The 288,358-nt window shown below is 42.1% G+C and overlaps 1 protein-coding gene across 5 annotated transcripts; it reads left to right on the top strand.

The window, feature by feature from the left end:
* The first annotated feature begins 127,875 nt into the window (after nt 1-127,875).
* Nucleotides 127,876-239,498, top strand: SFSWAP (splicing factor SWAP). Of its 5 annotated transcripts, none has more exons than XM_065417554.1 (19): nt 128,038-128,120; nt 130,641-130,810; nt 131,387-131,524; nt 144,870-144,955; nt 147,964-148,189; nt 149,885-149,997; nt 152,621-152,756; nt 165,247-165,493; nt 166,213-166,344; nt 166,712-166,805; nt 181,658-181,826; nt 191,415-191,648; nt 200,020-200,210; nt 213,606-213,874; nt 228,131-228,286; nt 229,474-229,599; nt 235,583-235,753; nt 236,752-236,824; nt 239,075-239,498. In XM_065417554.1, exons 1-19 carry the CDS (start codon nt 128,092-128,094, stop codon nt 239,138-239,140), a joined length of 2,826 nt encoding a protein of 941 aa, XP_065273626.1. In that variant the 5' UTR covers nt 128,038-128,091; the 3' UTR covers nt 239,141-239,498. The 5 variants fall into 5 exon arrangements, with proteins under 5 accessions (XP_065273624.1, XP_065273626.1, XP_065273628.1 ...); XM_065417556.1 differs by lacking the exon at nt 228,131-228,286 and adding an exon at nt 210,636-210,707; XM_065417552.1 differs by lacking the exons at nt 236,752-236,824; nt 239,075-239,498 and adding an exon at nt 210,636-210,707 and having other exon boundaries at nt 127,876-128,120; nt 228,131-228,273; nt 235,583-235,661.
* Nucleotides 239,499-288,358: the final 48,860 nt, after the last annotated feature.

Genomic DNA, 288,358 nt, shown 5'->3' with positions numbered 1-288,358 from the left:
CGCACAATTCAATAACCGGACAAGAGAGAAACGTCCCCTACATACAATTCACATGAGAGTTTTTAACACCAAAGCCATTGGAGACTCTGGTAGGGGCTGCATTGACCATGCACCTGCTCTCTTTGCATCATTCCTCAGAGTGTCTCTAATCCTCTCTAATTCCCCGCTTACTCAGGAAGTTTCTTGATGCTGTAACTTTCCCACTGTGGAGGTTGCCTCCTTCAGCATTCCTCTGATCATGGATTCTGGCATCTATATTCACTGCGACAGATGGCAGCGTCTCTGCTTCCTGGCTGTGAGCTTGCCATGGGATAAGCAAGATGTGAAGAAGTCCAGTTTGGCCAGTTTATAATTTGTTCTCTGCCAATTTTTCTTGCTAAATCCTTGAGCTGAACCCAGCCTCTAGCACAGAGAACACTCGTCTTGGATATTTAACCAGAGATCATATCGTGCCCTGATCCATGACTCATGTAACCTCATTGAGTTCAACGGGGTTACACGGGGTGTAAGTCAGAACCCAACTTTTGGCCTCAGGTTATTAAATTCTTGAGCTATCACATAGTTTGGAGCCTATTTAGAATACATGGCATCCTAGATGGTTAGCTCTCTTCCCACATGAACAGTGAGGCAAGGCGGTGATATTTCAGCTAACAATTGCATATTAAAGTAAAAAAAACTTAGTTAACAAGTCAGATTAGTTTCTAGACACTCAGCCAAGCCCTCAGAACCTCTCATCTACTGAGTCTGCCTTCAGAGGCTACTGACAGGTGAGAAAATGAAAACTGTAAAGGGAAAAAAACAATTTAAAATGCAAATGATGTTTCATTACATTGGAAGCTGGGGGCTGCATGCCGTGTGTCTTTTGCTATGCAAAACGATTCACATCAAGAATGTATTCTTGAGGTATTTTCTACTGTATGTGCTTAGAGTAACGTACATTTTGCTGTGGGAGGATTAATTTTTGCAATACATAACGATATTTAATTTCCATGTCTCTTGTAATCCACAGAGATGGTGATCTACCCAATGAATTACTTAAAGCCAGCACTGTTCCCTGTTTCACCTCCTGCAAAATGGGGATTCCCACCTACCTGCAAAGGGGGTTTTGAAGATTACAGACAAACTGAAGAGTTTTGCCAATGAATAATTGCTAAGTGTTATTACTTGTGTACTTGCACACAGTGGGGTCTAGTCACTGGATAGGGCACTGAACTGGGAGTCAGGACACCTGGGTTCTGCTACTGATCTACTCTGTGCTCTTGGGCAATTCATTGGACTTCTCTATGCCTCTGTGTCCCTGCCCATCCTGTCTCTGTCTTATAAGTTCAGACAGGGGCTGTCTCTTATTGTGAGTCTGTACAGTGCCTAGCAAAATGGGACATGATTTCAAGTTGGGCCTCTAGATTCTACCAGGATACATGCAGTGGAATCCATTCCATCAAAATGCTGGCTTTTTGCTCACGTACTGCATTATGCTAACTGCTCTATACCTTGTTGTGCAGTGGGTAAGTCTAACAAATAGTCTGATAAAAATTGAAATAGACAGAATCAGAGTACAGATCTCCAAAGTATCTGAACTTCTACAGTAATCTGATCAATATTGATATTCAAAGCCTGAAGAAAAACATCCCTTGTCTTAGAAAACTGTGTATTTTCTTCTCTACAATGATACAACAGGTAGTTTGCATGAGTTTGTTGAATAAATTGAATGAGTTCCTCCAACCATTTCACTTCTGAAAGTAATTCCTAAGGAAATGTCCTTGTCTTAATAACCAGTTTGTCTCCTTCCCCTTACCCCAGCCTCCCAACACCCATATTCTCTGGAACTATTGTTTATCTAGTTCCATGATTCTGGCAGATTAAGGAAAGTGCTAAACAGTGTCCCGAATATTGGGACAGGAGTAAAGAGGACAAGAACGAGCAATGAAGCCAACATGGACTAACAGACTGACCACAGGGCTAGGAACCAAGAATTCCTAGGGTCTAGATTTATCTGTGCCATTGACTTGCTGTGTAGCCTTGGGGTAAATCAATTCATCTGTGCCTCAGTTTCCCTTCACAGCAACTGTAAAATGGGGCTCTTCAAACTTGCCTGCATTCCTGTGTGTTCCAAGCTCTGAATGTTGAGTGCTAAATATTGTTATTAAAAGCCTTGCAGCTTGAAAGCAAAATTAGCCGTGTGGGTGTTTATGTAGTTCTGAGGCACAGAGCCTTTGCATGGTAATCAACAGCAGCTTCTCCTATTAGAATGGCTACCACTCTACACTGTATGCAGAGGGCACAATTATTTTAGCTCCAAGCATCCACTCTACACTAAAGATTTCCTGAAGGCTGGTTAGCAAAATCCGTCTTGAATAGGAAGGCTTCAGACTAATCACGTTCAGGGCTCAGTCATTCTGTTACTTAAAATCCTGCAAGAACTTCATCTCATGAATATTTTACTCCCTGTAATATTAATAAGGGATGTTATGACATAGAGAGCTGGCAAGGGGAAATTTCTAACAGTACTTATCATAGAATCATAGAAGATTAGGGTTGGAAGAGACCTCAGGAGGTAATCTAGTCCAATCCCCTGCTCAAAGCAGGACCAACCCCAACTAAATCATCCCAGCCAGGGCTTTGTCAAGCCGGGCCTTAAAAACCTCTAAGGATGGAGATACCACCACCTCCCTAGGTAACCCATTCCAGTGCTTCACCACCCTCCTAGTGAAATAGCTTTTCCTAATATCCAACCTGGACCTCCCCCACTGCAACTTGAGACCATTTCTCCTTGTTCTGTCATCTGTCAGCACTGAGAACAACCTAGCTCCATCCTCTTTGGAACCCCCCTTCAGGTAGTTGAAGGCTGCTATCAAATCCCCCCTCACTCTTCTCAGACTAAATAAGCCCAGTTCCCTCAGCCTCTCCTCATAAGTCATGTGCTCCAGCCCCCTAATCTTTTTCATTGCCCTCCGCTGGACTCTCTCCAATTTGTCCATACCCTTTCTATAGTGGGGGCCCCAAAACTGGACGCAATACTCCAGATATGGCCTCACCAGTGCCGAATAGAGGGGAATAATCACTTCCCTCGATCTTCTGGCAATGCTCCTACTAATGCAGACCAATATGCGGTTAACCTTCTTGGCAACAAGGGCACACTGTTGACTCATATCCAGCTTCTTGTACACTGTAATCCCCAGGTCCTTTTCTGCAGAACTGCTGCTTAGCCAGTCAGTCCCCAGCCTGTAGCAGTGCATGGGTTCTTCTGTCCTAAGTGCAGGACTCTGCACTTGTCCTTGTTGAACCTCATCAGATTTCTTTTGGCCCAATCCTCCAATTTGTCTACGTCACTCTGGACTCTATCCCTATCTTCCAGTGTATGTACCTCTCCCCCCAGCATAGTGTCATCCGCGAACTTGCTGAGGATGCAATCCATCCCATCATCCAGATCATTAATGAAGATGTTGAACAAACATACTTATGAGGCGGCCTGACTCCATAGCCTCCTACTTACAGTTACTAAGACATCTAGTTGCCCAGTGGACCTCAACCCTGTACAAAGATCATCAGGTGGCAATGCCCTAACTTGACACTTAGGAATCCCACAGATGTTCCTGGATCTCCTCATTAAACAATCAGTAAGGTGACATTTAACATCCCATCGGGGTTGGCTTTATTATTAACAAAGCAGGAAGTGTCCCGCAACTTTAAGATCCTTAATAGGAGGCCAGACCTGGATTCTTCAGCTTCACCCCCAAAGTGGTACAGTTTCTTCAGGCAGCAAGGGGATAATCTTCAGCCATTCCTCCCAATATCTGTGTTCTTCTTTGTAGGAGCCTCCCAGTAGAATGGAAGAGGAAAAATTCTTTCTGAGGAAGAGCATCAGATTGTGACCACCTCCCCTTAATTTCCTCCAACCTTAAAAAGCATCAGCTGAAGGGTGCTCTTTTTTCACAAGTGGCAGCACTAGTAGTTTTGCCAGAGTGGGAGGGTGGTCCTCTCCCTTTTGCCACCTTCCTGGCCTAGGTGCAGAGTAAGCACATCTCATGTTCTTTTCCTGGTGATGTCCCTTTAAGGTTGTCTCAGAGTGTTGGGTAAAAAAATAATGCACTTCTGGGTTGCAAAATAACTACCCTGGAAGGCTTTGGAAGCTAGCAGTGAAAGGCCCAAGGAGCACATTGAAATAAAGCTGAATGGCCAGTAACTCAAGTTGCAGCCACTAGCTCAAGGCACTAGCAGAGAATCACCAGGTGTACATCCATGACCCTACATTCGCACAGCGTCAGAGTCATCATTTACTCAAGAGGGGTTCCATGGGATAGGGAAGATCGTATCTCCTTCTCTGGCAACATGCTCCCTGACTGAAAAATTACAGCCCCACTGGAGAGCAGCTCTGCAGGTCCATGCTGGCCATTTACTGTGGGACTAGTTTTGAGCATCATTGGGCTTTAGAAACAGTTGAAAGCTATTTAAACATGAGTCCCTGACAGTGTTTCAACACAGGCTGTTGATCTCACTAAATGTCACGGTGACACTGATAGTGGGGTGCTACAGGAAATGTCACCTCTTCAGTGCCCTGACTCATTGCTTGTGACACCATACAACATGTTAGAACTGGTTCAAGATTAGTTTTGCTTTCCCAAGCATACTTCTGTTTGTGGCTCCTTTTACAAAAGACTTCTTGCATTTAATTAAACTGTAAATTATATTTAGGTAAGGTGTGGGAACGAGGGGTGGGAACCAGCAAACCAAAGCATGAGGGGAAAGATTAGAACAGCTACTGAAATACAATGTCATGGTTTGTTATCATGGTTTATCTGTCTATTTTAATGGATCATCAGTTTATGAATCCTCTTAGTACAAATTAAAATGGGTTCTGAATCGATGTATCGTCCATTATAAATCTGTACATAAGCTCTCAGCCATAATTAGCAAGTGAATTGAGATTTAGGTAGGAAAACAATATTTAGAAGTTAGACAGGCACAGTATTCAGCACATGACGTACTTGTTAATCATAGCAGGTATTAGAACCATAAGAGGATCTGAGATTTCTTATTTTTCTGAGGCGGCACCCACAAGTCACATTCTCTTCTCAGACTTAAAGGAAATAGCAGCTGGATTCTTTCCCTGACTCTGGCCCTTGGCATCCCTCCATTTTTATGCCAAGCATAGCTCATAGCTCATCTGGAATAGGGAGTCTGGCCCAATGTAATTCCTTGGGCTTCAGTGGAATTAGCCCCCTATAAGGGGATAATCACATAGCCATGTATTTAGTTAACATCCTGATCCTGCCACATGAGTAGCTCCACTGGAGTCCCAAGAGACAGCATGGTCCAGGGAACTGGCACTGGGTCTCCAGGGGTGCCATTTAAATTATGTCTACACGGCACAAATCTAATGGTGGCGCGTAGAGTACATACACTACATGCCCCCGTAGCACAGGTATAAATAGCAGTGCAGATGGTGAGGCAATGCTTAGGCAAGTAAAGATGCCCCAGAGCCTTAGGTTAGGTACCCTACATAGCCTTCTACACACCTAAGCAGTGCCTTCCCCATCTACACTGATATTTTTAGCAGTATAGTATTCCACTACCTCTGCGTCACCGGAGCCTTTTCCCGCTGCCTCTCCTCAGCCAGAGCCTTTCACAGCCACGTGTAGCTGCATGCTGCAGTGTGGACACAGCCTGCTTTTCATTGTGCCACGTAGCTACACGTACCCTACACGATGGCACCAGTGTAGACAAGGCCTTAGGTCAGGCGGGGCTCCCCAAACTTCATACCATCTGTTAACTTTAGTTTTAAAAGTTGTCTGTTTGTCCTGTGTTGGTAATTTTGTTGTAGTAAACCTATACAAGTGTTATTATTTCCTATATTTTTAATAACAATGAACGCACCCATAATAGACTGATTTTTACATTTTATCCTTCAAAAAATCCAAGAGCTTCAAGGATCCTAAATGGCCCCTGGAACCCATCTCCTAAAAATTGCCCCCTCCTCTATTGAAATCTGAAATGGCGCCACCACTGGGTTCTGCTGTCAACTCTTTTATTGACCTTATGCAAGGTACGACCTGCTCTGTGGTTGTTCCCCCTCCCTCCCTTTGTTTTGTCTTTTTAGATTGTAAGCGCTGTAGGGCACTAAGTTTCTTGGGTACCTAGAACAACGGGACCCTATTTTCTCTTCTCGCCTCTGAGGGCTACTGTAATAGAAACAGCATATGATGATGATGATGTCATCAATGGGACTACTTGAACTTAGAGTTAAACATTAAGGCTTCAATGTGCTTCTTAATATCAGACATTTTGGGACTAGGGAAAAACATTTTGCAAAATTTTGTAGCCAATGTTTTTAGTTTAGTAGTATCCATTTATCATGTGATGTTATGATTAATCATTATGTTATGTTACATATATTCACTGTATGTTAACCAGAGTTGATTTGTAGGATTATAAAGGTATAGATTGATCAATATTTAGAGGAACTATGTAGTAGACATGAGTAAGACAAGCTGAAACGCAAAAGCTTGTAGGTCGAGGCCTGCAAGACTCTAGCTTATCTATTTTAGGCCTTGGAGACAAGAAATGATGGCACAAGTCAAAGACTGAGAAATAACCCGAAAGATGATGGGAAAGAGGTACTGATCGGTAACATTGCAAAAGTATAGCTGGGAAGATTAAAACTAAATCATAAAATGCTGTAACAACAAATATTGTCTCTAACACATGCCCTAATTGCAGACAAAGGTGGTACGTCAAGAACCTACCCGGCCTATAGAATTCGGGGTCCTTTGTGTTTCCAGGGGACACAAAACAATAAGAAAGAGAGGGATGACACTTTCATATACATGCAGAAAATGTAGGTATAGACAGACTCACGGTATAAAAAGGGGTGCTCAGAGCATGGAAATTGGGTTTCCTATGGGAAACTTCAGCAGGAACCACTCCCATATTGATGGTCAATCCATGAGAGGGCCAACAGACTCTAACACCATCTAGGAGGATGTGAGTATGTCTGTAGGTATAACTAGTTCATTATACGTATCTATAGAAATTGTATATGCTGTGGCATTTATAGCTTTGTTGGTAACTTCAATTAAATTACTAAAACATAGATGCTCTTGTAATTGTATGTGTTATTTGCCTATGGTTTCATGTGTTCCTATGAACTCTAAATCTAGAACAAACAGAGGTAATTCTGTTGAATTTGCGACTGTAGTCACCAGAGCCAAACCTACTGAGATATGATTAATACTAAATAGAATAAAAGGCTACAATTTCATATCTTTTAAAAATGTTTCTTGATTTCATTTTAAAAGATCTAACTAAAAACAGGTTTTGTTTTTCAATTCAAATATCTCCCTGCAGTTCTGTGAACCTAACCATGACATCAGTAGGCTAGTACACATGAACCAGACTAGAAAAAGCTGAGTGAAACTGGCTGGTTTAATTAATCATCTCAGTTGAACGATAGTCTAAAAACCCAAAACGAAATTGAGAAATAGAAAATATAAAGGCCTGGTTGCACTTCAATCTATTTAGATAGTCCCTGGGCCAGAGAGCTTCCAATCTTTTTGTTCTATGTACTGCACCTAGCACAATGGACTCCTGGTCTCTGACTTGGGCTCTTAGGTGCTACTGAAATAGGGTGACCAGATGTCCCGATTTTACAGGGACAGTCCCGATTTTTGGGTCTTTTTCTTATATAGGCTCCTATTACCCCCCACCCCCATCCTGATTTTTCACACTTTCTGTCTGGTCACCCTATTCTGAAATGCAAATAAATAAAAATAATAATAATTCACTGCTGCTCTGCATCTTGTGCAGTCATTTCACCAATACAAAGTGAAAACTACTAGATCACAATGATAGTGTTTTATATTCACATTGCATGAGTGTAATTGACAAGACAACCAAAAGCTCAGACAACCAAGAGTTAATTTTTTAAAAAATTTCAGTTCTATTAAGCTAAAGTATAGTTAATAACTCATAAACAGAGGGTCCTGTGGCACCTTTAAGACTAACAGAAGTATTGGGAGCATAAGCTTTCGTGGGTAAGAACCTCACTTCTTCAGATGCAAGACTTGGTTCTTACCCACGAAAGCTTATGCTCCCAATACTTCTGTTAGTCTTAAAGGTGCCACAGGACCCTCTGTTGCTTTTTACAGATTCAGACTAACACGGCTACCCCTCTGATACTTAATAACTCATGAATTCTTTCCCACTATTTAAAATACTTTCTTGATTTTTTTCATAAAAGACACAAACCACATAAAAGTAGAACCCAGGTACATATTAGAAGCCATTAGCTATGCTACATTATGTTTTTGTACTAATCTAAGAGGAAGTCTTATGGATTTAATTTAAACCTAATGAGTAAATGCTGACAGAGCTAGCTGTTCCTGCTGTCACTGCTGGTGGTGGCAATTTTTCTTTTCTTAGCACTGTCCCTTTAATATCTAACATAACTCTCATTGAAAATCAACTGCAAAATTCCACTGAATTCAACAGAAACAGGAATCGTCTCCATTGCATTTAGGGTCCAGGGAGCAGGATTGTAGTTTGATAAACATGTAAATGGACTGTATTAATTATCTGCTTTATTTCATTGTCTTCCTTAAAAATTACCCTAAATTCCTAGATACTTTCTTTAGAGAATTTGCTTCCTTTTGTCTGTTTAAGCCAATAAATACATCAGAGACATTTGCAGTACCATCATTGATGTCAGTGACAGAAGACTGCTGAACTAGTAAAATCAATGGTACAACTCTTACTGACTGATTTCTGCAAGACAGGATCTGACCCCAAATGTAAAATTTTCTAAATTTTGATTTTAAAAAATTGTTTGAAATTTCAAACTTTGACCAAAAAAGAGAAAAGATGTCAAGAAAAGTATTGCTAAACTTTTATTTCATTTTTCAACAAAGGACAAGGAACATACCATTGCATTGATCTTATCATTGGGGAAAGCAACATGGTAAGTCTTCTGGTGGTAATGAGGCTAACACTTTGCAGGACAAAGCTGAGTTCCATGAGGGTAGATATTTGGTTTTAGGGTGGGTTAAAGTTGCCATATGGTATTTGGCTGAACAAGCAATGTTCTACATACAGCTTGAGCAAACGATGCAGCTATTCTCACCTTGCAGAAGATAACACACTTTCAAGAAGCTGACAGCAATAAATGAGCTCCTATGCCCCAGTGTTCACATATCAGGGCTTACAGTATATCTTACTTACCTGTTATTCAAGATGAAAGAAAACCAAAACAAAAACTATTCTCGAGGCCATCTGAAGAATATCATCTTGAAAGTACCATTATCAGTGGGGTTTTCAAATTTTTCACAGCCTGCCGAGCATCCAGGATGATTTCATAGCATGAGATTGTTTGGAAATATATGCTCCATGTAAAAAGGGCTTTCAATGCTGTGAAAGTTAGATAAGGAAGTGCAGTGTCACATCACTTCATCAAAATATTGTCAAACACTAACCAGGTCTCCAGCCAAAGAGATGAAACATGAATGCACAATAGTGCTTTAAAACTTTTAAATATTTCAGATCTGTGCTATTTTGAAATGACAGCGAATGCATCCTTTTAAATACAACTTTAGTTCACATGCACAAAAACTGTATTACAATAGTGTAGCTAATTATATATAATCATATAATTACGTAATCAATGTATAGGTAATAGATTAAATTTGAGTTGTAGGTTTAAGTGGTAAGGCATAAGTACGCATTACTGATGAGTGTGTATTAGGTATATAAGTCAGATAAGGCTGTAACACAAGGCTTACAGGCTTTAGGTCTATAACCTGGTAGGCATGACTAATTGACTGAGAGATAACCCTGTACCAGTAAAGTGTAAAATTATAGTAAAAGATGCATTAAGTGTTAATGTTCTGGAAACTATGAAGCAATAGACTGGAAAATATGTCTCAATGGATCAGTTAATATTGCAAGATGACCAGTAGTAAAATCTTGGAGAATTTTAACTTTACCACAAGTTGCTATGGTAACTGTTTGACATAAAATGAGTAAAAAAGGCACTAATGAGGTAGACTATGAAAATAAGGCAGCCCCAAATTAGTGAAGTGTGGAAGTATGGATAAGGAAATAGGGGTAGGAGGAATCTTAGTAGGCGTATGTATAACTCAGGTGTTGCCTACCCTGTGTGCTGGGGGGAGGGAAACGCAGGGAGATGCCAGGATGAGAATGACAGGTGATAACAATGACAATGAAGAAGATGATGAAGAAGATGACTTAACGCTCCTGGGTCCCCCAGCAGGAGCTGTGAGTAATGCCAATCGTAGGGCTTTGCATTCTCTCTCTATCTGCTGTTGTATTTCAGCGTTTGTGGGATTGTTTATCTGTTTAGCAGATTTGTTAATAAAGGGACTTGTGATAAATTCCAATTGTTTCTTGTGTGCTTCTAGGATCTCTCGTTCTAATGATACTGATAATAATATTCCCCATATCTGTAGCCCTCAGGAGACCATACATTTATTGACCACTGTGGTCTAAGAGATTAAGCAATAATCAATATATCAGTCCATCAATAAGGCTACAATAGCAAACCCTTGCTGTTGGATAAGTGTAACCCATGCTGACACCATGTGTTTCTTTGTCCCCATCTAGTGGCTACAACATGTATGGAGCTTTATGAATTTGTTACTGCCTCTGACCTAATGTGGTCCTTTACCTCCAGCAGTACAGGCCCCGGCATTTAAAACCTGGGTTCAAAGTGCTTGCAGCCCATCTGTCTGTGGGCATCATTACACTCTGGTAGGGTGGGCTTTACAAGCATAGCATTCTGCGCCAGAGTTATCTTGCCTCTGGCTAGTCCCTGGAAAGAAATTCTGCTACTCCTGCTTGTCCTATAATACTTATCTTCGTGATCCGCAGATGGTTAAACAAGTGGAGTGGTTGCTGACCTTCAGTGGTCTCCAGGAGCTGATAGTCCAACCAGCAAGTAAGGACTCTAGCCCAAACAAAAGAGCTAGGTGATTCTTCTATGTGTTGGACTGTTTATGTTTCTTTATATATACAGACATACAAGAGTCCTCCGAATCGGGTCCCTCAAGAGCACATTTGCAATTAGTTACAGTCTTTCTGCATGGCCATCAGTGCAGAACATAGCCTGAAATACACTCATTATGGTTTCATCTCAACCAATTGGTGCTATAATTTATTGTTATTTCTGGGTTACAGCAGAATGACTCACAAACTAAATGGAACCCATAACAAACAAGTATCTATTCCAACCCCACTTCATGGGCTCTTAAACACCTCATCACATTTAGCTTCAGCTTCGTGTTTGGAGAACGTCTGTTTACATTTAAGCGAGACTATTTGTTATTAAATCTAACAGGTGAGCAGTGAATGTGCTTAGGCTGATTGTATCTTGTGCAGTACGCAGATTAGCATTAAAACAGGCAAATAAGCTTCTTGCATTTATCATAGTTGGATGTGTGCAGCTCTTGACCACCAAGGGTTAAGAAGTACAAAGATCTCTAGGTAGGCCCAAGGGTTTTGTTATTCTTTACAAAACCTACATCATCCATAGATTAAAGCAGCAAAGGGGTTGATTCATTAGGAAGCAAAGAGCAAAATGTATATAGATCAACAATGCTTCTGAGTTCACGATTACGGTCAACAAGTGCCAAAAGATGCAAGTATTAGGTAGGGAAGGAGAGGAATTCTTTAGAAGTTATGTGGTCAGTACAAGGCAATGGGATGAGGAGTCAGGACTCCTAGGCTCAATTCCAGACTCTGGCACTCAACTGCATGGGGATGAAATTCACCTCTGTGTCACAGCATGACATTTATACACCATTCACGCCTTGTAAACCATCAAAGCAGGATTTATGTGGTGCATAGGGCTTAAACTAGCCCACTGTGCAGGGGTGAATTTCATCCTGAGTGACCATGGATGAGTCACTTCCCTGTGCTTCTGCTTTCCCCATGTGTAAAATGGAGATAACACTTTCCCATCTCGCAGAAGGGAAGAGGATTTAATTAGCATTTGCAAAGCTTTTTTTTTTTTTTTTTTTAGATCATTGAAGATGCTCTGTGAGTGTATAACCAGGAGTTATGCAATAATATTCAGAAAAGGCTGAATATCAGGCAAAATCATGCTAAGGTTGAGATCTATGGAATAATCTCCTCTGGGAAACAGTGGAAATTCCATCGTCCAAAACATTTAAAATTAACTAGATAAAGCAATAGAAAAAGTGTTGCAGGGAATAATCCTTCACTGACAGGGGAATGGACCAAATGTGATGCAATTGTTCCTTCCCATTGTGACCCAGGGACTCCTAGTCCCAACTGGCAGAGGGCACGGGAGGCTTATGGAGTCTTACAGGGATCCCCTGGGTCAGATATATGTATAGTAGTTCTCCAAAGAATAGCATGTGAGGTCTCTACTGAGAGCCAGAAGCCCATTGGTTGTCATGTTAATTGCTAAATGTGTGTGTGTTTATGTAACTATATTGAAAACTATACTCGTCTTAAAGTCTTGGAGTTAAGGCAGGTCACCAGGAGATGACGTATCTCAGAAATGTTCCTTTCAGGCAGAAGATAATAGACACCTATCTCCCTGTCTGACCATTTGTGTATTGTGTGCCTTACGACATAGGCCCATTGACATACTGAGCTCTGTCGAAAAGAAGAGATTGTGAAATCTACAGGATGTAACAAGCAGCAAGGTGGTGTCCTGTTTATCAATAAAAGCAATGGATTGTCCTGGGAGATCTTGGAGTGCAAAGCAACACCTGGGATCCTTCCTGGAGGAGGCAACTGGCAGAGTGCTTGTCTCATGAAAGGATGGTCACGGTCAACCTGGTTGTAAAGCACTGCAAGGATTTTGGGTGCACAATACGTCATTAGACATGAGACTATCTTGTTAATTAAGTCTAGGCTCTAGAATGTGTGCTCTGGTTTTATTTCATATGTAACCATTTATTTCCAATACTTCTACTTATTACTAATTGAATCTCTGTGCTTTGTTAAATTAATGTTAACTTGATTTCACTATAAACATATCTAAATGCTTGTGTGTTAAGGGGACCAGTGATCTGAGGTGTAACTGCTAGCTGGGTTGGGCTGTTTCTTTGGAAGTAGCAAATCTACGAGTACTGTGAGTGTCCAGTACACCCAGGGCTGGATGCTCCAGGGAGATGTTCGGAAGGCTCGAGGGTTGGGATGTGCCAGTCACTAATCTGTAAAGTAACAGCAGGGCCTGCAGGGCCTAGAAGGGAGTACTTGTGTTGTCCATGGCCAGTGCAGTAGAGGAGTTGACTCACGATAGGCACAGAATGGGCTTTATCACGCTAAGGACAGTTGGTAGCAAAGTCCCTCGCAGCCCTGGGTACTCCCAGGAAGTGTCATACCCATCCCCAACTTCAATGATTCTGCAATATTTGGCCCAATGAAATGAGGCCCTACACTCAACATGTATGGTATGTCTGTTTGTGTGTCTGTCTGTCTGTCTGTAACACGATAACTTTGGAACGTGACATCCAATCAATTCTAAAATTTATGGGAATGTTGCAGGCATCAGTAGACAGAACCCTATTGATTTTGGTAAAAATAAGAAGACCAGAAAAGCCTGAATCAGAGGAAAATCAGGGTCCCCCAAACATCAGGGCAGTGCAAGCCATGGATTTGATTGCAATACAACACCAGAACATCCTCAACATGAGATGCTCTGTGGAACAGGAGATAGAGTCTATCAACATGGTACAGTACCTTAGCACCTCTGATGGGAGGCTCCAGGTAATCCAACAAAGCACCAGACAGGATGGGCTACTACAGGCAGTTAAATCCATGCCGTTGGATCACAAGAAGCAAGTGCCAAAGGAGTTTACTCCTGCTGCCTAATAAGGGATGAGCTGTGTGTGCGCAAGGTGGGATTTTGTTTAAAGGGGTCCAAGCAGTAATCCCAGAAGATATAAGAGCTGACATAATGAGATGGATACACACGTCACACTTAGAGATAGAGGCATGTCTCAGACGAGCCATGGAGCATATCTACTGGCCAGGTACTAATGCCCAATTGACAGCATACGTGGAACAGTGAAAGATGTGCAAAGAGTACAGTGATTGACAACAGAAGGAGACTTTACATCAGTGGTGGGCAAGCTGTGGCCTGTCAGGGCAAACCGCTGGCGGGCCGCGAGACAGTTTGTTTACATTGACCGTCTGCAGGCACGTCCGCCCGCAGCTCCCAATAACCCCGGTTTGCTGTTCCTGGCCAATGGGAGCTGTGGGAAGCGGCGGCCAGCAGGTTGCCCACCACTGCTCTATATGCAGTGGCAAAAGACTGGATCCAAGCTACAGTGGGATACAGGTCATATGAGGTAGCTACAGACTCAGGAAGTGAAAGTGAAAGAAACAATTGCAAAGTTGTGGCTGACATCTGGCATGCCCAGATAGATGAGGCCGGGGCCAGGACTGGGAGGACATAGAGCCTTAGCCATCAGCTGGCTTGACATAGGAGAGTCAGTAGAAAGGGGGTATATGATCACTAAAGAGGGCCAACAGGAAGCTATCCAACAGAACGAAGACAGCCACAAGGTGGAAGCACGTCCCTCTCCATCAGCAATAACACACAAGAAGTGGGAGCTTGGCTCGAAGCCCAGCACACTTGAAGGACAATGAGGTCTAACAAGCCACAGCGGGACAGCAGTAAATATCATGTCCCTGTGGTGCGCTACAGACTATTAAGTTCTGGCCCCGGTGAGTCAGCAAACACTTGCACAAAAGACAACAACAAAAATTGTTAAAAAGAAATATGCAGCAGCCTGCGTGGAACTAGGAGTGAGGGGTACAGGTTCTAGATTAGAAGAGTTTGCAGGAGGCACAGCACCAGGAAGTCAATCTGTAGGTACATGGCTAAAATACTAGCTGCAGTTGCATTGTCTCTGTAAATAATTCTCTTAATAAAGAACCAACTTAATTATAAAAGAACAGAGTCCCCATGTAGTCACCCAGCACCTAGCATATCAAATAGGAGGAAATAAAGGCCCAGAGAGGAGTTGGAGGGAAGTGATGGTGATAAGAGAAGCAGGGACCCAGAAAGGGGATGGGGGGGGGAGCAGGGATCCAGGGTCTAGGTTTCTCAGCTCTGCCACCAGAAATATTGACTCTGGAAGGAGAAAGGCTGTGTATTGGGGGGGGGGGGGGTTTAGTGATTCCAAGTCAGGGTTGAGGGGCGAAGGAGAGTTCTGGCGGGGAAGGGGGTCAAGGTTAATGAGTCACTGGAGGGTAAAGAGCAAAGCAGCTCTGAATGCAGGGGTTGGGGGTGTCTAACCCACCATGATCCCCATATCCACTCTTCTCAGTCCCTGTTACCCATCCCCCATACCCTGCACATCCCTTCCCTCCACTCTGCATACAGAGGAATCTCTCTGCCCTACCCGGCATATCATTTGCAGTGGCTTAATGTGCTGCTCTCCCGGGTGTATAATCATCAGTTACAAGTTTGTATGTATATGTCCATGGTCATGGGATCTCTTTAAAGACAGCATAATAATGCAGCTAGTTTTAAAACCTGAAGAGTCCCATTAGACTGATGGAACTAACCATGTCAGGTCAACAGAGAAAAGTAAGGAATGTCCCTGCTTCACTAGCAGATGTCCTTGAAATTCCCTCTAAAATACATTCAGATACTCAAATTTATACTTTACCTTATCAGCACTGTCTCCTCACAGTAAATAAATGCATTTCTCAAAGGTTATTGGCATGCTGTAGAACAGAAATCTGAAGGAGATGCTCAGGAATTCATATGGTTAGAAATAAATAGGATAATCTGTATGGGTGCTGCAGTCACTAAAACAGATGTGATACTTTTATCTGTAACCCTATATGTATGTTTAGTTTATCAGTGCAATTACAGGCAGGAGAGATTATATTTATCTTTGCTTTCTCCTGAATTGGAAAGGGAAGAAATTATTTATCTTCTAAAAGACTTGAATTAGATAGAAATTGAAAACATACCTGTTGTGATAAATAGACGAGGTTTATTTTTTAATAGGGAGTATCAAGACAGAACTGGTAAACAGCCAGCTACAAACTACACCAAGAAACCAGACAACTGAAGTACATTAAAATAGTTCATGTTCCATGTTTCTCTCATTAATGCAAAACAAAAGTGGATAGTAAAAGTATGTGGATTTATAATGCTCAGCATATAGCCTGTTGTGAGTATCCTGGGTTATCCACCAGGAAGCTTTAAGTGTTATCACTTTTTGTACACCTACTAGACTGAGTCACAACTATCCTGCAAGGCAGGGAGTGAGACATCCCACAAAGTGGCTGCAGTCAGCCAGTGACAACCCTGACTTGGGAGGCCATTTCTGCTCAACTAGCTGCATAGCTGGATAGCCGGTCAATGGATCATACCTTATATAAGGCCAACTATGCTGGGTAACTTCCTCTGGCAGCCAGTCAAAAACGGTGTGGTAGCTACTATGGACACCATTCTGTTCTTGTACAATACATCTGCATTTCCCTACCATTCCTAATTGTTGAGGATTTGGTGGTATTAGGGACCCACTGAGTTTCGGAGGGGGTTTACCAAGTAAGGATTGCAGGGCTGAGACTAGAATATTCAGCTGCTCCTTTACAATGTCTTGTAGGCACAAGGCTGTCCTTAGGCATGCGCAGCATACACAGCTGTGTAGGGCACCTGGAAATTTAGGGCACTTCTGGGTCTTAGTGTCCACCCTCCCATCTCTTCCTATCCTGTTCTGACCCTTTCTGCAGGCTCCCACCACAGCTCTTATTTGCAATAGCAAATACACTATAACTGTATGGGAAATTACTGAAATTATGCCAAAGGAAAGGGTATTGCCAATTTCCCTTCTTTCAGCAAGTGTCACCTATAGTGGGCACTCAGACACTACAATGGTGAGGGCTGTACAAGTAACCACATAGATGAACCCAGCTCTTTTAGTGTATTCCACAATGTCTTTGAAGCCAATTTTCACATGTTGGTGTCTCAATAGCACATTCAAAATGTGCAGTTGTACCCGCAAGATGGCAATTCAGCATGAAAACACCATTTGCATGTGGTTAAATCCATTACAGTCAATGGGGCAAGGAGGAGCATTCTTTCTATTGACTTCATTGGGTGTTGGATTGGTCCCTTGAGCACGGATCTGAGTGTCCGCAGTGAAGGATTTGAGAAGCCACGTTAGAAAGATTCTCTTGAAGGTGGACTGATAAATACTAGGATGTCCTTTGGGGAAGTACTATATCGTGGATCAACAGCTTCAGAAATCACAATCAGCCACAGAAATCTGTGTCTGCTACCATTCAAAGGTAGCTCTGACAGGCAAAATATTCCCCTTTTGGTCAGAGTCACCTGCTCAGATATGAAGTGTAGAGGGCTTGCTCTGTCCCCAGCTCCTGTTAGCAATGCATATAACAACACACACATGTATTATATATAACCTCACAAGCCATATTATTTAAAAAGGTCCCTAAAAGTGTCTTAAGCAGCTTTTACTGAGTGGCACCCAATCTCCAGCACCCCTGCATAAATACTTCTCACTTTTATCTGCTTGCACTGGAAAAGTCATGTAACGCTTGGTAGTTTGTTCAGATATTGCAGCAAGTTGTAAAACTTCAGTGCACAAAAAATTTATTTGTTTACCACTCTTGCTGCCTTAAAAGGTGTTCATTTCAAAGGGCTCCCTGCTAGTATGCACATTGTAGTTTTTGTTGCAAATGCCTTTAACAGTCAGCTTCCAATGACAGATGTTTTCTGTAGGGAACTTGCTATACTGAACAGATGTATTCCTCTTTATAACTCTTTGTTCTTTAACTGAATCATCCTTGTGTCGGTGTTACTGGGAGATCCTGGATCAGAAACCAGAGAGACACTATTGAATGTCACAGCTGTGAGTTTTGTTGAACACCCTTGTACTCCACGAGTATCGACATAGTACTGCCTAAGGTAAAGTTGTAAAAAGTGGCCTCTTCTCTTTTTGCTACCCTGTATTAGACACCTGGGACCAGATCTTTAGGAGAGCTCAGGGCTAGATTCTCAAGTGTACAGCACCCAAAACTGGGCCAGATTTTCAAGACTGCCTTGATCCCATTTGCTGAGCACTTTTGAACGTCAAGTCACGTAGGTGTTTGAATGGGAGCCAAGCACTTTTGAAAATTCTGGCCCTAGTAGTGGATGTTGAGCTCTTTCCAAGATTTGGTCCCTAAGCTGGATGTTTCAAAACTGTATAGGCACAAGTAGGGAGAAAGGCACATAGGCCTTGATCCAAAGCCTACTGAAGTCCATGGAAAGACTACTATTAACTGCAGCAGGCTTTGGATCATGCTTATAATTAGGCACATCAGGGGACATCTTGTCCTTAGAGAATTTGCAAAATGTTGTTTTAGGTACTTTCAAGGCACTGGGTAGGGGGTCTGGCTTTGATGCATTATGGGAATGGCCAAGAGGTTAGACACCCTACGGAGATTTCCAAACTAGGCCGTGGGGAATTCACATGACAAGTTTCATGGACGGAAAAGTTAGGACATCCTAGGGAAGCTGATGTGGTTAGGTGCTAACTGGGTTTTCTCCTTGGTGCCAGGGCTGCAGAGGCTGCCTGTGGTGAACTCCCAAATGTGTCTGGTAATGGGGCAAAGAGGATTAATCCAAGAAAGCACAGACAATGACAAATGATGTTTATCTGGAAAAAGTAATCAAGGGGTTGCAGAAAACAGGAGTTAAAGTCACACCAGTGAATATAAAAGTGACCAGCATGGGAAGGGGCTCATTTCTGCCTCAACCAGGGACGGCTCTATGGTTTTTGCCACCCCAAGCACGGCAGTCAGGTGGCTTTCAGCGGCACCCCTGAGGGCGGTCCGCTGGTCACGCAGATTTGGCGGCATGCCTGCGGGAGGTCCGCCAGTGCCGCGCCTTCCGCGTCCCTGCCGCCAAATTGCCGCCGAAACCGCAGGACCAGCGGACCTCCCGCAGGCATGCCGCTGAAGGCAGCCTGAATGCCGCCCTCACAGCGACCGGCAGGCCGCCCCCCGCGGCTTGCCGCACCAGGCACGCGCTTGCTGCACTGGTGCCTGGAGCCGCCCCTGGCCTCAACAGCTCTTACACCAGCACGTTGGTCATCTGCTGGGAAGTTCCTCTCATCAGCCAGGTGCCCAGCCCTGAGCTGCTGCCTCTTGGAAGCTGAACAGGGGAATTTGGCTCTCCCAGTGCTGGTGGTGGTGGTGAGGAAACACTGTAAAAGCTACACTTCAGCTGTGCTGAGTTGTAGTACCACTGCCAGAGCATGAGACGGACTCACTGAACTCTTTGCAAGTGGCACAGATGCCACTAGGAGTGTCTCATTGTAGGCTCCCCACAGGGCCTGTGCCACACTGTATGCAGGAAGTTCCACTTTGGGCCTAGAAGACAGTGCAGCATCAGTTTACCATTCTCCTTGCAAGGGCCACCTGCTCCTTGACCCCGGTCCTGCCTCATTGCTCTGTTTTCTGAAGGATCTAAATCCAGCACCTCCCTGTGTCATGCATTAAAACCTCCGGGGGCACAGGCACTGGGCCCTGCTGCCACTTTCTGCTTAGCAGCTACTGAACCCCTTGACTCCACTGGGAGATTCCCCACATGTAGTGGAGTGGAGAATAGGCCCTAAATGTATGTGGGTGAGGGAGAGGAAAGAAAGTGATAACAAAGCACAGACAAGTGAGCCATTCTAATCGCCACTCCTGCTAATATGCACTAGCTGAATCCTGGAGTGATCACCCTAGAAGAGATGGTTTTATCACTTCTAACATTGTAGGGCTACCCATGATTCTGTTAAACCGTTTTTTCTCCATCTGAGGGAATTATGTGCTGTTCAAGCAGGGTACCCACACATCATTGGTTTTTATATCCCTCATTCAAGCTGACTACATCAATTCCTGCTGTATGGATTTCCAGCATCTCTCTCCCTACCCTGTCACTTACGGATTTTATTTGGTTTCTTATTGTCATGTTTAATTCCATGCTGTCAGGTTTATTTCGTCTTAATTGCCAAGAATTTCTGAGCAAACCATTCAGTTGCGTCCTTCAGTTTGCAGATATGCTGTTTTAAAATTGATTTCTTTGTGCAGGGACTTAAAAACAACGGTAGATCAAAACCACCATGGGCCATGCCTTTAAAAAAGGAATGATGGCTTCATGCCAAGGGTAAGGTTGCTATGGATCCTAACCACACAAGATTCTGCACTGCTACTCAAGACAAGAAAGGGAGTAATATTAAAATAAAAATATTTGGACCATACAATTATTTAACACATTGATTTTTATAAGGCAGGTTTGAAGAAAGTTGGGGCAGCTTTTAAATCTAGATTATCTGCTGCAGTGATGTGTACCTCAATATTTCTGTGTATCCAACAGAAAACCCATTAGAAAAGAGCAGTCTTTATTTTATTCTCTCTCTAGACCAGGGGTAGGCAACCTATGGCACGCGTGCTGAAGGCGGCACACGAGCTGATTTTCAATGGCACTCACATTGCCTGGGTCCTTGCTACCAGTCCAGGGGGCTCTGCATTTTAATTTAATTTTAAATGAAGCTTCTTAAACATTTTAAAAACCTTATTTACTTTACATACAACAATAGTTTAGTTATATATTATAGACTTATAGAAAGTGTGACAAAGTTCCTCCTCTATCTTGGTGGGTCCTGCGCTTATTGGCAGATTTTCTTGCCTCAGAGATTCACCATGTGGGTTGGGGAACAGCCCAGAGACCTTCCCCTCTGGAAGAACCCACAGTCCAGGTCAATTGGGAGGTTTGGGAGGAACCCAGGCCCACCCTCTACTACAGGTTCCAGCCCAGGGCCCTGTGGACTGCAGCTGTCTATAGTGCCTCCTGTAACAGCTGCATGACAGCTACAACTCCCTGGGCTATTTCCCCATGGCCTCCTCCAAACACCTTCCTTATTCTCACCACTGGACCTTCCTCCTGGTGTCTGATAACGCTTGTGCTCCTCAGTCCTCCAGCAGCACACCCTCTCACTCTCAGCTCCTTGCGCCTCTTGCTCCCAGCTCCTCACACTCACATCACAAACTGAAGTGAGCTCCTTTTAAAACCCAGGTGCCCTGATTAGTCTGCCTTAATTGATTCTAGCAGCTTCTTCTTAATTGGCTCCAGGTGTCCTAATTAGCCTGCCTGCCTTAACTGGTTCTAGCAGGTTCCTGATTATTCTAGTGCAGCCCCTGCTCTGGTCACTCAGGGGACAGAAAACTACTCATCCAGTGACCAGTATATTTGCCCTCTACCAGACTCCTGTACCCCACTGGTCTGGGTCTGTCACAAAAGAGACCTTCTAAAAACGTTAAAATGTATTACTGGCACGCGAAACCTTAAATTAGAGTGAATAAATGAAGACTCGGCACACCACTTCTGAAAGGTTGCCGACTCCTGCTCTAGACAATATTATCATGCCAGATCCTCTGTTGGTGTAAATTTGTGTGGTTTCATGTGACTTCGCTGAAGCTATGTTGATTTGTACCAGCGGAGTACCTGATCTATTGAGTCTACCTGTCACGCCATGTCCACCAATGGAAACAGACCGGCAAGGCCAGAACTGTTGGCAGTCCCTAGTCTAGGACGAATAGGAAGTAGAGCCTTCTTCATCAGAGGACCATGGCTCCAGAATCCTTCACCAGACACCTTTCCAAGGCTCAAGGTTTTTTTTCTTTTTTAGCTTGTGTTGTAATTAGACTGAGCACCTGTGTAGCACTTTGCACTTTCAGAACATTAGATGGGATCAACCTTTTTAAATTTCAAAATTGTTAACATTCCAAATTTGGGGTAGGGGGGGACCAGGAAAATTGACTGTGATTTTTTCCCCTTTTTTGACAAGCTCTAACAAATATTAATTGTTAGTCTCTAAGGTGCCACAAGTACTCCTCATTCTTTTTGCAAACGTGAATTAGTTATTAACACTTTATATTTTAATATGCCTTCCATCCAACAATCTAAATCCTTTAGAATATCACATCAGCCTCATAATCCCCTGTGGGGTAGATGTGTATTATTATGTCCATTTTATAGAGGAAAAATGGAGATAGAAAGAGGTTGAGAGACTGATTTGCAAAGCTGCCAAGCACCTACAAGTCCCATCGTTTTCACCCCATGTAAAAATGAGACCCTTTAAGGGACACGGCCAAGGTCAAACAGCCAGGACCTTGTAGCTCTTAGTCCTATGATCAGTCCAATACAGCATGATATGTATTATTTGTTGTGTCACTTAAAGCCAAACTCTGCAATCCTTACTCAAACTGAGTAGGATTTACTTAAGCAAATAATGCCGTTCGATCTTCAATGAGACTACTTACCTAAGTCAGTGCTACCCAGTGTAAAGATTGCAGAACCAGGCCCTCCTTGTATATTGGAGACTGACAGCTGAGGAGTGGGATGGTGGTGTTTTACTGCTTCTGGACTTCTTGAGAATTGCCCACTGGAAGTTAAAGGCCTTTGTGCTTAGACATTTATAATGACTGTGTATTATTTATCATTAAATTATTTTTTTCAACTGGCAATAGATATAATTGTAAACAAACAGCACTAGGTATGCTCAGTTAGGTTTATAATTAGGTAACAGTACCCTAGAGATCAACTCAGTCACTACTGATAGTCTGTTAATTAAATGGCCTGATGAAACATAATAGTAGTCACCTTACCACTTTGATAAACCAGTTATAGGTCTTGTAGCAATGAAGGACAATTTGAATAAGTCATTGCTATTTACTCTATCCTCATTTAAAATTCAAAATACATAATCACTATATTTCCGCAATGGGAAACGAATGTGCTAAAGTTTTAAAGCTATTGTAATTTGATAGCATTATATATCAATCAGTGGAAACTAGCATGACAACAGATCACCTGGGAAATACAGTGAAAGCGTGCTAGACCAAATTCACCTCCTAGAATCAGAGTCCTTCGAGATTAAAAGACCTATTATACCTCCAGTTGCATTACCCAGTCAACGTAAAAGCGTCACCTATAGTACAGACTTCAATGGGTATGAACTTACCCCATTGTATACGAATGATTCCTGTTACTGTCCTGACTCCCTTTAAGGATCCCATTGAATAATATGTCTCTTGTAGTCCTTCAGGAAGGTGTATTTGTGCAGGCTGTTTAAGCAAATGAAAATGAAGCTAGACTGCTAAAGAAATCGTTCCTTCACTGCTAACAAAGTCCTACGCTCGCCCTGCATTCCTAAAGAGGGAATATTATGCCTTGCAAGTTACCTTGATACATGAGGCTGAAATTAACAATGACAGTACAATTTCCATTGTAATTATTGTGATAGCAGTAATAAATACAGGTCAGGCACCTCCTGGGTTGAGATTGATGTGCTTGATTTTAAACAATAATTTAGTTTTAGTTAATGATCCTTGTAATTTTTAAATAGCACCCTTTTCTGCCACATTAAGTGGTGCAAAAAGTTGAACATGTGATTAATTTTAAAAAATGACAGTGGCTCTGGGATCTTTCATCAATGAGTGATTCATTGGACAACAGTGGAGCTGGGGCTCTGGCAAAGATTTCCAGTTATAAAAATTACAGTCTATTAAACTCTGAACATAACAGACCAAAGACAACTATTAATTTTTTTTCTTCAGTTCCAGAGTGATTCATCATTAAATATTATCTACTCTGAAGCAGCTGGAATCTAGGGGCTGGGCTGTGAGAAACAGCCTTGCATTTTTTCCCCCCACCGAGAGCTGGACAGTCTTCAAGAATTGTAGAAGAACTGAAGACAGTCTCTGTTCTCCTCTCCTCCTAATGAAAGTCACAATTTGTCTAATGAGAAACCACAAGCCACATGTCTTTATTACAACACAGGGCTATGAAGTTTTCAGATGAGTGATGCAATGAGCATTTGCAGTGTGTTAACACTGGATTATGAAAACCATAAAACCTTTGTTCCTTATGTCAGGGGAACCCCCGCATTGTTCCATCAGAGCAATCACTTTTTATTGCCTCAGGTTAGCTCCAAATCAACTCCTTGCATTCCATCTTGGCAGCTCAGATCAGACCTTTCTTATTTCATCCAAGCAGCCCCTGTCCATCCCACATCTTTCCACCTGATCAGCCCCTTATCAAACAGTCTTTTCAATCAATGAAATTCCTTCTTACCTGGTAGGGTAGCCCTGGACAAGCCAAGTAAATCCTGTATCTTCCTTCCAGGTCAATTCCAGTTATCCCACTCTCATTCCATCAGGGCTGTCCCACCCAAACACATTGTACCATACTTCATCAAGCCAATTATTATCTACCATTTGGCCATTTAAGGACAGAATGTGGATTAACCAACAGTGGCTGCATTCAGGGAGTGGAAGCATACCGTATCAGAGGCAGTTCCTGGAGTTGTTCTTCCTGGGGAAACAGAAACAGGTAGGAGTTTCTCCAAGAGTACCGGAGGACTGATGATTCCTACACCTTTATAAAGAATCAGTGTACTATCCGCCTCCGCATCCCCCTCCCCAATCCCACTGCAGTCACCAAAACCAGCCCCAGTTCTGGATCTTTAGCCAAATACCAATAGAGTCGTGGTCACACTATACGCTACCCCTTCAGAGTTTCCACTGCTACTGGAAAGTACTATGTTCAATTCTTTCCTTGTGCCAAGCTTTACAACCTTTAATGGATGTGCATAGCTATTCTGCTGACTCTCCCTGGCAGTCAGACCAGGTAAGTCCTTTTATATCCAACTCAGGGATGTAAGTCTGAGTGGCTCTCTAAGGTGGAAGGAGCTAAGAAGGAAGACCCAACAACCTGCCAATCAGCCATTGTAGGGGTTTGTTACTTCATTTATAAATAAAGGCAAACTCCAGGAAAGGGATTAGTGTTTGGATAACACCTGTGGCAAGTATGGAGGAGACAGCATGCTTACAAGACCTAAGTTGCAGGTAGGGTGGTCAAGCCTTCCCATTCCCCCCTTCTCTCCTGCGCCAACAGCCCCTTCCCTCACATGAGCCCCCAGAATATGGTCCTTAACATACAACCTATATTTTTTCATGTAGTTTAATGAAATTTGTGCTGAGAGCAACAAAATATTTCAATAAAGCACAGTAAAATTATATAACTTCAGATGAAGCCCACTTTATGTATGGTAATATCTGCACCAATTTAACACATACAGTGCTAAGGCAAAATAAATGGCTTGACTATTCATTGCTTTAGGAAAGCAGTTTTGGTCTCTGAGTAACCACATCATGGTGAGGAGGGAATAGAAGGCCCTGTGTCAAAGACATTGAATGTATTCCTAAATACCTCATAAATATTCCATTATGAATAAATGTTGCCAGTCTGGCATAAGATATCTGACTACTCCAATTTCAATATATCATTCTTATTTACTAAGAACTCACAGCTTATAACTGGAAATTCCAATCTTTGGAGCCTCTCTCCATATCTCTCTAAATAATCACTGCATATCCATTTGTATGCAACTATTCCATCTATATAATTGTCATACATTGTTCATAATCTGCAATGGTTCTTTTGAATGCTGTTCATTTTCTACAGTCCCTAGCATATAATCATAGCAGCAAAACAGCTTGATTAAGAAATCGTTAATTAGAGCTGGCTGGGAAATTTTTGTTGAAATAGTTATCCTTTGAGAAACATTTCATAAAAGCAGAATTTTTACAAAATCATATCAATTGACAAAATTTCTCCCCAAACCAAATAATTTTCTAAATGAGAAAATTTTCATTTTGGAATAAGTCATTCAAGTAAAACTTTTAAATTTCATTTCTAAATGAGAGTTATTTTATTTTACTTTTTTTTTCATTTTGTTATCACTGGTGTAACATTTACATTGTTTCATGAAGTGTAAATATTAGTGTGCATAATATGACATCATATGCCAAGTCATATCATATTCATGATGACTATTCACATCATGAAACAATGTAAACATAACAAAAGTAATCTCAAAATGAAAGAACCATAAAATAAATTTCAAAACAAAAAATTAGTTTTGAAATGAAATTCCAAATTTCTGAAACAAAGTTCTCTGAATGAAATTTTTTCAGAATTTCCAATTTGAAGAAAATGTGAAAAAATAATTGCAAAAACAGCTGTAGGCTCTCTCACCAATGAGTTTGTCACCGGGTGCATTATAGGTACCATTGGCTTTACTATACAATATCAGAACGCTGGTTTGTCCAGTCCAGTATTATGCATACCATGGCGCATATTACATGCTTCAGAGAGAGACGAGTCTCCCATATGATCTATTTGAAGTGATTAGGATTTTCACAGCCCTGACAACACCTAGCTAATATTCTGCAATGCTGAAAATAGGGGTGTGTGTTCAGGAAATTCCTTTATGAGTAATTGTCTCATATCCTGAAACATGAGACTAGTTTCCCCTTAACATATGTCATAACCAATTTACATTCATGACTGTATAAAATTCACACCACCACACCTACACATTACAGCATTCATAACAGTGAACAAACTCGACGGTGATGATGACGATGAGTTGAATTACATAGCATTACGTTCTTTACGCTGCTCTGTCAATGCATGGAATGACCTATTCTAGGGATACAAGAAAAGTTCAGTCTGTAAGGTCCATTTACCTTGACCGCTCTCTGGCACTACCAACTAGAGAGTCAGGTACAGTGGAGCTCCTTATGATGCAGACAGCTGTCTTCGTCAAACTAGAAGCTGCTTGATAACATTCAACCACAAACCCTGCTTAGAGTCTAACTGGCAACCTAGAGATGAAATGCCCCCTTCACTTATTACTAACCATTTAAATCATCCAACCCCTTGAAAAGATTTTTTTTTTGCGGGGCATTTTAAGGACATTTCAGACAATTGCTAGATTTGCTGACTGGAGGAACAGGATCTCTTGCTATTGCCAATGACTGAGTTGCGTTAGTTGGTAGATCTTATATTCCCTGAATTGTAAGTTCTGTAAAGAGAAGAATTAATTACAGCTCATGTAATAATGATCTTGAAGAAAGCCTGTTTAGGGGATGACTGCTAACCTTAGATCATGGAAATATGATGAGGACTCGGACTCAAAGACTAAATTGTTTGGCAAGAGAAATATTATTATGAAATGGAATTTCTTCCCCCTCAAATCCAAGTTGTAATTAAATAATAACAAAGCCAAAGCAACGTACAGGAAGTTGCGGAAAACTGGTACAGTAGTTTCAGCGCAATTAAGTGGAACATTTAACTCTGACTAAAGACAGTTAATGCTTAGGCCTGATCTAAAATTAGAGGGAGTGTGAACAAAAGAAACTTTAATTATATTAAAAGTGCATCGTTGATGTGATGTTAAACCTCAGAATTTAGGGTTTTTTGCAGGAATTAATGATGTTAATGTGAAAATAAATTGCTCTGTCCCTGTTCTTTTTGTGTATCTATCTAATGCTTGCAGTAGTAATTGAGCTAGCTAATTGCATCCCTTTGTTAGATGAAAATGTGGCCAGACTGTTAGCTCCCCCATTATCCAACAGCTTGACAGAGTAAAACTCACTTAACTTTCCTTTGTAGTATTTTTTTTTTTTAAGTTTGAAGAATTTACTGGGGATTGTTCTCTATCTAGCTTGTTGTGGTGACTCCTTTTCAAAGAAATATCTTTTCAATCGATGAGACTTGTTTTAAAAATGAAATCTCTAGATATTTCTTGAAATGTGATAATCAAAGGTCTTGTACAGAGAACATTTAATTTGTCAGTGGAACTGATCAATTGTGCTGGGCCTCTGTCCCACCATGTGGTTGACTTGGTAATGATCACCATAAGAAAAAGGCAGTAGAGTAATGTGTTCCTCTTCACTAATTGCTTATACAGTAAAGGACTCTAGATGTCATGAAACATTTCTTACTGTTAAGGCACTTTGAAGATGAAAACAGGTATATATGGTAAATGCTACAGGTTAGTCAGCCATCTTTATGTGGCAACATTGGTCAATAAACCCTTTTCTACTGGTTGATGAGGTTGTAAGTGGAATAGGAATAGGTTGGCCCTGAGCACATAGGACAATGCAGACATCCAAAGGAAGTCTGTCAGAACTACCAGATGTCCAGGAGTATCCTCAGGAAGGTAGCAGCACTGAGCAGACTGGTGTGGCTGCTTTCATTAGGAGCATATATACCTGCCTGGGGAACAACTGGTTAGACCCTTACTTGTGGATTTTCTGGACCCTTAGGACTCAAAGGGAATTACCTCAAATGACTCATCAGGCTCAGAACACTCATCATGCTGGCCATGTGTTGCAAAGACTATCCCTGAAGCCCATATGAGCCGCTAAATGCGCCATTCTTTTCTGCCACCTTAAAAAAAAAAAACTGCAGCAATTCTCATTTTCCTGCCAGTGCTAACCCTTTAGCAGACCAACAGATGACAAAGGCAAATATATAAACAAACTTTGCCATCTCCACACACACACAAAATGCATCATATAAGAACCTATATATAGACAGGAGATGTCATCCCTGAGTTAGATGACGTGCAGCTGTCTTTAGTAGCTACAAGTCACGGTAAGTGACATTATTCAGCCAGCACTGAGAGATTCACGCTCTGTGTTCTTATGGGAGTCTGAAGACAAAAGGAACATTTCTAAACACCTCATTCTTTCCCTAATATACTATAATCCTTCAGTTTGGGGGAGAGTCAAACACCATCACAAATAATTTTCCTTTTAAACTCCTAGGAAAGAGGGTGGGGGAAGACAGCAGAAAGTTATGTTAATGACCATTGGCTTCCTTTAGAAACACAGCAATGAAGCCAACCTAAGAACAATATACAGAGATTTAAAGCTGAATGAACACACACTTTGGTATTGATTTTAATTTGCATATTAAATAAAGCTGGTTCCCTCTGGAAAGATAGCAAAAAACACATTCCCATTTCTAAATGTAATTTTCATTAGTTACCTGAATGTGACACTAAATATTTTTACCAATATACTAAATAATTTTACCCATGGTGCATCTGTTTGAATTATCTCTACCCAGAGCATGACTGATAGTCACATCCTGATTCCTACAGTAGCATGTTGTCATGAAGGTAGTGAAATACACTCGTGCTTTTAAGTGTTTAGCCTTAATATTAGATGCCATCTAGCTAGGTCACCCGGCTGTGAAAAAATATTAGGACACAAAGTTAAACCCAGCAAAGTTACATTCATATTAGTTTAGCAAAATGGCAAAAGTTTTATAATTCTTTGACATTATTATAGATATACATTCATAGGAAGGGAAGAATGAATTTAGGAGCATAGGAATTACCATATTAGATCAAACCAGTGGCCACTCTAACCCAGGCTCCTTGATTCATTAATGGACAGAATAAGATGGTTCTGAAGAAGAAGCAATAAAACCTCCAAATAGATTCCATAACTACTTAGGGGACGGTTCTTCCTAACCTCAGGCAGTTAATGATTGTCTCATAACATAAAAACTCCCAATTTAACTAATCACTTAAATATGTGCTTGACTTTAAGCAAGAATGAAGTCCTATTCAGGTCAATGGGACTACTCAAATCCTTAATGTTAGGCATATGCTTAAGTGCTTGGCTGAATCAGAGCCTAAAGCCTGAGGACGTGTATTCCTTATAATTTTTTTATCCTATTTTGTGTAACTGAGAATGTTCTTATCCATTTAAACCTCCAGCACTCTTTTTAATCCTACTAAACTCTTGGCCATAACAACATCTGGCACCAATGAGTTCCCAGAGTTAAGTGTTGTGTAACTAAAGTATTTCCTTTAATGGGTTTTGCCTTGAATTTCATTGAATGTCCCCTTGTTCTTCTATTTTGAGAAAGGACAAATAGAAACACCTATTTTGCCCTCTCTAGACCATTCATGAGTTTATACACATCTATCATTATCCTTATTTATTCATCTGCTTTCCAAAGCAATCCTAACCTTTCTAATCTCTCCACATGCGAAGTCTCTGCATGACTTGAAGCATTAATTGAAACTGCAGGAAATGAAATAATTATTCAAATTGGAATTTGGCTAAGACACTGGAGATAACACCCTGTCGCCTGTGAAAAATGCATGGGATCTTGAACGCACAAAACAATATAAAATGAGGTCTTGTCTAATCATAAAGACAGCACTTCCAGAAGCACCTAACACATGCCAGGCTACGGAATCTGTAATGACTCAGAGAAGTGTAGACTTGCCAACATCATCCAGAGTGGAAAAAAAACCTGATTTAACCCAAAGAAATTCTGTCTCTGAACAGGGAAACTGAAATTTTTACAGGGAAACACCAGTGGGTAACTTCAGCTTGCTGTGTCACCTGGTTTTAATTAAAGATAGGCAAACTTCACAGGGTTCATTTCTAAAAGGGGTCCACTGGTGATGGAAGTGAACCAGTCCCTGCATGTTCAATGAATATCAATGAACCTGTAATATGGGGTTAAAAAAATGCCCCCTGACCACCTTCAATGAAGCCCCCATCCCACCCTTCCACCAGAAAAAGACCACTGACCATACCCTTCTCTAGAGAAAGATACTGCTGTCACTGGGGAAAAGCAGTCCGATCCCTTCCCTCTGCCACCGTGCCAGCACACATGGACCTCTTGGACTTGAGTAGGTGCAGGGTCGAGCCCATGGAGAGCAATGCTAATGCAGTAGGTCTATGGTGGGTATGAATGTATTTGTCCTCACATTAGCCACGCACTACAGCGATGAAAGTTACAATGGCTTAAATGTTCACATGTGGCTAGTAGGCACCCAACTCTTACTGACTTGCAGTATGCCTGCCCATGACCCCCATTGCTATGGTCTCCAAGTGCCTCCCAGGATTTACCGTATTTATCTCCACCACACCCCCATGAGGCAGGGCAGTGCGATTATTCCCATGTCACATCTGGGGAAGTGAGGCTCAGAGGGTATGTCTACACAGCTGCTGGAAGCGAGTCTCACACCCCAACTGGACATTCCGGCTCAGGCTCTCCCTAGGCTTCAGAGCCCAAGCTGGAACATCAAAGCAACCTCTACACAGCTATTTTTAGAGCACTAGCCTGAGCACAGCAAACCCATTGGACCCGGCTCCAACTCTCTCCCAGAAGCTGGGTAGACTTACACAGAGAGAAGTAAGGACTTGCCCATGGGCCCAGAGAAATCTGTGGGGAAGCAGCGATTTGAACCTGTCTCCCCCAATTCTAGGCTAGTGCCCTAACCACTACACTGTCCTTTCTTTGCCTAATATCTTTAGGCACTTATATAAATCCTCTCCAACTACCCCCCTCCCGAAGTTTGCTCTTTCACCTAATACATAGCTGTCTGTTTAGTTCAGCCCATGTCAGTGTTTCATCCTTAACACTTGGTAGATCTTGAGAACAGAAATTAAAAAAGATAAGGGGTTAAAGTGGAACCGTGGTGTCGCCTGTCCAGAAAACTAATCCTGCAAGATGCTGAATGCTTCCTGTGAGCTACTCAGCCTCTATAGGGATTGAGCCTCGTGCACATAGGCTTTCCTTCATACATTGTTTTTTTAGGTGCCTTGCTGTCTGTTTGCTGCTGCAGCAGTATGATGCCCCTCGCCCCAAAACCAAATGTCTCTCCCACACTGCCAGGAAAAGAAACATGGTTTTAATCCCTAACTTACCTCCCAGCTGTTTTGTTTGGGGGGTTTTTTGGTGGATTTTGAAAACTTTGCTGGAATTTATCTCACTGCTAATAATGTTTCCAATGTCTTTGTAACTTAAAATAATAATAATAATAATGCAGAGAAAAGATACTTGTGCCTACCTCTAATCACTGTACATATCTTATACACTATTGACAATAAATTTAACTGGCTAGTTTTCAGTTGCATCAAAACACTAAATTACAAATCTAATGACTTTTCCATTGATTTTCAAGGCAATTTTTTCTCCCGAGGAAAGATATCTTGCTTTCAATAAACCATAATAAACAGTGCACTGCAGTATTGTATCTACATATCTTCTATCTTTCTCTTGCTAATCTGTAACTAGTAGATCTATGGTTGAGCTGTAACCATTTGGATGGATGATTATGTAATAAATACTATAAAAACCACAATATTTTACATGCAGGTAGCACTTATCCTGAATGATCTCAGGGTGCTTGACTAACTATGGGTGAAATCCTCTAGTTCCTTATTTGGTTGCACAAGGCCCAATGATGCAGTAGATCCACCATGGAAACAGGAGCTGTGAAGGGGAAGACCATAGGTGAGATAGTACAGAAGGGGGTTGTCAGCAGACAGGCAGAGCTGTGATGGTTTGAGTATTGCTTGAGCTTCAACCCTGCTTATTCACAACCCACTAAACCCCCACTCAGTGTGAGGGTCACATAAGACCAGCTGTGTAGATACTATCAGCACTGCCTCTGGCTTGGGCTGAAGGGAGCACTATAGATAGACAGAATACACACAAACCCTGCACAATCTCTTATCCATTTATATATCTGGTATTTTAACAGTATTTTAACACCTAATATGTTTCATGTTTCATGGAGCTCCTTAAATCAAAGCACTGAGGTGCCATAGAGAGGTACATGGCTATTACTTTTGTTGATCATGGGCCAATGTAGTTAGGAACCTAAAGATGCACATAAGTGAATAGTGGGATTTACAAAACCACCTAAACACATTAAGTGCCTAATTCCCAATGAAAATCAATGAGAATTCAGCACCTAATTCACTGAGATGCTTTTGTAAATCACATTATTTGCCTATCTGCTTCTGTAGGTGCCTATGTACCTGTGAAATCTGGCCCCCTGAACCAGGGCCGCCCAGAGGGGGGGGACAAGTGGGGCAATTTGCCCCAGGCCCTGGGCCCCGCAGGGGCCCCGTGAGCCCTGGCCCGGGAACAGTCTGGGTCTTCGGTGGCATTTCGGCGGCGGGTGGCCCTTCAGTCGCTCCGGGTCTTCAGCGGTGGGTCCTTCAGTGCTGCCAAAGACGTGGAGCGACTGAAGGGCCCCCTGCTGCCGAAATGCCGCCGAAGACCCGGACCGCCGCTGGGTGAGTACAAGCGCCGCAGCTCCCCTGCTTTGCCCCAGGCCCCCTGAATCCTCTGGGCGGCCCTGCCCTGAACATTCACACAACACTAACTAGATAGCCCAATGCATACTAAGAAATGATTTTGGGTTAATGCAAAATCTGGGAAGGCTTCTCTGGAGAAAGCCACCTCTTTGATTTTTTTCCAAAGTCCTAATGTAGAAACTGAAGGGGATTTCTCCAGATCTTTTTCAAATAAATGCATTAAAATTACTCCTTTAAATTAAGTCACTAAATTAAGCTGATGTTTGTACTACAAGTTCTTCCCAATGTATTTTTTGCTTTTTCCCATGCCATCACATTAAAATCAGTAATGTATGTAAAAAAAAAATTTTTTTAAAACAGAAAAAACTGAAGTGCAATACAGAAATGCAATTGGCACTCTGCATAACTTTTGACAAGGTCAGGTTTCTACTAAGTTCAATGAAGAGTTATGGAAATCCAGGATTTCAGAAATTAATAAATCCTCCCAAAATAGATTTTAGCGGATAAAGCCAGACACTGTCTCCCCAAAGCCCAGTCATTGTCAGTGATGTCAGTCTCAGAGAGGATTTGGAACTATAATCAGCTGCCTCACTTGATAGACAGAGTGAATGTTAAATATCTAAAACCAAAATGTGTAAGGGGAAAATATTTTCTCAAGGATTTAGCTCACGGCTGGTTAAATGCCATGACACGCTAAAGAGCTGCCATGTTGGTCTAGCTTCACACAAAACTACAATTCAGTGGTTAGTATCAGTAATCAGATCTGTATATAGAATTGTCTGCTATGGATTTAACCATTCAAGACCCAAAGCAAAACTATTCATCGCCATTTAGGTTACTCACGGTGACAGTTTAAACAATTTTCATTGGGCCTGCATGTGAAGCAGATGAATGAAAAGCTAAATGTTCTTGAAGTATGAGGTGTTGAAGGAAATGAGTTCAGGCTCCAATTGTGGGGAAGGAGAAAATTGAAGGAACTGGTATAGTGGTCAAAGCTGATACCCTGGAGTAGCTCCATCACCAAGATGTCTGCAATTCAAAAGTCTTTTGCCAGCAAATGAATCTCCTTCCCAGCTAGTAGCTGCAACATACTATATGGTATGGCATGGACCAAAGAGTTGAGAGACCTACGGTGCAAAGGGATCCTAATAGGGCATGGGGGCAAAGTAGTTCCCCTGAGTACTGTTACTTCTCCCATTGTTTCACAATGCAAGTTTGGACAAATTGAGCTGGTTGGAAAATGGGTTTCTTTTCCTGCGGAAAATTTTGGGTTTGTGGTGAAAAATCAAAAACGGAAATATTTTATTGTAAAATGCTGCTGCAGTGCCTCATGGGAGTTATCTTTCCCAATCTCTTTGATAGACTGGGCTCCCTGGTTGGACTATATCTCTCATAATGCAGCAAGGTATTCCCTCTCTAGTGAGGGAAGATGGTGTCTCATAGCAGTTACATGGCCATGGTGCATTATGGGAGAGGAAGTCTAGGCTGCATTGTGGTTTTCAGGAATTCCACTTTTTGACAAACAAATTGATGATTTCCAGAGAAAGCAAAGCATTTCACAAAAAAATCTGTTTTGTTGAAAATCCAATTTTAATTGAAATTTTTGACAGAATGTTTTTGACCAGCCCTCCTTATGGAGCCAACCAGTGTCGCTTAAAAAATATCAATTTTAATGTTTTTAATTAGACTTATTTATTTAAATTAAATATATTTTCTTTTTAAAAACAAACCTAAGTAAAATTAAATTTGAAATTATGACAACCTATGTTAAGGCCTAAACTTACTATAATCTATTAAAATAATTTGAATAAAAATATTATATTGAAGTATTAAGTGTTTGCTGGTAAAGTTTTAAAGAAAGTCAAATGACTGAATTGGTAGAAGTCACCAGCTAAGCACCTGGAATCAGAGTTTGCTGATTATGCTAAATCAGAATTTGACAGCAGTAGCTTCTTCTGCAGGTGCAGAGAGAATATTTGCTTAATTTCAGTTTATTTAATAGTTCATTCAAAGTTGAGAAACTGTTGGGAGTTGAACAGACAGGAAAGCTTGTTTTCCTCTGCCAAACTATAAATAAAAAATTACATGAGATGATGAGATTTACTAGTTTTAAAATCTTGAATGACATGGTGACCAGAAACAATCAATTCAATTGATTAACTACAGCTGATACTTCCTTTCTTTAATAAATCAGTAAGTTTTAAATATAAAACCTGTTTTGATAAACTTATTTTCCCTTATGTATATAGCACATTTAATGTAGTTTTATTTAAATAGTAAATAAATTTAAAATTTTGCTTTTGTGCAATTTTAATTGCAGTCCTGCTTCCATCCAAATGCTGCTTAACACAAATCTTTAGTAAAACAATCATCATCTACTAAATAAGAAACCTTCACTATTTTCTAACAGAATAAAAATATAAAAATTAAGGATCTGATTGAATGTATGTTAAGCTATATAACTTCTCAAATAAATGTGTGTAAATGTAGTGTATCCTCCTAGTTAGCAAAAAGTAGTACCAAATTATACCAGCCAATGAGAATAAATTTTAAAATTTAAATTTAAATCAACCCACAATGCAACCAATACTGCTGCATAATTCCTTTGCCAAAAATAAGCATTTCACCTTTCTAATGAAATCTGGATACAGATTAACCATATGGTATATAAGAAAAAGCAGGGACACACAAAGAGGGCCAAATTCAGGTCTTAGTTACACTGGTGTAAATCTGAAGAACTCCTGAATTCAGGGATTAGTATTAGGCCATGTATCATTTATAAATTAGAAAATATGGGCAAAACTCAGACCTTGTATAAAAAGGTGCATCTCCACTGACATCAGTAGATTTGCACCCTCTTGCATTAGGTCTGAATTTATTCCCACATAGATGGTTAACACAAGCTGAATCTTGTATTTTATCTTTCCTTTTAAAACTACCTTGCAGGTCTTCCACAGCATTTTAAGGAAGACTACCATAACAAAAGCTGGAATGATTTGGTTAATTGCATTTCAAGGCTCACACACTAACTGCAGCAACCCTTCAAGGTTTCTTCTCTTTCTAATTTGCATAAGTAATTAATAGTTTCCCAACAGCAGGTTTGGGCAAATTGATTCAGCTTAATTAATAACCAACCCAAACTGTAATCCAGAACCCAAACTTCAGCCCAAATATTCAAAGAAATTCATAATAATTAGGAACCAGGGTAGAAAAGTGTTCTTTGTTACTACAATGCAAATAAATATTAACGGCAGCAATTAGTGATTCTTTACTTATCCCATTATTTTTCCATTTTCATGTACTTCTTGCACTTCCTGGCTCTGGAAGTGGAAATGCCAAAAATACTGAGAGAGATTTCAAGGCCAATTTTCTAGACCCCATCAAATTCAGATAAGGACGTAGACTTTAGGGTTATTATCTGAACTGAGCCATCAGCCTTCCTGAAGTTCACTCCTCACTGTTATTATTAAGTAATATTAATGTATCCCTCCCAACTTCACATGGCACTTGGTAGAGGCTGATAAAAACACAATACCATGCCCTTCCAAACCTGGCCACTAAGTAAGATGGGTACACAAAAAGAGAGTCAAGAGAAATCAAATGGCAATTATGTGAGTCCTAGTACAGAGCATGTAAACCAGTGGTTCTCAAACTTTTGTAGTGGTGACCCTTTTCACACAGCAAGCCTCTGAGTGCAACCCCCCTTATAAATTAAAAATACTTTTAAAATATTTAACACTATTATAAATGCTGGCGGTGAAGCGGGGTTTGAGGTGGAGGCTGACAGCTCGCAACCCCCCAGGTCATAACCTTGCAACCCCCTGAGGGGTCCCAACCCCCAGTTTGAGAACCCCGAAGCCCTGATATTTTGAAGGAGAGGCTGAGGTAGGGTAAATGGGCCAGGAGATAGCACACAGTGGAAGTTGTTATGAGAGGAGGTATTTGAAGGACAATGAGGATGGTCCTGATAAAAAAAAAGAATGTCATTCCAGGTATGTGGAGTAGCATGAGACAGAGCATTGAGGCGGGGTGGAAGGAGCAGAAAGGCATCAGGCAAAGGTGGGAAGTGATGGGAGATGAAAGATGGGACAGAGCTGAGCCGAGAGACTTAGAAGTGAAATGTATGAGTCCAGGGGTGAAAGTAACTTAAAGGACTTACCGGCATGCTGGAGTCCTGAGTGGGTGCATGGCCTGAACTGGAAGAGGCGTGGCCTCAGGGGCACTGACTGTGGCTGGGAGCCCCAGGGCCTTTAAATCACTCCGGAGCTACCAGCTGCAGAGGTAGCTGGGAGCCCCGGGGCGAATTAAAGGGCCCGGGGCTCCGGCCGCCGCGGAGCTCCGGGCCCTTTAAATCACCGCCCGAGCCCGGCTGCCAAAGCTGCGGCGGTGCTTTAAAGGGCCCGGGGCTCCCTGCAGCGGCTGGAGCCCTGGACCCTTTAAATCACCACCACAGAAGCCGGTCCATTCTGGCACAGCATACCGGCCGGACCGAACCGGACTGGCTTACTTTCACATCTGGATGAGTCTGAACTTTATGTGGAAAGAGGGCACCCGTGAAAGATCTTGAGGTGCAATGATAAGGTCAGAGTAGCTGAATGTCAGAGGCTATGGGCGCTCAGGTGAGATAATGCCATTTGATGAAGCAGGTTCTGATTATGGACAATCACATGCCAACAACTCATGCATAATACACGAGGCACAGTTGCTACATATCAACTAGGGGCTTGATCCTGAGGTTTGAAGGTGGTGGGAGTACTATATTTCTTCTCAGGATCAGACCCCGATTAAAAACAAACCAACAAAAAAGGTTCCAAACTCCACCCCTCAATAAGTAATAAAACAAAACCCAAACAAACCCATTACTGTTCACTCGCATGGGGCCCAGATCAAACCCCCAACTTCAGCCACCTTTGAACTTCGTAGCACTGTGGCTTGGGCTCAACTCTACTGTACACAGGTGTATAAAATCAGCCTGAATGTGATTAGATGGCTTTGGGGAGTGACTTAGAATTCTAATGCAGGTTATGCATTTCAAGAGTTCTGGGATGTGAAATAGCTTCTTCCAGAAGGCTGAGCTCTGAGACCTCAGAAGCATTACAGCTCTCTGTCCGACTGATATGATCCATCTTTACTTGCCTTCCTGCTCCGGACACAGCTTTTCTTACTGAACACCAGATTGCTGACATAAAGTGAGAACTTGACATGCTTTCTGGCTCTGTACTCTCTTGGCATACCGAAACAAGCAGTCAACGGGGTAGGCAATCCAGACCAGTGAGAGGTTATGTCACCACTTGCCCTGCAATCCTGGGTACCTCACAAAGCTTTGCTGCTGTAGCGCCCTACCTAGGAGGCTCACAACCAGCCTAGCAGCCTGCACTGAGTGTCTGTGTGCTAGACAGCCTCGCTCAGCAGCTCTGACCCCAGCAGCCTGTCCACAGCCCCACAGCCTCACTCTGGCTTCCACCAGCCTTGGTTACAACCAGCAAGGTGACCCCAACACACTCCCAATCCCAAATTTTCCCCAAACGGTGTGCTCTGCAATGTCCTGCCCTCTCCAGGACAGTTCAAAGAAACAATGTCGTTCATTTGTCCCTCTAAAGCAGGGGTGGGCAAACTTTTTGGCCCGAGGGCCACATTGGGGTTGCAAAACTGTATGGAGGGCTGGGTAGGGAAGGCTGTGCCTCCCCAAACAGCCTGATCCCCATCCCCTATCTGCCCCCTCCCACTTCCCGCCCCCTGACTGCCCCCCTCAGACACCCTGACCCATCCAACCCCCCCTTCTCCTTGTCCCCTAACCTCCCCCTCCTGGGACACCCCCCCGAAAAATCCCCCGGGACCCCACCCTCTATTCAACCCTCATGCTCCCAGTCCCCTGACTGCCCCGACCCCTATTCACACCACCCCCCGACAGGCCCCCCAGGACTCCCACGCTTATCTACACTCTCCCCCCCACCCAGTTCCCCGTCTCCTGACTGCCCCCCCCGGAACCTCTGCCCCATCCAACCGCCCCCTGCTCCCTGTCCCCTGATTGCCCCGCCGGGACCTCCTTCCCCTTATCCAACGCCCCGGCCCCCTTACCATGCCGCTCAGAGCAGCATGTCTGACAGCCGCGCCGCCCGGCTGGAGCTACACACGCTGCTGCTCTGCTCGGCAGGAGCCTGCAGCTCTGCCACCCAGAGTGCTGCCCACGCTGCTGCGTGACTGCAGGGGAGGGGGGGAACAGCAGGGAAGGGATCGGGGGCTAGCCTCCCTGGCCGGGAGCTCAAGGGCCGGGCAGGACAGTCCCGCGGGCTGGATGTGGCCCGCAGGCCGTAGTTTGCCCACCTCTGCTCTAAAGACACAAAAACACATCACAATTTGTTAGCTGGGGTCCATTTAAACAGCACTGAGTTGGTTTATAAAAATAATAAAACAAACTTATTAACAACAGGACATATGTTAAGTGATACCAAATAAAAGGAATAAAGGTAGAAATGGTTACAAGTAAAACAAAAATGAAACCAGGCATCTAAAAGTCTAAAGCTTAATTTGGCAAAGTACGATCTTTTCCTAAGCAGGTTTCTCACCTATATTCAGTTCACAGAAACTCCAATCCCCCCTTGGTTGAAGGAATCGTCTTTCTCAGCTTGCAAGAGCTCTGTTCCCTTGTGTCTGTCTAGTGACGGATGCAAAAGATGGCTTCTGTCTTTGCTTATATCTTCCAAAGTTCAATGACTTTCTTTCAAGGGGCAAGATGACCTCATGCTGTTCTTCCCCTCCTGTGGGCTTCCCACGCACCTGTATATAAATGGAGCTTCCGTTATTTTGAATCCACCATGGTTAATTTACATAGACGACAGGTCAATTTTATGGTCATAGGATTTTAAAAATCATAAATTTCATGATTTCAGCTATTTAAATCTGAAATTTCACAGTGTTGTAATTATAGGGGTCCTGACCCAAAAAGGAGTTACGGGGGGGGGTCTCAAGGTTAGCCCCACAACCCGAGCGCCATGAACCTACGTCGCAAGGTTATTGTAGGGGGGATTGCGGTACAGCTACCCTTACTTCTGTGCTGCTGCTGGTGGCAGCGCTGCCTTCAGAGCTGGGCAGCTGGAGAGTGGTGGCTACTGGCTGGGAGCCCAGCTCTGAAGGCAGAGCTGCTGGCAGCAGCAGCACAGAAGTAAGGATGACATGGTATGGTATTGCCATGCTTACTTCTGTGCTGCTGTTGGCAGGGCGCCGCCTTCAGAGCTAGGCACCCGGCCACCAGCTGCCGCTCTCCGGCCACTAGCCTCCGCTCTCCAGCCACCCAGCTCTGAAAGCAAACAGAAGTAAGGGTGGCAATACCACGAACCCCCTAAAATAACCTTGAGACCCCCCGGCAACTCCCTTTTGGGTCAGGACCACCATTGAGAAACGCTGGTCTCCCCCATGAAATCTGTATAGTGTAGGGTAAAAGTACATAAAAGACCATATTTCATGGGGGGGGAGACTAGATTTCATAGTCCGTGACATGTTTTTCATGGCCGTGCATTTGGTAGGGCCCAACTTATCACTTGAGGTTCAGCCCCCCCACCCCACCCCACCCCACCCCACCCCAGTCTTTATAGACAGTTATAAACCTTTGCAAGGTATTCTTTTAAAAATAAAACTCAGACCAAATTTCTCTCTCCTGCTAGGTGTAGATGCCATGCTGTCTTCCCCCGTACTTGTTAGGGAGGGGTTTGCCTCTACCCCTTGTTAGCTTGATGGCTCTGTTTATGCAATATGTATAGATATTCTCATTTTCTTTCAAAGTATTTTGGAAGTAACACTCAGGTGGGGAAAACATGTTCTTTTATCTAGTGCAAACCTGTTTACAAACTCCCCCTGACATACAGAATCATAATTTACACAGAGTCATAATTCAGCATATCTTGAAAACTCTTAACACACATTGTGTACATACATCATGCAAGAATATTAATGATCAGTGAGTTACTAGTTTTCACATGATACCTCACAAGGCATATTTTGTACAATTAGTGTGTAGAGTGTGAATACAGGGATCTTTAGTGTTAAGGTGCGGGGGTTGGGGGGGCTGGGATGAAATGCTGATGCACTTTAGTGGGGGAATATGAATGGAGCTGTTCAGAAGCGCCTCTCAAGGTCATTGTTGCTATACCAGACTCCTATTGCCATACAAGAACAGCTCAATGCAGCTCCCTCAGATCCCTGTCCCCTGCAGCTTCCTCTGGCAGATTTTCATCTGTCACTTTATGGCTTGCAAAGAAAAATCTTGGCAGAATTAGCTCAGTCCCCTTTAGCAACCAAATGATTTATAGCCTTCTGAATGCAAGACCTTACAGCTGAAAAGGTATGTGTATTCCCCGAGATCCCAGACAACAGGAGAACAGCTAAGGGTCTGTGTTCGGAATATATATTTGATCCACTGTCATATGATATTAGGAAATGTGTGTGTCAGTTGCAACTTTGTTTCCTAAATAGACCACGTCAACCACATCCAACAGCATATGGATGGGCGAATATATCCTTGTGCATTGGATCAAGATGGTCAGTCCTACACAAGGCACAAGCTTGACTGAAAAGGGTTCCAAAACTTTGGGGGTGGGGGGACTTGCTATGTTAGCACCCTTACCTAGGACCCCCAACACCTGCTGGCTCACCAGGACCCTTCCCAATCCACCTTGAATATATATAAACATGGCTACTAATCCACCATAACTACCTGATCCAGTTCTTTCTCCAGCTGCCAAACTCTGCCTGCTGCACACGTGTAGATTTCACACAGGGCCAGCCCTGCAGACCAGTCTGCACAGGCCACCCTGAGGATGAAGTACCTAAAGCACAGGGCCAGCTGTGAGGATAGTTTCCTGGTCTCCTGCAATTCAGAGCAAACAGTGCAAGGAACAAATTGTTCCTTGATTTTTGGCGTGGAAGGGGACTAAGGCCATGAAACATTTTAGAGTTCAGTTTGCAAAGCTGAGCCCTGTCTCATTCTTTACTTGCACTTCCCCATCTGTCTGTTTCCATCTGTTGTTTCTTAACTCATACTTCGATTTTAATTTCCTTAAGGTACGGACTGTTTTTTTGTTCTGTGTACAGTGCCTATTACAGTGAAGTCCTGGTCTATAATTAGGACTCCTAGGTGCTGCGATAATACAATTATTTAATAATGATTTATATTCCAGGGTTCCAGGGCAACAACAGGGCAACCACTGGGAAAGGGGTAAGTGGTGTTCATTATGTGTCTGTGTGAACACCATCAGACCACATTACCTGAACTTTCACGAACATGTACTTGTGTTTAGTGACTAGAGAGCACTTCAAACCCAAGACTTAGCTTAAGGGAGTTTGAGACTTGATCTATGTGACTAATTCACATAATTGTATCCCTGTTGAATTGCCTGGAAAAGAGTAAAATTTGCGAGCACTTTGGGGAAGAGGCCCTCTTCATAAGTGTCTGTACAGTCCCTAGCACAATGGGGGAGGTGGGGGTGACCGGGACTTCTAGGTACGATTGCAATACAAACAAATAACAGCAAAAATGTTAGCAGAGGACACTTAACTGGCAGGAGTGGTGACAACCAGTGAGGACAGAGACAGAACACTGAAGAACCTAAAGAGGGTTGAAATATGGGCAGAGAATGAAAGGATGCAAACTCATGCATCTGGGAGAGCACTCTCAAGTGCATATGCTCAGTGAGCAAGAGACATCTAGGGAGCAGTGACACTGGAAGAGACCTAGGAGTTATAAAGTTAGACACAAGCTTTTCAGTGTTATATGACAGCAGGAAATGTCAATGCAATTTAGGGCTGTATAGACTGGGGTTTCATTCGCATTACAGTCCTTGTTCTCTCCATCCCCCGCTGGCCCATGTCAGCTGATGTAGGTTCATGGCGCTCAGGTTGTGGGGCTATTTAATTGTGGAGTAGACATTTGGGCGTGGGTTGAAGCACAGACTCTGGGGCGCTCCCCCATCACGGGGACAAAGCTAAAATACAGAAAGTTTATGTTGAATTTCAGGAAGAGCTTCATGATGACAAGATCTATTTCACACTGTAATATTCTCCTCAAGGGAAGCTGTGGGAGTGCCATCATTTGGGATGACTGAAAACTAGGCTGAGGGAAAACAGTAGAAAAATACTGCAGGGAGAATTTGGCTCTGTGATGCTGCACAGGAGAGAAACAAATTGTGGTATTTCAAAGACTGTTTTTCTATTTCCCATTCTTGTTGGGGGGAACATTTCTTCCCTTCCCTTCACATTTTTTTTAATTGTACCAAGACTTTTTCTGTGCTAAAACATTTATTTAATGAAGTGTCCAGTTCATTCTCGACTCTTCCATGACACTGCACCCCGTATTCTTCATAGTGATATTATTATTATATGATCATGGCATAATTATTATGCATTTTATGCAAGATGGGTCATATAAGATGTCATTGGAAAAGTTATGATTTGCTGAATACAATTATCCTATTTGTGTGTATATATCATTTTTGTATCTGAAGTTATGAATATTGACTATGTATCTGTATTTCAAATGTAGTTACACCTGCGTAACACCCACTCGGCAAGATGGGTGGGGAAGGGCCTATTCAGGGTAAGGGGCCATTAGAAAAAACAATAGCCTTAGGAGAAGCTTATCCCCGACCTGGTGAGCCTTCCTGAGAATGCTCCAGACAGCCTGTAAGGAATGGCTGCTATAACACTGCAAGGTCATGTGACCAGACCACACGTCTCTGGACTCCATCTTGGGATGTCAGTATTTTTCCACAAACTCGTCTGGGAACCAAGTTGTGAAACAAAGGGTTCCTGCCATATGCTAAAGCTATATAAGGCAGGGAGTGACATCGTCTGTGGGTTTTCACTCCCCACACAAGACGACTCCTGGAAACACCTGAGGAACAAAGACTGAACTGGGGGAAGTGCTGGACCCAGGCTAAAGAGATTTCTAGCCGGTGTATGAAACACCTGGGATTCCAAGCTGCAAAGCAAGTGTAGCTTGAGTCTTAAGAATCTGCAGCCCGCTTGTATCATCAGCCACGGTGACAGATTGTTAATTCAAATCCGATCTTTCTAATGTGTTAAGCTTAGTTTGCGTTTTTGTTTATTTATTAGGTAATCTGCTTTGATCTATTTGCTATCACTTATAATGACTTAAAATCTATCTTTTGTAGTTAATACATTTATTTTATGTTTTAATCTAAACCAGTGAGTTTGGAATGAAGTGCCTGGAAATTTTAGCTCAAGGGGCAGGGGCTGTTGCATATTCCTCTCCACATTGACAGGGAGGCGAACTGGATAATAAATTCCTACTGGTTGGGGTTTGGACCAGGGCAGGACAGTACCGCTCTGAGGTCCTAAGCTGGTGGTTATTTTGGCTGTAGCCTTTCTATTGTTGATTCACATACAGTGACTGGTCAGAGAGCCTGCAAATAACTGCAGCTGGGTTGTCCCTACCTGTGTGTATGCTGGTGGAAGTGTAAGACCGGGAGTGTGTCTACATCTTGTCACAGCAGCATGGTGTGAGAGGTAGCCCAGGCTGGTGGGTCAGAGGGCTCAGTGGTTCCCCAGTTCCAGGTGGCACCCTGGGGGAAACCCGTCACATCCTCCTTCCCGTAGTCTGAGCAAAGAGAAGGGAGTTATTTGCTCAACTGAGTCCATATGGAAAGACTCTCTTCAGCTGCCTTTTTTTAAGGCTTGCTTCAATATGATCAAAACAGTTGATTGATTTGTGCTTGCGTCCCAGCTTTTCAAATAGATTTCGCTTATGCAAATAGTTCATGTTTTGAAACCCAGCTCCAAACAGCTTTTACTCTGGTTTGATATCACTATCCTCTTTTTCTTTTCATGATGCTTCATCAACTTCTGGTTAAAATGAGAAAGAGTTCAGAGAAAAGTTTTCTGCTCTGAGGAAAATAACCCCAACTGTTGTTTTGATCTTTGATTTTTGTTTAAAATGGCTTAATTTCCCAACTCACAATCAATTGTCTTGAACCTCTTCATTCAAAATTGAATTTATTTTTATTTCCTGGAAAATATTGGTTAGTTTCTTTCCTTTCCTTTCACCACCCAGTGTTGTTTTCCTTACCATCCACTGCCATGGCTTCAGCAATCAAGTGCAACTCTAGTGATTTTCTTACACATAAAGCTACCCACCTATGTCTCTGGCAAGGTCAAAATTTCAATCCATTTTATTTTGTCCCAAGAAATTATAATAGTTTCTCTGGGCCTTTCAACTGTGAGAGCCCAGAATTTCATGATGAGCTGCTTACTTGTGGTCAGATTTGACTTAGTTTTCAGTGAAGATGTCCATGATTTCTTGGGTTCTTTGAGATCCCTTCTGCCTTGGAGTTCTGGCCCCAATTTACCTTGGATGCTCAAAGCAAATGCTATATATATTGCCTTCATTGACAAGCATTATCACTTCTTTTAAGATTCAATCCTCTTAGGTACCAAGCATCCTCTGCTGTCACAGGATTAGGCCCCTAATTCAAACCCAGTAGAACTGGCCCTGAGCAATGTTCCCTCTAATTTCCCATCCATGATTTTTTTTATGTGCACCAATATAGAGGTGATGTGTGGTGGGGTGGGGCTGAGGGGTTCAGAGTGTGGGGAGGGCTCAGGTCTGGGGCACAGGGTTGGGGTGAAGGGGGGGTGAGAGCTCTGGCTGGGTGTGCGGGCTCTGGGGTAGGGCTGGGGATGAGGGGTTCAAGGTGTGGGAGGGGCCTCAGGGCTGGGGCAGAGGGTTGGGATGCAGGGGGTGAAGTGAGGTGAGAGCTCCAGCTGGGGGCGCAGGCACTAGGGTGGGGCCGGGGATGAGGGATTTGGGGTGCAGGCTGCCCCGGGGCCATGGCAGGAAGAGAGGACTTCCCCCAGCCCTCTCTCGCTTCAGCAGCTCCGGGGCCAGGGCCGGGGCCAGAGGAGAGATGCCTCTCCCTGGCCGCAGCAGCTCTGGGGCTGGGGGAGAGGAGCTTCTCGCTGCATCTCCCTGCCGCGGCAGCTCTGGGGCTGGGGCCACGGGAGAGGCGCCTCTCCCTGCCACAGCCCTGAGTGCTTGCATGGCCCTTGATAGGCTGCTGCGCAGCCCTTGATAGGCTGCTGCGAGGCTGTGCAGCTTAGAGGGAACTTAGGCCCTGAGTGAGGGAAGGGAGCCAACCATCCTCAGACGTAAGGGGTTCACTCTCTCCTCAAGAAACCATCATTTCCTGTGTGCAAGCGGTTGAATCTGTGTCAAAATTAAGCCTCCACTTTTTGGAGAAGGTGACTGGAAGGACAGTAGCTCTGTAGCCTCAGCATCATGAAGACATAAAGAATATCTTAGGTAGGTTAAAGCCTACATTCTGGCCTCTTTCTCAAGAGGAGACTGTACTTTGCAGAGTCCCACATTAACTACTGCTACCTTTAGTTGAGCTTCCTTGACAATCCTACTCATGCTAGACCTGTCAGCAATATGACACGGGGCTGTTGCTGAAACAATTAAGGAGCATGGTTGAAGTCTCTGGAATGACCCTCAACTGACTGCAATTGGATGTACAAGATAAGAGCAAATCACTTCCAACGGGCCATGGTGTGTCACTCACCACAGAAGGATTTGAAACGTGGTAACCCTCAGAGATCTAGAACTCATATTGCTCAAGCTGTGAGGCTTCTAGCTGAGATCATTTCTAATCACAGAGCAGAAGCTGTCACACTGTCTGGAGTGGCTCTCGACCAGGAGTGCCAACCTCAGGGCAGACTGTCAAGAAGCAGGGCAAAAACCACAAACTGGTTGTATGTTCTATAGTTAGATGTCACCAACCCAGAAACAAGTGTGAACACCTAAAGCACTATAACGTCTTACCATGGAGCCACAGACAGTACCCTTGGGTATTCCCGTCTATCTCGCCACCCAGGCAAACTGGACTATGTGATAGATGGTGACTTACACCAAAAATCACAATATTCAGGTTACTCCCAGTCCCAAAGGACCAGTCACTTACCCCAGGTCAATTGTATCTCAAATCTCAAACCAAAGACAACATCTTTGTAGCCAGTCCTGTAATAATCTAACTAAAGATTTATTAACTAAGGGCTTGGCTACACTTGCGAGTTACAGCGCAATAAAGGAGCCCCGGGTGCACTAGCTCACTACCCGTCCACACTGGCAAGGCACGTAGAGCGCTCTGACTCCGCGGCTACAGCGCTGCTGGTACTCCACCTCGGCGAGAGGAATAACGTTTGCTTCACCTTGGCTACAACACCCGGGCGTCAGTGTGAATGGGGTGTTGCATTACTGTGCTCTGATTGGCCTCCGGAAACATCCCATAATACCCGTAAGTCAAGTGGCCACTCTTGTCATTGTTTTGAACTCCTGTAGGAATGCGGAAATGCCCTTTCAAAGCTCCGTTTCTGACAGCCGGCATGCTTATCTGCTCCGAGACAAAGCAAACCATTAGTGTGGAATGTTGTGTGTGTGAGAGAGAGGCGGGGGGGGGAGGGGGAGGTCTGCTGCTGTCTGAACTTACAAGACAGCATGCTGACATGCTCTCAGCCCCCCAAAATCCCACTCTCTCTCCTCCCACATACACACAACACACTCCCTGTCACACTCTACCCCACTCCTCCCATTTTAAAAGCACGTTGCAGTCACTTGCATGTTGGGATAGCTGCCCATAATGCACCACTCCCAATGCCGCTGCAAGTGCCGCAAATGTGGCCACACCAGTGCACTTGCAGCTGTCAGTGTGGACAGATTGCAGCGCTTTCCCTACCGCGCTCTACAAAGGCTGGTTTAACTCAAAGTGCTCTACATCTGCAAGTGTAGCCATGCCTTAAGAAAAAGAAATAAGAGAGTTACTTACAAGGTTAAATGAGTTTCAGTCTTGAGTTTCAAAAGATAATAGAAACTTCTATCATAAACAGACTCAATATGTCCTTTGGGGCTAGCACAGGCAAAACAGCTGGGAGTCTTTTGCTTATGCTTAGAGATTCTTACCCCTTTAGAGTCCAAGCAGCAGAAACAACCAAGTTTCTCCTTGTCAGGGATTTTTATCCCTTGCACCCCAGAGTCCAAGCTGATAGGATGAGCTCATGTGCAGGTCTCCCCTTCCTGGAGGTGGTGAAGAATGCAATCAACAAGGTTGATGCTTCACAATGGCTCATTTGTTTTCAATGGGCCTTCTTTTGTGCAGGGTAAGCACGTTTCTTTAATTAGTGCTTTTTTCCTATTTGGTGAGTTACACAATTATAGAGGTTTACAATGCAACATTGGCTATTGCTCTATAACATGGGGCTAGTGAGACTAATACATGCAGCATCCTACAAGCCACGCATAAGGTCTAAACAATAAACATGTTCTTATCAACTTAATGTCCGTTTTCACAATACTAACATACAGGTGACCCAGACTGGTTTCTAGCTATGCATTTGCCAGTGTTCAGGGAGGCCTGAGGCCTTCGCATGACTGGCACTAGTCTGCCAGAGTCACAGAAGTATCACCCACACACTGGTTCCCAGCTGTATAGCTTTTTGCCTTGTGAATCCTGCGAATGCAGTCTCAGGTCTGGAGAAGCGTTCCCATGACATTGCCTGCTGGTGCCTGAGAGCTATCTCCTCCTCACCCTGGGAGACAGAAATGTCGTTGTGGAGAGAAGCTTGCCATCGTGCGGATGCTGTCGCTTCTTTTGGGTCCCCATTTGGGGCCTTATCCTAAAAGGTCCTGAGCACCTAAGGATTGAGATACCCTGGCTGTGTGGGTGAGTGATTTGTATGTGCATAGTAATGATGGGTCGTTTTGTTCATACCAAATAAGTTGCTTCCCCTAATTCCACTTTACCAGTTTGAAGGAGAATGGCATTTGGATGCTGAGGGATGGGAATTTGTTCTGGGGCCTCATTTATTCTGGCTCTTTCCTTTTATTCCGGCAGTTTCCTTCCCTTCTCCCAACCTCCTTCGGGTTTTAGGTGTTAGTTTTTGGCTAGTTCATTGCTGTTTCACTTTTAGAACCCAGTTTCTAGATCGGGGTGGGCAAACTATGGCCCGGGGGCCACATCCGGCCCTTCAGATGTTTTAATCCCGCCCTCGAGCTCCCTCCAGGGAGCAGGGTCGGGGGCTTGCCCCGCTCCACGCGGCTCCTGGAAGCAGCGGCATGTCCCCACTCTGCAGAACTGTGGCCAATGGGAGCTGCAGGGGTGGCACCTGTGGATGGGGCAGTGCGCAGAGCCATCTGGCCACGCCTCGGCATAGGAGACGGGGGGACATGCCGCTGCTTCCGGGAGCTGCTTGAGGTAAGCACCCCTGACCTTCTCCTGTGCCCCAACTCCTTGCCCTAGCCCTGATCACCCTCCTGCCCTCTGAGCCCCTCAGTCCCAGCCCAGAGCACCCTCCTGACCCCCAACCCCTCATCCCCATCCCCACCCCAGAGCCCGCACCCCCAGCTGGAGCCCTCACCACCCCAACCCCCTGCCCCAGTCCGGAGCCCACTCCCACACCCTGAACTCCTCTTTTCTGGCCCCACCCCAGAGTCCTCACCCCCTCCCGCACCCCAACCCCCAATTTCATGAGCATTTATGACTCGCCATACAATTTCCATATTCAGATGTGGCCCTTGGGCCAAAAAGTTTGCCCACCCCTGTTCTAGATGTTTAATTGTGGCAACATAATTTTGAGCTCAGAGCAGCTGTTGCATTAATCTTTGCCAGCTATAAAGTTTACCAGGGAACAACAATACACATATTGTTGGGAGCCAGTGTAACCTAGTGAACAGAGCACTGGCCTGGGACTAAGAAGACTTGAGTTCTGTTCCAAGCTCTGCTACCAGCCTGCTTGGTGACTATGGACAAGTCATGTCACCTTTGTGCCTCAGTTTCCACTGCCGTAAAATGGAGGTAATGACATCTACTCATGAGAAGTGCTAGGTATTATTATTGCCACCTAAGTTCTGGAAGTTTAGTATTATTCGTACGTACAAGCAGCATTGAATAGCATGGAGCTTATCTCCATGAACAGGGAGCAAATGGCACTTTAGTACTCATTTTAGGGGAATGTTGCCATTTTCTGGTCCTATTCAGTGTTTATTTTGTAAAGAGAGATTATTAAAAATTGAGGATCGCTGCAGCTTTCAGTTTAAATTGAAAGCCATCTCTATTTATGATAAAATTATTATATTGCTTTGTGCACAGAGCTCATGTACCTTTTGTGCTGTGCTAAACTATCCCCAACTGTGCGTTTTAGATAAAAATTGGCTTAATTTCCTGCCTCACAATCTATTGTCCTAGGCATCTTCATTAAAGATTGAATTTAGCTTTTCTGCAAAAAATACAATGAATTTGTTTTCTGTGTCTGCTCTTTACTCTTTAATTAGTGTCTCCCTCTCGGATGTTTTTTGTACCTCTGCCCACAGCCTTGCTTCTGGAGTAACATCCTTACATCTGAGCCCTATCAACTCCAGCTTTGGAACCAGCCACTGCTCTGTGCTGCCACAGTGGTTCAGAGTCTGATTTCAATTCGTTTTTTTTTTTTGTGCTAGAGACTTACCAATAGCAACAGCTGCTGTTCAGAACTTGGGCCCAGAATGCCCAAGACAGATTCGCAATAGCGATTCATTGGACTTGGCTTGACTCTGCTTTCCAGCACCTGCATTGCTGCTGCTCCAGATTTAAGAGGAACTTTAAGACTTATTCACCCCTTGCAAAACTCTGACTTCGGGGTCACTTGTGATGATGTGTATGGATGCCATGCACACTCAAGGAAAGGAAGGGGTACACAGAGAGAGAGAGGTGGGCTAGATAGACTCCATTACATTATAATTAGACCGCGATTTCAGAGCACATGAGGGAAAAAGAGAGGAAGCTCTTCCCAAGAGCCCTGAGCAAAGGAGAAAAACACAAACCAGTGGAGCCTGAAAGTGGCTGGACCAGAGATAAGAGCTACTTGGAGTGGGTAAAACCTAGCTACAGACAGAGCTGGCTGGAGCAAGCCACCCCCTTATCCTTTCCTTTTGGAGAGGACTACAGAAAGCTCTGAAGGACCTTTTGTGCACCTGAGACTTGTGGGATCGAAGAGAACGTTAACTGGAGTGAGCCACTAAAGAATTGCAAGGAAAGACGAATCTTCTCCTATGAACCTCAAATTAAAGGCTCAGTGGTATGTCTTAAAGAGAGAGAACTGTCAAGGGAGGTGCCTGCCAAAGGAAATCTTCTGCAGCTGAATGGGTCTTTTGACCCTAGCTCTCCCTAACCTTGAAGCCATATCCCTGTGCTAGGTACATGACTAAATATAGGCACCCACTCTCTCAGAGATGAGCTTTCTGTTTTCAGACTACTGAGATTGGAGTTGAATGATAAGCCCCGCTGTAACCAATCTAGTCTACCACAGCTTTGGGCAAATGTCTCAAGATTAAACCATGTCCATTTGGGTATCTGCTGCCCTGTGGGCGGGATGAGGTTTGCCTCCCTTCCCCCCTGAGACAGGGATGGGATCTCTCATCACACCAGACAATGAGACCGGGGAGCTGCAGGGGAGTGCTGCTTGCCCAAGTGGGGAGAAGGGTAGTGGGGAACCCCTCTTCTTCGGGCTGAAAAGAGCGAGATGCATTTCTCCCTCTGCCCCCGGCTTAAATAGGTAGGAGAGGGGTGGGTCTGGACTGAGGGTTGGGAGCACAGTCCTGGGGCTGGATTTGGGAAAGGCTGGAAGACAAGAACACAGGCTTCATTGAACTGAACCACATTGGAGACTGGCTTCAAACATGAACTGTGGTCCACACTGGATCACAGTGTGTTCCGCACAGATTGATTCACTCTTCCCTTCCCAAATTCACATTAGGACTACTCTGGAGAAGCAGCCCCTTTTGCTAGCTTTGTGATTTGCATTGCAGGAGCCCCTCATGGCCTCAGCCCCATTGCACTGGATACACACAAACATATGAACACCCGTAGATGGTCCCTGCCCCAAATAGCTTACAGTTCAAGTAACCTGCTCTCTCACACCAGACTCTCACTGTTATCTCTTTATCCTAAGAATCTCTCTCGGTCTGTCTCTCTGGGAACATTGATCTCACCAGACTTGCTTCCTCCTGCCCCTTTTGTTTCCTCCAGTGCTGTTTTTATACTCTTCTGTTACTTGGCACAAAAGTTACACTGTTTGAGGAATCCTTGGCTGCTGTTAAACCACTGTCACAAGCTTTTCTTATTTAACCCTCTGTTAAGGCTTTTCTTTTAACTTTTGAAAAAAACTTTCCCCCCCTTGTGGACCCAGCATGAACAATAATCACTATCTCGGCCTGTAACTCCTGATGCTCCAACTTCACCTTGTTCCCTAAGCCCTCTTTTAAAGTGAAACATTTTTTCCCTAAGATTCACACATCCACAGGCATCCTAGAACCCAGATGCATCCTCATCAATTAGACCAAGGCACAGAGGAGTGAAGACCTCTTTGAATAGTTAATGGAGCAACAAACCAAACCCCTTTTTAAAAAAAATTCTCTTCTGCTTTAAAACAACATTCTTTATAGACTCCTTACAAGGGAGAGGCAATCATCTAGTAACAGAGGGCCTGCTTTGTCTAAAGTCCTTCATTAATTAATCCTTAGCACCCCTGCAAGATAAGTAAGTCTAGTTGTACCCCTTTTACAGATGAGTAAACTGACCCACAGAGAATTTAAGGATGGGATTTTCAAATAGCCTGAGACACTTAAATGCCAGTAAAAAATCAGTGGGAGTTGGACATATAACTTCTTTCAACTGCTTGGAAACACTAGGCAGAACTAGGGCAAGAACCCAGGAGTCCTGACTTTCAATTCGCCCCCTTCAAAGGGCGACGGGTGAAACAAGCTGGAGAAGGTCACGTAAGTTCATATTATTCAAGATGTCCTTAGCTGAATTAGTTTCCTTCAGCTTGTTTGTTTAGTGTTCCTGGATGACACAAAATACATTTGGTATAAACCTTATCTGGGGCGGTTGTAATACATAATATACAAGTCTCTCCTCACTTGGGACACATGCTGCATGATCAAACACATCCCTAATGCAACAGAAAACAATCAGGCAAAAATATCTACTCTGGAAGCAGATAGCAGAGGTAATGTGGGCAGCACAGCTCATGAAAAAGTATATTATGGTTAATTTAATATGAAACAGTTTCCCCATAAATTAAAATTAGAGCTAATCTCTTAGCAAAATTGAGCAACTTTTATCTAATTAATTAAAGGACAAAACAGGAAATCAGAGGTGGTCTAATTCTATTCATTAGTTGGGGGTGGGGTGTTAAATATATTTTAATAATCTTTCCCCTCTCCTAGAATGAGAAATTCTATTAAAAGCCTATTGGCACCCATTTAAATAGCTAATTATATCTAACACCAGTCAAAATGTCTAATAACTGGTTTATTCACTCTGAGTGGTATATAATAGGACAAGAAATTATTCAGAAGAAATTAGATCAAGGGATAACATAAAAGTATTTTATAATATCATAGACAGAAGATGAACTGAGGAAAAAAAGAAGAGCGAGACAGGACAGCTACATTTCTAGAAGCATTTAGCATCTGTTCCCTTTAGCCCTCAGCCTCTTTTATCTCTATATATTCATGTGTGTTATATTTCTTGGAGAACCATGGCAGATTAATACAGTTAAAGTATTTAATAGGCTTTCATAATGCACCAAAAGATGGATGCTATTATTCTTATTGCATCTAGAAGAGCAAAGTATAAAACCCCAAGCAAAAGGCAGCAGAAGAATCATAGGGAGCTACATTAAAACCAAACCAATGCCACTGTTTTCACAGGGCTGTATATTATTCCTGTAATAAAAATCTACTACATAAATGTGTGTGCAACAGAAGGGTAATAAGTGTTTATCTCATTATCTTGCAGCAAAATGTTGTTGTATTTAAATTCATGCCTATAAAAGTAAAAATGAAACAACTAGCATTGCTATAAACTTCTACTGATTCTTAATTTGTCTTGGAACTAATGTAAGGCCAAGCTTGGAATGGTGCTTAGAATTTAGACTGATGATGTCTCGAGGCATCTATTCTAAGTTGAATGGGACCCACAGATGAAAGGAGGAGGATGCAAACAGGATACAGAAAGCTATACCATCTATCTTTTTTTTTTTTTCATTTTCTTATTTGCAATCAGTGAGCAATAGCAAGATCAAGGCAAGTTTCTCTTTTTGCCTGTATTGGCGGTATACACAAGCATCCTGGCAGCTACAAAGTTAGCTGTTCCATAGTTATTACTTTCCTGCCCTGTGCAGGATGAGGGGTTTAAAGACGCATGAACAGAGAAAGTTAGGTGGGCCCTAATTTTAGGGCCTGAGCCAATGCCCTTTCAAGCCAATTGAAAGGCTTCCACTGACTTCATTGGCTGTTAAATCAAGTCCTTAGTCAATAGCAAAGCTCCCCTTGGCTTTAATGACAGCAGGAGCGTGTCCTTAGGTTTGTTTTCACAGAAAGATTACACTGCTACTGTTTGTGGCCTTATTTTCTAAAATAAAGTATATTTGGTGAGTTTTCCCATGCAACTGCAATATATATCATTAGGATTTTGTCCTCACCACTTACACCTTTATCCATATAGCCTTCCTTCTGCCTCTTCCACCTCCCATAGATCCAAAATGCTGCTGCCAAGGTTATCTTCTTTTCCCATAGCTCGTCCCTGCTCTCACCTTCACATGCCCTCAGCTCTACCATTGAATTTAATGCAGTAAGAGAAAGGAAGCCAAGATCCTGATCCTGAATTTTAAGTCCCTATGTAATCTTGCCCCCACCTATATCTGCTCTCATTTCTCCCTATTCCCCCACTTCCTCCCAAGTCTTTTGCATTACTTCCATATCTCAGTCCTTCATCTCTTTCACCTTCTCTCAGCCTCATTCTGCCTCCTATGCCTAGAGCAGCTGTCCAGTGCTTCCTCACCAAGCATCCATTCTCTTCTCTGCCAATTGCCTCTTTAAACCCAGTTGCAGGAATCCTTCCTTCCTATGGCTGCTCTCCAATCATCTCTGCTCACACTTTCCTGAATTAGCATTCGGTGGCTCGGCTTTTTCTCATCTACTTTAGGCCTCAAGTAGAGCTGGTCAAAACATTTTCAACGGAAGTTTCCCATTAGAAAATACAATTTCATCAAAATTGAAACATTTAGCAGGGACCTGTCCATTTTTGACAGAAAAATGTCAAAAAGAATTGTTTCGATAGGGTAAAGCCATTTTGCTTTGACTTTATCATTTTGGTTAATGAAATTAATGATATTTTATGTTATAATGTTTTGACGTTATTGAAACAATGAGCATTGAACATAAAGATTGAAAAGTTCATTCAGAACCATTGTTTCAGAATTTCTGTTCCAGGAAAGATTTCAACTTTTTATTCTGATTCAGAATGAAAAGAAATTTAGAAATATCAGAATTTCCCATGGGGTAGAAATCCCATTTTCCTACCAGCTCTAGCAGCAAGATCTCTGAGTCAGGATGCATGTCATGCTCCATTCATAGAACCCCATATCCATTGTGACAGACCCAGAGCAGTGGGGTACAGGAGTCTAGTAGAGGGCAAATATACTGGTCACTGGATGAGTAGTTTTCTGTTCCCTGAGTGACCAGAGAAGGGGCTGTACTAGAGTAATCAGGCAGGCAGGCTAATTAGGACACCTGGAGCCAATTAAGAAGAAGCTGCTAGAATCAATTAAGGCAGGCTAATCAGGGCACCTGGGTTTTAAAAAGGAGCTCACTTCAGTTTGTGGTGCGAGTGTGAGGAGCTGGGAGCAAGAGGCACAAGGAGCTGAGAGTGAGAGGGTGTGCTGCTGGAGGACTGAGGAGCACAAGCGTTATCAGACACCAGGAGGAAGGTCCTGTGGTGAGAATAAGGAAGATGTTTGGAGGAGGCCATGGGGAAGTAGCCCAGGGAGTTGTAGCTGTCATGCAGCTGTTACAGGAGGCACTATAGACAGATGCAGTCCACAGGGCCCTGGCTGGAACCCGGAGTAGAGGGCAGGCCCGGGTTCCCCCCAAACCTCCCAATTGACCTGGACTGTGGGTTCTTCCAGAGGGGAAGGTCTCTGGGCTGTTTCCCAACCCACATGGTGAGTCTCTGAGGCAAGAAAATCCACCAATAAGCGCAGACCCACCAAGATAGAGGAGGAACTTTGTCACACCATTCATAGTGCCACCTTAGGCTATGTCTACACTTAAACCACAAGAGCCATACAGCTGCAGTAATAAGTCATAACTGGTACATATCTTAACACCAGGGTTTCTCAAAATTGTTCACAGTGGACACGAGCAGGCAGCTTTCCCAAACACAGTCCATAAATGATGTGAAGTCCAAACTCACTCCTTTCACAGGGGTTGACTATAAAACACAGATGAGTTAAATTCTCTCCCCAAGCCTGCCAGCTCTTCTTAGGCTTCCTCCCTCAAGACTGCTCAGCCCACACCCTAGATCTTCTCTCTTTAGAAAGCCGCTCCCACCTCCATTAAGCCAGGTGGATTAAAGAGTCACCTGCCTCAGTGCATCAGCATAATCCACTTATCCCTTTCCTAACAGTATCAACACCTGCTAACCGAGTGGGAGTGTTTCAGACAAACACTACAAGATTGTTATTGTGGAACACATCATCGAGAGATATTGTTTCATGGATCACCTCCCATCTAATAAGGCATCAAATAACATCCCCAGGGCAATACCTCATATGGAAGATATTAGGAAAGGAATGTATATTTGCCCTTGATTTAACAAGGGGGAGACTTTTCACTGTGCATTCAGCCAGACCTCCATAGACCACAGCTCAGGAACATCTTGCTTAACCCATCACTGTCACAGTGTGTGCAACATTCCCTTCCATCCCCTCTGTGTCTTCTTTGAGATGCATCAGTGTAAACATTTTGTTTCAGTGACTGGTAGGAAAGAAACAACCACATGCCCTTCATGCACCAGAGTTTCAAATTATTTAGAGGCAGGTCATTCCCCTTAGATTATAAAGCTAATTAAGAGCAATATTTTTCCTATGGACTCTGTAATTATTCTGACATATGCTAACCAAGCATTCTATGCCTGGCCAGTAGCATGTTCCATTTTAGAGTTAAAGTCAATGAAGCTCCTTGAATAGTGACACTAGCCTGAACTGTGAAACTCATAGTTGAAACTTTCTGTTTATTGTTGACTCTCTCCAGTCTCTTCCTACCTCTCGCCAGTGTCCTCCCGTGAGACAAGGAGCCTGTCTGGAACACAATCACCCCATGGTAAGATGATGGGAAAGGCCACTTAATGAATGACTCAGGCCTGGTCTACACTAACCCCCAACTTCGAACTAAGGTACGCAACTTCAGCTACGTGAATAACGTAGCTGAAGTCGACATACCTTAGTTCGAACTTACCGCGGTTCAGACGCGGTCCACACGCGGCAGGCAGGCTCCCCGTCGACTCCGCGGTACTCCTCTCGCCGAGCTGGAGTACCGCAGTCGACGGCGAGCGCTTCCGGGATCGATTTATCGCGTCCAGACCAGACGCGATAAATCGAACCCGGAACTTCGATTCCCAGCCGCCGAACTAGCGGCTGGGTGTAGACAAGGCCTCAGACTTCAGTTGCCCACTGGAAGATGGAAGAGAGAAATGATGCTGCTTGCTCTGTGGTTATTTATCTGGGTACTTAGATGATCCTCCTCATCACAGTATCTGAGTGCCTTACAATATCTATCCCCTGTGAGGTAGGAAAATATTATCCCTGTTTTATAGATGGGGAACTAAAGCACAGTAGATAAAGAAGTTTGTTCAAGACTGTGTCCAAGCCAGAAATTTAACTGAGGTCTTATGCAGCCCACTACAGTTCCCTACCCACTAGGCCCTCCTTCCTATTGTCACTAGCCTAATGCAAGGGTCTTGGAATGAAGCCAATATCAGCTTGACAAACAACATGGCCTTTTTTTAGCACTCTTCTTTCCAAGCTACAGTATAGCTCAACATCTGTTTTCTCCTGCAAGGATGGTATATTTTTAGGAGAGCACAGAGGAAGGGGGAGGAGGAGGAGGAAATAGACAGGTGAGGAGAGGGCGATGTATGTTTTTCAGTCCACCCTATTCTTGCCAGAGATAACGGAGAATCCAATTAGAAACCTCAACAAAATGTTCCCTAGGCTTTTTGCTGCTCCTCCCCCTATTTGTCACTTTTGCATGAATGAGGATTTACCGCCCTCCTTTAAATCATTCTCATCCTGTGATGCTCCCTGGTCTACATGCCACTCCACTGTCTTTGAGTAACAATCTTCATTCTGCTTATTCTGTCTGAGCATAATGTGGTCAGCAGGAGAAAACACACACACACACACACACACACACACACACACTGTTGCCATAACCCTGCAGAACATTCTCATTTCAGTCAAAACCTTTCACATTCCGAGGGCGCCTTTTCAGCCTACTGGCTTTTCCTAGATGTAGCCTCAATCCTCTTAGGCAAGGTAAGGCTACTTCCTTATTCTCTTGTATCTAAAATGTAAAGCTGCACACACAACGAATGACTGCTGCTGACCTAAATATATACCACTGTGCCAGACACCACGCTTCTGCCATGTCATCATGTGTGGCATTATCATCAAACCCGCACTGTACATATACAGATGTGTCTGAGCCATGTGTGGGAAAGCCTACAACTGGAGACACCAAAAGATGCCCAAGTTTTAGCCTTATTGACCTTTTAATTCCTGCTCTATACGTATGTTTCTTATAGATGCGCAGAGAGATGCCATGCCATCTCCCTGGTAACAAAACAAAGCTGTTTTGATTAGTTTAAGAGGACAGTGGGACAATTTATAAATGCATTGTTACCTAGTGTGTCAGCAGGAGCCTATGGAAATTAGGTGTTTATCATCCATTGAATTCCAATGGAAGTTGGGAATTTAACTACCTTTGAAAGTCTCAGCCTTCATTCTTAATTGTAGAAAGGCACATTTTCCCATCACTTACACCCAGGCGCCTGGTGGCTGGTATCAAGTGCTGCTTTGAAAGGATGCAAGGAAGACAAGAATCTGCCGTATAGTGTTTTGGGCAGATTGTCTGTGCATCAGTTGGGACCTGTTTGTCTTTGTTAAAGGAATCATTTTAAATACAGAAGTGTTTTAAAACCTTGGGGTCGCTTTGAGCCCTTTTTCTCCTTCAAATATTATGCAGAGTACAAGCAATCCCTGTTCTTTGTGTACATAATCTATTTCAAGGGGATGAGTCCTTGCCCTCGGAAAGCACAATAGCAGCAACAGATCTGAGTAATGCCTTTGCCATCCCACACATTAATTAGTGGCCTTCCCTTTCTTGGTCTCCCTAAACTAAAAACTCTTCAGAGGACACTATTAACCCAAAATGTGATGGCATGCAGAACAGTTAAAGAAAAAAATCCCTTAAGAAAGGGATAGATTATAAGACAGAAAATATTATATTGCCTCTAGATAAAGCCATGGTATGCCCACATCTTCAATACTGCGTGCAGATGTGGTCTCCCCATCTCAAAAAAGATATACTGGAATTGGAAAAGGTTCAGAAAAGGGCAACAAAAATGATTAGGGGTATGGAACGGCTTCTATATGAGGAGAGATTAATAAGACTGGCTAGGGTTACCATATTTCAGCAAGCAAAAAAGAGGACGGGAGGAGCCCCGCCCCTGCCCCTCCCACTTCCCGCCCCCCTCAGAACCCCCAACCCTCCCCCCGTTCCTTGTCCCCTGACTGCCCCCTCCTGGGACCCCTGCCCCTAACTGCCCCCCAGGACCCCACCCCCTACCTAAGCCTCCCTGCCTCTTGTCCCCTGACTGCCCCCTCCTGAGACCCTCCCCCCATCCTAACTGGCCCCCTAGGACCCTACCCCCTACCTGTACCCTGATTGCCCCAACCCTTATCCACACCCCCACCCCCAGACAGACCCCTGGGACTCCCACGCCCATCCAACCACTCCCCACCCCCTGACAGCCCCCCCCCAGAACTCCCGACCCATCTAAACCCCTCTGCTCCCTGTCCCATTGACTGCTCCGATCCCACTCCTGCCCCCTGACAGCCCCCCTCAGAACCTCCCCCCCCCGCTCCTTGTCCCCTGACTGCCCCCTCCTGGGACCCCTGCTCCTAACTGCCCTCCAGAACCCCACCCCCTACCTAAGCCTCCCTGTTCCTTGTCCCCTAACTGCCCCCTCCTGAGACCCCCCCCACCGTAACTGCTCCCTAGGACCCTACCCCCTACCTGTACCCTGACTGCCCAAAACCTTCTCCACCCTCCCAAAAAGCCCCCCCGAACTCCCGACCCCCCCCCCCCCCGTCTCTTGACTGCCCCCTCCAAAATCTCCCTGCCCCTTCTCCTGCCCCCTGGCCCCCTTACCCTGCCGCTCAGAACATGGTGTTGGGCTCTGTGCGGAGCCGGACACGTGGCTGCGCTCCCCAGCGCAACACACAACCCGGTCCCACCCCCGCACAGTGCTGCCGGAGCGGGGCGCTGGGGAGAAGGAGAAGTGGGGGGAGGAGGAGCTGCCGAGGGCCGATGCAAACGGCCCGGCAGGCCGGCCGGCTCAGAGTGCGGGGGAGGGGGGGCGGGGAGGAGGAGCTCTACAGCTGCTCCGGAGTCCAGCCCGGCAAGCTGCCAGAGCCCCATGCGAGCGGCTGAATTTCCTGCAACCCTCCCAGCCGCGCCTCACTCTGCATGGGGGGGAAATCCCGGACATTTTTAGTGATTTACAAATTCCCCCCCGGACGCTATTTTTAACACAAAAAGGAGGACATGTCCGGGTAAATCCGGACGAATGGTAACCCTAAGACTGGCACTTTTCAGCTTGGAAAAGAGACAACTAAGGGGGGGTGTAGCAGGGCGGTTACCCCGCTCCTGGGATAGAAGGAGTGAGAGCCACTGAGGGAGGCTGGCTGGGGAGCTGGCCACAGGTCTGGCCAGCTCAATCAGGGCACAGCTGGCCCTGATAAGAGGGCTGTGAGTAAGGAGCCATGAGAGTCTCACATCAGCCCTGGAGTGAGAAGGACCTAGCCGCCTGGGAGAGACAGGGTACCTTCGACAGAGCAGTGCTGGGGAAGGGGCAGGCTGAGCTGGGGAGCTCAGGCCAGGCTACCTCCCAGGCTGAGGCCTGGCAGGAAGGCCTAAGGAGGTACTGGGGTTGCAGGGAGACAGCTGGGTGCTAGAAAGGCAGCAGGTCCAAATCCCTTGCCAATGACGAGTGGCCATTACAGACTGCTAATTCCCAGACTGACCAGCAGGAGGTGCTGCGCTGGTGAGTCAGCGGTCTGCTACAGGGGGATCTGATTGAGGTCTATAAAATCATGACTGGTGTGGAGAAAGTAAATAAGGAAGTGTTATTTACTCCTCCTCATAATACAAGAACTAGGGGTCACCAAATGAAATTAATAGGCAGCAGGTTTAAAACAAACAAAAGGAAGCATTTCTTCACACAATGCCCAGTCAACCTGTGGAACACTTTGCCAGAAGATGTTGTGAAGGCCAAGATTATAACAGGGTTAAAAAAGAACTAGATACATTCATGGCAGATAGGTCCATCAATGGCTATTAGCCAGGATGGGCAGGGATGGTGTCCCTAGCCTCTGTTTGCCAGAAGCTGGGAATGGGTGACAGGGGATGGATCACTTGATAATTACCTGTTCTGTTCATTCCCTCTGAAGTATCTGGCATTGGCCACTGTCAGAAGACAGGATACGGGGCAAGATGGACCTTTGGTCTGACCCAGTATGGCTGTTCTTACGTAAAAATCTACATCGCTCTCATTTGGATTCAGCTCCATCGATTATTCACAGTTTCAATGGAGAGAGTGCATCTGATTCTCCATTGCCTTGCACTCTGTGTAGAAATTTACACCTGGGAAAGTAGATGCCAATCACTGGAAGCATGTTTTATGTCCACTTCGTATTCATTGTACACATCAACAGATGATGTAAGGCAACAGACAACTTGGTACCCACATAGCTGTGAGATCATTTAGACTATAAGTTCTTCAGAGCAGCGGCTGTCTCTTACTACATATTTGTGCAGTGCCTAGCACAATGGGTCCCCAATCTTGATTGGAGTCTCTAGGCATTACTGTAATACAAATAATAATTCATTGTGATCATTAATAATGTGGGATAAAACTCTTGGGATGTCTTCCTGATACTGATTCACTGGGTGACTTTAGACAAGTCACTTAACCTCTCCCTTCTGTTCCTTACGTCACCCCTCTGCCAAACAGGGATATATTCATAAAATCACAGCAGTCATAAAAATGTAGGGCTGGATGGGACCTTGAGACATCATCAAGTCCAGCCCCATGAGCTGTGCCATGACCAAGTAAACCTACACTATCCCTGACAGGTGTTTGTCCATCTTGTTTTTAAATGCTTCCAATGATGGGGACTTCATGACCTCCCTTGGAAGGCTATTCCAGAGCTTAACTACCCTTGTAATTAGAAAGTTTTTTCCTAATATCTAACTGAAATCTCCCCTGCTGCAGATTAAGCCCTTTAATTCTTGTCCTACCTTCAGAAGACATGGAGAACAATTGATCACCATTCTCTTTATAACAGCCCTTAACATATTGGAAGACTTTTATCAGGTCGCCCCTCAGTCTTCTTTTCAAAAGACCAATATTCATGGTACTTCATAGGAACATTGCAAGAATTAACTTTTGCAAAGCATGTGAAAAGCTTCAGATGTAGTGCTAAGCATCAGACCACTGTGAATTCTCTGCCTGACAGAATTTCTTCCTAGATTACTACTTTTTTTAAAGTCTGTTCTTATTACAAACACATTGTTATTCACCTCAATTATTACCTTCTATCGCTTATTCTGCTGACTGCTCCTCATTACTCAGCTTCTGTTGGGGAACATGATTGCCTGTCCTAGCTCCTTGCTAGTGGAATCAGTCACCCTCCCCTTTAATTCATTCTCTGGAGACAGTCAGTTCTGAAGTCTCCTCTTAAATGGCACCTTCTTCTCTGACATGCTGTCCTTGTTGCTTCCTGGCAACGTGTAATACATTACTCTATAAAGCATGCTTTCATTTGCAAATGAAGGGACAGCAATCATCATCCCCATTATGTTACAGTGCAGCTAACTAATCCACACCCACTTTTAAGAGCCTGAATGCTGGGCAGATGTCTAGCCTAATTTCATCACAGTGTTCAGCACCAAACCACAACTAGACAGCACACAGTGTTAAAAGACATGAAAACAACACATGCTCCACGTCGTACCCATGTGTACAAACAGCGCGGTCCCTCGGCCCCCATGTTCTCACATTAGACAATTGTCTAATCTTAATTAATTAATATTATATAGCTCTGGAAAGCGTCATCTCCACGGTACCAGAAAGATAAATGTACCAGTCAAAACATGTCACCAGGGTGTCTGCATCTATCAAAGATAATATGCATTCTAGCAGGTTTCTGCAGTATAACTCTTTTTTCCCCAAAGCACTACTTCTGAGCAGCAAAGGAGGAAGAGCATCAGACATATGGCTGCACTCAGAAGAGTTAGCGCATAAGGGAAAACATAACTATTTTACCCACACTCAAACATGCTGAGAAACCAACAATTTTCTCATCCTATTTGGGCCCTCTGCTAATTGAAGCACAAGTCGTCAAGTGCTTGAGTGACTTGTGGAACAACAGAAATCTGTTCATGATTACTTTAATTTGTAAAAGACAGGCAACGTGGTTAATGGCCTAACCTTTGTTCACAGAGATCAGATAGACATAGGCTCTCCATTTGAGATAATCCGGTGGAAAGGCAGTATTGATGGTGCATTTTTAACTAGCTGCTGTTTCTTATCAGGTATCTGCACCTTTTCCTCAAACAAATAGTTTGAAAACAAAGAAGCTGCTCCTGCAGTAATGCTAGTAGGAGGCACAGCTCCCAGAGTGGCTGCAGACACCAAGAATTAATGAATCCTTGGCTTAACAACATTGCCTCATCTGTGTTTCAAGCACAGGATGGAAGTCAAGTATCAGAGGGGTAGCCGTGTTAGTTTGAATCTGTAAAAAGCAACAGAGGGTCCTGTGGCACCTTTAAGACTAACAGAAGTATTGGGAGCATAAGCTTTCGTGGGTAAGAACCTCACTTCTTCAGATGCAAGTAATGGAAATCTCCAGAGGCAGGTATAAATCAGTATGGAGATAACGAGGTTAGTTCAATCAGGGAGGGTGAGGTGCTCTGCTAGCAGTTGAGGTGTGAACACCAAGGGAGGAGAAACTGCTTCTGTAGTTGGATAGCCATTCACAGTCTTTGTTTAATCCTGATCTGATGGTGTCAAATTTGCAAATGAACTGGAGCTCAGCAGTTTCTCTTTGGAGTCTGGTCCTGAAGTTTTTTTGCTGTAATATGGCTACCTTTATATCTGCTATTGTGTGGCCAGGGAGGTTGAAGTGTTCTCCTACAGGTTTTTGTATATTGTCATTCCTGATATCTGACTTGTGTCCATTTATCCTCTTGCGTAGTGACTGTCCAGTTTGGCCAATGTACATAGCAGAGGGGCATTGCTGGCATATGATGGCATATATAACATTGGTGGACATGCAGGTGAATGAGCCGGTGATGTTGTAGCTGATCTGGTTAGGTCCTGTGATGGTGTTGCTGGTGTAGATATGTGGGCAGAGTTGGCATCGAGGTTTGTTGCATGGGTTTGTTCCTGAGTTAGAGTTGTTATGGTGCGGTGCGTGGTTGCTGGTGAGAATATGCTTAAGGTTGGCGGGTTGTCTGTGGGCGAGGACTGGCCTGCCTCCCAAGGTCTGTGAAAGTGAGGGATCATTGTCCAGGATGGGTTGTAGATCACTGATGATGCGTTGGAGAGGTTTAAGCTGAGAACTGTAGGTGATGGCCAGTGGAGTTCTGTTGGTTTCTTTTTGGGGCCTGTCTTGTAGCAGGAGGCTTCTGGGTACACGTCTGGCTCTGTTGATTTGTTTCTTTATTTCCTTGTGTGGGTATCGTAGTTTTGAGAATGCTTGGTGAAGATCTTGTAGGTGTTGGTCTCTGTCTGAGGGGTTGGAGCAGATGCGATTGTACCTCAGTGCTTGGCTGTAGACGATGGATCGTGTGGTGTGTCTGGGGTGGAAGCTGGAGGCATGAAGGTAGGCGTAGCGATCGGTGGGTTTTCGGTATAGGGTGGTGTTAACGTGGCCATCGCTTATTTGTACGGTGGTGTCTAGGAAGTGGACCTCCCGTGTAGATTGGTCCAGGCTGAGGTTGATGGTGGGGTGGAAGCTGTTGAAATCATGGTGGAATTCTTCCAGGGTCTCCTTCCCATGGGTCCAGATGATGAAGATGTCATCAATGTAGCGTAGGTAGAGAAGGGGCGTGAGTGGACGAGAGCTGAGGAAGCGTTGTTCCAGGTCAGCCATAAAAATGTTGGCATATTGTGGGGCCATGCGGGTGCCCATAGCGGTGCCACTGGTCTGGAGGTATATATTGTCACCAAATTTGAAATAATTGTGCGTGAGGATAAAGTCACAGAGCTCAGCAATAAGTTGTGCTGTGTCATAGTCATAGGATGGAAGTCATAGTTTCAAGGGGTGCAGGTGTTGATCAACATCAGAACGGTTTTACAAGCTAACAGTCGTTTCAACCCTTGTAGTACCCCTCTTCTTTTTATCTTCCCCTGCTATGTCTTTTCTCCCCTCTCTCTATTTAGAAGTTGAATCTTTCTAACAAAAAGACAAGGGCCACAATATTCAGAAGGGCCTACGTGATTTTCGGTGCCGAACTTGAGAAACCTTACAAGTGCCTGTAACAGGATGGCTTGCCCTGTAAGGGCTGGAGGGCCTAGGGCTAACCAACTCTCATAACTGAAAGAGGCATACCTGAACGGGGTCAGGTGATTCCCCTATAAAGGCCAGCTAGACGCTGCAGTGAGAGAGGATACTCAGGGAGAGCAAAGATTGCTAGGAGTGAGCAGGCTTCAGCAGAGTCCTGGGCTTTGGGATGACTCCAGCTAGGAAGGGCTGGGAGTAGCCTACTAAGGCAGACGAGACCCTGAGCAAGCAGGCTGACGAGCTGCCAAACTCTCCAGTCAGCAAAGCCTGGAAGTAGGATGAGGAAACGTTTGCTTGTTGGACTTTAATTTGGGATTCTGCGTGGGTTTTTGAGTTTATTTTCTGTCAATAAACCCAGACCCCAAGGAGGGGTATTCTGACCCCAGGAAAAGTGTGTGGAGTCTGCATCAGGGGCCCTGAAGAGAGGGAAACAGAAGCAAGGCAACACAGTGTGACAGCTGGCCACAAGAGGGTGCTCAGAAAGCCGCCAACCCTGTTACAGGGCCCAAGATGGCAGATACTTAGCACTTTCTAAAAATCCATCCCCTTTCAGGTGTCTCAAGCTGGGTCCCTACAAACCGGTCACCACCCATCACTAGCCATTGTTGAAAATCTTGTTTGAAGAGCCTGATTTTCCTCTGTCCTGTGATTGTCGCCATTTACTCCTCCATAGAGTGACTTTTCTCAGGCTTTTGCAGGATATGATGCTAAAATATCCATGGTCCTGAAGATTCATGTAAAAGCAGCATCTCCGGGGCACCAGATCTCCCAACTCAGAATGAAGAAAACCGCAAGTAAAATTATGAAGGGTGTGGGGAAGGGAGAAAAGGAAGGCCTGACTTTAGCACAGCTGTAATAAAGATCAGCCTAGTGAAAGGACCTCTGTATGTTAACAAATCTACCGGTCAAGCCATTTGAAAGGAGAGAAGACAGCAGTTGTGCCTATCTTTTTTCTTTTTTTGTGGGAGGGGAGTCTGCCTGAGCTTTCTACCACCTAGTACTATTCCCTCCCAAATGTAAGTGGCAATGGGGTTAAATGATGAGCCTTGCTCAGTTCGGGAAATAAAGATGGAAAACCATTAGTTTGGAAACTACTTTTCCATGTTTAGTTTGGAAAAGAGAAGACTGAGAGGGGACATGATAGCAGTTTTCAGGTATCTAAAAGGGTGTCATAAGGAGGAGGGAGAAAACTTGTTCACCTTAGCCTCTAAGGATAGAACAAGAAGCAATGGGCTTAAACTGCAGCAAGGGAGGTCTAGGTTGGACATTAGGAAAAAGTTCCTAACTGTCAGGGTGGTTAAACACTGGAATAAATTGCCTAGGGAGGTTGTGGAATCTCCATCTCTGGAGATATTTAAGAGTAGGTTAGATAAATGTCTATCAGGGATGGTCTAGACAGTATTTGGTCCTGCCATGCGGGCAGGGGACTGGACTCAATGACCTCTCGAGGTCCCTTCCAGTCCTAGAATCTATGAATCTATGAATAAACCATCACAGGTTCTAGCCGCTTTCCATTTTGTTATGACTAGTTATTCAGAGGTGAAGCAGAATGAGGAAATGTGGTAAATACTAAAAGGGCAGAATATCAAAATCTGTGTTTTTATTCTATAACAGCAACAATTGATGCTTAGGGAAATGATTGTGAGGTCATTTTCTGAGCACACACAATTAAGGATTAAAAGGATTGTGTCTCATTGGCCATTAAACTGCTATTCCTCAGTGTTCAAAACAGGTGGTCACTGACCTAGAAAATCAAAATAGCAGCACCATAATTGACAAACTCAGAATATATTTTGCATTGTTGCTTGTGTATTGTGTAAGTGCAGTTATTTTCAAAATATGAGAGCAGCCATGCGATGTACAGCAACTATACAACTTGACATACAATGTGAGGACTGAAAGTGAAGAACACTACGAAAGTAGAGAGTATTGTTCTTATGCTGCAAAGGGGGCGGGGTGGAATCACTTCAGGTGGGGAAGATCTTGCCCAAGAGCATGTTCTGAGTAAGGTGTGTTGCCACACAGCAGAATCCACAAAATTCAGATTAAAAAAAACTGATGAGGCTTATTCAGCCTCAGGGGACCTAAACTCAGGTGGGACAGTAGACATGTTTGGTACCACTCCAGATACACTGAGGAATCCTAGTGAATGCGTTTGCATAGTGACATGCATTTGTCAGCGTTATTTAGGAGAATGTCACCAGAACAACAAGTTGAGTTATTCATCCCTGAAATCCTTGATCTGTGTCATTTCAGAAAATCTGTTCAGTGCATCTTGCTGTTCTTCAGTTATTTTTGTTTTGTCATATCAATGCGGTGCAGGACCAATTCCAGCTATGAAATGCAAATAAGCTGCACTATGCTTCTATCACCAGCATGCAGGTTAGAAAGAAGTGTATAAGAACGGCAATGCTCCTGACCCTTTCACAAAAGGTCTTTGCATGATTATTCCGGCAATATGTTGATCTCAGTGCTGCTGCAGAGATTGGTAGGTATTTCAGAGGTGGCCTAAATGAATTTCTTTTTTCCCTCCCATTGAAAATTTGGATTTACAGTGTTCCACCTGACGCAGGCAATGTGATATGACGTGTTTCTAGCCAGAGCACTCTCCGTGCTGCTAATATGATCCAAAAGTATCTATTTAATCTGGCAATGGAAGGAGCCACACCCTGGAAGAAGACTGAAAAATTCAGTCACAGAGCTGAGATTAGCTTCAGGGACAAGGAGAAGTCATAAAATTGAAATCAGAAGAAGAGATGGAAAGTACTAACAGACTTCATATAACTATCACAGCGGTTCTCAATCGGGGGTCTGCGGCCACCTGGGGGCAGAAGCCACGAGCTCATGGGTGGAGTTGGAGGTGGCATGGCGGGAGGGGGGTGTTGTCACCCCCCCAACTGCAGTGTCTTAACCAAAGTGGGGCAGTCCTGGGGGCAGCTACACACAGACCACCTCCTCCCCCCACACACACACCCTCTTCTTCCTCCCCCTGCCTCCTGGCCAGCTTGGAGGCAAGAAGCCCTTGGGGAGCAGCAACCGCATGGTACCCCTCCCAGCACACAGACCCCAGCTACCCCCTTGCCTGTACCGAGCTACCCCCTGCCTGCACAGAGCCCCTAGCTATCTCTTCCCTGTACCCTGAGCTACCCTCTGCCCACACACAGCCCCTAGCTACCCTCCTCCCTGCACCCTGAGCTACACCCCTTCTCACATACAGTCCCTAGCTACCCACTCCCTGCAGTCAGCCCCTAGCTACACCCCCTTTTTGCCCTGAGCTACCCCCTGCCTGCATACAGCTCCTAGCTACCCCCTGCCTGCACCCTGAGTGGTTTTCAAACTTTGTGAGCTGAGTCCCATCCCCTTTGAGTTATAATTTTTGGTTGCGCCCCCAACCCAACTCAGACAGCCTGTGTGGCCTGCTGAGGTGAACTGGGGTGGAGGTGGCGTTCCTTCCCTTGACTTCACCATGTGGAGCTGGCCCAAGCCCCGCCGGGCCCTGCCCCCACAAAATAGAAGTCAAACTACACCTATGGGGCCCGGCAGCCAGAGCCCTGGCACCCCGCAGGACTATATCCCTGAGGGCCCCCCTGACCCAGCAGCTGAAGCCCAGAGCCCTGACGCCTCCTCCCCACTGGGCCCTGGAGTTTTTATAGCATGTTTGGGGGGAGGGTGAAGGGGGGGGACCTCAGAAAGAAAAGGTTGAGAACCCCTGAACTATCATGTCTGTCCCTCTCCACTCCTCCCACAATGTGCATGTATACTTTAGGTATAGAGAGGGACCAACAGAAGGACCAACAGGAATTGTGCAAGAAGTCACACAAATCCTAGACCAAGAAAGGAATATATTAAACATATTAGAAGACAGTTATGAAAGTTGCAAAGTCAAGCACTCCAAAAGTTAGGAAATGCAGGAATTCAGGTTGCCCGGGTACTATTAATTTGGCCCCCTTGGGCATATGCATTATGAGACAGTCTAATTACATGATTTTATACCATTTTTTCCACAGGACCTCCACCTCATTCAGTGCACAAGGATAGACAATGCCCACTTAATAAGAAACTATTCAGTGTTTTGTTTTATCCTCATTGGTCTGTTTACTACCTTATTTACTATACTCTATTTAAATCCTTGAAGACAGAATTATTAGGTTCCTCTTGGGCTTCTCTGTGGCGCTCATCACTATATCTGAGTGCTTCACAAACATTAACAAAGCCCTACTCACAACACCCCTGTGAGGTGACAGGATGGTCTTATCCACATTTTACAGATGGTGAGCTGAAGTACAGAGAAATTAAGGTAAAAAGCATCCACTAATCTTGTGCTTAATTTGAGACACCTAGGACCTGATTTTTCAGAGTATTTAGCATTATACAGGACTTTATATATTCAAGCACCACTCCCACTGACTTCAACTGCAGCTGTGAGTGCTCACCATGCCTGCAGATCAGACCCCGGGGTCTCTAGTTGACAGCCAGATAATGAGGCACATACCTGTAAAGAGTTTGGTTTAAGCAGCTTGGCCCGCATCACCTCAGGAGCTCTGTGGGGTAGAATCCAGTTCTCCAAGACAGCATTCAGCTCCCTTAACCATGAGACCCACCTTTTCTTTCCTTCCTGTAATCCCCTGCCTCATTCACTACACACCTTCCAACTTCTGCAACAAATGAGGCAGGGCTCCTATACAGGATTTATGAGGCCCTACACAAGTTACCTGAGGGGGGAAATTGAGGGATGGGGGAGAGGGAGGGGAAGGCAGGGTGCTCCACTGAAGGCGGTCCCCAGCTGGTGCTGCTGACCCCCGTGTGTCGAGGGGGCACAGCCACCATCCCCACCCCCAGAACCCTGCCCCACCCAGTGCCACCCTTCCCTCCGTCGCCTACCAGGGCTTGGGGCTTCCCTCCGCTGCCCCCGCCCCCCACGCGTCTTCTTCTGGGGCACCCAGGCGAGCTTGGGGCTTCTTCCACCCCGCAGCTCGGGCTGTCTGCTTGGGTGCCCATTTTTCTGGGGGTCCCATATTGGCCGGGGTGGTGGTGGAGGCTCTGGGCACGTGCCCTGTTGGCCTGTGTGTTAATCTGCATGGGGGAATGATGGAAGCTCTGGCCAGGGGCCCCCCACGCACCCAGCTTTGAGAGGAGATTCCGCTCTCCAGCACGCACGGCTCCCTCCCGGCACCCACAGCCCCACACCAGCTTCTACCTTGTTGGTCTCCCATGGGGAGGAGAGAAGCCTTCTGGCCAGTGGGCAGGCTGAAGGGAGTGAGCAGTGGGCGATGGGCCAGGGGCCTTCTTCCACTTCCCCCCTTTTTTTTAAATTTCCCACCCACGCTGCTGATTGGTTGTCCTGATTCACTCTGCACATGTGCAGCGAGGAAGACGCCGGGTGCAAACTGCACACAGCCCTGGCCAGCCTGCCTACGGGTAGGGACAGCGGAGTCAGAGCGCAGCACAAGCGTAATAGGCCGGGGGCCCGCAGCCTGGTGGTGCCCCAAATTTTCAGGTGCCCTACACACCCACATATGCTGTGTATGCCTAAGGAAGGCCCCACTCCTATAGACAACAGACTTTTTTACTACACAGCCCTGATTTGTCCCCAGACCAAGTCCATTCTGTACATCATAGGAGGCAGTCCGAGTCTCCACTCTCAGGCTTCTTAGCCCAGTCTCCTTCCCCACCCATTCCTAGACTTCAACCCTGTGTTCACCATCTGAGCCCCCTCCACTCCCTCCCCAAACCCAATCCCAGTCTCTTTACCCATCTAGTCCCAATCTCCCCCTCTCAGCTCCTCATCTGATCTGTCTCTTCCCAGCCCCAGTCTCCTACCCCAGGATCCTCATCTAATCTCAGTCCTGGCTCCCAGGCCCAGTGTCCTTGTCCAACTATACGAGCTGAGAGAGGCATGCTCAGTGAGGACAGAATCTTCAGAGACTTTGCTTGTTAAGCTCTAGCAAGTCTCTTCTAAACATATGTGAACTATGATTTTTCAAAGGCTATTCTGACACAAAAAAAGCCACTCCTGCCAAATTTCAGCTAGCTAGCACAGTGACAGTGTGGGCTTTAGTGCAGGCTACAACATGACTACATACCCGGGGGGCTGAACAGGCTCATGCAGCCCACACCACTGCACCTTCACTGCTATGTTTAGTGGTGCTAGTGTGGGTAAGCCTACCTGAGCTGCAAGCACACCTCCAATTGCAGCGTAGACAGCCCGAGAATCCCAAAGCGCTTTCCTACGAGCAGTCTTTCTATCCCCAGACTACAAGCGAGACACCTGAGACATAGGCCTTGTCTACACTGGCAGTGGCTCGTACAGTATGCGTAGCTACACACTGCAGTGAAAGGCAGGCTGTTGTAACTACACATGGCAGTGAAAGGCTCTGGCAGGGGGAAGGCAGTGGGGAAAGGCTCCAGCAGTGGGGAGGCAGAGGGACATTATACTGCTAAACATAGTGTAGACATGGGAGGCACTGCTTGCAGAGAGCCATGTAGGGTTATATACCCTAAAGTTCTGGCATGTCTTTACTCACCTATGCAGTTCCTTACCATCTAAACTGCTATTTATACCCGTGCTAGGAAGGCATGTTGTGTACGTACTCTACACACTGCCCTAAGCCACAGAGATGTTATGCCACTTGTCCAAGAATACAGCGAACCATATGCAGAAGTGGAAACAGATGCCAGGCCTCCTGATTTCCTGCCCCCTGCTTAAGCCATTGGACCATACTTCCTCTCAAAGGGTACCAAAGAAACAGTTTGGGGGAAAGGATGCAGGGAAAAAAGTTAAGCATAACAAAGTTTCCAAATAAACAGGACACAGCTCCATCTCTCATCAGCTGGAAGCTTGTAGTGTTCCAGTCTACCTATAATTGCTACAGAGTACAAAAGAAATCATTGCAAACAACATGGTTTATACTTCACAGCGGGTTTAGGATAAAGGTCTAAGGTATGAAAAGGGTACTTTAAACCTGTCAAACAATTATAATAGGAGGAAATGGGGACAAAAGAAAAGAGAATAGGATAAAAAGCATCTCTTAAAGACTGTAATAAAGTTATGGTTCTCTCCACTGCTCATTTGAGCTAATTCCTTAGCAATTTTGTTCTCTGCAGGTAATCTACCGAGCTCCAGCATACACTGCAGTGGGATTTTTTATGTGAATTTCCAGAGTGATATTCACCAGTTAATATGAGTTATGTGCTGTACACTCACCTTGCAAACTGCTCAATTAAAAGACACAACAGGCCTGTTGTAGACTACACGCGTATAAACCAAACAAACTCAAGAAGTATCATTTTCATCAACCTAGAAATGTTTCTGAGGCATGCTGGGTGCACATTCAAAAAGAAGATAGCTGTGAGCAAAGCGAATCTGGCTGCTTTATCATAGAAGGGCCGCCTTGGATATGGGCACCACAAGGGCTTTGAGAAGTGATAATTAAGGAAAAATAGCATCCAAAAAGAATAAATAGCTGAGACATGCCAACAACAGACTGGCCCTCCGTCACCTCTATAGGCAGCTCCATGACTTCCGCAGCAACCATACAGCCTACAGAGAGGCCAAGGAGACGGCAGCCAGGAAATCAATCACATGCAAATTGCCGCTACCAGAAAACTGCACTCATTTCAATTCACAGCCACCCTGCCTGAACTGTAAATGAAAAAGAACCAGGACTAGTCTGGCTCATAGCCACAGTAGTTCTGGGGGAATGAAGCACAGAGGGCCTGAATCCACCCTTGTCAAAGCCAATGTGCTATTGATTTCACTGGGGCTCAAAGAAAAAGGGATTGGGCACATGAGTGGATAAGAAAAAGTTCAACAAATCTTCGTTTACAACAAAAGCGAAACTATTTTTCAAGGGTGCTGTTTGCTTTCTAACAATATCTGGTGTGCAGCTCGGCCAAATGCTTACCGGCCTGTGAATTCACCCAGGTGGTCTAGCAAGGGAAGGGTCTGTGTCAGATAAATCTACTGTGAAACATGGCCCTTTCGTCCGCAGAATAGAAAGCATTCAGAACAGGAGACAAAACGTTCTTTGAACAGAAGAGTGGAGTTTCCAGCCAGGCTGTTTATCTGTCAGGACAGTTCTCCAAATACAGAAACACCAATAGTCCAGAGGTCACAGCTGCATGCTCTAGCAGAATCTGGTTGACTCCCCTGAGGTCCAGCATTTGGAAGCCAAACAAAATAAAATACTCCATAATAAAGAACAGGACTACAAAGAACAGAAGCCTACCCTATACTCCACTTCTTGCTAGCTGGGGTTTCCAATTGCCAAGTTGCTCTTGCTGAATGCCACAGCAGCTGGCTTTATTTCGAAAGCAAACAGGGAAAGAAGCTAACTGGGATTCAACTCCACACAGCAGTCTAAAGGAAGGCACAAGCATGCATTGCAATAGTCAGCATACTGTGTAATAAATGTATCTTGCAACTGGGTAGATATATGGAACAACAGTGCACACAGCAAGATGAAACAAAGGGAAGCAGTCAAGTGTGGATTTGATTCTGAATACTGCCAATACTCAGGGGTGATCAGATTCTGTATTCCAATTTGACCCTTGTAGACACAGGCATGAGACATGCAGTTTCGATCCGGGTCTGGGGTCCAGGTTTCAGGCCAAGTGTATGATGCATAGCTATTACTAACCTCACCCTATGTCATCACAATCCCATTTTAAAGTCTGGATCTTCTCTAAAAGGTTACTCTGTTATAACAGCAGCATGGAATTCTGAGCAAAATTTTTTGTACAAGTGGTGATTTGCTGAAAAATGCAGTTTCGTTTGACACAAATTTGCCAAATAGTTGCAGCCTTTTTTTCTTTCAGGAAAGTGACATTCAAAAAACAGCCAGAGGGGGCAGTGGTTGTCCTTCCTCCCTTTAGCCCATTGGTTAGGGCACTCGCCTGGGAAGTGGAAGGCCAACGTTCAATTCTCCCCTCTGCGTCACTTGATGCTTCCACATTACAGCATACTGCCTTAACCACTGGGCACTATTGGAGGAAAGGGCTCTCTTAGTCTCTCCTGTTGAAGTTGTTCTACTTTGTATAAGTGATCGTCAGAGCAAGGACTTGAACCAGAGTTGCCCACATCCCACGTGAGTGCCCAAACCACAGGGCTAGAGAGTCAGGGCTTGTCTATGTTACCCGTTGGATTGATGAGCAGCGATCGATCCAGCGGGGGTCAATTTATCGCATCTAGTCTAGACGCGATACATCGACTGCCGAGCGCTCTCCTGTCGGCTCAGGTACTCCAGGGCGAGAGGCACAAGCGGAGTCAATGGGAGAGTGTCAGCTGTTGACTTACCGCAGTGAAGACACCACGGTAAATAGACTTAAGTTCGTTGACTTCAGCTACATTATTCACATAGCTGAAGTTGCATAACTTAGATTGATTTCCTCCCCCCCCCCCCAGGACTCATTCTCACTTGCTTTCCCTAGCCTAATGATGCTCATTGTCACTCTGAATGAAAGTGAACAATTTTCAACCTGAAACAGATTTTTTTCAATTTGCCAAAATTTTGCAATTTTCAGATTTGGTTCAGCTCGAACTGAATTTTTCCCCAATTTTTCAGAACTATCAGTGAATAATGCCCTCCGCCCCCCCCCCCCCCCACACACACACACACCAAAAAATAATCAGTTATTCACCCAGGTTTAGTTCCACATTTATCAGGGTTTGCCAACTTTATTTCAAATGTATCTAGAAAAACATCTTGCAACTTGCAAACCAACTGCCAGCCCTGAAAAGTGAAACTAGGATCTGAGATTCAAGCTGAGATCTTTCCTTACTACTGATGGTGATGCATTACGGAAAGATCTAGCAGGTGAAAACATGTCCTCACTTGACACCTGTTCAAGCCCATTAGCTGTCAATGGGGATGTACAGGTGGGACTAAGGGAAGAATTTGGCCTACAAAATCTTTATTTCTATGGTCAGAATGCATAAGTAGCAAGAAACTTTAGAACCCATTGCGGCCTTGATTCAGGAAAGCATTAAAGCATGTGCTTAAGTCCCACTGAAGTCAGTAGGAGTAGAGCATATGTTTAAGTGCAGTCCCAAAAACAGATGCTTTAATAAATCAAGGCCTACATCATTTTTACAGGGTCACTTTTCAGAATGGACCCACACATTATAACCCTAGATTTACCACTGTTTTTGTTTTCAAACCCAAAGTTGCACTGAGAAGACAGATGGATGGAATGTACTTGTTGCAAGTAGAGGGCTGGTAAAGAAACCAGTTTTTCTACCAAAAACCTTTTCTGTAGTAAGTACCTATTCTAATCCATCTCCTAACAGTTCTGATCTGACATAGTAGCATTTCATAGTGTACAACCCTAGAGCATAGTCTAATGTTCTATTGTATTACTTCTCAACCCACCAGCTGAGATAAACATCTGAAAGAGAGAGTGTGTGTGTGTATTTAATTATTTTGGATTAAACTAGCTATTAATTTGCATCATAAAAGTATTAAACTCAAAAACAGATGCCCTGGACGTGCTTGATTCATGCATCAAATACACCCTAATAAAAATTGAATTTAACTGGTCATCCAATTATGTGAAGAGTTGATCTTTTCAATTGTATTTTGCTATGTTTTTCAAATCGCTAACAACTTTCCCTTTCGCTCTGCTTCCCCTCCACATCACCCGTCTCATTAGGAGATTGAGATTTCAGCTGACCCCTTGAGGAATTCAGTGCACTAAAACAAATGAGGCTACAGCATAATCATCTTAGAAAAACCACACACACGTTTATGTATATGAACCACGGAACCGTGGAAGCTGCTGGAGGGTGAAGATTTACTTGTTTGCATTGTGTGGTAGGCAAGGAGGGGATTCGCCACTGGTCTCAATGAGAGCTGCTGGTTGCTGAGCACTTTTGAAAAATATAGCCCCAAATGTGGGTGCTGAGCACTTTGAAAATCCAGCCCACAATCTTGCTCTGGCTCCATTTCTCTCATCTTTACAATGGGGACAGTGATGCTTAGTTGCCTTGTAAAGAGCTTTGTGAGCTGTGGTTGAAAAGTGCTGTATTGCATAAGTGCACATTATTAATATACTAAACAAATAAGCTTTGCTGCGTGAATGAGGTGGTGTGCCCACCCTTGTATCGCACATTCAACATCCCTCCGCTGCTCGCTCTCTGTAGCTATGTTCTTTCTGAAGTGTCTATCATTGGTATCTATGTGCTGTACATATACACTGCATTAACATTGGACTAATCCTTATTTGATCACTCTCCATAATTCTGGGATTTGTAATTCCTCTCTCCTCCTATTTTTCCTTCTCTCTGGATCACTCTCACACTCCTGTGCAGGCAATAGGAAGACTTCAGTGAATGCATGAGTCTTGTAGTTTTTAATATTTATTTGTGTTGCGGTGGAACCCAGAGGCCTCAACTAAGATCAGGCACTATTGTGCTGGGTACGGTAGACACAGTCCCTGCCCCCAAAGTGCTTACAATCGAAATATACAAGGAAAGGGTAGGACAGGAAACAGAAAAGTGAATATGACCAAGGTGTTTGAGCAGGTGTAAAGATGTAATTTCCAGCTGAAGTAGACTTACCCATGCTAGCTTCGATTGAGTTAATATATTAAAAATGTCAATGTAGCTGCATGGGTAGAGGGACAGGCTAGCTGTGCTGTGTACAATACCATCTGAAACTCTAGACATATGTACTTGGGTGGCTAGCTTGTGCCACCCCCTGCAGATACATGCTATTTTTAGCACACTAGATTGATCAGCGCTAACATGGGTACATCTACCTGATCTGGAAGTTACCCAATGGCAGAGCTGGAATGCGTCTTTTGACTACTAGTCTAGTGCTCTATTCTCATAACCACATTGCTGCCTCAATCTACATGTCTAGTCTCCTTTGCTAAAAAGTTTTGCAGCTGGGGATCCATTTTGAGAACACCTACCCCAGTGCCTGAGAATCTATACCTGGGTGTCTTCAACTGCATAATTCCTATGCAGAACAACTGTCTTGATTTTGTCAGTCTTAAGCTTTATAGGACTGTCAATTCAGTGTCATGCCATAATTCATGGTTAGTTTCTCAGGTCAAATATGCAAACTTGAAAGAACCCAGAGATCTCCAGGTGGCTTGGGCTCACTGGTCACTATTTTCTATACATTTCTCTCATTGCTATTCTACACCAGTGCTCGTTACAGTAGGAACATGGCTCTGGCTAATTAAAATGGACTTTAGCAATTAAATTAAACAATGCCTTAAATGGCTCTGCTTCGTGTAATCTTCAATAATGGTTCTACCTGGAGGGGACATTTTATCATGTGTGTATGTTTTTCTAAGATGATTATGCCATAGTTTCATTTGTTTTAGTGCACTGAATTCCTCAAGGGGTCAGCTGAAACCTCAGTCTCCTAATGAGATGGATGATGTGGAGGGGAAGCAGAGTGAAAGGGAAAGGTATTAGTTACTTGAAAGACATAGCAAAATACAATTGAAAAGATCACCTCTTCAGATAATTGGATGACCAGTTAAATTCAATTTTTATTAGGACGCATTTGATGCATGAATCGAGCATGTCCAGAGCATCTGTTTTTTAGTTTAATACTTTTATAATGCAAATTGATAGCTAGTGTAATCTAAAGTAATTAAACAGACACGCTATCTCTCTGAGATGTTTATCTCAGCTGGTGAGTTCAGAAGTAAAACAATAGAACATTAGACAATGCTGCAGGGTTTTAAATTTCAAAATGTTCCAGTAGCTACTATTCTGGTTCAGAATTCTTCCGTCAACCTAGCCCCTCCCCCCCCCTCAGGGACGTGGATTAACTACAGCAACAGGAGAACCCCTCCCATCGCTGTAGAGACAGTGTCTACACTGAAGAGGTGCTGCAGCTGTCCTGCTGTAGCATTTCAAGTGTAGACAAGCCCAAAGCCCTAACACTGTGAAACCATAACTATCTATGCTCCTGTGCCTTACCCTAATTGCAAAGAGTTTATTTGTGGAGCACATGCAAGCATCTACTTATCCATACTAAAAAAAAAAAAAAAAAGTATCTTCAGAGCAGAGTAAAGCCAGGCATTAAATCACTAGTGGAAGAGAAGGAGGAAGCCGGAGGGAGGATTATGTCAAAATAACCTTTGACATGATGGCTTGTTAACTGCCAGCTAATGGATTCAATGGGAGGCGGGAGGAAGAGGAACAATCACATCTACATTGGTTCAACTACCAGGGCCTCCTTCAGTGATTCATCTTGTTTTCTTCAATAAGCATGTGCTCTGCATCAGTTGGCTTTATTACTGTGCCTGACTGGGGTGGGAGGTGGAGGGAGGATTAACTTGATTAGGTTTTTTACTTCAATTTTTGAATAAAATCCTGTTCTTTATTGACATAGAAGCACATAATGGATGGATGCCCTGCACCTACCAGATGTAAAAAGTTGCTCTGAAGCAGGACTTGCAGCAAAGGCGGCGTAGGGTCAGGTAAAGGGTAACATTCTGCTTCGTAGCTCTTGACATGTGTCTTTTAACATAAGCGTAGCACTAAAATAAATTCAATGAGACGTTCTTGGCATAACCAGCTATATAGGTGTTTCCAAAGCATATAATAAATAATAATAATAATAATAATAATAATAATATCTACTCAGCCCCTTTGATAACATGAAGCACCAGGTAAATTATCATCATTGTATTTGGGTTTTAACACAAACAAGGAAATGACTTTAAGAACAAAGGATGGATGATGATAATTTAAAAGATACTTGCATTGAAATCTCAGTTTCATTGCATGGTGACTCAAATCCTGAAGTCCTTAATCAGGCAAACCACCCGCTGAAGTTGGAAAGTGTTTTCTCTGAGAGAGGACACAGTAGAAGTCACATTAGTGACCTAGCTCTAAAACAGAAACACTAGACCAGGACACAAAGAAAACTCCCAGTGCTTCACTAGAGCTGTTGCAAACTTGGTTCTAGGTCGATTGTACCAGGTGAGAAGAAGGCACAGAGCCAATGTCAATGCTTCAGTCGATAAATAAATCATTAAAGAAATGTAACCAAATATTTGTTCAGACCACCACTAACTGTGTGATGATGTACAATCTGTGGAGACACTGTGGAGCATAACTGAGATTTATTGGTATACAGTTTCCTAGGAGAGGGCTTGGTACATATAACTCAGGGTGCGAAGAAGGGAATCACCACAATAATCTGATTTCACTCCAAACTCATACCAACCTCTTCCTTTCCCCGTTTCCATAATGTTCATCTTCACCCAAACTCCTGAGTGGGACAGGATGCAATACTGGCTAGGTACTATGAGACAGCTGAACTGTACAGTTTTCTAAGCATCAAGAGGTTCAGGTAGTTTAAAAATACATTGATATACTGGGAGCCAGATCCCCTAGATCCAGTTGAACTGTTCTCCCCTGATCTTTGGCCCAAGAGTAACTTAGCTAGACTGAATGCAACAGCTCCCTAGGGACCACTTTGCCAGCTAGGACTGTCTGAAGCATATTGCACTTCAGCTCTGCCCCCATCCTGCCCAGGAATCCCCCCACCCTATGCTGTGCAAGTGTGCCTGCAAGAAGCAGGTGGCATACAGGCAGCTACAGTGGCTTTTACACAATGTGGTAATTCTCCTGGAGTCAAGGGCTTCCCCTGGCAGGGCAGCTGTATTTCTCCTTTGTGTGTCAGGAGCATCTGTGGAGCTCTCACTCACACACAATAACTGAAGGAAAGCTTTCGAGTTACCTGCATCAGTATACACAAAAAATCTCAACATTCTTTCATGGAACAAGCCAGTATTGTTTGTGCCCTTCCCCCAGAACTGGTGACTCTCCTTGGAAAAGTTGACATTTCTCCAATGGAGAAAGCCGCACTTGCTAATCAGGAGAGACATCTGCTTCTGATATCACATAAATATCAATTCTTGTCTCTCTTCCAGCTGACAGCTTTCTGCACATCAAGACACAAAAACAAACCCCCTCTCTGCTATGCGTTAATAGTAACAGGGAAAGTCAGGTCTGTGCAATCTGTTCCAGCCCCATGTGTCCAGAATCCAACGGTTCTGAGCAGTTACAAGGCAGATGCTGGTTCATGTCAGTTTTCTGTTGGAGTGGTGATGCTAAAGATGCTTCACACTTTACTCTGTATATATTAGGCAGAGTCAAAGAAAACAAAATCTGTCTGAATATTTCAGAGGCAAAACTTTGCTTTGAAAGTGGGTAAGAAACATTGCCCGAGGCAGCTAATGGGCCTGCTTCACCTACAGTGCGTCATGTTCTTTCCCATGAGACATGAAACTGAGGACTGGATCTGCTGTGCTCAATACAGCCTCAGCATGCACTTTTTAAATCAAAGCAGGGATGCGAGCCCAAGTGCCCTAGCCAAACTTCAGTGGGGTTAATTATGTTTTGCCTATTTAAATCCATGCTATGGTTTCAATTAGAGATGTTTTCCTCACCTAAACTCTGTTTCACGTGTCTGGTGTAGAGTGGCTGCTGTGCTCCACTCCAGAAGGGGATGTTTTTAGTAGTGCTCTGGGGGTACAGGGCTTGTACTGGGGAATGGGGTGAAGCTTAGGCAGGGCTGTTGAGCTGCCCTCCCTCTCTCCCTTAGAGATGGCGATACAGACCAGGCTGAAATCTCCCATTCATATCAACAGCCCAAAATCTAAGTGCTGTTAAACACCTGCAGTTCCCCCACTGAAGTTCCCTTAGCATCTCGCCCCAAAGGAGTCTGCACCAGTAAAGATTTGGCCCTATACCCTGTACTGAAATGACATTAATCAAATCAATGTAAAGTAAAGGGAACTTGCTCTTTAGGTAATATAACTAGCATTGCCACCTTCCCATTTAACTATAGTGCACTAAATAACACAACTGAATGAAAGCTGCAACACTCAGCAGGGAGACTTTGCTGAAATAATTAGTACCAGCAGCCTATGATATTGATTTATATATTCAGCATTCCAGGCAGTGTTGCACATTGTAGGTTATTAAGCTCAGAAGTCAATGTATTCAACTCCTATGCAAAAACAAAGGAAAAAAGTCAAAGGAACTAATTTGTAACATTTACAGTAGAGAAAGGGAGAGATACGGAAGAAGAGAGTGTGTGTGGGGGGGGGAGCATGAGGAAAAAAAATATTGAAAAAATGAATTGGAACAGAAAGAACAGCAGACATGAAGGACTGCACAGCTTGCAACAGAAAATGTAAAACTACAGTCACCGTTTTAATATATTATGATCTGGAAAGTACTCTCTTATTTTCCTTTTCTGATATTATTCTAAATGCAAAGGTAGAATTTCAAATATATATATTATAAAACGCTAGTATACGAGGAATTAGCATTGGGCCTCAGAGGAACTAAAAGTACCAAGACTTCCATGTGCCTGTAAGGTTATTTTATTGTAGTAACAATATTGTTGGTTAAGGATAAAATAACAATTTGCATTATTATGCACTGTAATGCAAATCGTTGTTTTTAACTAGCAAATATATGGCTTGCTTTTGCCTCGGTGTCAGGATGAATATTAAATCAGAGCTGATGAATAATTCATATGGTCTGATTTAATGCAACTGCTCATTCTGGGATTCATGTTTGAAGAAAAGCTTCTCTTGGGCAGATGTTGTTTAGATTCTGGGCCAGTGAATACTCCTGAATGACCTGTGTGCAGCGAGATAATCATCTGCTGGTGAACCAGTTGGGTTATGATTAAAATTTTACTGAGTTTTCATAACAAACATATCAAATATATGGGCAGCAATTCCAACCACTAGGTAAAGTGATCTCATCCTAACATCTGTACAAAGCGCACACTCTCTAGGGGCCAGATTATGCCTGCATAGTATGTAGCAACATTGCCTAGTGGATAGATCAGTGGACTGGGTGTCAGAATCCTGCATTTATTCCCAGAGCTGTTGCTGATTTGAAGCAAGTAAGTTCCCCTCTCTGTGCCACCGTTTCCCTTCCCACCCTTTGGCTTGTTTATTTAGATTATATACTCTCTGGGACAGGGACTGTATCCCAGTATGTGTTTGTGTGATGATTTTGGTTGTAATACCCTGTCATCATAAAGTCCAGTTTGTCTGAGTGGTAAAAGGGCTGGAGAGGTTATCGGAGATTGTCTGTGTCTCCATGGTCAGGCAAATATAGTAATCCAGGAGTACATTTTTGTTACTGGCTTGGGTAAATCTAATTATATATTATACCACCAGTTTGGACGAGTCTACCATGAGATTGGCACTTTCAGCGGTGACCCATTCTGGGCACCATGACACATCCCTTGAATGAAAAAAAATTTCATAACACAATCACCCTGTGGAACTCATTGCTACAATATATTGAGGCCCAGAGCTTAACAGAATTCTAAAATGATCAGACATTTATATAAGTGACCAGGACATCCAGAGCTACAACAAGAAGGATTTAGAAATAAACAACTAAAACAAAACAACACAAGAGTTTTGGAAGGGACACGAATACACATGCCTCAGACAATAAGCATAACTAGTATGGGTTAAGAAATAAACTTTTTTTCTGTGGGCAGGTTATTCCATTATTGCCTACTGCAAGGTTTCTTGCACCATCCTCTGTAGCAATTGATGTTGGCCATTGTTGAAGAGAAGATACTGAATGTGCAACAGGTCTGATCCAGTCTAGCAACTCCTAAGTTCTTCTATTACAACACAGAAAAATGAGGAAACCATCCCAGAGGAAATCATCCCAGATCCCAGCTACTCTCCACAAAACTGCAGGGAAAGTTTGGGAAGCTGGGTTACCCTTAATCAAGTCACGTTCTAACGCTGAGCGTGAGATTTTTTTCACCTGCATAATAACCCATTTCCAAACTCCGTAACCTGCTGCATGGTTTTAAGAGTGTAACATTCAAATAACTGGATTCAACAAGCATTTTTCAGCAAGAAAAATTATTCTTAACATAAAAGGATATAATCTCTCTCGCCTTGCCATTGACCACCAGAAAGAACTCCTGGGAGTTCCTAAAATTCTTATAGGAGAGAATTAAAAAAATACATGTACACAGCAGGAAACTAATTTATGCACACCTCATGCCTTGGGTAGCTGATTTATGACAGTCACTGAGCTTAATAAATTCAGTCTCTGTGGGCTTGTTTGAGTCTCAGCTCTCTAAAGAAACCTATAAAAGTCAATATGTCACAAGCGAGATTAACTCCTTGCTGCAGAGTCAGTCAAACATCTAATGTAAAATGAAGAGGGGCAGGATCATTTTGCCCAATTTAGAATCCACCCCAAAAATCACTGATTTTAGATGTAGTACAGAACTCACCACTTCTGAAGTCCAAATTCATTCTGGCTCTTACAAACAATGAGTTTTTCAGCTAATCCAAATTGTCTTCATTTTATTTCCATGGCCATCACCCTAGGAGCAGACCAGGAAGTACTTTCAAAAGTAATGTTAAATGGAAACGTGCAAAATCGAACAATAAACTGGAAGAACGTGTCTTTTAAATGATAGTTTTCCCTTGCAGAACAGTGGGTTACATTAAAAGGACCGTATATTTTGTGACAGTTATGAAATCCCAAACTTTTCTGGAAAAAGTGCTCTAGTGGTTTTGGTGAAATCCAAGAGATCCATTCATTTTTACCAACAACATGTGAAACTAAACTGACATTCCTGGCTAGTGGCATAAAAGGAAAGGGGAGCTAGCAGTCCACTATGTTCCCACTATATTAAAACAAGCAACAGCTCCACCTGAATGGGCAGAGAAAGGTTAGCACTTGTCAGCACAGATTCACCCTGATAATAGCCATTACCCCCAACATTGGTGTAGCTGTTCCATTGAAAACTCGAGTATAGACAGGTTTAATGACTATAAACCCGATTGGCACCAATGCAGCTTTCTCCAGGCTCAAGCAGGGATTAGCGGTGCTGGTGCAAGTGGCAACTTTGGGCTACATTGGGGGGGAGTCGATGTAAGATACGCAACTTCAGCTACGGGAATAGCATAGCTGAAGTCGACGTATCTTATTTCGACTTACCTCGGGTCCTCACGGCGCGGGATCGACGGACGCGGCTCCCCCGTCGACTCCGCTACCGCCGCTCGCCCTGGAGTTCCGGAGTCGATGGGAGTGCGTTCGGGGATCGATATATCGCGTCTAGACAGGACGCAATATATCGATCCCCGATAGATCGATTACTACCCGCCGATTCGTCTGTCTACGCTAGGAGGTTTTACTGGTGCTGGCTACTTACAGCTGTAAGTGAGGCAAATTCTCAATATAGACAAGGCCTTAGATACTTTGGCCTTGATGATCGGTAAATAGGGACAGTATGTGTGGCGACGAGAGAAGAAAGGAAACAGAACGCCTGGTCTGTGGTAGCCAGAAAGCCAAAAAAACCCCTCAGGGACTTTTCCCTGAGGTTTTTATTCTTTCTACTCCCCTGCTTACAACACTTCTAACTCGTTAAATTCTTGCGCATAGAAGAAGCATACAGTGTACAACAACATAAGATAACAAACCCATATCTTGTGCACGTGAAAGCCAGCTGCGAGGGTGATGATCAAGTCAGCCAGTAAGTTTCCTAATCACAGACGGTGGGGAGAAGGCCACTCCTGCCTCGTAGCCACAGACACAGTGTGCCACACCTGTGAGCTGACGATTCGGGAGCTATGCGTCCCTACAAGTATGTAGCTGCACCATCCCAGGAGCCAGCCAGAGAACGAAATGTGACTCAGTCACAATTCCTCCCCAATGCCTTCTTTGCTCTGTGGAGAGAGTAAGTTACTTCATTTTTCATGGAGCAGCTTACCCCCCACCTCCATGAGTCCAGCCAGCCGCTTTTGAATGGTGGAGAGGGGCAGAGCGAAGACTTCTCCCACTCCTAGCCCACATTCTGACGGGAGAACAGAATGTCACTTCATTAGCCTTTGTTCTCGTCACCACAAAAGCAGAGCACTTGGAGCAGGGTTGAGCAGAAGATTACAGTCAGGATTGTCTCAGCCCTTAACAGGGACATGGTATGTCTAGTTTGGCTCTTCAATGAAATGCCATTTGATGGGAGCGCCTTAGCTATTCAGCGAGCACCCTCAAGCATCCTCGCTTCTTACGTGATTATGATTCGCTCATGGCATCTTTACCATCAGTACAAGCTGCCACTTAGGAATAAAGAGGGCGGGAGGGTAAATCAACTACCCAGATTTACAAAAACACCAAAAACTCATAACTAATGCTGTGTCACTGCAGGTCTCCCAATTACACAATCAGCTGTGGCATACACTGTAGAGTAGTTTGTATTAACAGGCTGGGGGAGGGGGTGTTTTATATGGTTGGTGGTAAGTCATCTCAAGATTTGAGTAGGAGCTAGATGTCACGTAATATGCCCTCCACCTGTGGTAAAGCAGCTAGTCTGCTGTCGTGGCTCTGACGACAGGGGAGGGAAGGGAAGATTACAGATGGATACATTTACAAGATGAAGAGCGTATTGTTTGGGTTCAGCTGTAGTGAAGTACAGACGGCTTTTGTCATTTTTCTCCAACCGTCTTTTCAATTCAGACCAATGTGCTGACAAAATGATAATTGCTTTGTCACAGATGTGCCCATTTAAAAAAAAAAAGTGTTATATATAACTCCTAGACACAAAAGGCCAAGGGGGGGGGGGAAATCCCCTATCAAAGCAAAGTACACCTCTACCCCGATATAATGCTGTCCTCAGGAGCCAAAAAATCTTACCGCATTATAGGTGAAACCGCGTTATATCGAACTTGCTTTGATCCACCAGAGCGCGCAGCCCCGCCCCCCGGAGCGCTTCTTTACCGTGTTATATCCGAATTTGTGTTATATCAGGCCACGTTATATCGGGGTAGAGGTGTATCTAATTTGTCTAAACCATGCAGTCTACCATTCTGTGCTATGAATCTTTCATTCCGCCCAAATTAAGTAGTGTTTTTGTAGACCCCTGCCTATCTTGCCCCTGGGTCCTGATCTGACAGACATGCTCAGAGGACATTAATTCCTCACAAAAGAGCCTAGGAGGATGGCATAGGCAGGAGGTGGCAGCATCCCTTGTAACTTTTATCCCAGGGGTTAGCGCACACACCCAGGATGGGGGAGACCCCAGTACAAGGGGGTTTCCCCATCTCGTAGGTAAGTGCCCTAACCACTAGGCTCTGGGCTAGTCCAAGATGGGTTGATCTCTCCTGTTGATGCCATTCCACTTTGTATAACTAATTAAATATACATTGAGCCCAAGAGGGAGAGTGTCTTTAGTTAAACTAGTGCAAGTTGCATGTAGATAAGGCCTTAGATAACGCTTACTAAATATTCTGAAGACGTAACTGATAAGTATCATTACTCCTGTTTTAGTGGTGCAGAAGTCCTGCCTTTCATCGTGGCATTAAAATAAGGAAGCGTATATACTACTTTCTCTAGAAAATCCATGTTTTTAAATGCACATTAAAACCTTTCAGAAGCCATGTAACCCTAACACAGAGCACAAGGGCTGGATCGAACCACTGCATCTTCAGTCAGTGTAGATATAACATGCCATTAGCAAGGAGCTATTCCAAAACAAAATTTATTAATCATTCCTACAAATAAAGAACCCATTTACTAATGCTTTTGTTCAAACTCAAACAAAGCATTTGTAAAATGGGTCCCTTGTTTGCACACCATATTAAAAGGTCATATTAAAATTCTTTGCTGTGGTTTGCCAGGCTACAGATATTTGATGTGCACCTGTGGGGACCACTGGAGTCCCAATTCAATTAGTTTTACTATGAGGCAGTTGTCTTGTATGCTGGATTATGCATGTGACAGTCACCTCATTGATTTTCTTATTTGCTCCTCCTTTTTTTAACGGTAGCTTCTATGGTTACTGTTTGCATCTTCCTCTGAAAGTAACTGTGATCGGTGTCGGACCCCCTACCCGCTAGGGGGCGGTGGGGAGCTACGAGGTCACTGGCCGGCCTGGGTCACGCCTCCGCCAGCGGGGAATTAGCAGCAGGAAGGCTGCCAGCCAGAGTCTGTAGCGCGCCCCTCAGGCAGGGGAGCGCCGGCAAAGGTCAATAGCGCGCCCCTCAGGCAGGGGAGCGCCGGCACGGGTCAATAGCGTGCCCCTCAGGCAGGGGAGCGCCGGCACGGGTCAATAGCGCGCCCCTCAGGCAGGGGAGCGCCGGTACGGGTCAATAGCGCGCCCCTCAGGCAGGGGAGCGCCGGCAAAGGGCAATAGCATTCCCCTCAGGCAGGGGAGCGCCGGTACGGGTCAATAGCGCGCCCCTCAGGCAGGGGAGCGCCGGTACGGGTCAATAGCGCGCCCCTCAGGCAGGGGAGCGCCGGCAAAGGGCAATAGCGCGCCCCTCAGGCAGGGGAGCGCCGGCAAAGGGCAATAGCGCGCCCCTCAGGCAGGGGAGCGCCGGCACGGGTCCCGGCGTGGCTCGGCCGGGTAGGGGAACGTAGGCCCACCCTACACCACTGCGTTCCAGCCCAGGGCCCTGACAGTGGCAGGACGAGGGTTCCACCATTGGATCAGCGGGGTCCTTCCGCGATACAGACTCACCATTGTGCAGCTCTGTCCCTGGGCTACTTTCTACCCAATTGCTCGTCCGAATCCCTCTGGTCCCGTCAGTGCGTCGGGGTAGTCCGCTGTTGGCAGCTCCAGCTCCCCCTCAGGCTCAGGCTCCTCCAGCTCCTCGGCTGCTGGCAGCTCCAGCTCCCCCTCCGGCTCCTCCAGTTCCTCTGGGTACTCGGCAGCGGGCAGTCCTGGCAGCCCCAGTCCGTCCTCCAGGTGAGGTTTCCACTGGTCCAGGGCCTCCCCTGGCATGGCAGCAGGGTCTGAAGGGAGCAGCCCGTGGTCTGGGTCTGCATCTGCCTTCCTCCCTGGTGCTGCTCTAACTGAGCTAAGGGCCCCGCCCTTTATACTTCCTGTTCCACCCCTCCCCTTCCGGGGGTGGAGCAAGCTTGGGCTGGCCCCGCCCACTCAGGCTGAGAGAAAGGCCCTTTACCCTCAGGTTCGGAGGGCAGCCACCCTGGCTCCCTACAGTAACCAAACATTGCTGAGTTATGGCAAAGCATCACAAAGCATCCCAAAAGCAAGTTTGCCAACCTGTATCTCAAACAGTAGATTAACATAAGTGGTTAATTGGAATACTACTAAACTCAACAAATACTGACAGTGAGATGGGAGACAAACGCACTACCTGAGCATCAGCATCAGCTCAATTCACTCCTCCACACGTGTGCATAGAAGAACCATCAAACTGGCTTTTTGGAGATGTCTGGGCTCCACACCCAGGGCATATAATTTGGTTCTCTTTCTTAATAAAAATATTATCCTTAGAAGAAAAGATCTTGCTGACTGCATCTGCACTTTTTCTGCCGAGTCATTCAAATGTTATTTCATGGGATGTTGTTCATTTAAGTCCCAAATTTCCCTACGCTGCACACATATCTGGTGCCCCCACATTATCTACATAAAGAACCATGAAACCGAAGTTTAGAGAGACAGAAAGATTTACACTGAATGACAAAATCTCACATCACTTAAAAGTTTCCTGTGTACATTTTTTCCATGCCTCTCAATTTGGATCTTCATTATGCCTGGCATCCCACAGTTGGGCCTTGACAGGGGAAGAGATCTGTTAACGCATCTTGCAGCTGCAAGCTGGAAAAAGCTGCTCTTGGGCGAAAGGTATTCATCCTGCCAATGACCATCCCGTGCCTGAAGCTGGCGCAGCTACTTAATGACATTGGCTGTTTTAAAGCTGAATTTGCCCACCCTTGTAAAGGTTTTTGGTCCCCCTTAATGAAATTCTGGACTTCTTCACATTCACATGATTACTCTGTAAAACTCTTTGTGCCAATTCAATAATTCTCCTCCCAGCAGCTACTAATCTGGTTGGTGAGAATCCGTTCTGGCTAAATCAAGTCAGTATAAAACTGGGAAATTAATAGCTTTAAAATTCAATTTCTTTCTGTCCATATTTTAAGATTGTGCTGCCAAGTTTTAACACACTTGTTTCCTGAATGCTGACAAGCAGAACAACTTGTACTGATTTGTGGTATTCATCCACTATACAAAATCTCTGACAGCTTCATTACATGGGATGCTAATTTTTTTTCCATGTGGCCACCCATAATGAGATTAAATACGTTGTATTTTCAAGTATCTTACTTGGGAGGAATTATGAATACATTTGTGTCATCATATGGAGTTTATTTAACATTATATGGGGCAAAAATGGAAAGAAATTACATATATTCAAGTTGTATCTGAACCTATAAAACAATGTTTTATTTGCAATTTTGCAGATATTAGAATTATCTCTGAGCTATTCTGCATATTTATAGAAGAAACACTTAGGCCAAATCATCATCCCATTGGAAACAAAATCCTGGTCCCACTGAAGTCAATAGAAAATTTGCCATTGACTTAAAGGACATCAGGATTTGGCCCTTACTGTATATAGTTGTGATCATTCATGACGGTGAATTACAAGGATACCACTGTTGGAGGTGACTAATGCAATCAATGTACTGGAGGTGCAAAAGGAAGCTATCTAAAGAGGGATTAAAAACTGTTCAGAGAGCTGATATGACTCCCTGCACCATATAAGCACTATATCATCCACATTATGATCTTAATCCATGTGAGTGGCCTAGTTAATCCGTCTTCTCTAACTAAAGTACTTCGGTGGTGCCTTTTGATATGTGACCTGTGGGCACAGAATAACGTTTTGGAGGAGATAAATGTGCTGCTGCAATTAGTGCATCACCAGGCAATTCATGTACCAGACCCATAAAAAAACCCTGTTATTGTATGTATAGCAGCACATTGATACAATAAAGACATAAGAGAGTTACATTATCCTGAAGGGTTTTCTTTATGACATCATAAAATTCTTTAGTTCAGCTGATGCTTTAATTGCAACCCAAATTTCCCAGTTCTGCTGAACAAAACAAAACCACCACCACCACAACAAAACAAACAAAAAAACCCCAACCGTGTTCATTTCCCCATATGTGGTTTTTGTGTGTGGCCTTGTCTACACTACGAGAGTACTTCGATTTTAGTTAATTCGACTATGTGGAATCGATATTACTAAGTCGAACGTGTGTGTCCACACTAAGGACAGTAATTCGACTTTGTGAGACTTTGTGAGTCCACACTAACGGGGCAAGCGTCGACATTGGAAGCGGTGCACTGTGGGCAGCTATCCCACAGTTCCCGCAGTCCCCCCTGCCCTTTGGAATTCTGGGTCGAGCCCCAAATGCCTTCTGGGTAAAAAAATGTGTCGAGGGTGCTTTTGGGCGCCTGTCGTCATCCGTCCGTCACTCAAGCCCTCCCTCCCTCCCTCCCTCCCTGAAAGCGCCGGCGGGAAATAATTTCGTGCGCTTTTCTGATTACTGACAGCGCGGACGCCACAGCAGTGCGAGCATGGATCCCGCTGCGACCATCGCTGCAGTTGTGGCAGTTCTCAACGCCTCGCAGCTTCTCCTCCACCTGTACCAGAGGCAGCTGCAGATCAATCATGAGAGGAGGCTACGGCACTACCGTGACGGCATGAAGTCGGACACTAGCTCCGACCTCTCTGAGAACATGAGACCCAGCGCCCAGGACATCTCGCTGTCACTGGGTCTTGTTGATACTGTTGAACGGCGATTCTGGGCCCGTGAAACCAGCACGGAATGGTGGGACCGCATAGTGCTGCAGGTCTGGGATGAATCCCAGTGGCTGCGCAACTTTCGCATGCGGAAGGGGACTTTCCTCGAACTGTGTGAGTTGCTGTCCCCTGCCCTGAAGCGAAAGGACACCCGGATGCGGGCAGCCCTGACTGTCCAGAAGCGAGTGGCCATAGCCCTCTGGAAGCTCGCAACGCCAGACAGCTACCGGTCCGTCGCTAACCAGTTTGGCGTGGGCAAGTCTACCGTGGGGGTTGCTGTTATGCAAGTAGCCAGGGCAATCGTCAAGCTACTGCTATCTAAGGTAGTGACCCTGGGAAACGTGGAGCTCATCAGAGATGGCTTTGCCGAGATGGGATTCCCAAACTGCGGTGGGGCTATAGATGGGACTCACATCCCTATCCTGGGACCGGACCACCAGGCCAGCCAGTACATCAACCGGAAGGGCTACTTTTCCATGGTGCTGCAAGCACTGGTGGACCATCGGGGACGTTTTACCAATATCTACGTTGGATGGCCTGGCAAGGTTCATGACGCTAGGGTGTTCAGGAACTCTGGTCTGTGTAGACGGCTGCAGGAAGGTATTTACTTCCCGGACCACAAAGTAACTGTTGGGGATGTGGAGATGCCTACAGTCATCCTCGGGGACCCTGCATACCCGCTAATGCCCTGGCTCATGAAGCCCTACACTGGCGCACTGGACTCAGGGAAAGAACTATTCAACTACCGGCTCAGCAAGTGCAGAATGGTGGTGGAGTGTGCTTTTGGCCGTCTCAAGGGCAGATGGAGAAGCCTACTCACTCGCTGTGATCTCAGCGAGACCAATATCCCCATTGTGATAGCTGCTTGCTGTGTGCTCCACAATTTGTGTGAGAGCAAGGGGGAGACCTATATGTCGGGGTGGGAGGTTGAGGCAAATAGCCTGGCTTCTGATTACGTCCAGCCAGACAGCAGGGCGATTAGAAGATCACAGCGGGACGCACTGTGCATCAGGGAGGCTTTGAAAGCCAGGTTCCTGACTGAACAGGGTCTCCAGTGACTTTTTACTTTGTGGACACAGATGCTGAACCTGCCCCCGTTTCTTTACCCAGTTACTGTTGACTATCCTTCCAAGTTACATACCCCCTTCCCCACCTTCCCAACAAATAAAATCTGTTCTGTTCTGTTAATGAACAAGGTTCTCTTTTTTACTGTTTTCGCGGGAATGTTTTAAACCGGGGACGCAGACTGTGGCGGGGGGCGGGCTTACTGTTTTGATGCAAATGATGCTTCTAAAGTCCGGGAATGACAGGCTCCGCAGTGCTGCATTGGTTGTTTCAACGCAGCCTGCCAGCAGTCCTGGGCGGGACTGGATGTATGTGTCGGCCAAGTGACTTTCTGGCAGGGGGAGGAGGGTAACAGATCCCCTGCTGCGTGGCTCTGTGATCCAGGATAAGGACCGCGGCATAGGATCTCTAACTGCCCTCCCCCGACACAAAGTCACAGATCAACCCCCTCGCACCCCAGAACAAGAAAACCGCCTCCCAGACTGACCAGGGTAACTGGTGACTGTGCTGTGTATGTGTCCTGATGCTGGACCTGCCCCCGCCTCTGTAGCCTGCTACAGGTGACTGTCCTGTCCAAGTAACAAACCCCTTCCCCCCCTTCAGACAGAATCCCCTCCAAAAGACACTCTCGGAAACAGTACTTAACAGAAACAGATGTTTTATTACGAACCGCACATGAAAAGGGGGGGGGGGAAGGAAACTTGGACATGGGCTAGTGTGAGATGGGTAGGAAAGGACTTTTCAAAGTTTGGAACGAGAGCCTTCCATTGCTGCAGCAGTGTGCAGTGGCCGACTGACAGTTTTAACGGCCCTTGCCGCCCCTCCTTCTTTGTACTTTTGGTGAGGGGGGTGTGGGACTTGGTGGCGGGGGAGGGCGGTTAGAGATAGACAGCAGCAGTGCTCTGTCCTCCTGCCTCCGGTCTTGCAGAACATCCACTAGGCGCCGGAGCGTCTCCGTTTGCTCCCTCATTAGTCCAAGCAGGGTTTGAGTAGCCTGCTGGTCCTCCTGGCGCCACCTCTCCTCCCGTTCCATGACTGCTCTGTGCATTTGTGACAAGTTCTCCCTCCACTGTGTCGTCTGGGCTGCCTGCTCTCGTGAGCACTCCATAAGTTCATAAAACATGTCTTCACGAGTTTTTCTCTTCCTTCTTCTAATCTGCGCTAGCCTCTGGGAGTGTGATGCCAGGCTGGGTTGGGAGACAGTCGCAGATGTGTCTGTGGGAATGGGAAAAAGGGAGTAAATTCCTGAGACAGATAAATGAAGTTGCTAACAAAGAGCATAGTCTTTCTCTGTGAACAACACCATGCACTGCACCTTTCACATGCGCACTCAGGACAAGGTCGAATTTTCGGCCCTCGCCTTATGTGTCTGGGGTCCTGCAGTTGCGATCAGAGAAGCGTTGCAGGACACCTCTACTTCTGCTGCGGGCAAACATGGTAAGCTGTAGACTTGTGGCAGCTTAAACATGTAATAGTAGCACTGGGCTCCTTTCGCACTGAATGCAAGGCCACTCTCTGCTGGCAGCAATCAGGGAAGCATGAGCTCTGCCCCTGTCCCACCACCTCGCGGCTGTCCCCGGGAAAGATCCCTGTATGCTGCCCCTCTGCCGCCTCCACCGCGTGGCTGTAAAGCAGTCCAAATACTAACATTCCCCTCCCTAATTTAAAGCAGGGCGTCATGTGTGACATAACCCTCATGAGGATCTCGGAGACCGAGAGGGGAAGGATGCTGCGTGAATGCATGCAGAGGCCTGGGCCATATGCCGCCATGCTGTGCCGCGCACTGATCCCCGACTACCTCATGGACTCATGGCGTGGGAACGTGTGCTACCACGGGGGACCAAACAAGATTGCCCTGCCGTTGAACCTCGTGCGCATGCTGGAGCGGTACCTCCAGGAGAGCTATGCGGAGCTATCCCAGGAGGACTGTCTGTCCATTCCCGGGCACATTGACCGCCTTTTCCTTTAAGTTGAGCATAACGGACTACAGAGTGGAGGGGCCGTGTTGTGGACTAATCATGAATATCCGGACAGTACTTGATTTTCTATACATAGTTAGTAGTAAAAAGTTTACTAAGCCAAATAAATCATGAACAACAAATTACTGAAATAGTTATTATTCCTGTTTTGTTATAAATAAAAGTTTCTATGTTTAACTGAGTGACTGAAAAGCCCATTCTTAACAATATAAATATTCCACTTATGTTAAAATGAAATGTTTAGATGTTTAAAGCACTCACTGCTTGATCCTTCCCCTGATTCGGTGTCCGGGGTAAGGGCTGTGGACGGTTGGTAGGGGATCTCGGTAAGGGTGATGAAGAGCTCCTGGCTGTCGTTGAAATCAGCGGTGCAAGCGCTGTCGACTGCCTCGTCCTCCTCATCTCCTTCCTCATCTTCCCCGTCACCTAACATTTCCGAGGAGGAACCGGTCGTGGACAATATCCCATCCTCGGAGTCCACGGTCACTGGTGGGGTAGTGGTGGCGGCCGCACCTAGGATGGAATGCAGTGCCTCGTAGAAACGTGATGTGTGGGGCTGGGATCCGGAGCGTCGGTTTGCCTCTTTGGTTTTTTGGTAGCCTTGTCTCAGCTCCTTGATTTTCACGCGGCACTGCGTTGGATCCCGGCTGTATCCTCTCTCTGCCATGGCTTTAGAGATCTTCTCATAGATCTTTGCATTCCTTCTTTTGGAGCGCAGCTCTGAAAGCACGGACTCATTGCCCCAGACAGCGATGAGATCCAACACCTCCCGATCAGTCCATGCTGGGGCCCTCTTTCTATTAGATTGCACGGCCAACTCTGCTGGAGAGCTCTGCATCGTTGCTAGTGCTGCTGAGCTCTCCACGCTGTCCAAACAGAAAATGAGATTCAAACTGGCCAGACAGGAAAAGGAATTCAAATTTTCCCGGGGCTTTTCCTGTGTGGCTGGTCAGAGCATCCGAGCTCGAAGTGCTGTCCAGAGCGTCAACAGAGTGGTGCACTGTGGGATAGCTCCCGGAGCTATTACCGTCGATTTCCATCCACACCTAGCCTAATTCGATATTGCCATTTCGAATTTAGCGCTACTCCTCTCGTTTTCGAGGATTACAGAAGTCGAATTTAAAAGAGCTCTATTTCGAACTAAGTAGCTTCCTGGTGTGGACGGGTGCAGGGTTAATTCGATGTAACGGCGCTAAATTCGATATAAGCTCCTAGTGTAGACCAGGCCTGTGTGTTTGAGGGTTTTTTTGCGACACCCACAACTAGGAGTTGAACTTTGGGAACTGTACATGGTAGTAATATGGATGGGTGGGGTGGGGTGAATAGAGCACAAATAATAGATTGCACTGAATAGGACTAAACTATGTACATAATAGTTTTTTGCCTTTTTGTTTCATAATAAATTTTATTTATATAACCCTTTTGCTGATTTTTAAAGTGTTACATAAACAGGACAGGTGAAATATTATCATGTAAAGCAACCATAAACACATGAAAAGACCTAGGTTTACAATTTATGATTAAAACTCTATTATCTACACAATATACATAGACATAAAATGTAAAAACTTAAATATCTTAGAAACAGTAGCCAATCAGTTGTTTTAATTGTCATATTTGAATTCAGCACATCAAAATACATAATAAATAGCACATTTTATCTCTGAAGCAGACGACTTCTCAAAAATTGTAGACCAGTGTTATTTTCCTGTGCTCCAGTCAGTCGATTTGTGTCCAACTGTTGACTTATCTTATACTTAAATTGTAAACTCTGGGGCAGGGATCACCTTTTTGTTCTGTGTTTATACAATACTTGGCACAATGATGGCCCCTTATTGCTACCAAAATACAAATAAAGCAATTGATAATGTAAGCCATTTCAATAAAAATCAAAGAAAAAGTTTCACTGCAAATTTAGACATTTAAAATTCAATATAAACTCGAGACATTTCAAAATGAAAAGTCATTTTGAAATGAACAAATTAAGACATTCCATTCCCAAAGTGGCAAGGCAGAAAGTTTCGACTTTATCGAGAGACAGCTTTCTGAAATTTTTCAAGTTTGTCAAAGCTGATGCATTTCTGTGGGAAGTTTCAGTTTCCACAAAACAGCATTTTCTGATGGAAAAAATGTTCTGCCAGAAAACTTCTGACCCGCTCTTCTGAACTTGCTTTCAAACCTTCCATGTCAGGGTTGATTTTCTCTCTCTTTTTTGTTACTGATTGAATCCACTCCAAGGCAGGAAATTCAAGATCAAGGCTAATGAGATGCCAACCTTCATTTTCTGTGGGAGTTAAGGGGTTTGAATTTACATAAGAACAACCCATGGTGCCAAGTTCTTACTAAGCCACACATGCTAAAAAATCCAAGGCAGACAGCAGATGCATGATGTCCCCATTCTGGCAGACTGGACAAGGTCACAGAGACTGCCCCATAGGTTCTCTGTGACAAGAGCCTCAGTGGTGTTACAGGACCTGGCCTAGAAATCAGGTGTGCATGCTCCCAAAGTTTAGGCACTATACTCTGACCTGCAATGACTGCCAGGCATTGCTCCTGTGTAGACGGCACCAGGAATTACATGCAGTAGGTAGCTATGTATGGGATCCAGTGATTGCTGCATCTGCAGAATATACGGTCAGTGGCTTGGGAATGAATCAAAGCCTGCTTCCATGCACCAGCCAAAAATTTTACCCACAGTGCTGCATATAGTTTCTTGTAGTTAATTATCTGATTTGAAATTGTTTGTTTTATGATGCTATGCTCTTTTGTTCAAGCGAAGCACTGCACGGATATCCATTTCGCTTCTTAACATCCCTAGGAAATGGGTTAAGTATTATCTACACTTTAGAGATAATCTGTGTGTGTGTAGTTGGAACACGGAGAGGTGAAGTGATGTGCCCAAGGTCACGTACATCAAGTCAGTGACAGAGCCAGGAGAAGCCAGTTCTCTCAACCCTGTGATTTAATCACTAGATTATGTAAGTATCTGTATAGCATTTTAGAAGTGACAAGTATTATGTCTACGAAAAAAAGGCATCAGGTAGGATTTATTCTGCAACCTGAGCATGTTAGCCCCAGTCCAGCAGAACATTTAATTTAGTATGTGCTTAATCTTAAAATAATTAGTAGTCGCATTGAAATCAAGTAGTCACAATGAAGTCAAGCACACACTTTGCTTAAGCATAAGGATCAGGACTTATTTTTGTAAAGTGTGCAATACATCACTGTTCTTACTAGGGGTAGGAATCTGCTGCTGGGAGGAGAAGAGCAAAAAAGGGATCAGCTTGTTGATTTATCATGCTGGGGGCAACCCAAAGCAGCATAATTTAAAGAGGAAGCACGTTCTCACTAGGTTTGCAAGCTTGACACCCTTTGTTATTAGAAGGAGAGTTAGCTAGCTCAGCAGAGAGGTCCTCCCCAAGATCAAGCACATCTCCTTTTCCCATTTGTTTTTGGCAGCCCCCATCTTCCACTGCCGCATTAAAAACATAAAACTCGGAAATAAAAGCTTTTCATTTCTCTCCCTAATTACTAAGCACAGCAGCTGCTCGGAGGAAGAATAATGAGACTCAATGTTGAACATTTGAGATGAGGAAAATCCTATGCTTCTCTGCAGAGCCGTCCCTTGGGTACAGCGAATCGGGGCAACCGCTCAGGGCCCCACACTTTGGGGGCCCCCTGCGCTTCAATAAAATCATCAGGAGGTGGGTGAGGAGGTGAGGCGGGAGGGCAAGCGGGGTGAGGAGGTGAACGGGGAGACAAGTGGCAGGCGGGCGGAGGGGGGCCGAGGAGGAGCCCCCCTACCAGAACCTCCCCTCCCACCAGTGCCTCCGGCCCACTAGCGGGCCCCATTGATCAGCGCCTCCCCCTCCCTCTCAGCGCCTACCGCCTGCTGCGGATCAGATGTTTTGTGGTGTCAGGAGGGCGCTGGGGTGGGGAGGGGAGGGGAGAGGAGCAAGGGCGCAGTGCACTGGGGGAGGCAGCAGAACTGGGCGGGGAAGAAGTGGGGCGGGAAGAGATGGGGCGGAGTGGGAAGAGGCGGGGTGGGGGCAGAGCGGGGGTGGGAAGAAGCAGGGCAGGGGTGGAGCCTTGGGGGAAGGGGTGGAGTGGGGGCGGGGCCCGAGTGGAGCCAAGGGGAGCCCCTCCAGGCAGATTAGAAACTTGGCGCCTATGTCCCGGGCCCCGCACCCCTCTACTTTGGTGATTTTTAAAGGTGTTATTACATAACGTTGAGAGCTGTTTTTCCAGTTATTGCTTTTGCTAAAGTAATTAAGAAGATATGTTAGATGCTGCCGCAAAGAGCTTAGTGTCTTTTTGTTCGCTGTTTATACAGCACCTAGCTCGATGGGGTCCTGGTCCCTGACTGGGGCGCCTAGGGGCTACTGCCATACAAATCAATTAGTAATTCCTAGACAGACAGGTTTGCATACCTCTATCTGTAACATTTTTAAAGAAATCTATCTATGGAAGGCTCCTTCCACTCTTCCAGGACACCTCACATCACTGTTTGCACAACACTCTGTGAGGCAGAGAAGCATTAACCCCCATTTTACAGCAAGGAAACTGAGGCACTGAGAGATTAAGTGATTTGCCCAAGGCCACCCACAGGGTCTGCCCAGAGCTGGGAACTGAACCCAGGCCTTCTGAAGCCTGCACCCGTGCTTTAACCCCAAGACTGCCCTTCTTCACATGAAGTATAGCTGGGAAGCAAAACTCCTGTCTTGCCTTTATCCATCTAAGGGGTCAGGCCTAAACAGCCTCAAACTTTTGGGGATGTTCAGCTCTTGATCCAAACTTTGCTGCTTAGCCCCATCTCTGAGTTACATTAATATTTCCTGTGAGCTTCAGAGGACTGCTTACCGACAGTTTCTTCTTGAAACTTGCGCCAGCTGTCTATCAGAAATATTTCTTTCTCAGCTCAACAGGGAAGGAAATGTGATGTGTTGTGACCTGCTGATCCCAATTCAGAGTGACAGGCACATATTACTGGGTTAAAATTTCAAAAGAAAGATGTTATCAAGCAGTTTCCACCCTCTGTGGGTAACATATCAATCCAGAGCCCTCACTGGGGGATGCCCAAATTAAATCCAAATTTGCTAGAACAAATTCACTGCTGGGACTAAGCAGGAGCAGCTCCATTGGCTTCAAGGAAGTTGCAATCCGTAACTTGTGCCAAGAATTAATCTGGCCCCTTATTTAAAATCTCTTTAAAACTTTTGAAGTCGTTGCAGTATAGTAAGCAGATTCATCAGTACGAAGTTAACACCCCGCACACTGAGCAATATTCAGGAAGGATGGTCTTGTGGATAAAGCACTGAACTGGGACTTGGCAAGTCTGGCTTTGATGCCCAGCTCTACCACAGGCATCCGGCAAGTCATAATTTCTCTATGCCTCAGTTTCCCATCAGTATAATGGGGTTAAAGTTTCCTCTCCTCTAGTTCGGCTTTGTCCTGTATCTTTAGATAGCAAACTTTTTTCAGTCAGGACTTTCTCATGCTATGGATATATCTACACTGCAATCCAAGTGTAGACATTGGGTAGACATGCCCACGCTAGCACCGCTAAAAATAACAGCGTCAATGTAGCAACACAGGCGTCAGCAACACAAGTCAGTACCCAGGGTATGGGATGAGCATGTACACTGTATTGCTGAAGCCAGTGCTAGCTTATCTACACTGCTTTAGCAGTGGTGCTAGCATAGGCAAGTCTAGCCAGGTTGCAATCACACTTTGAATTGCAATGTGCATGGACAGCACCTAGAAGAATGGGGCACCAGTCTCATTTGGAGCCTGTAGGTCAGTGGTTCTCAAACTTTTGTACTGGTGACCCCTTTCACAAGCCTCTGAGTGCAACACTTTTTTATATATTTAACACCATTATAAATGCTAGAGGGAAGGCGGGGTTTGGGGTGGAGGCTGACAGCTCGTGACCCCCCCTTGTAATAACCTTGCGACCCCCTGAAGGGTCCCGACCCCCAGTTTGAGAACCCCTGCTGTAATACAATTAAACAGGAAGCAATTATCATTCGATAAGAAAGCATGTTTGTGTATTTAAAATGCATATCACGCCTCTCTGTAGAAATACCAGTAAATTTCTCACTGGGGCTTAATCTCCATTGCAGGGGCATAATTAATTTCTTCTGTTAAATCATGCAGAGTCCTAGTTTGCCTACACACACACACACACACAAATGTGACACTGACCCAGGAGCAATAAACACTATTCCTCAACTATTGAGAAACTATCCTTGTATAGTGGCGTGTACCCTCTACCTAGCACTAGTTCATACCCTATATTTCAATCTTCTTATATAAAGGGACAAAACAACCTACAAGCTAAGCCAAATCTGGCTGACTGGAGTAAGACTGATACTATTTATCATTTAAATAGATGGGGAAAGTTGCCGGTTAGTTCAGACAGCTACAGCTCTGAGAAACAATATTTCTCTTAACAAAGAGCTATTTACCCACTGCTGATACAGTAAATGTGCTATTCTTTCCTGGTGCTCTCAGAACTGAAGGCAATAATAAATAGCCTGAAGCATGAGGACAATTTTTGTCAAAACTCTGGGAGTTGGCACCTCATCTCATCTGCCATAGAAATAGATTCACACACTGAGAATTAGGGTACATTTTTGACGTGCTACATTGGAAAAATACCCAGAGATCTTTGATTGCATTTTGTGCCATGGTCATGGAGGTGGTTTTCTGTGTACCACCTGGAGAAATAAGACCAATAATTATCTTTATTTGTTAATTTACACTGTTTGAAGACAAACCTGAACCCTGTATTAATAAGATTATGCCTTACACAAAGGATATAACTATAAATACTTTCGAGGGTTAACAGATGACTAATAGATATAATAATAAGTCAAAGACATGAGTAATATGTGTTATAAGCACATCAATAGAAGCTGCTATAGATTGGTATAAACCAACAGGTCAAAAATCTGTAAGAGTTGACTACTGACTTTTAAAACATCTATTACTCATTTATTAACCCTTTAAGCTATTTCTAAATGGACAACTTAATATAAAATGTGACCAAAAACATTGTTAAATAGTAAGCTATGATTCTTTCTTGATGTTAGCAATGAGAAAGCAGCATCCTATTATGGGGGCAGGGGCAGTTCGGATAATACAGCCAAAAATAAAGCTTCAGGGGGTTCCCACCCCGGCCTCTCAAGGAAAGCTTGAAATACTAGCCTGAGGTTTATACTCCTGGGTCAGTGTCAATGGTGTGGAGCAGAAGCTGCTTAGAGCTGAGGAATGTCTTTGAGGAAAATGGGGAAGCAAGACATACCTCTCTTTATCACAGTCCCACCTGGGCACATTACAAGTTCTCATTCCACTTCCTTGCCCTCTTTGGTCTCATTTTTGCCCTTGTCTGCTGCACAAACATACAATTTTGGGACAAACTGTCCCTTATCCCCTCAAATGACATGGGGGACTGGTCACAGGAAGGTGAGGCAGTCACTTAGCATAGCTTGAGGCAGTCACATTTAATCTTAGGCCTCATTAAAATATACGCCCCCTTTTAGGAGACTTGGCTTCTAGTTGCATTATTGCTTTTGTATTACACAGGAGTTGCTCATATCATGACAGAGAACCTTTGGGGCATTTGGTGCTATTCTCAGTGGTATCTGCATATCGAACACTGCAATTTTGGACTCAACCGTGGCATCCCTCACTCAAGTAAATAGTCCCTTGGATGCAGGACTAGGTCCCTATTCGTACTATAGCTTCATGTTACTATCAATTCACCCGCCTTGCAGTGGAAAAACACTGAAATAAAGAGGTTTTTCCCGGAAGGGCTCCAAGATTGGGCAAACAAAAGCTGTAACCGGCCAACATTTTCACAGACTCAAAGTTTAAGGCCAGAAGGGACCATTAGATCATCTAGTCTGTCTTCCTCTGTATCACAGGCCATTAAATGTCACCCAGTTAGCCCAGAATTAAGCCCAATAATTTGCACGTGGCTCAGATATGTCTTCCAGAAAGGCATCCATGCTTGAACTGAAGGCACCAAGAGAAAGAGAATCCACCACTTCCCTTGGTAGTTTGGTTCAGTGGGTAATCCTCCTCATGGTTAAAAATTTGTGCGTAAATTCTAATTTGAATTTGTCTGATTTCAGCTTCCAGCCACTGGTTCTTATTCTGCCCCTCTCTGTTAGATTAGAGAGTCCTTTAGTTGTCCATATTTTTCTCCCCCTGGGAAGGTATTTATACACTATAATTAAGTCACCTCTGAATCTTTTTTTTTTTTTTTATAAGCTGAGCAGACTGAACTCTAACAGCTCCAGTTACATTTGGAACCATAGCTATATAATTCCAAAATTGGGGAAGAGGGGGAGGGAATATACTAGAGTTTGGGGAATTAAAAAAAAAAAAAGTGATTTCATCCAACTAGTAAGTGTGCAGGGCAACCCTCCAACACAGCTTCTTTCATTATTGGAAATGAAAAGGTACCAATTGGGGAGAGAGTGATTGAAAAGATCCTGCCTAAAGCTGGTAGTTTTCTTTCACAGACCGTGAATCTGAGACTTTAGTTAACCATCCTTCCAAGAAAGCAACATTGGGATGGTGCCATTTACCAGCAATCAGCTGCACATGCAACCAGTAGCAGCAATTTCAGTGAGACCATTAGTTCTGTAGGCAGGTGAACAGCCATCCAGACACACAGAGTGGGTCTCCAAATAGTCCACGGTTTCTCATTGTTAAATCCCAGTGTTTGAATAAGTACCGTTACGCACAAAGTAACTTTGAAGGGAACTACATTGTGCACTGAAGGCAATGGCAGATTGGACACCTTCTCCATGTTAAATAATCACAGGGATTAGATATAGGAACGGTATGAGCTCTGCTATTGTATTATTAATGGTGGGGAGAGATTCACCCATGTTCAGGGGGCCAGCACAAGGCCACTTATCTCTCTCAGACTCTATTTCTAGGGCTTGTGCCAGGTCTCTGCAAAAGCATGAATCACACATTTGGATGAATGAACTGAGATACGACCTTCTGTTGGCACACTTACTAGCTGATTGAAAGCACAATGTTTTTATTTTTTTGTTTAGTTCCCCAAGCACTTTTCTATATTTTTCCCTCCAAAAGTTTGGAATTTTATAGCTATGGTTACAAATGTAGCTGGAGCTGTTAAAGGGTTTAATTTGTTTAGTTTATCAACAAGATGAGAGGTGACTTAATTACAGCAGGTAAAGTTGGCCATCATTTGCCTAGCTTGTTGATACTCGACACTTTAGTCCATGTTTCAAAATGTATCTTTCACACAGGTTGCATGCAAAAGGCAAGTTTTCCTTAGCAATGAGTCTCTTTCACTTTGAGTTATCAAAAAGAGAAGCTCTCAGCAACGCAAGAACCTTAAGGGAAAAAAATGTAACTGTGAAATAGATTTAATTTTTAAAATTAGTTGCACTAACGAATCTAGGCCAAAAGGCCTATTGACTTCATTTGGGAATGGGACCAGGCCCTAAAATTAGCTAAACTCCCTTTTTTATTTTTTTTTTTTATTTATTTATTTTGTTCTTTGGACAGAAGGTAGGAATTTTAAATAATTAATTCAAGAGTAAACTTTTGGCTTAAAATAAGTTTGAAAGCCATTACTGAGAGTAACAGAAAATGAGCTACAGTATTTGCATAGTAAATATTTTATGGTGGTGATTTAATACACAATCATAAGCTGGTTGAACTTTTATATTCACTCCAGTCCTTAAATTTGTGCTACTTTGAAAGCAATGGATCACAAAGTGTGACATTATTAATTGCAGAATAAACATGGAGGTGGCAAGTTGGGAGGTCAAGCAATAACAAAAGACAGAATACAAATCCAAAACTTTGTAAAAAAAAAAAAAAAAAAAATCAAGGAAATGATTTTTCCTGATGAAAGCATAAAATATACTTTTCACAAAAGAAAAAAAAAAGTGTACGTTTTGTTTATAACAATCAGTGAAACTTCATCTATTGGTTTAAAAAGCACACACTGCAATACAGACAAAACTTCAGCAACGTTTTAAATATTCTAAATAGACGCTATTTTTTAATCTCTGAACTGCCCCAGTTTTTTTAGACTAACTCAAATTTCATGAGCTTCAGAGTCCCCAAAATAGAGGATCCCTGCATTTTTACAGAGGCACAAAACTCTCTGTAAACAGTCCTTTGTTTATGTGATTAAGTTGTTGATCCGATGAGTTGACAGCCATAGTTCCCTGTATATCCATGAATACTAACATATTGGTTAGAAGTAGATGAACATGCACCTTAAAGCCTCAAAACTTTGCATTACATCAGAATCAATCAATGTACAGAGAAAAAACCAGGGAAGTTGGTTAGAATTAAAGCATTTCACATCCCCATCAATGTTAATGGTGTGGTAGACAAGCAAGCAAGGAAATCTAATTCACCCACATAATTTAGTCAGTTTCTGAGCTGAGGAAAGCTGTGGTCCTGAAATAGGGAGCAAACAGACTGTTTTTCAAAGCAATTTTAATTTTAAATGTTGAACGTGGGGGAAAACAAATAGACTGCACGACACTCCACCAGAAATGAAAAACCGTGGAGAGCTGTTAAATGCATAACCTTGTGACACAGAAAAAGCATTTCTTGAATGGTTTTATTCCTTTTGCGGTTTTGATTGTATTCTAGCTCTAGTAAGGGGGAAAGCTTTATTCTTTTAAAAAGTTAAACAACCTTGATCCCTTGATGCAGAGAAAACATATTGGACTAATAGTATTTTCTCCACAGTGCAGACTACAATGACATGTCATCCTTTGGTGCACAGAAACTGGTTTTTTAAAAATCTGCAGTTTAAAGATAATATGTTTCACCTAAAGAAGAAAAAGAAAAGGGTAATCCATTGTTTTATCTAGATCTTCTGCCTTTCTCCCTCCTTCAATAAAGCCACAATCTTTGATAGCTTCTTTCAGCTACCTGAAAGGGGGTTCCAAAGAGGATGGATCTAGACTGTTCTCAGATGACGGAACAAGGAGTAATGGTCTCAAGTTGCAGTGGGGGAGGTTTAGGTTGGATATTAGGAAAAACTTTTTCACTAGGAGGGTGGTGAAGCACTGGAATGGGTTACCTAGGGAGGTGGTGGAATCTCCTTCCTTAGAGGTTTTTAAGGTCAGGCTTGACAAAGCCCTGACTGGGATGATTTAGTTGGGGACTGGTCCTGCTTTGAGCAGGTGGTTGGACTAGATGACCTCCTGAGGTCCCTTCCAACCCTGATATTCTATGATTCAGATATTTTCTAAGGTGCTGGATTTTTGTAGATGGTGTAACAATGCTGATCCATACAGTCATTAAAGTAAACCTCCCTGCCTCCATATAAGAGGCTGGTAAATACTTCCTTGCCCTACCCTTGTAATGAGGGTGTTCTGTGACTGGGGCTTGGGAAGGATGTTATCAAAAAAGGACAAGGGGTTGAATGTTTATGTTAAATGTTAGTTTTTAACTAAAATGTTTTTTCCAGTGTGAAGCTCACAGCAAACAGTGTCTTTTGAACCTCTTCTGATTCAGGCTAAGATGTGGAAATACAGTCTTTTTCTGTACCTTCTAGAAAGTGCCATTAAATTGCATCAGTGTTTCTCATAGCAATGCTCTTGCAAACCCTGATGTTAAAAATATTTTACTATAAAGGATTTGTTATTGAATATGTATGTGAATAACTGGGAAAAAGAAATGGTCTAGGTAATGCTAGACTAAACAAAGCTCTGTCCTATGAAAAGTGAGCATCTTGTTTCCAATGATATACAGACTATGCATAATGAACGTGGGGCTCAGTTTGCTAAATTGGATCTTTTGCTAATACTGCAAACGATAAAGTTTCCCAATGAACTTCAGAGGGAACAAAACATGAGTTTTGAACTTTAGGATGTTACTCCAAGTCTAATTTGCGAATCCGAAGGGAAGCAAAATGGCACTTGCTGGTCTATCAGAGTAGAAAAAAAACCTGTGTTGCAAAGTCTTCATTCATTTTGTGCTTTATCTAGCAAACTAATTACCAAACTATATTAACTGCTGTGCCATTGTACACCGCAGTAGCAGCACACACGTAGCCTCATGAATGTACATTTATTGCTTATCTGTTCACTGGAAGACACACAACATCCTGGGTTTTTAGTATGCAAAAAGAAGCATCATAGAAGGAACTAAACCAGCATGGAGATTTCTGAGTTCTTGCGTACTTGGGCAATATCACCCTGCAGAAGTGAGCCTTCTGCTACTGATGAAACTGAGCTTCATTAGTCTTTAGTAGATTTATACCTTTGCAAAGAACATTAAGGCATCAGAAGTACAGATCTTTTTATCACCCTGCTCTTCTAGCACCTGAATTGCATCCGTCTTCTAAGGACTGATCTACACAGCCTACAGCCGGAAGTCTCAGAGGCTGGGTCGACAGACTTAGGGCTTGCAGGACTCACACTAAGGCATTAAAAAAACCAGCTGTGTAGATGTTGCAGCTGGGGGAGAGGTGGGCTTCAGAGCTCAAGCCCAAATGTTTATGCAACTATTTTTAGCACTGGAGCACAAGCCCAAGTCTGTCGACCTGGGCTGTACGCTTCACTGCAGCAGGCTGACTCTCGCTGTGTAGACATACCCGAAGGGCCCTGCAACAGATTTGCATGTGCATCATATTCCATTTATTTGATTTCATTGAGCTGTTCCATCCCTGTATTGACATCACTAAGCCCAACTGCCCTTTTCCTGATATCAGTTGAAAGGAATTTAAAAGGTTTTTTCCCCGCTGGCAAGGAACAATGTGGGGTTGGAGCATGCTCAGTGCAGACGGAATATTCAGATTGTTTTGCTGACAGCTTTCAATGAACCTCTGAGTATATACAAACAGCATTTTTCAGAGTCTTTAATGATGCCCAATTTGGGTGAATTTTCATGGGCACAACAAAAGGCACCTCCCTGACTCCAGCCTGACGCCCTTGCCAAATTTCAAGTCCTAATTCCAAAGCATAGAGGCATTATAGCTTCTCAGTAAAACAGTTGTGTTTTTTAAAACATTGACAGACCATTTTTCTCTATGCCCCTTCTCAAAAGTGTCTGAAGAATTTTTGCTGAAGCTTAAAAAAAAAAAAAAAAAAAAAAAAAAAAATCAGCCTCAATAGTTAGTTTGGCAAAGTTATAAGCAACTGACAACATTTTTAATATGGAAAGTGTTAGGCGACCGTAATAATAGGCATTACAGACCCATCTGCCTATGATGAATAGAAGTTTTAGGAATTTGGGCCATATTTAGAAGTCCCTACTCAAATTTTATTCAGCCTTCTCTGAAGCAAAACTCACTGAAATCGAAGAGTAAAGGAGTACGTAAAACCTGAGTAAGAACTTCAGGATTTAAGCCCATAAAAGGGTAGGATTTTTTTCCCCCATAGAACAATTTCACTCTAACAAAAATCACAACTGAAATTGATCGATCTGATTTGGGACTTTCATGCTAGTTCACTATCAATGGATTTTAATTATACTGCATCTGAGTTTACTCTAAGGGTACGTCTATACTTACCTCCGGGTCCGGTGGTAAGCAATCGATCTTCTGGGATCGATTTATCGCGTCTTGTCTAGACGTGATAAATCGATCCCGGAAGTGCTCGCCGTCGACACCGGTGCTCCTGCTCCACGAGAGGAGTACGCGGAGTCGATGGGGGAGCCTGCCTGCCGCGTCTGGACCCGTGGTAAGTTCGAACTAAGGTACTTCGACTTCAGCTACGTTATTAATGTAGCTGAAGTTGCGTATCTTAGTTCGAAGTGGGGGGTTAGAGTGGACCAGGCCTAAGTGGACTCCACTGCATTTGACTAATGGAGTAATTTGGTGAATACTCACTGGTATAAGACACTGTATTCTACAGCATATAAAAGCACATTTTTCTGTTGTGTAAGTGATTTGGTCTCTGCATACATAGCATATGCAAGAAAAATATGGCAACTAGTGAGGAAAAATGGGGAAAAAAATCTGCACTTCATTAAGGACAAGAAACAAAAGGATCTTCTTATACAAGACTATTGAAAATGGAAATTGGAGTTGATGGCTGAGGGGATGAAATGCTACTGATTTTCTGTGTCTAACAGAACACCAGGAAAGAATAAACTGATCAGACCTCAAACAGTAATGGGAATTACCATATGAGTGGAAAGTACAGAGTGGAGTCATTAGATTTTTGGAGCCTGAATTTTAAGACTCATAACTGAGAGGATCTTCCTTTTTGGAGAACAACATGCATTTCCCAACGTTTTATGCTCACTTGAAAGACACTGATGGAATTGGCAGTAAAAATAATGAAGAGACGGGCTCTTGGGGGAAAGCTGCACGAAGAACAAGAGACTTTGTAGGTGGAGGTTAGCAGAGCAATTCTTCACATGGGAGCCAAGACAGCAAGAAATCTTTCATGAGGATGACAACTTTAATGTAGCTACTCACATAAGGAATGTATATATTTGAGAAATGGTTTTCAGGGACAGGTCCTAGCTAATGGGAACTCAAAATTCCTTGCTTTTCCAGATAAAAATATTTGTCAATACAGCTGTCTGTATAAAGAGAACCTGACAACCTTTGCTTGTTGCATTAGAGAAAAAACATATTATGCTTACCTTTCTATAAACCTAATTGTTCTGAACTGTAATAACTACATAGCAGCCCAGAAGACTATTGAACATGGAGCTGAGAAATAAAGAGCTCAGGACTCTACAATAGTCTTTTGATGTGGCCTCAGAGTTTTGGACTGCTTAGGAACAAATACAATTAAGAAGGTGCTATTAGGCTTCTCCTAGCCAGAGCTCAGTTATCATAATTATCCAGACATTAACTCCCAAGCTCACATTTAGGGCTTGTCTACACTTGAAACGCTGTAGCTTCAGTGTAGACACAACCTACACTGATGGGAGGGGTTCTCCTGTTGGCATAGGTAATCTATGGCCATGTCTATATGTAAAGCACTGTAGCTGCACTGATACAGCTGCACTGGTGCACTGCGTCTGGGGAAGACATTCTATGCCGACAGGTGAGAGCTCTCCCATGGGCATAATAAAATCACCTCCGAGATCAGCAGAAGCTATATCGATGGGAGACGCTCTCCCGCTGACATAGTGCTGTGCACATGAGCTTATGCCAGTGTAATTTATGTTGCTCGGGGGGTGGTTTTTTCACACCCCTGAGTGATATAAGTTGTGCCACACAGTCTATATCTACACTAAAGCCTATCTCCCTGAGAGGCGGTAGCTAAGGCAACAGAAGAATTCTTCCATTGACCTAGCGTTATCTACATTGGGGATTAGGTCGGCTAAATTACATCACTCAAAGCTATTGATTTTTCACTCCTGAGCAATGTAGTTAAGCCAACCTCATTTTCTAATTTAGGCCAGGCCTAAGGGTACATTGGTACTCAGGATTAGTTTTCCAGGACTTGGAACATCTTGTCTAATTCAGCAGCCTACAGATTGGACATTTAGTCAAATATGCAAAGTAACAGATATTTATGAATCCTGCTACAGGGGAGATTTTTGAACAAGAGAGGCACAAAAAGCATTTTGGGTACTAAACTTTGATCTTTGCTAACAAGATGTTGCTAACTAATTTGAACTTAAAGGTGGGGAAATAAATGAATTTGTGAAAGTGTTGGATTGAGACACCTGAAGAGCAAAGTTCTCTCTTTATCCAGAAAACGGGTAGAACCACAGTCAATGGCAGTGCAAGCTTCTCCAAACTAATGTGCCCCAACGCTGATCTTGAGTGACCATGCCCCCAAACCTTTGCCTCTTTGCTCAGACTACCAGCAAACAGTCTAGTCCAAAGGGAACTAGACTGAGCCCATCGAACTTATTTCACACAGGATGCCCTAGAGCCATCAGATTGGTAACCTTTTTCGTTACTGACCTAGGCTGGATTTGAATATGTAACCTAGATGTTAAAGATTTAATGTCCCATTACCAATCCCTTAAGCCATCCAGTAAAACATTGTGAATTTTATCAGTTTGGGGCCATGAGAGATTTGCCATCCTGACATCAAAGTTTCAGCATCCTCACAAACAGTGTAACACTTTCAGGTCCAGCTGGAGCTAAAAAGTGAAACTATGCAAATCTCACACCATGTGAGCCTAGGGGCTGAGAAATTTCAGAGTCCCTTATGTGGTAACTTTGGAAAACATTCTGAGGAGTTACTGGGAAGTCTGGACATCTCAGGCCCTTCTTAATTATCCAGAGATAGGAACAGGAACCTTTGCTGCAGCAACTTAAAGAATCAATTTTCTGCATCCAAAAACTTTACTGGAGAGAAGGCAAACCAGATGTTCTCTGAAGGGGGAAAGTGGAAAGATCTCTGGGAAAGTATTTGGGGGAATGAGAGTGCTGCAGAGCTAGTCAACCCTCAACTTGTCGTCTTCTTATGGTAAGTGTGGCAGGGAGGCTGGAGATCCTGAACAGGGCAGCTACGAAGAGCACTGGGGAAATTTGAGCACTTTTCAGTGAACATTAGCCAAGTTCTGGCTTCATGTCAAAGCCAGGCAAGTTTCACCTGCTTTCGTGGGTCACTGAACATTTCATACAGCCCTACCTACCCAGATCCCTTTAAATGCCACTTGTAATGAGAGGGCAGAAATAGCCTGTACTTCAACAACTCCAGCACACCATATTCCACAAAGAACAAGAATAACCCGAGGACATGTCCTCCAGTAGAATTATACCTTCATATGCATAGCAGTTAACTAGCTTTCATAAAAGGAGGGCAACTAGTGTTTTGAGACATAAGCATCAGATCTGTGAAAGAGGGGCTGAAATCATTATAATATAGAAACCAAGCAAAGCAGCCTTCTAATGAGCTCTGGCTGGAAGTCAATGCAATTGTTGTGAAAACCAGGTAATGTGACCTGGAGGTAACTTCCAACAGAGAACTTGAGCAATAGAATCCAAATTGCTTGGAAATCTGCAATAAGTTAGTTTGGAAGACAACAGGAACCATAATAATCCAGCAGTAAATCAGATGCATAAATCAATGTTAAAAGTCCCAGAAATAAGTAACTTTTCTTGAGATTGTGAAATCTTCACTTTATGGGTAAGTGAAATAATACACCTCTACCCCAATATAACGCATCCCGATATAACACGAATTCGGATATAACGCGGTAAAGCAGTGCTCTGCGGGGGGGAGGCTGCGCACTCTGGCGGATCAAAGCAAGTTCGATATAATGCGGTTTCACCTATAACGCGGTAAGATTTTTTGGCTCCCAAGGACAGCGTTCTATCGGGGTAGAGGTGTAATTTGGATTGTATATCGCAGCTTTCATCTCAAAACATGTGGTAAAGATGGCTCATTATTTCCATTTTATAGATGAGGGACTGAGGCACAGAGAGGCTAAGGGCTTATTCTTCTAGACTGTCCACATGAAATGGATGTTCACCACTGCTGAAAACCTAATTGCTATTGAGACTACTGGAGCCAGGCATTTGTACTCAGTTTCTCTGAAAGTCAATCACTAGGGGTCTCAAACTGGGAACCCAGAAACTAAAGAAACACAAAATTAAATAGGCAATCTTGATAGATTTAGCTCTTCACCTCTCTGCCTCCACCTATAAAATGGGAATAATAATTGGAGTAAACAAATATCAGGTACTTTTCCAATTAGAGTCAACACCCAGTCCCCCTTTATCATAGGCTTTGAGATCCTCTGACAGCATTAGAGGAAACTTTTGAAAATTTAGGCCTGTGACACCTCCCCCAGGTCACACTGAATCAGTGGCCAAGTCAGAAAGAGAATGCTGCTCAAACTTATGGATCATACTGCATGGTTTTAAAGAGCAAGACAAGAATCTGATAAAAGAGTGAAACACTCTACAAGTAGGGATGATAAAAAATAGTCAGCCAGATTATTAAAAGTAGGGGAAATACTTAAGAGATACCAAGTGCCAGACAAAACTGTTTTTTGTTCTTTACTCAAACACATGTAATAAGAAACACGTGGGTACAGTGGGGTCCAAGTCATTTGTGTTTATTAACTATGGAGAACATGCTATGCCTAGCTACACATATTCACTGCTGCACTGGCAGGGTTCTGGTGACTTCTGAAATACAGAAGACAATGAGTGCTCCCAAACAATTTAAAGGAATAAATCCAATTCCTGTGCATTACTAAAGGTAATTGGGTCTTCCTGATATGCAAAAATTAATGACCACATGAAAGTGAAGATATACTCAGAAGATTGCTGGCCTCAATCTTAAAATAAACCTGAATATAATGATGGGCACAAAAATGGAGAGAGATCCAGACCACCAAATGACAGAACAAAGCCGAGGTATAACAAAGGTAGACTGGCATCAAAACAGAAGCCCTTGCTGATATATTAAACAACTGTAAGAACCAAACAGGAACCAACATAGCTAACAAGCTAATAACAGGCTTCAAACCAATATAATGAGATACTCCTAATTCCAACACAGAGGGAATCGATCCAGTTCCTATTGATGTCACTGGCAAGACTCCTATTGACTACAGGAGGAGGACTGGGCTCAGGATGTAAGCCAGAGCAACATAATCCCATGATCCTGAGAATTAACAGATGCTAAAATGAACAAGGCAGATGCGGCTTTATCAGTGTACACAGGCAGATTGTTAACACTGCAGCTTGACACGACTTTATTGCTGCAGTCCTTTCCAAACCCACATTGGCAATTTTCAGATAAAGTTCTTAGACAATTAAACCATTAATTGATTTAGAATGGCATGCTCCAAAACCTAGGCTTGTAAAGATGACAAATTGCCTGGAGTTAGCTGTATGACAAGTCAGAGAGCAGCAAAAGTTCCACCACAACCCAGCACTAAAATCCATTCACTTCCTGCCCAGCAGCAACTTCTAACTGTAATGGAACAAGGACCATAACTTTAAACATAAAATGAGACCCCAGTTACTAAAATTCTCCAAAGTGAGGGGCCTCTTCCGCAGTCAGTGGAGTTCAGGGTGCTCAGTATGTCACCGTATCGGCTCTATATTCTAAAGCAAAATATTTGGTGGGATAATACACATGACTGGAATACTGGTATAGAAGGGTAAAGCTTGCTCAGGAAGGACAGGCAGGGAAAAAAGGGAGGAGGTGTTGCCTTATATATCAAAAATGTATACACTTGGACTGAGGTTGAGATGGAAATAGGAGACAGACTTGTTGAATGTCTCTGGGTAAAGATAAAAGGGGTAAAAAACAAGGGTGATGTCATGGTCGGGGTCTACTACAGATCACCTAACCAGGAAGAGGAGGTAGATGAGGCTTTATATAAACTAAACTACTAACAGATTATCAAAGTTCTTGGAATGTATTGGAGAAATTTTTTTTATTTCAGAAGATGGAGAAAGCTACTAGGGGAGAGCCTGTTCTAGATTTGATTTTAACAAATAAGGAGGAACTGGTTGAGAATTTGAAAGTGGAAGGCAGCATGGGTGAAAATGATCATGAAATGATGAGTTCATGAGTCTAAGGAATGGTAAGAGGGAAAACAGCACAATAAAGAAAATGGATTTCAAGAAGGCAGTTTTTTGCAAACTCTCACCCTCCTCCCCCAAATTCAGAGAGAGTCAGTGAACCAAGAAGCAGCAAAAGGATTTCACAAAGACTTCTCCCCAACACAAACCAAAAAAGGCTAGCTAAAGCTTATTCCCCCCCACCCCACACCCCTACCTGAGCCAGGTTCTGTGCTGCATCTGTCAGGCTTTGAGCCACCTTTGTCCCTCTCTTCTTCAGCTTACTCCAGCAGCCAGCCTCCAGCACTAAGGAGAGTAGTCCTAAGTGCTGCACTAATTCATAACAGCCTTGGGCTGCCCCACAGCTCAGACTAGCCAGAGAGTTCTGTACTTTGGCCACTCCCACCCCTCAGTCTCACTCTGATTCCAGCAGGAGTTATGATTTGGGTAGTGTAACGCTGTTGTGCAAATGCTATCTTGCTCCTGCCCTGGAGGGAATTCCCCAAGGGTGCCATAGCAGGGGCCATAGCCTGACCCAGTAACTTCAATGAGAGCTGCACCTAGAACTCCGAGGAGATAGTTTGGCCTTTTGAGCTGGAACAGGAAGCGGCCTTGACTGGATAATTGAAATAAACTTAACACTCCACATAACTGCAGCTGACTCTGAACAACAATTAAAGCAAATCTATTCCATGCTACAAACCGACGGTACCCTGAATGAACACAGTTAGACAAATATATAGATGCTCAAGCTACAGAATTGGTCTGATATATCTCAGTATTATAAATCCACTTAATTCTGGAACTGACAATAATAACTTCATTTGCCACTATAGTATCTATCGAGACCCTTGGGAAAAAGAGCACATTTTTATTGCGACCTAATTTAATTAGCACAGCCCAAACCAAAACTCAGCAGTGAATGGCAAGCCATTTGCCAAACGATCACTTTCTTTGATGCTGTTAAGGATTTCCTGAAGGCAGTTAGAGAAACGTTTCATACACATGAAACTTTGATACTGCTATCCGTGAGACAAGCAATTATACTTCAGTCAATGCTCAGGGACACACACACATCTCACTGCTTGGTAATGAAGCACCCCATTGTAAAACTTTACCCCCCACAATATGGCATAGCGGGTTTGGAGTTTTATTGGGAAGAGTAGACATTTGAAAGGGCAAAAGCCTGCCCTTCTTTGTCCTTGTTCAACCTGGGGATTTGTCTCAAGTATAGCTATAAAGTAGCCAGCCACCAGTATGGCTGCACCCATGCAAGTCCTTAGAGTAGGCAGGCAGCTGAACCAATGCAGCTGATCCCTGCTGGAAACAGGGGTAAGCCCCACCAGTGCAAATAATTGTTTTTCCTGTTTGCTCCCTCCGTGGCGCTATGCTAACGGCCTCACCCTCTGTGGAGACAGGGCCCTAAACAGGATATAAGAAAATACCTGTTTTTAAGATCCCATGAACATGGCATTTATAAATTTAAAATTTTAAAACATGCATATAACTGAGTTCTTCTACAAGCGCTAGATAAAATGTAGGTGATTAACAGCTGCCTTACCTTTACTAAAATAAATGTCACTTGATATTTGTTATGCAAACTAAAGATTATTTGCTATTCTGTAGTCTGGAAAACTAAGGTGATAAAGAGGCAGGTTATGTATTTGATCAGTAGCTAAATAGCCTTTAATTAGCCAAATAGCTGCTCATCACCCAGCTCTATACAGATCCATAGTGGCTCGATACTGACAGAATTACGTATATAGACTACACACTATCTGGCTTTCATGAGTGACTAAATAGAATTAGTTCAAATTGTCAGAGGCTGGTATTTTTTATTTAACTGGGAAATGCAACCAAGATATGTAGTTTAAATATGAGAAGGCTGCCATTTACTAGAAATACAAGATGGGATGAAATTGATGCTGTACTTTGCTGACTATTCTCAGACAAAATTAGGAGATTTGAGGTCTGCAAAGCCCAGTGTTCACACTGGTTCTTGAAAAAGGGAAGAAGAGAGCTTCAGCTGCCTGGACACAGTTATTCAACTGCACAATATTTGGAAATCACGGGCTGTGTACTGCCATCTATCTGTGGTGGAACTCCCACTGATCAAGGGCAACTGTGTAATAAAAGGCAGTCTATAATCTTTAATATATCAGTCTAACTGTATGCACTTATTTAGTATATAAATGTAGGCACAAAAACGGCATTGCAATTAATTTCATCATGGATTTCTATATCAGAGAAAGAACCATTTTATATAACTACCGATAAGTGTTGTTTACAACATAGAGTAAGATTGCTTTAGTGCACTTATTTTAAAAAAGATTTATTCCCCCACAGGTTTTGACTTACATATTTTTAAACTATTCATTAAACGCCTAGGTAACTATCCAACCAAACAGAGCAAACAATAGCGATGTTCTAGGCCCCAATCTACGTGGGCAGAACTTTGGCCTACTAGCAGCTAGGATTGCTTTCTATTTGCAGAAAGCCGAACACCCTTGCCCCGCCCCTTCTCCGAGGCTACGTCCCCGCTCACTCCATCCCCCCTCCCTCCATCGCTCGCTCTCCCCCACCCTCGCTCACTCACTCATTTTCACCGGACTGGGACCGTGGGTTGCGAGAAGGGGTGAGGGCTCTGGCTGCGGGCTCTGGGGTGGGACCAGAGATGAGGAGTTTGGGGTACAGTAGGGGGTTCAGGACTGGGGCAGGGGCATGGGAGGGGGTGCAGGCTCTGGGTGGCACTTACCTCAGGCGGCCCCCGGGAAGCGGTGACAGCTCCCTTTGGCTCCTAGACGGAGGCGCGACCATGGGGCTCTGCGTGCTGCCTGTGCCTGCAGGCACCATCCCCTCAGTTCCCATTGGCCATGGTTCCTGGCCAATTAGAGCTGTTGAGCTGGCACTGGGGGCGGGAGCAGCACGCAGAACCCCTGTGGCCATCCCTCCGCGTAGGACCCAGAGGGAGATGCCAGCAGCTTCCCAGGAGTCACGCGGAGCCAGGGAGGGAGCCTGCCTGTGCCGCCAACTGGACTTTTAACGGCCCGGTCAGCGTTGCTGACTGGAGCCACCAGGGTCCCTTTCTGACCGGGCGTTCCAGTTGAAAACTGGACACCTGGCAACCCTATTGACACCCCACTGTAGTAAACTGCTCCATGCAAGTTGATGGGTTCTCCTGCACAAAATAGTTCTACACAACTGGGGCCCAAACACGGGACAAATTGCTAATTGTGAATAGTCACAGCTAAATGTTTGCAAGCCATGTGCAGATCTGGAGAAGTTATGAATTTGAATATATTGGAGAGTATTGTTTATTGTGATTTGTTCGCTGACCATGTGCAAACACAATGAAAAGGCAAAAAAAGGTTTTTTTATTTGTAGTGATTTATTTGCTCAGTTACAAATAAATTATTTGTCCACCTGTCCTTTACAGAGTAGTCTTTTCAATCTTCTGAGTACTGAATCTCCAGCAAGGATTGTCTATCTTCCTTGGACAGTTTGAGAATTCTTTGTGGGCAAGCTTGATTTTCTTATGGGTTGGGCTGAGCTGCCATCCACATGTGTGTCCCATACATCTGTCCGTTCCCTTAGACCTGCTGGATCTTGAGAGGTATCTTCTAAATTTGCCATATTGAGGACCTGATATCGATTTGAAACTTCTAGTGACATGGAATTCCTCCTGGTCTTCTTTTGGATGGCTACAACCTGCCCATCTGCATCTGTCTCCAGCCATCTAGAACACTGCTGTGACCTCCTGCCTCTGGTGATTACAAACCACCAGGCCTCCTCTGACTTCCTTTCTCTCAGATTCCTGGTGGCCAGCTCCATTCTTCCTTGAACCTGGGGTACTGGTGTTTCCCGAACATGGTTGCCTAGGAACTCCTGAGCTTTTCAGTAGCATCTTAACCTGCCCCTGCAATCCAACAATCTTTTCCTCCAGCACAGCCACCAACTTGCACTTCATGCACATGAAATCCCTTTGGTTTTCAGGCAAACCACTATTCCATCACTGGCCATCTTTATATCACATGTAGTGCTGCACCTGGAAGGGAAGCCTCTCCCACACTCCCTCCAAAACTCCTATTTTCACTGGCTCTTGAGTTTGCCTACCAGGTGGCTTTTTATACCAGTCTTCCCCGCTTAGCTCAGCTCCGCCCCTCACCACCAGGGAGCAATTAACCACCCGGTCTTCAAACAGCTGGGCTGATCAAAGCTACAAGGGCTAGAGCCTTGCGGCTTTCAACAAGGCACCCTGGATCTCAGTCCACTTCAACAGAAAGCATGTGTGAAATATGTCCTTATGCTCATCCTCCCCTTCTGTAACGTGTTTCAAGATGTAATCAGTAAGTTCACTGTTGTTATCGTGCATTACTACAGCTGCTAAACAGAACTGCAGTGCTCAGTATTAGTTGGTTAAGGAGTGGCTTGTCGGGGGCTTGTTTAGAGAGCCAATAGGATTTGTCATTGTTGAAAAACCTGGCCCTTAAAGGCAGGCCACTCTGTTACAGTTGTAAAGCGCTACATAAATGCCAAGTATCTGTGTGTATGAAGAGTGACTTTCTTCTTAACAATTGATCTCATCCTACTTCGTTAGTTCAGTAATGTCATATCACTAGCTCAATGATACTCACTAATAGTCACCAACTAGCATGTACAGCAGGCAAGCCTTGCTTAAGGTAAAAAGTTTGTTTTCTGAATGTACAAAACCTGCTGAGCTATGACCTTCTCTTGCAAACCTTCTCTTAATGTTTATGAAGACACAAATACTATTAGCCAGATTGTAACACAAGGCTGGCTGTTCTGTTGCACATAGAATTTAATGTAAAATTTCCTTGAGGCAAGACAGCTGGGTTACCAACTTTGAAAGTGTGCCCTTAAACATATATTGCTATGTTATCTACCAAGAGGCAGTTAATTCTGATTACCGAATGTGTATGTGCAAGACAAAACATTACTTAAAAAAGTCAGAATGTAAGCAGCAATCCCTTGATAACACACTTTAAAAAAAAAAACAAAAAACATTCATTATGGAGATTTTGCCAAAATGTAAATGCCATGCGTTTCTATAGTAACAACATAAAATCAGATCCAGAAGATGAAGGCTGAATATAAAGTATTTGTTTAATTATAAATTGAATACATTATAAAACTCTTTATTTCCAGTGCTATGTGCGATGTAACAGAAAATTCTCTAATCATAGTATATATTGTCCAGGAAAGAAGCATGTTTGGAAAAAACAACTAAACAAGAAAACTGGTGTTATAAGCAACTCAGAAACAAATCCAAACGTCAACTCCCAGGGGTATGTGTAAACTAGATCCACTGTTTTCAAACATGCATCCATAGAATGATGTCATACATTTCAGCAGTGACGATATTAATTGTAGTTAACAACAAAAACCACACACTGGTTTTCAACGGCTTGCAGCTATTGCTCTCTTCCAGTCACAGACTTATGATGAGGCTTTGTAGCTCCTGTCTATGCCAGCGTTTGGAAAGAACAGCCCAGGCATTCAGATTCAGAGTAGGGGTCTGGACATTAGAAAGGTTCTCAGCTATGGCCTTTAAATGGGAAACAGCAGCAGGGTGGGAGAGGACGGGCTGGAAGAGCAGGCCTGGAGACATGATTTTGGAATGAAGGCAGAAAAGGAAGGGTGGGTGGGTAGATGGGAAAAGGGAACAATATCATTTATCCCAATTGGGGTCGCTGGGTGCTACTCTAATACAAATATTTTATAATGCTAATAGCGCCATGTCATGGGGTGCACACACCACTGGGGCACCTCCTTCTGGCCACATTTGGGGATTAGCTCCACTCTGGTCCAAATCCCCTTTTTGCTGCTTGCTGCAGGCCCTGTCGCTGCGCTCTCTCTCACTCTCTGAGACTCAGGGTGCTGTGTCTTTATGCTTGGCCCTCTGGCTCGGTCACTGTGTTTTCTCCCTTCCGAGCGTATCAAAGTCTCTTCCTTCAAGATGGCTGTCTTTCCTTCACTTCCCCAATGGTGCCACTTCTCCAGTGACTGGTAGGGGAAGCCAAGCCCACCCTCTACTTCAGGTTCCATCTTACAGACCCTCTAATCAGTAGCCACAGTCTGCACTCCCTTAAGCCTTCCTGCCTTTTCTCTGAGCCTTTCCCTCCACCTAGTTTCCCTTCTTTCCCTCTCTATGATCTAGAGAGAGGCTACAGGCTTCCTCACTGGAGCCCCATTCTACTGCCAACTTCCTTGCTTTATCTTAGCCCTGCCTGTTCCTTTCCAGCTGGGCTTCATCTTCAGTCAGGCTTTCAATCCCCGGCTCTTCCCCAGGTACAGCCCATCAGGTTAATTATCCTAATTTAACCTGCTCTGCCATCTTGTGTGGAGGTGGACACCACATCACACACCATCCCAAGTTCTCTCTGAAAAATCCCCCTACCCCAGGAGTTCTCAAACTTCACTGCACCGCAACTCCCTTCGGACAACAAAAATTAATACAGGACCCCAGGAGGGGGGACCGAAGCCTGAGCTCGCCCAAGCCCTGCCACCCCTGGGGTGGGGGTGGGGGTGGGGGGGAGGTAGCCAAAGCCGCACTGCCAAAGGGCTTCAGCCCCAGGCAGGGGGCCTGTAACCTTAGTCTCACCGCCCAGGGCTGAAGCTCTCAGGCTTGGGCTTTGGCCCTGGGCCCCAGCAAGTCTAAGCCAGCCCTGGTGACCCATTAAAATTGGGTTGCGACCCACTTTGGGGCCCTGACCAGAGTTTGAGAACCGCTGTCCTACTCAATGAGAAGGCAACATAAGAAAGTTGATAAGGTGTAGCAAAAATGTACAGATATTTTTATATCTGTGGCAAAGTAACACGAGATGTATCTATTTCACACAATTATATTTGTATCCAGAGTTTTTGGAACTTATTATTCCCTTTAGACACAGCAATAAATGGAATCTTGACCTCATCCATGGGGACTCATGATGCACATGAAAGGGAAACAACTCATGGAAACAAAGGGGTAGAGCAGCTAAACTCATGAATCAGTGCACATTCATAACAGTGACTTGGAAAAGATCCTAAACACCGGGAAGCACGCATTGCTGTAGGTAAAATATCCATAATTTATCTACCCATGGTGCTCCTGTTACTACCATGCACTTTATGCGGTGATACTGCATTGAAAAAGTGATCTCATTCTGATATGTTTTTGGATGTGTATGTTGTGGATCCTACTGCACTGGCAAAAGTGGCTATAACTTCTATTGAGAAAGTCAGACTTTTTTGTAGTTTTCCCCGGTTTTCACATTTGCACCTTTTCTCATGACACTGCCTATGCTGGAAACCCCCCCTATTTGTTTGCACCAAACAACTGCCCTCTCTTCATTCAAATCTTCCCACATAACACACCTTTTCTACTAAACCTTTCCATGATAACCTACCAGGGAAATGTTTAAAAGAGAAATCTTCATCAATCTGAAACGGACCCTCCTATAATCATCCACTGTATTGTGTGTTTGAATTGCATTATCAGTCTAATTTGGGGGACACGACTTTGGAACAGAATGTCTTCCTCTGCTTTGTACACAACTGTATGATGCTTGGATTATTAATAAACAGCCAGCATTAAAGTACTATTTACACAAAGCAAAACACACAAATAACCGTTTTTTACTTGTCTGGGGGGGAAATAGTTCTGCATAACAAGAAATGCAGTTTCTCCTTAGTTTTTCTTTTGGGGGGATCCCTGATACAAGAGCCTACGAAGACACAAGATGAGAATGTCACTCCTTCCCTGTTCCTAAAGCTTGGCATTATCTTTTATTTAATTACTTCTCTACACCAAGAATTCCTTCTTATGGAGTGTGTGAGTGCATATGATATGGATAGGGTACAAACAATAGTTAATTATCAACACAGCATGCTTTCTTTTGAAACCTCCTTGCAAGCACACAGGAAATCCTTTGTTCCTCTGAGTTAAGGGCAAACTGAACAGGGCCATGTCCACCTCTGCTAAACTAGGGAGAAGAGACAGGTGTCAGCCTCAGAAAGGGAAACTTTATTAACTTTTTATTGCTTCTCCCCCACCAAGTAAATGAAAGTAGGATATCTTACCTAAGACAAGCTGGAGAAAATAATAAATATTCTTATCCCAACTTCATCCAGCAAGAGAGAAACTAATTCTGTCAGCTACTGCCTGATAATTGGCTTCTTTGAGGTCCAACAAGGCCAGCTGGGGCTAATTTAAGGTATAACTCTGCTGTGATAATCATCAGGAACTGAGGCAGCATGGGCATTTTGCCATAGAAAGGCTTTGTGGCAGAAGCCTGTAGTTTACCTCAGAGTATCTTCTCCCATTGGTATTGCGTTACAGTCTGCTGAAGTTAAACTGTTTGGCTGCGTTCTGGATTTCATAGACACTGTATCTTGTGGTTTGTTTAGCTCTTCTCCTTAATAAATGTGGTTCGTTGGTCTATTCTGATATCTGTTCTGCATCACTGTTTTCCAAGACTGCAGTAATGTGGCCAGTGACATCAATTCTATTCCCTGGAGTGTTTTTAACATCAGTGCTGATGCTGGTGCACACAAAGAAGAAAATAAAAGTAGTCAAATTAACTTTAAACTTCATTACAAACGCTGAAGGAAAAATAATTATTGTTGCCCAATGGAAAAGTGTCAAGAGCATTGGTTCATTAAGAGCCCTGAAAGTCTGCCTAACGGTTACAGTGCTAGCACAGGAATTGGGAGACCCAGGGTCCATTCCCAGCTTCACGATATTCTTCCTATGTGACCTTAGGCAAGACGCTTGCTCAAGATGCGCCTATGTTTCTTTCAGTGTAGTTTTCTCCAGGAACCTAAATTTTCTGCCGAGGGGAATGTGCAAAGCCACCTCAGTCCTGATACCACCAAGCCGACTGGCACTTAATTCATGCTTATGCCCCAATGGGATTCTAAAACTATAGGCATTTCCCTGCCTATCTCACTGGCTGGGATCTGTTCAGTGGGCATGCCTGGAGCATGCCTAACACACACCAGACAGCAGGGGGCAACCTGGTTGGGAATTTTTGTGACTTGCTGTGTGCATTGCAGAATACCACATAGCTTGGTGTTAGAGCACGTCTTTCACCTCCCAGCTGCATGCCCTAACCACCAGGCTACAGGGTATTCCAAAGTGGGATGCTCTCTAGCTCTCCCGATGAAGCTGTTTCACTTTGTATAAATTAAATATTCATTAGAGAAGGCACTTGGCCTGACGCTCCCATGGCCTGGGGAGGACCCTGCCCATCAGGCTATAGAGACACTCTCTCTCTTTCTCACCCAATGAATATTTAATTAGTATACAGAGTGGAACAACTGGAGCAGGAGAGACTGAAGAAGACCCACCCCAGAATACCTGGTAGTCTGGTGGTTTAGGCACTCACCTGGGAGAAGTGGATTCAAGTCTCTGCTCCAAAGCAGGCAGAGTGGGGATTGGAAAACAGGTCTTCCACCTCCCCTGGGAGTGCTCTAACCATTGGACTATTGGCTAAAATGGGGTGGGTATGTCTCTCTCTTGTTTTTCATGAGGAAGGGCTGACCTGGCTTAGCTGCCTCACTCCAGGAGAGGGTTCATGGCTGTGAATTCTGAGCAGATAGCAGGTTCCCAAGTACTTTCCCTGATCAGGGACCTAAGCCCTGCCCCTTTCCTCTGCACAATAGTTCTGGCTAGCTTAGCTGGCTTCCAACTCAGATTTCTGTGAATCCCTTTCTCAGGTCCCTGATGATCTCTGGGGAGCCGGGGTGCCTAACTCAGGACTGTGAATTCCACTGGATGGCAGGTCACCTAGGAGCTAGGCATTGACACATGTAAGTCCCCTTTCCGAACCAAGCCCTTAGTCTCTCTGTGCCTCGATCCCCCATTTGTAAAATGGGGGTAATAGTACTTTCCTAACTCATAGCAGTGTTGTAAGGAGAAATATGTTAACGATTGTGAGGTTCTCAGACACTAAGTTAACACCCTCTTCAGGATCAGAATGAAATGGGATGGCGTTACAGAGGCCACTGATCCCCCTTTCTGCAGAGCAAGTGTCAGATGGATGGATCCCACATATTGGCCCTCAGAAAATTGTCTTAGTTGTTCATTATTTCCTGGTTCTGCCATACACTTACTATGAGGCTAAAATGTTTAACCAATGCTTTAAGTTTGCAGGGTAAACTAGTCATGAATGGTGCAGATGTCAACAAATAGCTTCTGCTAGCTACGTTCCATCACAGCACATGGCAACCACCATGGGGAGCTGCCAGAGCCTTTCCTCTCTGTCTTCCCATGCCAGAGACTTCTCCCACTGCTGGAGTCTTTCCCTGCAGTGGGGAAAGGCTTTGGCAGCAGGACACACAACACTTCTAAAAATAGCAGTGTAGCTAGGAGATGCACTGCTTGGGCATGTAGAGAAGCATGTAGGGTACATACCCACAGGGTTCAGGCATGTCTTCATTCTACTCATCTAAACTTACCATCTGCACTGCTATTTAAACCCATGCTAGGTAGAGCAGTGGGCACAAAGAGTGGGCAGTGTAGCTGTACCCTAGAAGATGCCTTTCCAGTGCCCTACTATCTGGCCAGAGGAGCACCCCAGGGATTTGGATAACCACTAGTGTGAATCATGTAAAGAAAATGATTTTGAGAAAAGCATCCAAAATCCTCACGTGTCTGAGAACTTCTCTAAGAAGCTGGCAGAGGTGGGAATCAACCTGACTGGTGTCCAGAGCAGAGAGCACATCAAACACCTAAAGACCCTCGACTGCAAGGCTAAGGATGGCGACAGCAATTCTAGTAAATCCCTGTCTACCTGCTCCTGTTAGGAGGAGTTTGACTGACTGCTCACTTGACCATGTGACTGCTTTGCAGTGGTGGGTGAAATTATATGTGTATATAAAATTATATGTGCGTCTTACTTAACTAAATCGAGGATTGTGAAGCTTAATTAGGTTTTGTAGTGCACTTTGAAAGGCACTATAGAAACACAATGTATTATTATTCAATTTCACGGCTACAGAAGCAGATGAAGTGCCCAAGGGATTTTCTAGATTTCTCCTTAAGTAAATTCACATTTTGGCAGGCTTCCTTCATGCTCAGAGATGCAGCCCTACTCAGCTCTGTGTCAATATTTGTGCACCACATAATCTTTAAACAATGTATTAAATCCTTTAGCTACAGTAAGTACAAGGAAGCCAATGAGTTGTCCTTATGGGCAGAACTGGTAGCACTGTCTATAATTAAGTTTGCCTGACACTTCCCATTATAGGACATTATAACTTTACCAAAATTTAATCATTGGGACTGAAATTTTCCATTTTGAGTATCTACTTCAGATGATTTTTTTTTGAAAGTTTCAACAAAAATAGTTCAATTGTTTCCACAAATGAGATTAAGGAAAAACACATTGTTTTCTCCATGCTAAAATAATTCTTATAACTGTTTCATTGAGAAGCTCTAGTGCCTACATGCTCTGGTGCAAGGACTTGAAATTTGGCAGGCTGGATTACTCTGGTGTCAGGGTTAGGGCTGCCAACTTTCTAATTGCAGAAAACTGAACACCCTTGCCCCAACCCCCCTGCTCAGAGGCCCTGCCCCCACTCACTTCATCCCCTCCCCTTCCGTTGCTCTTCCCCACCCTTGCTTACTCGCTCCTTTTCACCAGGCTGGGGCAGGGGGTTAGGATGCGGGAGGGGTGAGGGCTCTGGGGTAGGGACAGGGATGAAGGATTTGCGGTGCAGGAGAGGGCTCCGGGCTGGGGCAGGGGGTTGGGGTCCGGGAGAGGGGGAGGGCTCCAGATGATGGCGCAGGCCAGGGATGAGGGGTTTGGGGTGTAGGAGAGGGTTCCGGGCTGGGGCCGAGGGGTTTGGTGTGCAGGAGGGGGGCTCAGGGCTGGGGCCAGGGGTTGAGGTGTGGGAGGGGGTGTGGGCTCTGGGCTGGGGCCAAAAACGAGGGGTTCAAGGTGTGGAAGGGGGCTCAGGGCTGGGGCAGGGGGTTGGGGGACAGGAAGTGGTGAGAAGTGCAGGCTCTGGGCGGCGCTGACCTCAGGCGGCTGCCGCGAAGTGGTGACATGCCCCTCTGGCTTCTAGGCGGAGGAGCAGCCAAGGGCTCTGCCCGCAGGCCACGGTTCCCAGCCAATGGGAACTGCGGAGCTGGCCCTCAGGGCAGTGCCTGCAGGCAGGGGCAGCGCATGAAGCCTCCCTGTCCGCCCTGCCGGCTAGGAGCCGGATATGCCGTCCGCATTCCCGGGGCCATGCATGGAGCCTGCCTGCCTGCCCTGCTGTGCTGCCAACCGGACTTTTAACAGCCCGGTCAGCAATGCTGACTGGAACCACCAGGGTCCCTTTTTGACCGGGTGATCCGGTCGCAAATCGGACACCTGGCAACCCTAGTCAGGATGCCTTGTGGTGTATCCAAGAAAATGCACCCAAATTTGGGCAAGTTACAAACCTTTGAAAAATATCTCAGTTAACACATGCTCAATAGAAATGTATTAGAATTTGGCATCTACATTTTCTGAAGTCTCCATCTACACTAACCATGGTTATGTGCAGGCTCTGATGCTCCGCCCAGAGCCTGCACTTCTCACCACTTCCTGTCCCCCAATCCCCTGCCTCCCAACCCCCTGCCCCAGCCCTGAGCCCAGGGATACAAGACTGAGCAAGACTTTTGCTGCAGTTGGTATTCCCTGCTATGCACAGGAATTGAGACCACAGAAACTCTCTGTCCTGGGATTTCAATGCGTTCCCATGGACTCAGCCCAGGCAGCATGGAGGAGGAAGATTGGGACAAGGAGCCTGAGATCAGACAGAGAATGGGACAATGATGAGGACATGGGTGGGAAGAGACAGGACTGTGCTGTGACAGGGACAAACTAGTGTATGGGGGGCAGACGGAAGGGACAGGTGTCAGGGCTGGGGCAGGAACAAGGACAAACAGGCCGCACAGGCAACCACTGGCATTTCCTAACTATTGAGTGCTGGACTTTGCAATTTCCCCAGCAGCTTGATCATGGAGTCTCTAGGCATCATACATGCTCCAGAAACAGTGGAACCCGGGCCCTGCTCTGCCACAGGGAAATAGCTTCCTCCCAACCGCCACTGCACCCTCACCTGTCTGCGTCCAGGGATCCAGCACTCAATGTGCCCCAGCCCCTCTATCACCATGGCCCCGGCTGCCCCCGCACTGTCACTGGTCCTCCCTCTGATGCCCCCACAGAGCCCTCACTTGTCTCTCTCATTGCAACTGCCTCCCCCAGCTCTCTCTGATGCCCCCCATAGCCCCCAATGCCACTGTCCCCACCCCTCACAGCTCCCTCTGATGCCCCGCCACAGCCCCTACCTGCCACGGCCCCTCACCACTCCCTCTGATGCTCTCCCCAGAGTCCTCACCTGTCTCCCTCATTGCCACTGCCCCCCCAGCTCCCTCTGATGCTGCTCTCCATAGCCCCTTTGCCCCTGACCCCACCCACCATTCCCTCTGATGCCCCTCCCCATAGCTCCCACCTGCCCCCTCCTTCTGATGCCCCTCTCCATAGCCTCCACCTGCCCCCCACTGCTCCCTCTGATGCCCCTTCCTCCATGGCCCTGTCTGCCCTCACCCATCGCTCCCTCTGATGTCCCTGCATAGCCCCGTCTGCTCCCCTCCCCACCGATCCCTCTCTCCAGCTCCCCTCCCTTTGCTCTACTCTCCCGCGGCCCAGCCCCGCAGTTCCCGTGGACAGTTTCGCCACTCTCATGTCATAGCTACCCTGCCTTGCTCCATTTGTTCCCCGCCCCGGGCCAGCTGCCTGGCTGCATCTCCCCCCCACACTCGGCCCCAGGGCGCGCAGCAAAATTAATCCATCGCTTGTTGAGTTATGACGAATCTGCTGTTTACCGGAAGCCAGACGTTTGTTTACCCCGCCTGTGACCGGAAGCGGAACGGCCACCATTTTGTCTCGGGCGATGGCGACCGCGGCGTTGTGGAGGTGGGGGGTTTAGTGGCCGGGGTGATTCGCTTCGTTCGCTGTTAGCGCGCTCCCTGCCTTCCCCTCGCACCCTCCCGTGATGTACGGAGGCGCTGGCGGGCCTCGCCGGACTGTGGAGGAGGCAGGGCCGCCGCCGCTGATGTTGTTGTCCGGCGGGGGCGCGGCCCCGGGGCCCCCCGGAGGAGGCGGTGGGGGCAGCCGCGTGGAGCTGCTGGTGTTCGGCTATGCCTGCAAGCTGTTCCGGGACGACGAGAAGGCCCAATACCAGGAGCAGGGCCGGCACCTCATTCCCTGGATGGGAGACCCCAAGATCATGATCGATAGGTCGGTGCAACCCAACCCCCCGCCTTTGCTGCGAGATCTCCTGTGATAGCCTCTTTCTGCCCCTCCCCCAGTGCTGCGGGGTGTGTGGGGGCCTCCCTCTGGCAGGAGGAGTGGGGGAGTGCTTCGTCTCTGGCAGCGTTAAGGGGAGGCCCTTCTCCCTGGCAGTGGGTTGGGTGTCCCCGTGGCGATGCTGGGGAACCCTTTCCTCTGGCGGGGAGTATGGGAGTCCCCTTCTCTGGCAGGATTAGGAGTCTCTCCCCTTTCTCTGGCAGATGGTATTTATTGGGGTCCCCTCCCCCTGGCAGGGTGGGTGTATGTGGGGAGGGGTGGGGATAATCCGCTCCTTTTCAAATCAAACCCCAAGCAGCTTTTCACCTCAAAACAAGGGGGACTCTTGCTATAAGGGAATGCTAAATCAGAAACTTAAATCGTGGGGTCCATAAGTAAGAGGTGGGAGAGGTTATTTGCACTGAGAGGGAAATTGGGCTGAGTTGAATTTCTCTATTTAATTTAGACCATAAAGTGCTGATGGGATTCCCTGGCCTGATTGCTCCCTTGTCATGCCATGAGTTGTGGCAGTTAGGCCAATTAGCTTTCCTTCCCAGGAATTTCAGATTTCTATCCTCAACTAAAAAAAGTTGCTTTGTTGGTTGTTTATGTGATTGTTAGCAGCTCATAGTCTGAGGGATTAACAGGATCTGGCTATTTGATCTCTTCCCCCCCTCCCCCCCCAATTCAGCAACTCAGGATCAGATGGAGGAATGAATTAGTTCAAAACCTGCTTTTCAGTGGTTCTTGAGAGGGGGGTGCAGAATCAGGTCAGGAGTATTTTGTGGGGGCTTGAAAAGCACAGTGCTTTAAGCAGTTGTGGTTGGGCCTGAAGACTCAAGTGGGAAAACCTGAAGGGCTTTGGTTTGAAAAGGATCACATCACATACTGTAGGCATTTGCTCCCTCAATCCCACTTCATTAGGCCTCTTTCAGTGGTTACATGTGATTTCCAGGTCCTAGGTTCACAACCACATTTACTTGATTGGAATGAATATTCACTGAAGGGAAGTGGTTGGAACCCCATTATGTGAGACTGGACTGGGCAGAAAAGATTCACGATGCCTTGTTTGGAGTAGTTAACCTAACAGGTCTTTCCCATTTATGATTTCACTGATTGAAGTCAAACATCTAAATTGGAAAACAGATCAGAAATTAATCAGTGTGTATTCTTATAGTTGTATGTTATTGTTGATATGGAAGTTTAAGCTTAGTGATGGGGCCTGTCATCTAATGGTACAGTAGTTTATTTTTGTGATGAGAAATTTCATTAGCCAGTTCCATGGTGTAAATTAAGGCTGTTGTGGTTTCATACAGCAGTGGCCTGAGATAGAACAGCTGCAGAAATTGTTGGGAGCAAACTCTAAGTATGTGCATGTATGTATACATAACATTTAAAACCAATAACAATCTACATTTGTAAGTTAAGGAGGTTTGCATTTATGAACAAAAGATGAAACATTATGCACTAACCTTATCAGCTCCTTTGGAAATTCAGATTTTTATCCCCAACAGCATGAAATCTTTCCCCCAGTTGAAGAAAGCCTATTACTGTGGGAAGACTGGGGCAGAAATTTGCCTGTGGATAAACACCTCGATTAACAAGACCAACATATCTCAATAACGTTTTCTATTAGTTATATGTACTTCCTTTGTTTTTGATTTAGCAAGATGGCTCAGTCAAGAATTGTGTGTGTGAAGACTAACCAGCGGAGTGAAGTTTACGATCTCTTTATTATCTATTGGTTTCTAATATTGATACGTAAAGGAGAAATATGTCAAACGTTATCTTAATGCGGCACTTTTTCTGCACACAAAACCATTTCTGCTTAGGAGATGAAATCACATTGTTGGTTATTGGTGCCATTTTTATGGTGAACCTCCTTAAATTGCATGTATATGTTACTGTTCCTATGTATGTTTGTCTCTCTATCACATAACCCAGAACTTATTTCCTCAGCCAAATGGCTAGGGGCCGAGCCTAGCCATGATTTTACCTCCAATGGACGCAAGTTTCTTTGGTGAAGATCTCTCCTGAGAGTTCGGGACTAGCAGAAAGAAGCGAGAAAATTTCGACCGTTTGGTTCTTACGGATAGGTATTTATGTATTCGGGTTTGTGTGAATGTAAGCTATTTGACTTTCCAGAAAAAGTATTTTGCAAGTGACATTGAATGGTTGGTTGAACCATATACGGTAAGAACTATTAAGGAAATGAATCCCATTTAAACTATTAAAGGATACTTTTGCCTTTAATTGTACTCTTTTTATTATTCTGTTAAAGAGGAATTTAGACTATTAAAATATTTCATTTTGATAGTTGGTGTGAAATGAGTAGCAAAATTAAATGTAACTTCTAAAATGAGTCACATTTTAACATTAGTGTTTTTTCATTTTAATGGGTAAGTATTTTTAAGTAGTCACACAAACCCAAACCCTAAGTTTTCTGCATTGACCAGCTTTTTCATCTTGCAGGTATGATGGACGTGGTCACCTCCATGACCTCTCTGAATATGACGCTGAATATTCCACGTGGAACAGAGATTATCAATTGTCTGAAGAGGAGGCTAGAATAGATGCCCTCTGTGATGAAGAGAGGTATTTAGCCTTGCATACGGACTTGCTTGAGGAGGAGGCGAGGCAAGGTATTGCTCAAGGAAACTTTCCTGAGTTAGAACACATTTAATTAAATTTAAATAATTAAAACATTAAATTTACTCCCACTCATTTTATACTCATTCTTTCTGATATTATCTTGACAGTACCCAGTGGATTCGAAAAACAGGAGTCTTTGCCTGTCTGAGAGGACCTCAGGATAGTTTATATATAGATCCACACAGAAATTGCCCAGATTTTGAGGGCAGGCTGGGATTTGAAAAAACAAAACACCCCCCACCATCCTTTTAACTGTTCTTCTTTAACAGTATTGTATAACTGAATGTTCTTGCATTTTCCTTAATTATCTTAGACTGTATAACCACAAAAATCTTTATCTCAGCAGGAGGAAATGATCAACAAAAGGCACATGCATTCTGCTATCTTTGGTTTTCACAAACTTGCTGGCAAAAATTACTGTGCCTAAAGTGTGAAGAACATAATTTTTATCTAAAAGTTAGGTTGAAAACATTGATATAGTGCGGTTTTTTTTGTTTTTTTTTTTAGAAATAGTGTAGATTAATTATATTTCATAGTAGTAATTAGAATTTCCATTTTTCTTCAAGAGGAAGAATATAAGAGACTGAGTGAAGCTTTAGCAGAAGATGGTACCTATAATGCCGTGGGATTCACTTATGGCAGTGATTATTATGATCCTTCACAACCCACGGAGGAGGAGGAGCAGCAGGCCTCCAGAGAAAGAGGTGAGGAATCAAAATAAACATTGGGGATTGGTAGGGAAAGGTAAAAGCACCTTCACCTACCCTTACTACACATCTACCCTGATATAATGTGACCCGATATAATACGAATTCGGATATAACGCCGTAAAGTAGCGCTCCGGGGGGGCGGGGCTGCGTGCTCCGGCGGATCAAAGCAAGTTCAATATAACGCGGTTTCACCTATAACGGGGTAAGATTTTTTGGCTCCCGAGGACAGCATTATATCGGGGTAGAGGTGTACTTTTACAGTTGCAAGTTGTGAATCCATACTTCACTAAAATGTACATATCATAATTTGAGGGCTTTTTAAAAAAGTTGGTAACATCTCAGCAAAGCTCTTATAGGAGATGCTTCAGTGAGTTCTTAATTTAAATAGATTAGATTATATTTTCAAAATATTACTTTTTCCAAGTTACTGCAAAATATTATAATTAAAGCCATAATTGTCAAGATAAGGAAACAATAAACTTGGTGATGCATTATCTTTGTTTTTTTAATTGTTCTTATTCACAAAATTCAGTAATACACAATGGGTCTCCCAATTCATTCTATGCACATTACTGTAATAATATGGTCTATAGTTGTCATCATTTGGCATTAATTTTCTCATGCTATGACGGTAGTTTAGGGAAGATGGTTGTGTCTTATGTTGGAAATGTCATCAAGCCCTCATTGACCCCCTTAACTGGCAAGGGTTTTATATGAAAGCTGGAAGAATATATGTTTCACTGTTTTAAAAACACATCAACTGAAATAAATGCAAAATAGTTACGTAAAGTAAACTTAAAATTGGCTTGAAGGGCTACATTCAGTTTGAAAATCATATTTATCTGAAAAGTTACATCTAAGAGCTAAAATTATTGTTACAGCTAAGAACTAAAATTCAAGAAATTAGAAAAAAAAATCTTATTTTAGTTTTGTATGCCTTTTGTTTATAATCAGTAGGAGGAAACTGACTAACTGAAAAGACCCCATGAAACATAAATAGGGCAACTGAAAAACCCTCCTACAATTGTATTAGAAGAATATTGAAAAATTAAGATGTATAATTTATAGTCTATTAATAAATGGTTTTTAAAATTCATCATCCTAAATTTTTTGAAGTTGTTTTTCTTTAAAGTGCCATTACAGGAGTCTGTAACCGGCAGATACCATGAAATTCAGAGTTGTATTCCTTTATTTCATTTTCAATAAACATACTGTGCATTTATAACAAAATTCACTGTGTGCTTTAAAAATATTGCTGTATTGAGTGTCTCAACACTCTTGATTTTTACCATCATCAGTTGGGGCATCTATGAATGTAACTACATTACTTAGCAATTTGAAAATGATTGCTTACTGCAGTGTGTGAGAGAGCCTGGTGTTCTGAGACCCAGGCAATAAAAAGGGATGATAGAATTAATCAGGGCTGAAGAAAGAGCTCTTGATCTGTAAATTTCCTGGCATTTGTCTGTTTATTCTTTGGTCTGTAATGTTTTTAAAAGTTTCCCCTATTAAATCCTTTTTGCAGTTCCCTGTAGAAGCTTGTGTACTTTCTTACACTTTACTGGGACTGAACTCTCAATCCACGGCAGTGTCACTGAAGGGGGCCTGCCTGCCCCTTATTTTCTAATATAAGTTTTTCTTCTGTTTTTCAAGGCAGAGGCTGCAAGAACTTTCTCTCACTCTTCTGCCTATTTAGCACTAGTTTTTAATCACTATGAGACAAGTGGCTATCAGCCATCCGAGGAAATAGCATCAAAATTTGTATATATGTAAAAAATAGCTTCAAGTAAGGCTCTTTTCCAAAGGAAGTTTTACTTTTTCTCAGTGTGAGCATTTTGTAGTGATGTTGTGACTTGATGAAAACATGTATGCCTAAATCTCTTGAAAAATCCAAGGAGGTCAAGAGCAAGTTTGAGGTTCATCTGCATTCTCTGCCTCACATGGGGGAATTGTGCACAACCTAGTGAGGTGAACAGTAACTACTTAAGGTCATTATCTGAGAATCTATGGCAGGGGTCGGCAACCTTTGGCACGCAGCTCGCCAGGGTAAGTCCTGTGGCGGGCCGGGCCGGTTTGTTTACCTGCCACGTCCGCAGGTTCGGCCAATCGCGGCTTCCACTGTCCAATGGGGGTGGCGGGAAGTGGCGGCCAGCACATCCTTTGGCCTGCACCGCTTCCCGCCGCCCCCATTGGCCTGGAGCGGCAAACCACGGCCAGTGGGAGCCGCGATTGGTTGAACCTGCGGACACGGCAGGTAAACAAACTGGCCTGGCCCGCCGGGGTGCTTACCCTGGCGAGCTGCGTGCCAAAGGTTGCTGACCCCTGATCTATGGAGACCTCTTACACATGCTCAAATAACACTGGTCTACAATTTTTGAGAAGTCGTCTGCTTCAGAGATAAAATGTGCTATTTATTATGTATTTTGATGTGCTGAATTCAAATATGACAATTAAAACAACTGGCTACTGTTTCTAAGATATTTAAGTTTTTACATTTTATGTCTATGTATATTGAGTAGATAGTAGAGTTTGAATCATAAATTGTAAACCTAGGTCTTTTCATGTGTTTATGGTTGCTTTACATGATAATATTTCACCTGTCCTGTTTATGTAACACTTTAAAAATCAGCAAAAGGGTTATATAAATAAAATGTATTATGAAACAAAAGGCAAAAAACTATTCTGTACATAGTTTAGTCCTATTCAGTGTCTACAAGCTTCTTGGCTTGTCTCTTGTATTCATTAAATGGAGCATCTCTTGTCACTGTCCAGCAATAGTCTGTGAGCATTGATGGGCTCCATTTGCCCTGATAGTGTTTCTCCATTGTTGCAATGTCCTGGTGAAATCGCTCGCCGTGCTCGTCGCTCACTGCTCCGCAGTTCGGTGGAAAAAAAACTAGATGAGAGTGCAAAAAATGTATCTTTAGTGACATGTTGCAACCAAGGCTTTTGTATGCCTTGAGGAGGAGGTTTTCCACCAACAACCTGTAGTTGTCTGCCTTGTTGTTTCCGAGAAAATTTATTGCCACTAACTGGAAGGCTTTCCATGCCGTCTTTTCCTTGCCACGCAGTGCATGGTCAAATGCATCATCTCGAAGAAGTTCACGAATCTGAGGACCAACAAAGACACCTTCCTTTAACTTAGCTTCACTTAACCTTGGAAATTTTCCACGGAGGTACTTGAAAGCTGCTTGTGTTTTGTCAATGGCCTTGACAAAGTTCTTCATCAGACCCAGCTTGATGTGTAAGGGTGGTAACAAAATCTTCCTTGATTCAACAAGTGGTGGATGCTGAACACTTTTCCTCCCAGGCTCCAATGACTGACGGAGTGGCCAATCTTTCTTGATGTAGTGGCAATCTCTTGCACGACTATCCCATTCGCAGAGAAAACAGCAGTACTTTGTGTATCCAGTCTGCAGACCAAGCAAGAGAGCAACAACCTTCAAATCGCCACAAAGCTGCCACTGATGTTGGTCATAGTTTATGCACCTCAAAAGTTGTTTCATGTTGTCATAGGTTTCCTTCATATGGACTGCATGACCAACTGGAATTGATGGCAAAACATTGCCATTATGCAGTAAAACAGCTTTAAGACTCGTCTTTGATGAATCAATGAACAGTCTCCACTCATCTGGATCGTGAACGATGTTGAGGGCTGTCATCACACCATCGATGTTGTTGCAGGCTACAAGATCACCTTCCATGAAGAAGAATGGGACAAGATCCTTTTGACGGTCACGGAACATGGAAACCCTAACATCACTTGCCAGGAGATTCCACTGCTGTAGTCTGGAGCCCAACAGCTCTGCCTTACTCTTGGGTAGTTCCAAATCCCTGACAAGGTCATTCAGTTCACCTTGTGTTATGAGGAGTGGTTCAGAGGAAGAGGATGGGAGAAAATGTGGGTCCTGTGACATTGATGGTTCAGGACCAGAAGTTTCATCCTCTTCTTCTTCCTCATCTGACTCAAGTGAGAATGATTCTGGTGCATCAGGAACCGGCAGTCCTTCTCCGTGGGGTACTGGGCGTATAGCTAATGGAATGTTTGGATAATGCACAGTCCACTTTTTCTTCTTTGACACACCTTTCCCAACTGGAGGCACCATGCAGAAGTAACAATTGCTGGTATGATCTGTTGGCTCTCTCCAAATCATTGGCACTGCAAAAGGCCTAGATTTCCTTTTCCTGTTCAACCACTGGCGAAGATTTGTTGCACAAGTGTTGCAGCATATGTGTGGGGCCCACCTCTTGTCCTGATCTCCAATTTTGCAGCCAAAATAAAGGTGAGAGGCTTTCTTAACCATAGTGGTTATACTGCGCTTTTGTGATGCAAAAGTCACTTCACCACAAACATAGCAGAAGTTATCTGCACTGTTCACACAAGTACGAGGCATCTCTGCTCACTTTGGCTAAACAGAAATGTGTCCCTTTGCAAAATCAAACACTGACAAATAAGAGAGCACGACACTGTATGATTTCTAGAGCTGATATAGGGCAATTTATTCAGCAGAGTGATGTAAGCTTCGTTATGATTGCATCATCCATGACTTCTAGGAATAACGTGATGCAATTCCTATCATGTATGACGCAATACCAGCTTCAGATTGCATCATTAATTGTTTTGCCTAAAAAGCAAGTACTGTCCAAACCCAGTCATAGATTTATTCATAGATCCAGTCAAAGATGTATTTTAGTCATTTCTGGTTTAAATTGAGATCCCTTCTCTTTATAACTCACTTATCCTCCGCCATTCCCAAGTCAAGGGTCGTATATACTGACCCAATAGCATATCTTGAAAACTAGAGCCAATCAACAATTTTAAGCATCATTTTCGTTCTCAGTGACCCAGAATTAGTAAAGTTTGACTACATTTATTTCAGAAGCATTTTGTGGAACTGATCCTGTTGCAACCCGAAAAATAAGATTATGCTAAGCAAACACTTGCTGCTTTGAGCTACTTCAATTAATGATCCCAAAAAGAAACTCGAAATAAAAGGCAAAGCATATATTACCCAACCAATTTGAGACAAGAATATTTGATTTGCTGTCATTTCTGTATTGGAAAACTTATTAGGGCTGCAGGGAGGGTAGTGAACCCATCAGCAGGCAGAGCAGGAAGCGTTTATAGTCCCTAAAGGCAAACTTTCCAGCTACCTAAACTGGATACAGCTATTGCTTCTCTGTCTGAAGGTATTGTAATCCTCTCAAACTTGTATTTCTTTTTGAAAGAACAGGCTGAAGGAAGTCTCAGTACTTAGAAACATCATCTGCAGATGCCAGTGATGTTAAGTTAAATACACTTGAAATAGACTTCATGTCCTGATGTGATAGAGCAGTTCAGACACAAAGGTTCACTCACATAAAATGTAGACTAAAATTTTCTGCAAAGGCTTATGACATCAGTCACAGGATGCACACATGGAATGCAGATATCCTCAAAATTGCTAATGGTGTCAGCTGAGGTTAAGGTGAGAACCATTACCAAGCATATGGAGAAGCAGATGTTCAGAAAATGCAGAATCTTAGCATGTCACTAAGATAGACAACTGTGGAGGAGAAAAATACTGGCGCAGAAGAAAGTCATCTTTTGTAAATTTTCTCAATCCAGTCAACAACCAGACAGCCACAAGTTGGGTGAAACAGAGCCAGAAAGATGCACAGCTTGGCTGATTGTGCACTGAGGCTAGGATTTAGGCCTTAAATCAGATTTGTATAGATTCAGAATGTTTCAGCACTGCAATTTACAACTTATTCATGTTTGAAAGTTTTTGTTCACAACTATTAGGACCCTTCCCATTTGCTAGGGAAGGTTTCTTACCCATGGTGATACAATCCTACTTACTCTATTATATTATTTGTATCAACATGGGTAAGTAATTCAGTCTCACCTAGCTGGGAGATTCATGGAGTGGAAGAGCCTTTCTTTCATTAGAGAATACAAAGACTGAAGAAAGCTATTACCAATGCCGGTCCTCCAGTTCTTCAATCAGGGTTCAATCAAAAGAAAGAGGTGATAATGATTCTGCATGCCAGGATTCACTTGAGACTCACAGTGTTGTTCTAAAGGACTGATCCCACGAATGAATTTCAGGAAGGATGCTGTGTTACCAGAGCAGGTCGCCCATTGAATAGCTGGGTGGTTATGATATATTGATATTGACTTTACACAGAATCAAGTAAAGATCATGTTCATAATCAACACGTCTCCAGTCAGATGAGCATGCTACTGATGCAGAGTGATTCATCTTGGAATGAAGATGCTATCCATCCTCAAATCTTCAGCTGATAAATCCATCAGCCTATTCACGGAGCAGTACAGGTCTCTGTGAACATATTGCCCCATAGCACTATTATCTGAACTGATACTACATTAAACATAAAAGTCCATGTCAGTATCTCTGGCCTCATATTAAAAGGCCTCCATGGGATTGGCCCAGGCTGCTTGGGAAATTGGCCCTCCCTCCATGATGATGACTTCCCATGATAGTTATGTTCCACTAAAACAATGAAACAATGAAAACTCATAAATGTGGGGGGAAAGAACTTTCACAGGAACTGGACCTAAACTTCTGAGTTAACTTATACTGGAGTTAAGAATGACTATGGACTTTCAGAATTATTGTAAAACACATCTGAGGGAAGTCTAACATGCCAACTGAGCAGGTCCACCATGATGCAAGGGAAATGGAGCGTCAATTATATTTAGCCAGACAGTGGTTCTGTGGGAAAACCCCCTGGTAGAATTGTATCAGAAGAGAGTTCAGAAATGAAGAAGTTCGTTGGAAGGAAAACACATGAAAACCAAAATGGAGATTCCAGCTTTGTGTGCCTACTCATTCTGTGTACCCTGGAGAGAAACCATGATGAAGCAACTGAGGTGATACCACTGGTACCTCACTGGCCAAGAAAACTCAAGACCTTTCTATATATTCAAACTCTTAGTGGCAAAGATTGTTCAGTGCAAGATCCAATACTTTATTAGAACTCAGTCTTTCTCAAGTAGGCTGCGTAGTTTGAGAGAGTTGAACAAAGTATAAGGTCATTTTAATCACTGAAAAAGATGTTTTCTTGACTATGTAATGGAAGCATCAACAAGGATTTGGAATATATATATATATATATATATATATATATATATATATATATATATATATATATATATATATATATATATATATATATATAAAGGCAGAAATATAGATGCCAACAAAGCCACATTACCAGCTATTTTGAAGTTCTTACACACAGATTCACCGTTGTACTCAATGTAAGTTCTGTCAATCACTGCAGGTCATCTGTTGCAGGTTTCTTTTACTCGGCAGGACCACCAAAGTTAAGCAAGTGTCCCCTTGTGAATCAAGTAGAACCTTTTGAGGTAAAAATAAGGTATGCTTCTTTGAAGCGTAACTTGCTTTTCAGTACTCTGATATCACATCAGTTTGAGACCATCATTTCCATGTTGTTGCCTTTCTAATCAATATAACTTGGCACAGAGAATAGCTGAGCTATTGTAGCTGTATTGAATGTAAGTGCTGCGCACAGACAATTTTGAAGGTGTGTGCAGACCAGAGTTTCACAGAAGGTGGATAAGGAATTAATTTCCTCTCAGGAAATATTACTCCTTTTTTCCAGTGTTCAGAAAAATGAAAATTCCTGGCTTAGCCTGTGCCTTCCTTCTTGATGTTCAGTATATTTGAAATCCTCAGTTGTCTCCTCCCCCCCCCCCCCTTCTGTGTAGATGCATGGGGAAACACTTCCTATTCTGTTAAGTAGATCTGAATGCCTCTTGGAAAACAAGGCAAAAGGTTTATAACCTCCTTGGGAATTAGGATATATTCTTCAAGATTAGTGGTCATTTTATCGTCTGAAAGGCCTCAGCAGTTTGATGAAATCTGTAAAGCAGCCATATGATTATCAGTTCACTTCAGAGCAGCATTATGAGATCTATCTCTGGCTATGTCTTCACTGCAGAGTTAACTCAGCTCAAGTGAGAACAGCTACATTACAAAATAACATAGGCTGCACAGAGTGATTGTTAGCAGCTGTCAAGTTTTACTAACTCAACTTGTAGCCTGCACCCCATGACAAGCCAGCCAACTTGTCATAAAACCACTACCAGTGCAAATTAATTTGGCCGCTTTCTGCAGGACATTGTTAGTCTTCAATTACATGTTCACATACTGTCTTTTCCACAAGACCCCTGTTTCATTCGGTGCATAGTGTGGACCTGCTCTGGAGATGTATCTACATAGGTCATCAGCAGGCCTGGAACCTAATTTCAAGTCCCTTCTCAAAAGTGTGGGGGCGCCAGAACATTCAAAAGAAAAGGTTGCCAGAAGATTTTAACAGGGGTAAAACAATATGTTTTCCCCTACCCTTATTCCCAGAAATGGCTGAACCATTTTGGCTGAAATTAAAAAAAAAAATGAACAGCCTGAGGCTGCATAGAAAATTTCAGCCCAAATGGTTAGTTTTGCAAAGTTATAAATAACTGAAAACAAGGTCTTATAATGGGAAATGTCAGGCAATCTCAATAGGTCTTGTGCCAGCTCAGCCTATAATATTAAATTCAGAATATTTTTTTATCAGTTCACTAGCCAGTTTCTTTCTATGCCTCTCTGTAGCTAGCTGCATTGCTAGCTACAATATTTTCATTTAGTTGTTATTGGCAAATGGGCTTAAGCCCAAGAAAGTAAAAGTTCTTACTTGTTACCACTTTTTCCTCACATAAGGACTATTTGCTACTCTCACCCATTCTATGATATTTTTTGAGGTTAAATAGATCTGCATTAACATTCACATTCCTGCAAATTCAATTTTAACACATTTATGTTGGAATTAGACTTTACTCTGGAATGTTCTTTTATTAAGTAATCATTGGAGTTTTGGAATTAGCCATCTGTTGGGAAGATGAAGGGGGGGTGTCTGCTGACATTGCCCTGATTGATAGCTCTGCTTCAGTTGCCTCTGTAGCATGAAGAATACTAATGAATTCTAGGGTTGCAAGTGCCTCAAAATAGAGGTTTTGAATGGAAATGCTATCTCAATCATTGCTTTTGTTGGACTAGAATGAAAACTGTTTGTTTTTACTTAAGGGGTGCAATATCCATAGGAATTGCCATGCTGGTTCAGATATGAGGTCCAGTATTTCATCTCTGACATTGGCCAGTGTCATATGCTTTAAAGCAGCAGTTCTCAAACTTTATTGTTTCACATATCACCTTAAAAAAGTGAATGGATGGAACTTGAATTTCATGTACCATAGTACATGTACTGCAGTTAGGGAATCCTTGCTCGAGGGAGGTGCAAGAACCCTGCAGTCGGCAGGTGGGACATAATCACACCACATTAGATCTCATCCTGATATATAATAGAGATTTGCCGAAGCCCCATAGTGGTTTAATATACTTTCCCATATTATCTTAAACTGTTATGGATAACAAGAATGTCTAGAGTCATAAAATATCCAGTGCTTTTTTAAATCTTACTAAGTTCTTGCGGTGACAATCAATTCCACAGGCCCATTGTTTGGAGAAAGTGTTTCCTTTTAGCAGTTTTGAATTTGCTACCTTTTAATTTTATTGAATGTCCCCTTGTTTTGTATTATGAGACAGGCTGAACACAGAAGCGCCTCATCTGCTTTCTCTATTCAGTTCATTATTGTGTATATGTCTATCCTGCCTCCTTTTATCTTTTTTCTATGGGATTTATTTACCTATCTTTTCATTGATTCAGTGATCATATGACGTAACATTCTTGTAGCCCTTCTTCCAAACCCCAACCCTTTACTTTTAAAGCAGCACATCCAAATACAACTTCAGTGCACATTGTGAATAACTCCGCATTTTAATATCATGCCACTTTGAATTTTATTTTACTTTCAGTTACTATAGATAGTTTTCAAGCATCTCAAGGGAGCCCAGCTTTAACCAAGGAACTGTGGTTTAGCATTCTTACAGCAGAATTAGCATTGATCATGTTGAATCAGTGTCATTGGAGAATGTTTTACTTCACTATTTTAAAAAACACTTAAGCTCCACTCCAGCTTTCCTAAATGTTATTTCTAGCATGCTTGATTCTCCTTTCCTCTCCATAATATCAGTAAATTGATGTTTAATATAGATAACGAAAGACTTAAAATCCACTTTTTCCTCATGGTGTACACTTTTGTCTTTGTAGTTGAGTGTAAACAAATTACTCTAATTTCATTTATTGTATTGTTGAGCTAGTTCAGAACTGAACTCTTTTTCAGAATACTTTCAGTTCATCACGACAACGGTTTATTAGGAAGTTTTAGTGTAAGGAACAAACAGAAATCTCAATCTTGCTTGGTAGAAAAGCTGTGCCTGGTTAAAGCTGTTGATCTGACTTACTCTTAAAGTGGTATTTCTTCTAATGGAAAAAACATCAGAGAGCTCTTACATTCTCTTACTCAGTGTTCAAGTTTTGGGTTTTTTTAAAAACATCTTTAAAAAAGCCCTCCTTGAATACTGGTATGATTTCTGTCAAAAAGAAAACATAACACCTCCCTTCCTCCCCCTTCCCCCGCACCGAATTCTTCTTTGATGAAGTTGAAATACCTTTAAAATTTTATAATGCTAGAGTACATTGCATCAGATCTTGCACTGCACTTTCAGAGTCAGTACCACTGAAGGGAAACAGATGTTCTTAAGGCAGTTCATTAAAATGGAATCCTGACAGCGAACTCACTTGTTTAAATGTACCTTGCGCAAAATGCTTTTGTAGAAACAAACGGAGGTAGCAAAGTAGATTTTCTTGGAAAAGGGCAGACAGTTGTTATAGCAGATGAAAAGATCTATCTTCTGTAATTTGCTGTATTTTTACCGTGCTATGAATTTTCAACAGAATGGTGCAATTAAGATTTCCCTTAATGTTGACTTGTGAATTGTAAACATGCCATATTTACAAGTCAGCATGGAGCAGAAATTAGTTATTGGAGTTGGATTATATACACCAGTGTAACCTGTTAATGTGAATTTGAGCAATCACTTTAAAGAAAGCGATTTTAATCTAGTTCTGTTTTGGAAAAGTACATAACAAGCTCATTACTTTAAAAAGCCAGTTAATCACAATTACAAATTTACAACTCTTTGCTAGTGTCAAGATGTAGCCTAAACTTCCTTAGTGTAACTTTGCTTCCACTTCAGGATCTTGTTTTTCTTATCTGGAACATTTGACCTAAAATCCCCTATACTTTCCCACTCATTTAAAAAAAAAAAAGTCTATAATTTATTTTGGAGTTTTTTGTAATTGCCCGTTCTGAACTATGGATGCCAAATAAAGCAAATAATTTGTAGGTCACGAACCTGTAACAGACTTCGACCCCGATCCTGCTGACTTTCCACACAAATAATAAAGTAGTCAGCAAAGCTATCATATCTGCATCCCATCAAACATGTCTTCCCTAGAGGCCTGAACAAAGTGGACTTTCAGTGCCTCCCCTGAAGGGTTCTTATTTTCACAGAAGTTTTATACTTTCCTATTCTGCCCCTTCTTTCTTTGTTATTTCCACCATAAAGTAATCTATTTTTATTTGGATTAAAGTTTGTATCAGAGGGTTATTTTATTCAGAATGAAATACCTCAATTAACCGTTTATTTTCTGGATTTTTTTGATGTACATCTAGTACAGTAAATGACAGATTGCCGTTTGCTGCAGGATAGTATGGAGGAGCAACACTCGCTTCAATTCTAAAGATTACTAAATAGAATAGCATTTTAATGTTGCAGTCATGCTCTTCTTTGTACTTTATTTTTTAATACTTTCATATCTTAAAGTAAGTTAATTTTCAAAAATGGTATTATACAATCAAATGGACAAAACATATTTTTTCTAAGATTTATTAAATATACAGTACAAATAAATGTCCTGTTTTGCTTCCTTTTTTTATATTTGTGAAAAATAAAGTTTGTATAATGTAAATCTATTAAATATCTACAGTTTTATTCCAAAACTCAATATGAAATGAAAGGAGCGGAGGGGAAGGAGACAATTACAATTCAGAGAGGGATGAGAATTGTAAGAGATTAAATATCTTTTCTTGAATCTTCCACTTAAAGTATGTTCAGCTAGAGGGAAATGTTACCAGTGTGGCCTACAGCTGTTTGAAATCAGACCAGCATGTCTCCATGCATCTTTCTCTAATGTGTGAAACTGTGTAGCATTAACATATCCTAGTAGAGGAGAACTGTTGCATTTTTATATATATATCTGCTTTGTTTATCTCTTCATATTAGCAGTATTGCACATTATTTTTCATAGGTCACTGAAGCTAAACACCAATAATAAAATATTGAACCTCACTCTGTTGGTTGACCTGCTTGGAAGTACAAAAATAAAATGCTGTGTATGTTGTCCATTTTCTCATTCAGTCTTTCTCATTGTTTGCATTCTCTAGTTTGTCAAGGTGAGAGTGGATTCAGTCATGTCTTGAAGCTATTTAAGTCTAAACTAGTAAAGTGTGGAGCCTACTAAAACAACTACTAGTTAAAATACACATTTTCTGTGCAAACAGTAACTACATTTTAATAAAGTAAATATTTAGTAGAGGGCAAACGTTTTTAGTCACACATACTTATATTATTCCAGATAATGGAAAGCAATAGAAACTCACCTTTGTGTTTTAAAAAAACAAAACAAAAAACACTTCCCCCCCCCCCCCCCCCACATTCATGCTTGTCCTGATCCTGCAATGCATTGCATATGGGTGGACATCTGTGTCCAGAGCCTTATTGAAGTTAATGAGATTACTCATGTGAGTAATTTGCACATGTACATAAATGTTAGTGGTATTGGGAACATAGGAGCTCTACAACTTGCCTAGTCGCAGAAAGGAAACATCTCTGTTCACTGCGTTGAAAAATTGTCCCTTAATTTTGGAAGAGAAAAACTTATTTAAAAAAATAGACATAGCAAAGTGTTTCAAGATATAATGAAAGTTGCCTGCAATATCAGACTTGTTTATGTTCAGTACTGGATCAGGAGTTGATGATTTGTCAGATATTGGACCTTTAATAAGCCATTGGTACAATATCCTATAAATCAAGCCCTGGTCCAGTGCTTAATATAAGCAAGTTCCATATTGCAGAAAAAAGCACGATAGTAATTAGCATAACTTGATTCAGTGCCTTTGGAATCACTTCATGGTGAGTAGTGCAAATACTTTCAGCACTTGTCCTGGCCCAGCAGTTAGAGAATTCTGATTCTTTGAACCACAGATCCTATCAGTATTCCTTATTTATAATTTTAATACATATTTTGTATGTCTAATTTTTGACTAGTTCTGTACTGTAGCATTTCACTTTGTCATTTACTGTAGAAGCAGCTCAGGCAGAAAATGTCGAAGAAAATGAAGAACCTTTCATTGCTCCCTTGGGACTGAGTGTACCTCCTGATGTAGAACTGGTATGTGTGTATATTTAATACTGCCTTTATTGCTATAAAGTTTTATGGCCGTTCATAAGGTTTTAACTGCATTTTCCCATTGACTTTGAGTTAAAATCTACCTAGCTATTTTAAAATTAGTGGGTTAATTTAAACTGACCACGGTAATATGGAATTAGAACTGTCATATTTTACTTGCTCCATTGAAAAGAGTGTAATTTTTGTTGTAATGTGCTTTTAGCATCACTTACAGTATTGATTAAAGTACTCTGGAAGAAAACGTAATTGTTTTTGTAGTATTTATTTTTAAAATTGCAAAATGCATCAGCCAACAAACAAGGTTATCTGCTTATAAAATGGCAAACTTTTGCAAATTCTTTGAAATAAAAGCATAAAGAACCACATTAATATAATTTTTATCTATCTTTTCATTTGGAACAAAGATAAAACCTTGAGCAAAAGTATATTTAAGTTCAACTTATTTTACAAAAAAGAGGAAAAAATTAAAAATAGGGCTTGCACTAAGTAAGCGAACATCAACTATAGCCATGTTAAAGAGCACTTCTATGAAGGAGTGATGAAAAATTAATAAATGTTAAGAAATATATCCCTTTATTTTGGGAACATCAGAACCACAGAAGTTTTATTTTCATTCAGTGTTGTCACCACAATCCATGCAATGTAATTTTTGAACTTGATACAATTTACCTATTTTCTATAAAACGTAGGCTGAATCAACTCTTCCTTCTTCACGGAAGTTTGATTTCACTGAAGTGAGGTACCATTGATGCTTGACTACATTTGTAAATGTTTGGAATTCAATATGTTTCATGTTTTATATAAACAGACATTTTTATGATATAAACAATTCCTGTGTATTATAGAATGTTTTGAAAATGTTTCTGTGGAGTTGCCTCAGCTCAGAGGCAACAGATTACTTAGCAATTTGCTGATGAGCTCTTAATTGGCAAAAATTACTAGAATTCTGAGTAAACACTGTATTACTAGTACAATAAATACTGGAACACACAGTATACCATAGCTTTGTCTTCATTAGGTATTCATTGAAGGATTTCATCCTGTTTAATGTTGGTATCATGTGGTACATATCAGAGCTATTCATTTAACAGATCTTATATCCTTGTTTTACAATTTGAATTTTTTGTTTGATTGATTTCATGTTTTTTCCAAAGGTTTCTTTGAAATGTTTATGTAATGAAACTACGGTAGACGTATAATAATGTGCCATAAGTATATTCCTTCAGTGCAGTTGTCTTTGCAGTAGGGGTTCTTTGTTATAAATGTTGGAGGTTGAGTTGCTGTCAGTGGTGGAACCCTATTCAATTGTATTTTCCTATTGGTACATTAAATCCAGATGAACTACTCTGATCACAGTGGAATCTCTTCATTCTGGGCTCTCCATTTCTCTCCCCTCTCTTTTTTCTCACCTGGTAGACTGCAGTTGTGATACTGCTCTTTGCTTTTATGAGGGCATACAGATGGCTGATGATGGTGTGCCTCCAAGGACCCTCTAGAAGTTGCTAGGGTCCTCTGTTAAGTTTGTGACATGTGCCAAGTGTCATGAGTCCATTTATCAAAAAATCCAAGGTTACTATCCAAAATGCAAGCTTTCTATTTTTTCAGAGTTATTGTCAATCCCAAACCCCATTTTTAAAAATAAATTTTATTTTACAGGCCAGTAGTACTAATAATCTCAGTAATAACTTTCCCTGTCAGCATAGTAGTAATTAATCATAGCATATATTTTTCAGTAGCTTGTTATGAAGGGATACCATTAATTTATCTAGTGTATTTTAAGAAAGAGTTAAAAATAAGTTTGATACATCCCCTGCGTTTTGAGTTCTCCTGCTGATACTTATGGTTTCGATAATATTTTCCTGTTCTGTTTCTCTTGCCTGTTGCTGCTCAAAAGGGCCACCAGAGATCAACTGATTAAATGATTTCATTGTGAAACTGGCTATGCACATAGTTCTGTCAGATACACAAGTAAAGAAACTGATACTGTAGAGAGAACTTCTTTGCTAACTTTTAATTATAATAATCTCAGGTGTTCCTTGTAACAGTTGGGGAAAACATTAGACAAAAGTGTGATTATTTTTCAAGTTAATATTTTAATAAAGACTTTGGTAGAAATAAACTTGCCAAAATAAAGGTCCTTTGTGTTTACATCACCTTGAAACAAAAATATTTTTCCACGTTTAAACAAATGGCACCAATCTTAATAATATGGTTTGCCTTAGCTGTTTTGAAATGGAATCTTGCTATGCTCTACTCAGATTTCTGTATCTGTCTGTTGGTGCAAAAAATGTAACCACATTAATGGTTCATTCTATGTTTTATCTAGTTCTTAGGTATCAATAATTATTTTAATTGTAGAAATTCATCATGTGCAGTTAAGAAAAAATAGACTTAGCCAAGTAGCAAATTAAATAAAGACAGTGAGCAGTACTGTTTATGAAGCATTTCAATTCTTAAATTACGTTCTTGTTCTCCAGACGGTTTGATTTTATTTGAAAGGGTGGGGGGCAGCTTTCATTAGTCCTCAGTAGTGGGTGAAAATGATGTAGTGCTGTTTAGCTTTATTCCTTGAAAAAAGCATTCAAACTTTGATATGTTTGACTGTGGTTGATTGTGGCAGCACAGAAGAATTGCAGTTCAGAGGACACTGCTCAGATACAGTTTCCTGGAGGAAGTCTTGCTACTTAATATCTATCTCTCTACCAGTCTAGGACACTATTTGCATACTTTGAGAGTGTTGTTAATTGCCCATAGCAGAAATAATGGTAACTGTGTTGAGAGAGACAGAGTTGAGAGTGGGAGAAGTTTACAGGAAGGAAACATGGTGAATCTTCAGGGTTTCTTCAGATATGGAAGCCGAGGAAGCTTCTTCCAGATATGGAAGCTCTTCTTTTGTTTTAACTCTAGCCAGGCGTCTCACTAATTTACTTAATTGTTCATGGATTGATTAGTAAAATGTGTTCATAAGTATTTTTATTTTGTTCCCATAGCCACCAACTGCAAAAATGCATGCAATTATAGAGCGTACTGCAAATTTTGTGTGCAAGCAGGGAGTTCAGTTTGAGATTATGCTGAAAGCCAAGCAAGCTCGCAATTCTCAGTTTGACTTCTTGCGATTCGATCACTACCTCAACCCCTATTACAAACTCATTCAGAAGGCTATGAAGGAGGGACGATATGCTGCTCCTTCAGAAAACAAAATGGAAGAAAAAAAGAGTAAGTTATTGTTTGATATAAAATACGTCTTGATCATGTGTGGTTTTATAAATGTTCTCTGCTTTATTTTGCAAAAATGAGGCAATTACCTGAACTGGAATAAGGCAGGGCCACATGGGAGTTACTACATTCTGTCTATGTAAATTACTCCAGCAGTTTCATTTGGGTAAGGTGGTGATCACTTCCTGTCCTCAACTATTGTGCATTGCTGCTGTGTACTTTAGCAGTGGCTGCTTATTACCTCAGAAGTGGCTGAATATCATGGGTACATGAAGTGATCACAGTATATAGCCTGCTTTTGGATGAAAGTTTCACATATTTGTAAAAATGCTATTGTTTGCTTTTCTTTCTGCACCTTTCTGGTAGCATTTGCTTTTTGTAGAATTAATTGCGCGATACTGTGTTTTCTAAATCTTGTGCAAATGTAAAAGAACTGAAGTCTTCATTGAATTATTTATTGATCTTTGTTTCCTGAAAGGGGAATACATTGGGTAGAGGGGGAGCAGGGCAATCACTGAGAAAGCATTCAGCTAATTAGTACACAGGAAATAATGGTTTACTTAATGTTGACAACTTCAAGTTATATGTAGCACCAGTATGTGTGAGCTGCAATATTCGCAAGTAAAATTTTAGGAATATGTAAGTAGTACTGTAAAAATAAAGTAATTTAAAAATCTGCCGTGCACACACGCACCCTCACTTTAATATGGAATGTTCACTCTACAAAGAAGAAAAGAAATAATAAACAGCCACATTTTATTTTTTTTGGAGTGTTGGCATGTTAGTAGGACAATACTCTGTCGTCCTATAATTGAGATTGATAAGGTGCCTCAGGACAAAGGAAGTCTACTTTTACAGCAAAATAATTTTAAAAAATCTCTAAAGGGAGAACATTTTATATTATTCAGATCTAAGAGCTGCTGTGGTCTTGGAGCACCTATAATAAATTCTATTCGCTTATAAATTCTATTAGTCCATTGGAAAATTACCCCATGCAACTAAATATTAGTCTTAATTTGATAGCTAACCGTGCCTGTTTGTGTCTCTCGTTTTTAGTAGTCTGCCTGTAAGACAGTAAACGGTTTTAAGACTTCAGTTTGTCCAATAGATTAATAATTTATGATAGCCAGTAATGCTACTGTGCCTCTTCTGTTTTAACCCTTTTTTCAGGGTTTAATTATCTGTAGCCGTGGGTTTGGCCTACACTATTGAAACAACTTAAAACATAAAGCCTTCAACCATGTATACAAGTGAGAGTGGAAATTTACTTTGCACATAAATTTCATTTGAACTTGAACTGCTATAAATTATGCCTGTTCAAATATGTACATATCTGTCTGGCATTATGTAAATAATGCCAACTTTTAAATGGTCACAAGAGAACATTTTAATTGTATTGTGTAATAGTTTAGTTTGTCAAGATTCATTAGGCTTTTCATTTTTGTTCTGTAGCTGTTACTGAAAATAAAAGGAGATACAAAATACCAGATTTAAAGAAGTCAAAGTTCATTCACACATTAGAATTTCTATAGGTTATTCCTTGAATGACTGAGTTTCTTAAAGCCATAGTTTCTAACGGTGTTCAAAATTAACTTTACTCCTGCTCCCTTTCTCCCTACCTGACACCTCTTAAAATGGCAAGAGAGAGAGAAATCGAACTAAAATCCCCCCCTCTAAACATTGGCTTTTATGTAGATTCAAAAGTTAATTCTGATGAAGAGGAGGATGACGATGATGAAGATGGCAACTACCTGCATCCGAGTCTCTTTGCCTCAAAAAAGTGCAATAGACTTGAAGAGCTTATGAAGGTAAGCCCTCTGGAGAATGGACTATCTCTTGTTCTCTTTGTAGAATACCTATCACAGTGGGTGGGGTCCTGGTACATGACTTGGGTTGCAAGGTGCTACTGTAATACAAATTACTACTACTACTACTACTAATAAAAGGTATTTGACCATATTAAAACTACTCTTCTAGGTTGTAATGCTTCAAGTTGCAAGTTCTGATTTGTATACAGTACAGTCTTTGTAATGCCGTACTTCCCTTGCTTTGTTGACACAACCGGAAAAAATAGAGCCTACATATTGGTAAAAACTTTGGAATATATAACTTTTGTGCTTCAGTTTTCCTGCCTCATGCTTTCTTAATTTCCTGGACACCCTTGCTAATTGCCAAGATTGGTAGTTTGAATAGTTCTATTCCCTCACAACCAGCCTTCTCCTCTATTTTATTTTATAGTGAAGTAGTTGTGCTGAAATTGTGACATACTTTTAATGACAAAAATCTTATGTCCTAGCACAAGGTCGAGCAGCTTAAGAAGCTGGGTTGTGAAGGAGAAACTTCTCCATCGCAGATCTGCTACAGTATCACAGTTGATTTAGAAAATTATTGGGGAAAAATTTGCTTTTTATTTTCAAGTTAGGTTTGCCCTATTAGGAAAATAGTTTAACATTTATTTCCTGATCACTTGAATAAAAAAATCCTACATGAACCCTGACATGTAAATCATATTATTTTTAGCAGTCTACTTTTATCTTTGAGGTGTTCTGGCTTTGAATACACCTTTTTCTGTTGCATAACAATAAAGGATGGTTTCCATATTAACTATATATCGGCGATAAACAGTTCTTTAAGAGATCCTGTCCCTTCATACATTGTCTCAACTTAATGTTTTCTTTTTACACTTTAATAGAATCCTAGTATCTAATGATGGTTTAATTGAATGACTTTTTGACAATTAAAAGTTATCCATTTATTGTCTTATTTTTACAAGATTGTTAAGCATTTTTGTTTCCTTTATTTATTCAAGATACCTGGCTAATGGTAATGGCATAAACAGCTAAAAGAACATAATGGAGACTAATCTTTCACTTATATTTTTGAGGATGTTCAAGGAAATGGTAAAAATGCTAACTGGCCAATAATAAAAAACCCTGTCTGGGATGATTTAGTTGCTTTGAGCAGGGGATTGGACTAGATGACCTCCCGAGGTCTCTTCCAACCCTAATCGTCTATAAAAAATACCTCATATTTTCACAAGACCCACCATTGATATTTAATACTAGCTTTGATGGAATGTTACTTGTAAGGCAGCTACAGAATTCCTCATCTTACAGATTTATTTAAAAATATACAAATACAGTAACTCCTCACTTAAAGTCGTCGCAGTTAACGTTGTTTCATTGTTACGTTGCTGATTAGTTAGGGAACATGCTCGTTTAAAGTTGTGCAATGCTCTCTTCTAACGTCGTTTGGCAGCTGCCTGCTTTGTCCACTGCTTGCAGGAAGAGCAGCCCGTTGCAGCTAGCTGGTGGGGGCTTGGAACCAGGGTTTACCGGCAGCCCCCCTATCAGCTCCCCCTATCAGCTTCCCGCTCCCCGCTCCCCTAAGTTCCCTGTGCTGCAGCCGCCCAGCAGGCTATCAATTGCCAGCAGTTCAGCTGTCTCTCCCCCCACTGCCATGTGCTGCTCCTGCCTTCTGCCCTGGAGTTGCTACCAGAGACTCCTGCTTGCTGTGCAGGGGGGCGGGGGGGGAGAGGATGGGGGCTAATGTCAGGGTGTCCCCCTGCTCCTGCACCCCATTTACCCCTTCTCCATATAGAGCAGGGTGGGGACACGGACGGAGAGAGACATAGAGAGCTTGGGGCAGCAGCTGCTGTCTCAACTTCCTGATTCACTTAAAGACAATGCACTTAAGAGTGGGTCAGCTTACTTAAAGGGGCAGTGTGCATCTCTCTCTCTCTCCCACACACAAGGTGTGTGTCTGTCTCTGTATGCTATGCTGTCTCCCCTCTCTCGTGTTTGTGCTGCCTTGTGTGAGAGGCTACATTAACAACGTGTTAACCCTTGAGGGCTAAGCTAAGTGCTAGTTCATCATTTAGCAGCAAGGCATTCCTTGGGAAATATCCCTCCCTCTTTCACCCTCTTAACTTCACCACCTCAACCAAGCTTCACAATCATCATAACTGTGAACAGTATTAAATTGTTTGTTTAAAACATATAGTGTGTGTATATCTATATAATATATAGTTTTTTTGTCTGGTGAAAAAAATTTCCCTGGAACCTAAATCCCCCCCTCCCCCCCCATTTACATTAATTCTTATGGGGAAATTGGATTTGCTTAACATCGTTTCGCTTAAAGTTGCATTTTTCAGAACTTAAATACAACATTAAGCGAGGAGTTACTGTATGCTGTTTTATCATTCTTACTGCTCACTTCAGGTTGAGAGCCAGGGTGACGTAAAAGGTATAAGACTTGTGTTCTGAACAGTGTGTCAGTATTTCTCTAAAGCATAACAATGAGGCATTCTGAAGTCATTGGGGAAAGGAGGTGTTAAATTGCTGTTCTTCGTCCTCAAATTCAGAAGTTCTAAATGCTTATACTTATAATTGTTGATCAAGTGTTAAATTGATGTCATTACAATTTCTGCAGCCTTTAAAAGTGGTGGATCCTGATCATCCACTTGCAGCACTTGTCCGCAAAGCTCAGTCTGACAATAACTCATCTACCCCACAATCAGCAGATAGTGCAGCCATACAGACATCACAGGCGGACTATCCTGCAGATTGTAAGTACATTGTGATACAAAGATTATAGTAAATGTGAGAATTGTCCTCTTTATAGATGAAAGTAATGAGAGGTGATAGTATTGATCTATCTTTCCAGATGGATAGTCCTTTTATCTAAGGAGTGGTAACTTTCCAGTGTAAGTTTTACACCAAGAACATTATTTTTCTGGTATCTTAATTAAGCCTTGAAGAGGTTCTGTTTGTTTTTATTTTGAGAGAAAATGGAATTTCTTTTATACCATATAATTCCAGGAGTCACAAATCCAGTACCTGTACCTGATTTCCTAGGGAGTGTGGGCATATGGGATCTCAAGATCAAGCCCGGTGCTTTCTTGCACTGCCATATAGTTGGTAGTAATTTATCTTGTGGGATCGCTTAATAAAGAACGGAAATTACTTGGATTTATACTAGGTCCGTAGTATATGCAGATGGGTGTCTAGTAGGAATGAAACAAATCTTTCTTTAATGTGTTCAGTATGAAGTACACTAGAAATATTGCACATATACATTAGTTATGCCATCAGTGTTGTGGGTGCTCACATAGTAACAATAGAAAGAAATGCCTCTTCCCACCTCTGGACACTTCCATTCCATGGTTTCATCACCCCCTAATTGAGGTCACTCCGGTCCACTTCATTCTGTGTAGGATTGACTAATGCATTTGAAACTACAGCTTATTTAGCATCCACCAAATTGCTTTGTGGACAAGAAAGACCAACATGAACATCTCACACCAGGCCTCCTGTGAGCTTCTCAAGCTCAGTGTCCAGTTCCAGATTCAGTTCAAAGTGCTGGTGCTACTCCGCAACAAGTACTCCACTGGGTTGAGGCCTACTTATTTTAGAGACAGATGAACGTATTAATAGAGAGAGAGAGACTGAATGCTCTGTTAATTGCTGATGATTGAATCAGAAATGGTCAATCTTCATGCTATCTCAGTTGCTGACATGGGCCAGTTCCATTTCCTTGTCGGTCACTCTTACCAGAGGACAAATTTCAAGGAGATTCAGAGGACAGTTACTGTTGTAAGATCAGTCATGTTACTAAATTTAATGTTACGCAAAACTCTTGGAGTTTATAACCTGTGCATGTTACTATTTTTTCCAGACTCAAAATGAGAACCACAGTAGCTGTTGCAAACAATGTACTTGTCCCACCAACAAGATACCCATTCCCTGCCGGCTGTGCTTCATGATGTTCTGGTGGACAGTCTCAGAGAACACCTGATAGGTGTACTATTTTCTCATCCTCCTGCTAGTGTTGTCACAAATGCATCTGCAACTGCTATTTTTTGATTGGCTAAATTGATCAGTTTGCTCAGAATATCCCCAAATGCAGTGACTGGCTGTCCGCATGACCCAACTTGTTCAGTGCCTCCCAGCATAAATTTCAAGTGATTACCCTGGAAAGTATAAGAAGTACAGTTTTTTAAAAAATCTGTGCCTGAATAAGAGAGGCTTTATAAATTTGAAATAAGATCTCTTTTGAGCCTGGGAAATAGAAAACTTTGAGAAAGAAAGTTATTTATTTTGAACGTACCTATGAACAGGGAATTAGAACCTGTGAAGTGTTTTCTGTATTACCTGTCTCTCTTGATCACCTTTTGTCCATGAGTGGGACAAGATTAATCAGCTGAGAACCAGAGAATTGGCACTGTGTAAAGTTTTACCTCTCCAGTTTTCTGCTCATTTGCCACCATAAAAACAACCAACCCTTGCTTGTCTCCCTGTAGAAACATTCTAGTTTGGAAAGGACAAATACTATCGTTCACGGCCTTCCTTATGGAACTCACTTTTTATCAGAATAGTGCAGATGTTTGTGAATGTGGCACAGCTTGTTAACTACCATCAACTACTATGATATATTTATAAGCCTGTGGTGATTTAGGATCTGCCAGGTTTGCAAGGTGGGAGACTTTTTTGAAAGGTGGTTCAATGCATTAGAGTGAAACTGCAAAATAGTTATACAGGCTGCATGCTCAAAGGTAGACTATCTTACACATAAACGCTGTTTGTTATTGTGTACCATGTTATTTGTGCTATGCTTTTGAACGGTTTTGAAGAGGTTTGAGTATTGACTTTGCTAAAGGAATCAGAGTGTAAAACACTGCATAAGGTTCTTTGTGTTTTGGTTTTATTTTGATTATGGGTTTGTTTGTTTGTTTTTTATTCTCCACACCCCCGATTTCCAAAAATATGGCTTTGGAGAAGAATTAGTTAATTTGCTTTCAATTTGATCTGCTTTTAGTGTAGCTCCACAAGAAATACTTACTGTAAATGCACTCTGGCAGCGCTTTAATGCCAGCAAGCCTCATTAAATACTCAGCTCATTATGCTTGGTTTCCCTCTTTGATTTATTGTATACATTTAAAGAAAGCAGCTCTAACCATGGGTTGTATATGAGCATTGACTCCATCTTCCTATGATCAGTCTACTTTTCAATAGACCAAATGCACAGAGTTGCTGCCTAAATGGCTTCAAGCTTTTATCAAACAAAGTAAAGCAGTTACCCAGGTTTAAATAATTTCTGAAGTGTTTTTAGTGATCATAATGTAACTTGGTCTTTTTTGGTAGTAAAAATTATCTGGTAAATTGTTCAAAAAGGGCATAAAGCTTACCTTTGCATAGTATTATAAGGCTTTTTTTATTGCAGCTATTGATAATTAATTTAAATTAAAATTATTTGTATTTATAAATCCCCATCCAACTTGGAAGAAATAAAACCACCAATTAAAAAAGAAAATAGCAATGTCTTAATAAAACAGGAGTACTTGTGGCACCTTAGAGACTAACAAATTTATTTCAGCATAAGCTTTCGTGGGCTACAACCCACTTCTTCGGATGCATATAGAGTGAACCATATATTGAGGAGATATATATACACACACATACAGAGAGCATGAACAGGTGGGAGTTGTCTTACCAACTCTGAGAGGCCAATTAAGTAAGAGAAAAAAAACTTTTGAAGTGATAATCAAGATGGCTCAGTACAGACAGTTTGATAAGAAGCAAGTGTGAGAATACTTACAAGGGGAGATAGATTCAATGTTTGTAATGGCTCAGCCATTCCCAATCCCTATTTAGCCCTGAGTTGATTGTGTCTAGTTTGCATATCAATTCCAGCTCAGCAGTCTCTCCTTGGAGTCTGTTTTTGAAGTTTTTCTGTTTTAAGATAGCCACCCGCAGGTCTGTCAAAGAATGGCCAGACAGGTTAAAGTGTTCTCCCACTGGTTTTTGAGTATTATGGTTCCTGATGTCAGATTTGTGTCCATTAATTCTTTTGCGTAGAGACTGTAAAAAATCCATTACAATCTACATATCACACAGACTATGCTGAGAGACTGTGTCACACACTCTCAAAGAAACTGCAAAACCACCTGATCAGCATCCTATACAACAAACAGGGAAAGATTAAGAATGAGCTCTCAAAACTGGATACTCTCATAAGAAACCAACCTTCCACACAAACTTCCTCATGGATAGACTTTACAAAAACTAGACAAGCCATTTACAAGACAAACTTTGCCTCTCTACAAAGGAAAAAGGACACTAAACTATCTAAACTGCTACATGCCACAAGGAGCCACAACAGTAGTTCCCTTAACCCACCCAGCAATATTGTTAACCTTTCCAGCTATACTCTTAGCCCAGCAGAAGAGTCTGTCCTATCTCGGGGCCTCTCCTTTTGTCCCTCCAGACCCACGAACATGATACAGTTCTGCGGTGACCTAGAATCCTACTTTCGACGTCTCCGACTCAAAGAATATTTCCAACATACCTCTGAACAGCATACTAACCCACAGAATCCCCCCTACCAGCACTACAAACAAAAGGATTCTGCGTGGACTCCTCCGGACGGTCGAAACAACAGACTGGATTTCTACATAGATTGCTTCCGTCAACGTGCAAAGGCTGAAATTGTGGATAAGCAACATCACTTGCCCCATAACCTCAGCCATGCTGAACACAACGCCATCTACAGCCTCAGAAACAACCCTGACATCATTATCAAAAAGGCTGACAAAGGAGGTGCTGTCGTCATCATGAATAAATTGGAATATGACCAAGAGGCTGCTAGACAGCTCTCTAACACCACATTCTACAGGCCATTATCCTCTGATCCCACTGAGGATTACCTAAAGAAACTACACCATCTGCTAAAAAAACTCCCTGACAAAGCACAGGAACAAATCTGTACAGACACATGCCTAGAACCCCGACCAGGGACATTCTATTTGCGCTGGAGAGGTTTTAGTTGGGGGCTGAAGGTGACAGCTAGTGGTGTTCTGTTATTTTCTTTGTTGGCCCTGTCTTGTAGGAGGTGACTTCTGGGTACTCGTCTGGCTCTGTCAATCTGTTTTTTCACTTCAGCAGGTGGGTATTGTAGTTTTAAGAATGCTTGATAGAGATCTTGTAGGTGCTTGTCTCTATCTGAGGGATTGGAGCAAATGCGGTTATATCTTAGAGCTTGGCTGTAGACAATGGATCGTGTGGTGTGTCCTGGATGGAAGCTGGAGGCATGTAGGTAAGTGTAGCAGTCAGTAGGTTTCCGGTACAGGGTGGTATTTATGTGACCATCGCTTATTAGCACAGTAGTGTCCAGGAAATGGACCGCTTGTGTGGATTGATCTAGGCTGAGGTTGATGGTGGGATGGAAATTATTGAAATCATGGTGGAATTCCTCAAGGGCTTCTTTTCCATGGGTCCAGATGATGAAGATGTCATCAATGTAGCGCAAGTAGAGTAGGGGCGTTAGGGGACGAGAGCTAAGGAAGCGTTGTTCTAAGTCAGCCATAAAAATGTTGGCATACTGTGGGGCCATGCGGGTACCCATAGCAGTGCCGCTGACTTGAAGGTATATATTGTCCCCAAATGTGAAATAGTTGTGGGTGAGGACAAAGTCACAGAGTTCAGCCACCAGGTTAGCTGTGACATTATCAGGGATACTGTTCCTGATAGCTTGTAGTCCATCTGTGTGTGGAATATTGGTGTAGAGGGCTTCTACGTCCATAGTGGCCAGGATGGTGTTTTCTGGGAGATCACCGATGGATTCTAGTTTCCTCAGGAAGTCAGTAGTATCTCGAAGATAGCTAGGAGTGCTGGTAGCGTAGGGTCTGAGGAGAGAGTCCACATAACCAGACAAGCCTGATGTTAGGGTGCCAATGCCTGAGATGATGGGGCGTCCAGGATTTCCAGGTTTATGGATCTTGGGTAGCAAATAGAATGTCCCTGGTCGGGGTTCTAGGCATGTGTCTGTACAGATTTGTTCCTGTGCTTTGTCAGGGAGTTTTTTTAGCAGATGGTGTAGTTTCTTTAGGTAATCCTCAGTGGGATCAGAGGATAATGGCCTGTAGAATGTGGTGTTAGAGAGCTGTCTAGCAGCCTCTTGGTCATATTCCAATTTATTCATGATGACGACAGCACCTCCTTTGTCAGCCTTTTTGATAATGATGTCAGGGTTGTTTCTGAGGCTGTAGATGGCGTTGTGTTCAGCATGGCTGAGGTTATGGGGCAAGTGATGTTGCTTATCCACAATTTCAGCCTTTGCACGTTGACGGAAGCAATCTATGTAGAAATCCAGTCTGTTGTTTCGACCGTCCGGAGGAGTCCACGCAGAATCCTTTTGTTTGTAGTGCTGGTAGGGGGGATTCTGTGGGTTAGTATGCTGTTCAGAGGTATGTTGGAAATATTCTTTGAGTCGGAGACGTCGAAAGTAGGATTCTAGGTCACCGCAGAACTGTATCATGTTCGTGGGTCTGGAGGGACAAAAGGAGAGGCCCCGAGATAGGACAGACTCTTCTGCTGGGCTAAGAGTATAGCTGGAAAGGTTAACAATATTGCTGGGTGGGTTAAGGGAACTACTGTTGTGGCTCCTTGTGGCATGTAGCAGTTTAGATAGTTTAGTGTCCTTTTTCCTTTGTAGAGAGGCAAAGTTTGTCTTGTAAATGGCTTGTCTAGTTTTTGTAAAGTCTATCCATGAGGAAGTTTGTGTGGAAGGTTGGTTTCTTATGAGAGTATCCAGTTTTGAGAGCTCATTCTTAATCTTTCCCTGTTTGTTGTATAGGATGCTGATCAGGTGGTTTTGCAGTTTCTTTGAGAGTGTGTGACACAGTCTCTCAGCATAGTCTGTGTGATATGTAGATTGTAATGGATTTTTTACAGTCTCTACGCAAAAGAATTAATGGACACAAATCTGACATCAGGAACCATAATACTCAAAAACCAGTGGGAGAACACTTTAACCTGTCTGGCCATTCTTTGACAGACCTGCGGGTGGCTATCTTAAAACAGAAAAACTTCAAAAACAGACTCCAAGGAGAGACTGCTGAGCTGGAATTGATATGCAAACTAGACACAATCAACTCAGGGCTAAATAGGGATTGGGAATGGCTGAGCCATTACAAACATTGAATCTATCTCCCCTTGTAAGTATTCTCACACTTGCTTCTTATCAAACTGTCTGTACTGAGCCATCTTGATTATCACTTCAAAAGTTTTTTTTCTCTTACTTAATTGGCCTCTCAGAGTTGGTAAGACAACTCCCACCTGTTCATGCTCTCTGTATGTGTGTGTATATATATCTCCTCAATATATGGTTCACTCTATATGCATCCGAAGAAGTGGGTTGTAGCCCACGAAAGCTTATGCTGAAATAAATTTGTTAGTCTCTAAGGTGCCACAAGTACTCCTGTTATTTTTGCGGATACAGACTAACACGGCTGCTACTCTGAAAAATGTCTTAATAGTAATTTTGGATGATTGCACTTCATATTAACTTTTTCTTACAAAATGGCCTTTTCTCTTTATCTCAAAATAGATAGCATAGAAATAAAAAAAGTCCCGCGAAAGGTGATTCTCTCCTAGGAGAGACTTTAAAAGTGAAGTCAAGTTAGAATGCAGAGCAGTAGGAGGAGATAAAATAGAATGGTGGTATAAACTATATAACTAAAGAGGAAGCATTCTTCATTTCTGTGTTAAATAGAATACTAAGAAGGGATATGGTGAAACTAAAGCATCAAAATTAAAATGTGTAAAATAGAATAATAGTTTGATGCAATATAAAATTAACTTGTGGAACTTGGTGTTGCAAGATATTGTTGAAGGGGATAGTTTTAATCTGAAAACAGGATTACATATAGGAATAGGCATAGCATAAATTGTTGCACTAGCTAGAATTAAATTACAAAGGGCTCTTCATCTTCATATTTCTGACCATAAAATGATCTCTTGGGTGTCTCTTCATGGCATGGTATTGCTCAGTTATGTGTGTTAGTTTTTCTTAACTGTCATTAACCACTGTTTTTGGCAGTATCCTAGTAGTGCGTTCTGGTGATTGCCCTGTTAACTCAGATTACTTGGGTTACTGATGTTAAAGCCTGTTAAGACATGACTATTGTTTTCTTGGTTAAGATTTTATAACTAAAGCTGTAGTGATGCATTTTTTCAAGGGGTTTATAGTGCACTCTTGGTGGTTATTCTTTCAGGCCCTAACCTTGCTGTTGACAACATTCAACAGTCCTGCGCTCATGCAAAGCATTAACTTAAGTCAGTTAAGGATTGATGTTTAAGTGTTTTGCTTTAAAATGTTGCAAACATTTTGTAACCACCTGGGGCAAACAGTGTACTTCTATCTTATTGCTTAAAGTTCGTGAGTTGTATTTTGTCTAGATTTTGTCTGCTTTTGGAAGCTGACAATCCTTCAGATTGTTGATGCCATCACTTAGTAAAGAACCTTTGGGATAAATGTCTTAGCAAACTGAGCCAGTCCTATGTAAGCTGCATTTAAACTGCAAATTTGTAGGCTGTTAATAACTTTATTTTTCTTTTTTTGGGGCATTAGCTACTAATTAGTTACATTCTAAGACCTTGCCGCGTTTAGTAGTTGGAAAAATTCAGATTCCCACAATACCTATATTAAAATCATTCACAGTTCTTGCACAGTATTCATTGATACAGTCTTTGGACCAAATTAAGCTTCTGCATAAGAGGATACAGGTTTCATTGAAGTGAAAGGGAGAGGTGCCCCTTCATGTGTAGAGGATCCATTGTAGAGTTGTGCTAATCTTCATTTAAAATGTTCGCTTGTAATAAGTAGATAGGTATAAAATATTTAGGTAGGGCAAAGTAAAGGGTTACCTAAGGAGGTGGTGGAATATTCATCCTTAGAGGTTTTAAAGGCCTGGCTTGACAAAGCCCTGGCTGGGATGATTTAGTTGGTGTTGGTCCTGCTTTGAGCAGGGGATTGGATTAGATGACCTCCTGAGTCTCTTCCAACCCATCTTCTATGATTCTATGAAAGGCTAGAAATTTGAGGGGAAATTGTCTGCTTCCACAACTCAGTGATAAGAAATTGAACATCTGTCTTTCTACTTCATGATGCATAAAAAGCCACTGCAAATTTTTCTTATTTGGAGATGGGGGTGGGGAGGAATATTGAGGGGGTTTTCTTTACATTAGAAATTCAGATGGTGTCCGATTTGAGTATTCTTTGACTGTGGTTGTTTATGTGATAATTCAAGATAATCTATGGACGTCTTCTGCAATCCATTAAATAAATCTGAATATATCATGAAGGATGACATTATTGTTTCATGCTATCTGCACAGTAACATCATGGTAATTTAGGATGGGTCATATCTGTGACTAGTGGTTGATATTTCTAGAGAGGACTGAATCAGCATCCAAAACAGTTGAATCCAAATCTGGAAATTCATTTTGATGGCAGCATTCAGGCTCAAGTCTTTAATACAAGCCTAGCTAGGTGTCTGGTAAATTCATTGCCTTGAGCTGAATCCTTGTGGCCTACATTCTCAAGAGTGGGTAGTGATTTGGGGAGACTTAACTTTGAGACATCTTAAAGGGTCCTAATTTTCAGAAGGCAAGTGCTTAGCATTTCTTAAATATAAGGTCCCTTTCAGCTGTTTTGGGTTTAAGCAAATGGAAACTGAGGCACTCAAAATGCCAGTTATGCTTAAATTTGTCATTTTCTATAGTTCATGTTCTTCAGCTCTCTAAGCAGGCATATTTAAAATGGCTGGGTGGTTGAGGTGAGTTATCCACGCAAATAGTTCTGTCAAATACATCTTTTTAAGGGAGGAGCGTTCGAAGATCTGTTTCACAGTAAAGCAGCTCTTTTGCTCATTAATGAGTTGAATTTTGTACAGGTTGGAAGTTTATTTTGCAATTTTCAGATCCACCAAAAGCAAAGTGCAGTGTACATGATGAAACGAGATGGTCTAGAGCCCTTAAATGAGTCTTTGTCGAGATTAAATAAGGAAGTAGGCAAGTAATAGAACTTGTTCTGCATTTACTGCAGGAATATTCTAGATTTGCTAATTGTTAGAAAAGAAAAAAAATTTCTATGATTGGTTTTTGGTACTTATACTTTCAGGATCCAGCTGTCATAATTGCTACTTAACAAAATCAGAACATAGCAGTGGCTTTTCCGTAAATGTAGGGGGGGAAAAAAAGGAACATTTTTGCTTTTATAATTTTTTCCTATCTAAATTACATCTTTATTATGGTGTGGAGAATATATTATATATGCTTGTGCTGAATCTGTTTGGCTATATCTGTACAGAATGGGTTTCTAGCTTGTCTATCAGTAATTTAGCTTAGTAAATTGCAGTGCAGTTCAATTTGTTTTTCTTCAAGACATATTCATGAATTTGATGATAAATTTTAGAATCGCATCCCTCAGAAGCAAAGCAGTAACAGTTATACATTTTCCTGTAGATTGTTGTCTCAAAATCTTCTAAACCTGATGGCCAGGTAGTCAACCTTTTGCTCATCTATAGAAGCGAAGTTCCTCGGTGGTGATTTAGTACCAATAAATACAGTGCATTTAAGATGCTGAATGTGAATCTTTTTTCTCTTGCTATTTTTTACTGTAAGAGAATATCTGGAGATGTGATAGGCTCTCTGCTAAATCAGACATTCTCTTAAGCAGGGATGGGAGAAGTCAGATAATTAGACAATCAAGAAATCCACCAATCTTTCCATATACAGAGTATTGGATGTTAAACGGTCATAATTTTCAAATCTGTATCAAGTTCTAAAAATTTACACATAATCCTATTTGTATTTTGCAAAGTTTTTACTAAGTCGCATCTGAAATTATTGCATGGATTTTTTTTTCTGTTCCATTGTTTAAATTTTACAAATATCGCTGCATAGTAATTGATAGAATGCATGTTTAAAGTCAGATAAAGATTAAACTAAAATTTTGAACTTTGGGAATGTGAAATCATTGCACTGAATTTCCTTTGTTTCTAAATCTGTTAAGCAATATAACCAGCCATTGATAAATCACTAGCTAAAAGGTGTATCGTTCTTACTATAGTACTTTGCGCGTATCATGAGTAAAGTTTGGGGTAAACGAGAGGGGAAGGATTGTAGAATTCCAAAAACTAGACATTGCAATTTTCAGTGGTAAAATAAAGAACCTCACGGAATGACAGGAACCTCTGAATTAAAACCCTATTGAGCTAGATGGAGGTAGTTCATTCTCCCCTGCATTTGTGGAATACCACCTTATAGAAGAACCAGAGCAGTTCTTCTGTACAGGCATGGGGCAGTGTATGAGAAGCCTGATACGCTCTCTGCATTGAAGTGAAATCAACTTTGTGAGGGTTTCATATTGTCAAAGATGGGAATTGGGGGCAGACCTGCTGAATTGAAGATTCCTCATGCTTATACCATGTGCATTTACCTGTAGGCATCTCTCTCAACTTGAAGCCCTGGTTCTCTTTTCTGTACTTCAAAGATAACCTCTTTGATCTGAGATACAAGTCTAGCTCAGCTATTACCATTCCTATGCTGCTTCATTATGGAGTTGCCATGTTTACCCCCCAGTTCTCTTTGGAGAATAATTGGCTTCCACTGGATGCCATTTCTTTCGCAATACCCGTTTGTTTATTCCTTGGTGCAAAACAGAATGCAAGGGACAGCTGTGGTAATTCCGCTGTTAGATTTTAGATATGGGTGAAATACAGGGCTCATGAAAATGAAGGTTTTAAAAAACTGGCTTTACAAGTATGTGCCATTCAAACTTCCTACACAGGTCTATCGATGCATCTCAAGCTTAGTGTACAATATCACTACTTTTCTAGTCCTGAGCCTTTCCAGACCTGCCCTTCACCCAAGCCATCATACATTTTGCTTTGAATAGAGACTTGAGATAAGCTTAAACCCTCTCTCTGGGTCTGAACATCTCTGAACTTTGGAGTTTGTCCTCTCTACTGTAGAGAAAAATCCACTGGCAATGGGATGAGACCAACCAACTTATTTTCACAAGTGAAAATTATGCTGTTCATAACTAAACACCAGTGGCACATTCAGCTGGTGTTTCATAAAAGAGGGATTCATACATCTATAATTAATAGAATAACACATTAACAGCTGTGAATTTTGTATTTTTTGTCTCTTGAGGATGAAATTATAATTTTGTTGTGCCACTAGCGCATATGAATTATGCAGGCTTTTGCAGACCATGACAGTGAGGCTATAAGCTACTGCTGAAGTATTTTAAGTAGACATTCCTCTGTAAGGCATATTCCAGCTACAACCAAAAACCCTTGCAAACTTTAATGTTTCAGGTTTTGTGCATGCATATATAGTTTTTAAGCTAATTAATTGGGCAAATTGTATCTTATTCTACATGACTGGATACAGATTAAATTGTAACTTTAAGTCCAAAAGTTTGTAATGCAACTATATCTTTAATATTAAAAAGGGGGAAATTGCTTAACCAGGCAACCTGGATTTTTGGCAGTTTATGTAAACTAACATTTTACTTGTCCTGGGTAACCTGGAAAGATTCATTAATCTTTTTTCTAAAAGTATTTAGAATTAAGTAAACCTTTACTAGAACTTTTCTGTATTAAAATTAATTTTACTCTAATAGTACCTCTCTGCAAAAATAACAGGAGTACTTGTGGCACCTTAGAGACTAAGGTGCCACAAGTACTCCTGTTATTTTTGCGGATACAGACTAACACGGCTGCTACTCTGAGTACCTCTCTGGTTAATGTTCTAATTTTCTTTCCTCAAATTAAAGAAGCTGATTTTGAGTATAAAATACAAATTATTTTTCCTAATATTTACAGTGCACACATGGTTTTAATTTAGCTAAAACTTAGAAAGTATTAACTTTCATGAAGAAAAATTGCATGTTAGCATGCTTTTCATGTGCCTTTAGTGGTTCACTTCACTGCTCGTGCCTATTTGGTTTACAGTTGGCCTTGGATGTGCTCTGATACCACCTTCAGTATGTCTGTCTCATTTAACCTAAATGTGTTGATGTGAACCATATTCCTTTTCTTATACCAGAAAAAATAGATAAAACATTACTTGATTTGAAATATGAATCAGTGACATTCTAGTTATGGTAGCAGGGCAGAAAATCTATTTTTTTATCGTGCTTTTTCTTCAAACTTCCTGAACTGTTGATCTTAAAACAAATGGGTTTTTTTTTTAATTTCTTTATAGCAACAATGGCAGCCATGTATTACAGTTACTATATGCTACCCGATGGAACCTATTGCCTGGCACCTCCACCCCCAGGAATAGATGTTGCCACCTATTACAGTGCACTGCCTGCAGGGATGACTGTATCAAGCACTACGGGAGTAACATCAGTAACCTCAGTACCTCCACCTCCTGGTACTACACCTCCACCTCCCCCAGATACAACTGATTCCAATAGTGGGTTGAAATCTACTACACCTGCTCCAAGGTACCATACTTTCATGTTATATGTATATTTCCTATATTCAGCTTGAAAATATATTGTTTTTTAAGCAATGAAGGTTTAATTTTAGTTTCACTAATGTAATGGAATGCCTCTTATTGACAGTAGGGGTGATGGTTAGTTCATAGTTTGGACTCAAATGTGGTCAGGAACACTACAAATACATTATACATTCCTAGAAACATAATTATTACCACACATAAAATCCATTTAAAATATTAAATGTGTTCTTTTCCTGCATGAAATTGATCCATATCTGAGGCATGTTTAATTTAGCTGTGTGACATTAAAAACATATCAAGTTAGATTGCTTGTGATTAGTTTAGACACTTGTAACAACTGTTTTTGTTTAAAGCAGCTTGGATTATGTGCACCACTACTGTATAAACCAATGTAAAATATTTTGAAACAATTTTATTAATTTGCTGTATTTGTGATTGTTTCCAGAGATTCCTCAGATAACATTGGTGCAGAATATCTCATTTTTATGAGACTAGGTGAACCAGATGATCGATTGCATGTATGGTTTATCGTAATTTATGGCTTATAATGAATTTTTTGCTTGAAAGCAAATATTTAATCTTTAGAAGTACATGGCAGCCCAAAGAATGAACTTCTGTATAAAATTTTTGGTAAAGCAATAATCAAATTGAAATGTGTTCATATCTCCTATTTATATTTATATGGACTTCTGGTGTTTGCAGCACAATTGCTCCAGTGGTTGCCATTATCCCACCACCTCCAGATATCCAACCTGTTATTGACAAGCTGGCTGAATATGTTGCTAGGAATGGAATTAAGTTTGAAACCAGTGTTCGTGCCAAGAATGATCTGAGGTGAGAAAGTCTTCTCTTAACTTTCATTTTATATTCTTTAAAAAAAAAAATCATCTGGACTGTTTATTTTATTGGCAATGCATGCATTTCTGAAGAAAAGTGTTTTAAGGAAGGTATTTGGTAATTTTTTATGTTAAAATTCAAGGGACCACTTAAAGTTAATGCTAAAACATGAATGCTAAAACTCAGAATCCAGAAGTTGTGCTTCTGAATGCATATATCCCCTGGGAATTTAGGCATAAGCTATTATATTTCAGAACACCAAATAGTGTTCCTGTGCCTGAGGTAGTGAGATGGTAAATGATTGTTGGCATTTGCTTTGTTCATGTGTATATTTCACAAATTATTTGTCCTTCTCTCTTAATAGGTTTGAGTTCCTGCAACCATGGCACCAATATAATCCCTACTATGAATTTAAAAAACAATTCTTCCTTCAAAAAGAGAGCAGTGACAGCTCTCAGGTATGTTTATGATGGGACAGGTGGTTGGGAAGGTAGATCATTTTGTTCTCTTTTGTATTCTACATTCAGAGAGTAATATGTAAAACTGATTCCTGTAGAGAGCGTTTGTGTTGGGGGAGGGACTTGGATGCCTTTTATTTCATGTAACATAACTCCATCAGATTTGTAGCTTTACTCTAGTATAGCATAAGCAAACAATGTTTGTGATGACAATGTGAAAAGTGAAACATCCTGAGAACCTTTTGAGCAAATTACGCAGCTGCTATGTGGAGATCCAAAACCCAGAGTGGCACTCTGTTCCCATGAACCTTAGGAGCACAGCAGTAGCAGTTACCTCTTCTTGCATGCCTCAGCCTGCTGTCTCTAAGGCAGCTCTTAGTTTTTCTGGTCCACTACCTCTCAGACAAACTTTAACCGAGAAGGTCAGTGTAATCTGGCAGCTGTCCTGATTGTTCTTAATTGAGAAGACCTGCTTCTTTCTGCGTCCCACTGAATTTCTGCTTTTGGAGAAAACACAGAACACACATGATTGAAGATAGAGAAGCAAAGTGGAAGAAGGCAAGAAAATTACAGTTTTTGTGAATTTATGAAGCTTTTTGGCTAAGTAATAAATTGCCACATGAGCAGGTTCAGTATTCTCACAGGCTGTGGATATAATAGGACAGAGCAGCATGTTGAAAGTGATTCTAAAAAGGACATTTAAATTGTTCTTACCAAACTACCCTTTCAAGAACAACTTTGCCTGTCAGGCTCCTAGTAAGCTGTCTGTAGAGCAAAGGCAGCAGCGGGAGGACCGTTCCTAGAAGCAGTGATGACATCCATACAAATGAATTACTGTGCAGTAATTAAACCCAAACCCTTTCTTTAGAGCATATGGCCAAGCAGTTTGGTCTCATGACTCTCAGCAGATGCCTGTTTTTTCCTCTCTCATTAGCTGTCTACGACTGCTATAGAATCTTTCAGAACTTTGTCTTCAGATATCCTCTAACCAGAAGCTTCTTTTAAAGTGACAGTAACTTTGTACATAACTCGGTGAAGCACGTGTAAGGATTAAATATATGCATTTCTATTTTAAACTATTTTAGAGAGTTTACAGTGCAAATTCAAGGGTATGTGAGCTTGGGTTATAGAATGGCAGTATTGCAGCTAAGGAATATTCTTACTAACAAATTTTCCATTACATAGTGTAGGCTGCTCTTAAATTAGTAGACTTTGTAGGAATGAATGTGCTGCACAGTAGTTTTGTTTTAAACAATTAACTTTGGCATATAATTAGTTCATTAGTACATAAAACCATTCACAATTTGAAGATCTGCAGCTAATGGTGAGTAATGGGCAGTGTCTCTTTACTAACAATTTCCTCCTTTTCATGGATATATATCACATTCTTAATGTAGTTCTAACATAGTCCTATTTAATTTATTAGCTAGTGTATGCTAGTATTTATAAGGCATATTTTCTGTACTCCAGAAAATTTGTGAAATTGAAGCAATTTTCTAGGAAATTGTATCAGTTATTCTACTTTGTAAGATTTTATCTTGTGTAGTATTTTGACTTGTACTGGATTTCAGTAATGAATGAAGTGCTTTTGAAAACAATTTATTTGTAAATTATTCATAGACTCTTAAAACTACAAGATTTTAATAGAAACTAATAATTTTTAGGCAAAAGTATCTTTTCTTCAATATCCAGCTATTCTTCATGAAGTATACTAGCAAAAGCAGTGGGCTTACATTCTATATTAGTTTCCTAGATTAATAAGAATTTATTTAAAAAAATTGCGAGGAAATGATGCATCAAAGAAAAGTGATATTAAGGATTGCCATTTAAAGTTGAAGTATTGAAACTTTCAGACCTGGTGATGAGTATAGCTAAGAAGCCAACGGAGCATGATTAAATAAGTTCCTTGAGATTTTGTGTAACTATATGAACTTTCCCCTGTGTAGTTGTGCAGATAATTCCCTTACTTTTCTAAAAGATGAAAGCTATTTGTGCTTTTAATATTATGGCTAATGGTATTTTCTTTGCATACTTTATTCATATAACCAAATATTAAAGCCTTTGATGCCTGCTTCTGCATCATTTTAAATCAACTTTTACCATTGACTTCAGCAGGTACAGGATCAAGTCCTCAATGCTATTTTATCACTCTAAACTGTTTATAGATTAGTTCATGCTTGGCCAATGAATGGCTGCAGAGGGAGGGATGGATGAAAACCTCTGATGGCTGAAATATAAAATATGGAATGGGTCCCTCCTTAACATTTAAAATCTTAAAACAATAGGTATATTGAGAAGCAGCCAAACAATCTATTAGGGAAGGGTTATTGAAATAAAAAAGTTTTCTTTTTTGTTCATATAATTCTCAGACCCTTAAGTCTTTCAGCTCTTTTTTTATGGAGAACATGCCAAATAGCCTTCATTTAATGTATATATTTTTACCTTGGCATTTTCCCATACCAGAATAGTTGAATCTTATGACAATAAAGCCACTTGTACTTCTAATAGTATCACCCCTGTTGAGGATTTCAAAGCATCTAGGGAGTTGCGTTCTAACAGTTTAGTTCACAAATACCAATGGCAGCTCAAAGTATCCATAGTAAGAAAGAGGCTTCCTGTTTCTCTCTCCTTATTGAAGTCTGTTGCTAATTATTTCACATGCATCGTTAGCTTAAAGTGTTGCACACAGCCAAAACAATTGTGCTCTAATGTGGAAAGCTCTTAAATAATTAAGCCCCAATCTGTGTTTTTAATTTCCATTTATAAGTTACTTTTTACACTGAAATGGTTTCTTAATGACCCCATCTTCACGTTCTGATTGAGGGAAGGGCTGGGTGATCTTTGAGACTCAGACAGGAGGCTGTCAGACGGGTGGCCTGACAACAAGCCAAGCCAAGCTTCTGTGCTGTGACCCTACACAGATGTCTCCTCCCAGAATCAAGAAAGGAGCCACTCAGGTGGTTCCCCTTATCTCCCCTCTTACCTGCCTTCCCTCTTTTTTTGCATCCCAGTAACTTTTGTGGGAGTTATGGCAAAAACTAGTGAACAAAGGAGGTTTCAAGCCGGTAGTGGGAGGAAGAAGAGGTGCTTCTGCTGCTGCCATTGCTATTGTGGAAGAGGATCCAGGTGTGCATGAAAACCAGCCCTCTTCTTGAGAGATGGTTTTGTGAATACTTCCGATCTGCCCTGAATTATTGCTAAAAGCAAGGAGCTCACTTCTTAACCCATTTCTGGTTAGTAACAACCTCATCTCATTCCATCTCCCTTCAGGGGACTTCAGAGCAAGAAGTGGTAATGATGTAGTGCTGCTGCTGATAGAGAAATAAATTGTTTTCCCTATAGCAGCAACTTGGAGTAGTTTAAAGTCACTGACTAGCTCCCCCATGATCTTTGTCAAAGAATGTATAAATACCAATTAAGAATTATTAAACAGGATATTGTATGTTAGAAGTGGCATGACCTTTCATTCTGATCATTGTAAATGGTCTTCGTTGATTCTGCTGAAGGCCCCCCAAGGAGCTTGAGACCAAGAATAATACAAATTCGAGGGAGGGTAGCTTTGGGCATTAATTTTGAAACTGCAACTCCTTAAAAAAATAGCTGAAGTAACGCTACTGGCAAAACAAAGAAATTAATGGAAAACCATTATTCTTTTAAATCATCCCATGTTATTTAGGCATTGCAGGCAATTTGTATGTGTAATTTGTGGCTTTATATGTGTAATTTAATGATATATTCAGAATTAACCAGGAACAGCAGAATGCCTCTATATTCACTCATATTTTTTCACGTTTAAACCTTTAATACATTTTTAATGCATTGTTTGTGGTTATTAAGTTGTTTAGATTTACTTTAAGTTCAAAAAAACCCAAAGAAACATTAGGTCTGGTTATTACCAGCAGGGTTACTGATGTATATTGCAGCTAATCAGGCTACTCTTTTGAAATGGCTGGAAGATTTCCAGCTCCATCATATTACAGCCATTTTGGCCAGAGCTAATATTATAAAATTCAGTCTGTTGGACAGCATGAAGTGAGAATTATATGTATAACAAATAAGTTATATGTTGGGTATCATCTAAGCAAAATTGTTGGTAAATTGACTTTTATAGTGGTTCTAATTTACATATTTATTGGAGAGGAGTGAGGGAATGGGTTTTAGGTAATATCTTACAATTAAGACACGCAAATCTAGTTTCTGTTCTGTTAAATTAGTGAAGAGCGTATATTTTGTAGTAATTGTACTTGATGAAATGTTACAAAAAATAGATAAAATATTTGACTGCAATTTCTCTAGTTGAGGGGAAAATCTTATGCAACATGCATCCGTTCTTTCAAAGAAAAAGTGGAAAAAATGTGTTTTCTCTAAGTATAATTGATTTTATATTGAAAAGTTGAGCTCTCTCAAAAATGTTTGTTTCCTTTTCATAGATTCATAGACTCTAGGACTGGAAGGGACCTCGAGAGGTCATCGAGTCCAGTCCCTTGCCCTCATGACAGGACCAAATACTGTCTAGACCATCCCTGATAGACATTTATCTAACCTACTCTTAAATATCTCCAGAGATGGAGATTCCACAACCTCCCTAGGCAATTTATTCCAGTGTTTAACCACCCTGACAGTTAGGAACTTTTTCCTAATGTCCAACCTAAACCTCCCTTGCTGCAGTTTAAGCGCATTACTTCTTGTTCTATCCTTAGAGGCTAAGATGAACAAGTTTTCTCCCACCTCCTTATGACACCCTTTTAGATACCTGAAGACTGCTATCATGTCCCCGCTCAGTCTGCTCTTTTCCAAACTAAACGAACCCAATTCTTTCAGCCTTCCTTCATAGGTCATGTTCTCTAGACCTTTAATCATTCTTGTTGCTCTTTTCTGGACCCTCTCCAATTTCTCCACATCTTTCTTGAAATGCAGTGCCCAGAACTGGACACAATACTCCAGTTGAGGCCTAACCAGCGCAGAGTAGAGCGGAAGAATGACTTCTCGTGTCTTGCTCACAACACACCTGTTAATGCATCCCAGAATCATGTTTGCTTTTTTTGCAACAGCATCACACTGTTGACTCATATTTAGCTTGTGGTCCACTATAACCCCTAGATCCCTTTCTGCCATACTCCTTCCTAGACAGTCTCTTCCCATTCTGTATGTATGAAACTGATGGTTCCTTCCTAAGTGAAGTACTTTGCATTTGTCTTTATTAAATTTCATCCTGTTTACCTCAGACCATTTCTCCAATTTGTCCAGATCATTTTGAATTTTGACCCTATCCTCCAAAGCAGTTGCAGTCCCTCGCAGTTTGGTATAATCTGCAAACTTAATAAGCGTACTTTCTATGCCAATATCTAAGTCGTTGATGAAGATATTGAACAGAGCCGGTCCCAAAACAGACCCCTGTGGAACCCCACTCGTTATGCCTTTCCAGCAGGATTGGGAACCATTAATAACAACTCTCTGAGTACGGTTATCCAGCCAGTTATACACCCACCTTATAGTAGCCCCATCTAAGTTATATTTGCCTAGTTTATCGATAAGAATATCATGCGAGACCGTATCAAATGCCTTACTATAGTATAGGTATACCACATCCACCTCTTCTCCCTTATCCACAAGACTCGTCATCCTATCAAAGAAAGCTATCAGATTGGTTTGACACAATTTGTTCTTTACAAATCCATGATGGCTATTCCCTATCACCTTACCACCTTCCAAGTGTTTGCAGATGATTTCTTTAATTACTTGCTCCATTATCTTCCCTGGCACAGAAGTTAAACTAACTGGTCTGTAGTTTCCTGGGTTATTTTTATTTCCCTTTTTATAGATGGGCACTATGTTTGCCCTTTTCCAGTCTTCTGGAATCTCTCCTGTCTCCCATGATTTTCCAAAGATAATAGCTAGAGGCTCAGATACCTTGTCTGTTAGCTCCTTGAGTATTCTAGGGTGCATTTCATCAAGCCCTGGTGACTTGCAGGCATCTAACCTTTCAGAAAGGTTAGGTGGATTTTCATATATAATTTGTCCTGCATCCTTCTATTATATAGTAAAGAACACTGAATAAGTGAAAGGGTCAAGAAAGAGGCAATGTACATGAACAAAATAAGTCTGCTTCAACAACAGACTTAGTATGAAACATTTTTGACCACCTTGCATAGGCAGCAGTTAATGAAAGTTGCATTAATTTGCTATTCTTTAACATCTATATTCAGAGGAAACAGGTTATAAAGCCCTTGCCTGTCCTTCTGAGAAACTGAATACATGTGTTGACAAAGTAGAGAGAGACATTTGGGGTTATGTGTATTTGGATTCTTTTCCTTCCATTTCTCTAGTGTTCCTGGGTAGCTCCTCTGGAAGTGGTGAAGAAAAATATGTTGACTTGATTCCTCACTCTAGTTATTGCAGTGGGACAACAAGAGAATGCTCAACACTTGCTATTAATTTCATTCAAGGTGTAGGCAAAAGTAATTACTGTAAATTACAAAGTTTACATTTATGTTGCTATTCAAACTGATACATTTTGAAGACTAGACCTGCCTGTTTAGCATTGTGAGGCTTAACAAATTTTTAAAGTAGTTTAGATATCACTGGATGTACAACAGACATTATTCTCCTCAAAACTCCCCTCTGCATCCCAATCGAGAGAGGTGTAAAGCAAGGAGATACGATTTCACCGAAGTTTTTCACCGCCTGTCTCAGAATGGTTATGAACAAGATCAATGGGAGGAGTGGTGTTAACATAAATGGAGAACGATTATCTCATCTCAGATTTGCGGACGACATTGTACTAATTGCCAAAAGCACCAACCAACTGCAGAGCATGCTATGAAGACTCAACAAGAAAAGCAGTCAGGTGGGCCTGAAAATGAACCGCTGCAAAACGAAATACATGCAATCAGACGTCTTACGAAAATCCTGAATAACGATAACAGGAGAAGAAATCGAAGAAGTGGAACAGTACATATATTTGGGCCAAGAAGTTAATATGCACCAAGACCTGAACGGAGAACTCTCACAAAGGATTCGGGCGGGATGGTGTACGTTTAATTCCATCAAGGACGTCCTCAAAGGAAAAATCGACAAGACCACACGTACAAATATCTTCAATTCAACAGTGCTGCCAGCCATGCTGTATGGCAGTGAAACGTGGGCACTGATGAAGAGAGAAGAGCAGCAGCTGTTGGTAGCTGAAAGGGCAATTGAACGAGCTATGTTGGGAATTTCCCTTCTGGATCACATCCCAAATGAAATGATCAGAGAACGCAGCGGTGTGAAAGATACCGTCGTGGAAAGCAGATATAACAAGATGCGATGGGCGGGCCACACAGCACGGCTCACGGACAATAGGTGGACCGCAATCATTGCTGAGTGGTACCTGCAAGAACAGAAAAGACCACCCGGTCGGCCTCCAAGAAGATAGGAAGATGACATTGTTAAACGTTTCGGACGAACGTGGAGAAGAAAGGCAAGAGTGCGAGAAGAATGGCGGACGTTTTGTGATCGGCGCAGTCTTAACGACAGCTGAAGACCGACCGATCCAGGTGATCCGGGTGAAGATACCATTTGAGAAATATATTTTTACTTATAAGTCAGAATATCAATAGTCATGACAGAACACTCCAGTATGATGAGAGGAGCCAAGACTTGGAAACTTTCCCCAGTGCCTGTTAGCATTAACATTTAAAATGACCTTTGCTCTCAGGTTTCCTAAAGACCATGTATATTTAAATTCCTTGAGACATCTTCATTCACCAATCAGTTCTATCTCAAATTAGTTGTCTTCCCTGAATAATTAATTCTACCCTTCTCCACTTCATGGGAAGGCATTCTTAACAAATAATCTAAGGTCTATCTCTGGCTGTGTTTTTCTTTTCTCTTGCAATAGGTATAAAGTTATTTACACCTGATTTAGCTCATGGAGCTGCATGCCATAAACCAACTTAAATTCTAATGATGTCACTAACTGTATCAGATAAAAGAGAGATCTGCAAATTCAGTTTTTCATTTCTGAAATGTCGATATAAAATCAAAGGATTTTTATCCTTCAGCTCTTTTTATATTTAGAAAATATAAAAAATTATATTTATTTTATGTCATCATAAAAATGTTAACACTGCTGTTTTATGGCACTGTCAAGTGTTTACCTTCAGCTTTTATTTTATAATGTTATTGTAAACCGTAACTTGAATGAAATATTTCCATAATTTTCTGGAAAACTCACTCTTTTACTTGGAGAGAGAATCTGATAACTAATAAAGATAAACAAACTGAAACTGCACGAAAAATAGGTGGAATAGAACAGGCATCAACCTATTTATTAAGTTTTTGTACACATCAGAAACAGGGTCTGTTACTGCATATTATTGACAAATTGCTATAATTTGTTTACATTTAGGAAAGCTGGTGAGAATATTTTCAGTTAAATTCAATTTTGTTGAAATGTGCAGTTTCATCAAAGCTGAGATGTATTAGCTTTCATTGGGAAGCTTTTTTGGTTCATGGCTCTCTGGTGACTTCTAGAGAGAGAGAGAGAGACTCAAATCAAAAAGCTCATGTTCTTCTGAATATTGTCCTTATGGGTGCTCCACTTCAGGAGTGCGTGCATCCCCTGCATTTTTGATCGGAGTCTTTTGGTAGTAGTGTCCATTTCCCCCCTGTGCAAGTGACCCATACTATGGATATATGGAATTGCACAGGCAAACCACCCTTGGTTTCTTCTCAACTGCCTTCAGCCTGATACGGAGGGTTGAGCATGACAGCTTCATGTTTACTTAGCGTAGTTTACATAGTGGTATGTAGTTTAGTTTGGGGCTGTCGTTTCCCCTCTGTTTGTGTTTCACCATTTGAGGGGTTATTTTGGACTTTTTGTCTCTGGGGTATGCCAAGTTCCCCAGGCTTTAAAAGTTGTCTTTCCTATGGGGAAGCTATCCCAGTTAGAGGTGTACATTTTTGGGTCTTCATTGTTTGGGAGATCCCATATACCGGCAAAATATAAGATCTGCTCCTCATTCAAAAGTAGATCTTGTGAGAACAAGGAAATAAAATTCGAGCTCTTGATGACGAATCAAGCCCTAAGACCAGCTTCTGACCCTGGATCCAAGAGCTATCTTGTACACCAGCTTCTGAGCACACTTTGTGCCCCGTCTACCTCTGGGGCCCCGTCACTGAGCGCTGGGGGAGGTAGCTGGAGGTGGGTCTCATTTCCCCTTGAGAGTGGCCATGCATGGGAAGAGGAAGTCCTGTCCCTTCCTAGCCCAACCAGGAGTAGCAGCTAGGAGCTCCTGGCTGGGGTGCTCCCTGCAGCATGTGGGAGATCAGACCCACCTCCACCTCCGGCTGCAGAAGTGCCGCAGCTGCTGCCTTCAGAGTCCAGCTCTAAAGGCAGCGCAGAAGTGAGGGCGGCAATCACGCAACCCCCCTACAACAGCTTTGTGACCTACCATGACCCCTTTTTGGGTGGGGGACCCCCATGATTACAACACTGAAATTTCAGATGTAAACATCTGAAAATGTGAAATTGACTAATTTTAATACCCTCTGGCCCTGAAATTGACCTTGAATTTGGTAGGGCCCTACCCATAAGGAGGTGACACCACATACTAATATCTCGTCATCATCTGAGACTGCAATGCCCCCACCACCTTCCTTGGTAGTTGACTTCAGGCAGTTACAGGAGCTGATGAAACGCCTTTAGTAGAGGTCCAGGATTCCTTTTGTAAACTGGATGTTTTACATACTTCTGTACATATGGCCTGCCGTGTCAGTAAAACTATGCTAGAGCCTGCCAATACCATCTAGCAGACTCCACCTACATCACCTCCTACTTGTAAACTTGCTGACAAAAAACAGTGTGTCAGCTCCGGTTTCAGAGTTTTATTTTCACATCCAACATCGAATTCCCAGGTAGTGGATGCAGTTTAATGAACATGGTAGACAACACAATACTAAGTCTACCTCTTATCACAGAAACCGGCTTGACTTCTTTGGTCGTAAAAGTTATTCCTCTGAAACGTTACAGTTCAGATCAGTGAATCATCAAGCGCTTACGTCAAAATATGATTATCTGAATTACAATGAGTTTAACGGCTTTATTGAACTTTTACCAGAGAATCCACATGAACAATTGAAGACCATGAAGTGCAACTCTTAGCAAAAACACTATTGCAGGCCTCCTTAGATGTAGCCTGTACTGCAGCCTGGACCGTTTCCACTGTGATCATGATGCAACAAGCATCTTGGCTCCAGTTGTCCTTCACTAGGGAGGTACAGAGTACTGCAGAGGACCTTCCCTTTGATGGTCACTATGTACAGGTGGCTCACTTGACATCTTGAAGGATTTGAGGGCCATGCATAAGTCCCTCAGATTTTTTTACGCCTGTAGATAAAAGAGAATGTAGCAGGTCTCAAACAGCACAGAAATCTCACCCAGTTCACTTTTCTAATTTCCGTAGACCACCTGAACCACCAGGTAAGAGACACGGTATTCAAAAAAGTCAGCTGCTGCTGCTACCAATTCATCTCAGCCACCCATGTTGTCTAAACGTTTGGCATTTGATGGTTTGGTCGAGAGTCTGAACCTTCTGCTTGATACCATTCTTCGCCCTCCCTCCTCCCCCCCCCCCCCCCCCCCCGACACTTTCCTGTTTTCACTCTTCATGGGGAAGAACAACATCTGATGTATGGATATTGGAGGTCATAACATCTGGTTATTCTGTCTTTCACCTCCATTCCTTTCTCATATTCCCTCTTCCCTGTCCCTTTTCAGGGACCTATCTCACAATCAGTTGCTGAGACAGGAAGTCACCTCCCTTCTATGCTCCCTTCCACTAATCAGAGCCAAATCTGTCAAGATCGTGACACTGTGGCCTGTATGTTTTTCATCAATTGTCAGAGTGGGGTGTGCTCAGTCTCTCTCTCTCCCTGGAATTGATACATAGCTAACCAGATAGTCATTTCAGCTTATGTTCTGCATATATAGAACACCATGACTGATGACCTCAGCAGATGCTTCTTCTAGAGTTGTGAATGGGAGGTGGAGTCACAATTCCTCAAAATATTTCTAACCTGTGGGTTTCCAAAAGTGGACCTTTTTACCATCACAGCCAGTGCAGAGTGCAAGAAGTTCTGCTTGAGAGGTGGACTTTGTCCTCAATCACTAGGAGATGCCGTCCTCATTTCATGGCTGAAGGGCCGCCTTTATGCTTATCCACCAACACTCTTGCTCTTGACAGTTCTCAATGAGATCAAGCAAGACACGGTCTTTTTGATTGCACTGACTAGGTTTGGTATCCTTACCTAGTTTGATTCACTTCTCGTCCACCACTGAGACTTCCAAACAGTCGCCACCTGTTGTCTCAGGAGAACACTCAGGCCCTTCATTCCGGTTTGGATGCTATGTGATTCTAAGTGTGGCTTCTAGATGGTTCTCGGTGACAGGGATTGCCCATTCAACAGAGGTACAGCAGGTATTGTTTAATAGCAGAAAGATCGCTGCAAGAAATACCTTCAGAAATGGAAGAGATTTCATCATTGGTGTACCCGTCATCAAGTCTCTCCTGTTCGCTTTTCCCTTGCCACTATCCTGGATTACCTGGTAGAATTAAAAACATCAGGTCTCACTGTGAGTTCCATTGAAGTTCGCTTGGTGATCATAACAGCTTTTCACTTTGTGCAAGGTTTTCAATCTCTGCTAACCCCACAATGTCAAGATTCCTTAGAGGACTGATGAATCTTTTTCCACAGATTAGACAGCCTATTCCAGTATGGAACTTGAACCTTATCCTTAATTGCCTCAACCAATCCAGTGCTGTGTTTGAATAGAAGTAATTATTAACTCTAGTTAAAGCAGAAAGCTGCTATGCTTTTGTCTCTTTAAAGGAGCAGTGTACCTCATTACTTCTCTGAATGTTCCAGGTAAGGACTGGACATTTCAGGGAAGACGGTTTTGGGGAAATTTGGGTGGTGGGTGTACTGGTCTCTAGCCAAGTGAGCCCAGAGTGTGACTGTAGTGTAACCAGCAGGTTGCTGGAGTCAAAGTTGCTGAATCTGACCTGCTCAACACACACACACTCAGGGAACTGTATGTTTTCTGCTGGCTGTTGGCGTCTGAGCTGTGAGCCACAGCAGCAGAGCATTTAAGGTTCCAGGGTTCCAGGTAGTATGTGATACAACCTCTCAGTGGTCTGCAGTGCACCCCGAATTGGAACATTGGCATAGTTATTATTGGGGCATTTAGTGTACTGCATGAAGTACACTGCAAGTTGTATATGTGGGTGAAATGATAGTCACTACACTCTCGAATGAACTCACACAGAAAAATAAGACAAAAACACCATATCACCCATGGGTGAACACTTTTCTCATAACCATGGCTCTATATCTGTCCTTGGTCCTCATTCTCCAAGGAAACCTTCAAAAGACTAGCCTGGGAGCTTAAATTGATAACTTTACAAGATACTAAAAATTGTGGACTTAATAAAGACACTGGATTTATGGCTTATTACCACAATCTGTAACCCACTGACCCTCCTTTTTTCTGTGACTGCAGAGGTGTTAACTGGCCACTTCACCTTGTGTTAACTTGTCTCTTACAACTTATGGAAAACAATTCAACCTTGTATTCACTTTGGCACTCCGTGTTCTACACTATGAATTTACTTAGGTATGGCTTGTCTCTCGGAGGGTGAAAAATTCCTGTGAAACGTAGCTATACCAACTTAACCCCTGGTGTAGGCAGTGCCAGATTGGCAGAAGAATTCTTCTGTCAACCTAGCTACCACCTCTTGAGGAGGTGAATTATCTACATTGATGGGAGAATTCCTCCCATTGGTGTAGGTACTGTCTATACTGATGTGCTACAGTGGCACAGCTGTGCTGCTGTAACATTTTATGTGTGGACATATCCTGAGTACCTTTCCCAGACTTGAAGAAGAATTCTGAGTAAGCTCGAAAGCATGTCTCGTTCACCAACAGAAGTTGGTTCAGTAAAAGATAATTACCTCACCCACCTTGTCTTTGAGTTTCAGACCTTTCATCTCCTGATTTTGATTTTTTTTTTTTTTTTTTTTCCTGAAACCACATCAGACTAGGCAGGAAGCTTGGATGTCAGAAGGTCACTAGACTTCTATTTGGACAGAACCAAACCATTCAGAAAATTTTCCACAGTCTCCACCCACAGACTTTCAGGTTGGATTTCGGGGCATATTGCCATGTTATGAGTCTGTCAGCATTCAGTCTCCATCTGAAGTGCTAGCCCATTCTATGAGGTCTCAATTTATCTGTATGACAACTTGGATTTCAGTACATACGTTCTCCAAACACTATGCTTTGGTTCATGCCTCTAGGTTAGATGCTGCAGTGGGCAATGCAGTTCTGTCTTCAGTATTAGACTCCGCTCCGAAGCGCCCTCCTTCCTGTTGGGATACTGCTTGGCAGTCTCCAGAAGTGGAGTACCTTTAGGGACACTACTCAAAGAAAGAGGGGTTACTCACCATGTGCAGTGACTGGGATTTGAGATGTGTACACCTTCGGGTGATCCACTACCCACTCACTCCTGCCTCATTTCCTCTGTGGGACTTTGTGGTAGAGCAGGTACAGAAGGGTGGTTCGCCCATGCAGCCCTATACATTCTCAGTATGAGGCACGAGGCTGTATGGCCTTCATGTGCAGGCTGAATGGGCACTTCTATTGAAAACCTCCGATTGAAGGCACGGGAGGCTCATGCACAACTTAAGTGGAGTACCCTCAGGGGGACACACTTTGAAGAACATCAACTCCTGCACAAGATGAGTAACCTCTCCTTTTTGATTAAAATTTTTTTTTGACAGAATTCCATGTCACCAAAGCTTCAAAAGGTATTGTTTTTGTTATAATGCAGAACAACAACAAATTTCAAAACCTTGAAATTTGCTGCAAAATGGAATTTTCATCCTCTGCAGAGCTCTAACATTTAATTCGGACTAGTATACTAACTTAAAGAACAGTGGAGTGGTATCATGTGTGGGATAGTTGATTTGTTCAGAGATTGGAAAAGAAGAATACATGTATTGCACTACAGTGTGAAAGACACAGGTTTGGAAACTATTGGAGTTACCTTAGTTTCAGTCAATGGAGGCCAGTATATATCACGGAGCTGACATAGAAGAAACAACTTGCATATACTCTTTAACGAAGTGAACTGTGACATTTCAGTGGTGTTAATTGACTCACCCCCAGAAACCAAATGAACAATTAAGGTGTTTGTTCTGACTTATAAACGCCTAAATTCCAAGAGTCCTTAATACTGCTTCTTTCCTTAGGTGAGACTGACATTTGTGATCAGCTGTGGTGCTTGACCTAAGTATCTCCCCAGTTTGATGGTGGAGACAACTTGTGGTAGAGCATTTTCAGTGATGGATGTGCTAGAACTTGCACTCCTCTGCCTCTTTAAACAGGGCTCAAGTTTGTTGGTCTTCGGAGCACTTGATTTCTTAGGCTTTTCCTGTGTGGGTTAGTTAATAGGGTGGGAGTGGATTGAGGAAGAAGACTAAGATAAAATAGTTAATTTTAATAGATCTTTCAAAGAAAGAAATAAAGCAATGATAATAAAAGTAGTTGCATGTGTCCTTACCCAGAGGAAAGATGCTGGAGTCATGAAAGCTGTACATAAGGACAAACAAAGGAATATATTCTGTTCCTCTTACCACTTTCTTGTCATTTTCTAGAAAACACTGAACTTGTCTTTAAAATGTTGTATAAGAGGGCGAAGCCATTTGGGTAGTCAACTTTACGCTGTATATTGTGAATGGATTGCATGTCAGACATTGTTATTTTCAACAATTAGCTGTGGTCATTAACATTTTGAATTTCTCTTTGAAAAGGGTGTATCTTTATCAGAAGATGTTCCAGCAGATACTGCTTCTGACACACAGGGTGAAACTCAGTTTCTGGATGATCACACTTCTGAAGATGCATCTGAGATGGGTGCTCCAGGAATTAGAAAGGATTCACCTGTCAATAAAACTATCAGCGATGGTAAATTGGTGAAAGGTATGTTGAGACAGTTGGAAGATGAAGTCTTTGTAGGCATACATTTAAAACAGATCTATAATTAGCAAGGAAAGGACTTCAGTGTAAAGGCATCAGAAAGCACCGAACTGAATAATTTGATTACTTTCATACTTCAGTGTGTCAAACTTTGAGTTTGAAACCCAAGAGGATAGTAACTTGAATGTCAAAAAGTTTGAAGAAAGCAGAATTGTATACGGTTGAAAACTAGTATGTAAAAGGAACTGATATTTATAGACCAGTTACTTAAAATTTTGTGGATATTAATAATTTTACATATCTGTACTACACTTGCATAATTTCTAAATGTTAACAAATGGTATGTTCTGGCTCACTCTTAAGTTTAGAAACCATGGTATACATTTTCAGATGGGCAAAGTTCTAGCCTCCATATTTGTGGGCCTTCTTTGTTTTCAAAACTAATGCTAGGTTTAAGGCCATGTCTACACTACAAACTTACTTCATGTAAGTTGACATCAAGTCTCCGATTTAAGCAAGTCAATCTTGCGTGTCCACACTACGCTCATTGTGTCGGCAGAGTGCGTCCTCACTAGTAGGGCTTGCATTGATGCACGAAGCACTGCACTGTGGGTAGCTATCCCACAGTGCACATAGGCGAGTAGAATTTTGGGTTGGGCTTGCAATGCTTTCTGGGACCAAAACATTGTTGCAGATGGTTATAGGAACATGGTGTTAGTCTCCCATGATGCACTTACCTTCCTCCCTCTTTGAAATCAACAGCAAACAACCCAAGCCTTTTTCGCGCCTTTTTTCATAAGCCTGGGTTACACGTGTGGACACCATAGCATGATAAGCATGGACCCCGCTCAGCTGTACACTTTCTGTGAGCATTACAAACACCTCGTGCCTTATCCTGCACTATTTACACAGCTGACACAGGAGCTGCTGCGCACAACCATGTGATGCCACACAAGCAGCACTGCTGGAAGACAGAGTGGAGCAATTCGCAGTTGCTGGCAACAGTCACACGTCATCTTGAAACGGTGAAACAAGCACTGACTGGTGGGACAGCATTATTATGCAGCTATGGGATGACGAGCAGTGGCTGCAGAACTTTTGAATGTGTAAGGCCACTTTCCAGGAACTGTGCTGTGTGGAGAGCTTTCCCCAGCTCTGAAGTGCAGCAATACTAAAATGAGTGCTGCTCTGACAGTGGAGAAGTGAGTGGCAATAGCTCTGTGGAAGCTTGCAACGCCAGACTGCTACTGGTCAGTGGGGGGCATCTATTTGGAGTGGGTAAATCTACCGTGGGATCTGTTCTGATCCAAGTTTGCAGTGCCATCAACAGACTTCTGCTAAGAAGGGTAGTGACTCTGGGCAATGTGCAGGACATAGTGAATGGTTTTGCCGTGATGTGGTTCCCTAACTGTAGTGGGGCGCTAGACAGAATGCATATCCCTATCTTGGGATCAGATCACCTTGCCAAAGAGTACATAAACCGAAAGGGGTACTTCTCAATAGTGTTGCAAGCGCTGGTGGATCACGGGCTGTTTCACTGACATCGACGTTGGATGGTGGGGAAGGTACAGGACGGGACGTGTGCATCTTTAGGAACACAGGTCTATTCAGAAAGCTGCAAGCAGGGACTTTATTTCCAGACTGCAAAATAGCCATTGGTGATGTTGAAATGCCAATCATGATCCTGAGAGACCCAGCCTACTCCTTGCTTCCATGGTTCATGAAGCTGTACACAGCCTGGACTGCAATAAGGACCCGTTCAACCATAGGCCGAGCAAGTGCAGAATGGTGGTTGAATGTGCCTTTGGACATTTAAAAGGTCGCTGGAGTTGTTTGATTACTAGGTTAGACCTCAGTGAAAGCAATATTCCCATTGTTGTTGCTGCCGGCTGTGTGCTCCATAATATCTGTGAAACAAAGGGAGTAAAGTTTCTGTCAGGGTGGGGGGGTTGAGGCAGATCGCCTGGCAGATGATGTTGAGCAGCCAGAAACCACGGTATTAAGAAGAGCACATAGAGGGGCTCTGCGTCTCCGTGAGGCTTTGAAAACCAGTTTCAGCAATGAGCCAGAGTAATGTGACACTTATCCGTGTTGTTCCGTACCAAACTCTTCCCTCCAGTGCATTTTCTCCCCTGTAAACTCCACCCCCACCAACCACCATGTGTTGAATGAATAAAGAGCCTTTTCTCTTCAATCCGTTAAGTTTTTTTATGCACACAAACACACAGAGACAGCAAAGAATAGTAAGTTAACCTGGGGCAAAAGGGCTGATAATATTGTAGTGGGGGGTGGGGGGACAAGGAAAGCCTCATAGAACGTTTGGAGGAGGAGAATGTAGAACTGCGCGATGATGGCAGCCGAGGGAATCTAGCATCCAGCTGCCTTTTTTGAACCTCAACCAGACGAATCAACATGTCAGATTGCTCCTTCATAATCCACAGCATCTCTTCCTGCGTGGCATGCTCTTGTTCCCTGCATGCTCTCCTGTCCTCCCTGTCCATGTCCAGGTTCTCAGACAGTGTAATCCTCCGTGCTCTGAGCTACGTCTTGTCACTCTCAGAGGCACGCAGTGACTCATTAAACATGTCCTCCCGAGTCGTCTTTTTCTGCCTTCTAAGCTGGGGAAGTCTCTGTCCCTGTGGGGAGGATGTGCTGATGGACAAGGTTTCAGCTGCAAGGAATGCAAAGCACAAGGGTAGCATTGACCGTTCATACATTGTTTCTGGTGCAAGGTTAATTTTTTTTTATTAAAAATACACCCCTCAATGTACTTCACTTCAAGCCACAACGTAATCACAACCGCCGGCTATTGCAAGAGTCGGTTTGCTGCTCCAGCCATGGTGAGTAAGGCCATGGAAGCATGGGTGAGAGGTCTTGTGCTGCTGCTTTTGTGAAGACGTGGTTGGGATCACAGGTTGGAACTTGAGAAAAGCCCACTTTCCCCCAGCAACCAGGATGGTGCTTGAGGACAGGACCAGTATAATGCCCCCCAAATAGTTTGTTTTTTTATAAAAGCGGCACGGGGTTGAGGGGGAATGGAGACAAACAGGAAGACACCACCCCCATCCCTTTTTTTTCAATGCTGCTTGCAATACACGGTCAGCCTTTCCAACCACAACCAGGGCACATGTGGGAAAGTGTGATTGTGTGGCCCAGATTTAATCAAATAGGGCAGATTACATTCTTGAATTGTTTGTGGTTTAAGGGCTATCATTGAAAATTTCCCCCATATCCCATGGGTAACCTTATGCAAAATCACTCTCCTGAGGGTAACAGAGGCAGCAAGGGAGCAGATGCTGCAAGCGTCTGGGTACAGACCTGGTCCTTATGCTGCATGCTGCAATGATGCCAGCAGAGTTAATACTGGAGTGGTGCGGGAAAGTGTCCTAACATGGTGGACAAAATAAGGCAGCCCTTCCCAGAAACCTTCTGCAAAGGATTGCAGAGTACCTCCATGAAAGCTTCCTAGAGATCTCCATGGAGGATTCCCAGGCCATCCCCGTGCACATAAGCAGTGTTTTTCAGAGAGCACCTTCTGTGTAGCTGGAGTGGCCACCGATACCCACCTCACCTACTTTTTTATTCAGATTAAACATAAATAATAGCATGTAACCGCTACAGTTTGATTGGAAATGTGTACTCACCAGAGGTACCTTCCCCAGCATGACACTCCGCCACCAACTGGTCCTGTGAAGGGATATGCTCCAGGGTTAAAAACAGTTCTTGGCTGTTGGGAGAATGGATCCTCTGCTTGCCTGTCTCACATTCTTATTGTCATCATCATCAACAGTGTCCTCCGCGTTGTTGCTTGAGGTCGCCGGGGCTCCTGGGAGGTATCTGTGGAGTGTTTTGGGGTAGTGGTGGGGTTGCTGCCAAGATTCATATGCAGCTCCTCATAAAAGGGGCATGTCTGTGGGACAGAATCGGAAAGACTGTTTGCCTCCCTTGTTTTCTGGTACGCTTGCTGGAGCTCCTTTATTTTCACACGGCAGTGCTGCGTGTCCCTGGTGTAGCCCTTCTCTCCCGTGCCCCATGCGATCTTGGCATAGATGTCTGCATTTCTTCTGCTGGATCGGAGTTCTACATGCACAGATTCTTCTCCCCACACAGCAATAAGATCCACCACCTCCTGTGTACTCCATGCTGGAATGCTTTTGCAGCCTTGAGTCTCCGTGATTAGCTGTGCTGGTGAGCTCGCCACACTGGTCAAACAGGAAATGAAAATTCTCCAGAGCGGTCACAGTGGAGCACTGTGGGACACCTCCTAGAGGCCAATTGATTCGAATTATACAACGCAGTCATGTCAACTCGTGGATGTCGAATCAAGTGCTACACCTCTCGCAGAGGTGGAGTACAGAAGTCGACTTTACAGGCCACTTAGGTCGGCAGAAGGGACTCAGTAGCGTAGACACATACGTTATTAGATTGACTTAATGTGGCTTATGTCAACCTAAGTTTGTAGTGTAGACCAGGCCTGAATCTGAGTTCACGTGCCTCTTAACTACCTGATTTGTGCCTGCAATAATAACTCAAATTTGTGGATGGTTTGTGCATTGGCAAAAGGAAGGCTACCCTTATGAAATGTTCTCTCCCCTCTCTTCCCCCTTCTCCCCCCCCCCCCCCCCATTGGTATCTATTATATATTACCAACTTTTTCTGTACAAGAAACTGTACTGAATTGTTTTATGCACAATAAGAAAATGCAACTAGCCTCAACAATTCTAATGATTGAAACAGTTTGTATCTCTCAGGATTAGTCTATTTCAGATGTCTACTGTTTGACAATAAATAGCATAGAATTTTTAATAAATTGAGTTATTCAGCACTAGACCATATTTTTATATGGTGAGTGTTTGAACTTAGTGGAACCTTATTTTTGCCATTGCTAAGCAATTTAAAAATATAAAGACATAAAATCTGTTTTCTTTAATAATTGAAAGCACTGGGCAAAATAGAGTTGGATAAAACGGAATCTTTAAGACTTCTGCCTGATTATTTCATCTGGAAAATGCTGTAGTCTAGTTGAAGCTGCAAATATTGGAAGTATATTGAGGTCACTTTCCACAATTACTTATCTCTTCATTTGCTGGAAGAAAAAGCCTTGCTGAAGGAGAAGTCTATTTAATGCTAGATGAATTTTCTGCATGTGAGATTTTTAGCAGTTTGAGGACAATTGGGAAGATATGTTTAAGACCAACCTTGCAAAGTCAGCTAATGGAGTTGAAATGCACCAAGTCTGTGTGGTAGACGTATTTGCATTGAAGGGCCTGTTTCCTGGGCTGTTGGCATCCATTTACTTGATTTATTGGGAAAGGAAGCAAAAAATTATTTCCCCCCTCTTTTTACAGCTTGCTGCAAAGATAAAAGCACATTAGATCATAATTGTCTCTTGTTTTCTTGACATGACTCTTAAATTGTTTAACTTGAATTATTTCTAATGTACAATTTAGTAATCTTGTTTAGACAAGATTCCTGAGCCTCCACATGATTTATGCTAAGCAAATGGGCAAATAGAACAACGAAACTTCTGTCAATGACTTCTAGTGTCCTTAAAGGAAAAATCTTAATCCAAGAGTAGAGCAGATCATGAACCAGAGAGGTCTTCAGAAATCTGAAGTCCTTGGGGTAATTAAAGACATTACACAATCATCTTAGTATGAACTGGGCTTTTGAAAATTTCTCTTCCAGTAGATGCCAAAGGGCAGATATCAGACCCAACCTTAGAACCTGGGGGGCTTGAGGGAAGAGAAACAATGTATGGCGGAGAACACCTTCCATCTCCATACCAAGGTCCTTTAACAGGTAGCAAGTCTCGGACCTATGCAGACAACCCCCTTTCTTCCAGAGGCTCCGGGTAATTACTCCTATTGACTTTTCCCTTCCCTCTTTTAGCACTGCTTCCCTCCCAGAGCTTTCTGAGCTCCCATTGGGAACCTAGATCCCTTGGTCTTTTCAGGGCGCCACAGTCACCTCCACTCCAGGTCTGAACCCAGAACTAATTTATTCAGGTCTGCGTCTTTTACCCAGACCAAGTATGGATGAGTTCCTGTCCAACTACCCAGAGAGCACCTCTGCCACTGTCTGCCTCCCTAAGCAGATCCACTTAAGATCCAAAGTGGCTTCAGGAAAAAGCCATGAAGATGTCCATGTGGTCCAAAGACCATCATGTGGCCCCAGTCCCTCCAGTGAGGAATGACTAGCCCCTCCTTCCCCACTGACAGGACCAACCCACCCCCTTCATCTAGGTCCTGTCCATTCTATCAGCTGCTGTTTCCTTTTTCCATTCAGAGCCAAGTCTAACAGATTTTTCGAAACTGGACATTCTCAAACTGTTTTATAGCATAGATCAGAGACTAATAGAGAAGTGGTTCTCAAACTTCAGCCTATGGTCTGCAGACTTATTTGTCATTGTTAAAGCCTCTGCCATTCTGTGAGAGATGGCACTTTCTGCCAGTTGTAGCCTAGTCCAGAACTTTCTTTAGGAGTATGTATACAGAACAGCTGGGAGTGTGCTGCCCAGCATAGGTAGACAGACACAGGTTAGCTCTGCTTGAGCTACTGTGCTAAAAATAGCAGCGTAGCCACAACAGCACAGGTAGTAGCTCGGGCCGACTATCTGGGTATGTACCTGGATGAGTAGCCCAATCCGCCACCTGTTGTGCTGTGGCCACACTGCTATTTTTAATGCACTAGCTTGAGCACAGCTAACCTGTGTCTGTCTAACCATGGTGGGAAGCATGCTCCCAATTGCAGTATAGACATATTCCAAGAGAGAGTTCTGGACTGGACTACATAGCCCCTTGGGAAAACTAAGGATTTTTTTTAAAACTAAGGCCATGTCTACACTTATAGTTCTACAGTGGCACAGCTATACCAATTCATTCTGCCATTTGGTCACACACTAAATGTAACCTAAGTATAGAATCCCTAGAATTGTAGATATAGTCAGAATTATAGATACAAAATACTTTGGTTCATGCACAAAATATCAAGCTCGTCTGATCCAAAAGACCCACAGAATGACCTGCACAGAACTCTACTTACATTTCTTGGAAGGGTAAGAGAAGTTCAGATCGTGGTAAGGTCAGCTCATATTTCTGAAGAATCTGGGTCTTCCAGATCTGACCGACTCTATATGGCAGATATTTCTTTCCCATTATCAATACCATTTTAAACTTCAGCATTCTGTTTTATAAAATGTCCTGTTTTGTCCAAATGACAAGTAGAAATTGCATGCTATTTCCACTTTTCAGTATTTTGAGTATACTAAAGGTATATTCAGTATTATTCTATTTGTAGAGTGCTATACTGTTATGGAAAAAACTATTCCATATGAACTTTTTCACTTGCCTTGGAATTTTATCTTCACTTTTTTAGCATATCAGGTAGATTCTTGTTATAACAAATCTAAGCATCTGAAAATTTTTGCCTTTTAGCAAAAAGAGTTTTCTGTCTATAACTTACTTGTTTATTTCTCAGTAATTTTCATTGGGAAATTCCAACTGCTGATACCAAAGTGTTAATAAAAGTTTGTGTGCTCCGTTGGCCTCTTGTCCATGTGTTTTTATAATATTTTTTCAACCTGTGACTTGTAACTTTTTATACAATTGATCCAATGGATGACTGAGGGCTTGTCTACACTGCAAATAACAGCGCTGCAACTTTCTCGCTCGGGGGAATGAAAAAACAACCCCCTGAGCGCAGCAAGTTGCAGCACTGTAAAGTGCCAGTGTAAACAGTGCCCAAGCACTGGGAGCCATGTTTCCAGCGCTGGGAGTGACGCCCCTCATTGAGGTGGGTTTTTTTAGAGTTCTGGGAGAGCTCTCTCCCAGCGCTGCGCAGCGACTACACAAGGCACTTAGTGTTGCCAGTGTAGACTAGCCCTGAGTGTTTTCCTTCTGTCAAACCTGGCAGCAGGTCAGAAAAGGCAGCTCAACAAGTAGCAGATAAATACTAAACTGATGTCTTTTCATTGAAGTTTGAGCTAAATGAACATAAGAAAGGCCATGCTGGGTCAGACCAGTGGTTCATCTAGCCCAGTATCCTGTCTTCTGACAGTCGCCAATGCTTCAGAGGGAATGAACAGAACAGGCAATCATTGAGTGATCCTCTGTCGTCAACTCCCAGCTTCTGGCAATTAGAGGCTAGGGACACCCAAAGTTTGGGGTTGCATCCCTGACCATCTTTGCTAATAGCCACTGATGGACCTATTCTTCAAGAACTTACCTAATTCTTTTTTGAACCCCATTACAGTTTTGGCCTTCACATCTTCCCCTGGCAATGAGTTCCACAAGTTGACTGTGCACTGTGTGAAGGATTACCTCCTTATGTTTGTTTTAAACATGCTTCCTATTTATTTCACTGGGTAAGCCCTGGTTCTTGTGTGAAGGAGTAAATAACACTTACCAGTACTCATTTTCTCTACATCATTCATGATTGTACAGACCTCTTAGGTGTCGCTTTTCCAAGCTGAAAAGTCTGTCTTTTTAATCTGTCCTCATAATGATTTAACAATGGTGTAGTGTAGTTATTGCCTTCTACAGGCCATTTTTATACTGAGATTGAAATTTAGTAACTACTTGTTTGCTTCAGTTTTAAGGTGTCAAGTTGTATGAAATGCAGAGGAGGAATGTATTTTTACCCCCATGCAGCAAGGGTTGTAAGATGTAAAGTAAAAAAGCACAGCCTATAATACAGGGGTCGGCAATCTTTCAGAAGTGGTGTGCAGAGTCTTCATTTATTCACTCTAATTTAAGGTTTCGCGTGCCAGTAATACATTTTAACGTTTTAGAAGGTCTCTTTCTATAAGTCTATAATATATAACTAAACTATTGTTGTATGTAAAGTAAATAAGGTTTTTAAAATGTTTAAGAAGCTTCATTTAAAATTAAATAAAAATGCAGAGCCCCCCGGACCAGTGGCCAGGACCCAGGCAGTGTGAGTGCCACTGAAAATCAGCTTGCGTGACGAAGGCGGCACGCGTGCCATAGGTTGCCTACCCCTGGCCTAATACTACAAATCTAGATGTCTCAAGCATTTCCAAGCTACAAACTTCATGAATGTATTTTTAAAGTTCTCTTTATTTCAACTGTAGCACACAATGTATAAATCATGCCTAACCTTAAACAATAGAATTATTTAAGAGTGTAGAAAACATCAGCATGTGCTGGTCTTAAGCACTCAAAAGCTGAATACTAGTTTTTGCAAGGAAGAGATTATATAAACAATGTGGGGTGTTTTTTTTTGGACCAGATATAAAAATTAACTTTAGTTCTATTTAACTTTTTTTGTGATGAATACTGAAAACAGCATGTAAATGCATCTCTAATGAGAAGGCTGAGCAATTTATAGAAGCAGCTAGAAAACATTGGCGGGGGGGGGAATGATCAGCCATTTTCCCTTTCCCCAGAGTAGTGTGTACTGCTAACAGCACACTAAGTTTTGGGCGAGAGGATTGTAAAAATGGGGCAGTCATGTTTCATCTTTCAGAGTTTAATCTGCAGAGGTGGTAATTAATTAAGCAGAAGAATTTAACCTGCTTTCCACAGTAGTGCTAGTGATACGTAAAAGTGTTACTCTTTTATCCAACAGCATCATTTGCTCCAATAAGCTTTGCAATCAAGGCCAAAGAAAATGACCTCCTTCCCTTGGAGAAAAACCGTGTTAAGCTAGATGATGACAGTGATGAGGAGGAGGAAGAGGGCAAGGAAGGCCAAGAGAATGCTAGCAGCTCTTCAAATATTAATCCAACACTCGCTGCTCCCTGTACTGCTGCCGAAGAGAAAAAACCTCAGCTTACCCAAGAGGAGTTGGAAGCCAAACAAGGTATGCTGAATAATACTGAAAATGATAAATTGCCTAAAGTAGTCTGAATTTTTCAGACCTCAAAAGCATTGTAAATAAGACTTGATTTTAGTTATTTTGGATCTTAACTATGTTTTCTGTTTTTGAAAACATTTTGAATCACTGTTCTCTCTACTTCCCCTGCTAATCTCCTCACTTAAATAGACTTCCAATACATTGCTGTTGTCAATTTAGATGGTAAGGAATCAAGCTGGCATCCCTACCAGCAACAAATTAATACACTGGAGCAGAGTGACTTTATTAGTCCATATGATATTTCTTTGTTTTGATTACAGCTCCTGAGTGAAATGTTAAACTTCTAGTTTTAAGGCTGTATTAACATGTATGGGCATGGCTTTCTCTGTAGAACCCTTAATGCTTCCAGCTTTCTTCCAGTCATGTATCATACTCATACTCTCTAAAGACATGTTGCTGTCTTGTTACTGGTGTAATGCATTGCTATAAGCTTTTGCCTGTTGCTCTGTTTATTTTGTGTGTTTGGGGGCAGAGAAGATTTGAATGAAGTGATCATTTAAGGGGATCAAACACCCTCAAGCCATTTCACATTAGATGTTAATTTTATAAATGTGAAGATGCTGGCAATGTGTATGAACAAAACATTGATGTAGCTTGTTTTTAGAACCTTGCTTTTATATACATGTCAGTATTCATGGTCACTTATATCTTTTTATCCTGCAAACGAATATTGCTGCTTCAGAAAATGTATCATGGAATCACTTAATAGCATATCCTTTTTGCATTATGCATTCTACTCTACGGCAATGATGCATATCTGTCACAGATTCAAGGTTTTTGATATAGTAACTAATAAATATAAACATGGAATACAATTGTTTAACAACAAGAATTGTGTACCACATAGAAAATGTTAGCCATTAAAAGAAAATACATACCAAAAACTTGACACAGAAAAAATATCCATCCAGCATCTGTGTAGAATGCAGGAAATTATAGTGGAAACTGAAAAGGACTATACAAAGTGCTATGGGATTCACACAATACACTAAAACTTTTTTTCTCTAATCATTAGTGAATGTTGCTTATACCAGTTGTATGTTTTAAAAAAAAGGGGGGGGGGGCAAGCTGCAGAGTTTATATAAACTTTGAGGAGCATTGGGTATAAAGAGGGGTGAGGGTCAGTGCTGCACTGTGGAGTGTGGTTTGTTTTTGTTTTTTGCTTGGATTATTACTTTTAGCTGAGAATAGACAACTGGATTTCTATTGGCATGTTTTATTTTTCATGGCTGGCAAAGGTACTTAGAGAATATGATAGGTGATCTTTTATTCTGTATTTTTAACTGCAAAAATATCATTAAAATAGTATTTTGGAACGATGTATCTTTCCCCAGCACAAACTCCACGAGATATGGTACAACCTGGAAGAGAAAAGATTCTTATGGCAGGAGGTCTAACTGCTGTGGCTTCTAGTACAAACCCACAGCATGTAAATATTTATGCCATATGTTACAGGTCATGATATTTAAAATATATATTTTAAATCCTAATTTGCTATTATACATACAAAGTTTGTCTCTATTTTATCAACCTATTTCAATGCATCTTCTATTGTTGAATCTGTAGTAGTCTAATCCTTATCTTTGAGTGTATTTTATTTTAATTGAAAAAAGTCAGTGATCACCTTTAAAGTGCATGAGAAAAAGTGTATTTACTTTTTGTGGATATGAAGACTATTTTCACATATAGGAATGAATTATCTTCATCTAGCTTTTTTCTTTATACAAAGTCTTAATTAGGTTTTGATTTAAAGAAAATGTCTCAGTAGAAGCAAAGCACTGTAAAGTCTCTCAAGAAATGGGTTTCGCCCCTTATAAAAAGTTTCAAAGTATCTATTACTAGTGATTAAGCAACTACATTTCTACACTAAAAATCACTTTTATTTTGTAATCTCATAATTAACAAATGCAGTTAAATTACCATTTCATTTGTAGAATATCCTTGAATGTATAATAGTAATGAAGATGATAGCTCAGACTTGCATTTGGCTACTTTAAAAGGTTGTCAGTACATATTTATATAAAGCTTTTCCAATTAAACATTTCAAGTGTACAGGATATTCCCAGACACCATTTGGTGGTCCCGTATATGCATTATATGATGATTTTCCAACTGCTTATCAATCAATGAAAATAAAACTTTCATCCAGACCAACTTTGATTGAAGTATATAACGGGGTGACCAAACTTACTGGCCCTCCGAGCCACATATGACAATCTTCAGAAGTTCGAGAGCCAGAGCGTGCCTGCCTTGAGGCCCCCCCCCCCCCCCTTCCTGCTGGGCAGAAGTCCTGAGACACCCCTCCCCACTGGGCAGAAGCCCCTACCCCACCACCCCGCTGCAAGCCCGAGGTCCCGAGCTCCCCCCAGTCTAGTAAATGGAGAAAGGGGAGGGGGTGTAGGGGCCGTACTTTAACAGTAAAAGAGCCGCATGTGGCTCACGAGCTACAGTTTGACCACCCCGAGTATATAATTTGTTTTTTTCAAATTACAGCTATATTATGCACTTCGGTCCCACATGCTTTGTAGACAATATTCCTGATCTAAATGAACATTAAATAAAAATTATAATAAATTATTCCCTATGAAGAATAATTTGAAAAGTGTAATTACATTAAGGATTTGCACAGTGACTAAAAAATTAGTGCATCATTCAAGTCATGTATTTTCTTGATGTTTTAAAACTTTTCTCTATGTATACCTCAGTATGACTTTGCATGGTGCTTTACAGAAATTCTTTGCGATTTATGGTACAAACCACAAAGAATTTATAATATAAATGAGAAAAACACAGGAAATAAAAAAGGAGCCAGATAAAGATTCCAACAATAAAGGTGTGCATGTGAAGTTTGCAAGTTTTTTTGGTAAGACTAGAAAGGTAAAGCCATATTTCACTAGTGGAGGTCACTGGCTGTACAAGAGGGTGAGTTTTGAGGATATATTACAAGGAGAGTGGGGATGCATGCTGAGAAGAGGGAGGCTGTTACAAGCAGAGCGGTCTCTGGGGAAAGCGTGGGCAGCCGAAGAAAGACAAAGGGAACAAGAAGCCTAGAAGAGTCAGCAGAGCGCAAGACTGACTACGAAGAAACAAGGAAAGAATTGTAAGCAGATGCAGTCTTGAGAAGGCCTTTAAAAGTGAAGGTGAAGGGTTGGAACTCTATGTATACAGAAAGCCAGTGAACAGATACAATAGGGATGTGACATGGTCAGGGTCATGAAATTAACATTATTTTAGATGGTTGAAAGGAGTTAGGGGAGGGTTGGAAAGGAGGATGTTAGTAAACTTCTGACTACCATGTACATGAAAACGACGTGTATATATATGAAATATATATGTACCATGTATATAAATACATGTTAACAGTTGAATCAAATTAAAATTTACATATTTCCATAATACAGTGAAATATGGAATTATAATTTGTCAAAGACTGTATCTTAAATTCATAATACTAGAAACTATAGAATATGTATGTAGCCTTTCCCCTTGCCTGAATGTGCTTTGTTACTATGGCAGAAAGATGCAAAGGCTCAACCTAAGTATTTTTTGGGGGGGGAAACTTATTTTTTTAGTGGAATTATTTATCAGAAGTATTTATATGAAATCTTCCCAGTTAAATTCCAGGTGAGTATTTTTGGAGTGGCAGGTTAATGAAACTACTAGAGGCTGAACTATTTAGTAATTGTAGGTGAGGGAAAGTTGCTAGATGTTATCATATTCCAGGGGAGTTCTTCTTTGCTTATCTTTTGGACAGATAAAATATATTTTTAATATACACCTCTACCCCGATATAACATGAATTTGGATATAACACGGTAAAGCAGCGCTCCGGGGGGGGGGGCTTCGCACTCCAGCGGATCAAAGCAAGTTCAATATAACACGGTTTCACTTATAACGCAGTAAGATTTTTTTGGCTCCCGAGGATAGCGTTATATCGGGGTAGAGGTGTATTTACTAATATTGGTAAACATGTAAGTTTTTGGAAAGAGTAACATTTCATTTAAAGGAGCATCAGTCTGAATTTAAGAAAATATGGTCATCTTTCGTGGGACCCTCTAGCTAGTATTTTTTAATTGAAACAAGAATTTTAAAAGGGGAATTATTCTATAACTAACAGGTATTGATACTTTGTTAGAAGCAGTCCGTATGCTCAAACTCTGCTGGTTACATGTTACATCAGGGCCGGCTTTAGGCCGATTCCCCGGAATCGGGCCCCGTGCCTTAGGCGCCTTTTTAATTTTTTTTACTCACCCAGCAGCAGTCCGCTCCGGGGTCTTTGGTGGCATTTCGGTGGCGGGGGGTCGTTCAGTGCCGCGGAAGACGCAGAGCGGACCCCCCCCCCCCCCCCGCCGCTGAAGTGCCGCCGAAGACCTGGACCGCCGCCAGGTATTCGAATCGGGCCCCGCTGGTCCTAAAGCCGGCCCTGTTACATTATAAAGAGGGTTTTCTGTAAGATTTCTAAATCTGTGTGAGAGTTATTGGTTTAAATACCTAAATATGTTTTTCTGCTAATAAAAACTAATTGTTCTGAATCCTGTAGAATTAATTTTGCCAGAGTTCAAAGGCCTGTGACTTTCTATTTTGAGACAGTGAAATATACAGTTGATATATCTGTTTATAAAATGTGAAATGGAGAAATGTATCACTCCAACTCAATAAAGAGGCAATGGCCATATAAATTACATTGCAGGTCTTAATTAATTGTCATTTGCAATTTGTCTATTATCCTGTTTAAAAGTATGTATTTAATGATTTTAAGGTTACTTGAACAGAATTAAGCAAATTTGTGGTTTAATCAGGATACTTTTGTAATCATAGCACATTATCATAGTGTGCTTTGCTTAATTTCCTTTGAAGGAATAATAATAAAAATCTATAATTCCTAATAGTCAGAAGTACTTTGTGTTCCTGCAGGTAGTAAACAAGAGTTCTTTGAAGAATAGTTGCTCAATAATACCTAAGAATTCTTAGTGAAAGTATAATTCTGTAGTCAACATTGTAACTTAATTTTCGTTAAAAAACCTTTTTTGTGATGTCTCTTTCCCCCCTCTGCTCTCCAATTTAATTTCCTCATGGGCGTATTGACCTGAAATTTCTCAGATGGTCTCTAGCCAGAAGAGTTTTATGGCAAACTGATGCTATTTTGAAAAGATATTTTGGAGATGTGGGATTTTATTTTTATTTTTTTTAAAGTTATGCTTTTCCCATTTGAAACCTCTTTTTTTCAAAGTAGTATTTAAAAAGATAATCTAAAAACAAAATAATTATTTAAAATATTTTTCTCACCAAGCATCAATAGGAACTCGCGCATATTGAGAACAGCTATAAAGGTAGGCAGAAACATCTAGCATTAGTAGCTAGAATTTCCTAGAAGCTCCATCATGTCTTGGCTGATATTTATAACTTGATTGGTCAAGTCAATAGAGCTTGAAAAGGCCAAATGCCATATAGCTCTGGTTCAAGGGATTTGGAAGAGCTTCTGACTCTCCTGGTGGAGCTTGTAAAGTCATCACTGTATCTGCTTGAAAGAACTCTCATGTTTTCCTGATTAATTTAGGAATTACAACATCAAATAGCTGCTTATTCATCATTTCTGGACAGAACTTTTTATGCAAGAATAAACCTGCAGAGAATTGTTCAGAAAACATGTATGCACTACAGTATGAACTACCTTGCATCACTAATTATAATATGAAATAGAAACACATTCAGTTGCTTATTGACAAAATATGTGATATATTGCCTTCATAATAATGTATCTACTAAAAGTCTTCCCCAGCAGAGATCTTTAATCTAGAGTTCTCTTTCAAGATAGATATATTATAAACAAAAAGATCCTCATTAGAGCATTTTAGTTGAACAAAAGCACTTAACTCTAAATCTTCTGAGTTCCAAATATTTAAGATTCAACTCTGACCTGATTAACCTACATATCTACTTTACTCCATATACATTTCCCTGTCTCTTTGCTTGCTGTGAGCAGTCACCAACTTTCACATACTGGCTACAGACCCAATTCCTTTTGGACTGCCAGCCCATCAAGAGCCAGAGATATTAATTTCTTCTCACATCTTTGTCTCCACACAGAGATTAGCGGTAAAGTCCTCCCATTGCTCATCTTAATGCTGTGATGTAAAGATCACGGTGCCATCTTGTACCTTAACCTTTAGATAAGGTCCTGAGGAGAAAAAACACCCCTTTTACCATTCTATAAATTGGATAACTTACTTTCCCTCATCTACCTTCTTTATACAGACTACAAATCTCTCATGCACCTAATACGGTTCAGAGATTTTTCTCTCTATATACATGCCAGATGTACACATCTTTACCCCATTCACTCTTCATATACTTGGTGCAAATGTGAGAACACTACATCTGTTGGAACAGGCTTGGGACCTTGGTTCTTCCTCATGGATGCTAGCATGTGTGTAGAATGTGTTAGATTTTCATTTCTTTCAAACATCAATGATATCAAACGTTTCTGAAAGTTGTAGCTATGCACACACGTATCCCAGTTAGATTGACAAAGAGCAGGAAAGCAAGTTGAATTAATTTTTGTTTTGGAATGTTAGTTTGAAATTAACTGTCATATAGTATTTTCTGAATTAATATTTAGTGTTCTCTGTTCCAGTAAGGTTTGTTTTGTTTAACATATATACATTTCCAGCTTTAACTCTCAAAGGTATATTTTTTTCTCTGGGAATTCCCTGTGGTCTTCAGGTCTGAAGAGATCTTATTTAAATGTTCAGTTATTGTGAAATTAGCTCCTTTGTGTTTTTTATCTCTCTTCAGAATCTTGATGAAACTTGTACAGAGTTGAAATAATCCAGTTAATTTATAGGCCAACATTTGAAAATATCTTGATGTAGAGGAGAGTGTTTTTATACAATAAACAATCTACTGTAGATGAAAAATTGCTGTTCAGATTTTCCTTTTATCAAAAAAACGATTGAAAGAATATACATCTTGCCCTTCACTCCTAGAATATTAAAGATGATACATCTGCACTTGAAAGTAAATTGATGGTATATTTGCAGTTAAATGGGGGGACATGTTTATATTTTGCTAGGTTTGAAACATACATCATATTTAGTGGGGTTATATATAAAGAGTGTGTAACTTGTTGCTTGTCAAAGGGAGCCACTTTCATAATGCTACAGAAAAATAATTCTCTAGGGTCATGTCCTAAACTGCACAGTTACAACGGTTGTACTTCTGAGAAGGGCTGTTGGGGATCTTGCAGGACAGGAAGTGATGTAAATGAGAATGAAGTTGAACTCTTGGGAATATCCTCTAAGTAGATAAGAAATACACTTCTTTAATTAAAAAAAAAAAAAAAAAAATCAAAACTTCATGCTTAAGAAGAAAAATTCCCTCCTTCCCACTCTCCCTTCCCCAAGGTGGCTGTGCTGGGCTGTGAGCATCAGCTCCCCTTCTGTCTGCAGTTTGAGACGTTTTGGGGAAGAAGGGAATGGATAGGCTTTCACTCCCTAGGACGACTCTTCAGATCTTGCATTTAGAAGTGGGGGAAGGGTTTTTATCTGAGTTTAACCTTTAGTATAAAAAGCAGTCTACATTTAAAATGGTAGCAGCAACACAAAGCCTTGTGCTGCGACTGAATATGTATGCGGGTGAGGAATGGCAGGAAAAGGATTAATATCCCTACGCAGGTTTTGGGCCCACCTCTCTTCTTGTTGAGAAGACCCTAATAATCCACAAAAGAGGAGCAGAAAAACTCTTATCACTCTCCCCCTCCCCACCAAAGAAATTAAAAATAACAATTGGGACATACTATTGAAAGGGTTACTGGCTATTTAATCAGAAATTTTATTCTTTAAAAAATTAGTCCATTTAATGGTATCTGTTCAATATTTGCCTAAACCTCAAACATCAATGTAGACAGTGTCTACACCTGAGTATAGTGAGTTGTTATAAAAGCAGTAACTACAACTCGGAAAAGAGTTGAACACCCTGACATGTTAGCTTACTACCTTTTTGTAAAAACAACGAGGAGTCCGGTGGCACCTTAAAGACTATCAGTTAGTCTTTAAGGTGCCTCCGGTCTCCTTGTTGTTTTTGTGGATACAGACTAACACGGCGACCCCTCTGTTACTTGATACCTTTTTGTAATAAAGAATATTTGAAGAAAAACAGCCATTCTTTTTATAGACTAATAGTTTTATATTCTGACTACAGACTAATGTGGCTTCATATTGTGTACCTATACATCCTTTCCGAAAGAAATGTGAAAATACTTGTTAGACACCGTATTTTTTGTAAATTCAGTGCATCTTTGTATGTTCCCCCCCAATAGCAAAGCAAAAACTAGAGGACAGACTGGCAGCTGCCGCAAGAGAGAAGCTAGCACAGGCCTCCAAGGAATCAAAAGAAAAGCAGCTTCAAGCGGAACGCAAACGGAAAGCTGCACTGTTCTTGCAGACCCTGAAGAATCCCCTGGCAGAAGCAGAAGTTGAGAAAATTGAGGAGAATTCCTTTAATATGGAGGTAAATTAAGAGTAAATTCCATGTACCGTAGTGGTTAATAGAGAGAACCTATGCATAGAAATTCTTTGACTACGTTATTTTTTAATTAAGCTGACTTAGAAGTTACAAGTTCTTCCTGGATAACAGAAACCTCAGTTTAGAAATCTGTCTTTTCAGATGCCTTGTATATTTTTTGGATCAACAGAAATGTATCTATCACAATTGGTAGATAAATTTGAGAAATATTATTACTGTGTCAGTTTGTATGTTCTATAAAATCAAATGAAAAAAAGCATGGTCACATTTAAATCTAACGCTGCATTGAAAATCAGTGGATCAGTATCCGACCCACTTGAGATTAAAGTACATCTGATAGCATTTTTCATTTTCAGTTCCTCTATTGCTTGTAAATCTATAAATTGGGTTTTAGTAGAGGCATTTTGAGGTTTCTGTACAGTTCAGCTGTGGTTTGCATACATGTGGTTTATCTAGAGAATTGAAAATTGAGTTAAACTTAGTGTAAAACGGTGCTGCTGGAAATGCTAATACAAGACCCAAACAAGGTGTGTGCACAATAAGCCCCAGACAATTGGACACTGAGTTATATTGAAAGACTGGCGGTGAGAGAATCCAGGGGCCTAATCATCCTGTCAGTTGCATATCAGTTGACTTCAGTGGAAGTTGCACATGCACAACTAATGGGATCACATGGTCCCTTATGTTTTATTTTTGCTGTTGCTCTTTTCCACTGAGCCTTTATATAGTGTAAGGAACCAGTGTTTTTGGTACTGGAGGAATCTGCAAGTCGGTTTGGAGTATCACGTTGCACATTTCTTATAAAGCTCAATCTTTGATCAGTGGGGATGATTACCTCTTACTGCCTGTCAAGAATGCCAGCAAGAAAATTATGGTTGGTCTAAACTGAAAAGTTAGATCAGACTAGCTACAACTCTTGGATGTGTAAAAGAGACATAGTTAAGCCAATCTAACCCCTGGGTTAGACACTTGGTCAACAGAAGAATTCTTTGTTCAAGCTTGCTACTGCCTCTCAGGGAGGTGGATTACCTACAGCAATGGGAGAAGGGGATTACCTACAGCAACGGGGGAGGGATAGCTCAGTGGTTTGAGAATTGGCCTGCTAAACCCAGGATTGTGAGTTCAATCCTTGAGCGGGCCATTTAAGGATCTGGGGCAAAAATCTGTCTGGGGATTAGTCCTGCTTTGAGCAGGGGGTGGGACTAGATGACCTCCTGAGGTCCCTTCCAGTCCTGACATTCTATGGTTCTACACTGAAGTGCTACAACAGGGTAGCTGTAGACATTCTGTAGCAGTGTTTTGAGTGTAGACATAGCCTTAGACATATGGCCTGTGAGAGGCTGCTTTCCTGCCTCTCTCTCCTACCACTAAAATACTTGTCTGCGGATATGGTTGTCAACCTCACTAGATCTAATACAAGGAAAGAATCAGCTGGGGAGTTTTCAAAATCTTTGTTTGAGTGAGTCAGTATAGTGTTGCTCTCTCATACAGGCAAAGGCTGAAAGCTGCTTGAATGTTGATAATGACTTAAGATCTGGTTCTGGGGAATAATAGAACTAACAGTAGTGTCCCGTCACTGCCCTAAATGCCTCTCTGGATCATTGTCATCAAAGAAATTAGGGGCAATTGTCTTGTCGGTGTGAGCCGGTTACTGGAATTTACCGTATCTGGATTAAAGATCATTACTGAATCATTAACCAGTTTTTTTCAGCAGACAATAGAACGGCCAAATAATTTATCACTAGTATAAAACTATTCAAGTTAGTCTACTGATAACAGCTGAGCATAACAGTATCTTGCTGGCTTCTTAAAGCCCTGTAGCTTTAAGAATTACATAGATCCTTTTTATAAGATTTGCATTTTAACTAGCCAAGCTTTTAAAGAAGCATCATGGATCAAAAAAAGTTAAATGTTAACACATGTTCTAAAAGTATATTTGTTTTTAATTATCAGGAGACTATCCTATTGATTTTTAAGGTAAAATAAGATAATCTTGCATTTTTATTACAGCCATAATAACTATCTTTTGAGGGAAAATGTATTTGCTCTGTCACTGCATGGAATAATTATCATAGACAACAGTAGGCATCAATCTTTGGTTCATAATTAAATCATGAAATACTGATCACAATGTATGTCCCATCTTATAACATAAATGAGAGCTAAAATTTTACCAGGCTAACTGTAGCTTTCTTTTTTACTCTAGGAGTATCTTTAATTTAATTTTTAATTGATTTTCATTTCTACATAATATAGAGGCTCAAACTATATGTATAGTCCAAATAAAAAAAAAAAAGAGTAAGAGAACTGAAAAAATGCCCCGATGGCTAAACAGAGTAAAAAAAGATTTTTCAAAAAATAATTAGGTTCATCGATGATAGGTCCACCAATGGCTGTTAGCCAGCATGGTCGGGGACATAACTCCATGCTCTGGGAGTACCTAAATCTCTGACTGACAGAGCTGGGAGTGGACAACAGGGATGGATCACTTGGATAAATTGTCTGTTTATTCCCTCTGAAGCATCTGGCACTAGCCACTGTTGGAAGACAGGATACTGGGCTAAATGAACCATAAGTCTGACCCAGTATGGCCATTCTTATGTACTTCTCCAGCTTTGCACCTAAGGCTTTAGCTTGCACGTTCAATTACAGTTCATCAACAAGGTAGGTCTATATCTAGACACTAGAGGGTTGTTGCCCATGTCAGGAACTAAAGCAGAGCCTACATTCTTCATAAAGGGAGAATAATAGCATTCTGAGGAGGAGGATTGATTAAATAAATGCATTCATGGACTCAGGAGCGATGCGATCCTGAAATAATATTAAAATTCAGCTTGGACTCGGTTGCTGAAGGGCCTTTTTGTTGAAGTATTGAAAGGCCTGGGAACATTAATAAAAAGTAATCAGGGAATCCAGTAATTCCTTGTTTATATTATGTCATTTAATGTGTAGTATTTAGTATCTGGTTGTATAATGTGTAGAATGATGGGAACCCAACCTGGCTGAGGCCTCTAGGAACTCTTGACTTTTCATTTTAACTACAAGACTTCTTAGAGGACTGGAGAATGACCAGTGGGATTGTGCAGTGTTGTAGCCAGGTCGGTCCCAGGATATTAGAGCGACAAGGTGGGTGAGGTAATATCTTTTTTCGGACCAACTTCTGTTGGTGAGAGAGACAAGCTGATTAGTGGAGAGAGAAGGAAATAGTTCCAGTCAGACTGTCTCAAACTTCATATTCTTGGTTGAGTTAAACAAATTAGAACTAAAAACACTTTCCTGCCAAACAGTTAAATTAAAAATGTCTGTGAAGTGCTCTAGTCCCTTTCTACATCAGTTGAAGTCTGAGAGAACTCTACTTCCGTTTTCCATTGCTTCAAGTGGGTGGAGAGGAAGCAGCACTCTAACATAACTCAGATGATCAGCATGTGCTTCGTAATCTTAACTATATGTGCAGAGTAAACCAAAAGATAAAGAATGAGAGCTGTATTAAAAAAACAGGATATCTCTCTGTTAAGGAGCATTGGAAACAAGAACTAGAAGACATTAAGTGAAGGAGTTTAATTTCTAGTGTGCATAATGGAAACTTGGTGGGATAATTCACTAACTAGTATAAAATCCATCTAAAAAATTGGAGTAGTCATCCTGAGATGTTATCTTTGTATTGAGAGGTGAAAGAGTTAGCATTTTCTATCGATGACATGTACTTTAGCACACCATGTTGCCATCAGCCTACTACTGCCTGAAATTTGACAACTAGGTGTGGCAGTGATTTTGTGCTGAAGTTATGCTTGTCACAACTGTGTAGATAGATGCAAAGAATGAGCAAACCTGTTTTACCTCTATCAAACGGGTTTTGAAGTAATGCTAGTGCTGCGTTTTATTTTATACCTTCAAAATTGATTCCTCTGGTACCACATGTGTAGGATGTTTGATGCTATTGAGACCAACTGACATTTTAAAGCCTTTTTGCATTAAACTGTACCTTGAAAATAGTCAAATTGGTTTCTGCTGTAGTTGCATTTTTACTACTGTTTGTGTGGTTCTCTTGTAGCATTTTATCTTGACTTATTACTACAATATACATGCACATCTCTTGAGGCAGTTAGCACCAGAAACAATTTAGGACTTGGTGAGTAGAGACCCAGTACCAAAAGTTACCGAGAGCTCTGAGTGACACTGGTAGCCAGAGGGAATAGAGGGTTCTCTTCACCTTTTCAAGGTCAGACTTGAAAGAGAACTATTTCTTCAATATTTTGTTTTCTGCATGTGTATTTATTTTAAAAAAATGCACTTACACTATAACAAGAAAACACTACCCATCAACTCCTCTCCTTAGGAGAAGTTTGAGGAAATAGGAGGTGCAACTTGTCCTGGAAGTTAGCAAAGAAGTTAGCAAATTGACCTAAGGTGGGAAGCCCTGATGAGGACTTTGGAGTATCACTTTGAGCATCCCTGGTTAAGATAGTGACGCCCTTTCTGTTTTCAAAAAATACCACCTGTATGATAGCACTGAAAAGTCAGTGTGTTTAGTTTGCTGTTTTATGAACAGCCAGTGTATGCAATTTAAATGGAAAATTCTGATTATAAAAGATTTACCAGTCACTTCCTTACAAAGAGTTTCTCAGCCTGCACTACTAAACATACTCTAAACGTTTTTTAAAAGCATTTAAGTATGCTTTTAAATTGATGAAGATGAGACTTAATATTTACGAATAGAATGGAAACATTTTTGGAAAATGTAAGTACCTACCATGAGCTGAGTCCAGGGTTTTGTGTTCTCATGATACCTAATTTAAGAACCGCAGCTTCATTCTTTTTTGTTTATTTGCATCAGGGAATAGAATAAATTCACTTCATTCGATTAAATACCTAATTCTGGCTATTTGTATTGGTTGAACTCTAAATATGTGTATCAGTATTGATGGCCTCTACTGACCAAGAATGGTGTAGAGGCTTACTAGACACATTCATCTGCCCTTATTGCAGTCCAGATCAAGTTTCACAACTGGTACACTAACTGAAATCTCTTTGGGATGGCAAGGAGCAATCAGTAAAATTGCCATAGGCATATTTGGGGAAGAGGAAAGCAGTGGGGAGGAAAGGAGGGATTTTGAAGATGCATTGGCAGCATGGAGGAGGCTCCTTGAGCTAGATCAGGTAGTGGAGAAAGCCAGTGTCAGGGCAGGCTGCAGTTTACTTCAGAATGGCTGCAGCCTGCTGGCAACAGCCAGTTTTGCATTAGTGGTTCAGTTTAGGTTTCTGTGAACAAGGCATGATTTACCAGATATTCATATAGCTAGTAAGGATTCCCTTACCTGTCTTCCTGGTATTATAAAATGTCAAAAATTTGGGTGATAAAGTAGCATGAACCACAGAAGAGAGGCTATTAGAATTACCCAAATTGTAAACAATAGCACTTTCTAAATACCTAAAAGAAACAGGGAGAGAAACACAATCATAAAGTTGTGAAACGTAGTCAAACATCTAACTCGAAAGTAATCTTCAATAGATTGTCCCAAATGTTGTCTGTTTCTGCCTCTTTGAATATGACAGTTCTATAGCATGATGCAATCTCTCTTTTGGCCTTTCATTGTTTTAGGCTTGAAGATCTGTTCTTTGTTCTTTTCTTTTAGATGTTTGTCCTTATTTTTGTGCTGTGTATGACAGTATTCTTAACTCTATGGAGGGTAACATGTTAACAATTGAAATGAAAATTCATAATGCAGAGTCTAAAATTAGGAAGCTATTCAAAATTTGCCAAGCCTAAACGGGATATCTAAATCAATGCCATGCACACATTTTTCATATTTACTAATATAGTCAGGAGTATGACAATTAAGTAATATACAGTTGGGGGTTGCATGGATTTTTGTATGCTTCTATTTATTTCAATTTTTTATTAAATGGATAATTTTAAAAACATAAATTAGTATGTTGTCACCTGCTATGATTGTGGAATGGACTTTCATTTCTTAATGGATATTATGAGATCAATGTCGTTAGGTAAAATGTGAGTCTTTTCAGGGTCTTCGGTTTCACCTTGTAACTGATGCATTTTTCAAAATATTCTTATTTAAGCCCTGATTCTGCACCGTGGAAATCAATTAAAGTTTTGCCATACAAGCAGTATCAGGGCCTTAATCCCCAGCCATTCTTTTTTTTTAAAGAACAAATAAAAAGCATAAAATATATTTACTTACTAAGTAACAGGTTTCTTTGGGAAAAAAATCTAAATAAAATCTACTAATTAACATTTTGAGTCGTGTGGTCTTTTGGCCCTAGTAATAGTTCAAAAACTTCACAATGTACCCAGATGTTAAGTTTTTTGGTAGCCTTCTCTTCAGTTCCAAATCCTTTCTCTGTTCCTTCTGCAACGACATGTCTCCTCTGTGATTCCATCATCTATAAGGCTGTCAGAAAGTCTCACACTGCAGTTTTGTTGTGGTAACCACATGACGGAGGGGAGGCCGGGCCAAATTTGAGTGAGTAGCATTCTGACCTGGCACATGAGGTGAGATGCTATTTCAAGCCAGGTGGTTCTCCTTACTGGGGGGGAGCAGAGGCACACAGAGCCAACTGTGGAGACTCTGGTCCCTGCCACTGGCAGTAGCATCCAAGGGATGACTGTGCTGAAATGAGCCGCCATTAGGGAGCAGAGGCGCAGGGGAGGCACGGTGGAGGGAGAACCTGATGCCCGGTCCATGTGCCGCTGCCTGTTTTGGGCTGTGATAGCAACTCCTTTTTGGGGACCCTCGTGGTGGGGAATAGGGCTGGATGTGGGGCAGAGTTATGGTTTTGATGTGACCGTATCAAAGCCACAACTTTCTTATAGTCTTGTTTATCTGCACTTTGGGAAAACATTTGACTGTTTTTACTGAGGGCTTTCATCTAGTCTGCTAGATGAGGCTCCCATGGGGACTCATTGATTTGATCCTACCCCTTCTTGGAATTTAGCTGCAAAACATCAGAAGCTACTGTTCAAAATGAGGGTCAATCTTTCTGTTCCTTTCATAACTCCTGTAACTTGACTGCTTTCTTTCTGGTTCCTATTTTTGGCACCTTCTGCCCTTTCTGGTTTCCAATATGTCATTCCAATTGTAGTCATATACTTATGACCAGTATTTTGACCCTTCATTTCAAAGTTAATTTGTCTCAGTCTGTCCTTGTGAGAAGATCCCACATGTTTATTCTCACTGTAGGAAATGGCTGTAATTTGAGGCCCTATGGCAAATTGCTTGACAGTTTTGCTGAACTGTCAGTACTGAAGTCAAATGCATGCTCTTTCTCAAGGTGCTGTTTTCTGGTTTTTTATTTGTTTTGGATTTTTTTTGTGCTAGAATGTCTTTCAGATTTTGTTTTCATGGATTTCAGATTTTTTTCCCCATGTTTGGCTATTAATTGACTATTGGCTTGTATTTATACAACAATTCAATGGCAAGAAAACATGAAATTAGGTAAATGATGCTTTAAAAAACAGAAGCACAGAATCATAGAATCATAGAATATCAGGGTTGGAAGGGACCTCAGGAGGTCATCTAGTCCAACCCCCTGCTCAGAGCAGGACCAATCCCCAACTAAATCAGTAAAGCACTCATTCATCAGTAATATTTTTTGTCTTTACATATAGTTAAAACAGCACTTCAGTGAAAGCTCACTAATGTTGCTAGAGGATGTTAAAATACAAACACATACAATTATATGTACAAAATACACAGAACTTCGCCTTGATAAAGTTTCCCCCCAAAAACCCACCATGATAGTTTTCTTCAGCTGTTTTACTTTTGTTTATTGGATGGAGATGAAACCAGATAATGCCATATTATGGAATTTATTGACAACAAAAGATTCTCATTTTTTAAAAAAACCTATAAAATACACTTGCTACAAGATAGCTCTGTTGAACCTGAAGATACTCATTTCCACCCCATAAAGATCTAAATTTAGACAGTGCATAGTGTACTGTGCAGTGAAACCTGTTGTAAGGCTCTAATAAAACCAGTAAAAGTTGTCAGCTGCATAGTGATGATCATATCATATAATCATTGAATTTAGGAATACTTTAAAGTGGTCTCTAAAAATATTTACTGGAGGGGAAATTTACTACAACTACCACTATAGATCTTTAATGAAATAAACAAGACGGTTAAACTCAGTTGATGCATCTTTATGTACAAGACATACAATTTATAATTCCAAACTTTTTATTGTTAATGGCCTGGACCAGGATATCGTAACCATGGAATGTGCCAATATAATGTTATGAAAAGTGACTATCTCCGTTTTAATAACCTCAACCCACAACCACATTTGAATCTCTATATAGCAATTTGGTGTATTTTCTGGATTATTTTGAATTATAGGAATTTCATTTACACTTCCAATGAAAGGTTAAGACTTCAGACCATTAATCTTGCATATGACGTACTGTGCAGACCTAAGGTGTGCAATAAGCAATACATTCATTTTCCTACCTGCCTCTAACAGCTAAAATCTTGATTGCTACATAGATTTTAGAGCAGTGTTGTGTTTACACCTCTGAATTGTGGTAGCTGCATGAAAAAATTAGGTGATCCAAAGAGATGTAAGAGTTGCACTAATGGAAAACATATGATGCTTACGACAGCATTCCTTCATGAGTTGGATGTTTAGATACTGTAGTTAATAAGTGTATTGTTTGATTTTTCTGTTCCAGCTGTGGTGCTTGTTTGTTTCAAAATTTGTGTATCATTTAAGGCAAAGGCATGTCAAGTTGCCTAGTTCTATAATCCTACTCATCTACTGTGTAGAATATCACCCACAGGGTAGTGAGAAGCCAGCTAATTGGTCCTATTTTCTCTGGAAATTTTTTTTTTTAAATATCCAAATTATGATCTGTGTTGCCTTGAAATGTAGCAAGTGTTAACCCTTTCTCTACAACAGCAAAATAAGAACAAAGTTGATAAATTGTGGGTTTATTGTTGATAAACAAAAATTGGTTGCTTGAGTTAATCTATTATGGTGAAAGACAAATCGAGTATATATCATGGTTGTGTGCATTAATTTGTGGTGAATGAGAATCGATATGTAAATTAGATACATCCCTCAATCTCTACCAGAGTACCAGGGCTGCGCTAGGTGTTAAGTTTGGGTATCACAGTTTCAACTTGTTTTATGTTAAATATTTTCTGCAAATGTAAATTTAATTTCAAAGTTATCTCTATTTAAGAATAACAGGCTGTTCGTTACATTATTGAATGGTGTGTTATGGTATTATGCAGAGCTTACTTTTGCTTTTTAGGTTCATATATATATTAGATTTGGGATTTCTGTGTATAACTTTAGCTGTGGTGGTTCTTTAAAATTCTCTAATTTTTCAGGGTTGCTTAAATAATACATTTGAAAACGTAATTTGTCATAAATGTTTCTGACCAGCCATCATACACCAGCATGCTTTCTACTGAGTGCGCACGTATTAAATGTAATAATATCCTAGCTTTAATTATATTATGTAGGGCCTGAATTTCCTTTCTTCTACACGAGTATTATGCTAGTGTAACTGATGTATAAACAGCGATAGCTGTTCTGGAGATTCAGGTCTATAGTGTGCATAAGCATATATATATTAAAGGCTGCTGATCTCTCTGTTATGCCTTCTGAAAAATGGCTAAAGAAATTAGCCTTAAAAATTCAGCAGTTCTTGTCTACAAGGGAACTGCATTAAATAGCATAGTCATACTCCTCTTGATACAATAAAAGCCAAGTTTAAGTTCTGGTGGCAAATTTCATTAGCAGCTGTTTCTCCCAACTATACTTCAAACAGTGTTTGAGTTGTGAATGCTTTTAACTTCCGACAGGATTTCCCCACTGTCGCAAATGTATAAAACTCGCAGGGACTGTCAACCTTAAATCTGTAGAATTTCAGCAAAGGGAGTGCTACATTAATGTTGTTTGAAAACTAATTCACTCACCTGAAAAGTACTTTTAAGGGTTTACCTGATGCATGTCATTTCCTTCATTTTTTTTTTTTAACATGAGGAGCCACTTAACATGATTTGGCTTGTCTGGTTTATAATGTTTAAGTTTGTATGTACGTTTTGTTCTCAGGATACATTGCCTTTTTCAATAGCTAAATTTCAACTATGTCTCAGGATTCTTTGCTCTGGGTAGTGTTTGGTTCACAGCTTTTTTTGCCATCATGTCACTACTTTGATAAGCCATCGGACAGCTACTCTATTTTAATTCTGTGAAATGAATTGTTGGTGTTAATTGATTGCTTAGTCTGTGGATATCTACCTCATGCAAACCACCAGAACATGGCACCCAGACCTGAGGCAGCCATGGTCATCATAAGTAAGTGGTGTTCCTAGTCACATGAGGGGAACAGTTGCCCTCCTGGATTGTCAGCCAAAAACTTGGAATTCTTTATTTCAGAAATGCCAAGAGGGGAAGTGTCATCAACCAGGGAAAAGAGTCAGAAGGCTTTGCCATGAGTACTGTAGCAAGGTAAATTAATTTAAGCCATACTAGTGATAGGGCCATTTGGAATAATGACATAGTACTTAATACTAATACCTTCATTCACATCCTGTTTAATTACAGTTACAATCTTGGTTGCTTCATCCTTTTGGCATCTGCTTTCTCACTCAGATCCTATTTAAAATTATGATACAACATTCTGAAGATGCCTTTGTGAAGTATATTACAATATTGGAAATTATAATGTATTCTAAAAACATCAAGGAGAGCGAGGAGCAGCCCATTATTCTCAGACTGGGGGAGCTTTCGCATAAACACGGAAATGACTCTTGCATGAAGCTAGTAAAAAATTGCATAACGATGTTATGTGCCTGATAGCATCAAGATGAAGCAGATAGCTTAAGTGTTTAAATGTTTAACTGAGCTGTGTATATATTTTTAGTTTACATGAACCTTTTTGGTAATTGGGAGTTGTACAGTTGTATTGTACCCATTATTAAGGGGATATTTAGCTATTTTCAGCAGTTGCTCTTTTTATCAGATTTTCTTCACTTTTTTCAGCTTCTGTTAGTTTCCCAAAGTTTTTCTCATCCCTCCTTTTGGAAAGGCATTTTGTACCTTATGTTTTTAACCCTTCTTTGCTGCGCTGTTTTTTGGGGGGGGGGTTTAGTCTGGGATTAAAACCACCTCCCTAAAGGCAGCTTTCACCTGCTACCTTGGCAGAGTCAGCTGGTTTTGTTTAATACACAGCAATTTTCATGCATTCCCACAGCTTATAGAGCACAGTTGCTTATTGATTTGGTGCTTTGGAGAGCTTAGACATAAGCCTTGGGAAGCTGAAATGAAGAAAGGTGACATGGTAGGAGGGAGAGAAGCCAGGAGAGTCTCTTACATAATTGTTTATGTTCAAAAAGAAAACTGGGGAACTGCACTTGTTGATGTATGAAACATTTCCAGAGAACAAAAATAGGCCCATAGTAGTCTGTTTGGAAACCTTAAAGATCAGAGACGATAAAGCTGTCTGAAGTAGCACGTAAATTGTAAGGTTAGCTTTATTTGAAACGGGTTTCCAGTAAACTAATCATCCTGAAATAAGAGGGGCAGTCTCATTTAATTCAAATGTTGATGCTGTTGTCTTTATGGTCTTTGAAGCATACTACCATAGTACAGCTTTATTGCCATGTTTTTTGTAAATATCATTGTAAAATAGCTACAGTCAATTAAAGCTCATAGAAGAAACATGACTTTGGCATAATATTTGACATGAAACAGAGCTTCCAATTATCCAAATGTATTGAAGTGTTGACTTGACACAATCACAATAGAGAAAGGGGGAGAGCAAAAAAGATTACCAATTTCTGATTTGCGTATTCTAAGTTTTAATATATTAGTTGCTGTTCAAGTCACACCAGGTATCCCAGTATCAAGTGGTGGAAGTGTCAAACCGAGCAGAGTGGAAATTATGGTGGGATAAACTTTCTCCAGGTGCCTTGAAAAACAGCAGTTTGAGGAGTGACAGAATTTGAAATAAGGAGCAAACCTACAGTGTCTAACTTGATTTGTTCTCAGCAACCCATTTCAGCAGGGTTCTCTGAGGCAAAAAATAATAAATTGAAATTATCTTGGGGTGTGCAGTGTTTAATTGACTGCAGTCTAAATTATTCATTTAGCATGAATGACCCTTTTGATCCATAGCAATGACCCTTTTGATCCATAGGGTAAAGGTAGTTTTATGGGCTTACAACCCTTTTTATACAAAATGTTTACTTTACAAACTAGAGAAGTGATTTGTAACGGTATTTTTTCTTCGTTTTGCTACTTTTGTGAACATAGTAGTGTTGGATGAAAGGTTGCCTTGTTAGATTAAAACAATATTGAATGTGTACAGGTATTACTTTTTTAGAGTAAATGTGTCCAGTTTATCCTTTTAAATTGAGGGTATAAACTGAGGAGAACCTGTCTATCTGATAGTACCAGATTCTTCAGAACCATTATTAATCTTTTAAAACCAAGGCTGTAATCTTCAAAATTGTGCCCAGATTAGGCACGCACAAACCTGTTTGCATGTGAGTATGCAGGAGTGGCGCCAGGGTTTTTGGCGCCCTAGGCAGGGGTCCTTCCGCGCTCCTGGTCGTTGTCGGCAATTCTGCGGCGGGGGGGTCCTTCCGCGCTCCCAGTCTTCGGGGCACTTCGGCGGCGGGTCCCGGAGCGAGTGAAGGACCCGCCGCCGAAGACCCAGAGCGCGGAAGGACCCCCCTGCCGTCGAATTGCCGCCCCCCCCCCCCCCAAATCCTGGTGCCCGCCTAGGTCTCCTAAATGGAAGCGCCTGCCCTGTGAGTATGGGGGGCAATGTCGACCTATGTTAAGCTCTGGCAGAAGCATGCATACATTTTAAAAGATTTCAGCCTTACCTCTCCAGACTGTGTTTTATTTGAAAATGTAAAGTGTTCTTTAGCATTTAAAAATGTAAAGTGTTGACAGGGTTATATTTTGGTAGCTCTTGTGGAGTTAGCAGCTAATTATTTTGTTCTAATTTGTATTGGGGTACCTAGGGCTTTTGATAGATGCCTCAGTTTATATTTTCATAACTTAAAAGAAATATTTAGTAAAATGAGTGCTAATTTTTAATATGACTGCTGATAGACTCCTCCGGTATTCCTTCCCTCAAAGGTCAGTAAAGTACATATAGCAAAGCCATTACACAGAGATGCTAAGTGACTTTATCAAGGCTACACTGCAAGTAAGTGGCAGTCCCAGAATTAGATCTGAATATCTGGCTCCTAGCTCTTTGCTCAGTGTACTAGGCCAGTCTGTTTCTAACATGCATATGTGTGAGATCTGATAGATTTCCTCACATTGAAAATCTGCATAATCTTTGCTGAAAACTGAAAGCCATGTTAATAGTTGATTTATTTCTTATTTCAGGCTGTCAGTAACATGCCATATCCTTTGTTGACTGGAGTCAGAACTTTACCCACCGTAGAAGTTAAATCATCAGAAAGGCCTTCAAGCCAAAGCAAAGATCCTCCCAGAGATGAAGAAAAGGAAAAGAAAAAAAAGAAACACAAGAAAAGATCTCGGACAAGATCTCGGTCACCTTCCAAATATCATTCATCATCTAAGTCCAGGTCTAGATCACATTCAAAAGCAAAGCATTCACTTCCCACTGCCTATAGAACTGTCAGGCACTCAAGGTGGGTTTGGAAGTGGAAAGTATGCTTTACTATTCTATTTGGGCTAGTATTTAATTTGCCTCTGCACCTTTTTCTATACACATCAGAAAGAAAATCAATGTGTATAATATAGATAAGAGAACTGGAAAACTTTCAGTAAATACATAATCTTTATATTTGATAATGTTCTGAAAGATTTCATTTAAGTATTTGCAAGATAGTTTCTAATCACAACTTTATAGAGTGAATCTACTAAATGATTCTCTAACTGGTCCACGAAACGCTTGTTGATGGTCTGTGCTTGTGTTAAGTTATAGAGCGCTGACTCCCCCTGTTTCCAGCTACTTCTACAGGTAGTTTTATTCATTTCAAAGAGGAGCCTGGACACCTGTAAAATAGCTGGGAACAAAGGTGGGGAGCAAATTGGAAGGGGGGGGTCTGTAGTTACATCGGCAGAGGAAGAAGTATGAGCTGTCCTCCGTGACTAGGGCCACCAGCAGGACAAACTGCAAGTAAGAGTGTCAGGAGCTACCAATGGCTCTGCAGCTGGTACTGGGATAGAGAAGTAGATCAGAAGGGAATAAGGAAACAAGGTGTCATGTCTAGGTAAGCAATGGAAAAGAGAGGAGCAGGTGGTAGAGCAGCACACCCAGGAGAGTAGAGAACGAAACTAAGGAGTTGGGCAGTGTGTGCCAAAATGATATGAAGGGCCAGCAGGGCATCCGAGAGAGAGAAACAGAATAGACTGGAAAGGGAGACAAGAAAACAGTGCAACTAACTTTGTTAAAAAAAGCCCATTAAAGTCAGTTAAAAATACAGAAATACATTCCTGTTATATTACCACATAAGCAAATACTTCAGTCAACACAGGAAAGTTCCGTGATTGCAAATGGGAGAGGCAGTGTCCATGAGACACTTGAGATGTGGTCCACACTATGAAAAAGTCCCCAAACCCTTTTAGTAACTTAGAGTTTTGGGTGATTTTCCACGTAGATTCCACTCTTCGTGCTCATGCGTCCCATGCACTTCATCGGATTCTTTTGGCTAGCTGTGTCCCCAACTCACTCATCTGAGGGCATAAAGGGAAGAGCAGGCCCAACAACCTCTCAGGCTCTTCTTTACTGCCTGTGGCTGTGAGGTGGAACTCCTGGCGTCATTGCTCCCTCTGCAGTTCACCTTAGATTTAGGCTAGTGTTAGTGTAGTTAAGTTTCCTTTGCTTGTTGACATGTATATAAAACCCTGATTTTGATTCTCTTTCAGTCATTTACATTTCATTTTGTTGAGGACAGCCCCCCGCACTCCATACGGAGGTGCTATGACCATGGCAGAGGCTAAATCACTAGGGTATTAAACATGTCTGTTAGACATGTCCCCCCCATCTAACTCTGCTGGGCCAGTCAACAACGGATATTCTTGGTGCCTAATATGCCTTGGGGAGGGACACATTCTGGAACATTGTTCCATGTATCATTTCTTCTCCAGGTGTATCCAGAGAGTGAGGGAGGTGAGAATAAAACTTCTCCTTGTGGAGAAGTCAATGCAGATCTTCTCAGACTCTGAGAAATCTTGGGAGAAGCCTCAATCTGTGGATTGGTCAGCATCCTGGTGACTCCATTCTGAACTCCCAGGCCACTTCCTGTCTTAGCCCTTATTCATCCCCCACTACATCAGCAATGACATCCGGTAGAGGCAAGTGATGAGGCAAGGTACAGGTTGCCTTTCTCAGCACCTAACAGGAGGCACATGAGTCATCATGACTTGGCCCCAGGCTCAGTCAAGAGTCATAAGTAAGAGAATACCTTTGCCAATAGGTCAGTACTGACATCTATGGCAGCTCACGTGATACTGTTTAAATCTAAGGACTGCACTGCCTCCAGTACTGGCCCCTCAGCACAGGCTTCGGTACCCAGCATGTCCTCGTTGACTATCACATTCTTGCTGATGACTGTACCCATTCCATCACTACAGACTATCTCTTTGGGACCTGAGACATTAGTATTAACTTCTTTGGCACTGAAGCAATATAAGTTGCCAAGTGATGTGTTGGTCGGCTCAGTTTTGGAGTTTGAGAGATCTGGGGAGGTTATTGTAAACCTGCCTACTGTAGAGCTTCCACACCTGGCCAGGGAAGTATTCTGTATTCTAACCCCCTGGTTCATAGGCAGGGCACTCCTGACAGGACTTCCCCTTCCTTAGAGGAGATATGCTCCTTCTCCCCCTTCCATGAACATAGCAAGGAAGTATCCCTTACCTATCCTTCATCTCCTCCCGAGTAGCTCAGTGGGAATCAGGGAGAGAATCCAGAAAACAATCAGTAAGGGGAGCTAGGAAGAGCACTCCACCTAGCATCCCTCACTGTGCCACTATCCCCCTGCTTTCTGGGGCTTTCAACCCTACTATAGAAAGCTAGTGTCTTCCACTGTATTTAGAGACAGGTCTTCTCACTGAAGAAGCAGATTTAACCTCCATAGGCAACTCCATCCAGGGCTGCTGCAGAGTCAAGAGGAGAGTGGCAAAGAAGAGCAATCTCCTGAGCAGAATCATCAAATTCTGGTTCCAATGTCTTCCTTCACAGATGAAGCAGGGAACCCACTTTCATTGCTCTTGACAAATGAATTCAGAGATATCTAGGACTTCATAAAAAGTACGGCTGACACTTTCGATATCTCTTTGGAGATTATACAAGAGAGAGCATAAATTCTTTGATGTTCTCTGATGTGCAACTCCAGAGAGATTGGCCATGCCATTCAATCTGTTGGAACCCACCACATCATTTTGGCCCACAGCAGAGATGGAAGCTGCTACCTCTGAAAAAGCAGAAAAATGATGTTGGATTCCTGCTAAGGGGTTTGAATACTTTTACCAAATATCCTATATCTGGCTCTCTGGAGGTAGAAGCTTACAGGAGAGGATAAAAGAATGAGTCTACAGCTCATGAGACAGACCCCAAAAAGCTAGGATTTTTTGGTCAAAAGGTGTATTTGTCTGCGAACCTACAAAGGAGGGTAGCAGACTGCCACGTGATACCCTCAAAATATATTTTTTTGAATTGGTACAAACTATCCAATGTGGTGGATAAATTACCCAATGAGCACTAACTGAAATCTGTTACGACTGAGGGCCACCTAACTGCCAGAACATCTCTGCAGACTGTGCTGGATGTGTCTGTCACTCATCTGAACAAAGACCACTGCAGCTGCTGTGAAGAGATTGTCAGGGCTCAAGTCATCTGGAACCTGCCAGGGGGTCTAGGCAACAGTCAAGGACCTCCTCATTTGAGGGCAACAATCTCTTTAACAGTGGCACTGATGAGGCGCTCCATACCCTGAAAGATTTCAGGGCAGCTTTGTGCTCCTTGGGATTCTGCCTCAGCTCCAAAAAGAAAGCAGCCAAGACAAGCCATACTTCAGGCAGTGTTCTTTCACACGATTATCATTAGGATCCTCACAGCCTCCAAGGAAGAGGCAGAAAGTGGAGGCAACCCTCTGCTGGCTCCTCAGCTGTTCCACAGTCTGGGGCTTCAAATAGGCAGAAGAATCAATGCTATTGTCCGGAGCCTGCTTGGACCATCACAGGATCTCTTCTTTTTTTAACCCCACTCTCCCAGCTTAATATTGTAAATAAAGGGCATCCCATCCAGTTTCAATCCCTTCCAATACACACACTCCCAGGGACCCTCTCACAAGAAACTCCCCTTGCCTTTCCCGCCCACCCCCACAAGAAGCAAGATGTAAACTGCCTCTTTACAACTGTGAGCAATGTAGGAGGATGCCCTTGGAGTTCAATGTGTTAGGGTTCAATTTAGATTATTGATGAAATGTCCGATAATCCAGGCCCAATCAATGTATTAATCAAAGATTACACTGCTCTACAGCCAAAATGCTTCTGAAATAAATGTAGTCAAACTTTACTAATTCTGGGTCACTGAGAACGAAAACGATGCTTAAAATTGTTGATTGGCTCTAGTTTTCAAGATATGCTATTGGGTCAGTATATACGACCCTTGACTTGGGAATGGCGGAGGATAAGTGAGTTATAAAGGGAAGGGATCTCAATTTAAACCAGAAATGACTAAAATACATCTTTGACTTGATCTACGAATAAATCTATGACTGGGTTTGGACAGTACTTGCTTTTTAGGCAAAACGATGAATGATGCAATCTGAAGCTGGTATTGCGTCATACATGATAGGAATTGCATCAGGTTATTCCTAGAAGTCGTGGATGATGCAATCATAACGAAGCTTACATCACTCTGCTGAACAAATTGCCCTATATCAGCTCTAGAAATCATACAGTGTCGTGCTCTTATTTGTCAGTGTTTGATTTTGCAAAGGGACACATTTCTGTTTAGCCAAAGTGAGCAGAGATGCCTCGTACTTGTGTGAACAGTGCAGATAACTTCTGCTATGTTTGTGGTGAAGTGACTTTTGCATCACAAAAGTGCAGTATATAACCACTATGGTTAAGAAAGCCTCTCACCTTTATTTTGGCTGCAAAATTGGAGATCAGGACAAGAGGTGGGCCCCACACATATGCTGCAACACTTGTGCAACAAATCTTCGCCAGTGGTTGAACAGGAAAAGGAAATCTATGTCTTTTGCAGTGCCAATGATTTGGAGAGAGCCAACAGATCATACCAGCAATTGTTACTTCTGCATGGTGCCTCCAGTTGGGAAAGGTGTGTTAAAGAAGAAAACGTGGACTGTGCATTATCCAAACATTCCATCAGCTATACGCCCAGTACCCCACGGAGAAGGACTGCCGGTTCCTGATGCACCAGAATCATTCTCACTTGAGTCAGATGAGGAAGAGGATGAAACTTCTGGTCCTGAACCATCAATGTCACAGGACCCACATTTTCTCCCATCCTCTTCCTCTGAACCACACCTCATAACACAAGGTGAACTGAATGACCTTGTCAGGGATTTGGAACTACCCAAGAGTAAGGCAGAGCTGTTGGGCTCCAGACTACAGCAGTGGAATCTCCTGGCAGGTGATGTTAGGGTTTCCATGTTCCGTGACCGTCAAAAGGATCTTGTCCCATTCTTCTTCATGGAAGGTGATCTTGTAGCCTGCAACAACATTGATGGTGTGATGGCAGCCCTCAACGTCGTTCACGATCCAGATGAGTGGAGACTGTTCATTGATTCATCGAAGACAAGTCTTAAAGCTGTTTTACTGCATAATGGCAATGTTTTGCCATCAATTCCAGTTGGTCATGCAGTCCATATGAAGGAAACCTATGACAACATGAAACAACTTTTGAGGTGCATAAACTATGACCAACATCAATGGCAGCTTTGTGGCGATTTGAAGGTTGTTGCTCTCTTGCTTGGTCTGCAGACTGGATACACAAAGTACTGCTGTTTTCTCTGCAAATGGGATAGTCGTGCAAGAGATTCCCACTACATAAAGAAAGATTGGCCACTCCGTCAGTCATTGGAGCCTGGGAGGAAAAGTGTTCAGCATCCACCACTTGTTGAATCAAGGAAGATTTTGTTACCACCCTTACACATCAAGCTGGGTCTGATGAAGAACTTTGTCAAGGCCATTGACAAAACACAAGCAGCTTTCAAGTACCTCCGTGGAAAATTTCCAAGGTTAAGTGAAGCTAAGTTAAAGGAAGGTGTCTTTGTTGGTCCTCAGATTCGTGAACTTCTTCGAGATGATGCATTTGACCATGCACTGCGTGGCAAGGAAAAGACGGCATGGAAAGCCTTCCAGTTAGTGGCAATAAATTTTCTCGGAAACAACAAGGCAGACAACTACAGGTTGTTGGTGGAAAACCTCTTCAAGGCATACAAAAGCCTTGGTTGCAACATGTCACTAAAGATACATTTTTTGCACTCTCATCTAGATTTTTTTCCACCGAACTGCGGAGCAGTGAGCGACGAGCATGGCGAGCGATTTCACCAGGACATTGTAACAATGGAGAAACGCTATCAGGGCAAATGGAGCCCATCAATGCTTGCAGACTATTGCTGGACAGTGACAAGAGATGCTCCATTTAATGAATACAAGAGACAAGCCAAGAAGCGCTGAGTAGACACTGAATAGGACTAAACTATGTACAGAATAGTTTTTTGCCTTTTGTTTCATAATAAATTTTATTTATATAACCCTTTTGCTGATTTTTAAAGTGTTACATAAACAGGACAGGTGAAATATTATCATGTAAAGCAACCATAACACATGGAAAGACCTAGGTTTACAATTTATGATTAAAATTCTACTATCTATACAATATACATAGACATAAAATGTAAAAACTTAAATATCTTAGAAACAGTAGCCAATCAGTTGTTTTAATTGTCATATTTGAATTCAGCACATCAAAATACATAATAAATAGCACATTTTATCACTGAAGCAGACGACTTCTCAAAAATTGTAGACCAGTGTTATTAGTCAAAGGTTAATCAGCATGATAAAGAAAAGCAAATACATTACTGATCCGGGGAAGCAGTGCTGCTGCCTGGTCTATTCCAACTACTATTAAGAAATTTACCCTTGTATATACCATACATGTCTATGAAAGAGACAAAATTCCATTCTCATGCCCTATTGAGCCATGGAGTTCCCTTCATGGCCTCTTAATTTACATAATAGATAAGCTAAAGACATTGATCACAGAAGGGATCTGTAACAAGTATTCCCTTAATTTTCTGGACACAATTTCTGAGTGTCAGCAAGTCAGAGCAATGAGACGAAACACACTAAGATTTAGATGCAAAGCGTTATGGGACTCTGGTTCATCTATAAAGGCCTCTGGGAGTCTGATTCATCTGCTAACGAGGGGCAATGGCTTTTATTCCCACTACCTCTTACTCTAGAAGAACAAGGTTTGTGAAGGCTCATCCTCAAATCTTCGACATCTCAACATCTTCATCTGCAATTTTCAAATTTAGAATGGTGACTTACTTCTGACTTTTATAAATTCCTTCATTAGATCCTATGGACTGATTCCCACAGCTTTCGACCACCAAGGTGCCTAGTTTCCAATCACCATGTATCCAGCTCCCAGGAAGTAACAGATTCCTTCTAGGAACATCCTACCGCCAATAGAGTTCAGCCCTTCATCCCCTTTACCTTGCCAAGTTTTTATCACATGCTGTTTGGTAGTGGCAAGTCATCCAAGGAGACAGGGAATCCAGCAATACTCTTACCTACATGACTGTCTAATTCAGGAAAGATCACTACAGGTAATTGGTTCAGTACAGACCGTCCTGAAAATTTTCACCTTGTTAGGTCTCAGTATAAACACAGAGCAATTCTTTCTGACACCATAGCACTAACAGAAGCATTGTTAGACTCCAGATCAGTGAGGTCCTACCTTCAAAGTGCTGGTAGACAGCTCTGCAGCAATGCACTGTATCAACAGGCAAGGGGCAACATGATCATCCCTACCGTGTCAAGATGCTGTATGCCTTTTGGAGTGGTGCATTCTGCACCAGATCTTGCCAGTAGCTCTGCACCTTCTGGGTCTTCAAAATACTTTAGCAGACCGGTTTAGCAGGGGACTTTTCCAAGAACTACAAATGGTCTATCAAAGTCTCGGTTCTGCACAGTGTCTTTTGCAAGTATAGATCTGTTTGCAACAAACCACAACAAGTGTCAGAATTTCTGCTTCAGAGGAGGCACAAGTCCCAAGTTCCCTGTCAGATCGCTTCTTCATTTCTTGATCCCTGAGATTAATATGCCTTTCACCAAACCCCATGATACCAAGTTCCGCGAAGAAATTGAGGCAGAACGCAAGATGCATAATCATAGTAGCCTCAGCATGGGCCAGGCAATTCTTCATATTCAGATTTGGTGACTGTCAGCACAACCATCTTACTTGTTCTATTCAGGTCTCCCAGAACAATGGTCAGATCCTGCACCTGCACCCAGCATCCTGGCACGAGACAGCCTGGATGCTGGTTGAATAAATCCCATAAATAGGACCCTACTATATTCTTGGCCGTGAAAAATGTGTCATGGACCGTGAAATCTGGTCTTTTGTGTACTTTTACCCTATAAGATGGCAAAAAAGTATACAAAAGTACAGTGTTTCTCAAACTGGGGGTCCCGATCCAAAAAGGGGGTCGGAAGACTATTGTAGAAGGGGGTCACGGTATTGCCACCCATACTTCTGTGCTGCTGCTGGCAGCAGCGCTGCCTTTAGAGCTGGGCACCTGTCCAGCTGCTGCTGCTCTCCGTCCGTCCAGCTCTGAAGGCAATGCAGAAGTAAGGCTAGCCTTTTTGGGGTTTATATTTTACCGTTTTTAAATACACACTCATGTTTTGTTACAACACTGTGAAATTTAAAATTTAAATATCTGAAACTGTAATTCAAGATTTTTAAAATGCTGTGACCGTGAAATTAACGAAAATTGACAGTGAATTTGGTAGCGCCCTACCTATAAATCAAAGCTATTTTGCTGCAGTTCAGAACATTGTGCCCCAGAGCAGGAAACCTTCAACTAGACTTATTTGCAGAGCTAAATGGAGAAGGTTTTCTATTTGGGCATCTCAGCATCAGCTTTCTGCCCTCACAACACCACTGTCCGTTTTGGACTATCGCCCTGAAGCAATCTGGACTCCATCCGTTAATAAGAATCCATCTGGCAGCAGTATCATCACTCTATTCAGGGCCACACTGTATCTTCCCACATTACAGTGACAAAATTTCTGAAGCGGCTCATGCATGTCTTTTCCTCAGTTCAAGAGCCCCTCATCCTTGGAACCCAAGGCCGATGGATTGTGCACGCCCTCCCTACCCTCTCAATTGTAGCCAGGGTAAGGAAGTAAAGCTAGGAGGATAAGGGAGAGTCAGGCTCTTATGCCAGGTCCTCCATATATATTTCACAAAGAGAGGGTTACTCCGAGACCTTACCCTAAGTTTCTGCCCAAGGTGGTCTTGGAATTCCATGTAAATGAGTTCTTTCATGTTCTGGTATTCTTTCCTGAGTCTCTCCCTACCCTGTGTGAAGCTTGATATAGTGACAGCATTATCTTTTTATTCAGATAGTATTAAGAAATTTAGGAACACCCTTAAACTTTGTGTTGCATTTGCTGATAGGCCGAGGGCAACCTATATCCTCAGTGGTTATCCTAGTGCATCTCAAACTGTATAAGAACTTACTACAAGTTAACCAGGAAAGAGCCCGCAGCCATATTTGAGCTCATTCCACAAGGGTTCAGGCTTGGGTGCCTGTTTGGGTAACATACCCATACCTGAGGTGTATAGAGCAGAAGAATGGAACTTGATCCACACATTTACTACTCATTCCCTAGTACAGGCCTCCAAACTGGTTGCCAATTTCAGTAGATCTGTCCTGCATTGGCCTTTAGGCTGGACTCCACATACCCACTGCCAAGTAAATAGACAACTACTTGTTAGTCATCAACAGTGGAATCTGTGTAGACAATCACTTGAAGAAAAAAGAACAGTTACTTATCCTACAGTAACTGATTCTTCGAGATGTGTTGCCCACACGGGTCCCCTGGCTCACCCTCCTTCCCTGCTAATGCGGAGACTTACTCCTATAGGAATTAGTATTGGCAAAGGAACTGTGGCAGTTGGCCCCACTTCATCTTTTATACCTTTGGGACTGAGGGTGCAGATGCAGCCCCAGCGAACATAAAAGAATCTGATCTCGAGTGAATGGGTCTCAAAACAGTGTTTTGCTGTCTCATATGTATTTTGTAATGTTGATAGTAGGGTTTACATGTTTGCTATGTACCTATGTAAACACACATGAATGTACATAACTTCAGCTTTCCTCATGCAACTCTGAACAGTCCTTGGCTTGCTTTCCTTGTCACTTTCAGGCTAATGTAAACATCAGGTTTTTTTTCCAGGCTTGCTCACTTACAAAGAGGAATTCATTTACCTTTGCAGAGTATTTAGTAGGATATTCTTTAAAAAAAAAAAAAAAAAAAAAAAATCTTCTGGATACAGTGTCTTCTCTTTCTTTGCCAAGTTCTAGACAGAAAAGGATTAATTGAAAGACAAGAATCCTTTAAGTAGGCAATGCTGCTTTGTTTTCGTTTTTTAAGTTTAGAACCAACTGGCATTAAAATTTTATAAATCTTGTTGAATATGCTTGGTACTGGTCACCTTCATAAAATCTTTTTTGTAAAAATAGCTCCCATAACAATATCTTGATAGGCTTTGCATGCATGACACTGCAGTGTTGAAACAAAAGTATAACCATAATTGTGTGTGTTTATAGATGCATCCGAAGAAGTGGGTTGTAGCCCACGAAAGCTTATGCTCTAATAAATTTGTTAGTCTCTAAGGTGCCACTAGTACTCCTGTTATTTTTATAGATGCTGTGATCCCAATATGTTGGGAAGACAATGATTTAGATATACAACAAAAAGAGGGAAGTGCCTACTTCGGGTCTTTGTACCCTAGACATAACTGTAAAAGTACACTGACAAAAATAACAGCTCCCCAGAACAGAAAACTTCAAATAGCCAGTCAGAAATGGCAATCCAATCCAGACCTGTCAAATTGCCCTGATGTTCATCACGCCCCAGAAATCTGGGTAAAAACCAAGGGTTTTGTGTCATGTTGGAATGCCTGTGGCTACAATTTTACAGTATCCGAACAATGTCAAATCATTATCAATGCAAGCCTGTGAAGATAATGATGACATGACCACACTGGTAAAACAATTTAGCTGAAAGTTACAATATTACAATGGACAATATTACAAAATGATTTCGGCATAAGTTTATGGAGACGTTCCAGTGTCAAAATGTTAAAGATGAGCTTTGATACCAATGTGAAATTAAAAAATTCTAAATTGAAGTAACTCATGGTCTGTGACCTAATACTAAAGCAAGTTTAACACTTTTGCAATTGAATTGGTAGGTAAGTCGGAATCTTTTCAATAGTGCTGTTAAAGCATTGCATTGTCATGTCGCGTACAAAATGTGGCTCTTCACACGTCTTTCTTGTTTTGTATGCCTAGAGTCAGACATTGCAATAAGCATGTTGCTCAGTCTTTAGATTCCCACAAGACCCAGTGTTACGACTTTCTACCATACCATACCTTATTTAGATGTAGAGACTAATTAGAAGTATATTGTTTCCCACTTGTATTACATTACTCTAAACTATTTGTAAAGATTGATCTATGATGAGTAGCCCCACTCAGTGACCTGGGATAAAGGGCTATCCTATAATACCTGGACACTGTTATTAAATTACATAAATTCTAACAGCCTTAGGCTTTGTCTACACTAGCACTTTTGTCAGCAAAACTTTTGTTGGTCAGAGGTGTGAAAAACACACACCCCGACCGACATAAGTTTCACTCACAAAAGCGCTGGTGTGGACAGCGCTATGTCAGGGGGGATGCTCTCCCACCAACTTACCTACCGCCGCTCATTGGGGATGGTTTAATTATGCTGGTGGGAGAGCATAGATCTGCCACACAGGAGACCTTACAGTGGTGCAGTTGCAGCAGTACAGTTGTGCCGCTGTAAGGTCCATAGTGTAGACATACCCTCGGTTGCTTTATTTGTCTGTGTCAACCTTAAAACTATTTTAAACAGGTGTGTTATGCTTTTGTAACCTTATTTTGTGCTGTGCAGGCAGCCGATCCTAACCTTCGAACCTTAACAGAGCAGTTGTCAGTGATTACTTTGCACTTGAAGCAGATTAGAATGATAGTAACTATGGAGAGAGAGACTTCCTATTGAACTTTTTTTTTTTTTTTTTTAAAGTTTGACTAATGATCCTGTTCAACAAAGCATTCCAGAATAAGGATATCTTTTCAGAATTACCAAAATTTCATAGCTTTCTGACAGACCAGCACATTAAACGATGTATCTACACAGGAGTGATTTGTGTCTTGGTCCTGAAGCTGTTTAAATTAGTAGTAATTTAAATTAATTGTGACAGCCAAAAGAGAAGCTGTACTTTTTCCTAAATTTCTGATTAGGGTATGTTTTAATTGAACATTAAGGAACTCTACGTTGTGAAATGTAAAAACAAATAATGACCTATTGGCACACATTGCGCTTCATTTGGAAAACTGTTTTGGTTTAGATCTTTTCAAATGTTAAAGAATTTGTGTATAGGTGTTAATTTGACTTTCCATTTACCTTGATATGTGAATTACTGGCTCCTGGTTGCTGTTGCTTATGTAGTTGTAAAAATACATTGGGAATATCATTCTCAAGGGATAATTTGGTAAAACATAAGAATTGTAGTTAATTTGTTGGGGCAAGTTAATAGGGGATGAGCTGAGGGAAGTGAAGCTAAAATATAAGTTTATTTAACTTTTCAGAGCATATTTAATTTTTGTTTTGCTTTTTTTTTTTTTGTATGAGCAATAAGCCAAACTTGTCTCACAAGCAAGTGATTTTAGAGGCTTTTACATAACTTTTAAAAAATCCTTATGTGTAATATTTTATTTTTAGAAGTGTAGCAAATTGCACTGGCAAATTGCTATTTGGTATAAATGAGACTAAGAGTGCGATATATTTTTATTTGTTCTTACACTGTTAACATACTAGAGTCACAGCTCAGTAAATATACATGATGCACCATTGATGTTAATATAGCTTAATTTTTAAATAGTTTACTTAATTTAATCTTGTACTTTACAGTTGAAGTTGCAGAATTCACTTCCTGTTCAAATAACATCACTGATTCAGGGTGATGTAAGATATTTAACTATGTATTGCTTAAACGTGTGATCAAAGCAATTCTCCTAGACAAGGTAAAAACTGTAGATATGCGAGGAACCCAGCTGTATCAGTTTTATTGCAGTCCTTGCGTGTTAACAATGACTCCTCTACATACATACGTATTCCTTCCATTACTGTTCCCAAATGTGTATCCCGAAACTAGTTCCTAAAGCTCTTGATATACCAAGGATTTGATTGCAGACCAAGAAGATGCATCTAGAGTTTTAGAAAGCAGTAAAGCATGCACAATAGCCCCACAGTGTGTTGCAGCACTGCTTCCTGTGGACACTTTAGCTCAGTAAAGATATTGCCTCAAGTTCACAAATTAGTAACTAAAGTCTAATGCAAAAAGATGTGGGTGAATTTGTTAGAACTGTTTTGGAAAACAAGCAAGTTTTGGGACCCTCTTGTTTAGCTATAGTCAACACTCCATCAGTGCCCTTTTTTCCTAATAAACTTCAAAGCACCATAACAAATTTGACGTAAATTGTATCTGATAGTGGTGCTCTGTTGTAGTAGCATAGAATGTCAATCATTGAAGTTTTACGCATGATGTTCTAGCTGAGAAGTTTCAAATTTCACAGTTGATGACCAGTAAATGTAAATAATGACCATATTAATGAGAGTATGAATCTTCCTATTTTGTACGAAATAGATCATCCTAGCACAAAATCTAGGATAATGCATGGGGCATGAGTGGGAAGAAGGGAGGAGAAAAGGGGCTGCAAAGCAACTCATTACACAGTGAATGATTTAATGATTTTGCAGATAAAATGTAAGTCTGCATTTTGAACTTGTGAGTAGAGCTGGAAGCTCTATACTTCCATTTGATGTTAATCACTTTCCTGGTATATTTTAGTAATAGCTTACTGCTAAGCCAGCTACTCCATTTATCCAGTTAATGAACCATGGGTAGTAATTAGGAGCAGGATGCATCATTAAAGGGTTTGTAAACCAAGCTGGATGGAATAGGTAAATGTGTGCTATGTTTTTCATTGGCCCAGTTTCAAAAATTCAACTAAAATTTACCTCAAAATAGCAGTCCCTCACCTAATTTGTAAAATGGGTGTTTCCTGTTGCTCCAAAATCCATCCATTCATCTTGGAGGCAATATCTATTCAAATACTTCCACTTTCTTCAGATGTAATGTGACCTGACAACTTTATAGAATAATGAATTTCTAAGAGAGCCTATTAAACAATATTACTGGTATTAACTTACTTTATTTAAAGGAGTACAATGTCTTATGAATTTCTCATGAAGTCTAGTTAAAATAATAATTCCATGTATTCCAGTGAAAAAATTAAGCCATTTTTTAATCATTTAAAGGCTAGTGGCTAAATCTCTTCAGGTTGAAGTGATTGGAAAAATGTTATAGAACCAAAACAATCATACCCAATTCATAAATATTTTAAGCTAATGCATTTTTCTCTGACTGTTTGGACTTTTGTAGGCTGGTCAATATAAGCATGCTTTCACTAAGGTTCAGCTTTGGTTAAGGGATTAAGTCTTTTCAAGATTCTAGTTAATACCAAAACTAGAACATTTATTCTCAATGTGAAGTGTGTGCCTCCATATCACAGACTCACAGCATCCACAGGGACACTGAGCATGGAGCCGAGTCTGAGCAACTCATCAATGGCAGCAGCAACAGAGCGAGAAAATTATCAGGCAGCTTCGACAACGAAAAGATTTGACTGCTGGAGCTCTTTAGAGGGAAATCCTGGTAAAACGTCAAGGTGTCTGACTGACCTCAAACTTTATAATCTGTTTTTTCCTTTAATCCTTCTGAAAGGCCTGGTAAAGGTCAGATTTCTAAATTGAAAAGCAGTTAAATAGCAATATGGTACTTAACTGCTGTTGTGATTTTCCTTTCAGTAGGTCTGTTTGACTGTAATAGGATCTATGATTTACAAATGGCTTGTCTATTAGTCATTGCAAAATTAGGTTTTCTGAAGAAAGTGAATGCTTGAGGTGCATGGGGTAAAGTATCTTGTATAAAAGAGAGTGGAGTAAAAATTCAAAATCCCTAAGCAAAATGATTAGATCTACATATCTTATTGGGAACAGAGCTAACTACTACTAAGGTATTTTTCAAGTAAAGGAAAGATTTTTGCTTTTTTCCTATTGTATGTATTCTCTATTGGAAAATGCTCAGGTTTTACTTTTACAAACACTTAGCATTAAATCTTTGAGATAAGCTTGCGCTCTTACGTTGATCTCTAATCTTAACTGGGCGCGCTCTGTTTCTCTCTGTAGGCCAGACATTTCAAGTTGAAATGCTAATGCTAAACAGTATTGGTCAGGAGTTGTTAGTCAGTTGCATAGGTTGAAAGTATTGAGTAATCAGGATTTCCTGCAGAATAAGGAACAGAATTTCTTTGACTTGTCAATATTCAGAGGAAACTTACAAATTTCAAAACAAAATGATCTTTTTAACTCAGTCTCTTCACTGTTTTCAATTTACCTGCATGATGCAGCAACACTAGATACTGCTAATTTGGAAAGACAAAGTCAAGTGTAACTTTAAGATTCTAGGCTTTAAACCAAAATGGACTTAAGCAGAACAGTTAGCAAACTCTGTCTTCCATGAGAGGTAACTGACTAGCTGCACTGTGACATCCCAGTGCTAATATGAGTTGAGAGTGGTTCACGTGGCTCCTCTTCCCCTGTTGAGAGTGAAGAGCAAGTCATGCATTCTCATACATATTAATATAAATAAATAAAATATTTTGATGGTGAGAAACCCTCGTGACACTGGCAAGCCTTAGAGACTAGGAATATCCCATGTTGATATGAAATCAAATAAGCATTTGAAAGGCACCATAGTTGGGTTCGATGACAACATAATCCACTGAAATAAAAATAATACAACAAATTACGGCATTAACAACAACAAAAAATAAAACTTTCCCCTCCCGTTCAGGTCGCGATCGAGATCTCCTCGGAGAAGGGTCCACTCACCTGAAAGGCGAAGAGAGGAAAGGGCTGTCCCAACGGCTTATCGCATTAGTAACAGTCCTGGAATGAGTAGGAAACGCACACGTTCCAGGTATGTGCACCAGTCATGACGAATGCCCCATTTGGGGTTTTAAATATTGTGTGTTGCTTTGTGTGTACTGTTTATGTAAAGCTTGTTTTTTCTGTGAGCTGAGGCTTTGTTTCAGCCATGAGTTATATAATGATTAACAAGCCAACCTGCGAAAAAACAGTTTGCAAGTAGAAACACTGGTCCCTCCTGTATAGAATGTGTGTACAGGTCTACAGCATAAAGTGATGAGCATGTACATGCTTTGGATATATCTAGTACAGTGACAGGTTATTTTACAGTTCATGTTTGCTGCTTGATGCACTGTAATTGGAGTATTCTAACCCCTTCCCAGTCTGAAACATCTTTGCTGTGCTTTCCTTCCTGCAAATACTTGGAATTCCCAGGGTCTGGCTACACTCCTTACCCCTTGGTAAGATTCTCTGGCTGTAGTTGCACAAACAGAGTGTGCCGAAATGCCATGCCATATTGGCATTTTAGTTGAGTGAAAATTGCATAGTCATGATTGGATCTAAAGCTAACTAATGGAGATGGGGAGGGGGGACAATACACTTTAGCACACATTACATTTTAGAATAAAATATATTTTGAATGTACAAGTGGAACTCAGCCTGTAAAATGGTCAGTGTTTTTTCCTGTAGGAGTTGTGGTTTCTTTCTACCATGTACACTGCAGCCGCCTATGTACTGGAAATGTGGAATTTCTGTTTTCATGATGAGAAAAATAAATGCTCTGTTACCTATTTTTGTCAGAGATGCTTTGTGCAGTCTGTGCTCTGAAGAGGAGAAACCGCAGTTTGTGTTACTTTAGGGACATTAGACCAAAAAAATTTCCAAAACCAAAAAACATTGTTTACTGTTTTTTAAAAAAAAACATTTTTTACTGTTTCACTTTTTGTACAGTTCACTTCTCTAGTCATGTGCTGCTCTTATGGTGAATAGTTATTAATAAAAGTATTTTTCAATATCTTTCTACAAATTAAAGTAATTACATACCTACCATTGTCCTAAATTTTTAAACAGGCATATTCTGAAAGCATTGTGTGATAAACATTACATTTAAAACACCTGTTGTAAAATTTGATTTCTTCTGGATCTTCATTTTTGTGCTAAAATGCATATTTACTAAGCATAAATATATTTTGATTACATTACTATGGTTATTCAAGCAATATAAAGTCTAAGCATACTGAAAAAATGATCACTTATTTTAGCAGCCCAAAACACGGTAAAAATTTAATAAAATTAATTACTGCTGTATTCTATCATAAGCCATGAATCACTTTTTCCATTGCCTTTACATGCTCAACACAGATACGGTCTTTCTGAAATGAAAAGCTTTTTGTCTTGTTTTAGTCTGTGATGAGAAGATTACATAAGTAAAACATCATTTCAGGTCAGTGAGCTCCGTAGAACAGTACACGTTTGCAAAGTTTTTAAGGGTTGATGGGCATGCACTCTTGCACCCTCAATTTAGATGTGCAAATATTTGTGCAATGTGTGCACTCATCAGTTTGGGAGCACACACGTGCGTATGCACTCACAAAGCTAAATTAGATGCACTCTTTGGGGTAACTGCATCTAAAGTGTGCATGTCACAATTTCATATGCCTGTCTCTGAATCCTACTCAGTCCCAAATTTAGGTTGCTTATCTGTTTGTTGTGGGGTGGAAAAGGAGCAAATTATTTTCATTGTTGTCCGTGTTTGGTTAAAAAAGTACTTGGTCTCCACTTGTCTTTTTTTTAAAATGAGAATAATCCCTATTATGTATCCCATTGCATAGCAGCAGTGCATCCAAGTTGAGGAATTATATGTCCTTTTACTCTCTTCCTGACAGCAAAAGTTAAAAACATGGTAGAATCCAAGTTGCATACTCCTGCAACTTATTAATAGAGGGGGTGATCGCACAGTTTAAAGCAGCGGTTCTCAACTGGGGGTCCACGGGCCCCTATGGATCCATGAGGAGAAGCCCTGAGCCCATGGGTTAAATTGGACAGGGCACCGGGGGCATTGCCCCTCAAACTGCAGTGCCTTAACCAAAGTGGGGCAGTCCCAGGGGCACAGACACACACCCCACCTCCTCCTCTCCCCTGCCTCCTGGCCAGCTTGGAAGGAGGAAGTTGGAGCCGGGCAATGCAAGGCAGCTGCTGCTCTTACTGGTACCATTGGGCGGACAGCTGCAGCACACCCCTGTCCCAGAGCCCCAGCTGCTCCTCAGTTCCCAGCCCCCTTTGACTGCTCATGCAGCCAGTAGGAGCCACCCAGGTGGGGGGACCTGGCTCTGGGGTCAGCAGAGTCCCTGGGAGCAGGAACCACACAGCCTCTAGGTGTCTCTCCCTCCCCCCCCCCCCCCCCTCTGCACCCTGAGCTACCCCCCTGCCTGCACACGGCCCCTACCTACCCTATCCCTGCACCCTGAGCTACCCCCCTGCCTGCATACAGTTCCTAGCTGCACCCTGCCTGCACCCTTGAGCAGTTTTCAAACTTTTTGAGCTGAGCACACCCTCCCCTTTAAGTTATAATTTTTGGTTGCACCCCAACCCAACTCAGATAGCCTGGGTGGCCTTCTGAGGTGACTCAGGCTGGAGGTGGCTCTCTCTCCCCTGGCTCTGCCGTGCAGAGCTGGCCCAAGCCCCACCGGGCCCGGCCCCAGCAAAATAAAAGTCAAACTACGCCTATGGGGCCTGGCCAAAGCTCCGGCACCCCGCAGGGCTAAAGTCCCAAGGCGCCCTCAACACCCCCTCTCCTCTGGGTCCTGGAGTTATTATAGCATGTTGGGGAGGGGCTCAAAAAGAAAACGTTGGAGAACCCCTGGTTTAAAGGAAACCTCACCAGTTTACTTCATCTGGTTAATTAGTTTTTCATATTTATTGCCTCATAGTAACAAAAGACCCTGTTGCACACTCCTGGTGGATTGGGTCAAGTAGATCAGAAGACTCAACATTCATAAGTCTAAGATTCTCCCTTCCCTGAAAAACCAGAATATCAAGGAAAATGAATCCTTTCCCCCAAGTCATGCACTAGGTGTGCATACACTTAAGTTCAGTATTTAGTGGCATGAGTTGCTGACCATTCAGTAGTTTAGATGAATAGAGGATTCTTACAGTTGCTTCACTACTAGGGGTGCTGAATTGTGACTACTTGCTTTGAAGAGCTCCATGATTCAAGAAGGAAATCTGTTTTTACCCTTTAAAATTGTTATTTTAAATAGCATTATACTCTTAATATGGATAAAAACCATATATAGCAGATCTCCAGCACAAAGCTGAAACTAAGATCTTGTGGGTATGGTTCACTGAACAATGCATAATAAAAACTGGCAGTAAATGCCAAAAATTCAAACAACTGGGGAAACAGTATTAGACAAACATATATGCAGCCAGTTCTGAGAGCTTGCTAGTCATATTACTAGGGTTCAGTGAAATTTCTAGGCAAAAAAATCATGAGTGAAGCTGGCCTGTTGGATTTTTATGAATGGAAAACATACTACCTGCAAGGACCCGGAAGCCACCTTTCCTTGTGTCAACTTCAATGAATTAGCGACCTCTTGTTCATTAAGTATAGTGAGACATATTTCTAGAGTACATCTGATTGCCTTTTCCAATGTAGGTCCTCTTCCTGTATTTCTAAATTGCCTGTAATAATCCACCTACAATGAGATTGGTGAAAAAAGTAGAGTATGTTCAAATCAAAAAGTGACAAGAAATGGCCTTAGTTTAAGAATGTGTATGGTACTTCCACTCCAGATATATATATTTGGGACACTGTTTATAAGTACATCCTGTTTATGGTATGGGCTGTTGAGAAATAAGCCATGGAGAATTGAGATGTGATTAATATAATATTGTTTGATATTTTACTACTAGAATGTCATTGTCTAACATGTTGTTAGAATAAAAACTTAAAAAATAAAAAAGCTTACAGTGAAACATTTTTACTTTTAAAAAAGGACGATTAAAAACTTAATAAATACTTGTGCTCTATGAAATATGTTCACAGCACAAAATTATGGTTTGCTGCTTAAGAAACTCAGCAATTAAAATACAGAGCTTACCAGTCAAGGGATAGCTGAGTCCCATGGCTTTGCTCCTCATGGTAATGGGGAGCTTAAATAGGTCAGTGAACCTGTCTGATGTTCAGTATCACTTGGTAAGTATAAGTAATTAATGTATTTGTTTTTGTCACAAATAGTGTTTCCTATTTTAAATGCAAGTAAAAGTGTAACAGTTTTGTAATTCTAAGATTGTGTTTTTTTAAGTTCCGAATGTTAACTGATATTTCAAAAGTGAAGTCTCTTCCTGGATTAAGTCTTAAGCATCAAAGATGTACAGTACTTGTTTGCCATTGTTCATGTTATATTGTTACAACAAAATTGATGTTTTATTCCCTAAGCAAGTTATTGTTTAATGTTATCAATTATTCATTTTATAGAATGCATTAATTACCTTTGGACTGTGCATAGTATTTATCTAAAACGAAATAATTATTCCACTGACTGCCCTGAAAATTACCTTTGGTTGCTAATGTTAGCTCACTGGAAATGTTACCCAAAAGAATAAGATGTAGAGAATGATATGGGGTATATATAGTGCTTTAAAGACTGTACTTTTGCAACTTTACCTCCATTCATCCATAAAACTACTAAGCACAGAAATGTAAGACACTTTTCTTTTCTCATCTTCCAGAGCTGTGCTAGGCTTTTTTATGAAATCATAAATTTTCAAGAACTTCATTCCATACATTATTATAACTTTCTGATTAAAGATACTCTCTTAGGCTAGTAAATACACTAAAAAGTACATTAATTGGGCTATTCAGGGGCAAAGAATTCCATGGAAAATGGAGTGAGCTAATAATTGACATTTAGAATGTGGCTTGAAATGTTAAGGCACAGTAGAAGCATCAAGCAACTTGTAATCTACTTCCAATGAGTAGACTGTAAAAGTTATAGCAGAACTTTTTGGATTCCTCAGTGGACATTAATAGTTTGTTTTTTGTTAAGCTTTTAAAAATAGAGAGAATGTAAAGTAGTAGAATAGGGGGACAGAAACACAATGAATTGTTGCATGGAGGTTGATTCAGTAATCTTAATTACACAACTGGGATGTTAGTCTGTAAATTCATAGCCAGCTATAAAGGTCTAGATTACTCAGTCTCCAGTGTTACCTGTAGAATTCAACACTAGAGTTCAGTGCTGGATATAGTTTTAGAATATTTGTGTTGTCCCCTTGTTTTGTCAACAATAAAAATAATTGTATGTACCCATAAATCTACTTTGTTTCTATTTTTTTAGTAGTGATTGTCAGTTATAGCTAACGGTCATGTTGTCTACTCAAAGCAATCCCAAGCATATTGCTTTGGGTAGGACTATTTGAGAAATACAATAGCTCAGTTGTAATTTTGTTTCAGACTGAAGTTTGTCATGCAGTAGGTTTGGTCATCGAAACCCATTTGTTGGCTTAGAAGGAAAATATACGGTATCAGTTTGCCTTTTAGATGAGACGGTCCATAGTTCTATTAGAATGGATTAAAAAATAAAGACTGTGAACACTCATGTTCCAGGTCATTAGGGAGTTAGGATCAAACTTTCCCTATAGCCAGGTTATTTTATAATTGTTCATTACAGGATTTTCTTGCACCTTGCTCTGAAACATCTGATTCCTGATTGGTATGTTAATGTCTGTGTTTCTGTGAAGGTCAAGTAAGGGCTGAGGAGCAAGTACTCTTAATGCTCAGGTACTGGGTTGAAGTCTGGGAATCATAATGTATAGGTTAACTATGAGGACTCCTGGGAGTTTTTCCTTCCTACTATCATAGGAATATAACCACCCATGGTATGATGGTTACAGTGTGTACTCAATGCACAAGGAGCACCACATCCAGGAGGGCTAGAAAATCTGTTCGAAATGTCTAATACGATTTCTGCTTAAACTGGTTAACAGCATATAATTTTAAATCTCCTCTAATAAAATGCTTCCTTTTTCAGAAGCCCCCATGAAAAGAAGAAGAAACGACGGTCTAGATCATGTACCAAGTCCAAAGCTAGGTCTCATTCACCATCCATGTCACCTGGCAAACAGTCCACACATAAGAACTCTGTACATTCAACTAGTGTGTCTCCTGTGGAGAGTAGGGAATCCAGCCAAGAACGCTCCAGGTAACACTCTTTCACAACGGCATATGGGGATACTGACAGCTTTTGACCATGAATGTACCTTTTGATTGGATTTGTGCGGGGAGAATTGTAATACAAGTTATGTAGAGCTACAAGAAGTTAGGGCTGTGTGCCACTGTGGTTTTGGGGTGGAGGGTACTAGAACTGTGCTGGGGACCTGAGATTGTGAGGAACCCTATGAGACTCTCAGGGCCAAATTTTAAAAAGCGTGAATTTTCTAATAAACATTTCAGGTGGGAGGAAATGATAGAGAACTCAATTGCCCAGGGAAGAGCGTGTGTAAAATGTGAGAGATGAAATAGTCATTTAAGGGAGGCACAACAGGAATAGTGCAACTTTTCCATATACACATCTCAGTGCAACTTGAACCAAAGTGATACTATTGAGACCTCCATAATCTAAATCCTACAGTTAAAATGTGGTTAATGTTACTAAAAATCATAATACTTTGTTGGGATGGATTTCTTTGTTTCTCCTTTTGATTGTAATTGTTATTGAGGATTCATAACTGAATTACCCCATTGAGTAGAGTCTGTTCATAGTTCCTACACTGATACTCAGAGCTTTCTATAGCAGTAGTTCTCAAACTTTTGTACTGGTGACCCCTTTCACATAGCAAGCCTCTGATTGCGACCCCCCCCCCTCTAAATTAAAACCACTTTTTATATATTTAACACCATTATAAATGCTGGAGGCAAAGCGGGGTTTGCAGGCTGACAGCTTGCGATCCCCCCATGTAATAACCTTGTGACCCCCTGAGGGGTCCCGACCCCCAGTTTGAGAACCCCTGCTCTATAGCATTGTCCACAGGTATGTGAGAGAGAACCTCTGTGAGAGTGACCTGTATTGACTATAGTCCAGTGAAACATGAAAACTATTGAGCAATATGAGGGAGGCTCATGCACATACAAGACAGAATTGTTGCATGAGATATAGCTAGAAAATGTATACATTTCTAATTCTTAACTTTTAATTTTTAGGGGCGTTTCTCAGGAAACAGATGGCCAGATCTCTTCAGCAATCGTGTCTTCAGTGCAAAGTAAAATAACTCAGGTATGAATTAAGACACTCTCTATTGTTTACTGAAGTGTATTACCATCATTGTAGCATGCTCCTTTAGGTATTTTGTATAATTGTATGATGTAGAACAGGGATTGGCAACCTTTGGCACGCGGCTCGTCAGGGTAAGCCCCCTGGCGGGCCGGGCCGGTTTGTTTACCTGCCGTGTCCGCAGGTTCGGCCCATCGTGGCTCCCACTGGACGCAGTTCGCCGCTCCAGGCCAATGGGGGCGGCGGGAATCGACGGCCAGCACATCCCTCGGCCCATGCCGCTTCCCGCAGCCCCCATTGGCCTCGGAATGAGACCGGTGCAAATTCAGTCATAAGTGGCAAAAATTACTGAGAGCCTAATCTTCCATGCAATGTCTTTTATTGAAGAACCCATCTTGACACCAGGTTAAGTTTGCAAAGCTCGCGTGGGGGGGAAATCATGTTTCTTGTAAACTGTCGATATTTAATATTTATGTCACTGAGACATAAACATGGATGCCATTTTTACTGAGACTTTTCAGAGCAGAACTGCTTCTGTTATATTAAACTTTTACTCTTTACTTTTGCTTAAACAGTTGTCATTGGTGGGAAAGCTTAACTCAGACATAGGGGTGATAAAATAAAAGTAGAAAAGACTATTTATAGAAATTGTTCAGTCATTGGCAATATTGTTCTGCATAAAAATGTCTGCCGGCTACAGCTAGAAAATTTCAGTTAAGTCTTGGATACTGACCTAGAATCATACTGTACTATCCAGATAAGTGAATTTCAACAGTAATAAGATCACCCTGTTTTTGGAAAATCATACTTGTAATGCTTAGGCATAACGGGAGAGATAAAGAGGTGAAATGACTTCCAGTTGAAGTGCAATCTGTACGGTATTTCAGAAGAAATATAGATGGAATGTAGAGGTGTAAGAGATGTGTGTGGTACTTGGAAATAGGAAATGTTTCATTCCGAGCTCTGGGGAGGAGTTTTGGCTGGCCATGCTTCCCTCTCCCCATTTATCCCAAGGTTTGCTGTGGGGTTTTGTTTTGTGTTAGCAGACTTTATCCTCCATGTGTGTGTGTGAGATGTGTACAGAGAGTGGTATGTAAAACCAGAAGTCCTAGTAGGTAATGGGCCCTTCATATCTGCAAAGGCATGCTTATCTCTCTGCATCTGTAATTTTTATAGATTGGGGTGTTTTTTTACTACTGTGTCTGGATGCTACACGTCCTACTAAAATTTTGGCTGAAAATAGACAAAAATAATACATTCTAAAGTTTTTCTTCTGGTGCCGAATTATAAATCTAAAAATAGGTTATTTCCAACAAGAAGTACCCTTAAATATAATAGTGCCGCAAGAACCACTTTTTTAAAAACAGATGTAGTAAGACTTATTTGCCACTTAGGCATAATGTACATTACTTTGCTGTGGATCACTACATGACGTTAACATCATGAAAAGCAGTCTATAAGAGCTAGATATTATCTTTTAGCCTATGTATAGCAAGTCATCTTTTGACATGCATTATGGAAGATGGATATTACACTTTTGAAGTAAACACATTTTTAGTAATTTTGCATTTGGTATTCAGAAGCTTTTTTCATATATTTTGTAGTCATAAAGCTTCATGGAAGCCGTCAGATTCAACTTACCTAAAATTACAGTTCTTTTGTGAGGCACGGTCTCTACTGGATATTGGCAGGACAGAATTAAGTGCTGTGACTCTGGACAACAGCTCTCTTATATTTCATTCTGACTTCGTGGAAGTACTTGTTGTTTGTTCAAAATACTGTCTCCTAGTGTTCTAAAGGTGAATTTTAATTGCTGCAGCAAGAGTCTTCTCCAAATTCTCTCTTTTGGGGGGCGTGGTACCATTGGAATCAGAGTATCATGAAAATGAAAGTTTATGCTGCAGTGTATGCCCTTCATCTCGTGTGTATTGGGTATGGCCACTGCCTCGGTTCCATTCTTTCCACCTACTCACCTCACACACTTTCTACCCTATCATTTGTTGTTCCATTTCTCTTTCGTATTGTTGAGATTTTTTTTACAGTGAGATTTAATTCTTAGCTATTTAAAAAGTTTGCTAGCTAGCAGATATATTCGTTTATAATTATAGTATGTGATTTTGTGAAATCAAGAGGCCAGTGCTCTGGAAAACTTACCAGTAGGACTGCTGAATTCAGTGCAGAGAGTTATACATTTCAAACTCTTGATTAAAAACTAAGGAAATTCTGACTATTTTTCCTCTATTCTCCCTACAGGATCTTATGGCCAAAGTGAGAGCGATGCTTGCAGCTTCCAAAAACATACAAACTAGTGCCTCCTGAGATTTGTTGAAGTGACCATCAAGAAAACGGTGTGAAGAGGAACACTTTAAAAAACTGCCTCATCTCAAATGTACAGCCGGCAAATTTTGCTCATTTTGGTTCAGTTCTCTTTTGTCTAAAATTATCAAAACCTGAAGAACTGAAAACCTTATCTGTACAGAACTGTCCCCTTGGAACTTCAATGACTTTTTGCACCCAGAATCTCTCTTGACAGCTTTTGGTTTTTGTAAATTGATTTTTTTGACTAATTCTTCAGTAAGATTTTATGATCAGCAGTCTGTCTGTATATATGTAAATATCATGTTTCTGTGATAAAGTATTACTCAATAAAAGAGGAGAGAAACACCTTTTATTAGCTACACACTTGTTGGAAGTTGCTTAATTGTGAGTGTTTTTTTCTTTACTTTCTTTTAAAGCAGTTCCTCAGGCAATGCTGTTGCTAAGTTGAACTGAAAAACACCTTTCAGCTTCTTTAGTTCATCAAATGATCTAAGCACATACATTGCTCAGCATGTTACACCAGAGTTGGTTTTCATGCGGATTACAGAATTTTTTTATCCTTTATTAAACTCCAGTGTGCAGAGCACATTGGAAATCTCTGTTGTTTTCAGTAACAGCCCCCTTCCTTCTTCAAGATGAGCCTCTGCATTTTCACACTTAAGGGATCACTGTTCCTGCCTTGTGAGCATCTGGAGCCTTCTGGAACCTGGGGCCAGTGGGGCCACTTGCCCCTCTCTCCACCTCCCATCGCGGTGGGTTCCCAGGTAGTAAAAGGAAGCGTGACCACTCCTCAGTTCCTTCTAACAATCAAAGGTGCAGTGAGCTCGGATTACACACACACACACGGTGTCCTTGATGTTTTCTTTGGTTTATTTTTTTTAATCTTTCTGGCTTTTTAGGGAACATTTTGTTTCCACTTAGTCAAGCTGGCTTTTCTTTTTAAAGAAAAAAAATATTCCCCTCTGGCACAAGCTTTGTCGGGTCCCTGAGTTTATCCATGTGGACTTTTAGAGACCTAGCTATATACCTAAAGTGATTCTTTGGCTGTTAGATCTGTGGTCCAAAGGAGTTAGATCTGCAGAGATTGGATCCTGCAACCCAGCACAGATCCAGGGATGCAAAACCCCAGATATGGATCCAGAGCAACAACAAAAAAAACGCGGAGTATGGATATCTGGCTGACAAGTATGGATCTGCATCCAGAGCCAGAAAGCAATCCTGCATTTGGATCTAGCAGGTGAACATGAATCCAGGGTCATAGGTTGAGTTCAGATTCAACAGCCAAACTTGAAGGACTGCCAAGAATGGATCAGATTGCCCAGGATCCAGACATCATGAGGATCTGATATCTCTGTGAGCAATTTGTCTAGTGGTTCTGTACCACTGAGACCCCCCTGAATCTACCCAGGTTGGTGCAGTCCGATGCTGCAAGTTCCAACACCAGAATCTTCGCAGAATTGTTTGCCTTTCTGGTTCTATGCCCAACATAGTAGCTTTAGGAAGCAGATCTTCTGTGGCAGTCCTCACAACACTGATAAGGGAAAGTGCGTTAAAAGCTTCTGATCAGACCTGGAATGCTAGATTGTGTTACAGTGTAGAGTTTTAATGTTGTGCTTCCTCTGTGGCCATTGTCAGATGCCCTGCTTGTCTGGGAGAGGGATTTTCCCCTTCTGATGCCCCATCTGTCTGGCCCTTGCCTTCTAGGCAAAAGGAAAGGTCTGGATCCCTTCTTAGACTCTTGTAAGTCCAGTTTCAAACAGTACTACATTAATGCTCCTAGGGAACTTTTACTGCACGCCTGCAGGGTCCAAGCAGGCTAATTGGTATGGATTAAAATTTACACCCCTCTGATGCAGACTAAAGTACCATGCCCCTACTGTCTGAAGTCTTAGACACCAATTTACTTGGTTCTGAAACTCAGTTCCCTTAGTTCTGGGTAGGACATATTGTGGTTCTCTTGGGTTTCCAGCCAATCCATGATTGGTAAGTCTAGTAGAAATTCAGCTGCCCCGGACCAGGTTTACGAGAATACAGCTGCTGAGAACTGGTGCTTGGATCAGAGGCTCCCTCAGGATGTGAGGGTCATATACCCACCACAGTTCTATCAGTTCTGAGATCTCATGGACCCAAAGATTTCTCTGCTATGCAGCATCCTAGGAAAAACAGGTTACCATAGAACAGGTGTCATAGAATCAGTCTGCTTCAGAAAGTCCTGCCTATTGACTTCAGAGCCTCTTTTTTGCTTTTGCATTCAAGGGCTGCTGTTCCTTTTTCTTCGGGGAATTAAAGGCACATTGCTAAGGTTCTTCAGAAAAGATAGAGTGCTGAAGGTCCTATTTATATTTAGAACTGTTTATGTGGGACTGAGAACCATTCTGATATCCAGCATCAAAAATACACTGACAGATCCAGGTGACTCCTCTCATAGGAATTAATTTTACTGAAACACTCTTGATCTCTGGGCTACCTGTCTCTAACAATAACTAGCTCCAAACTTTTCAGGCCGAGGTCTAGGTCCACTATGTAGTATGCAGTGTTTAGGTTTGGGTAGTGACTTGGGTAGCATCCCTGTATGAGTAGTAAAAACACAGAAGGGGTGCCCATCCTTACCTTACAAAGGATTTCCTTGGATCTTTCATTAGATCCTAAATCTCTTTTGCTGCAATTTAAGGGAGATTTAGGTTAGCCATTAGGAAAAACTCCTAACTGTAAGAGTAGTTAAGCACTGTAACAAATTACCTGGGAAGGTTGTGGAATCTCTGTCATGGAAGTGTTTAAGAACAGGTTAGACAGGGATGTCTAGATAATATTTACTCCAGTTTCACTTTGGGGGCCTGGATTAGGTAACCTATTGAGGTCCCTTCCTGTTCTACATTTTTATAATTGTTTCACTTTCAGAAATTTGTCCTCTGGCAGAACAGCTCTCTCTTCTACTGAGTCCTATATGTCGCCTATAAAAGGAATCCTTTGTGTAGGACAGAGGATTGACTTTGGCTTACACAAAGGATTTCTCTTACGTCTATTAAAAAAATCAGTTTCCCCACCTAGAGGGTAAGGTTCTTCCTGGGCCTCATGGGGTTTATGGCAGCCACAACTTGCATGACTTTGGTTGCCTATCTGAGAATGAGACCTATGCAGTGCTGCTGTCCCAAGTCACAGTCCAGGTTCAGGTCTCCAGTTATTGATCACCATGCCTCAGAACATCACAGTCTCTCTAGATTGGTGGTCAGGCAGGGCTAACGTGCTCATGGGTGTGCAGTTCAGTCCTCCAAATCCATCGCAGACAGTGACGTCAGATGTATCAATCAGTGCTTGGGCGGCACACTTGAATCACTTAGTTCAAGGCCACTGGTGTTCTCAGGCAAGAACATTCCACATCATACCAGAACGCAGAGCTGTTCATCTGGCTCTCAGATCGTCCCTCCCACATTTGCAAGGGAAGGTTGAGCAGATAGTAACAAATAATACATTGGCAGTGTATTATATCAATAAGTAGGGAGGTGCTCAGTGCACTATTTGATTGCAGAGGCCATAAATCTTGATTGGTTTGTTCGCAACAACATTTATCCTGTGGTACTACACTTGGCAGGGGAGAACAAATCGCCTCAGCAGAGTGGTTCCTGAAGGGATTTGTTGGTTCAGACCATATTTTCCAGATAGGATCGACCAGTTGTGAACATGTCTGCAATGAGGTTTGACAAAGTGTCATTGTTTCTGTTCCAGAGAAGCCAAGGACAGTCTGTCTTTATCAGGTGCTTTCCTGCTGCACTGGGGGTGGGATCTGATGTACGCTTGATCTTCCTTTCCCTTCATACATGACGACAGGACTTTTATTACATCAGCCAGGAGAGTGAGTGAAAGGTTATCTATGTAAAATGCACTACAGTATATGTTTTACAACTATGACCCAACAGGGTCAGCTGTCTGGAAATATCAGTTCTTGTTGAGGTTCTGTGGCATCCCCTTGTGCTATCTTCATTGCATTGTTATGATAGCTATATGGTTTTAGCAAAAATTCTTCCTTGTTAAAATTTGATTTGGGGAGAATAAGACTTTTAGTTGCCTTTGTTCAGTCATGACCTGGCATCCAGAGCCAATGCTTCTTTTCAGAGCTCTGTCCTTATTTACCTAGAACTCCGTCTATCTCTTTAGGAGTTGTACTACTCCTTAAACTCCCACAAGTAGGAATATGCAAAGGCCACTCAAAGGAAAAAATTAAAATATATCTGTAAACAGAGTTCTTTGAGATGAACCTCTGCATGTTTACACTCCCTGTCCACCTTCCCCATTTCAGAGTCTCAGGTTAGGAATTCCTGTTAGTGGAAGGAACTGAGGGGTGGTAGGGGCCACTCCCTCTTTTATATCCTTGGAATTGTTGTAATAATTGGAGCTACACATTTACCATAATTGTGAGCTCGACCGTAAAAAGTAAGTTCACAAGATGTCACAATAACCTATAACGAACATTGATGGGAAAAGGGAGACTGAATTAGTCCAAAGAAAAAGGCCTACTGATATAATTCAAGGACTGTGTTTAAAACCATGCCTGATAAACCAAAGGAGTTGAGGATTAATAAACCAAAATTGGCATTTCAGATATTAGGCCTAATTGGTGGACAAAATAATGAGGGGATGGGCTATTCCACCCATCACTTTTATTACATCAGCCAGGAGAGCTGCTTTTTGGAGTCTTTTTAAAGAAAGATTTCAGGGAGAAACATTGGCTGTGGGAGAAAGCATCATGATCTTGGCTGCCACCCCCATCATCTTCTGAGACCCTGGATCTTCGTCCTAATTCTGAAAGATGTCCTGACCAGACCGGGCCAGAGAGAAGGACCCAGATAATACTTCCACTTCTACCAGCACTGGCTGAATCTCAAACATCACCTGTCATGTGAGATGTCTCTCTCCCTCCTCCCACCCCTCCATCCATCCACCGTGTGCCCTTTTCCTTCCCCAGCTTATTTCTTCTTTTCTTTCCCTCTCCTTTTTCCGTCTATGTAATTAGAGAAGACTACATATTTTGCAACACTGTTGTAAGCATGTGACCAGAAAAAGGCAGCTGAATGCAGTGCCCTAAGCAGCCTGATGCTGGTACAAGTTTGCCAGGTCTCAGAGTGGGTGATAAAATCCTGTGCTATGCCTTTGTTTCTCAAGCAGTGGGGTTGCAAGTGAGAGTCAACGCCAGAGACAGAAGCTTCATTTTCTATCTTTGCGGTGTTTTTCTTTCCCTAGGTGTGTGTTGGTCTTGTTTTGTGTTCTAGAAAATGGGATTGGACTTTAACAACAGCAATGTCGACAGCTACAACCCATCTCAGCTAACTTCTTTTTTCCCCCTAAAAGGAGAGTTATTGCCATCTTTAATGCCATGTTAGAGACTGTCAAACAAAGGGTTTTTTCCCTTCTTAAAAACTCCAGGGAAGGGGGAGCAAGGGATGTTGTTAAAATGAAAACATTACTTGATACTTTACATTTCAAATGCTTTAACTGTTTTTCCTTTTCTGTATGTTTAATAAAAGGTTAAAAAGGTATTTAATGGTGTGTTTGCCATGTTATTAAGCAGGTTGAAGTTTCTTTATACCTGACCCTGACCCTTGTTTAACACTGTTTAATGTTGGACAGTGACACAGTCATGTTAACATCTTTTACTCTCTGGGCACATACACTCCATCTAAATTAATACAACAGAACCCTCCAGGATGGGAAGGGGATGGAGGGTGAGTGGGCACAATGGACGCCACTTTCCAGAAGGTTCCAGAAGCTTGTGGCGTAGGCGCCTTGATCCCACAAATGTCAATATGCGGAGGCTCATCTCGAAAAACCTCCAGTTACAGGGAAGCAACCTGCATTTCCTTAACATGCCGTGTTCTCTAGTAAGTTTTTAAAGATATCCAACAGACTTATGTTCTCCAGAGATCCAGGGCTCTTGCCGAATATAAAAGTTTTCATGCTGTTAAGAAAAATAATTTTGAAAGTTTAGGGAAGATGCTATCTTGCCTTTATAAACTGCTAATAACAAATGCCAATTATGCTTTTTTGAAGGCTTGTGAAATTGATATAATTACAAGTTCATTTATAATCCATTCTATGAAGTTCAATGAGATTGTTTAAATAATTTTTAAATAGAGTTAAAATGGTCCAAAAGCTAGGTTGAAAGTGACTACAAAAACGCAATAATTGAAAAGTAGATAATTAAGATAGTTGTCTTTTTCCAAGGCTGAGCTATATAGTTCTACAGTTGCTGAGTTATATAAACCTCTAAAATTGGTTGCTGTAAGCTCTGAATTAAAGGGGTTAAGTGTAAAGGAGGTAGACATGTCTTTGGACTAAAAATGATATTTAGAGCAAGCATAGTCCTGGTAGGCAGATGAAGTATTTTTCCTGCAATAAGTATGCTGAAGATAATATTTTAATGAAGCTTTTTGGACATTGGCTTTTTATCTGCACTATTTCATTTTATTTAGTCAGAGCTGATTAGGGTGACCAGATGTCCCGATTTTATAGGGACAGTCGCGATATTTGAGGCATTTTCTTATATAGAAGCCTATTACCCCACACCCCCTGTCCTGATTTTTCACACTTGCTGTCTGGTCACCCTAGAGCTGATGTTGGAGAAGGGGTAAGGCAAATCTGTGATGGGCTGCCATTTTTTAAAAAAGGAAATATTTAAAGATATAGATGTGTGTGTTAGAAGAAATATGTCAGCCAAGATTTTTGAGAAACTAGTGTTTTGGGTGCCTCAATGTTTAGGTGTTCAGTGAGAGGCATCTTTAACGGGACCTGACTGAAAGGGATGGAGGACTGAATGCTTTCTGGAAATGATTTAATTACAGTAGTGGTGGTTCTAGTCTGCTAACAATGGCAGCATATTTTTGAGCATTCATTAGAGAAGGATGTATGAGTACACTGTAAAACCCAGTTCAGTCAAACAATCAGGCTGCGGGTGATTTTGATTTTGATTTCCATAATGTAAGGACACTGTGACAATTAGCACCATACAAGTGCATTATACATACGCTATACATACGCTGGACACCCTCTTCTGAAAACAATCAACTCCTGAAAGTTTTATTCCATCAACTGCAACATCCCATTGAGTTCAGCTACCTTGGAGAGTATGTGTAATGGGAAAGGTAGTCTCCAAAATAGCTCTAAGGATTTCAAAGATTAGAACCAGGGTCTTCAACTGGATCTAAAAACAAGTGAAACATGTTGCTAGCATGTTGGCCAAAGGTCTAATAATGTTGGAGTTTGGATGCTACCACCCACCTTGATAATTTTGTTCGGGAAAGCTGGAATGATGGCAGATGTGACAATAGTTGCCAAGGCTATTGGCACTAAATGTCCATTTCTTGAGAACTGGCTGCACTACCAAACATTCTGGTTGTCAGGTTGGTTTATAGCAGTCATGAGGAACAGGGATTTTATTCACATGCAGCAACCCATATGTTGGCTCCGAAATCGACATAAGAGTTGTTAGAGTTCAGCAAGGAAGGTGGAAAAGATTGTCCTTTGTTTCATTTTCTTGCTTCTAAGGAGATTTTCTAATTCAGCCAGTCCTTTCAGTGAAGTGGGACAAGAGTTCTTCTCAATGAGTAGTACCTGGATACGTGGTTGGAGATAGCTCATTCTCTATTTGGCCAGCATGTCTTTTTATGTTGCATCACTTAGGCGGTGACCTGTCTAGTTGCATCTCATGTCAAAAAAATGAATGCAGAAAGAAAATCTGTCCCTCAAGTTTAAAATGCCTCGCTGCTTTTTTTTTTTTTAATGGTGCTGAGTCAAGACTTAATTCTTACTAAATTTCAGGCAAGCCCTTGTACCTTTGCCATTACTCTGGCTTCTTTGGTCCTTGCAGAGTATTATCTTTTAAAATAAAAATAAGTAGATGATCAAGTAAAATATCACCCACAACTTCTGTCTTAGGCATAAACCCTTCCCAATGAATGTGTCTTGATGGCACATCATGCCTGACTCTTTGCATAATGCAGATTCATCTGATTTCCATAAGTTCCCTTTCTGCATGAAACATGCTTGCTATTCTATTCCATGTTGAGCCTGCGTCTCTCTTGACCTGTGATTATGTGAGGTTTTAAAATAGTGTTTATTCTAAAGTTGGCCTAATAGGAAATGGTCTGATCCATTAAGAAATCGGGTTTGAATGCCTACTGAGGGACTGCTGTCTGGCTGGTATCCAGAAGGCTGGTACTTGTAATGTATGGCCTTCAAATTAGGAGGTATAGAACTGTGGGAGGAAAGGGAGGAAGAGAATGGATTCTCAGGGCTTTGTTAGAGTAACTCACATGGCAAAGTTTTTTTTCTTCAAATGGAGCTGTGTTGACTACAAAGAACCACAAGGGTTGGTAGTTTCAACAAATAATGGACAGATAAAATCCCATACGTGGTAACTTGATGATCAAGATGGCTTCAGCTGCCTTCCTGCTTGCGGTAATTTTTACTTGAAGTGAGAGAAAACAGCGTTTCTCCTTTGTAGGTTAGACTTTTCACAACCAATAGTAGCTCAGGTATGTTTCTATTTAACTTATATTTAGCCAATGATAATTGGCAGAGCTAGGGGTTCTCTGAGCAATATACAGCACAGTACCTGGGGCACCGAGATCTTTTATTGGTTACCTAAAGTACAATGAAACTGAGTCATCGAATAAGTAACATACATCAATTGCTTCCATCCTTTTACTCTATCTAGTTCTCATAAAATTTAATGGTTTGTTCTGGCACAAAAAAGGGAGTTCAGACAGTATATAGAATAAAAGGTTTAGATTTTTTTTGTTTTTTTGTTTACATGTCTCAATATGTAAAGGAAAATAAATATATGTATAAAAATTTAAAATAATATATATAAAATGAATGAGGATGCAGCATAGATTTTACTCACTTGCTGTAGACTGCTGTGCAGTGTAAAAATTTATGGGAATTTATATTTCTCCTCCCAAATGGAGTCAAAACCCTTACTACAATTTTATGATAAAGTAAGTGGCAGGTTGAATGCCAATTTTGTCATAAATAAAAAAAGCCCAACTCTGCAAAAAAAATAGGTTGGCCTGTTTTTGTGGCTGCTTTACAAATTTATTCTCTTTAAAAATGTTGTTGCTTAATGTCTTCTTAAGATATTTTCTTTCCCTGTAACAAAATCTTATTGGTCTCCCCTCAGTATGTCCTAGGTGAATGAGATGGACTGTTAGCTCCAGGAAAATGTAATGTTAAACTGCATTTTCAGTGTTTACTGTGGCTTGTTCACATTATGTGTGACCAGGGTGGGGGCAGTGGGCATTTACATGTGTGCACTGTGACCTAGTCCGTATCTGTATAGGTGACTAACCCACCACACATATTGACACTGTGTTCGAGAGTAACTCAGGATATTGGTGTTGTCCTTCAGAGTTAAGGTCCATTGACAGAGGTCTCATTGCCCACAATGTACCTGAAGCCAGTCTTTTTTCGTCTCACTGTTTCATGAGTATTAGATTACAAATATTTTGAGGATAAAAACAAAGATTCTAAAAATAGATACGTACATGTTGCAGTGAACTTCAGTTATAAAGAAGGCTTGTTTCTGACATCTTTACTTATCCCTCATTCGATAAGTGCCCCAGTGATGTAAGGGTCTCAGACCCAATAGTCATTAGTTCTACCACTGGCAAAGGGTCAAACCTTGCTTCTATTGAAGTCTAACAAAACTCATATTGACTTCAATGGGAGAAGGACTGGATCCTAAACCTACATTAAAGGATGGTGGGAGATGAGGGCTTTTTCATCCAGTGACTAGTTCTGTCCCAAGTCTTGCTTGTCAGGTAATAGGCATTTGTTTCCTATTGCTCAGAGCAGAACATGAGGCTTTCATCCACCTCCATTCTGTTCTCTACCTAATTCAAGTTCTTCGTGCAGTTGGTTATGAATTCAGTGTCTGTGCTTCTTCACCTAGGATTGTTATATCCTTCTGTTGTTTTTCACATAGCTTTTAATTTTGCTGTCAGCAGTCTGCAGTCTCACATCATTATATCTGTTGCAGCTTCAGATCAGTCCTTTTATGCTGTGTGATGAGTCAAATCCCTCAGTTTTGATTAATATGAAGTGAAGGGTCACTTAAATCCATCTCCTAGCTCAGTGTGAACTGCCACATCTTATGCAGACTCACTTATTTTTAGGCATTGCAGATTTTCTGTTTTCTCAGAATTATAAAAACAGTAATCAACGTTACCATAATAAAAGAAGCAAAGGGAGCTTCTAAAAGCTGTCTGCATTCTTGGCTTGCCCATCTTGCCTTTATCATGTGAAAGAAATACTGTCCTAGTTTAGCAGCAGGTAGTTGAGTGTCACCCTATTGACCCCAACAATGAATGTCCTTCAGAAACCTTTGAGTCACAGCAATTCTGAAGAAAGGACTGAACTTCCACTTCTCTGCTGAACATACTCAGTAGCTGCATTAGTACAGCCTAGAATGTGGATCCACAATAACTTGTGTATGTCCTAGAGGTCCTTTTCCTTTCAGCGTGTTAAATATCTTAATGATCTCTTCAGCCATCTGATGTACAGCCTGTGAAAAAGGCAACATCTATTGGGGGAGCAGGTCTTCATTATATCTAGAGATACCATTTTGTTGCCTCTGCTGAACAGTTTCTGGATGTCCTAACTTCCACTTTTAGGTCACCCTCTGTCAAATTAATACTGAATTCATACTGATATTGAATAGAACTATTGCTCTGTCAAGGAGCTGTCAGCAATTGAGGTCTATTTGCATTCTGTTGACATTGATCACAATTTCCCATCCGTTGTCATGCTCAAATTCTTTGTAACATAACTTTTGTTAGATGCCAATTATTCTTGAGATTATAAATCCTAGTTCCCATTGCTGCTACTGTATGTACCCAGAGAGTATTGAACACTGTTCTCTGTTTGTCAATAAGGCAACACAAATTATTACAGTTCAGCATTCATTATGCATTTGGGATGCAGGGAGGGGAGAAAGGACACTGCTGTCCTTTCTGCTTTCTGAATCCCTAACGCTGGATATTTTGTTGAATTTAGAACATCCCTATTACCACCTGTGAAGAAATTGTGTAGCAAAGTCTCTTTAACTCGCTATTGAACTGACTCAGAAGGACACAACCCAGTCAAGATGAGTTTGTCTTGCATGTTCCTTCTCCTATCCCACCTCACACAGCAATTACAGACAGAGTATGATTCCATCTACTAAGAAGCAAGGGAGTGAAAGATAGGTCAATCAGATTTATTATATAAGGGCAAATCGACCCACTTCCGTTCTAGTTTTCTTTGCCTCCTGACCTGGAAGCATGGACTGTGGAGGTACACCACTCAAGTATCAGTTATTTTCTGCTCATAAGCTAATTTGGCTATAATCTTTTAAGACGCTGTTTGAAATCCTCCCAAAATACAGCCCTAAGATGTGAACACTCAGGTTTTTTATTGAATTATTTTTCTAGTGTGACTTAACTGCTAACACTTTCTGCATATTTTGTTTTGCCTCCAGCCAGCTCCTTTTCATCACCAAAACTGCAGCTGGGTGCAATGTTTGGAACAGTTGGTTGAAAGTGAATACATGCTTGCCCACTAATTAAATCGTCTAGAAGGCACTCCCTCTTCCCTGCAACCAGCTTTCATGGCATTGTGCCTGCACTATTCTATCCGTAAATACAACCATGAAAGAATGCCTGGTAAGGCATATAATACAAAACAACTTATACCTTTGATCTCACCTTAATTTTCCTTACCACGGATAAACACTGGTGATTAAATTTAGGTGAAAAAGTGCTTTGCTGGATTTTGTATATTCTTGAAGCAAGCTTCAATTTAGTCCTGCCTGTTATAACAAATCTTCATTTACCCTCCAATGATCTAGTAAAGTCCTAAGTACCTCATTTCATGCTTTTGCATGAAAAAGAATGCCTGACACCAGTGAGTCCTTCACATGTGCAGAGTGATAGGTGCTACACAACACAGCTCTGCCAATCCACTTTAACACTGACCTACTACTCTGCTAATCCTGGGCCTCTGGCACAGTTTGCTCAGGAAACATGCGGTGGAGAAATGTCATCGGAGAGCTAGACTGATGCTGTCAAATCCATTTTTCTCTTTAAACCTAAGCCACATTTAAACCACTGTTCTCTGGAGAGGAAAGTCAGTCATTTCATTATAATACTTGACATTTATATAGTGTTACAAACAATAATCAATCTGCACAGCAACCCAGTGAAGTCACTAAAATCCCAGTTATTGTGACGGGGAAATAGGCAGCCAGACGTTGACTTACCTAAACCACATACTGAGTGGCAGACCTGTGATACCTGGCCTTTGCATTCCTAAAGCCAGGTCTGATCCAGTAGTCTTTGCAGTCTCTCTTCTTGTAACCTAATGCCTCAGAACATATTCCTAGGGGAACAAATCCTGCATTTGCTTTTGTTTCATCACATGGTAACAGGCCAGATTTTGGATTTCATTTTTTTTTTAAATCCAAGTTTGTTGTTCACAGCACTGCTTACATTTTCTGCATCTTCAGTGCATGCTGTTATTTTCAACGATTGCATTGCTGTCCATTAGAGAGAGAACCCAGACCCCTTTAATTTTGCTAATACCAACTGCCCTTGCTAAAAGTTAGGTGCTAGACATGGAAGTGGAGCCAAGCATAGGAACCGCCTTAAGAAATAAGTGATTGGCATGATGACCCACTACAAGAAAAGTGTCTGATGAAATTGGCCATCCCCATTGGCTGCTGATTTGTGATAAAGGCTTAACAAGGTAACATTTTCCCCCCTTCAGGGTGTAGTGTGACTGAGGTTGAAAAAAGATGGGGCCTTTCTGCTTTGAGCAGAGCAGATGAAGTAATTTATGATTTCAGCCAAAAAGCTGTAGTAACGATAATGCTTTTTTAATCAAGTGCTCATTGCCCACAGATCTTTGAGTTCCTGACCATAAGCATAACAAAACCCAGTAATTATCAAACAGCATTATGACCCCAGTAAATCTTATGACATATATAAAGTACATGCGCACACATTCACTCCAGTGCTGTAGCCCCCCTCCAGTAAATACCTCCCCCCTCATTTAACTTCACCTGGAAACCAATTTCACATGAGATCTGACAGAGCGAGAGGATAAGTACTCCAGAGCTGCACGCCCTCTGTGGAGGAGGCTCCTGTCCCCTCAGATTCATAAAATGGGATGCTCAGCAGTGACGATGCCGTCTGGTAGTGCAGTGGTGGGAGTTTAGAGGTTCCTCAGGTGCACCACGCCTGCATGACTTACAACATTATGTACACAAAGTAAAACCGGCTGGCAGACTTGCTAAACTAGAGGCAGCCAGTTCAGTTGATTGTAGCAGGAGTGTCAGGCTTACACCCACAAGAACCAGATTTCCAACTCTTCTGTAGTGAGGATGACATCATTATGATCATTATCATCAGAGTGGGCTCTCTTCTCTCCACTTGCAATTGCACACACCACTTCCCCATCTGTTGGGATGGCACAACATCCCGGTAATAATTGCAGCAGTTACTCAAATGGAAAATAAATGTTAGGAAAGTCTTGTAAAATGCTTCAGCAGCGTAAAACAAAGAGGAAGGCCAGCCCCATAGGACCAGGCAGCCTTCTGAGTCCCATGGTTTGGGACCCTCAGATTTAAAACTTTGAGAAGTCCTGACTAGCTGCAGCCTGCAAGTGGTTTTAAAAAGTAGTCCTATGTACCCACCAGGAGGGATTTTCAAAAACACTTAAGGGAATTAGAGCATCTTTTATAAAGGCATCTACTCTTGATTTAAAGACTTCAAGTAGAGTCTCTTTAAAGGCTATTGTAGATTTCACATACACCATAAAGGCTTCTCTGAGACTTCCATGTTCATTTTATGAGCAAATCTGACTCCCAGGTTCAAAATTTTACTTTTCTATTTCCAGGTATTTTTCTCCAACCCACAAAGGAAGGAATATGGCCATCTTATCCAGGCTGAATCTCTACCCCATTACCTTCCCATCCACTCTGCAAACTCTGTCAGCAGGAAAAGGATTGGAATTGTCCTATGCTATCCTGGTAAGGTTCTGGGAACTTTGCCTGACTTTCTGGTATAGGAAAGGTATTTTTCTACTTGGGGACCTAGTTAATTGCAAAGATGAATGTCACATGAGTCATCCCTCACAACACGTGACAGATATTGCCTGAACCAATGTTGCTGAGAGAGGCTGATGATGTAACATTTCCAGAGCTAACTTCTCCAGATACATTTAGGAGTAGGATATTACAGCATGTAGTCCGGGAGGTATCTGTAGTTAGGCATGAGTGATGTCTGAAATGTTTGTGATGCTTTTAAAATGCTCCCCATTCTTTCACATTGCATCACCAGCAGGCTCATGCATTGTAGTCTCTTTATACGTACCTCATAGACTCATAGACTCATAGACTGAATATGCCTGTGCTCAGCTGCATCTCCCACTTTCACTATCTGCATGGACATAAACTGGATGACTTTTTAAAATGATAGAAATTGACAGCTACAACCTCACATTGCGCAAAGAAAATAACATTGGACACACATCTGTTAATCACATTACGTTCCCACTGTTTGCAATCTCCCATCAGAACCAGCACTGGCTAATAATGACTGACAGCATCACAACTAGCAAAAATTAAAACCATTATTCACAGAGATGCGACTTCCTTCCTTTTTCAAAGCTTTCTATATTAAGGTAGCACAGATAACGTGACAAGGTGGACGTCAAATGATCTATTACCTGCTGGATCCCAGAATACTGTAAAAATGAGAGCAGTGCTGGTAAACCGGATGACATTTGTCCAACTTTACTTAACTGAGTAGCATTCACTTAGCTCTGACAGCCTATTGATAACCATTGCCCAATGAGAGCATTGGTAGAGTAATTTGAGTTGAGCAGCTAACGCACTCTCACTGCTAGGCACTGAATGAAAATTTGTTCATGCTCATAAGGTCATTACGAACTTGCAGGTTAAATAGACCACAACCTGTGACGGTCAGGAGGACCTGTGGGACTAACTTCAGGGTTTTCTTCCCTAGATAATGGCAAGTCTGCACTAATTCGTGGGCGGGGCATGACTGCACCACCTGCTTTAGAGAGGTGATAAAGCTGGATCCCTGCCTTATTAACAAAGAGAGGGGGCTTAATGAGGGCTCTGATGCTTCATCCCCCTTGGTCCAAGCATGATGCAGAAGACCTCTGCTCAATAGGGTTTTTGGAGATGGTTAAGTGTGTGCTTCCCAGAATGACGAAAGAGTGGAAAGGAGCTTTTTTGTAGAGGGCAGGCTGCTAGGGTTCTTTTTGGAATAATTATTTTTATGTTGATGGGGTTTTGTTGTACTATTAATGGCAGGGCACCTAGAGCTTTGTGTAGAAGTCTTATTATTTAAATAAAAATAAATAGATCTTATTTGCTTTGCCTTGAGTTATCCATGCCACAATAAAGGGCTAAGTGGGAGAGAGATTAAAACAAAATGATCAAGGATGGGATAGGTGAAATGACCCCATTCCGTGGACTGGTAAGTAGTGATGAGGGAGTACATGTTTAGTCCCCGCAACTGTTTGGTTTTAAAGAGAACCATCCATCTTGTTCAGTGCAGTATGCTGAAATTCACACACACAGAGCACTGTGGGCTGTGTAGGAACTCTGAAATGTAGTTGAAAAATAAATTTGTATCTTATTCATTACTCAGTGTATTTTCTGCAGACAATGCAGAGGAGTGTGAATGCAGCAGTCCTATTCAAGCCGCATACAATGGCAGGGGTAGCCCTCTTTCACACAAACACATTCCAGATTCTAAGTATTCTAAAGGAAACCGTTTTCTTTGCCTTCTTGCTGTAAGACTATGGTGATGCAGTAAATGCTACCATTCAGCCTTTAACAATGGCCCTGTTGTGGCCAATTTCCCTGTCTGAGCGAGGAAAGGGAGGATAGAATATTCTCAGCAAAATGGAGCAAAGCATTGAGTCTGTGGAAAGCTAGATACGAATGAGTTCAGTAAACTGCATGTGGCAGTTTGTTCAGGTTCAGCCGAACAGCTTAACATCCTGCAATTGGCCACCCTCTAGGAGGCCAGAGAATGGACTTGGGGAATAATTCCTCCCATCATGTACCACAGCAAAAGGTCAGAGATTCTTCCACTCTATGCAACAAAGAAACAACAGTAACCCCCATGTCAATATCTAAAGCTGCAAAATGGAATCTGAAACATAGTTCTGGCTGGCTGTTTGGCCCAGTCATGAGAGCATTCTGGGTAAGTCAAGGGGAAGAACACTTTTTTAGGGCTCCCAGTTTGGATGAATTTTCAGTAAACTATACAACATTAACAAGTTTCTGATAGGAAAGATCTAGACAGCTGCAATCCCGTCGCTTAGCACAGCAAATCAGTGATTCCAAAGTAACTGCACATGAGATTTTTAAGTTTATACCAGTGTGTCTTGAACTCAAAGTCCAAACTGAACATCACCAGACTCCGGGGACAGTTTAAAATACAAACCCAAACTTTCCAGATTTCTCCTCATATAAATGTTGGGGTTTTCAAGATCGAGATCTGTATTTTGCAGTGCTGGTCTTTTATTAATAAACGATACAAGCCTTACATTACAATAGATGCTCCAGTGAAGTTAGATTTAACTGCTACTTCCTTCCCAGTCACAGCAGAGTCAGTGATCCAATTCAGACATCATCACTGATACAAAGCACCTTCTCAGCTGTCTTCCTGTCAGGGAACTGTTACCTTAATGAACAGCTTTCCAGCACTTTTTTCTATCCATATCATATATCCTGAGTTCAACTGAAATTTCAGCCTTTTCATTGTAAAAAGCTTTCACTTCCATCTCCCTTTGCCTAGACAGAAATTAGGGGCACAAGTGGTTTGCAGAATCTTTTATGCAGTTTGTGATATCTTTAGTAGAATGGATTGCTTGTAAAATTCTCTCTCAGTCCCTAGGATGTGACGGAGAACTGCATTTCTGTTGTGTGTTCGTACAGTGTCTAGCACTATGGGTTCTGGATGACTCCAACTCCTAGGTGGTCCTGCAATACAAATAAAAATGCTAACTAAATCCATGTATATTTTTCCCCATCCTCTTAATTCCAAGTGTTTCTATTTTTCTTTATTGCATTATGTAACAATTTCATAGACTTAACTGGTACGACAGAGGGCTGGCAGAGTTTAGCATGTTGCTATAAATGTACAACTACATACACAGAGAAGTATAGGGTATCTAAATTCTGAGTCAAAGTTTGTACAATTGCTGTATGGTTAATTATACAGGTATGAACGCCGATGGCTGTTTGGTAGCATGCAGCTGTAAATAGCTCTTGTGTCTAGTTACATATGTGGGCTGCCCACTTGTTAAGCAGTGCTTTGTGCAGAGAATAGGGATGCTACTCACTGCTTAATGTTTGCCAAGCAAAATAAGTTCTATAGAAGTTCTAAGTGGTGGCCAGGACATTCAGAGCGTTGCAAAGGGGTTAAGGAAGAGACATCTCCTGTATAATTGCCCCCTCCGGCTGGGCATATTGCAAGATGTTATCACCTTTGGCTAGCTGGGTACCTGTAAATGACAAAGTCTGGGTATCAGATTGGATGGGCTTGTTTTATGGTCAGATCAGGGATGGTAAATCCTATGTGTCCCTCCGGCATTAAGCTTTCAGACCCCTAATATAATAAAGTAATTATATGACCCTTTTCAGAGAATGACTCCGACAACCAAAAGGTTTGATTATTCTGAAAACAGCCAGGAAGCTTTTTTTTAAAAGAAAAAAAAGAGTGGGACTGTTTGCGGGGGGGGGGGGGCTGTGCGGGGAGGGGGGGGGGGTCAACTTTAAAACACACAAGAACCTGATTCGAATGCATAACTGCATCAACAGCCATCTGAACCAACTGTTTTATAAATAAAATGAAATGTTTCATTGCAGTGTAAAAATGCTTCTTTCAAAAGAGGCAGTGGACTGTAAATGGAGAACAAGTCAGTCTCTATGAATAACAAATCAAATTAATTTTTTTTTCTGCCAACTGCTGTCATGAAATAACCAGGAAAAAAGCTGTAAACAGTGTGTTTGTGATGAAACACTGTAAATCACTGAATCTAACTTTTAAAAATTGAAATGTCTGGAGGAAGAGCTGTTGCGGTGTCTTGAAATGCCCATGAAAATTCAAAAGGGAGAAAAGGAATATATTAAAGTGTCTAATTTGTAACGTAACACCAGCCTGCCCTTTCCACTTTCTGTATCAACAGAAATGTTAACAGAATAATTCTTCACCGTAAAATGTTTTTGTGTGACTAGATCTACTGGAGTGCTGTGGAGACTCTAAAACAGAGACACGGGTTGGCTCTAGCAAAAAATAATCATTCCCTTGTGACAACACCAGAGTGAACACTTTTTTGGGAGACTGACTGTAAACAAGCAAGGGTAAAATCACCTTAGTAGCATTGTCATCATCATCGCAAACAATCCCAAAGGGACGTAGCTTCCTTGTAGATCAAGCACCACCCAGATTGATCTGCAGTGAGGTCCTTAAAGTGGTGAAGCTGGATATTCAATTTATGTCCATCACGGGTGACCTTCGTGTGCCACCAAAACTTTTGCAACCCACGTGATCGCCGGACTTGTAGCGGCATTCCTTGGTAAACATGCTCCATAATTCGTTGGCCTTCCATCCGAATAATATGTCTGTACCAAGAAAGCTGCCTCAACTGCACCAGGCCTGATGGAGGCAGTTAGTGGGTTCAGTTATGAATATCCTCATTACTGAACTTGTCCTGCCACTTAATGTGGAGCAGCTAATGGAGATGACAAGAATCGAAATGTCAATCCTCTGCTCTTCAGCCTTCCTTGGTATACACATTTCTCTTCCGTACCATGAAGATGGTGTAACTGTGGTTCCACAGATTTTGTAGTAAGCTTGATGTCCCAACATCTCCACAGAGCCCCTGAAGATCCCGTAACATGGCGGAGGCTGCTGCTCTTTGAGCATCCACATCTTTTGAGCACCCTCCAGTCCTGCCTGTGATGTTCCCAAGTATTTGACAGTTGCCAGCTGCGCCATCTCCTGTCTGGACAAAGAGATACTGAGGCAGTTGTAATTTAAAGCTTGGAGGCCGCTTGATGGTAATGGCCAGCAACTTAATTTTGTCTGGGTTAGTAACCAAACCAATGCACTCCGCTTCTTGCCAGGCCAGATCAGACATGCACTGCAGCGATTCACAAATTGAGCCAACAAGACGACGTCATCGGCATATTCAAAGTCTTGAAACAAAATAGTGTTCAGTTTGACACCACTGACAGCTGCCCCTTCAAGTCTATCCATCAACCAATCCCTTTTATTATAGAGAGCTGTGAAATAGGGTGACCAGACAGCAAGTGTGAAAAATCAGGACAGGGGGTGGAGGGTAATAGAGCCTATATAAGAAAAAGACCCAAAAATCAGGACTGTCCCTATAAAATCGGGTCATCTGGTCACCCTAATGAGAAAGCTAGAGATATCTGTAGTCTTGATTGAATATAGTAAAGGATATGGCACACACAATGACTAAAATACCATGTGAAATAGGAGCTCCAAAGCCCAGAGCCTTTCCATTGATTTCAATGGGATTTGGACCATGACCACAATAAATATACAAGAACATTACAACACAAATCCATTGGCTGCCTTTGATAACATGTTTTTTGACATGGTATTGATGTGCCCATGGACTGTAGAAGGGGTAAATAGTCACTCATGAGTAGTGGCCCTCCTTCCATATTGCAGTTCTCCCAAGTGTGCTCTGGGGAGTTGTTGACTGTGGTTATGGGTGTTGATGAGCTGGAGTTCATTTTGAGTTCCTAGAGGGGACTTTTTGTTTTTGTTTTGACTGTTGATTTGTTTTAAATGTTATGCCCATGCAGATCTCATTACAAGATTGAGCTCTTAGACTGCTCCTGGGATGTGCAATATCTAAATCTAAATAAAGAAAATGCACTGAGAAACAGAGGGAGATTCCGGAGACATTTTGGTGCTTCCATGTCATTGCCTGTAACATCCATTGTATTTTTCAATATATGGGATTTTTTAAAAGAGAAGACTCCTGCACTGTTACCAGATGTTGCTGTTTAAAAAGATAGAGTAAAAATGTGTTTATAAGGCTGTGTTGTTATATCTTCAGTTTTAATTTACGTTCAATGCACTTTTTAATCTATATGCAGTTTAGTGCAATGCTGTAAATTATGTTAACTGCTAAATTTAATTGTCATGATTCATCCAACCATATTCCGTCATCTGACTGATTAAGCAAATGTGCAACATCAGGGCCCAGATTTCTTTGCCAGTTGCTCTGACATTTCTACCTGTTAATTTCCTTGAGTGAACGTTACTGTGAGGCTTTGATAATTAATGGCAATGCATTAATTATGTTAATCTCCTGTTAAAGTGCTCTTAGGTTGCACACTTCTGCAGTTATAGGTTGAAGCATTATCCACCATAAGCACATATCAAGATGTGATACCAGCAGTACAGTCCACTCTTTAAAAATATTTTAACTAACTAATAAAGCGAAGAAGGAGGTTTTCTGGTTAAGGCACTAGATTAGGACCCAGTGTGATCTTTTATAGAACACTGGCACTCTATCCTTCAGTTGCCCATTAGTAAAATGGAGATAACACTTCTCCCACCCTTTTCTGTCTAGACTGTAAGCTCATTGGAGCCGAGATCATCTTTCTAGGTATCTGTAGTGTGCCAAGCACACTGGGGTGCCAATATTCTAGTGCTGCAGGCAGCACTGTAATATAAATACTAATATTTTTATACCACACCTGTCACCATGCTATATGAGCACAAGGTAACGTACCTGGCATTACATTAATGTCTGAGAATTTACAGACATTCATGTAGAAACAGGATTCTAATACAATATAGAATGCTGGAGCGGGATCCAGTTTCATGCTGGAGCTCTTTTGTAGCTCTTGTATCTTTAAAGTTGCCTCTCTTTTTCAAGCCTGGAAGTTATTTCCTTTTCAGTTACACAAATGCATTAAAGTCACTTTTGCACAGGGTCCAGTTCTCAGCTATTAAAAGTAAAAATATATTATCTGGCACTACCACATACTTTTCATCTCGCATCTCAATGTCTTCGTAGGGCTGAGGCAGTAATTTGCCCTTGTTTGAGGAGAAACTGTCAGTAACAGTATATTTAGAGAGAGTCTCTTGCAAGTTCCTTATGCATTGTGGATTTGCTTTCTTTCTAGCATCTTGAGGACTGAAGAGTTATCTGACTGATGGGTTGATTCAGAGCATCTTGGAGGTAGCTAGATAGGATGATTCATACAGTTTAAGGGGAAATGGTGGCTGATGTGAGCCTAGAAGATTTAATACATGGCCTCAAATGAAACGTCAGTGTTTGAGACCTGTATCCATTTCTAAGACACATTCATTTTGGGGGTTTTAAGTTTTCTTTTCAAATAGGAAGAATTACAGCTGAACATCTGCAATAATTCCTTAGTTTAATAACCTCTTCTTATTGATGAATAGTTTTGAAAGGGGATGATTTTGTAATCCCAGCTATTCATCTTCTGAATAATTACGTTTGTATTTATTACAAAGAGATAATGAGAACGTCTCTGTATGAATTTTCTTTCATTACTTTACTTTAAAATACATGCATTGTTTTGAGTACCTGCTTGGGGGAAATTGTTATGATAAAATAAGGAACTTAATGATCATTTATAAGTTACAGGAATCATTATCATACCATATAGGGATAAGCACTCACACTTTCATTCACTGGAATTCTGTGCTAAAAACTTGAATAGTAGTTTTTGTAAATTAATCTGGTATAAACAGGAAAATCTTCCTGCTCATGCCCAGGGGTAAAAGTGCTGCTAGTATAAAAATATCATTTGGCACTTGTGAAGAACATTTAAAATAAGCTGTTACTTTGTACATAGTCTTGCTCTTTTTTCTACTGTTTGCTCAGAAACACGCAAGTGGGAGCAACTTTGGTTGATTCGGTGGTACTGTGCTTTTCTTCAGCCAGCAGCGAATTTCGCACTGGATGTGTTTGGTTCTTAACGCATCATTTTTTGGGCGTGGCATGAGCCTGCTCACTAACAATAACTACACAGGGCAGCATTGTTGCTAGTGCTGTCTCCAGAGACCCAAGATGGTAGCAGGAGCAGAACGATTGTATGGCAAGGTAGAGATCTTTTTGGCAGGGAAGCGTGAGGAGCCCCAAAGATGATATCACGATTGAAATGTAATGGCAGACCGAATTGAGGATCTGGCACAGTGCTGAGCCTGCCCCGTACCTACAGCCAGTTAAGTCATGTGCTAATATTGGTAAAGAGTTTCTGTTAGATTCTTCTAAACACAAAGTTCTCAGGGGGGTTCTTTTGCAGCCTTTTCGGTGGCATCAGTCTGCGAATGCAATAAAACCCTGTTCCTGCAAACTCTTGGGTATAGTAACCGCTCATTGACACCAATGGAACGGCTCATGGAAATTAGCACTGTGCTTGGGAGTGTTCGCAAGGTCAGGATCTGTTAGTGACAAGTTCCCATTGCAGCACACGGGCCATGCTGGATGAGTGAGTGTGTGTGTGTATGTGCACAAAAGTGCAAGGTACAGACATGAGGAAAAATACACTTCATTTGCATCAAAAGGCCAGATGTGTGTAAACGAACGTGCAGCTCAAAGGGCTGGGAGAGCAGTCATCTCCCTCCATTACTGAAAAAGAGGGTAAGAAAGCACCTCCTTCCTGGACCTTCCAACTAAACTGGGTGTTCTCATTGGGCTGTGATGCCAGCCTAGTCCTGCAGGGCCTTGCCACATGTACAAGGTGTGGCGCATTGACTGGAATTATGCCAAGGTCTGACTACTGTGGTGGTTAAGGGCACTTAGCAGCTCACAGGATCCAGGCCCATGGTGAGCAATAAGCTCTTATGGTCCAGCTCTGTTCCAAGTAACTGTTTGGTTTTTTTTGTCCACCCCCCGCAAACAGCATGCCAGTCTGATAATCATCCTGTAGGAACCACTGTGGGCTCATGGGCCAACCTGGGGCACTGGGACAGTTGAAGGGAAATAGCGAATGGTTGGGGGACTAGGGTCTCAGCAAACTGGGAAGCCAAGAGAAACTCTGAGTAATGGGGAAGAAAGAGATAAGGGAGCTATGGGGAACTAAAACAAAGAAAGGGAAAAAATTGAGTCCCAAGGGGAGAAGCAAGAGGCAGGGAGAAGACTATATGAACTAAGGGTGTTAATGGCTGAGAGTGCAGACAAGATTTATGCAAGCAAATATTTGTGGGTCTTCGACTATTTTCACAATCCATTACACCACTATCACAATCTATAAAAATATAACACCTTATGCTCCTTAGCATCTGAAAGTTCCTGCTGTTTTTAAAAAGCCCTGTTGCTGTAAAGACTGTGGATAGTGTAATTTATGTCACTAACGGATCTTGTGTGTGTTGTCCTTTCAGAACTTCCTGGAAACATCCAGGAAGTATTTCAGGTCCACAGGAAAGCCTTGTTTTTCTGTAGGATCCACACCCCTCAAAACAAGCAACAGTTGGTGCCCTGTAAGCATTTGCCTTTATTGGAGGTATTGCCTATTGACCTTTTAAAGAACCCTACCACATGGAAGGTTTCCGGACGGCTCTAAAATGAGTGATGCAAAGCTGTTGCCTCCATTTCTACCTGCGTGTAATATTAGTAACTATCTAGTTGACCCTTAAATTCATTCATCTAAATGTGCCCTGGCATAATTGAAGCTGCCCACATTATTCTCCATTCAAAATTTCAAATGGACCTCTTGGAGAGATTCACCTACTCATCTGTAGAGATATTTTAATGACTTGCAAAGCGACTTCCAGTGTATGAGCCCAATCCTGCAACCATAGTCAAGCCAGCATGGCTCTTCAGGACGGTGGGATTGCTCACGTGAAGGAGAGCGGCTCAGATGAGAAGTGTCTTTGCAGGCTCAGAACCTATATTCTTGCTAGGCCCAGGTGCAGATACATGTTCATTAACTGCACTAGGGTGACCAGATGTCCCGATTTTATAGGGACAGTCCCGATTTTTGGGTCTTTTTCTTATATAGGCTCCTATTTCTCCCCCACCCCCTGTCCCGATTTTTCACACTTGCTGTGTGGTCACCCTAAACTGAACGGTGTCATTGACTGCACTGTGCACTCCCCACAGAACTTGGAGAATCTCTTCGTTGGGGTGTTAAATTGGATCATTGTCATTAATGAGTGGTGGTGGCTTTGGTACCACACAATTCAGCCTGATACTGCTCAGGGACAGGCCTGGCTCTGAATCAGCTGGAGTGCATTCATAGATTCATAGATTCTAGGACTGGAAGGGACCTCGAGAGGTCATCGAGTCCAGTCCCCTGCCCGCATGGCAGGACCAAATACTGTCTAGACCATCCCTGATAGACATTTATCTAACCTACTCTTAAATATCTCCAGAGATGGAGATTCCTCCCTAGGCAATTTATTCCATTGGTGGAGCTCTGCTCAGGAGGCTGTGAGTGGAGGGTGAAGCAACTCAGGCCCCTGCTGTAAATGGCTTTAGAAGCCTCCATCAGTTTCTTCCTTGCAGATGAACTAGATAATATGTACTACACACACTTCCTCTTACAACCAGTATTCCGCTTTCTCCTCCCACTGCCGTAGAAATGGTGAAACATCCCCAGGAATATTTTTAATCATGCTTATTTGTAATTTTTCTCTGTATTTTTGCTAGGTCCCATACAAAAAAGAACTGAGGATTTTCCTTTAAAAGATAATCTCCTGCCCCCCAAATAAGTCTGTCGTGTTTTTTGTAAGAATTTTATTTTACATTATCAGTAGCAACTTTATCAGTATCAGGGGCTTGCCCTGTTAGTCTGTATCCACAAAAACAACAAGGAGTCCGGTGGCACCTTAAAGACTAACAGATTTATTTGTTAATATAAAATAAATAAACAAATAAATCTGTTAGTCTTTAAGGTGCCACCGGACTCCTTGTTAACTTTATCAGTATTTCTAAGCCACCTATTGGCGAAGCATCTAAAAATACCACCATGTGATAGCGCATCTGAGCAATTCTGAGATGACTATTAGACCAAATTTTCAGCTGGTGTAAATATATGCAGCTCTGCTGACTTTGATGCAGTTCCACCCATTTACATATTAGCAAAAAATTTATCCCATCTTCTGTAGCTCAGAAGGAATGGTCTTGTGGTTCAGGCATTGGATGGGACTCAGATCTGGGTTCAAATTCCAGGTCTGGCACAGATTTCATGTGATCTCCAGCACAGCAATCTCTGTGTCTCAGCCCTGATCTGCAAACTGGGAGATAATATCTCCATTCTCCTTTGTCTTGTCTATCTAGATTGTAAGCTATTTGTTGCAAGGGCTGTCTAACTCTGTACAGCACATAGCATAATGGGGGGTCTGATCTCTGTTGCAACTACTAGCATTATCATATTAACAATGTAACTGTAATTACGTAAACCTACTTTTTTCCCAAAAACATTCAAAGAATGGGATGTCTTTTATTCTTTCCCTTCACACACACACACAGACACAAATCAAAGCAGCATCTGATATATGCACACACGCTGGTCAGTTATCCATTATTTAAATCCTTTCAATCAAGAGTAATTACCAACTGGGCATGACTCAGAGAGCATTCTCTTGTTTGCCGGCTGTTGAACAATCTGTCCTACTTCCACTTCAAAATCCCACATAATTGGCTAAAAATACCCAAGGCAGCCCTAAGTTCCACAGTCTCTCTGAATAATTATTACATTTATTTTTTTAATTGATTACTGGCCTAGTCAACACCTAGGGAAACAGCAGGTGTTCTACCATTTGTAAAGGATGAGGGCTTTAGAGACTACCAAAACATGGTATTTATGTGGCGGTGGCCTGCCTTTTTGCAGTTGTACATTCAGCGTGTGTATGATTTTTTTGAGAGGCGGGAAGGGAATTAATATTTTCATTCATCTTCACTTTTTATTTCTAGAAATGCTGCAGTGCCTGCAAAAGCATTGAGCTACTGCTAAAAATAAATACCTTCCTAACACCCAATTATTTCAGAGTAGAAGAACCAGTTGCGATTTAAGTTTTAAGGCAGCATTCAAACAGGCCTCCAAAAATGTGTCCAATTTGCAAGTGATTGTAGGCATAGGGAGAGTGCTGCTGGCACCTGCTCGTCTAAGGGAAGGAATGCATGGGATAATAAAGAAAGAGGAGGTAGCAGATGAGAGATAAAAAGGAAGGATGGGACAGGGGGAGAAAACCTTGTGAAGAAGATGAGAAGCAGTACATAGTGGTTGAATGAATGTGTTTCACTGAATGATCCAAGGCTCTTTATTGGTAATGTGATGAGATCAGCAGACCCTGCTCTGGCATGACAAGTCACTGAGGTTGCCTTCAGCCAGAAAACAAGTGTGTTTTGTGAAAAAAATTGAGGTTTTGAAATCATTCCAATGTGGAACCAAATGGGGGGAAAAAATTATCTCACCCACATACACACCCCACCTCCTCCCACAGTGCTTAGGGCACTTACCTGGGATGTGAGAGACCCAGGTTCAAGCCCCTGCTCTGCCTGGTTCAGACGTGCCCTAGCCAGCTGGCTATAAAGACAGTCTCTCTCTCTCTCTCTCAATGTTGGAGCTTTTCCGCTTTGTATAAATAATGAAATATTCCTTGGGACAGAGAGAGAGAAAGAGACTGATTCTATAACCCAGTGGTTAGGGTGTTTGCCTGGGATGTGGGAAACCTGTTCTGAATCAGGTAAAACAGGGAGTTGAATCCCACGGGAGTGAGAGACTGAGTGTCTCATGTTCCATCTACATTTATTCTATCCGTGTACATGGCTTTGAATTGGAGGGGGGGTGTCAGTGGGCAAGAAGATGCCCTTAGTGCCTGTCATAAACATACAGCTAAGGGTAGCATAAAATCCCTCCTTACCTGTAAAGGATTAAGAAGCTCAGATAACCTGGTTGGCACCTGACCAAAAGGACCAATAAGGGGAGAAGATACTTTCAAATCTGTGTGGAAGGTTTTTGTTTTTGGATTCCTTTGTTCTCTCAGAGTCAGCAAGGAAAAAGGGCAGGGAAAATACATCTCCCTAAGCCATATCTGACCTAAGCATCTAATATTGCAGAAATAGTAAGTAATAGCTAGAAATGCATTAGATTCTTTGGTTTAGCTTGTGAATTTTCCCTGTGCTAAGAGGGAGGTTTATCCCTGTTTTTGTAACTTTAAAGTTTTGCCTAGAGGGGAAATCCTCTGTGTTTGGAATCTTTTTGTTACCCTGTAAAGTTATCTTCCATCCTCATTTTACAGAGGTGATTCTTTTATCTTTTTTTAAAAAAACTTCTTTTAAGAACCTGATTGTTTTTCAGTGTCCTAAAGACCCAGGGGGTTTGATCTGTGCTCACTTTGTAACCAATTGGTTAGGATATTATTCTCAAGCCTCCCCAGGAAACAGAGTGTAGGGGCTTGGGGGGATATTTTGGGGGAGGTAGGGCTCCAAGTGGTCCTCCCTGAATGTTTGTTTAAATCACTTGGTGGTGGCAGCGATACTAAGGGCAAGGAAGGAATTTGTGCCTTGGGGAAGTTTTTAACCTAAGCTGGTAGAAATAAGCTTAGGGGGTCTTTCATGCGGGTCCCCACATCTGTACCCTAGAGTTTAGAGTGGGGAGGGAACCCTGACAGTGCCCTTCTGGATGCACTTGGGAGTCAGGGACTGAACCATCCATTAGATCTCAACTTACTTTCAGGAGCTAAAAGCCCCAGCGAGAGAGTGTCATAAAAAGACACACACTGTTTTGGTAGAAAATAACATCAGACCCTTCTCTTGACAACAGGAAAAGGGCCATAAGAACTGGAGGGATCCATTCAGATTGCCAAGATGCCTTAAAGAGGCACTAAACTATTCCCAGTGTAGGAATCCATCCACGTGGGTAGCTGCAAGTAGTCATCACTACATGACAAGATCCAACATGACACATACATCAAGCCATGAGTCTGTAGTGGGGACGATAACTCTTAGGCATCTCTCCCTACTGGCTGCAAACTGACTTTCTTTTATTGTATTGTTTTTTGTTTCCCTAAGTAAGAGCATCTTAATTTTCCTGTTACATGTTTTATCAAACTATGATAAGATGGAGGGAGTCCTTCCATGCTCCAAAAGGAATACTGACGTTTCCGAAGGACATTTCTGTTTTCACCAACAATCTGAGTTGAATTAAGGGACTGGGGGGTGGGGGAAGAGGGCGAATCAACACAATCAAAACCAATATGTCAAAGAAGAAGAGGAAGGACCTTTCACAATGGCTAATGGACTGTCCTTTAGAAATGGAGTGTTTGCCTCTGGGGACAAAGTTCTAAGTCAGCCAAGCCTGAAGTGCCTGAAGATCACGCTGTCAATAAGACTGGATAATTTCACGTTGCCTTCAAGTCAAAGAAAGTTTTCGGAGGTTCATTGCTTATTTATTGCCATGTTTCCTTTTGCTTTGAAAAAAGAAACAGGAAATTCCTGCAAGATAAAAGACATGCTCCCTCTCACCCGGAAGAAAGAGCCTGAGGATTTCTATGAATTCATCATTACAAATTGCTGGCAATGTTAATTGAAGTGCTGGATGGGGCCGAGGAATATTTTTTGCCTTAGATATATTCTTTGCCTAAGTGCACTCTCTGGTTTAATGATATTTAATGTATCCGTGTACAGAATAAAAACGGATTGCTTCTGGGAAGTAAAAATACCATCCAAATTGCTTAAAATCTATGCATTATTTGATGGTGGTTTGAGAATTATAGTGCTTTACAGGTGCAAAAGAGAGAGAAACTTCCCACTTTATTTTCAGGAGCAGCCCTTAATGCAAACAGCTGAGTTATCTGTTTCTCTGTCTGTACCTTACTTGGCCATGTGTTGGAAGAAGAGGCCCTGCTACATCTTTTTGCCTGCCTTTTATCAAACAGTACCTCCATTCCCAGGTGCCTGTGACCTATGCTGAGCCAGCACCAGTAGGTCATGTTGCCTTTTCAGAGCTTCTGTTGCTTGTTCATATCTGGATCATCTCTTCACAAGTGTATGGTAAATGTATTAAACATATCCTGTGGGACGCTTTTTTTGTGTGGCCTGGCTCTTGCAGCAGTGAAAGAAGCAATGATCCATGTTAAGAACAAACAGGAGGTAAAAGCCTTCAACATGCTTTACTGCATAGACATTACAATAGCATGGCAGGTATCATTCATTTGGGGCATGTGGGCTGAGTCAATGGAAATAAGCTGCTCAAGTGAAATCCACTCCATCATTTTTAATACAAGCAGCTGAGAGCATAAACAAAAACAGGCCAATAACTTCAACAACCTCTGATTTGACTGCTGTGTAGCTTCTTGTTTTAGTCACAAGAGACCTGAATGTCCAGTAGCGTTACCTACAAGTTATGGTGGTAGGGCTGAGAGTACACCCCCATCCATCAGTAGGAGAAGAATTAAAGAACAAGAAGAAAGATGGGGTTACTGTTAAAGCAGTGGGCCAGGACTATGGAAACCTGGGTTCAATTCCTGGCTCTGCTAAAGACTTCCTGTGTGACCTTGAACAAGTCATTTAATCTTTCTGTAGCAGTTCGCTAGTGGTAAAAAAAAAATTTTCTCTCATCCTGTGCCTGTTTAGATTGCAAGCTCTTTAGGGTAAGGATACACTCTTACTATGTGTGTGTCCAGTGCCTACCACAATGGGCTCTGATGTCTGCTGGATCTCTTGGCATTACTTTAATACAAATAAGTGGGATCAGATACATTGGATTGGGGTTGTGATGATTATATCCATTGGAGCATTTGTGAATGAAGACCAAAGTTTCATCATTCAGTAAAGAAAATATATAAAGATAAGTGCTTTTATCAATTGTAAATATAATGAATTTAAAGAGCAAACCCTTGATTAGGTTGGGTTTTAATATTGCCTTAAGTCTCAATGTGTATATTTAAAAATAAATAAATTCTGAACACCCATTTTCATTGTCCAGAAAGAAAGCGTTATGGGCATGTATATGTATAGGTGCCATCTTCAACGTCTCCTGCCATCAACTTCACAGCCCTGGCTGACAACTCACTCGCATGAATCCGTAGTTCAAACGATCTATGCTAATTAGTCCAGCTCTGTGTAAGACTCCACCGTTTACTTCATCAGCAATGAAAGCATGACAACTCCCACATGGGTCACTGAGCTCAGCGTCCTGATGGAAAAGAGGAGGAGAGAGAGATTTTGAACGTGGAAAGTGACAGGGCTGAAGGGCCAGGTAGAGAGGGAAATGTGCCAAATGCACAGGTCACAGAGATCAGCAGCAGCAGTTAGAATTCTCTTCTGCTGTCTCGCACACGCAAGAGCCAGCACTCAGAGATGGGAGCTGAATTGTGACCAATTACTTGCCCAGTGAAGTTAATTGTGTCAGTGATTTTTGGCTGAACGTCGCTGGAGTGCAGCAGCCAGCAGGGTGCTGCTGAAGAGGAAGAAATGCAGTTTATTTCTGCCACCTTGGGGTGAGGATTACAGACATTCGTTCAGGCCACATCACTAAATGAGCCAGTGGGCACAAGCGGTTTTCCCATGTGGTATCACGGTGCAACTCATGTGGAATTCACACAGCACTTTGGTACCAGTTTCTGAAAATGAACACGGGGTCACGACTTCTTGGATTGCAAACAGCCCTGCAGCAGGAGGAGGAGAGGAAACAGCTCCGCCAAGGAGTGCAGCTGAAGCTCCTTCACTCGCTGCTCTCTCTTCACGGAAGGGGAAACTGTTGTCACACTATCTGATTACAAAGCTGGAATTCAAGTCACATTCAGGTTCACTGTGCCGGTAAGCAGGGGCCTCACTAGACAGGGCAGTGCTGATATAAATGGTCCCCAGAGACCATTAGCTAGAGTCCCGGAATGGGGATTAAAAAAAGAAAACCTAGCAGTATAGAGGGGAGATACTTAGTGGCCTACTCCTCAGGATAGTGCAGGTAAGACTTAATAGGACAAGAGAGAAGCCCTGTCATGGAAGCAGAGTAATGGAGTGCAGGCCTGAATAAAGCAAAGGAAGATGATGATAGCTGGCTGGACTTACTGTAGGGTAAACCAGAGCCACAAATGTTCTTTGAAGTGAGAGGGACATTGATGAAAAGACACCGTCTGAAGACTTGTCTTTGGGTATGTCTATCCTGGCAGAGTTTTTGCACTGTCAGTTTCACCGGTGATAGGGAACCGGTGAAAGTAAAGCGCTGGTTTGTGTACTCACTTAACACTCTCTGATGCCTGAGGAATTTACATTAGCACAGGGGTCGGCAACCTTTCAGAAGTGGTGTGCCGAGTCTTCATTTATTCACTCTAATTTAAGGTTTCGCGTGCCAGTAATACATTTTAACGTTTTTAGAAGGTCTCTTTCAAAAGTCTATAATATATAACTAAACTATTGTTGTATGTAAAGTAAATGAGGTTTTTAAAATGTTTAAGAAGCTTCATTTAAAATTAAATTAAAATGCAGAGCCCCCCGGACCAGTGGCTAGGACCCAGGCAGTGTGAGTGCCACTGAAAATCAGCTCGAATGCCATAGGTTGCCTACCCCTTCATTAGCAGCACTTCCATCGCGGATGAGAGCAGTGAACTGAGGGCAGCTATCCCACAGTGCAGCTCTCTCCAGTTTGACGATGGGTCTTGTGGGAAGAGGGGGGGAGTGATTGCGGGGCATCCTGGGTCCCTGCACAGCCTCCTCTCCCCAAACACTGATCAGATCCAGTAGCTCAGCATTGCTCCAAGCAGGGGATCGTTTGCTCCGTGGAGCAGGCATTGTCACCTGGCCAGATAAGTGAGCACTTGCCAAGAAAACAGGAAGGGGAGTTTCAAAGTTCCCCGGGCTTTACGGGGGAGGGGTGGACGTCTGTTTACCTGGCATCAGAGCAGCAGAGCTGCTGACCAGAGTGGTCACCTAGACCCTGTGGGATTCCTCAGGAGGCTAAAAGCTGTGTAAACAGGAAGAACGTGTCTTCACTTGCACATCACCACAAAAGCATCACCGGTAAGAGCCGTATGCCTCTCGTGGAGGTGGTTTTCTCTTTGCGGTGACACTTCTGAGTTTCACTGCAAAAAGTCATTGGCAACTGTAAACTCGCCCATGATTTTTGTGCAAAAAAGGGACTTTCTCCGCTTTAAATGGCAAGTGTAGACATGGCCTGAGTTACTAAACAATCCTGTAGCTCAGCGTCATGGTGGAGCATCAAGAGAGCTGGTGCAATGCTGGCGATGATCCTGTAATCAGTGTAAACCAGGGCAAATCATGTTCACCATCACATCAGTTAGTCATGATTAAACCAGGGTCCCTGTTCCAGAGATTAATTACACGTAATGTTTAAAAAAAAAAAAAAAGACCTAAACCCCACAATATTTTCTTTATTCTAGATAAAATTTGCTGCCTTTTTACTTCAGGTCATGTCCCCGGTTCTTGTATTATGAGAAATAGTGAGACCGGGCCATGCTGTTATCTTCTCTATACCATTCATTAGTTTATATATGTCTATGATGGTCCCTATTTTTCATCTCTTCTCTGAAGAAAACAGTCCCACTCTCCGTGCGAGTTTTTCCATGCCCCTAATGGTTGTCATCGCCAGTCTCTGAACCCTCCTCTAGTTCCGCTGTATCATTTTTGAAATAGGGTGGCCAGAACTGAATTTGGTATTCCAGCTGAGGCTGCACCATTAATTTTTATAATGGCACTTTCAGTATTGTTTTCTATCCCATTCCTTAAGCATCTGCACATTGAGCAGAGGTTCTCATCTTCCCTATATTTGATTCAGTTGCAAGGAAGCAAGAAGTGTATTGCAGAAGAGCTCCGTAATCCCAGATTCTGTAGCATCAGATGAAAGCCTCATGAATCTCTAGATTAAGTTTAAGAGGGAACAAGACATTTGCAGCTGCCTTGTTGATTTTTGTATCTCCTCTCATCTCTGCATCCTGTCGCACTGCTCAGAATTAAATGCGTTAGAAGCCATCTGATGAAGACTGCAATCTCAAGATTGTAACCTACTTTTGTCATCGTCTTCTTTTTTTTTTTTTTTTTTTGCATCCTAAAATCATGTTGTTAAAATCTTTTCTTCTTGTCCAAGGCATTGACTGTAATTACCTTGCGTAGATGGTGAAAAGCATGAGTAGCTGTTACTTTGACTTAGGGGTAGTCCCCAGGTCGGTTGGAAGTAGTTTTTTCATGCAAATGGCTCAGTTCATAAGCTCTACAGCAAATATCACCAGTCAGACAAATTACAGAGCCGTGAAGAGGTTAAAATAGCAGAGTTGACTGCTATGTTTTGTCAAATGTGTAACTTATAGGCCTAACTCCTGTGATAAATTGGCACATAAAACATTCCAAGAGTAATCCGTTTTTGTGACAATTGAGGCAGGACAGGAAAATTATAGAAATGAACCCCCTTTTTTAAGATGTCTTCAGATTGCAATCATCTGACCTTCCTTAAACATTCCTAAATTATAGTCTAAAGCTTCGGAGCTATCCCCAGGCCTAGCCAACAGCCGTCAAGATAAGGGAGGCTAGTGATTGAATTTGTGACAGCAGCAAAACTACTATTTGGTGGTAAAGTCAGCCTGTTTAAAGTGTATAATCTAGGGCCTTGAAATTTCCATGTCCTATTATTTTCACCCCAAGCTCCTAAAGGGAACAAACACGCCATTCTGTTTTGGAGAGTAGCACTGAAAGGAAGAGCAATTGAATTTAGAAATTGGAGCTAGTGGTGCCAGTTTTATCTCATTAGCCAGCAGGTTCTCAGTGACTTGTTATGACAGTCAGGGCACTAATAGAGGCTTTCAGTTGTCGATGATCCTGATTAGAATAAATCCAGGGGACAGTCACATAAATTAGAGGCAAGCCCACTTAGTCATGGTCAGATAACTACTCATTTCCTATCATTTCCCATGTACCAGTAAAATCACCCTGCCTGTAATGTGGTGGAATAGATAGGGCTCTAGTGTGGAAGTCAGAAGACCTGTGCAAGCTGCCCTGACCCATGTGTGCTTTAAACTCTTCTGGGTGGTCCACCTCTAGGTGACTGATTTATTTCTATGTCTGTGTTAATTTCTTAGCCTCTCTCTGGAGACTGCCAGCAAGGATGCCAGTTATGGTGGTTATATCCACTTATCCCAGTGTCATGTTCTGAGATGCAATCCAGACCAGTGAGGGCTTGTGTCATTGCCTGCCCTGGGAGCCTTGAATGCTCTGCTGGTGTGGCTCACAGCCTGGACGCTGACAGCCAGCAGATAGGCATACACTGAGGATACGTCTTCACTACCCGCCGGATAGCAATCGATCTATCGGGGATCGATTTATTGTGTCTCGTCTAGACGCGATAAATCGATCCCCGAACGTGCTCCCCGTCGACTCTGGAACTCCACCAGGGCGAGAGGCGGAAGCGGAGTCGACGGGGGAGCCGCAGCCATCGATCCCGCAGCGTGAGAACGGGAGGTAAGTCGATCTAAGATACGTCGACTTCAGCTATGCTATTCTTGTAGCTGAAGTTGTGTATCTTAGATCGATCCCCCCCCAGTGTAGACCAGCTCTAAGTGTCTGCATGATGAGCAGCTCTGAACCAGCAATTCTGATTCCAGCCACCTGCTTGTTTGTTTCATCCCAGCCAAATCAGCTCAGGTTACACCTGGCCAGGTGACCCCAACACCATCCAGTCCTAAATTTTCCCAAAGCCACAGGCTCTGCAATGTCCAGTCTTCTCCTGGCCCATTCAGAGCAATAATAAGGTATGTTTGCTCCTCAAAAGAGACAAAATGCACAGATTATCACTTTAACTCAAACCCAGCAATGGCTTGGTTTAGATTAAAAGTAAAACAAGTTTATTAACAAAAGGAGAGAGCATTTTAAGTGAGTTCAAGTATAAAGGATAGAGTTAGAAATGGTTATGGGCACATAAAAGTGAAAAACTTCTTAGAGACTAAAACTTAACAAAACTACAGTCTTGGTTCAACTTGATTCTTATCTCACTATCTTCCAGCAAGATGGCAGACCACCCCTGGATCAGGATCTTCCACAAAGTCCAAAGGGCTCAGCTCCTCTGTTGTCTTAGGTGAAAGATGACTTGGAGTTCTTTGCCCTTCCTTTTTATAGTCTAGTGAACCTTCGCAATGGATTCTTCTGAAAGTTACCTCCCAAAGCAAAGATCACTCAAGCTGTGAGGAAAGCAACATGGAGTCTCCTGGTGAAGGAAGTTTTATGCTGTTTTTTTCCCCAGCTGATGTTTGCAGGAAACAGATCCATTTGTATTTTAGCAATCTCCTTCCTTGGCTATGATGATAAGTGGTTTTCTCCTCCCCTTGTTGGCTTGATGGCTCTCTTTACCTTTTATGTAAATCGCATTCCTGTTGTCTCTTACTGTACCTTCAAGGTGGCAGAACCACATTCCTTTGTTTAGGGTGGGGTAACTTCAGTCCTGCCTGGCAGACACACTTTAAGAACATAATTCCCAATGTGTTTGTAATTTTGCATTTGACCTCCATTCATACACCGTGCAATAATAGCAATGATCAGCATGTTCTGAACTTTTTATTGGTATCTTACATGGCAGCTTTTGGGTACAGGTTATGACATTAGTGAGCTGGGGTAGACTGAACTGGTCAGGCCAGTTGAAATTCTCTACAAGATACCAGTGAGCCCTTTGCCCTCTTGTGTTGGGATGCTGTTAGGTCACACTCAATAAGAACAAGACTGAGACCACCAACTCATTTTGTGTAGAAGGGAAGGAAATGATTCAGAGAGCGTTGGGCTCTGCATTGCTGTCTGGTGTCCTGGCTGCAGTAATAATACTTAACACTTGTGATCCACAGAGCACTTCCCAAAGCCGATTAACCGTTATTACCCCCGCTTTATAGATGGGGGAAACAAAGGTACAGAGTCGTGAAGTGACTTGACCAAGGTGAGCTGCAAATTAACAGTAGAGCCAGGAATGGAAACCAGATCCTCCGACTCCCCGTTGCGGGGGCCACGCACTGGACCATGCTGTCTCACTGTCTCAAACTCTGTCTTTCCAGCTGACCAGAAATGGGCAGCGCTCAGCCACCATGCAAGCAGGATCCTGTCACATGACTCTTGCAGCAGCACATCTGGCTGATTGAAGTTGATTGACCCCTCAGGGAGAATCACTTCCAACCCTCAGCTAGAAGAACTGGTGACCACAAAGGCCTTCAGGAAAGGGTGTGAAATCCCCAGAGCTCTGGAGGAGATGTGGAAGTGGGGAAAGCTGAGGACTTCAAAAGGTTTGGTACATTTTATAGTGATTCACTGAGTCCCTGGAGTTTTAGACTGTTGTTCTCTGCGCTGTATTTTATCACTGTTTTCTTTTATATGGATACATGAGAATTTTAATGTTTCCCCCACTCTCCACCCCACACCCATCCATACCTGCTCTACAGAGAAGAGAAAAGATTCTTAAGGTATAGTTGGATATTTGTTTCCAATTGCTCTCCTTGTTTTAAAATAGACATCTTAGGTCCAGTGCACAGGCTGTGTTCATTTCCAGTGTCCGTCCAGATGAACCCCACTGGTTTTACATTGAAGTAGGGTCTAAAGATCGCAACGGAGATCAGAGCCGTTGTGCTTAGTACTGGACTCTAGACACATAGTATGGGACAGGCCCTGCCCTGCAGAACATACGATCTAACTAGACAAGAGAGAGAAATGAAGTTTCATTCTTCCTATTTTAAAGACAGAGAACGGAGGCAGAGGAGGATGAAGGGCCTGCCTCGTAGAGATGCCGAGTACCTGTCACTGCTATTAAATTCAGCTGGAATGGCAAGAGTGCAGCACCCTGGATACTCAGACAGACCCCAGGGAATTTTTGCCCAAAGTCACAAGAGAAGTATGTGGTTGAGCCAGGAACTAAACTCTGATCAGTTTGAGAAAATGTGGGTACATCTTTCCATGTGGCCTTGCAAGTAGAATATGCATTTCGGAAAATAGAAAGTGGAGTCTCAGATGTTGAGTTTATTGCTAATGAAAATCTCTTGGGATTCTTTTTTTAAGATCATTTAAAATAGCAGCAAACCTGACGTTTTAATGTTAATATAGCCTACAAATCTATTTTAATTGTGTTTAATTTAAAGTTACAGCCTACGTGAATGGACCTTGTCCGCTTTAACAGTAACTTTCATTGCTGTGATTTGGAGACACCTAAAAATAAATACTTTTTTTTTTTTTTCAGATGTATTTGGCATTGCTTCTGTTATTCCCAACTGGAGACTTTTGCTTAGTGTGGGAATTTGCAAACTCATTCTGGCTGTTATAATGATGTTTGTAGGAAAAAGAATATTTTTCTTATTAACCAAATTGCGTCCATTGTCATTAAAATAGCCATGTCCCAGTTGGATAGAACATTTTTATAAAGTCACTTTTTTTCTTAATGAGAATTTGCTGCTGGCCAGTTAAATGTATTTTTAACAAGAGAGAAGCTAGTAATAAGGCCCTGATCTACTCATTATGGCCAAAATTGAGTCTTGGTTCATCACCTCTGAAAATTTTAGGCCACTTCCAATTTCCAAATAGGAAAATGTTGGCTGAATAGCGCTGGTTCTACTGCCTGAAACAAAATCTCCCTGCGTTCTGCATTGATTATTTCGTACAAGAAAAGCTACATCTATGAAGTTCTAAACTTTGATGCCTTCTTGAGATTTTAATATTTGCTTCCTAATGACACTGTAGTGCAGATGGACTGCCCAGGAGTCATACTCAAACATGCCTTGGCTAACATTCATATCCATTGTAACAGGTAGCATTTGGGCCAAAGTGTTTGATGGCAAATATAGTTATCAAACCCTAATTAAAGTTCACCTCCAATATCCTGAGCAGCCAATTAAACCTCCAAGTTTTGCAATACAATTCCATTTGGCTTTTAATTAAATGCTAACCTCTGATAAATAGTTAAGCCCTTGGGCAGCCATTTAAATCAGGTTTCAGTGTATGTATGGTTTACATCTCCCCCCCTAAACTTAGTGGGTCAAACTCAGCTCGGATATATTTTCACCTCTTTCAATAGTTCCCCCAGGGATAAGTTTTACCCTCAGGGTGTCCTTCAAATAGACATTGTTGAGAGGGCTTCTACAGGGGATTTTTCTTCTATGCCTAAAAATTCGAACGTGTATGTCTGTGGTATCAGTAAAGCCATTTCTTTCCATAGCACAATGTCATTCTATGCAGAAATTCACTCTGCACACAAATGCAGTTTGCTCATTGATGCACTGAAGCATTGTGGGACTTTCTTTCAATTTCACTACAAGGAGGATTCCCTGTATTTGAATTCACTAGGGGTGAAAAAATCATTCCAGCACATAGTCCTATGCACCATTTGGTACCCATCCCACTTAATCCCTGGCAGGAGGGCACTTAAGTGCTGCATAGGCCTTCTGCTGGCCCTCGATACTGGGGGGAATTTTACCCTATAATCATGTTCCATAATAGTACATCAAAGCACACTATGGGAGGAAAGGGCAATACACCATTCCATTCCCAACAGCCAAATATTCACCACTTTATTTCCCTTCTGCCACATGTTTCTTTTGGAGACCGATATTCTTAGCTTCTCTTTACGCGTCTCACAGGATAGGTTTCATTACTAAAGTAATGAGGAGCTCTCACCCACTGATTTTTATTTTCCACTCATTTTTTGCATTGATCAGAGGAGAAGTTTTTGGATTGATCCAAACATCATTCAGATTAAGGTTCACTTTCAGTCAAATAAAAACAAACTTTTTTTAAAAAGAAGAAAAACCCTTCTCCTTCCTTTGTCTATTAACTCTCCAAAATCCTCGATAAAAACATTCAGTATGAAGTGACAAGCTGTAAAAACCTGCACACTTCATTTATAAGTAACAGTTACTCTGCTAGGAGAGACTCTCTCATGTCATTACCTAAAGCACATTTTGCCCCATTCTGTCAAAAGTTAATCAGCGCTTTTAGGCAGGGTTTAATGCTCTCAAAGGATGACCTGACATGTTCAAGGAGATGTCTAAAGTTCAGCTAGATAGATAGCACCGATAGATTGATGTTGTCTTGGTGACATGAGGATCCCAAACTTTTCAATGCCACCTCTACCATAAAATAAGGCACCCGGTGTCTGTTAGAATTAACTTGTGAGGTGGTTGTTTATTGCTTGTATGTCACCCCTCCTTTGCTAAAGCACTTCTCAAGGAACAAGAAAATTGGCCTCTTTCCTTGGAAGAAGGAAGGCTGGTAATGTTGTTTGGATCATTCCTATTAGCTTCAGAAATTGGGTTTGTTGCAAACATCTGTTCCAAATGAGTTTGTTTTGTCAGCGATGTAACATTACAGATCTATGGACTCTTGCACCCACTCTAAATCTGCTGAACGATGGTATAATTCTCCTCTTCAGGGTCATGTGGAATGTCTTCCACTGTGGTTTGACTTTCTTATGCCTTCTCCTTGATTGCTGGATCTTGAAGATGAATTCATCTTATCAGTGAATTATCATTTGAGTAACATGTTACTCAAATGATTATTCACTGATAAACAGTTACTACCTATTAAAAATACATTGTGTTCTCCAGACCTTTAACTCATGTGCTATCTTCTTGCGAAAGGGAAAGGATGGCACAATAAAAAAGAGGGGACCTGGTACCCTGTTGCTCTGCACCTTGTGTTGTCATTTACACCAGAGCGAAGTCTGAGCTGGTAGCAATTTACATCCTCTTCACACCCATTTTGCACTGGTGTAAAAAAATACACAAGGTCAGGGCAAAGGTGAACTGCACCCAATGTGCTTTCACGGGTTCTTGACTCTGGATCTTACCAGATATAATAGAGCTGAAAGTATAGTCCTGTTTCTAACTAAGCACAGCGGTGCCAGGTGGTCATAAGGCTAGTTACACTGAAGTTAACTCAGTGAGACCATTCGTACTCCCATGTATTTTCAATGGGGAGGGAGCCTCTCTGATCTGTCCATGTCCATTTCCCTTAAGATGCAAACAGAGTGCCAGCCTCAAAGGCATTCGCCTCCCTTCCCTTCAGCAGAACACAAGAAAACAGCTTTTAATACCTGCCTCTTTCTTCAACAAGGCTTTTATCCACCTGCTCCCCTTTGCTCCCAGCATGTTAGAGTTAACCATCTTCCAAGCCTTGTCCCTTTTGGATTTAACATGCTCAGATTAACAATGAACATGTTCAGTGAGTAGGAAAGAAAACACACTCCACTTGACTTTGCTAGTGCTGCTTGGGTCAATGAGAAGCATTTCTTCCAATGATAAAGGCAAAGGGCATTTAAAAATAAAACCGTGGTAGTCAGTGCTATTAGCCCATGAAATAAAAGGGTAAGTTAATTTCAAGAGTCCAAATCCAAACTTTTTCCACCCACAATGTGTTTTGTTGGTTTCTAGGCACAAAACTCCACTGGCATTGCAGGAGCGTGTCTGGTTGCAGTGCCTTCCGAAGAGCTTTTCACTGCTGTGAAGACTAAGATGGATACAGTGAGAGGAAGGCAGGTGTTGTGAAGAAGTAGGCTGAGCAAAATTTCATTGTTATATTTTTATCATTTCAACAGATAATATGGATGTTTCTTTTTTAAGTGTTTTTTCCCCCCAATTTTTATTGATTTAAGTTTTCTCAGTTGTGCAAAATTATGGGGGGGGGGGTTTACACATTTTTTTCTATTTAAATTTTCACTGTAGCGGGAAATTATGGGGAAGTCAGATAATTATTTAATGATCTCAGATGTTGAGATTCAAAAAGTTGAAGCTTTATAACAGGGATCGTCAACCTTTGGCCCGCGGCCCGCCAGGGTAAGCGCCCTGGAGGGCCGGGCCAGTTTGTTTATCTACCTCGTCCGCAGGTTCGGCCGATCGTGGCTCCTACTGGCCGTGGTTCGCCGCTCCAGGCCAATGGGAATGGCGGGAAGTGGTGGCCAGCACATCCCTCGGCCCGCGCTGCTTCCCGCAGCCCCCATTGGCCTGGAGCGGCGAACCGCGGCCAGTGGGAGCCGCGATCGGCCGAACCTGTGGACGCGGCAGGTAAACAAACCGGCCCGGCCCACCAGGGCGCTTACCCTGGCGAGCCGCGTGCCAAAGGTTGCCAATCCCTGCTTTATAACCATTAAAACACAAATGGTCAACATCTCACATCAGAATATACAGAGCAAATATCCTTAAATCAAACCAAGAAGTTCTCCAGCAGCACTTTTCTTTCTTTGCCTATCTGTAAATTTTGATTATCAATGGAAAGATTTTTTTCATCGATTTCTGTGTGTCTGGAGAAGTCAACTTTTACTGATGTTGACAGATAAAAATCGAATCTTTCCAAGCCTCAAGGACTCGGGAGGTCTGGATTCAGTTCCTGGCTCTACCACAGACACCCTGTGGGAACTTGGAGAAGTCACAATCTCCTGTGTCACAGTTCCCCACTTCTATCATGGAGGAGATGATAATGCTTCCATTCTCCCAAACTTTGCCTTTTTAAATTGGAAGCTCTTCAGGGCAGAACACAAGAGAGGGGGTTGGGAACCCCCTAAATGTTAATCCTAGCCCTAGCTTCTCAACCTTTTGCAAGAATTTAGGGTTATCCACTTACTCAGTGAGTAGTACCTTATCCAGCATGTAGACTCGGTGAAGTGAATGAAGCCCCATCTGGAATAAGGTGCTACCCAGAAAGAGTGTTGCAATCAGGCTGTATATCTCTGTGCCTCTGTTTCTCCGTCTTTAAATTAATTCCTGCTCCCAACACAGGGCTATTGCCAGAAGCATTTCCTTGAAAGCAAAACACTGTTTTGACCATGCAAACTGCTCTGTTTGTGCTAAGAAGTATTATTTTCAGGTGATAATACCAAGCAGAAGCTAGATGTAGCATTTTGTAGACTCATCTTTGAAACAAAGCTAAAACAATAGCCTTTCCTGCACTCATTTAGTGCCCTTTAATTCCTTTGCAGACCTGCCTTATCTCCACAGGAATGGGAAGAAGTCGTCCCAATGACCCTGGACACCCCAAAGACCAGAGGAATCATGATATTACCCCTGCACCATTGTCCCAGCTGGGAAATGCAGGAAATATATAGGTAGCGAGATGGTTAGAATCAAAGGAGCTATGATCGTTTAAAATACCTCAGGATGTGGCTTAATATGAATGCTATCCGCGATGCAAGAAAACTCTTTCCACAGAGTGACATTTACAGGATTCCCTTCTTTCTGCTTTACTTAATCAAGTAGGGGAACATTCACAGCCATTTCCTCCCCCCAAAATATAATTATTTAGATGTGACAGTGTAAAATGCCAAGGCTGGGCAGAGCAATGCAATAGAACAGGCATTCATTGTCTATAAAGGAATAAAAGTAATGATGTGATACTGACATGGCTGCCATCAGGACCCTGGAGCCATTTAAAAATAGGAGATAATGTCTAACCTCAATATGTTTAGGAAGCAAGAGGACTAGCAGGGCATGAAATCTGCTAACAGGCACCCCCAGAGTACAAGGATGGAGTCTGGCATTGGAGTTTGCAGCTAGGGAAGCGTGATTGTAGGGTAGTGTTATTGCCCAAGGAGCAGAGGTGGGTAGCGACTGGGTGCCGGAGGCTCAGCAGCGCCCATCAGATTGGTTACGATTCTACTGCTCAGCTCCAGGAGCTTAAGAAAACAATTGACAGAAAAGGCTCTGGTGTGACTCAACTCTCTGTTTCTTTGTAGACACAATTATAAAATGCAAATATTAGGAAATGGATTTCTCAGACTCAGGAGAGTTTGTTTGAGCAGCGGTTGAATGCTTCTGTTCACTGTCATGCCAGGGGAGCTGGTCAACATGCTAACCCCATGAGGGAAGGAAGCAGCAGGGTGTTTGTGCAGGCTCCGGAGTGGGGGGGATGAGAGAGCTTCCATGATGCTCCGAGAACCTGTGAGAGGTGGGAGCTGCCCAGGAAAAATAAAATCTCTTCCTCTGCACAATTTGCGTGACTGGGCTGACCTGTCGTGTGTCAGCCACTTCTGCTAACCTGGTTAAAGTACCAGCTTTGTAGGAAGGCATGACATTGTCCTTGGTGGCTGAGGGCAAAGAGGCTAAGAGACTCACTTCTGTTAGCAGTGAGAGGGGAAGGTGTTTCTCTTAGCAGTAGTAGAGGCCTCTCTTCTGGGAGCTGAAGGCTCAGGGTTCTAATACCACCTCCCCACTGTGTGTGATTGATTTAAGTTAAATTGATCTTCCCTAAATTTAATTATTGACTTAGATGGCAAACAGTGAAGTTCCTCTACAATGGTCCCTGCAGTGCTTCTCTAGACAGCATGTCAACTCCTGTAGTGTGATGGTCTGAAAACACAGGAAGAGAGCAAAAGAAGTGCTAGAAATGGCTGACTTTGCAGAAATCAAAGGGGTCTTTAAAAGAAAATGCAGTTCAGCTACTGTATCTACCCTTTAGAATAAGGGTCCAGTGACCATCTATCAAAGATGGTTAGAATAAATGAACTGACCTGAAACTTTAGCCAAAACACAACCCAAACCTCTTTACCCATGTTGAAAATACTATGCATCACTTCCCCCAGCCCTGTTATTTCCCTTCCACACAGCTGTTTACAGCTGTGGCTTGAACTGGGAGAGGAAATTCTGAAATATCAGAAATTAGTGCTGGGAGAATAACAGATTTTTCAGTTTGCTAGAAATTCTGAGAAATTAAAAAAATTCATTTGGGGTCAAACTAAAAATGAATTTTTCAACAAATTGAAAAGTAAAAAAAGAGGGAGAGCTGTTTCAATTCTGAGCATTTAGTGTTTTAATTTTTCAAATACAATTAAAGGAAATTTAGAAACAACTCCATTCTGAATTAAAAAAATCAAATTTTAAAAAGTCTAAACTTTTTATTTTTTTCTGATTTTACATTTTTCCTCCTTGAAACAACTGGTGAAATCAACACAAATTCACAAAAACGTTTTGGTGTTGCCAAATGTGCATTTTACACTGAAAAAGTTTTGGACAGATATTTTTTTTGCCGAGCTTTCAGAAATGGATCCTCCAGTATTTCTAGCTTTAACTGAGACCCCCACAAGGTACTTAAGAACAAGCCTCACTTTAAGTATGTGAATGATTCATAGATTCCAAGGCCAGAAGGGACCAATTTTATAGTTGAGCCTGACCTCCTGTTTAACACAGGCCAGAGACCTTCTCCAAAATAATCCCTACAGCAGATCTTTTAGAAAAACATCCTGTCTTAATTTTAAAATTGTCAGTGATGGAGACTGCAAATTGTCCAAGTGATAATTACTCTCACTGTTAAAAATGTACACCTTATTTCCAGTCTGAATTTGTCTAGCTTCAACTTCCAGCCATCATGTTATGCCTTTCTCTGCTAGATTGAAGAGCCCATTATTAAATATTTGTTCCCCATGTAGGTACTTATAGACTGGGTTCAAGTCACCTCTTAATCTTTTCTTTGAGCCCCTTGAGTTTTATTATAAATCATGCACTCTAATCCTTGAATCGGTCTCATGGCTCTTCTCTGAACCTTCTCCAATTTATCAACATCCTTCTTGAACTGTGGACACCAGAACTGGATGCAGGATTCCAGTCATGGTTGCACCAGTGCCAAATACAAAGGTAAAATAACTTCTCTATTCCTATTTGAGATTCCCTTTGTGTATCCAAGGATCGCATTAGTCCTTTTGGACACACATTGTACTGAGAGCTCATGCAGTGGCGTAGCCAGCTTCTAAGAGGAGGGGGAGCAAATATAAAAAAGGCACCCCCCCTTAGCTCCTCCTCCGGCCACGCCCCCTTGGCTCCTCCTCCGGTCGCACCGCCCCTCCCCCCCATGGCTCCTCCGGCCCTGCCGTGCCACCCCCGGCTCCTCCGGCCGCGGCTGCTGGGCCGTGCTGCGGGCCGCATGCCATCCTCCCCCCGCTCCTCCGGCCGCTTTCGGAAAGGGGGGGGAAGCGGCTGCTTCCCCTGCACCCAGCTAGCTACGCTACTGAGATCATGTTCAGCTGGTTATCCACCCCCAAAACATTTTCAGAGTCACTGCTTCGCAGGCTAGAGTCTTCTGCCCTGTATCTGTGGCCTATATTCTTTGTTCCTACATGTATTGAGCTCATGGAATTTAACTTATGATTAAAGCTGGGCACATGCCTCAGTGAATGGGGGCCTGAACGCAGAAGTCTGAACGGTGGAAGTCTCCTCAGCCAGTTTTTCAAAAGATTTTTCAACCCAGGTTTTCAGCGCTAAAGACTCTGAAGTCAACATCTAACTGTTTGGGTACTAAACTCATCTGTATGCTCTGGGTATGTCCACACCGCATTTTAAAACTCTCAGCAGTGAGTCTCGGAACCTGGTTTTTTAGCGCTAAAAACAGCCGTGTCGATGTTTGGGCTTGGGCTCTGAAGCCTAGAGAGGAGGGTGGGTTCCAATGTCTACAGTGCTCTTTTTAGTGCCGTAGCATGAGCCCTGCAAGCCTGAGTCTGTAGACCCGGGTGCTGAGAGTTACCATCACAAGTTTTAAACCAGAGTGTACGAGGCCTGCTCACCAATGGATCACGTATCTTCTGTATTGACTTGTCTCTCCTTGCTTTATCATTGGATTCCAATTAGGTTCAACACTCTAATGATGTTATTCTTGTAACAGCTCTCAGATAAAAGAATCCTAACTCCCCGCTATCAATTGCATGGCCACGCACAGCTGCTTCAGGGAGAGGAATTTAAAACAATTTCAGAAGAAATGTACTTTGTGAGCCATTCTCATAATTCCATTAGCCTGCTGCCATTCAACTTACCTTGGAGAAAGGACCCATGTGCACACACATGGCGCCCCCAGCAGTTTCAATAGTGCCCAGAACTCCAACGTCAGCCTCTCACAGGAAATAGGTTGATTTGGAAAAACATCTCTGGTGACATGGGCAGGCAAAGAAGCATGTGTTGCTTCAAAGGTTTCTCTAGCCAAAGGCACAATGCATAGGGCCCTGCTGGTGCACATGGGTGAAATGCTGTTGAAGTCAATGAAGCTGACACCATTTGCACCAACAGAGAATTTAGACAAAAGGGGCCGCATTTTCAGGAGTGCTCAACGCCCCTTATTGGCCTGTGGTCACTTAGTTCTTCTGAGCATCAGGCTGATAGGTTTTAGAGCAGTGTTCTAGCCAGGTCAGCAAGCACAGATGTCTTACATCCTCCAGGAGACCATTAATATGGTATAGCCCAAATGCATATCTGTGTGTACATATGCAGACCTTCAGCCTGCAGGCAGAGGAGACATTGGAACATGAGATTTTCAGACCAGCATCTCATCTTCAACAATGACCAACACCCAATGCTCCCAAGGAAAAGAAGAATCCCATAAGGCCACCTACGAGAGCGTGAACTGCTGTATATGGCAGGTAATTTTCCTTCCTGGCCTTTATGTGACACACATTCTCTCCTGAAGCATGAGATCTGATTACTCTTTGTAAGATCGCAAAATCATTCCGCAGAAAAACAGCAGGCATGAAACCAAGTAAGTGACCATCAGCAGAAAAGGAAAACTAAAGCTCCCCATCTTAAGGCTCAGCTGGGTCTTGTGTCTCTGGGCGCGGAGACTGGCATTCCCCTTCCTTCCCTCCTATCTTCCCCTCTCAAGGAGCTGAGCTGGAGTTTATCCTGTGAAGCCCCAGATCCATGAAGTCCTCTTGCCTTCATCTCACCAACAGTTACTAGTCCTAACATTCTCTATGCAATGTTGTAGCTGTGTTGAGCCCAGGATATCAAAGAGATGAGGTGGGTGAGGTAATATCTTTTACTGGACCAAATTCTGTTGGGGAGAGAGGCAAGCTTTCGAGCTGAAGAAGAGCTCTATGTAAGCTCAAAAGCTTGTCTCCCTCCCCAGCAGAAGTTGGAGTAACAGAAGATATTACCTCACCCACCTTGTTTCCATAAAACTCTCTAGCCCTTTTACAACTCCAGCTCTGACCTCCCGCAGCAGCACATGCCTAAAGCTAACTCCACGCCATGTGTTTCTTTTGACCTACATCTAGCATCTAGCATCCATGAGGCACCACTTGATAATACGTTGGGTAGAGAATTCCCTGAGCCCTCCTTGGGGGCTGGAGGCAGAGAACACCTGTTCAATGGAGGTCCGATGCTCTGCTGACGCTAGAATCCATCCTATATGTCAGCCTGACACCAGAATCACTGCACATGAGCGCCATGGACATTAACCAGGCATTACCCCACCCCCACCAGATGATGTGCAAACAGGTTAGGTGCCTGCCAGACTATGACAACCGGCAGTGCACAGGAATGCTGAGTTCCTTTGACCCTCCCTGCTCTGTACGTAAGGCGTATAATGGTGTTTAATGACATCCTCATCTCAGTTCATCTATAAAATGAGCTCCAAGCTGAAGGTTACATTAAAAAGATCTCAATTTATTTTATACTCCATTTACACTATACACATTACCCACTGGAGGGCCAGGATGTTAGATGAAAGGGCTTTGTGCTCCAGTCATACCTCACCTCAGCCTCTGATTTCTCCCCCCCCCTCCCCCCCACCCATGAACAGTGGAATGGTGACTTCCTCATCCCCATAAAGCAAACCTGATTGCCATGGGTACTGCTCTCATTTTATTTGGCAGGCTGGCTGTCTCCTCCTGCCCTCACATTCTCTCCAGCTATCAGGAATGTAACTTCAGTAGCTATCAAAAGGCGAGTGGCAAGTGCCCTTCACAACTCAGCTGGAGGGCAGGGGTTAGTCCCAACTTTTGCAAACTCAGCCACCTGCCTCTAGGAAAACAAAACTGATTCTCCTCCCCGCTCCCGTACACAGATTCTTTAACCAGGCCGTGTTAGCAGGGCAGCGGGGCCGAAGTTTTCACTGCTATTCTTCCACACATCCCCTGCCAGTCCACCCTGCTTCAGCAAAGAAGCTGTCCCTCACTGTCCACGTTTGTTTTTGCCGAGCTCTATCAGAAATGGATCCTCCAGTAATTCTAGCTTTAACTGAGACCCCAGTTCAGCAAGGCACTTAAGCGGGACCGATATTATCATCTAGTCTGAGCCCCTGTATAACACAGCACTTTCTGCGGGAAAAACATTCCATCAGAAAATTTCCGACTGGTTCTACTTATCCCTGCTCTACTCTGCTGCTCTTGGGACAGAAGCAAAATGTTTGCTGTCATTTTGAATCATATATTTATATATTTAACCCAGATCAAGGGAACGTTATGGACCTCGGCCCCAATCCTGCAAACATTCATGCACGTGTGTGACTTTAATCATGGAAGTAGCTCCGCTGAAGTCAATGGGACTGCCAGTGTGCATGAAGTTGTGTGTGCGCCTGGGAATTTGAAGGATTTGGGCATTCGCGCTTTCGGCGTCAGTTTTCTCATCTCTTTTTCAAATACACCAAGTTTAAGCAAAGCCACTCCGAGAATTCTCCTGGAACTCCATTGTTTGTCTGGAGACAAAGTCCCTTTTCAAGTCGTCCTGCGTGCCAGAGGGCCCGTGGCAATTAGTTGGCTGAGCAGATTTTTTCACCCGATTCATTTTCTTTCAGCTTGTTTTATGCATTTCAGCTCGAAACACAATATTTAACTAAATCAGAACTGCCAGGTCCACGCTGCACACAGAAGCTTTCTATCCAAGCCAGTCTCCCTGGAACAGAGCGTGGCTTGGAAAGCGGAAAAGGCAGCCAGGTTATTACCCGGCTCTAACCAGCTGTGAGCAATGTGCAGAAAATCTAGGGTGCACTGAGGCTGAAGGTAATTGATATGTTCAAGTGGTGCTGGGTGCCAAGGGGAGGACATGGTAGATTAAATTGCCTTTGCCTTTATGGTAACTGACTTGTTTTCATAATTTCTCTTCCTGTTAAGGTGCTTGGCCTCTAACGAAAGGGACAATGTCAAGGCTGGTAGGCTCAGAAATTGGCCGACCTTTTTAACCTTTGCATAAAGTTCTTTGTACATGTTTCTTCCCTCTCCCTATTCTGAGACCTCTGTGAAACCTTTTAAAGGAGAATTATTAAAGGTGGCTAGGCTCTACCCTGACTATGTTAATTACCTAAAAAAAAAATGAATATAGACACATCTGAATGTTCCACACATTCTGAGGAACACTTCATGTCTCCCTAGCTGCGATTGGTTCTGGTGTCACTCTCAGGGAGGGCTGTCATTCGACTGTGTCTGAGCCTGACCCTACCAGGCACAGGACTTGTTCCTATCATGAGGAATCC

This window comes from Emys orbicularis, chromosome 16, assembly GCF_028017835.1.
Source record: "Emys orbicularis isolate rEmyOrb1 chromosome 16, rEmyOrb1.hap1, whole genome shotgun sequence".
Taxonomy (NCBI): domain Eukaryota; kingdom Metazoa; phylum Chordata; order Testudines; family Emydidae; genus Emys; species Emys orbicularis.
This window is presented reverse-complemented; position numbering and strand designations above follow the sequence as displayed.

Bases quoted from the DNA above. Each gene is read 5' to 3' on its own strand.
- SFSWAP (XM_065417554.1), top strand. From the start codon at position 128,092: ATGGGAGACCCCAAGATCATGATCGATAG. The intron at 149,998-152,620 runs GTAAGCCCTCTG...CAATTTCTGCAG, and splicing joins GACTTGAAGAGCTTATGAAG to CCTTTAAAAGTGGTGGATCC. The intron at 152,757-165,246 runs GTAAGTACATTG...ATTTCTTTATAG, and splicing joins GGCGGACTATCCTGCAGATT to CAACAATGGCAGCCATGTAT.